The sequence below is a fragment of the Macaca thibetana genome, chromosome 12 (genome assembly GCF_024542745.1).
Source record: "Macaca thibetana thibetana isolate TM-01 chromosome 12, ASM2454274v1, whole genome shotgun sequence".
In the NCBI taxonomy this organism is placed as follows: domain Eukaryota; kingdom Metazoa; phylum Chordata; class Mammalia; order Primates; family Cercopithecidae; genus Macaca; species Macaca thibetana.
Genome location: NC_065589.1, coordinates 57,023,628 through 57,311,985, shown reverse-complemented (window position 1 = coordinate 57,311,985; position 288,358 = coordinate 57,023,628). Strand labels below are relative to the sequence as shown.

The 288,358-nt window shown below is 34.8% G+C and overlaps 1 protein-coding gene, 1 long non-coding RNA gene and 1 other non-coding gene across 3 annotated transcripts; 2 read left to right on the top strand and 1 right to left on the bottom strand.

Annotated features, from left to right (window-relative positions):
• Window positions 1-90,633: 90,633 nt before the first annotated feature.
• Window positions 90,634-168,005, bottom strand: LOC126932675 (uncharacterized). Its single transcript, XR_007718277.1, has 3 exons — window positions 167,928-168,005; window positions 91,275-91,421; window positions 90,634-91,095 (listed from the first exon to the last, which is right to left on the bottom strand). It is a non-coding gene; the product is annotated as an uncharacterized LOC126932675 (long non-coding RNA).
• Window positions 117,014-117,146, top strand: LOC126933263 (U8 small nucleolar RNA). Its single transcript, XR_007718502.1, has one exon. It is a non-coding gene; the product is annotated as a U8 small nucleolar RNA (small nucleolar RNA).
• Window positions 168,006-170,678: 2,673 nt separating the features above from the next.
• FSIP2 (fibrous sheath interacting protein 2) lies at window positions 170,679-265,851 on the top strand. The gene is made up of 23 exons (XM_050751766.1): window positions 170,679-170,852; window positions 171,198-171,323; window positions 174,987-175,148; window positions 176,193-176,282; window positions 177,288-177,427; window positions 178,534-178,675; window positions 179,164-179,274; window positions 188,409-188,535; window positions 190,856-190,936; window positions 195,610-195,719; window positions 196,581-196,626; window positions 197,789-197,895; window positions 199,167-199,230; window positions 215,172-215,229; window positions 218,729-218,765; window positions 221,072-230,018; window positions 232,493-241,932; window positions 246,180-246,677; window positions 248,007-248,107; window positions 257,162-257,208; window positions 260,875-260,918; window positions 264,371-264,440; window positions 265,651-265,851. Exons 1-23 carry the CDS (start codon window positions 170,754-170,756, stop codon window positions 265,785-265,787), a joined length of 20,784 nt encoding a protein of 6,927 aa, XP_050607723.1. The 5' UTR covers window positions 170,679-170,753; the 3' UTR covers window positions 265,788-265,851.
• The last annotated feature ends 22,507 nt before the right edge of the window (window positions 265,852-288,358 follow it).

Genomic DNA, 288,358 nt, shown 5'->3' with positions numbered 1-288,358 from the left:
TTTAGGCACACACATTAAAGGATGAGTACAGCAGGGTTTTATTTGGTGAAAAAGGAAAAAGAAACAGTCTCAGCAAAACGACATGATAGTCCCCCTATCAGGCCCCCGACCTCACAGATTGAATCCCAAGCCATCACAAAGGAACTGAAGAGATCAGGCTCCCCTGGAACTCCAAAGCGTGAATTCCCTGTGGCTCCACCCACTTTCCCCAGTGCACATGTCGGGCTCCAGTCTGCTGTGGGCATGCCCAGAGGAGCCCTGGGCAGGTTTCCTCACCTGCACAAAAGCACCTGATGTAAACCCTTGTGGGGCGGGTCAGAGATTCTCTGGGTAACCCCTTTTGATCTGCCTAGTCATTTGGTTGTCTCATTAGTACCACCACTTTTCTTAAAGACAGTGAAATACATTTTAATAGCAAATATAACGAAAGAAGCAGAAGACAAATAACATTAAAAATATGTTCCTGCATGTAGAAAATTTTTTTTACACATGTACTGTGAATAGATATTATCCATCATGTAATTTTTTTTTTAAAGGCTGCAAACATTTAGTTAACATCAAAAAATAATTTACTTCAATTATAAACATCCAAATGCAGGAAATTTCAAGGTTTATTTATCATTGTTTTAACATTGAATTAGTGACAAATGTTCAATGAAACACTTTTACTTGGATTGTATGTCCCTGAAATGATACTAAATATCCTCATGCAAATAAAAATAATAAAGAAAACCTAGTAAAAACCTGATTCTGTCCTCTATTTTTCTCTTTTTGCCATTATACATTAGGTAGTTTCAACCCAATGGGGAAAAAATACCTAGTGTTTATAATTACCAATAAATAATTCACAACAAAATGTATGTTTCCCATCAAATTGAACCATAAGCAGCGCTCTTGTGTAATGTTTCTAAATGTTGGGGGGCATAATTATTATATATTTTACGTGGATAGAAGCCAGGTGGATATTTTTGAACAGATCAAACTGTTAGGCTTCACTTGTTCCTGCACATTACAAGTAGCTGCATTAAGGAAGCACAGTTATCTTTTGAAGACCTGTACAATTTTTCATATCAGAGGCTAGAGAGTTCATAAAAATCAGAAGTCTAGGAAAATTTTGATAACTCCTGATATAATCATTGTGTCATTGTACTAAGGTTTCTTCATCTTTCCAGCAGCAGACTGTGAAAGGAAAATAAATCTTGGGGGCCCCAAATCACCAAGCTAAATGGAAAAGTCAAGCTGGGAGCTGCTTAGGGCCATCATGCCTCCCATTCTATTAAAAGTCACCCCTCTGCTCACTGAGATAAATGCATATCTGACTGCCTCCTTTGGAGAGGCTAATCAGAAACTCAAAAGAATGTAACCATTTATCTCTTATCTATCTATAACCTGGAAGCCACCTCCCCACTTTGAGTCTTCCTGCCTTTACTTCAAGTTGTCCTGCCTTTCCAGACTGAACCAGCATTCATCTTGCATATGGTGATTGATGTCTTCTGTCTCCCCAGAATGTATAAAACCAAACTGTGCTCTCACAACTTTGGGCACATGTCATCAGGACCTCCTGAGGCTTTGTTATGGGCGTGCATTCTCAACCTTAGCAAAATAAACTTTCTTAATTAGCTCAGACCTGTCGCAGATTTTCAGGGTTCACAAGAAAAACTCTTGCAAATAACTTTTGTAGCTAACTGCTTTGCAGGCAGTTGGCTTGGCCCATGGTATAAATATTCCACTTAGTTCCCATGTCTTTTTTCTTTAGCTCACAGAAGTAGAGATACTGCTGGTACTGGAGACTGCCACCACAGAACCAGCAGCTAAAAGTGTAGGTACAACCACTCAAAAGTGATTTGGCAACACAATCTAATGTTAATAACCAAACATGGTTTAGCAAAACCAATATGAAAATTAGAAGCAATCCAAATGTCTACTCATCAGGAGAGTTGATGAAGTGTGGTGTATTTACTGCAAGGTGATACCATACAGCAATGAAAGAGAAGCATACTGTTGGTATATGTATAGTGTATTGATGGATGAATCCTGTAAGCATCAAGTTGAGTGGATGAAGTCAAACACAAGAGAGTATATCCTTTATTATTGCATTTAATTAAAGGTCAGAAACAGGTAAAATTAATCTTTATTTCAATTTGTTTTTCACTTTTAAAAACGCTCATCATCGTCTAATGTATTAGCATTTTATCCAATGGTACTAAAATGTTAAGCAGCTATTTTGTGTGTGTTTGTAAAACGAAAGTGATCATCTGACCTAAAAAGGTGTTACAAGTTTAACTTATCCTGCAGTTCCCTCAATATCAGCACAGCTACAATGTTCTCTGTAGTTTTCATTTTTTTAAGTGTCATGTAAACAGATATAAAAATATTTATAATTTCATGAAATAAATAGACAATTTTTTTTTTTTTGAGACGGAGTCTCGCTCTGTCACCCAGGCTGGAGTGCAGTGGCCGGATCTCAGCTCACTGCAAATATTTTTAAAAACACTTTAAAACAGATATAAAATTTAAAAATAGAATCATTAAGGAGTGTACGTCTGTCTTAGTGGTCAAATGGCTTGTCTATTATAAGATATTTGTTATCCAAACACAAAGATCATTTAATTGTATTTCTACAATTTAAAAAGTGTATTATGAAGACTTTTGAAAAAGTTGTTTTCACTATTTAAATAACATTCACCCTTAATTTCAAATGGCAACAATTCTTAGCAGACAAGCAAAATAAAATAGTTCTGCTTATAAAATGATGACAAAAGAAAAAATATTAAGTTACAAGAAAATAAATTATTTAGACATTTTAAAACAGTCTCAAAGCTTTCTGGGTTGTGATCTTGTGGTCGTTTTCTCACTCCTTAGTTTAGCTAGGTCCGAATATTTGTCCCACAAGCAAGAAGAATAAGGCACATAGATACTGGAGAGTAAGTAAGGCAGAGTAGGTTATATTAAGTGACAGAAAAGCTCTCAACAACCAGAGGGGACCCGATAATGGGTTGCCAGAAATGAGGCTGAGCTCCAGGTCTTTTATGTGACAAAAACAAGGAGGTTTTCTGTGGGTTCTTCCTTAATGGGAGGTGTATAGTTCCCCCTTGGGGATGTTGCATCTGAGCAGGTCTGGGATTGGCCTTAGTGACTCCGTCTTGGTTATTAACCATGAGTGCCTAAGTGAAACCCACAGAGGTGGTGGGCAAAACTGTGTTGAACCAAACACTAATGATATTGCAATTAGCTCTGGATCAAGTTAAGGACATTTAGCTGATTACTGTGCATGTGCTGAAGTTGGAACCGTCCCTTCTAAGCAAACATCCTGGCATAAGAGGAAGTTCTTAACCACATTTCCTCCCACTAGCTACCTAACAGGAGTGGTGCAGGTATGGTTTCATGGGTGTTTTTTATCTTCCAAGGCCCTCCATTTCTATCTTCTTAGTTGGCCTCTAAATGCCTCCTCTCTCAAACTCAAAGATTCCATTTCTTTAGAACAATCTCACATAGCAGTGTGCTTTTACTTAAATGTTCTCAACTGAGTATTTTTTCTTTCATGTTTATTAAATTTATTCAGAATTTTTTCTCATTACTTTGAAAAGCTTTCAGTTACATTTAAAAAATTACCTAAGGAATTTTCACCATACAAGCATAATAAAAAAATTTATAAAAGCTTACATGTGTATTCCAAAAAAATACTTAATATTAAATAGTTTTGCAAACAATGGATTATCTATACTCATAAATAGCACCTTAAACACTGACTATAACTAATTGCTATTGATCTTTCTGCAATAGTTTCTTAAAGATGTCTCTCAAAATTGTTTAGAATTTCTTAAAATATGCTATTATTTCATTAGATAATTTTGCTTTTTCTATTCCTGAAAGGAGATGGGAGGTAGTGGATATTGAAATTTGTAGTCTCTTTTATACTAAATCTTCTAAGAAAGTTGTTCAAGTATGAAATAGTGATTATATACTTCTGAAACCTTTCACATTTACAATACTATGATAGATTAATAAAACATTCCACTTTAGAGAAACTATCAAATATCAAGCTTATACAGCATTAATTTTGCAAAATTATATGCTCTCAATAATGAATTATTGAAAGGTTATGATGTGCAAGGCAGTGTGTTAACACTAAAAGTAAAAAGCATAGTGAGACATATTTAATGATCCTTAGGAACTTTCAATCTCATGGAAGGTACAGATGTATTAAAAAGTTATTTTAATATAGTCTTATGAAATCAGTCCTGTAGAATGTTAAGAAAGGTAATGACATATAATATAATATGGAGTCAGAAAGTCTTCCTGGGAAATAGAGCACACAAGCAGAGATTTAAAAGGAAAGTAGGAGCTAGGTAGGCAAATCACATAGACAATTGTAATTAATTCTTAGCTGTGAGACAGGATAAGAAAAGATGCAGTGGCAATAAATTGATAGTATGCTGTGTAAAATGTATAATTTGGGTTATTTCTGAAGTTTGAACTTAAAACCAGGAAGTAGCAAGAGATTACACTGGGGAGTGACAGGTAGAAATCTAATCATGAAAGCTTTATGTTTCATATTTAATATTTTGACTTTAATTTTGCAGACAACTCAGAGGCATTCAGTGTTTTACTAAACAAAAGAAAATATACAGTCAGATTTGAATATTAAATGGATTGCTTTGATTGCTGAATAGATTGATTTGAGGAAAGTATTGCAGAATTAAGACACTTCTTAGGAAGCAGTTGAATTTTTTCAGATGGATGGAAATCTGATCCACAGAAGTAATTTGGCTGATAGAACACAGAGAATGCAATTAAAAAATAATTACAAAATGAGCTTACAGTGTTTTTTATTATTAGATTGTGGGAAGAAATTATCAAACTCTCTAACTTGATATCTGAATGGCTTTGCCATATTTTTAGTTAAGAAGATTATTATGAATTATGCTGTAAAGATAGAATGTAATCACTAAATCATTTGTCACGACTTAAAGTAATCAAAGTTCTAAAGACACTTTAGATTCATTCTGAAATATTTTTCCATTACATTTTTCTGAAATTTCCATTACATTATTCTGAAAATATTTTTCCATTACATTTTTCTGCTTGGGCGTTGTGATGATTATAATTCAACTATGTGAATGAAATAACTGACATAAGGCATATCAACAAATACATTTCTAATAAATGTGTCAAGGTGGTGTGCCAATATATGCATGTATTCGTAAACCAAATTATATTCATTTGCTCATTTATTAACAATTATTGATTAAACACTTAATGCAAGCAAGACCTGTAAGTATTCTGCAGAACTTTGTGTTCCCTGATATCTTAAAATCTGTATGAATCTATAAGAATATAAAATCAATACAAATATAAGAAGCAAATTTACCAATTAGGCTCATGAGATCAGCTTCATAGAGATGATTCTAAAACTATTTGCTTATATTTTTATCCCTTCTACAGTTTTTGGATTATGTCAGATAAACACAGTCAATTTTATGCAGTATTTGAGCCAGCCATATATTTAATTATTTGATTTTTTCACTTTAATCTATTTTATTAAGATTCATGAGATTATTTAAAGAATTTATTGTAAATAAAAACTTTTAAATGTATAATGCATATTTGAAGCTATATTTAAATTTATTAAGTATAAATTTAAAATTATTCAATATTTCAATTATACTAATACTTTTCTGATTATACAATATCTCTCTTTATCTCTAGTAATAATTTTAACTTATATTTAATTTTGTCACGTTATTGAGGTTACACAATGTTATTTCCTTTACATTGACATGAAACATGAGTATTAAAATTTTTTCACTTCCAACATTTCTTTGTCCTTATATTTTACATATCTCTCTTTTATGTAGCCTGCAGATAGGCACTTTCACCACAATTCAATGTGAGAATCATAGTCTTTTTATTGTAACATTTGGTTTACATCTCATCTAATAGCTGATGTTATTTAACATTTATAGTTCTACTTTTTACTTCAGATGACATCTGGAATAGAAGTAGGTTGTGTAAAAACAACCAATAATTAAAATGAGTAAATGATGATTCTTTGTTAGTTTTAGTTTACTCTTGTATCTTGCTTTGAGTTGCCCCAGAAGCAGAACCTGAGACATTGATGTAAGGGCAAGTAGTATGTTTTTTTAGAGTGGTGATTCCAGGAAATAAGAGTAGGGTGATGACATCATGAGAGTGGTAAAGAAAATCTATGGAATATAATTTTGACAAAACCTAAATAACCCTGCCAGTCTCTGAATTTCTTGCTTATTGGGAACATTATATAAGACAATTCCTTATTTTCCATAGTTTGAAGAATGTCTCTGATAAAAATTGATCCATGTAATTACCAGTTTTCACAGATTGGGCAGAAAAATGAATTTGAGCTACATTTGCCAGTCACCTTCTATTTGTTTATTATTATTTCAGTGTACATGCATACAAAATTGTGACATGGAAGCATATAGTCTACTATAATACTACACAAAAATGTCAGCTTGCTAGAGTAATATTCTAATAATGTGAAGTAGATATTAGATTCAATAACCAAGAGCAAATGAGTACGTTGCACAGATGATATACTACTTCCTTAGAGGAAGAAAGTCAAGAGGAGTTAACTATATTGACACATATGCCTGGCTAGACTCCAAAATTGGAATGAAAAAGAAATTGGTCAGGTATACAATAGCATACTAATCTCTTTGACCTGTTAAACTTCCATGTCATGTATCTGATGCAATCAGAGGAGCTACTATGTTTAATCCTTAGTAGTCTATTGTTAACCTTTAGGAACCTCTGTTTAATACACTGGCCATGTAGAACAACTTTTAAAATGAAGTCAATTAACCTGCTTTTATAATTCCCATAAGCAAAGCAGTGATTTTTTTGGTTACCTTTTAAGATTACTGTATGTATAGTTGACTCCCTGGGAGTGACTGGTTAAGTTCACATTTAGCATAGCCAATTAAAATTAAGCAAAAGCAAGATTTAATCAATTTGCCAGGAATAGGGCAAAAACAATCTTAAAAATGTTATGGAACACGCAAGTTCACTTTACCTAAATCATTGCAAAAAAAGACTAAGGTCCCCAATAAGAGGTGAAGGTTGGAGAATGACTGAAGTGAGATTTTGGACTCTCGGTCAATCTTTTTCAGATTTTAAGCTTCAATAGAGATGGAAATTCCAGTTCCCTGTTCAAGTACTTTTGTTGTTACTGTTCTAAATCTTGATCTTTGAAATTAAAACTAAAGGCCTCCAGATTAGAGCAGGAGATCAGTAAACGTTTACTTCCTGGCTATAAAAAGTGGTTATGTGGGCCAGGTGTAGTGACTCACGCCTGTAATCCCAGCACATTGGGAGGCCAAGGTGGACGGATTGCCTGAGGTCAGGAGTTCAAGGCCAGCCTGGCCAACATGATAAAAACCCGTCTCTACTAAAAATACAAAAATTAGTTGGGCGTGATGGCAGGCGCTATAGTCCCAGCTACTTGGGACGCTGAGGCAGGAGAATCACTTGAACCTGGGAGGCAGAGGTTTCAGTGTGCCAAGATTGCACCACTGCACTCCAGCCTAAGCTACAGGACCCTATGTCAAAAGAAAGAAAGAAAAGGAAGAAAGAAAGAAAGAAGAAAGAAGAAAGAAAGAAAAGAAAGAAAGAAAGAAAGAAAGAAAGAAAAGAAAGAAAGAAAGAAAGAAAGAAAGAAAGAAAGAAAGAAAGAAAGAAAGAAAGAAAGAAAGAAAGGAAGGAGGGAGGGAGGGAGGGAGGGAGGGAGGGAGGGAGGGAGGGAGGGAGGGAAGGAAGAAGGAAGGAAGGAAGGAAGGAAGGAAGGAAGGAAGGAGGAAGGAAGGAAGGAAGGAAGGAAGGAAGGAAGGAAGGAAGGAAGGAAGGAAGGAAGGAAGGAAGGAAGGGGTTATGTGCCAGAGTGTATTCTTCTTGGAGCAATAGTTCAGTATTCACTAACTCAGTGTTGGTGGTGACTTCATGGAAACTCTCTTTATTAACAAGAATTGACTGTACTTGGGGGGGAAAAAAAAAAGCCTTAGTCCAGTTAAATAATTGTTTAGCTTCTTACAATGCTTTGAAAATTTTAGTTTTGCTAAAAATGACCTGAGGAATTTATTGGCATCATAGTTTCTCAGGACCCATTCTCAGATAATCTGATTTAATATAACTAAGATGGAAATAAGAATCTATGTTTCGCTGACATAATGAGTAATTCAGGTGCAGGCAATCTACTCTTAGAGTAGTTTCTCACTCTTAGTGAGAAACACTACATAACAACAGAAATGCCGCTAGTCTCAATTTATTAAGGATATTTTTTATTTTTTATAAATCAAACCTGTTGAAACTACCAGTTAGATCAACATTATGAAGCAACAACATTTCTAAAATATCCCTGAGTAATTCAGTCTACTTGGTCACAGTAAGACACGGATTTTCTCTCCCTACATTCCATAGTATTTTTGAAAAAAATTTCAATAGTTTTTTGGGGAACAGGTGCTGTATAGTTACATGGATAAGTTCTTTAGTGGTGATTTATAAGATTTTGGTGAGCCCATCACCCGGGCAGTGTATACTATACACAATGTGTAGTCTTTTATCCCTCAGCCCCCTCCCACCATTTACCCCAAGTCCCCAAAGACCACTGTATCATTTTTAGGCCTTTGCATTCTCATAGCTTAGCTCCCTTATGCAAGAGAGAACATACAATGTTTGGTTTTCCATTCCTGAGTTACTTTACATAGAATAATGGTCTCTGACTTCATCAAGGTTGCTGTGAATGCCATTATTTCAGTCCTTCTTATGGCTGAGTAGTATTCCCTGGTATATAAATACCACATTTTCTTTATCCATTCATTGACTGACGGGCATTTGGGCTGATTTCATATTTTTACAACTGCAAATTTTGCTGCTATAAACATGCCCATGCAAGTGTCTTTTTCATACAATGACTTCTTTTCCTATAGGTAGGTACCCAGTAGTGAGACTGCTGGATCATATGGTACATCTACATTTAGTTCTTTAAGGAATCTCCAAGTTGCTTTCCATAGTGGTTGTACTAGTTTACATTCCCACAGCAATGTAAAAGTGTTCCCTTTTCAACATCACTAATTGTCAGGGAAATGCAAACCACCATGTGATACCATATTACTCCCACAAGAATGGTTAAAATTGTAAAATAAAAAAATAGTATTCTAAAAGACCGTAGTAACATACTGATCTCCTTTTCAAAAGCTATGGTTGAAAACAATTAATTGCTCCTAACATGTTTGAAATAGTTATGGAAAGGGGATATGTTGATCAAAGGATACAAAGTTTTAGTTAGACTGGAGGAGTAGGTTTTAGTGATCATGACTACAGTTGATAATGTAGTATGTATTTCCAAACTGCTGAATTAATAGATTTTCAAGGTTCTCACCACACACACAAAAAGAAACTACCACCAGAGTGAACAGGCAACCTACAGAATGGGAGAAAATTTTTGCAATCTACTCACCTGACAAAGGACTAATATCCAGAACCTACAAAGAACTCAAACAAATTTACAAGAAAAAAACAACCCCATCAAAAAGTGGGCAAAATATATGAACAGACACTTCTCAAAATAAGACATTTATGCAGCCAACAGACACATGAAAAAATGCTCATCATCACTAGCCATCGGAGAAATGCAAATCAAAACCACAATGAGATACCATCTCACATCAGCTAGAAGGCAGTCATTAAAAGGTCAGGAAACAACAGGTGCTGGAGAGAATGTGGAGAAATAGGAACACTTTTACACTGTTGGTGGGAGACTGTAAACTAGTTCAACCATTGTGGAAGACAGTGTCGTGATTCCTCAAGGATCTAGAACTAGAAATACCATTTGACCCAGCCATCCCATTACTGGGTATATACCCAAAGGATTATAAATCACGCTGTTATAAAGACACATGCGCACGTATGTTTATTGCAGCACTATTCACAATAGCAAAGACTTGTAACCAACCCAAATGTCCATCAGTGACAAACTGGATTAAGAAAACGTAGCACATATACACCATGGAATACTATGCAGCCATAAAAAAGGATGAGTTCGTGTCCTTTGTAGGGACATGGATGCAGCTGGAAACCATCATTCTCAGCAAATTATCAGAAACCAAACACCGCATGTTCTCACTCATAGGTGGGAACTGAACAATGAGATCACTTGGACACAGGAAGGGGAACATCACACACCAGGGCCTGCTGTGGAGTGGCGAATGGGGGAGGGATAGCATTAGGAGATATCCCTAATGTAAATGATGAGTTAATGGGTGCAGCACACCAACACGGCATATGTATACATATGTAACAAACCTGCACATTGTGCACATGTACCCTAGAACATGAAGTATAATTTAAAAAAAAATGTAAGGTGGTAGATATGTTAATTAGCTTCAATTTAATCTTTTTATAATGTATATAGATCAAAACATTACATTGTATCCCATAAATATATATAACTATTATTTGTCACATAAAAATAAATAAGCTCATTTTTAAAAATAAGTCTGATAATTATTCAGCCGTATCATTTTCTAAATTATTCCTTTTATGTAGGTAGCAACCTGACCAAGGATCGGTTTCAAGGCTGTGTATTAGTTTCTCTGAACCAAAAGTAGAGAGACTTATAAATTTAAATTGATATATGCATATATAAATAATATTACATTATATGTAAATTACTGGCTTTCTTTTTAGGTGATATTCATATGCAACTAAAGTTCCAACTATAGTTGAACAGTTTTATAGGATTAAAACAGTTTTATAAATTAACACAGCTTTATAGATGCTAATGTAAAGATGTTTAAAATGATACAGTTTTTTCTAAATGCTTTTATTGTTAGCTATATTTTTATGGATGTAATAAAATTAGTATATTAATGTCAGCATCAATTAAAATATTTGGTTTCTATATATCCTTTTATCTAATGTAAGCATTCAATTGGAGGTTAATGCTCAATTTTGTAACGTACACATGCTGTGATTTCAGTGATAGAATAAAATTGTGACTGCTTTGCTACATATATTCGTATATACTATATATATTGTAGCATAATATTTTGATTGATTATCTAGGTTAGGGAGTAATTTAGTAATTTCTTTATCATGCATTTTGAATACAACTTGCTCACATTTGCTGATTACATTTCCGCAAGGGCTTTCAACCATCTGTGCTCTGTAGTTGCTCAAAATGTTAAACCCAAAGGGAAATAAATGACAATAATCATTAACGTGAAGCAACAATAAAGGATCTAAATTTGCAAGCTCAGACTTTGCCTACAGTTTATGATTAATGAAGGCAAATACAAACTGAAAGCTGATTATGTGTTTCATTTTATGTGACTCCCAAGGGGCTATAGCTTAAGAGGAACAGTATTGGAATCCCTCAAATCTCAGTACCAGTTCAATTTGTTTTCCCACTTGCATTGATTTTTAGATAGTCCTCAGTATACTGAATCAGCAATAACTCTTGCACTACAGTGCATGTTAAGCAATTTGAATATATTTATTTTCTAGTCCCCAAAGTTAGCATTATTTTATCTAGTAAAACAATAATACCTTGATTTGTAGATTAGTAAATACTCTTGGGGACAAATAAAAATGTATTGCCCTGCAATTTTTGAGGCTTTTTACAAGCTTTAACATCTCTTGAACATTTCCTCTGGTTTTATTTATTAAAGTCATCACAAAATTTTTCTTACACAAACACCTCAAGGTTTCCCTCACTGTGGCTTGTCTTCTCAACTGCTGATCCATGAATTTTCTCATCAAGAGAAATATTGTATTTTTTGTGTTTTATAAATCTAACAGCATAATTGATTGAATTGGAAATTTTGTTTGTTCATTTTACTTCATCCTAAGACAAATCTAAACTTAATATTCCTATGTTAATTTTATATTGATTTGTCTGCTTGGTTGAAATATAGACATTGCTTTTGAATTCATATTTATATCTGATCTTATTTGTTTATGCTAATAAACTTGTAAAAGTCCATATTCTAATGAACAACTAAGTACTTCCTTTACTAGTTTGAAGGAACACAAATTTTAAATTTCTATTTAACTTAATTTCCTGATCTTGATTAGGCTCTAGTTACATAAGACAATGTCCATCACCTTAGAATCAACATTCTGAAATATTTAAGGGTGAAGATTCAACAAATCTGCAACCTACTTTCAAATGTTTCAGAAAAATATTATATATATTTATATTTGTCATATTTATATTATATATTATACTTCTTATCTGATATAGTTTGGATGTGTGTTCCCACCCAAATCTCATATTGACATGTAATCACCAATGTTGGAGGTGGGGCCTGGTGGGAGGTGATTAGATCATGAGGGTGCTTTCTCATACTTTAGCACCATCCCTCTTGGTACTGTCCTTCCCATAGAGAATTCTTATGAGATCTGCTTATTTAAAAATGTGTGGTACTCCTCCCTCCTCTCTTGCTTCCTCTTTCACCATATGATGTGTCTGCTCCCCCTTCACCTTCCACCATGCTTGTAAGTTTCCTGAGGCCTCCCCAGAAGTACAGGAGATGCCAGCATCATGCTTCCTGTACAACCTGCAAAACCAGGAGCTAATTAAACCTCTTTTACTTATAAATTACCCAGTTTCAGGTATTTCTTAGAAGCAATGTGAGAGCAGACTAACACATTATCTATCTATACACACATGAGAAAAGGAGAGACAGAGAGAAAAGGGGAGAAAATGATAGATATAATAAAAATATTGGTAAAATAAAGTTGGAAAATTTGGATTAAAAATGTATGAGAATTCCTTGCACTATTCTTGATTTTTTTCCTCTAAGTTAGTTCAAAACACAAAGTTGCAAGGAAAAGATTTTCAGAATTTGAGTATTTCAATCAATAAAAATGGAGAAGAAATCATTGGGATTAATGTGATCACAGGATTATAAAGTTAGGCACTAAATATGTTGATCATGTGGACTGAAGACATGCAAGATGATGAAAGCCATTTAATAGGGATGAAGACAGAAAGTCAGGATGAATGTTCTTAATAAATGACAGTAAATGAGCAGGGGTAAATGACATAGAATGTGTTTAAGATTAATAAAAAGAGCTACACACTGCTGAAAAAAATCAAGATTCATGTCTGGAAGTGACGAAAAATGTAACATTTTCTATTCTTCCCAACTAATACTTAATTTTCAATTGAGATAAATAATAGATTGAGTATTCAGCGAAATAAAATTGTATTGGGTTTTTTTGTTTCTTTGTTTGTTTTTTGACTAACTCCTGAAAAGCATCTTTCTACCTGGCTTCTACACAATCAATAACAGGGTCACCAAATCAATTTACTGGGTAGTAGACAGCATGTATTTAGAATAATAGAAAAGAATTGGTGTATTTAGGCATGTTTAGGCTAAGAATTGTTAGATTTTTTTCCCAATTATATTGCATTTATGTTGATAACAATTCAAAATGTAATTATTATTGTGGATTGAGGTTTTTAAAAAAGTGTTTGAAAGTTAATTGCTCCAAAATCTTTCTATTGTTCCCGAGGATTTAATCTTTCTATTGTTCCTGAGGATAGGGATAATACCTATCCCAAAGGGGATAGGTATTATTTAGGAGAATGGATTAGCACAAAAGAAAAGGAGAAAAATATGTGGATTATAGTTTAATAAGACAGGGCAAATATTTAAACAATCTTCTTTTAGGTGTACTTGACAAAAAAGATATGCAAACACTGGCTAACATTAAGGTTATATATGAAAGTTTTCTATAACGTTTATTTAGTGCCAATTTATGTGGATTATGCTGGGATCTGACATCCTCTTATGTAGATGTGTCCACTAATTTTGTCAGATTATTAAGAATGCATGGTAAATCAATGTGGAAGTAGGTACTGTGAAAATATTTCCGGGAAATTCAACTACAAGTATGGTGACAGGCTCAGTTATTCACAAGTATAAATTTACTGCATTATTCTATCCCCTGATATTGCTGTTTCCATGCTGTCATGCCTGGACCACTGGCTAAGGAGCATGATTAATATAGTGATTCAAAGAGACCATTTAAGGGTTTGAATGACCTTGTTATTACTTTACGTAAAAGTTGGTTAGATTCATAAGGAATTCTTCAATTATAAAGTCCCAACATGCATAATTTGTATTTCTACTTGGAGTCACTAAGAAACTATATTTCTATCAGAAAAGACTGAATACACATGACATGGCTAAATGTGAAGAAGAGAATTAAAATAAAAGCAAGCAATATACAGCACCAGTAATTTTTTATAATCCCAAATGACTTAAAAACCTAAATCGTATCTGGTGGCTATTTTGTCGGTGATATAAAAATATTCTTTAGAAACTTTGTACCAACTTCTTTCAAGATCCTACATAAATTTGACATCATTTAAAATTGTGATTTTTTCAAATAGTTTTATATATTTATGGGAATAGATCAATGTCCTATATTAAAATACTAAGTTAAAACACACTAAATATCTTAAATCGGAATTTATACTAAAATATACATGACATTTGAAAAAACTGATAATAAGTTTGAAGTCTGGTGTTTCAAAATTTATGAAAAGAAGCAGGAAAACTACATCATTTGCACACTAAAGAAATTATTTATGTTTACTTAAGTTAGAATATTTTTAAATACTACAACTTTTGTATATTTTTATTGAAATGATACATATAATAAAGTACACGAATCTTAAATTTACTCAGATTGATCAGTTTTTACATTTGATGCTTTTATGTAGCTATCATTTATCAAGATGTAAATTATTTCCAGTCTTACAGAAGGCTCTCTCATGCCAGTTTCCGGTGATCTTCCTCCCTTGTCCAACGCTATTTTGGTAACTGTCATAATAGTCTTTCCTGTCCTTGAGCTTTGTATAAATGCAATACACAATGTACTATTTTCTGTATAAATAGTTCATTCAAATGAAAAACTAATAAGTTATTACAGTTAATATTAAGTCTAAGATTATTAAAGTCTTGTAATTTTGACATTTTAAAGGGAACTTTTTCTTTAATTAAAAAATGTTTATTGAACGTCCACAATTTATCAACATTACCCTAAACATTAGTGATTGAGGTGTAAACAAGACCATCAAGATGTCTGCTTTTATATTGTTATAGTTTCTTATATTTTTATGGGTTGAGGGTGGGATCCAGGTAGACTATAAATAAAAGGTTTATTTCATATCTGATAGTGCTCTTTAGCAACAAAACATGACATTGATAGAGATTAAGATGAATGTGAAGCCAGGAGGCCGGTTTGATCTTGTGATCAGTGAAGAAATCCCTGAGAAAGTGCCATCTCTGAGAAAAACATGTGTGAATGACAAAAAACTATTAGATAGCCATGAAAATGGGTGGTGCATAAAGTTCCACGCAAACGTGAAGTGAATGCTCATGGGTAAAAATAATTGAGGTTTTGAATAAAGAAAGAGAAGTCTGAGTAGGAAATCTGAGCAAATCTCTAAGTAATAGTAAAAATGATCCTCTGATACCATCTAAAAGCCGGACATTGCTGGCTCAGCTTTAGAAGAAGATTAAAAATTACAGCAATATTATTAAATTATTATAAATACAGTATCTCCATATATAACAAAGAAAAGAATTAAATGTAATCATTTTGTCTGCGTTCAAGCAAATTGTAATCTAATTGGGGAAGGAAAAATATTAATTGAGAGAAATTTTAATTAATGTCTCACTTTGTTTCTTCAAAGCAAATATATGTATTCATTTTTATACATTTGTAACAGAAGAATCTAAAGTTCTACATTTAGATTTTAAAGTAGGTTCGTACAAAAAGGGTATGCCAAACTATGTATATAATGTGGAGAAAAAATAAGCCAGGAGTGGGCAACCCCCTTTGTGTCCCCTCCCATTGTGTGGGAGCTCTGTTTTCACTCTGTTAAATCTGCAACTGCACACTCTTCTGGTCTGTGTTTGTTCTGGCTCAAGCTGAGCTTTTGCTCACCGTCCACCACTGTTGAATGCTGCCCTCGCAGACTCGCCATTAACTTCCACCCCTCCAGATCCAGCAGGGTGTCTGCTGGGCTCCTGATGCAGCAAGGCGCCCATTGCCGCTTTGGATTGGGCTAGAAGCTCGCAATTGTTCCTGCGCGATTAAGTGCCTGGTTTGTCCTAATTGAGCTGAATACTAGTTGCTGGGTTCCACAGTTCTCTTCTGTGACCCAGGGCTCCCAATAGATCTATAACACTCTGCATGGCCCAAGTTTCCATTGCTTGGAATCTGTGAGGTCAAGAACCCCAGGTCAGAGAACAAAAGGCTTGCTACTATCTTGTGAGCGGCCACCACCATCTTGGGAGCAGCCACCACCATCTTGGGAGCTCTAAGAACAAAGACCCCCAGTAACATTATTACTCCCAATATCACAGGGGCTATACACTCCCCCTGAGATATTGTTCCTAAAATGCAGAGAAGGGAAGGATTTTGTTAGATTCAATATCGCAGAGGGTGGATACCCCCCGTGTGATATTGTTCCTCATATCCGGAGGGGTCAGGATAACATTACTACCAATATCAAAGGGACTGTACACCACACCCGTGATACTGTTCCTAATATCCAAGTGAGGAGAAGATGCTATTACTCCCACTATAGCAGGGGGTGTACACCTCCCCGTGATACTGTTTTTAATATTCAGGCGGAGAGAGGATGATATTACTCCAGATATCTTAAGGGTATACACACAATTTGTAATATTGTTTGTAATATCCAGAAGTGGAAAGGATGATATTACTCCCAATATCAAAGGGGGTGTACATCCACCCGGTAACATTGTTTTTAATATCCAGGGGTAAAAATATCCAGGGTCTACAAAATATCTCAAGCACTGGTCTTAGGTTGTATGATAGTGATGTTACATTCAGGAGCAATTTGGGGAGTTTCAGACTCTTGCAGACGGAGGTCACATGACTCCTAAATAATAACTTATAATCTTGGAGCTAACTTATTAGTCCTACAAAGACAGACTTGTCCCCAGGCAAGAAGCGGGTCTTTTCAGGAAAGGGCTGTTACCAATTTTGTTTCAGAGTCAAACCATAAATAAAATTCATTCCCAAGGTTAGTTCAGCCTACACCCAAGAATGAACAAGGACAGCTCCCAGATGGAGTTGATTAGGTCTGTTTCTTTCACTGTCATAATTTCCTCAGTTACAGTTTTTACAAAGGCAGTTTCAATGTTACTTCTGTTTACAACAAAATGTAGAAAATGAAGCCAACACCTGATATAAATAAGAAACTTACTTATACAAAATTATGAAATTGTTCCAAATAGATTTTATTATATTTCTGATGATAAAATACACCAACATTGATATTTTAATTTACAATTAGTTAACTTACATACTATAATTTTTATTACATTTATCATTAGGCAGAAAATATTTTCAATCAGTTGTGAATTAGCTCTAAATTAGCTAATTTCCCTGTTTTATATTTTCAATAAAGTTTCAGGAACAGGTTAAAAAATGTGGCATTAAAGTCTTGTAAAGTCTCACTCCTGTTCTGAAATATTCATATTACTTTATAATTTCTTTTAAAATTTCTTCACAAACCATTATATAATTAGTAAAATGGTATGAAGCTAAAATATGCAGCACTCAACTCTTATAACCTGACACTTTTAAAGATCTCAGGCTAGTTATTCTGTAGAATGTCTCCTGACTAGGTTTTTCAGATATTTTTTCATGGTAAATTCAGGTTATGCATGTTAAAATGTTTGAAAAAAATGAAATATTTGAATAATTATGGAAATAATTGTATATGGGCCTTGAACTTTATTAGGTGGCAAATAATTTTGACTTGTTCCCATGTTGTTGTGGTTTACTTTGATCACTTTGTGAGAAGGTATAAAGTTACTCTTTCCCCTATATAATTAATGAGTTCTCTTCCCCATTGTATTAGTTCATTTTTACGCTGCTAATAAAAACACAGTCGACACTGGGTAATTTATAAAGAACAAGAGGCTTAATGGACTCACAGTTCCACATGGCTGGGGAGGCCTCATGATCATGGCAGAAGGTTAAAGACACAGCTTACATGGTGGCAGACAAGAGAGAACTTGTGAAGGAGAACTCTTCTTTATAAAACCATTAGATCTTGTGGAATGTATTCACTATCATGAGAACAGCATGGGAAAAACCTGCCCTTCAATTACCTCCTACTGGGTCCTTCCCACAACACATGGAAATTATGGGAGCTACAATTCAGGATGAGATTTGGGTGGGGACACAGCCAAATCATATCATTCCACCTCTGATCCCTAGCAAATCTCATGTTTTCACATTTTAAAGCCAATCATGTCTTCCCAACAGTCTCCCAAAGTCTTAACTCATTAGCATTAACTCAAAAGTCCACAGTCCAAAGTCTTATTTGAGACAATACGAGTCCCTTTTATTTATGAGCCTGTAAAATCAAAAGCAAGTTAGTTACTTCCTAGATACAATGCGGGTACAAGTATTCGGTAATACAGCCATTCCAAATGAGAAAAATTGGCTTAAACAAAGGGTCTACAGGCCCCAGGCAAGTCTGAAATTCCAGCAGGTCAATCAAATGTTGAAGATCCAAAATGATCTTCCTTGACTCCATGTCTCACATCCAGGTCATGCTGATGTAGGAGGTGGGTTCCTATGGTCTTGGGCAGCTCTGCCCCTGTGGCTGTGCAGGGTATAGTTCCCCTCCTGGCTGCTTTCATGGGCTGCCATTGAGTTTCTGTGACTTTTCTAGGCAGAGTGCAAGCTGTTGGTGGATCTACTATTCTGATTTCTGGAGAACGGTGGCCCTCTTCTCACACCTCCACCAGGCTGCACCCCAGTAGGGTCTCTGTACGGGGGCTCCGACCCCACATTTTCCTTCTACACTGCCTTAGCAGAGGTTGCCTATGAAGGCCCTGTCCCTGCAGCAAACTTCTGCCTTGGCATCCAGGCATTTCCATACATCCTCTGAAATCTAGGTGGAGGTTCCCAAACCTCAATTCTTGACTTCCATGGACCTGTAGCTCAAAACCATGTGGAAGCTGCCAAAGCTTTGGCTTGCACCCTCTGATGCAACAGCACAAGTAGTACCTTGGCTCTTTTTAGCCATGGCTAAAGCAGCTGGGATGCACAGCACCATGTTCCTAGGCTGCACAGAGCAGAAGGGCCCTGGGCTCAGCCCATGAAACCACTTCTTCTTTGTAGGCCTCTCGGCCTATGATGGGAGAGGCTTTTGTGAATACCTGTGACATGCCCTGGAGACATTTGCCCCATTGTCTCGGGGATTCATATTTGGCTCCTTGTTACTTATGCAAATTTCTGCAACTTGCTTGAATTTCTCCTCAGAAAATGAGTTTTTCTTTTCTATTGCATTGTCAGGCTGCAAATTTCCTGAGCGTGTATGCTCTGTTACCCTTTTAAAACTAAATGTTTTTAATAGCAGCCAATTCACCTCTTGAATACTTTGTTGCTTAGTAATTTCTTCCACCAGATATCTAAATCATCTCCCTCAAGTTCAAAGTTCCACAAATCCCTAGGGCAGGGGAAAAATGCCACCAGTCTCTTTGCTAAAACATACCAAGAGTCACTATTAATCCAGTTCCCAACAAGTTCCTCATCTCCACCTGAGACCACCTCAGCCTGGATTTCATTGTCCATATCATTAACAGCATTTTGATCAAAGCCATTCAACAAGCCTCTAGGAAGTTTCAAACTTTCCCACATTTTCCTATCTTTTTCTGAGCTTTCCAAACTGTTCCAACCTCTGCCTGTCACCCAGTTTTTGAGTCACCTTCACATTTTCAGGTATCTTTACAGCAGTGCCCCACTCTACTGGTACTACTTTATTGTATTAGTCCATTTTCAACCTGCTGATAAAACATACACAAGACTGGGTAACTTATAAAGAAAAGGTTTTTAATAGACTCACAGTTCCACGTGGCTGAGGAGGCCTCACAATTGCAGCAGAAGGTGAAAGGCATATCTTACATGGTGGCAGGCAAGAGAGAATCAGTGCAGGGGAACTCCTCTTTATTAAACCATCAGATCTCATAACACTTACTGTCATGAGAACAGCAGAAAAAGACCTTCTCCCATGATTCAATTACATCCCACTGAGTCCTTCCCATGACACATGAGAATTGTGGGAGCTATAATTCAAGATGAGATTTCGGTGGGGACACAGCCAAACCATATCACCTATATATTATGTGTTCCTGTATATAATTAATTTACAATAGGATTGTAACAGTGAGGAAAATTTAACAAAGCTGACTCCATCTTGCTTCTAACCTTGCAAGCTAATTGGCCTTTGCTTATTTCTGCACATAGGCCAAGCCAATTATAGGAAGAATTTAGTTTATACTTTAACTTTAAAGGAAGGGTAATGATAGTCCCTTCCCAAATGAACCCTCAAGGAGATATGGAGGGTATGCAACACAAGTGACAATGTTACGCTGAAGATTTTCAGGAGCATTGTGACCTGACCAATGCTAAAGAATTTTTGCAACCTCCCTGGACTGCTGCTGATGCCCAGATATCTGTGGCCTCCAGTCACCTACTGAACTTAAAATCCCTTTTTGTTCCCTCTTCCCCTAGCATAAAAAGAAACTAAACTTATGTTAATTTAAGATTATCTTATCAGTTTTCTGGCTTTCGGAAATAAAGTTGCTTTCCTTGTCCCCGCACCCCCTCTCTTGACTGATTGGCTGTCATGCAGTGAGCAGTGCAAGTTTTAGACTTATAAACAAGGATCTTTGAAAGTATATAAATATTGTGTCCCTCATAGAAACTTTCAATTTATTTATTTATGTGAGTGATTTCAGTTTGGACTCATAATTTCTCATAATAAGTTTTAACCCATCATTATCACCGAGAACACATTAAAGGACTGCTATTATGCCTCTCTGCAGTTTTCTGTAGGTTGCTTCTATTCTGTAGGTTGCATGGATCAAGAGTTTACTTAGTGCATGAAGGTGAAAAAGTAGTGATTTGGGCTGACATTCTTGCATTACTCTTTTTACGATTTATTCCTGCTTGCTTTTCCTCCCAAAAGCATTTACCTTTTCTTTGTTTTTCCAGTCTCATGCTATTGTCAGAATTCAGTTGACTTTTCTACCTTTTAAGCAGCAGCTCTATGCTGAGGCTCTCTCCCTGGATTTACCAAAAATAGGCAAAAGCTTCCAGAGAAGAAGCCACTGCAGAAAATCTACCCACTTGCCTGCTGTTCCTTTCTCTCTGAGATCTTGGCCCATAAGTTGTTTGCCTTGGCAATTCTATGTTGCACTCAAATAAATGTTTGATATTGATCCAAATTTTCTAGGTGTTCTCAGCAAAAGCATTGTTGTGCTGCAATCCACATTCTAATAGATGAAGAGTATTTTTGTTTAAGAAAGATATAGATAAATCATGTTCTCTGGCAAGTTTAGATTTTAAAAAATCAATATTTTAAGTGAAAGATACACACATATTACTTACCTAAAACCTAATAAAAATGAATGTTAGTTTATGTATATGATGATTCCACACATAAATGGGACTATAAGAAATTAACCAATTGAGGTTACAGTTGAGTTTTCCTTAGGAAACGGTTTGTGTTAAATTTCCTGACACAGAAATGGACATTTGACATTCTAGAATTTTACTTTAAAATCTCTTTAATCTTTATCCTTTAAAGACAGATGCACCATATGTTGGAAAAACTAAAACAAAATTAGTAATAATAACCCAATTACATTTAATTTTTCTCCACCCTCTAATCATATTAATCCAATGATTAGTATAAATTGATATCAAAGGGTGACAACTATTTTCTGGAACATATTAATAAAAACATTTATTATGTGTAAGATAGTCAGAGATTATCAACAAAATAATCCCATAATATTAACATTAAAGAGAAAGTGATGATTAAAATAACCAACTTTGTCACCATCAGCTTCTGGTTATATATTTACTTGAGATGTGATTATCTATATGTCTTTATATAATTTTCAGTTGAGAAGGAACCTACGAAAATATAATCCTCCTGATCTTCAACTGTATCAGGTTAAGACTCTTAATATAACTAGTGCATTGATATATCAGACTTGGGATTATAATAATATTTGTGTTGCTTTGGGGATAACTCAGTCGATTGAAGTTCTGTATGAAATTCATTTCCAAATTGCCAGTTCCAGCTCACCTGCACCATGAACTTGCAGACCTTTGAGTGTTTAAAATAAATGTTATTTTATAAATTTTTATTTGGGAGACATTTCAGTTGAATAAGGAAATCAAGTTATATGAAAAACTATTAAGAACAGTAATCTATAAAACCAGATAAATATGCAATGCAATTCTCATTTATTTTTATACCAAGAGCAATAATATTATTCTAAATCAAAACGGATAATACCTAATTAGAAAAGTATAATCACAAAAGGCTTTAAAAATCTCTTACATAGAACTTAATTATGCATTTATACAACAAAAGGTATTAATCATGAGTTTACATTTATTAGACAATATTGTCATAATTTCTAAGTAATTAAAAATTGCATGTTGATGTTTTGACTTGATAGGAAAAATAATTGAACACAAATATTGAATTAATAAATCATCAATTAACTAAATAAAAATATAAATGTAAACATAAATTTAGTGTAATAGTACAGGAAGAATAATCTTTTACCTCTCTTCAATTGCAGCAGTTTCCCTATATATTAGAAGTAACCACTACACCAAATTAGGTCTAACTACACACACACACACACACACACACACACACACACACACACACAGAGAGAGAGAGAGAGAGAGAGAGAGAAAGAGAGAGGACAGATTTGTTTTTATCCTCCATAAGCTTCTAGGATATATAGAAACTAAACTAAATGTGAGGAAAAAGCACTTCTCAGATTTACTTGCCTCCATGGTTATGAATGAAAACTTCTATCAATAAAATTTATATTCACAAAATTTGGATTCAAGAAGCTGAGTGAAACCTAAACAGCATGAACCCAAAGAAATACATGACAAGGCTCATAATAAATAAGTTTCTGAAATAAAGACAAAGAAAAAATCTTGAGAGCAGCCAACAAAAATTGTACACTATAGGTGAAAAAATCATTTGAATAACATAAATCGTGTAGGTTAGAAGAAAGTGGTATCATTTTTTTTTCAAGTGCTAAAAGAACAGAACTGTTAACTGAATTCTACATCCAGCAAAGATTATGTCAGAAATGAAGGGGAAATCAAGACATTGTCATATTAAGTGAAATTAAAATAATTTTATTTTACCAGCATATTTAATTAGAAAAGAATGGCTAAATAAGGTCTTCTAAACATAAAGGAAAGGACAAAAGAAGATATCTTGAAACATCCGAAGAAAGAAGATGGTAGGCAAAAATAAGATGAAATATTATAGGCTTAGCTTTTCCTTCTGAGTTTTCTAAATTATATTAAATTGTTGAAGCAAAAAGTATAAAACTGTCTCACATGGTTCAAAATGGAGGTTTAGGAAATATTTAAGACAACAATATTATAAATAGGAAAATGTAAAAGGAGACAAAGAGAGGTAAGATTTATCTCACTCAAATTGGTAAAATAACGACAGCCATAAAAATTCATAGGACAGTAGAATGTATTATTTTTAAGTGCCTACAATACATGTACCACAATAGATAATATTCTAAGCCATAAAACAAACCTAAAAATCATCAAAGAAGCTAAAACAATTGAAATAATACTCACAATTGATTCAAACTAGAAGTCAATAACAGAAATATAACAAAAAATATTCACGTCTAAATAATGTACAGTTTAAAGAGAAAATTTCAAAGGAAAGCTAAAGCATACATTGAATCATATTAAAATGAAAATACAATATACCAAATTAAAAATTAGACAGGTAAGACTACATTAAACTAAGAAACTTTTGCACAGCAAAGGAAACAACAAAGTGAAGAGAAAACCTATCGAATAGGAGAAAATATTTGCAAGCTGCATCTGATAAGTAATTAATATTTAAAAAACAAAAACTCTTACTATTCATTAGGAAAACAATATCCTGATTTAAAATGGTCGAAAGATTGGAATAGACATTCTTCCAAAGAAGACATACAAACGGCCAGTAAGTATATGAAAAGATTATGATTAACATCACTAAACAATAGCAAAATGCCAATTAAAACCACAATGAGATATCATCTTACACCTATTAGGATGGTTACTATAAAACAAAAAATAAATAACAAGTGTTTGTGAGGATATGGAGAAATTTAAACCCTCATACACCACTGGTGAAAATGTAAAATTGTGCAGCTACTATGGAGAACAGTATTGAGACACCTAAAATAATTAAAAACAGAACTACCATGTGATCCAAGAATCCCAGTTCTGGGCATATACTCAAAATAACTGAAATCAGGATCTTAGGGAAATGTCTGCACTCCCATGTTCATTGCAGCATTACTCACAATAGCCAGGATGTGGAAACAACAAATATCAATTGATGGATGAATGGACTTGTTTTAATGTGGTATATACATATAATAAAGTATTTTTCAGTATCTAAAAAGGAAGACATTCCACCATTTGTAAACAACATAGGTAAACCTGAAGGACATTATGCTAAGTGAAATAAGACTGTCACAGAACAAATGCTGCATGAGTCCACTTACCTGAGGCATCTAAAATAGTCAAACTCATAGAAGCAGAGAATAGAACAGTGGTTATCAGGGACTGGGGAGAGGAGAAAATGGAGAGTTTCCATCAAATTTATACAAATTTTTAGTTAAATAAGATGACTAAATTCTAGAGATTTGCTGTATAACATAGTGCCTATAGTTAACAATACTGCATTATGCAATTAAAGTTTGTTAAAAGGGTGATAATGTTGTGCTCTTATCACAAAAAGAAAACGAAGGACACAATACAACTTTTGGAGTTAATAGAAATATCTATTACCTTGAATATGTGATGGTTTTACAGTGTATGCATATGTCCAAATTCATAAAATTGTATACATTAACTATGTACATTTATTTTTAAAGCAGTTGTGTATCTCAATAAAGCTGCTGGAAAAATTAGCAGTATACAGATGAATCAGTGTGGAGGGAAAATCTTATACCAATAAATGCACACATTAGAAAAAAGGATATGTTTCCATAAATAACCTAATGTTCCACTTCAATAACCGAGAGAAGAAGATCAAAATAAACTTCAAGAAGCTAATTGAAGAAAATAGAAAAAAATAAAGAATAAAATTGAAATTAGAAAAGATAGCACAGAAAAATCAACAAAACAAGGAGTTTGTTCTTTACAGATAACTATACAACTTACAAGCCTCTAACCAGGCAGACATCAAAGAAAAAGAATACTTGCACACATCAAAGAAAGGAATACTACAAATAACTTTTCACCCATCACTTTGAAAATAACATTAAATGGTTCATTCCACAAAAGTAAATGTGCTACAACCCCACTCATATTAAATAAACAATTTTAATATTCCTATAGCTATAAATAATACTGTTTCATAATTTAAAACTTTCACTATACCAATGTCCAGGCCTTGATGGTTTCACGTGTAAATTTTTACCAAATATTGAAAGAAGTAACACTGATTATACACAGTCTATTTCATAAAATACAAGTGGAAAGAACACTTCTTAATCTACTTTATGAAGCTGATATTACACTGATACCTATTCAGACAAAAACCAGTAGAAAACAGTAAATTAAATACCAATAATTTCCATAAATAGAGACCCAAGATATCTTAGTGGTATCAAATACAATTCAGCAATGTATAAAAAGAATTATATCCATAACTAAGTAGGGCTTTTGCCAGAGATTTAAAAAAAAACTCATTCAATAATCAAAACCAAATTAATCTTCCATATTTACAGGCTACACAAGAAAAATCGCATGATCATATCACTTGATGTGGAAAAACTACTTTACCACATTCAATAAGCCATTTATAATAATGACTCTCAGAAAACTAGGAATAAAGAACCAAACATTCCTAACTTGACAAAGAGCATTTATACAAAACCTACAGTTAACACGTTTATTTATGAAACACTGAATACTTTCCCCTAAGGTTCAGAACAAAGAAAGAATATTCACTCTCACTACTTTTATTCAAAACGGTGCTAGAAGTTTTAGCCAGTGCAATAAGGCAAGAAAAGGAAATACAGGCATAAGAATCATTTAAAAATAAATTAATAAGTAAAAGTATTCCTATTTGCAGATAACATGGTTATTTATTCCAAGTAATCTACAAAATCTCCTAGAACACAGAAACTCAAAATTGAAAATATAACACCATTTATAATCACTCAAAAAATAAAATACTGTGTCAATCCAGCAAATCATGTACAGGACTTTTCTGCTGAAAACAACACAATGCTGCTAAAACATATTTGGTAAGATATAAACAAATGGAGAGACATGTTGTGTTTAATGATTGGAAGGTTCAATATAGTAATGATGTAAATTCTCCTTAAATTGATGGACTAGTTTAACCCAATTTCTATCCAGTTTTTAACAGGATTTTTTGTAGGCATAAACAAGATTACTCTAACATTTAAAGAGAAAGACAGGCACTAGATTAAGAAAAACAATTGTGAGCAAAAATACTGAAGCAGGAAGAAAGTCTATTTGATTTTAAAACTTATTATTTACATACAATAATCAAGACTGTGTGGTATTGAAAGAGGTATAAGCACATAGATAAAGGGACAGAATAGAGGAATCAACACCAATTAACCAATCTGAGTATTATTTTTGTTTTTATATGTTTGTTTACACAAGTGAAACAATTCAACAGAGGAAAGACAACTTTTCAACAAATGATGCTAGAGTATTTTTATATTTTTTGGTAAAATAACTTACAACCTAGTTTCACATCTTATGCAAAAAAGAAACTCAAAATGTTTCACAGACTTTGGGGCAAAAAGAACAAATCTTTTAGATCTAGAAACAGGTAGTCTTCTTAAACTGAACACCAAAAGCAAATTCATAATAGGAAAACTAGACTTCATTAAAATTTAAAAGTTTATTTGAAAGAGTTTGCTAAGGTAATGAATGCATAAGCTACAGGATGGGAGAAAATATATGCCAACACAATATTTCACAAAAACTAGCTTTCAATATAAGGAAAGAATTCTAAAAATCAAGGGCAAAATCAAACCAAACAAATGCAAAACAACTCAATTTGAAAATTGCAAAAGATACAAACAGACATTTCACTGAAGAGGATACACAGAGCACATGAAAAGATGTTCATCATTAACTGTTTAGAAAACACAAATTAAAACCACAATGAGATGATACTATACACCTATTACAATAACCAAAATAGAAGTTACTGACAAAACCAAATGCATGCAAAGATGTGGAGAAATAGAACCATTTATATATTATTGTTGGGAATGTAAAATAGTGCAGTGATTCTCATAAACAATTGGAAAAGTTCTTAAGAAATGAAACATGTTACTACTATATGATTCACCAATTGCATTCCTGAATATATATCACAGAAAAATGAAAACTTATACTAACATATAAACTTGTATAAGAATATTTTAGCAGCTTTATTAACAATATGCAAAAAAACACAGAAACAAACCAAATATTCTTCAAAGATTGAATTCTTAAACTGTGGTAGAGCCATGCCATGGAACACTATCAATAAATCAATCAATAATCAATTAAAAGGAATTAACTTCTCATACATAAGGCATCCTAGAGGCATCTCTAGAGAATTAAGCTGAATTCAGTTTCTAAAGTCTCAAGAGTTCATAAAGACAAGACTCCACATATCTTCAGGCATTACCTACCCTTGCCCTCATCCATGAATTACCACTGAATAATATTCTCAGAGTTTTTAATTTACTTTTCTAATTAGATTGGAAGTTATGAAAGCTGTGTGCAGTAATTTTTAAGTTGCTTTATGACTTCTAAAACACTTAATTTTTTGATAAATCATAATTGCATACGTTAATAGTCTTTTTTAACAATGGAATGATATTTTTATTTACTGACGTATTGAACAAAGATGTAGATTGTTCCCAAATACATTTAATGAGAAGGGTCATTGGTACAGGCACTGTGTTCAATCATAAAAACACAAAAGGAAAATTCATGGTTATTAAAACATCTTCTCATGGAAGAGATTGCTATGTATAGGAAACTAAACTAGGCTAAGATAGAAGATCTAATGGAGCTGTGAAAAAACTTCTGTGAGAGGCCAGAGAAAGTAACAATTTTGTCTTTCAGGTTATTCAGAGGCATGCTACCAAGGAAATAATGTTTGAGATTTCCCATAAGAATCCTGAGGAAAGATATTGAGAAAACCTTGAAGAGACCTTTTCTAAGGAACACTGAACTGCTCAGTGAGACTACTGATAATACAAGTGTCTAGAAATAATAGATAATGCCATTAGAAAGGGCGAGAAATAATGGAGCAGTTTTTCAAGTTTTTAAAGTATTATTGAAATGATAATATGTATAGGTTAACTACATTAAACTAAAATGACTAAAATAAATAAAAACTATTTTCTTTTTATTTGCTGTTTACCATAATAGGACAGTTTAAATATCAAATATATGGACTTTTGAAAATACGTACTTGTTAGAATTTTTTACTATCATCTTGAAGTTACAACATTTTGCATGTAGCAGCATCAGTAAAGTGTTTCGAGTATTTACTAAGAAGTTCATTTTACTTATCTTTCAGGTTTTACAATTAGAAAAGTATAATCCACTTTTCTTTCAATTTATTTCCAAAATATATATCGAATCATTTCAATATGCTAGTCTTTATTTTTGTTGCTGTGTATAAAGCAGAGACTAAAATGAAAACAACAACAACAAAAAACACCTTTTCATATGGAACTTTCTTCTGGGTAAAAACAGAAATTAAACAAACAAGCGTATATCAGCTAATTAAAAGAGTTGTAAAGAAAAAATATTCAAGGTATGAATTGTGTTCAAGTAACAGAATTGTGTTTCATGAAGAGTGGTAAGGAAAGATATTTAAACAGTGTTCTATGGAAGGGGAAGGAATGAACCCTGCAGATAAAGTCATGAGAGAGCTCTCCAGCAACTGAAAATTCCCCAGGGAGGAGCAAGTCTGGCATTGAAGTTGGAGTAAGTAAACAGAGCAGAGTGGTGGGCAATGAGATTTGTGAATTCAGCAAGACTTGGGAGTTTTATATTAGTGAACTCGGAAGTCATTAAAGTTAATATGCCAGCAAATTATATACTCTAATATATTTATAAGGATGCTCTAGCTGCAATGTGGAGAATAAACTATAGGGAAGTAAAAAACCAGTAAGGATGGTGTTACAATAATTCATGAGAAAATAATGGTGGTTTGGGACATGTTAAAGTGGAAGTGGAGAGAAATGATGACACTCTGCATATATTTTGAAGACAAGGATAACAGGATCAGCTGAAATACAATTACACATTGGGAATAAAACATCAAGAAAAGTAAAAATTGTCTTTAAGACCTTTAAGACTTTTACCATCAGTCAGAAAAATCAATTTATCATTTTCTGAGGTGGGGAACTCTATAGGTAGGAAAACATAACATCAGAGCATGATTTTTGAAATATGTTGAAAATGCTTTTTTAATCATGCAGAAAGAGAATGGTAAGTATGTCATTAGACGTAGGAGTCTGAAGTCCAGGAACAAGGTTGTGGCTAAAGACATCATCTGTATAGGAAGCATGTAATTTTCACATTGTAATTCAAATACTATAAATAACTTTTTAAAATTTTTTTTATTTGAGTTCATATTTTAAAAAGTGGAAAATTGCTTTTTCCTAGGAAAAAAAAAAATAAAACTTTGACTATATTATCACTATAATAATTCTTATTGGAAATATGGACTTTGCTATCTTTATATTTTAAGTGGCTATAAAATATAAATCCATCAAAATACCAAATAGAAGTAGATATCAAAAAAATTTTAAACAGTGAACTTGGAAGTCATTAAAGATAGCATGAAGGGAAATAATACACTCTAACATATTTATAACAAAAATAAAAATTTTATGTTTTAAGTTAACTATCAAAGAGCAACCTTGATAAAATAAAATAGATTGTATACTATTTCCAAAAGCAAGGGCACATAATACCAAACTATGGATAACTTATAAAATTTATAATGAAATAACATTTTAAAAGTTGTTTCCTGTATTAAAGTTAATTCATATATTTTCTACAAATTTAATTTTGCTTAGGGTAAAACTATCAATATTAGAAAAATCCAAAAACATCTCAAGGACACAGTTATCATAACATGTGACAAAATGGTCACTTCCATTACCATGTAATTTTTTAAAGACCAGCCAAGTTGCTTTATATTTAGAAATGTCTTCAATGTTGCTCTTAAGGGTCTATAGTCAGAAAAAGATCTATTTATTCCTTCAATTATGAATTACAGTTGAGCAATTACCTTTGAAAGAAAAATTCCCTTTTCCCACTGCTCTTTGAAGTGGTATTATTGTCTAGTAATGATATAAACCACTAATCTGGAAGGGATAAAAAGGTACTTTATTTTGCAGACATATTTAAGCAATCTTAAAAGAATCCTTTGTGTAGGTGCTGATTCAAAATGATTTCATAAGATCAAGACTTCTGCTGTAGTTTTGATATGGCTTGTTTATTCTCACCAAAACTCCTGTTGAAATCTGATCCCCCATGTTAGAGGTGGGGTCTAATGGGAGGTGTTCGGGTCATGGGAGTAAATCTCTCATGAGTAGATTAATACCTTCCCTGGGGAGAGTGGTGAATGAGTTCTCACTCTATTCATAGAAAGCTGGTTGTTAAAAGGAGCCTGGCACCTCCCTCCCCTCTTTCCTCTTTTCTCCCCATGTGATGGCTGCTCCCCTTCCTCTTCCACCATGAGTGAGGGCTTTCTGATGCCTTCACCAGAAGCAGATGCTAGTGCCGTGCTTCTCATACAGCCAGTGGAACAAAGGGACAAATAAATCTCTTTTTTATATAAATTATGCAGCCTCAGGTATTCCTTTATGGCAACACTAAATGAACTATGACAGTTTCCCTTAGAATATAGAAATGCTGGGTGAAACTATTTTTAAAACACTATTTTCTTGTGAATGCAGCCATTAAACATTTTGTGTGTTTACTCTAAACCCACCATCATCACACTAGGCTCTTGTCTTACAAAGAAAAATAAGCGTACTTATTAAACAGCATACAAAAAATTGTGAGAGAATGTCTAGATTTTTATGCAGGTATTTTATAGAAGAAAGATTTCAGAAACAAAACCTGTAGAAGAATGAGTAACTTAGGGTTGGATAGAGGAATAAATTGCAGTTTATTGCAGTTGCAACAGAGGCCTCAGCTCCTACCAAGGGCTCTTAAAAGAAATTCTTAAGAGAAGGCTACTCTCATGGAGGAGGCAAGGCTTTGGGTGAGGCAGCACCTTTGGCAGCACAATTAGCTGTTCCCAGAGGGAAATCAGCACCCTATCAATCTGTGTCGCTGAGATGGGTTTTTATTCTCAAGTTAGTGACCTGGGCTTTTGGGGCTGCAAGTGCTACTCATCATTTCAACCTCCAATCCCATTTGAGATTCCTGTTATTATAGATGGGATAAACAGATCTTCACCAGGGGTGTGTGTATGTGGTCGTGATGGCCTTCCCAGGCTTTCGGGCTGCTGTGCTTGCACATCTCCTAACAAAATTGGTCAAGTAAGTAACACAACATGTCACAGTGTCTGTTTCACCAATATGTCACTTTCCCCAGTTGTGTAACAGCAGCTCTACTTATCCTGGATAATGAGTATCATTAAATAGTCACTCCTACTTTCACCCCTTGATTCTAAGTCTTATAGGTTCTACCAAGTTGGAAGATAGCGCTAAGTATCTATCTATGTAAGATAGATACTGAATTCTACAGGATAGAATTCACCCTCTCAGGATATTTTACCTGAGCTAATGTCTCTCCTTCACCTGAAAAAGGCCATTCTATCACTTTATAATTCTAGAAGACCCAGAGTGCTGTATTGTGTGATAGAAGCAGAATTCTTATATATGACTCTGTTAGTGAACTAAGTGCTCTGTAAGCTTTTGGATAATGATGCTGGCTAGGGCCTTGTAAGCAGTAAAGGCAGTCCCGTGCCTTAAATATATATCATTTCTAGTTAAGACAATAGAGGTAGACAATAGAGGAAGGAATCTAAAGTCTAATAGGATCAGGGTTTCTTTCAGGGAGGATGGGGTCCAATATAATCAACTTTCCAGTAAGTAGCTATTTGGTCTCCTCAAAGGACAGTGCCACCTGGAGGGCTTACTATCAGTCTAATGGTTAGGGCATGTGGAAATGAGAATAACTACATTAGCCTTGGTGAATGTTCTTTTGCTATTGGTCCATGCATAGCCTCCCTGCATGCTATAATATTATAACTATTCTGTTCATCCCTCCCTAGTGTCAGCATTGGAGCTACCAAGTCGGAGTCTGGCTGATATTAACTGTCCCAGAAACCTGTCTGCTTGGTTGCTTAGTTTCTCTTTCATATTGATGCTCTCTAACAGATAATAAGTAATAAACAGATTTTCACACTTTTGCCATGCCAATAAATCTATTATGTTGGTGCAAAAGTAATTGAGATTTTTGCCACTGAAAGTAATGGCATGCCTCTTTAATGTGTGCCTCTCCCCAAGACCACTTTCTTTCTAATATTCCATTTTTTTCTCTTTCCTGATCCCTGATCAACCAAGATCAGCCATTTGCTACTATTCATATATTTTTATCTGGTGAGCTGTCCAAATTTCTGTCTATTGAGAGGCTCTTCCTTCACTGCTATCTTTTAGGCCCCCACCCAGCCCCCAAGTGGGGTTGTCCTGCAACAGCTGTTTATATTGAGTCTGCATCCACATTATAAACTGATCAATTCATAAATTGAGCTAAGTCACATTCCGCCTCCAGCTTATTATAACACAGTTCCATGTGACCTTAGGTAAGAACTGAGCAAAGGACACTATTTTTAAGAGTACTAAGTAAAATATACTTGGCAACCTGCACAAATAGTTGACTTGTGCCCTCTGACCTAGTCCATCCCTGAATGTAGGTATGCCATTTCGAATCATCAATAGATTTTTTTTCTACTCTCCTTCCCCTCAATCATAATGACTGGTATGTCATTTTCTGTTTTTTTTATTTGTTTGTTTGTTTGTTTTTTGGAACAGAGTCTTCCTCTGTCTCCCAGGCTGGAGTACAATGGCCCAATGTTGGCTCACTACAACCTCCGCCTCCCGGGTTCAAGCGATTCTCCTGCCTCAGCCTCCCGAGTAGCTGGGACTACAGGCATCCACCACCACTCCCGGCTAATATTTAGTAGAGACAGGGTTTCACCATTTTGGTCAGGCTGGACTCGAACTCCTGACCTTGTGATCCGCCCACTTTGGCCTCCCAAAGTGCTGGGATTATAGGCATGAGCCACTGTGCTCAGCCTGGTATGTCATTTTCTAATGATAAACTCTTCCTATTTGATTACTGGATTCTCTGTGTATTCCCAGTAGTATGCTTGGGAACTGTTTTCTGAATTGTCTTTGTTATCTGCTGTAGATCTCATTACTTTATTCCAGAAACCTAGAAGTCCACATTATGATTCTCCTATTGCCATATGTCCTAAACTTTATGTAGCATATTTTCTGTCTATAAATACCTCTAATATTATATAAGTTTCTAGATTGTATGGCATAAATATCAGGGAAATTTACATTATAGCCTGAGAAAGCTGCAGAGCCATCTCTTGCCCTGGGCCTGACTAAAGCTAGCAGTTTTCTATAATATCTCATAAATGGAGTAGAGTAGTAGACACAAGTGTGAGAAATACTCACTGTAGACCTCAAAGAGGCCTGCAAGTTATTTTGCTTCCTTCTTACAAGGGAAAAGTATACAGTGCAATAACTTATACTTTAAATGGAATAGTATGTCCTGTCAGGTTTGAGACATTTGGGTGCTAATTTGTTTATTATTAGTGGGGTGAGATCCTGAACCTTCAAAGGATTTACCTCCCACATTCTCAAGCAAACATAACTTACCAAGGCCTTTTACAGACTAGTCACTTCTTGTTCATTAGATCTGATTAGCTATGTGTTACGAATATAGTAAACAAGTATGACGTTCCCGCTAGATGTGCAGCCACTCCACATGTCTTTATAATATGACAAAGAGCAAGATAGTTAATATTACCCTAAAACAAAATTTTTGTCGCATTCTATTTCCCATCTGTCCTAAATGGGAACTACGTCTGGTTCTCTTCGCTGTAAGTTATGGAAGATAATGCATCTACCAGCTCAATAGCTGCATATGTAAAGCTGACAATCAATCTGCTCTAGCAAAGATATCACAGCTGACAAACCAGCTACAATTATAGTTATAACTTGTTTGAGTTTGGGATAGTGCACTGTTCTTCCTCAAGATTTATACAATTTTTTGATAGGTCCTATACAGTTTAAATAAATAAAGACATAACTAATCACCCCTGCATCCTTTAGACTCTTCAGTGTACTACAGACTTTTGCATTCACCCTGAGATTTACTTTCATGACCTGGTAGAGTAACCATTTCAAAGGCTTCCACTTGTGACACACAGAGAGTGAAGACCATGGGAAAACACAAAAAGAGGATGGCCATCTACAATCCAGGAGGAGAGACCTCAGAAAGAACCAACCCTGTGGACACCTTGATCAGGAGCTTCTGGCCTCCAGAATTGTGAGAGAATTAATTTATATTGTTAAACCTCCCTCCCCCAAAAAGACTTCCACTTTGCAATCCTCTACTACCATAGCTCTAACCCCAACTAAGGTGGGGGTTCTGACAATTTCTCAGTTTTTTCATTCCAATTTTACATTTAAGGATGGGAAAGTGAACACTGGCTGTGTCTGTGGACATGGTTGACCCATTATGAACCAAAACTTAAACTCCTCTGTACACCTGTACTTTAATACAGGAACTATTATCTTAACTCAACCGTTGTGTCTAACAGTTCTCAAAAGCTCTGAATATCGGTATTTTCTTGCTGTATGCTTACCTGTAAAAATGTCATAGTGTCGTCTGGGCTACTGACGAACACAGTCAGTTCAGGAGTGTTCCAGCCTTAAGCACTATATATAATAACCCTGATCCTTTTAAACTTTAGATCCCTTCCTCTATCATCTACCATGGCAGCTCTGGCAATTCTACTTCACTTAGTTTGAGTTGTCACTTTCTCCAAATTCCAAGATTCTTCTAACCAGCATATTAGCACATTCTGGGATATTTGCCAAGATGCAAAATTCTGTTTTGTGCTAAAGAGCTTTTATGTCAAAAACTATTCATTAAATAAATTTATATTTCACACTCCCCTGAAACACACAAAACTTGTTCTGGCACCCTCAGGATCCTGATGCATAAAAATTATATATATGTGGGCAGGCGCGGTGGCTCAAGCTTGTAATCCCAGCACTTTGGGAGGCCGAGAAGGGAGGATCATGAGGTCAGGAGATCGAGACCATCCTGTCTAACATGGTGAAACCCTGTCTCTACTGAAAACTACAAAAAACTAGCCGGGAGAGGTGGCAGGCGCCTGTAGTCCCAGCTACTCGGGAGGCTGAGGCAGGAGAATGGCGTAAACCCGGGAGGCAGAGCTTGCAGTGAGCCGAGATCCGGCCACTGCATCACAGCCTGGGCGACAGAGCGAGACTCCGTTTCAAAAAAAAAAAAAAATTATATGTATGTGTGTGTATATATATATACACATATTTACATGTTGCTTTACAATGGAGATGTTTTCTGAGAAATGTGTCTATAGATGATTTCATCATTGTGCAAATGTCATAGAGTGTACTTACACAAAACACCTAGGCTATATGGTGTAATCTATTGCTCTTAGGATACAGACCTCTACAGCATGTTACTGTACTGAATACTGTAGGCGATTGTAAATGCAAATGTAATGCAAAACATAATGTATTTGTGTATCTTAACATATACAAACATAGAAAAGGTATAGTAAAAATACAGTATTGTAATCTTATGGGGCTACTCTAGTATATGTGGTCTATCACTGACTGAAACATCATTATATGGTGATACAGATATATATTGGCTGGGTTATTGATCTGTTGGCCAGTAGGGGTATAGAGCATAGATCCTAAACAGGCACATGTTCTCTTTCATGACGGAGAACTCTGTGTCAATTTTAAGCCAGAAAGAAAACACTGGCCTTTTAGGAGAGAAATGGGTCACTTAGGAGGATTCATAGGATTAAGGAAAATATGAGAATTCGGGGCTTTTTGAGTGCATGATTCCTGAATGCCCACACCCCAAATCTCAGGGATTTATTATTTCCAATCAGGGAAGGCATACTTTGCATAGACTGCTGAGGATGATAAATTCACAACCTTCATTGGAGCATTGCTATGATTATAATATGCCACAGGTCTTAGTGATTTCTAGCCTTTATCTAAATAAGATGAGAGTGCCTTTTTTACTGACTTTGAGATTACCTGGTTTTCACATTTTTATTTAATTTGGTAATTAGTCACCCTTAGATATGCATCACTTTTCTTTAGCACATCAGCAACGTCTAACAATAGTCCTTACATTCATTTTTGAATAATAATTACTGTTATTCTGAAGCTCTCAGAAGTCTGAGATACCACACTTACCAGTGCATTTCCTTCAACCAGTATGCCACACCAACCAGTTTATCACTGGTCAGAGTATTTACAGTTTCACCGTCCACTTGAACCATGGGCTATTTGTGCTTCATCTTTAACCAGTGAGTGGTTGAGTCCTCATTGCAATTGATGATGCCTATGGCAATGTACTATGGCGAGTACTAGACACAAAAGATATACTTGGAAATATAAATAAGGTACATAATCTAAAGCATAATATTCCTGGGGTTCAGGGCCCCAACAGGCCTGCCTGCCCAGGTCTATGGGTGGTAATGTATTCAGCTTTAGCCATACAAAGACTTCCTCTTTATGTGAATTCCAATTTATATTCCTACCAGCAGTATTCAAACTGCTCAAAATGCTTGCCAGTCTCTTTTTCATTTCAGCTATTATTTTAGATTTATAATAATATCAATTTTTAGTTTTGCTTTTTATTTATCTAATGGTTATTAAATAGTTTCACCTGTTTTTCAAAAAATTTAACAATTTACATGTTCTTTTTGGGGAAACACCCAATTTTCTATTGAATTATTATTATTATTTTTATTTTGAGACTAAGTCTTGCTCTTGTCCCCCAGGCTGGAGTGCAATGGTGTGATCTCGGCTCACTGCAACCTCCGCCTCCTGGATTCAAGCGATTCTCTTGCCTCAGCCTCCTGAGTAGCTGGGATTACAGGCGCCTGCCACCACACCCAGCTAATTTTTGTATTTTTAGTGGAAACAGAGTTTCACCATGTTGACCAGGCTGGTCTCGAACTCCTGATCTCAGGTGATCCACCTGCCTTGGTCTCCCAAAGTGCTGGAATTACAGGCATGAGCCACTGTACCTGACCTGTGTGCTTTATTATTATTATTTATTAATTTATTTATTTTGAGACCCCATCTCACTCTGTCGCCCAGGCTGGAGTGCAGTGGCAAGATTTCGGCTCACTGCAAGCTCCACCTCCCAGGTTCACGCCATTCTCTTGCCTCAGCCTCCTGAGTAGTTGGGACTACAGGTGCCCGCCACCACGCTCCGCTAATTTTTTGTATTTTTAGCAGACACGGAGTTTCACAACGTTAGCCAGGATGGTCTCGATCTCCTGACTTCGTGATCCTCTGGCATCAGCCTCCCAAAATGCTGGGATTACAGGTGTGAGCCATTGCACTCAGCCCCTTATTATTAATTTTTAGGAGTTTTATATTCCAGATGTAAATTTGAGTAAAATTATTTAACTTTAATGTATCCATTTTATCTTTTATTGAACTTTATCAATTGCATTTTTATATCTGATTGTAATATCATTGTCTATCCCAAAAAATTAAGCTATATTGCATAGATTTTCCCAAAAGCTTTACTGTTTTACATTTCACTTTTGGGTCAACTGTATATCATTTCATTGTCTTCTGGCTTTCACTGCTTGTTTTGAGAAAATAAAATTCTTGTTGTTCTTCATCTGATGTTAAACTGCGAAGCCATATTGCTCTGCACTTCGGGGTAATGTTAAGATACGCTTAGCATGGTAGTTCTTATAATTATCTCTTTTAGAATCTGTATAGCTTTAGAATTTTTGTGTTGTTTATAATGTTCTTTCTCAGTTTGGGAGTTTGGGTATATTTTTAATCCTATTCTTTTTTAATATTGTTTCTAAAATATCACAAGACTTTAAGAATAATTCTTTTTTTTTTTTTTTACTTCAGGAGGTAAATTTTATGAAAAAAAATTCTTCTCTCTCAAAGACTATATTTTGAACTATTCTTTTTTACAATTCTTTTTTCTCTTGAATGTCTTGTTACAATAATCCATCATAGGTCCAAGATTAATATATGAGTGAATCATAGCCATAGATATTAAGAAGCCATTGAATATTTTCAGTAATGGAATAATATTCTCAGATGTACATCTTAAGAAGAATACTTTTTCTGTAATATTAAGAAAATATAAGCATATATTAATTACTAAAATCAGGAAAGACATTTAAATGTTTCCCACTAGTCAGATAAGTGATGAGAGTGATCAGGAGAAGAGGAACCAGATGGGGAAAAATATTATGAACTTAAATGTTAATCCAAATTCAAAATAATTCTTTATTATTTGTGATGAGAATATAGTCAATCTATTTCATACTAAGATTAAGATGTGTCTAGGGTAAGTTCTTAAAACCAAAACTATTCCCAGTGAAATTATTACCATAACAATACAGAGGAGACAATTATTCTTACAAATATTTCTAGCAGCAGCACACTGATTTGCCTATGTTATGAGTTTCCACATTTAAACAGTACTGGTAATGTGAGAATATTATATACTCCACTTTATTTTAAACAGAGTAGTGCCAAATTGGTGTTCTTTCTGTCAAAATATGGCAGATTATAACCAAAAGAAATAAACAAAAGAAAATAAAATAAATAACACATTCCCCAGGCACTAAACAGTAAGCTGAAAGAGGAAAGTCTGTTTTCAGTGTATCATGACAGACCACAGCAGGGTTCTTCGTGGGAAATGCTACAAGGCATATTTCAAGTGAAGGAATGAGCTTTAATAGGAATTCAGTTTTACACATAAATGGATACTGTGTGATAATCTCAAGTCTATTTATTCAACAGCTGGGTCTCAGGATTAGAATGAAGATGACAGAAGCATAGAGAATTATGTTCTTACAGAGTCAGAAAAATCCCATTAACTTTTAATGACCTATTTTTCTTAGGCTTTTAGTTTAAAACTATGACATAACCTACTGGTTATTGTGTTTTATTTTATGGAGTTAGACTCAAAGTGTACAAAATAAGTTGCACATATTTTATTAATAACAGTCATTTTAATTTAGAGAGTCAGTCAAAGGCCAAGGTAGGTGTTTAGAGACTAATTTAGAAGTTGCACAGAGAAACCTAAGGGATAATGTATGCAAAACAGGAAAGTTTTGAATGCCATCAAAATTCATAGTAGTATACATCTAGAAATTAAATCTCAGTGCTATGGTAGCTCCTGTACCACTCAATACTTCCTTGGTTCATCTATCTGCACAGCTGTCATCTTACAACAACAACAAAGCCTTTTATGACCAGCTAATGGTTTATGTTATTAGTTTAATTATTGTCTGGCCACTTAGAGACTCAACTTATTGGAAAGAAAATGGTAATTACCACAATTGAAAACTCCCTCAGCTCACATTTTATTCAGGACACTACCTCATAGATTTATTACTTTGATGTTTTATAGGAAGGAAAGTTTAAACATTTTATTATTGAATGCTGTGTTATATACAATAAGGTTTAAATATTTCTTTTGCAAACTTTTAAATGGTGAGTCTCATAAATTTTTCTCCACTTGATTACTTATCTGCATTAGATAATGTTACAATAATAATAATAAAAAACAGTATTCACTGTGTTGCGGATATTGTGCTAAATATTTGATATGTGTATATTTATATAAGACTTGGCTCGTTCCTTAATAGGAGAGGGAGGCAGAGCAAGATGGCTGAATAGAACTTCTCTGCACTCATCCTCCCACAGAAACACCAAACTGAACAACTATATACACAAGAAAGGAACTTCAGTAATAACCAAAAGAAATCAGATAAGCCATCACAGTACCTGATTTTAACATAATATCAAAGAGAGAGGCATCAAAGAGGGCAGAAAACAATCTTACAATGCCTACACCATCCTTCTCTCATCCCGTATCAGCACCGTGGAGAAGAGTTTGTGCTCTTTGGGGAGGAAGAGTTGACTGTGTGTCAATGCAATGTAACTCAGTGCTGACCTGTCATGGCAAAACAAAACATAGGGTAGAGCTTTGTTGCAACTCACAGAGGGAGCACTTAGAGCAGCCCAGGGCCAGAAAGGAACTTTTCTCAGTCCCAGCTCATGAAACATAAGTCCTGGCTGGCTCCACCACTGGCGAACTAACATGGCCTGTGGCCAAGAATAAATTTGGATGGTAGTCAGATCACAAGGACTACAGTCCTTGGGCAGGCCGTTGTGCTGTGCTGGTCTCAGAAGCAATGACTTTGGGGTACACATTACAGTGCAACACTAGCTGTGGTGGCCATGGTAGTATCTACCTCACCCGTCTACCAACTCCAGGAAGTACAGGTCAAAGAGAGACTCTTTCTGTTTGGGGAAAGGAGAGGGAAGAGTACAGAGAACTTTGTCCTTCAACTTGAGTACCAGGTCAATGACAGTAAAATAAAGCACTAAGTAGTTTCCTAAAATTTCCAGTTCCAGGTCTTCTGCATAACCTATCTACACCCATCCTGGGCCAGAATGAAATGTGCTGCCAGGAAGAGAAGAACCCATTACAGCAAGAATCACCACCTGCTGACTAACAGCCCTCGGGTCTTGAATAAACATCAGTGGTAGCCAGGTAATAGTCACCACAGGTCTTGTGCAAAATCTCAGGTATGACCCAGTGCCGTGCCAGCTGTGGTGGCCACAAGACTGCTCATATCACCTCTCTCCCAACTCCAGGCAGCACAGAATGTCGAGATTCTTATGCTGACTGGTGGAAAGAGAGGGAAGAGAGCAAGATACTTTGTCTGATAACTAAGTAAATTCTCTCTTGTTTTACCCAGCCCTACTAAAGTGATGCATCTAGGAGTTGGCAAGAATTAGAGCATTCTCGGGCTTAGGGCACCCCTTAGTGCTGATATGGATGCAGTGACCACAAGTTTAGATCACAACACTCAATCTACTCTGAATACATTAAAAAAATCTGCTAAAGAAAGAAGCCCAGACAAACAAGCCCAGACTGCAAAGATTGGAATAAATACCTAACTCTTCAATGCCCAGACATCAACAAATGTTCACAATCATCACACATATCCAGGAAAACATAGTCTCACTAAACTAAATAAGGTATAAATGAAATTACTAAGAAATGTGATCTTTCAGAGAATTCAAAATAGCGACCTTGAGCAAACTAAGTGAACTTCAAGATACACAGAGAAGAAATTCTAAATTCTATAATAGAAATTTAACACTAAGATTGAAACAGTTTTTTTTTTTAATCAAGTTGAAATTCTGGAGGTGAAAAATTTAACTGACAAATTGAAAATATGCATGAGTCTCTCAACAACAGAACCAATCAAGCAGAAGAAAAAAAAATAGTGAGTTTGAAGACAGGCTATATGAAAATGCAAACAGAAGATAAAAAATAAAGAAAATTAGAAAAAATGAAACCTACCTACAAGATCTAGAAAATAGCCTCAAAAAGCAATTCTAAGAGTTATCAGCCATAAAGAAGACATAGAGAGAGCAATCGGAATAGAAAGTTAATGCAAAGGAATAATAACAGAACTTTCCAAGCCTAGAGGAAGATATGAATATCCAGATACAAAAAGGTCATAGAACTCCAAGAAGATTCAACTCTAATAAAACTGGCTCAAGGCATACATTAGTCAAACTGCAAAAGGTTAGAAATAAAGAAAGGGTCCTAAAAGCAGTAAGAGTAAAGAAGCAAATCACAAATAAAGGAGCTCCAATATGCCCAGCAATAGACTTCTCAGGAGAAACACTGTAGGACAGGAGAGAGTGGATAACATATTCAGTGTTGAAAGAAAAGTACTTTCAACCTAGAATAACATATCCAGCAATATTATCCTTCAAACATAAAAGAGAATTAAAGATTTTTCCAGACAAACAAAAGTTAAGGGATTTTTTTCAGCACAAGACCTGTCTTACAAGATATGCTGAAGGAAATTTTCCAGTTTGAAAGGAAAGAGCACTAATGAACAACCAGAAATCACCTGAAGGTACAAAACTCACAGCTAATGGTAAGTACATAAATACAGAATTGCTGAGGCCAGCTCCATCATAGAGACCCCTAACCCAGCGGCGCTAGCGGAATTAAAGACACACGTATGGAAATATAGAGTGTGGAGTGGGAAATCAGGGGACTCACAGCCTTCAGAGCTGAGAGCCCCAGAGTTTGACCCACATATTTATTGACAGTAAGCCAGTGATAAGCACTGTTTCTACAGATCATAGATTCACTAAAGTATTCCTTACGAGAAACAAAGGGATGGACCGAAAAAAAGGGATGTGTTCTGGCTGGTTATCTGTAGCAGGAACATGTCCTTAAGGCACAGAACACTCATGCTATTGTTTGTGGTTTAGCAACTTTAAGCGATTTTCTGCCCTGGGTGGGCCAGGTGTTCCTTGCCCTCATTCCATTAAATCCACAACCTTCAGTGTGGGTGTCATGGCCATCACGAACATGTCACAGTGCTACAGACATTTTGTTTATGGTCAGTTTTGGAGCCAGTTTATGGCCAGATCTGGGGGTCTGTTCCCAACACAGAATAGTGTGACACTGTAATTGCAATCTGTAAACCACTCATATCTTTAGTATAAGAAAGAAAGACCTATCAAAAATAATAGCTACAACAAATTTTAAGGCAGTATAAAAACATATGAATAAAGACAATAGAAAGTAGAAAAGTTAGAGGATTGAAGCTAAAGTGTAGAGGTTTTATTTATTTATTTTTATTATACTTTAAGTTTTAGGGTACATGCAGGTACCCTAGAACAAAACATGCAGGTTTGTTACATATGTATACATGTGACATGTTGGAGTGCTACACTCGTTAACTTGTCATTTACATTAGGTATTTCTCCTAATGCTGTCCCTCCCCCCTCCTCCCACCCCACTACAGGCCCTAGTAAGTGATGTTCCCCACCCTGTGTCCAAATTTCTCAGTGTTCAATTCCCACCTATGAGTGAGAAAATGCAGTGTTTGGTTTTCTGTCCTTGCCATAGTTTGCTCGGAATGATGGTTTCCAGCTTCATCCATGTCCCTACAAAGGACATGAGTTCATCCTTTTTTGTGGCTGCATAGTATTCCATGGTGTATGTGTGCCACATTTTCTTAATCCAGTCTATCATTGATGGACATTTGGGTTGATTCCAAGTCTTTGCTATTGTGAATAGTGCTGCAATAAATATACATATGCATGTGTCTTTATAGCAGCATGATTTATAATCCTTTGAGTGTATACTCAGTAATGGGATGGCTGGGTCAAATGGTATTTCTAGTTCTAGATCCTTGAGGAATCGCCACACTGTCTTCCGCAATGGTTGAACTAGTTTACAGTCCCATCAACAGTGTAAAAGTGTTCCTATTTCTCCACATCCTCTCCAGCATCTGTTGTTTCCTGACTTTTTAATGATCACCATTCTAACTGGTGTGAGATGGTATCTCATTGTGGTTTTGATTTGCATTTCTCTGATGGCCAGTGATGATGAGTATTTTTTCATATGTCTGTTGACTGGATAAATATCTTCTTTTGAGAAGTGTCTGTTCATATCCTTCACCCACTTTTTGATGAGGTGGTTTGTCTTTTTCTTGTGAATTTGTTTAAGTTCTTTGTAGATTCTGGATATTAGCCCTTTGTCAGATAGGTAGATTGTAAAAATTTTCTCCCATTCTGTAGGTTGCCTGTTCACTCTGATGGTAGTTTCTTTTGCTGTGCAGAAGCTCTTTAGTTTATTTAGATACCATTTGTCTGTTTTGGCTTTTGTTGCCATTACTTTAGGTGTTTTAGTCATGAAGTCCTCACCCATGCCTCTGTCCTGAATGGTATTGCCTAGGTTTTCTTCTAGGGTTTTTATGGTTTTAGGTCTAACATTTAAGTCTCTAATCCATCTTGATAAATTTTCGTATAAGGTGTAAGGAAGAGATCCAGTTTCAGCTTTCTACATATGGCTAGCCAGTTTTCCCAGCGCCATTTATTAAATTTGCAGTCCTTTTCCCATTTCTTGTTTTTGTCAGGTTTGTCAAAGATCAGATGGTTGTAGATGTGTAGTATTATTTCTGAGGGCTCTGTTCTGTTCCATTGGTCTATATTTCTGTTTTGGAACCACTACCATGCTCTTTTAGTTACTGTAGCCTTGTAGTATAGTTTGAAGTTAGGTAATGTGATGCCTCCAGCTTTGTTTTTTTGGCTTAGGATTGTCTTAGCAATGTGGGCTCTTTTTTCGTTCCATGTGAACTTTAAAGTAGTTCTTTCCAATTCTGTGAAGAAAGTCATTGGTAGCTTGATGGGGATGGCACTGAATCTATAAATTACCTTGGATAGTATGGCTGTTTTCAAAATATTGATTCTTCTTATCCATGAGCATGGAATGTTCTTCCATTTGTTTGTGTCTTCTTTTATTTCTGTGAGCAGTGGTTTGTAGTTGTCCTTGAAGAGGTCCATCACATCCCTTCTAAGTTGGATTGCTAGGTATTTTATTCTCTTTTTAGCAATTGTGAATGGGAGTTCACTCATGATTTGGCTATTTGTCTGTTATTGGTGTATAGGAATGCTTGTAATTTTTGCGCATTGATTTTGTATCCTGAGACTTTGCTGAAGTTGCTTATCAGCTTAAGGAGATTTGGACTGAGACGATGGCGTTTTCTAAATATGCAATCATGTCATTTGCAAACAGGGACAATTTGACTTCCTCTTATCTTAATTGAATACCCTTTATTTCTTTCTCCTGCCTGATTATCCTGGCCAGAACTTCCAACACTATGTTGAATAGGAGTGTTGAGAGAGAGAATCCCTGTCTTGTGCCAGTTTTCAAAGGCAATGCTTACAGTTTTGGCCCATTCAGTATGATATTGGCTGTGGGTTTGTCATAAAGAACTCTGATTATTTTTCGATACATCCCATCAATACCTAGTTTATTAAGAGGTTTTAGCATGAAAGACTGTTGAATTTTGTCAAATGCCTTTTCTGCATCAATGTGTAGAGTTTGTAAATTTTCTCCTTGTTTGTTTGCTTTTATCATCATTTATTTGTAATCATAATTCAGTTGTCATCAGTTTAAAAATAATTGGTTTTAAGATGTTATTTGCAAGCCTTTGGAACTGCAAAATAGTAACTAATAACAGATACACAGAAAACTAAAAGCAAGAAACTAAAACATTACAAAAATCATTTACACAAAAGAAGACAGTAAGAAAGGAAGGAAGAGAGAAATAATCAGAAGACAAATTACACAATTGTAGTAGTAAGTTCGTATTTATCAATATTAACATTGAATACAAATAAACTAAATTATAGGCCCAGCAAACCACCATGGCACATGTATACCCATGTAACAAACCTGTATGTTCAGCACATGTATCCCAGAACTGAAAGCAAAATTTAAAAAAAAGAAAAGAAAAAAACTGATAAGACCCAATGCTTCCTACAATACAAGAAACACACTTCATCTATAAAGACACACATAGACTGAAATAAAGGAATAGAAATAAGTATTCTATGAAAGTGGAAAGCAAAAAAGAGCAGGACTAGCTATATTTATATCTGATAAAATATATTTCAAGAAAAAATGGTAGAAAGGGATAAAATTCCCATTATATAATGATAGAAATAAATCCAGCAAGAAGACCTGATAATTATAAATATCTATTCACCCAACACTTCAACACCCTACTTTCAGCATTGGACATACCATTTAGGCAGAAAATTAACTAAGAAACTTTTAACTTAACCTGTCTTATGAACTAAATGGACCTAATAGACATTTACAGAACATTTTACCCAACAGCTACAGAATACACATTCCTCTCTTCAGAACATCAAACATTCTCAAAGATAGGCCACATGTTAGGCCACAAAACAAGTCTCAAAAATTTTAAAAGAAAAAAAGAAATGTTATGAAGTATTTGTTCTGACCACAATATTAAAATGAAAACTTAATAGCAAGAATGTTGGAAACTACACAAACCCGTGGAAATTACACAATATATTTCTGAATGACCGTATATCAATGAAGAAATTAATAGGGCAATTAAAAAATTTTCTTGAAACAAATGAACATGGAAACACAACATACTATAACCTATGGGATAGAACAAAACTAGCACAAAGAGGGAAATTTATATTGATAAATACCTATATCAAAATATCAGAAAAACTTCAAATGAAAACCCAATGATGCATCTTACAAAACTAGAGAAACCATACCAAACCAGATCCAAAACTAGTACCAAAAACAGTGAAAACGAGAGCAGAAATAAATGCAATTGAGACCGAAAAAGTACCAAAGATCCATAACAGGAAAAGTTGTTCTTTTAAAAGATAAGCAAAAAATGATAAACCTAGCCAGACTAAGAAAGAAAAAAAAGAGAGACAAATAAATGAAATCTGACTGAGATGAAAAATACAACATTGCAACAAACATCACAGACATTCAAAGGATTATTAGAGGCTTTTTTAATTTTTCTTTTCTTTTTTTTTTTTTTTTTTTTTTTTTTTTGAGATGGAATCTTGCTCTGTCGCCCAGGTTGGAGGGTAGTGGCGCGATCTGGGCTCACTGCAAGCTCCGCCTCCTGGGTTCATACCATTCTCCTGCCTCAGCCTCCTGAGTAGCTGGAACTACAGGTGCCCACCACCACGCCCAGCTAATTTTTTGTATTTTTAGTAGAGATGGGGTTTCACCATGTTAGCCAGGATGGTCTCTATCTCCTGACCTTGTGATCCACCAGCAATGGCCTCCCAAAGTGCTGGGATTACAGGCTGAGCCACTGCGCCCAGCCTCTTAGAGGCTATTATGAGCAACTGCACGCCGATAAATTAGAAATCCTAGAGGAATTGATAAATTTCTAGATAAAAACAATGCACCAAGATTGAACCATGAAGATATCCAAAACCTAAATAGACCAAGAAACAAGTAACACAGTGACCAAAACAGCATAATACTGGTATAAAAACAGACACATAGACCAAGAAAATCGAATAGTGAGCCCAGAAATAAAGCCACATGCTTACAGCCATCTGATCTTTGACAATGTCAACAACAACAACAAAAAAACAGTGGCTAGCCATCTGCAGACGACTGAAACAGGACACCCTACCTTTCACCATGTACAAAAATCAACTCAAGACAGATTAAGACCTTAAAGGTAAATCCTAAAACCGTAAAAATTCTTAAAGAAAACCTAGGAAATGCAATTTTAGACATATGCCCTGGCAAAGATTTCATAAAGAAGATCACAAAAGCAATTGCAACAACAACAAAAAAATTGACAAATGGGATTTACTTAAACTAAAGAGCTTCTGCACAGCAAAAGAAGCTAGCAACAGAGTGAAAAAACAACCTACAGAATGGGAAAAATATTTTCCAACTATGCATCTGACAAAAGTCTAATATTTAGACTATATTAGGCATCTATAAGGAACATAAAAAGTTTTCAAAAAAACCCCCAAACAGCCCCATTCAAAAATGGTCAAAGGACATGAACAGACACTTTTCAAAAGAAGACATACATAGGGCCAGCAGCATATGAATAAAAGCTCAGTATCACTGATGGATATGGTTTGGCTGTGTCCCTACCCAAATCTCATCATGAATTTTAGCTCCCATAATCCCCACATGTGGGAGGGGATTGAATCATGGGGGTGAGTTTTTCACATGCCATTCTCATAGTAGTGAATAAATCTCATGAGATCTGATAGTTTTAAAAAGGGCATTTCCCCTGCACATGCTCTCCTGCCTGCCACCATGTAAGATGTGCCTTTACTCCTCCTTTGCCTTCCACCAGGATTGTGAGGCCTCCCCAGTCATGTGGGACTGTGAGTTTTTTTAACTTCTGTTTCTTTATAAATTATCCAGTCTCAGGCATGTCTTTATTAACCACATGAGAATAGACTAATACATTCTCTGATTATTGGAGAAATACAAATAAAAACCACAATGAGATAATATTCACACCAGTCAGAATGGCTACTATGAAAAAGTCAAAATAATAGATGCTGGCAAGGTTGTGGGGAAAAAGGAATGCTCATACACTGTTGGTGGGTGTGTAAATTAGTTCAACCATTGTGGAAAGTAGTGTGATAATTTCTCTAACAGCTAAAATAGGAACTGCCATTTGACCCAGCAATCCCATTACTGGCTATATACCCAAAGTAATAGAAATCATTCTATCATAAAGACACATGCACATGTATGTTCACTGACACACTATTCACAATAGCAATGACATCGAATCAACCCAGGTGTCCATCAACAGTAGACCGACTAAAGCAAATGTGCCGTATATTCACCACAGCATACTATGCTACCATAAAAAAGAACAAGATATTGTCTCTGTAGCAATGTGGATGGAATTGGAGACTATCATCCTAAAAGAATTAACTCAGAAACAGAAAACCAAATACTGCAAGTTCTCACTTATAAATAGAAGCTAAACATTGCATATACATGGATACAAAGAAGGGAACAATAGACACTGGGATCTAGTTGAAGATGGAGAGTGAAAGGAGGTTGAGGATTGAAAAACTACCTATTGAGTATTATACTTATTACCTGGGTGCTGAAATAATCTGTATACCAAACCCCCACAACATGTAATTTGCCTGTATAACAATACATGTACCTCTGAAACAAAAACAAAAGATTTCATTAAAATAAAAGATTTTGTTTTTTGTTTCTCTTTTTAAAGAACCAAGTAACAAGATAGAAGTACTAATAAAGCCTCCTATCAAAGAAAAGCTCAGGATTTTGTGGTGTCACTGCTGAATTCTATCAAACGTTTAAAGAACTAATATCAATTCTACTCAAAGCATATCAAGAGACCTAAATGAAGAGAATACTTCCAAATTCATTCAATGAGACCAGTATTACCCTGGTACCAAAAGCAAAGACACAATTAAAGAAAAACAAAACCACAGGCCAAAATCTGTATTGAATGTAGATATAAAAAAAAATCCTCAGCAAAATACTAGCAAACCCAATTCAGCAACATATTAAAAAGATCACTCATTATGATCATGTATGATTCATCTCATGAATGCAAGGATGGTTCAACATATGCAAATAAATCAATGAGGTACATCACATTAATAGAATGAGGGTCAAAACCATATAATCATTTTAATAGTTGCCTTAAAAAGATTTGATAAAATTAAACATGGTTTTATGATTAAAAAAAAAAACTCTCAGAAAACTGAATATAGAAGTAGCATACCTCAACATAATAAAAGGCATATGTGACAAACCCACATCAGGTATCATATTGAATGGAAAAAACTGAAATCCTTCCCTCTCAGATCTGGAAGAAGACAAGGATACCTACTTTCACCACTTTTATTCAACATAGCACTGAAAGTCCTAGTCAGAGAAATTAGACAAGACAAAAAAGTTAATGACATCCAAATTGAAAAAGAGAAAGTCAAATTGTCCTTTTTGCAAATTGCATAATCTTATATATATATATATATACACACATACACACATATATACACATATATAAAGACTCCACTAGAAAACTATTAAAACTTATACATAAATTCAGTAAAATTTCAGGCAACAGAATAAACCTGCACATTTTAGTAGCATATTTGTATACCAACAGTTAACAATCTGAAAAAGAAATCAAGAAAATAATCTCATTTACAATAGCTACAAATAATAAAAATTATCTAGGAATATACTTAACCAAAGTAGTGAAAGATCTCTACAATGGAAACTATAAACACTGATGAAAAAACTTCAAAGAAAACCCAAAATATGGAAAGATATTTTATGTTCATGGATTGGAAGAATCAACATTGTCAAAAATGCATATACAACCCAAAACATTTTGCAAATTGAATGCAATCTCTATCAAAATACCAATGACATTCTTCATGTCAACAGATAAAATAATGCTAAAATCTATGTGGAACTACAGAAGACCCAGAATAGCCAAAGCCATTCTGAGCAAAAATTACAGAACTGGAGGAATCACATTACCTGTCTTCAAATTATACTACATAGCTGTAGTAATCAAAAGAGTATTATGCTGACATAAAAACAGACCCATAGACCAATGTAACAGAATAGAGGACCCAGAAATAAATCCACACTTACAGTAAACTAATTTTTGACAAAAATTCCAAAATGCTACATTGGGGAAAGAATAATCTTCCATAAATGGTGCTGGGGAAACTGAGTATCTACATGCAGAAGAATAAAACTACACTCCTATTTCTCACCATATGCAAAAATCAAAGCAAAATGAATAAAATACTTACAAAGACCTGAAACTATAAAACAGAAGAAAACTTTGAGGAAACACTTTAGGACATCGGTTTGGGCAAAGATTTCTTGAGTAAGACTACAAAAGCAAAAGCACAGGCAAATGAATAGAATAACTGAGTCACATCAAATTTAAAAGCTTCTGAACACCAAAGTAAACAACAAAGTGAAAGACAACCCTCATATTGGGAAAAATATTTGCAAACAATCCATCTGAAATGAATTAATAACGAGAATATATAAAGTGCTCAAACAACTCAATAGGAAAAAAATTTGATTTAAAAGTGTGCAAAACATTTGAATAGATATTTCTCAAAAGAAGACATACAAATGCCTAACAGATATATGAAAAAATAATAAACATCACTAATCATCAGAAAAATGCAAATCAGAACTACAATGAAACATTATCTTACCCCAGTTAAAATGGCTTTTCTTAAAAAGGCAGGCAATAATGAATGCTGGTGAGGATGTGGAGAAAGGGGAACGCTTGTTCAGTGTTGATGAGAATAAAAATTGACACAGCTACTATGAAGAACAATATGGAGGTTCCTCAGAAAACTAAAAATAGGACTACCATATGATCTAGCAATCCGATTGTTGTGTATATATCCAAAAGAAAGGAAATCAGCATATTAAAGAGATGTCTACACACCCATATATGGGTATTTGCACTATTTACTATTGCAAAGATGTGGAATCAACTTAATTGTCCATAAACAAACTAATAGATAAAGAAAATGTGGTTTGGATCTGGTCGCCGTGGCTCACGCCTGTAATCCCAGCACTTTGGGAGGCAGAGGCAGGTGGATCACTTGAGGTCAGGAGTTCAAGACCAGCCTGGCCAATACGGTGAAACCCCATCTCTACTAAAAATATAAAAATTAGCTGAGAATGGTGGCATATGCCTATAGTCCCAGCTGCTCGGGAGGCTGAGGCAGGAGAATTGCTTGAACCCAGGAGGCAGAGGTTGCAGTGAGCTGAGATCGTGCCACTGCACTCCAGCCTAGGTGGCAGAGTGAGACTCCTTCTCAAAAAAAAAAAAAAAAGAAAGAAAGAAAAGAAAAAGAAAATGTGGTATGGATACACAATGGAATATTATTAATCCATGAAAAACGAATAATGTCATTTGCAACAACGTGGATGGAATTGGAAGACTTTATGTTAAGTGAAATAAAGCAGGGACAGAAAGACAAATATGACATTTTCTTACTGATATGTGGGAGTTTTAAAAAAATGGAACTCACTCAGAAAATAGAATTATGGTTACTAGAGGTTGAGAATAGTATTGAGGAGGGTGGGATAAAGTGGGGATGGTTAATGGATACAAAAAACAATAAGATCTAGTATTTGGTAGCACAATAGAGTGACTACAGTTTACAATAATTTATTGCATATTTTCGAAACAATTAAATGAATGGAAGTAGAATGTCCCTAACACAAAGAAATGATAAATGTTTGAGATGTTGGATACCCCAGTTACCCTGATTTGATCATTATACATTGTATGCCTGTACACAAGGACTGTAAGAGATAACAATATTGGAAATCAAAAGGATCTGAGACAGGTCTCAATCAATTGAGAAAGTTTATTTTGCCAAGGATAAGGACATACTTGTGACATAGCCTCAGGAGGTTATAATGACATGTGTCCAAGGTGGTCGGGGCACTGCTTGGTTTTATACGTTTTAGTGAAACATGACAATCAGTATGTATGAGATGTACATTGGTTTGGTCCCAAAGACAGGACAACTTGAAGCTGGGGTTGAGGGCATTCGAGATTATGTGTAGATAAAAGACAAAGGGTTGCATTATTTTGAGTCTCTGCTTAGACTTGCACTGAATACACAATTTACATGTGAGAGGGAAATAGAGGAATAGTCACTTTTGTCTTAGTATGGCATAGTGAATCTGCAATTTTATGTAAACAATAGGAGCAGAGGAAGCAATCAGATATGCATTTGTCTCAGGTGAGCAGGGGGATGACTTTGAGTTCTGTCTCTCCTTTGTCTGGCACCTCTGAAAACAAGCTATCATTTTGCAAGGCCAGGGTAAAATTCAAGAGAACTGTTTTAGGGTAATGAGTTTGAGGCTCATAAGGAATTTCCCTCTGGACAAATTGCGAGGTAGATATGTAGCTTTTTAATCTTTGTACCTATTTTAGTTAGAAATAAAGTAAAGGGCAGGTTTGTCTGACACAGTTCCCAGCTTGACTTTTCCCTTTGATGTAGGGATTTTGGGGTGCTGAGATTTATTTTCCTTTCACAATATAAGTAGAGGGAGAAAAAAAAGTGTTCCCATATTTCAGAATAACTTCCTGAAAACTCGAATAGTAAAAAACAGTCACAGTAGTCCCTTCTTATCCATGGGTGAGACATTCCAAGATCTCCAGTGGGTGCCTGAAACCTCAAATCATACCAAACTCTATAATACTTTGTTCCTGTATGCATACACTGTGAATCCCAAATATCTAGGACAGGTCTCAGTTAATTTAGAAAGTTTATTTTGCCAAAGTTGAGGACATGCACCCATGACACAGCCCCACAAGGTCCTGATGACATGTGCCCAAGGTGGTCAGAGCACAGTCTGGTTTTATACATTTTAGGGTGACATGAGACATCAATCAACATATGTAAGATGAACATTGGTTCAGTACAGAAGGGGGGACAACTGGAAACAGGGTGGGGGCTTCCAGGTCATAAGGCAGAAAAGAGGCAAATGGTTGCATTTCTTTCAGTTTCTGATTAGCCTCTCCAAAGGAGGCAATCAGATATTCATTTATCTCAGTGAGCAGAGGGGTGACTGAATAGAATGGGAGGCAGGTTTGCCCTGAGGAGCTCCCAGCTTGATTTTTCCCATTAGCTTAGTGATTTGGGGACCCCAAGATTTACTTTCCTTTCACAATATCTATGATAATGTTTAATTTACAAATTAGGTACAGTTAGAGATTAATAGCAATAACTAATAATAAAATAGACCAATCATAACTACATACTGTAATAAAGGTTATGTAAGTGTGATCTCTTTTTCTCTCTTTTCCTCTCTCAAAATATCTCATTTTACTACACTATGGGTAACTGAATCCTTAGAACATTCGACCTTGAATAAGGGAAAACTGCTATATTTCTTAATTTGATTACATTAAACCTTCATTTTAATACTAAAATTGCCTTTGACTAATTGAAGGTGAAATTCAAATATAGAAGAAGAAAATTATAGTTTGAAAATTATCAATTTGTCACTGTCATAAATTGATATTAAGAACATATGAAGACTACTTAATTGAATACAACTGGAGTTGCTTATAAAACATTATTCCAGCAAGAATTTATCATATCTTACATTGGAACATCTGGCAGGCTACATGACATTTATTAAATTTGGCTTTTTCTAATATAAGGCATGCTAAAGCTTCAACTTGATGAACATTGATGGCTCATGCCAATCATTTGTTTCCTAACAGTCAAGATATACATATTTATTTGAATGATTTGGGCCTATATGGCATCCAAAATAAAAGCAATGTCATTGGAGTCAAAACTGAATCATATTACAAAGAAAAATAATATATGCACAATCTAATTTGCAGGGAAAGAAAGTCTATAGCCATTTGGAGCTGTTTTTCTGATATAACATTCCATATTTAATGGAAAATATCAGAAGAAAATAGGAAGCAAATAATTGATAGAAGCCTCTATATAATGAAAAACTGGAAACCTGGCCCTGGAACTGCTTGACAGTCTTCAGACATTTTTACACAAAGCAAGAATGGACAAAATGACAATTCATTTCATCTGTGCCTTTTTTCTCTACCCAAAACGCAGTCATCTATGGCAGAACTATGTCCTTTGCCCCAATTATCATGCAGTATAACACCTAAGGACACCACTTGGGTGTTAGCCTATGCTCCAAGACCCCCAGTGGATGCCTGAAACTACAAATAGTACCAAAGTCTATATACACTATGTTTTTTCTTATATACATATACCTGTGATAAAGTTTATATATTAGGCACAGTAAGAGATTAACCACAATAATTATAAAATTATAAGTATAAATATAATTATAAAATGGAATAATTATGACAATATACTGTAATAAAAGTTATGTTAATGGGGTCTCTCTCTCAAAATATCTTATTGGACTGTACTCATCCTTCTTTCTGTGATAATGAGAGATGATTAAATATCTACATGATAAGATAAGGTGAGGTGAATGGCATAGGCATTGTGACATAATGTTAGGCTGCTATCGACCTTCTGATGATACGTCAGAAGGACACACATCTGCTTTGGTTGATTTTGGATCATTGAACGATGATAATGTCTGTGGTTGGCTTTCAGGAGCAGGGAATGTTTGGAATTTTTCACTTAATATTTTAGGATCAGTTGACTGCAAGTAACTGAAACTGGAAAGTGAGTGAAGGGGGACTACTGTACATATCTTTTTCATCATAAGATCTTTGTGCCCTTTAATACTATTGGAATATTCTTGCTTGTATAAACAAATCTCCACTTCTCTTTTCATGTTTTTTTATATTTACTTTTTATGGATATATAACAGCTGTACATATTTACAGGGCACTTGTGATATCTGATGAAAGCATATAATTGTAATGATCAAATCAGAGTAATTGGGGTATTCACACCTCAAACATTTCTCATTCTTTGTGTTGGTCCACCTCTTTATATTTTCTCCATAACACTTCCTTCACTCAGAATGTATATGCTCTCTGAGGCCAATTTTGTTACAACCTCCAGGCAGGAAGATTGTACTGACCCGAGAACTCTTGATGTCTAAGGCATTCTTCCTTTGGAAATTCCACCTTACTTCATATCATACATGAAGAGTTATCTGGATCCCATATTAAATATAATGTTTTTGTACAGGTTAACAGAATTATAGTTTTGTTTCTGATATTATATTTTTATATTTAAGATTTGGTAGGGCCTCTTTTTGACAATTCTCTGGCATGTTCAGGAATTCCTCCAAAATTAAAAATCGAACTTTCAATTCTTTTTTGGTTTTTACAAATACAGTGTATTAGTCCATTCTCACGCTGCTATAAAGATATTACCCCAGACTGGGTAATTTATAAACAAGGAGGTTTAATTGATTCACAGTTCCACATGGCTGGGGAGACCTCAGGAAATTTACAATCATGGCTGTTGGGGAAGCAGGCACTTTCTTCACAAGGTGGCTGGAGAGAGTGTGAGCACAAGCAGAGGAAATGACAGATGCTTATAAAACCATCAGAACTAGTGAGAATTCACTCTCTGTCACGAGAACAGCATGGGTGAAACTGCCCCTATAATCCAATCACTTCCCACCAGGTCTCTCCCTAAAACCTGGGATTACAATTCAAGATGAGATTTGGATCTGTACACAAAACCTAACCACATCATATAGTATTTAGCCTCTCAGCTACTATCTTCTGCTATGCTTTTAAGGATCTCCCCTCTGCATGGGCAGTTTATGAATCAGCCAAAAAAAAAAAAAAAAAAATGGGGAGGTATATTTTGAAGATCTTGTAGCACAATTCTCTGAGGTCCTACAGCTTTTCAGCTCAAGCTCCAATCTCAGCCTCCTCAGTGCAAAAATATTGCTTTCTAATTCTTGAACTCTTTTTCAGTAAACTTGGAACTGTAAAAAATTGTTCTAAGCAAAAAAATCCAAGATGAGTGTGGCCTTTTTTATCTTTCTCTTTTCTTAAGTATTGTAATCCCTCAACTCCTGCCTAAATTGGTGCTCTGTTACTGCCTTTCAAGGGTATTTCAGCAGTGTTAATATTCTATTTATTTATAATTATTTCAGAAAGAGGATTAGTCCATTATAATCTGTTTTGTCCCAGGCAAAAGTAGAAGTCTTATTTAAGTATGGTGATGGTAGTGGTGGTGGTGGTGGTGTGTGTGTTTCTACTTAAAGAACTTTCATCTTTACTTTATATCAGGGGTCTGCACCTCCCTGGCTGGGGGCTGATACTGGTCCATGGCCTGTGAGGAACCAGGCTGCACAGCAAGAGATAAGCAATGAGTGAGTAAGCATTACCACTGGAGCTCTGTCTACTATCGGATCATCAGGCATTAGATTCTCATAGGAGCATGAACCATATTGTGAACTGCACATGTGAGGGAAGGATCATGTGTGCTCCTTATCGGAATCCATCTAATGCCTGATAATCTGAGATGAAACTTTCTCCCCTCACCCCACCCCCATCCGTGTAAATATTGTCTTCCATGAAACCAGTCTCTGGTGCCAAAAAGATTGGGGACTATTGCTTTATTTGATCGTCGACTCATCTGCAACATTATGTACAAATTCCTCAGTAACCTCTACAGGGCAGCTTTGCATACAGTCTTATTTTGTTTATTTCATATGTTTTGCCACCTTCATAGGATCCCTGATGCCAGATTATTTCTTATATATGTCTGTTCACTTGATTTTAGCCAACACATATTATTAATCTTTGTATCATTGGTAATTCATTGAGTTCCCAGCATATGGTACATGACCAAAAATAGTTTCAAATAATAAATAATAGGTCCTCAAATTTATATTTGTTACAGTCATCAACATCTTGGGTTATTTGAGAGAAATTTCTTTTGCTTTCAACAAAATAATTGAATAGTTTTTTATCTCCTGGTAACATGAATCACGGAAGATGTAAATAAGAGTTGTACTATTTGAAAACCTACTTGCAATTAAGTTACTATCTAAAAATACCTCATTTTAAGAGACTTATCCTATAAATGATGTTTATGTCACAGATTCAAAAGTATTTCTTAAATATAGTCTTTTAAAGTTACCGTAGGACATCACTTCACTAAATAGCTTGAGATCTAGTGTTTGATAGCACAACAGGGCAACTTCAGTCAAAAATGGTTTATTGTACATTTATAAATAACTAAGATAGGATGATCAGAATGTTTGTAACAAAAAGAAATGATAAATGCTTGAGGTGATGAATATCCCAATGTGATTATTGTGATGAATAATACAATATTTATTGTACTTTCTGAGGGCTCAGAAAGTAAAGAGGAAAGCTAGAAAGAAAAGGCTTCCATCTGCTTACAGAATATCTGAACAGAATATCCGATTCTATTTAACATCTATGGATGTTAAGGGCCATTATGCAAAACATGAGATGGAAATAAAGTTATCAGAAACTTGAAGGAAGGTGATACTTATTATAAAGTGACAAGTAACTTAGATAAATTGTGTTTGTATTCTAGATTTCATGTAAGGTAGAACTTGCAAGCATCACAATGATGAATACCCTGATGTGATTATTGTGCATTGTAATGCCCTTATCAAAATATCCCATAGACTCCATAAATATATACACCTACTATGTACTCATAAAATTTTTAAAAATTAAAAATAATATAATAATATATAAGATAAATTATTGAATATTTTATACTCTTAGAGAAAATATAATTTCTATGTTACTTTTAACACCAACAGCAGTATCTGAACATAACTATTTTTAACTTGATATATAAGTATGACATAAAGTTATTTAATTGTTTTTGTATTTAAATGAACAGCAGCATTCTGTTTTGGTATAGTAATGAACAATTCAAGTGCAGTTTTTAAGACTAAACCTATCCTAATGGAAAAACAAAAGTACATTTGAACATACAAAACTGACTGGGCCTAAAGCAAAAGTAGATGATGAAAGAAAATGCTTAATGAAAGCTTCATATACACACGCACAAAAAGACATATAAAGCAGTATGAATTTATAAAATTGTTCCAGAAAGAAAAGGAGTAAATGAAATTATAGAAAAATAAAAATGCATATAAGAATGCAGTCATACTATTTGTAAGCACAAATATTTAAAAAGGAAGAGAGAAATAAAGCTGAAAGTTAGCATGAATTATATCTGTTATTCTAAAAGCCACATTTGTCATTTAAAGAATTTTGATCTTTGAATTTTATACTGTTATGTAATGAAAGTTACTAAAGTATTTTTAACTAGGTGGCGGATATGATCAGATAGTCATTTAATATATACATTACTCTGACAATTGTGTGGAAGAATGATGGCACCAGGAGCAAAAGAAGAGAAACGAAGTCAGATGTTATTTCAAAAATTCAGTACTGTCAGTATGGATGAAAAAGAGTATGTGACAACAATAAATACCACTTGGTTTATTGCCCATATAAGGGTAGAAGAAGAGAGATAATTCAACAATTTCTCAGTTTTTCTGTCTTGGATAATTGGATGCACAATGGTACCAAGCATTAAAATAGAAAAATATTTGTAGCCATAGTTTTGAAATATAATAATTAGAGCTTGGTTATTAATTATTCATTAGAGACCAACCGAAACTTTTGATCATGGACTTGATTTTGGATGTCCCATCCTTCAGAACTGTGAGAAAGAAATTTCTGTTGCTTAAGCTACCCACTCTAGGGTATTTTGTTTTGATAGCTTGAACTGACTAAGATTTTGGTAGAAGTGGGGTGCTGCTATAACAAATGCCTGAAAATGTGGAAGCAGCTTGGGGATTGGCCAATGGGTAGAAACTGGAAGAGTTTTGAGGTACATCCTGGAAAAACAAATGTTAGGGTTAATGCTGGTGAGGGCTCAGAAAAGTAAAGAGGAAAGCTAGAAAGAAAAGGCTTCCATCTGCTTACAGAATATATGAACACAATATCTGATTCTATTTAACATCTATGGATGTTAAGGGCCATTATGCAAAACATGACATGGAAATAAAGAACATGTTATCAGAAACTTGAAGGAAGGTGATACTTATTATAAAGTGACAAGTAACTTAGATAAATTGTGTTTGTATTCTAGAGTTCATGTAAGGTAGAACTTGCAAGCAATGAATATAGATATTTAGCTGAGGATATTTCTAAATAAAGTGTTGAAGGAGTGACTTAGTTCCTCCTGATTGTTTATAAGAAAATGCAAGAAAAGAGAGGGATGAATTGAAGAAGAAATGACTAAGCAAAAGAAAAAACAGAACTTGCAGATATTAAAAATTCTCAGCCTGTCCAAATACATTTCTCATTTCCTTAATATTTTCTCATTTCTCTGAAGAGAATACTAAGAGTACAATTGGAAAAAAAAATTCATAAAGTGGTCATAGGCGTGTCTCATGAACTAAATCAATCATCTCAATAGAATCTAGAAATAGGAATGGGAATATGCCAGCAGAGACACTGCCAGTTTGAGCTAAGGAGACACAGAAGGAAGGACAGATGAAAGGAAGTCTAATGACCTTCTTAGATTTTACAGGACAAAACTATAGATCTACTTGACTGGAAAAGTACAATATCTTTCAAGAAAAGGGAAGAAATGTACCATTATTTACAATAATGGAAAAAGAATTATTTTTTATATATAGTACTCAGCCTTAGAAAAATGAGGACATTGCTATTTTTGACAACATGGATGAACCTTAAGAGAATTATGCTAAGTGAAGTAAGTTGATCTCACAACTTACTTCACTTACCTTACTTCAGATGATCTCACATATATGTGAAATCTAAAAATACTGAACTTGTAGAAACAGAGTAAAATGGGGACCTCAGGGGCAGAGTCAGTCATGGGGGACAGGACTGGGGAGATGCTGGCCAAAAGTTACAAAACTTTGGTTAGGAGGAATAACTTTAACAGACCTACTGAACGACATAATTACTATATTAATAACAATATGTGTATTCTTGAAAAATGCTAAGAGAATGTATGGTAAGTGTTCTCACCACAAAAATCTGTGAGTTAATACATGTGTTAATTAACTTGATTTAACCATTCCACAATGTATACATATTTAAAAACATCATGTGGTACACAATAAACATATACAATTTTATCTGTCAATTAAAAAATAAAATATACATTTTTAAATAAAATAATAAAACTCTTACTAAAGCATGGTTAAGCACTTACAGAAAACAATTTTATTTAGGATCAGTTAAAATGTAAAACTCAGATTTGAGTTTTAAACCTGATATTAAACATTTGAATTCACATTTCACATTGATACTATTTAACTATAGTAGCCATGTTAATTTGTGAAAAAGAATAACTATGAGCTGAAAATTTCTCATAGAATATTAAAAATCCATTTTGTCTTGGGTTAAGCATTATAATGTATTATGTAAACTGCAAAACTTTACTACTTGAAGTTATTTCTTCTAAAAGATAGCATTTGAAATTTACTTTCTATCTTTTTGTTAAATGCCCTTTGTGCATCATTATGTCAATAGAATAAATAAATAACAGAGTATATTCAAATGCTATAACATAGTCTTTGGCTAAACATATCTATAATGTTGTGTTTCTACATAACCAGGCACACAAACAAACAAAAAGCAAACATTTGTTAAATTCAAGGATATATACTGTACCCTTTTTAAATCATTAATATAATATTCCAAATAACAGAAGTAATTACATTTTTAGGTACTTGGTTGAACAAAACCAGTAATGATGCTATTTTAAAACCAGTTTGTTATCTATAATTAGTAAAGCAGGTATTATTAGATATATTTGAAAAATTAAATGAAATTCACAAGTTTCATCACAGTTATACCATTTTAATATGTTTTACTGCTCAATTATTGTACTAAGATGTGAATTTAATCAGATGTGTTTCCTGTGACATGTATTTGTAAAATATTTTTTCCTTATATGATTGTTAAAGAATTACATTCATGAAGTTACTATCTTAAGCCTTAATTTAAATTCTTAATCAAGCTATACTTTTTGTGATGTTTACTATTCTACTTGTTAATGCTTTATTTGGGATTTTCACATTTTTTAGATTATTTTATAATTTTAGTTTTCCATGAAGACTTTTCATATTTTAGCTAGTATGTCACAGTAGCTTTATGAATTGAATATAGATTTTATTTAAGAGTAGTTACTACTATAATCTGAATTTTTTTGTCTATTCCCTCAAATTCTTATGTCAAAATCTAATCACCGATGTGATGGTATTATGAAGTAGGGCTTTTGGGAGGTTATTAGGTTATAAGGACCAAGTCCTTGTGAATGGTGTTTATGCCCATATAAACGATGCCCCAGAGAGCTGCTTTGAAGACGGAGAAAGAAGGCCGTTCTACGAAACAAGAAGACCTCACCAGACACCAAATCTATTGGTACCTTGATCTTGAACTTGTCAGCTTCCAGAACTGTGAGAAATAAATTTCTGTTGTGTATAAGCTCTCTAGTATGGTATTTTGTTTAAGCAGCGCAAGCAGACTAAGAGAGTTTTAAATTATATATTATTAGGTAATTCGGGGTTACGAATTCAGTATTGTTATATATATTCTAATAAGGTTACCTTTTTTATTATGCAGTGAATAACATTACCATTTTTGCTCTAGTGACTGATGAAAAGTAAGGCCCCTACTTACAATGGTTCAGCTTAAATTTTTTTTACTTTATGACATTGCAAAAGTGACATGCTTTTAGTAGAAACTGTTTTTTCAAGTACCTATACAACCATTCTGTTTTTTACTTTGAGTACAGTATTCAATAAATTGTATGAGATATTCAATGCTTCATTTAAAAATAGGATTCATGTTACATTATTTTGCCCAACTGTAGGCTAACGTAAGTGTTCTGAGCATGTTTAAAGTACAATAGGTTAAGTTATGATGTTTGGTAGATTAGGTATATTAAATATATTTTTGATGTATGATACTTTCAACTTACAAAGAGTTTATCAGTACATACCTCCATTGTAAGTCAAGGAGCATCTGTATTCAAACTCAGTTAACAGAAACAAGAGCAAACAACCTATATTTTAGTTACGTTTTCCTGATGTATCTTTTCTCTTTGTTTATTTTCAATCTTGGCGTGTCATCTAGCAGTAAATATGCTTCATGTAAACAGCATATGTTGGGCTTTATTCTGTTTTATGTGTTGTATTCTATATATGACACTCTTTTGGGGGGCAATTTAAAATTTATTTTCTTATTTCTCTGGGATTATTCTGTTTTCTTTATTTCCTTTCCTGCAGTGAAGATTATTTTTTATGGATTTAGCAATCATATTTCAAATTTTACTTGTAGACTTAGATATCACTATCCATTTCAGCAGATTAAGTTCAATTGAACTTAAAAATTCCATTTTCTTCCTGCCCCGCTCTATCTTCTGCAACTTCTCTTATGGTGTTCTACAAATGAAGTCCAGTCTTTTTTCTCAAAACGATCCCTCATTAGTCATAATGATTACTAACATTGTTTATATTCAATATGCAATTAAATTTAATGATAGTCTTACTCATATTTGTAATGACCTCCTGGTTAGTGTTGACATTTTTTTGAAGTTTAATATTTCATATATCTTTTAGGTTAAATTTACATATATGTCCAAAATATATTTATCTTAAATTTTCAATTTGAATTTATCTAGTTCCGAAATGTTGACAAATTTCTTCTATTACATTTTATGACTGATATAAAGCATGCTGTAATTTTAAGTGTCATATCTTTGTAAGCAATATGTGTTTTTTCCTGACAACTGCTTGTATTTTCTATTTGCTTTTACATTTTGTAGATGCACTAAAATGTGAATAAGTACAGAAATAGTTCTATCTCCCAATTATACCTGATGTAAATGACGAGCTGATGGGTGCTGATGAGTTGATGGGTGCAGCACACCAACATGGCACAAGTATACATATGTAACAAACCTTCACGTCGTGCACATGTACCCTAGAACTTAATGTATAAAAAAAAAGAAAGAAAGAAAGAAATAGTTCTATCTATGCTGCTTGATGCTGTATAGCTTGCTTCTGAGAAGTCATATTCTCATTTTTGTTATTTTTAACAATATTAATTCCATGAATATTGAGCTGTGCCCTTGCCCCCTTCCCTAAATCTCTGATTTTCTTCTTATTAATTTTTTTGTTTGTATGGTTTTTGTTTTTTTTGATAGAGACAGGGTCTTGCTATGTTACTCAGGTTGGTCTCAAGCTCCTGGGCTCAAGCAATCCTCCTGCCTCAGCCTCTCAAATTGCTGGGATTACAGGTGTGAGCCACCACAATGCCTGGGCTTCTTTTTTTTCCCAAACAAATGCTGGGTCTTCCTGTTTTGCCATTCATGACTTTTAAACAATACTTATCTTCCCTTCCTTCCTTCCTTCCTTCCTTCTTTCTTTCCTTCCTTCCTTCCTTCCCTCCCTCCCTCCCTCGTTCCCTCCCTTACCTCCCTCTTTCCTTCCCTTCCCTTCTCCCTTCCCTTCCTTTCCTTCCCTCCTTCCTTCCTTCCTTCCTTTCCTTCCCTCCTTCCCTCCTTCCCTCCTTTCTTCCTTCCTTCCTTTCTTCCTTCCTTCCTTCCTTCCTTCCTTCCTTCCCTCCTTCCTTCCTTCTTGCCTTCCTTTCTTGCTTCCCTTATTTCTATCTCTTATTTCTTCATTATAGGCTAAATCCCCACACTTAAATTCCAATATATTAATTATTTCTTTGGCAGTATTACTGAACCACAAGTTGAACAATAACTTCTATATATATTTTATTCCCATAATTTATTTTCTAAATACAAGTGGCCTTTTTTTCATATTGTCTTGCTCTTTCTTTAGTATTTTGTTATTTTGGGGTATGAAAATTTACTTTAATTTTTCTTTCAGGGTATACTCACATTACATGTTTTTTGTTGGATAACTTATTTTCTCACATTATTTTTTTTTACTGTGAGTTCATCTTCAGTTGAGGGGAGTTTAATTTACCTTAGGAGGTCTATGTACCCTACATTTTGAGTATATTCCCACAAGCAATAGTGTATTTTCCTCTGCGTGGATTCAGTTAATTTTACTGGTCCTGAACCAGTGTTTATGCCTTTTCAACATAACATCCTGGCACAACACAATGACCGTGAACTTCTCACTTCTATGCACAATGAAAGAGTGGGGTTCCATTTTCTTGTACACAACCCCTTTCTAACACTGGTTCAAATAGTCCATATTTTGAGAGATTTTGGTACGATTTACTTTGAGTAACAGACTTACTTCCAATCATATAAATACATAGGATATCTATACTTGAGTTTCTTCTTCATATAGATCTTAAACACAAACCCCAAATGCTTACTCACACTTACCCTTACATCTGTTATATAATAATCTCAGGACCTCCTTTATCACTCACTCCTACTCATTACTCAAAGTGTTAGTCCTCTTTCCTTTTGTCCTGGTATTAACAAATTTGTTTCTTGGCAATGCACATAAAATAATTAATGTTTTGAAATAGGCATAATGTTTGGTATGTGTAGCATGGTAGGAAGAGGGAAAGAAGCAGTGAATAAGTAGTTTTCACATTGGTCTTGTATGCCATGTTGTTATAAGTTAACAGTTGTTTTTTATGCAGCACACTATTTTGATTCATTCAGAAAACATATAGACACAATTACTTTGTTTCAGATATCATTCCAGGTCCTAAAAATACAGCAGTGAATATAACAGGCACCGATCCTTGACCTCATAAAGTTCACATTTCATGTGGAATCGGAAAACAAACAAAACAAAAATAAGTGGGTGTGTGGAAGGAGAGATCAGTTCCACACCACTAAACAAGGGTTTGCTTTTGCTTTTGGTTTCCAGCAGCACAGCCTTCAATCAAATGATTTACAATGTTTTTGGAACACCCCAAACCTTATATCATGTAATGAGGACTGTTTCTTATATCATGTGTTACACCTTTGAGTACCCCTTGATTCAGCAACCACAGCCATAATACCTTTCAAGTAAGAATGTGTAGCTTGCTGATCCACTGTCATGAAAATAGACCTTCTTTCTCCTACCTAGAAGAGACTGAGAAACAACTAAAGCACTGTTTATTTGGTGACTTGATTCAATGTTTAGTCTTGATGTTCAGTCTCATCAAAAGGTAGGGAAGTGGGGGATATTATCCTACACACCATGTGAGTGAGAACGTTCACTGCCAAATCGTAGGGCGTCTTCTTCTATCTCCTCATCTGCACTGTGAGATAAGTTGCCTTTTCTCTTCCAGAAAGCCATTTGTCAACATCCCATCCTCTTCACCACAACTGACAAAGCAAAAAACATTTTAAAAGTTATGTTATCTAGTTACTGTTTTATGCATGCTTACAGAAAACTCGGCTCTTGGGTCAGAGACAAATGGCTTTATTTCTCTTGAAACAACAAGTAGCAGGAGCGTCAGTAGTTTTCTGTGAGTTCCTCTTGTCTACCAAGTCCATGAGGCAATATGAAGGGGCCCTAATCCATGCTGTGTTTCCAGAGGTTTCTGTCATAGCTTATGAACACTAAACTTGGAGAATACAAGGATAAACTCAACCTAGACAACGCTAAGACAATTTTAAGTAATAAGTAAATTAATCTGCCCTGAAAACCGAGCTTGCTTAGAACAAGGATAATCAAAGAAGAGAAAATTAGATAAAACATGGGTGTGGAAAAATAGGGGTAGCTCAGTCTCTAATCAGTGAAACACTGTTTCACATTACATTTATCCTTTATATACTATGCAGAGAAAGCAAAGCACTGGGGCATTTTTATTCTTAGGCCAGGGATTGACATAAATAAAAGGCAAGATAGTAAACATTTTAGGTTTTGTGGGTCACATAGTCTTGTGTCACAAGTACCCAACTCTGTCATAGCAGTGTGAAAGCAATTATAAACAAAAACAGGTGTTAGCCTGGCCAGATTTGGCCTCAGTCATAGCACATTGACCCTTGTTTTAGACTCAGTGTTTGAGGATTATCATCAAAATAACTTGAATGACGCTCTGTGAAATCTGACTAAAAATAATAACATTAATGATATAGTGGAAATAAATGTGTATATGAATGTCCCCAAATTTCACAGTATAAAAGTTGATTCCTTCAGCAGCTTATAAAGAAGACAAGTACTTTGATCAACCTTCCCCACACATTCATAGAACTACAAACTGTTTATTATCTCATTATATTTATATAAAAATAATCATTATATATTTGAGAGAATATACAAAATAAAAGATAAAAAATACAGTAAAAAACAGCCAGGCGTGAGCTCACACCTGTAACCCCAGCACTTTGGGAGGCCAAGGTGGGCGGATCACCTGAGGTCAGGAGTTAGAGACCAGTCTGACCAACATGGAGAAACACCATCTCTACTACAAATACAAAATTAGCCTGGTGTGGTGGCCCATGCCTGTAATCCCAGCTACTCAGGAGACTAAGGCAGGAGAATGACTTGAACCCGGGAGGCGGAGGTTGCAGTTAACCAAAATCGCGCCATTGCACTCCAACCTGGGCAACAAGAGCGAAATTCCATCTAAAAAAAAAAAATATATATATATATATACACACACACAAAATATAATATGTATATATAGTGAAAATATATAGTATATATAGTAAGAATATATAATATATATAGTAAAAATATATATAATATGTATATATAGTAAAAGATAAGAAAGCTTGACATCAATGAGAGAGATACTTTGAAAACAGAGTGAAATTTAAAAGAAATTTATTTGACATTTTATTTTATTTTTTTTTTGTAATCTGGCATTTTAAAGAAGATACTGAAAACATAAAAAGCCAGAATTCTATAATAATAAGCTAGAAATAGAACACAATACATTTGAGTATTACTAATTGTTGCTTAAGTTCAAAAAATAAATGTCCAGAGTGTAAAATTTTTAAAAATATCACAGAATTCACAAAAAGCACATATACTATGAAAGAAAATTTAAAAGACAGAAGATCTATTCAAAAAAAGAGAATAAAGAAAATGGAGTTAAATAAAATTTTAAATAGAAAATATGAGAAAATTAATCACAACTAGAGGAAACGTGCATTTATATGGAGAGGGTTCTCTGAATAACACTTAAATTTAAAAAATAAAATTATTTTAACCTTAGAATTCTGAGGTAAATTAGCATTCAAGTGTGATGGTGAAATAAAGTTTCTGGGATTGAAAAATTTATTACCTGCATAACCTTTATTAGGAAATTGTTTTAAAATACACGTTTGAAAAATAGGGAAGTAAACCAATGAGAAAATGGGATAGAACCTAAGAGAGGTGACATCCATGAGGGTCAACAAAACCGATGTGGAAGAAGAATTAGGGACTGCAATCTTTAAGAAGTATAGTGATTTAATAGAATAGTCAAAATCACTTAGACCACTAAAGCTTTTCATAAATGCAGTAAAAACAATTGATGGGATCTGAAAAGACAAAAAATGAATTTAAAGTGTTACATAAAACCTTTTTTAAACAGGCATTGTTCTAACAACACTGCACTCATAAATAATTAAATCCTATGTCAGCAAATTCTTTGTAAAGTAAGATTGTTGATAATAATCACACAAAAGCTACATTTTGATTTTCAATGTTTAGTGACATAACACAAATTATGGGAGACTTAAAGTATAATAATACAAAGTAGATTCCATAGAAGACATGATCCTATTTCATTGTAATATGGGAGAAATATTGTGGAAATTTAATGACAAATTTATATTACGGTTACTGTTTGCATTATATATGTGCAATATATGACTGTTGAGGCCTCCCTGACAGATTAACATAATGCCATTTGGCATATTCTGCTATGTGGTGAAATGCTTTTGACTCATAATTAAAGACTAGTGTCTACATATTTCCTTTGATAAAATCTACCTGACAAAACATTACAGCAATAATATTAGTTGAAGTTTAAAGTCCTTATAAATCTCTTCAAATATTGTTTATACTTGTCCTATCAATAAACATAACTTTTTAGTTAAAAATACACAGTCATATCCAAAGTATAGTCTTAAATCCTTCCCCAGTACATTCATCTAATTACCTTAGTTTTCTGGCCTACATTTTGTTATCTATAAACCAAAGATCCGTTTGTCATTAACAGGAGAGTAATTGCAACAGTGATTTTTTTTGGCATTTCTTCTTCCAAGCATATCAAGATCAGCATACATGTTTTTTCATTAGCTCACAGCACAAATGGTTGACAGTTTGGGGATTTGTACAGCACTTCTTGCTAAATTTCATTATTTGATCCGTCTTGACGAAGGAAAGGTTGTTATACTAGTGTGCTGACAAACTGACAAACCTTGCTTCTGCTCTTACAACTTTTTAAACATCATAGTTAATATTCATCTAGTGTTCCTCAACTGTGTGCCACAGGAGGGCATACCATTCACAAACAATTAGTTGAGAAATCACCATGATGATTCAGACAAATACTGAAAGTGATATGCTAATGGTAGCAGTCTATGATTTGACCCAGATTAAGAAAAATATATGTCATTTTTCCTCTTATGCAATGTATGTTTATGGAAAAAAGCATTTAGTTTTTTGTCACAGTATTTTTCACTGTCTACTACATTTCTGTTGTATTTAATTTTATTTTCCTATTTTATCATTTTTAATATGCTATCACAGTAATTTCATATTGAAATACAAAAATAATGAAGCTTATTTTTAAAAATCCTGGTAAAATATTTACATAACAGAAATGAAAATCAAATAACCCCATGATATTGGTTTAGATCCACCTATCCTACATATGCAAATAGACATAATGAGGTGGTAAAATTTCTGCATTTAGATCTCAGCAACATTTGAATCATTTTTAAGTAATCATTTCATAAGACTGACAGTTTTCCTAAAGTTAAACTGCATTGCCTTCATTGTGCTTTGAAAAAACAAGTATAAAAGTGAGGAAATAATAAATATTAAATGACAATGCAAGATGAGTTATTGCAAAAGTTTTGCAAACTTTTGACCCTGATATCATTAATTCAGATTTTGAATTTCAGTTTAAGTTTATTGTTGTTATTCTACCATTCCTTTTCTTTCTTTTTTTTTTTTTTTTTTTTGACTTGGAGTCTTGCTCTGTGCCCCAGGCTGGAGTGCAGTGGCGCGATCTCGGCTCACTGCAAGCTCCGCTCCCCCGGGTTCACGCCATTCTCCTGCCTCAGCCTCCCGAGTAGCTGGGACTACAGGCGCCCGCCACCTCGCCCGGCTAATTTTCTTGTATTTTTAGTAGAGACGGGGTTTCACCGTGTTAGCCAGGATGGTCTCGATCTCCTGACCTCATGATCCGCCCGTCTCGGCCTCCCAAAGTGCTGGGATTACAGGCTTGAGCCACTGCGCCCGGCCGCTACCATTCCTTTTCTACAAGGGATTTTAAATGATGAAATATAGCAACTCACTTTCTCATCTTTGTAGAAATCAAAAATTATCTACATATGTATCTACTCACTGAGGATGGTTCTTCAAAATTTTAAACAATTAACTATAAATTTTCTAATACTGATGTTTTTAATACATTGTTTTTATTTTTTTAATATTGGATTTCTCTTCATACATTGTTTTATGTCAAAAATCAAACTTTATTTGAACTAGAAAGTTATAGTAAAAAGTTCATTTTATTACTTTAGTCAGCTTTATTCTGAATTTTGCATTTTTTACCTTGAGCTGAGTCTTATAAGGTAGGTTAAAAATTGTGCAGGAAGAGTAAAAGTGAAAAACCTTTCAGTGGAAAAAAACAGATGAATGTCAAGTACAGATGTATATCAAGGACAAAACTGAATGAAACAAATTCAAAACTGAATGAAAGACAAAACTGAATTCAGAATTGGAATAAGATTTTTTCCATAATTTATCCATTTTCATATGTATATCTGTATTAGTTCTAATTCTACATTGTTATCAAGTTTGATGACTTACTTGCCTATTTCCCTTTTCTTTACAGCTATTTTTATTACTCATACATAGCATAGCTCCTACTACACTAATTATACTTTAATTCTGAATTATTGGGAAAGCACTCTCCTGGGCTCTAGAAAAATAGCACAACTGTAAATGTCAAAATACATTATTTTCATTTTCAAATTGCTTGTGATCTAACCAGTGTGGTAATTGGCTACTTTCTCTATTACTGATTCTTGGCACTTCCTGGGTTCTTCCAGTCCCACTTGTTCTTTAAAGTCAGTGATCTGTAGCCTCAATTTAAATCAGAGATGACCTTTAAAATAGATACTCAAAACAGTAATGATTGAATGGTACAACTATTTACAACAGGCATTTCCTCTCTTGTCAGAGTTAATGAAGACATTGTGAGCAGCAGTTTTGGGGCTATCTACCAAGGAAAATGTCATTCTTCCATAAATGTTTAAAATGTAACACAAAAAGTTAAAGCTAAGTAAGTGAAACTAACGTTTTTGTATGGATTACAATTATTTTAATATAGAATGAATACATTTTTGTTATATATAATTAATTAGTCACACATATCACTTTTATTTCAAGTCAAGGAAAAACAGGTAACTTCTTAGTAAGGATTGGCTGTTTCATAGTCAATCATTCCACATGTCACCTGTTGGGGAGGCAAAATATTCTCAACCCAATATTGGAATAGCCATACACATCATAAAAATATTTCACTCTAAATAATTTGGAGAAAATATTTATAGGTCATTTTCAATTTTCCATGAGCTTTTGTTTCTCATAGAGCTCCGTCACATCTTCGTACACACAGCCTCTGTTGACCCAAAATGAGTGGGCTGCTTGCGTCTCCTCAAGTCTCTTCTGTGCATATGCACAGTTTCTGATCAACCCAGGATATGGGCTTGGCTTATCCATTTCTCTACACCTATCTCACTCGTAGAACTGCCTCTTAAATTCCTCAGCTAGTCCTTTGGTCTATTGTTTGAGCCAATGGAACAACCCTAGCTGGCAGGGTCAGTAGCCCTCCTGTTTGCTTGCCACTAAGATCAACACTTCAAGTCATACTTCTCCAAATTAGGTAAGCCTCTCCTGACAGCAGCAGCAAAACAGCTGGTTTCACACCCTGCCCTACCTTATGTAACTAACAGGTTGCCAAAGCCAGGTGGGGATGGTAGCCACTGTTTACAGAAATTTCATAAGTAACCTAGATTTCACTAGAGACTTGATAGGCAACTAAATGGTACAGAAATCATGCAATATATAGCTTCCATTTGAAATCAGATGTAACTGTAAACGTATTTCCATTTTATTCAAAGGCAAATGAAAATTAACATTATATAAGAATAGGTAAATTTTTTTGTAAAACGTGTGGAAACTAATCGGCCACTCACTTGCTATATGTTCTTAGCACAGGTTGGAACCTGCAGTCTCTTTGTCTGTAAAATGGCATCGATGCAAACACATGGCTATAATAAAGTAGCTGACTGTGATAATCCATTTAAGACAGTATTTACTTAAAGTATTCCATAATATCAAACTGGAAACTATAAAATCTTCACAGAGAGTGTCTTCCTTTAACTTTTCATCAATCGTCTTCACTCTTAAGTTTCCCAGTTGTCCATCATGACAATAAAACTTCAATAAAAGTCTGGTCACTAGTATTTATAGGAGGATTTCCTTGTAAATCCTATAAAAGAAGTAGACTTAGCTTACTTCTCTACATTGCTTCTTTATTTTTTAAAGAATTATTATTATTATTATTATTATTATTATTATTCGAGGCGGAGTTTCACTTTTGTTGCCAAGGCTGGAATGCAATGGTGCGATCTCTGCTCACTGTAACCTCCACTTCCCGGGTTCAAACAATTCTCCTGCTTCAGCCTGAGTAGCTGGGATTATAGGCTCCTGCCACCATGCCTGGTTAGAGTGTGTGTGTGTGTGTGTGTGTGTGTGTGTGCACACGCACGTGTTTAGTAGAGACAGAGTTTCTCCATATTGGCCAGGCTGGTCTCAAACTCTTGACCTCAGGTGATCCGCCTGCTTAGCCTCCCAAAGTGTTGGGATTACAGATGTGAGCCACTGCCCCCGGCCTTAAAGAATTATTTTTTAAATGTATGAACTATATGCCAACAAATTTGAAAACCTAGAAGAAACGGATAAATTCTTTTATACTGTTTTTAAATAAATATATAATATCATAGGAAAAAACTCTCAAAGATAAATAGAACTTCCATTATGTTCCAAAGGCCATTTTCCACCTATATTTTACTTAAAACATTTTCTGATTATGTAAAGAACAGATTTTTATAATAGAAAATTTGGAAACTACAGAAAACAATTGAAAATAAGTATCTAAAACAAGATATCCAAAATAGCAATTATTAACATTAAGTATTTTCTTTTAAAAAAGTTTGCTTTTAAGCACAATGTTCAAGAAGTAAAACTTATTCTGATACTTTATTAGCTAGTAAAATTAAACTTTTTTTCATTTGCCTAAAATCTATTCATTATTGTTTTATTCTGAGTTTGTTTTAGGATTATCAAATAGCATACTTTTTGTTTTTTTAGAATAAACTTTGCCAAAAAATTTATTAACTAACTAATAAGGAAACAAGCAGGATGGTAAATTTGCTTCAAAGGAAAATAAATTGAGGGAAGCATACATAGTAGTTAAATGAAAGAATATCTGAGTAAGGTTTCCAATTTACAATTCAAAAGAAAACCATAGATTTGAGCTTGTAATCTACTATACTGGACAAAGCCCAGAAACTATTAATATCTCTACAAGAAAAAATTAGTTTGCTTTCTTCGAGTAAAATCCATTTGCATAAATACCAGTTCTCTACAAGATAACATCTATCCCTACAGCATCGTAAAATGCACTAATCGGTACTAAAGAGTAAATCAAAGATATCCACACTTATAAAGAATCAAATAATCATAGATAGGCCTGCTAGATATACCTACCAGACTCTGAAGGAACACACAGTAATTTTTTTCTCTATTATCAATTTTTGAGCATTTTTTCCTAACAGTGGTTCTTGTGATCATAAATAATCTCCAAAGATTATTCTTGGGCACAAAAAAGAGTGACAGTGATGAATGAATGGTACAACTGTTTACAACAGGCATTTCCTGTTATAGAATAAACAAATAGAATAAAACTATATTTTATTATTTTTTTAAGAGATGCAACAAGAGGTTTTTTTTTTTTTTCCTTTTTTTTATTATTATTATTATACTTTAAGTTCTAGGGTATATGTGCATAACGTGCAGGTTTGTTACATATGTATACTTGTGCCATGTTGCTGTGCTGCACCCATCAACTCGTCATTTACATCAGGTATAACTCCCAATGCAATCCCTCCCCCCTCCCCCCTCCCCATAATAGGCCCCGGTGTGTGATGTCCCCCTTCCCGAGTCCAAGTGATCTCATTGTTCAGTTCCCACCTGTGAGTGAGAACATGCGGTGTTTGGTTTTCTGTTCTTGTGATAGTTTGCTAAGAATGATGGTTTCCAGCTGCATCCATGTCCCTACAAAGGACACAAACTCATCCTTTTTGATGGCTGCATAGTATTCCATGGTGTATATGTGCCACATTTTCTTAATCCAGTCTGTCACTGATGGACATTTGGGTTGATTCCAAGTCTTTGCTATTGTGAATAGTGCCTCAATAAACATACATGTGCATGTGTCTTTATAGCAGCATGATTTATAATCCTTTGGGTATATACCCAGTAATGGGATGGCTGGGTCATATGGTACTTCTAGTTCTAGATCCTTGAGGAATCGCCATACTGTTTTCCATAAGGGTTGAACTAGTTTACAATCCCACCAATAGTGTAAAAATGTTCCTATTTCTCCACATCCTCTCCAGCACCTGTTGTTTCCTGACTTTTCGATGATTGCCATTCTAACTGGTGTGAGATGGTATCTCATTGTGGTTTTGATTTGCATTTCTCTGATGGCAGGTGATGATGAGCATTTTTTCATGTGTCTGTTGGCTGTATGAATGTCATCTTTGGAGAAATGTCTGTTCATATCCTTTGCCCACTTTTTGATGGGGTTGTTTGTTTTTTTCTTGTAAATTTGTTTGAGTTCTTTGTAGGTTCTGGATATTAGCCCTTTGTCAGATGAGTAGATTGCAAAAATTTTCTCCCATTCTGTAGGTTGCCTGTTCACTCTGATGGTAGTTTCTTTTGCTGTGCAGAAGCTTTTTAGTTTAATTAGATCCCATTTGTCAATTTTGGCTTTTGCTGCTGTTGCTTTTGGTGTTTTAGACATGAAGTCTTTGCCCATGCCTATGTCCTGAATGGTACTACCTAGGTTTTCCTCTAGGGTTTTTATGGTATTAGGTCTAACATTTAAGTCTCTAATCCATCTTGAATTAATTTTCATATAAGGAGTAAGGAAAGGATCCAGTTTCAGCTTTCTACTTATGGCTAGCCAATTTTCCCAGCACCATTTATTAAAAAGGGAATCCTTTCCCCATTTCTTGTTTCTCTCAGGTTTGTCAAAGATCAGATAGCTGTAGATGTGTGGTATTATTTCTGAGGACTCTGTTCTGTTCCATTGGTCTATATCTCTGTTTTGGTACCAGTACCATGCTGTTTTGGTTACTGTAGCCTTGTAGTATAGTTTGAAGTCAGGTAGCATGATGCCTCCAGCTTTGCTCTTTTGACTTAGGATTGTCTTGGAGATGCGGGCTCTTTTTTGGTTCCATATGAATTTTAAAGCAGTTTTTTTCCAATTCTGTGAAGAAACTCATTGGTAGCTTGATAGAGATGGCATTGAATCTATAAATAACCTTGGGCAGTATGGCCATTTTCACCATATTGATTCTTCCTATCCATGAGCATGGTATGTTCTTCCATTTGTTTGTGTCCTCTTTTATTTCACTGAGCAGTGGTTTGTAGTTCTCCTTGAAGAGGTCCTTTACATCCCTTGTCAGTTGGATTCCTAGGTATTTTATTCTCTTTGAAGCAATTGTGAATGGAAGTTCATTCATGATTTGGCTCTCTGTTTGTCTGTTACTGGTGTATAAGAATGCTTGTGATTTTTGCACATTAATTTTGTATCCTGAGACTTTGCTGAAGTTGCTTATCAGCTTAAGGAGATTTTGGGCTGAGATGATGGGGTTTTCTAAATATACAATCATGTCATCTGCAAAGAGGGACATTTTGACTTCTTCTTTTCCTAACTGAATACCCTTGATTTCTTTCTCTTGCCTGATTGCCCTAGCCAGAACTTCCAACACTATGTTGAATAAGAGTGGTGAGAGAGGGCATCCCTGTCTTGTGCCAGTTTTCAAAGGGAATTTTTTCAGTTTTTGCCCATTCAGTATGATATTGGCTGTGGGTTTGTCATAAATAGCTCTTATTATTTTGAGGTACGTTCCATCAATACCGAATTTATTGAGCGTTTTTAGCATGAAGGGCTGTTGAATTTGCAACAACAGGTTTTAACATATGCATGCCTTTCTGTCTTTATAGAGTTTAGCAACTACTAAGGCCAAAGAATTAACTTCTCTTAGGAATTTTAAAAGTGATATAGGGATGTATTTTAGATAACTTGTCTCACACCAGAGATCTTTTTTATATTATTACTATCATTCTTTGCTCTTTTTCTTTCCCTTTTGAGATTAAGAAGTCTAACCCAACAAGACTGTCTCCACTAGATTTCACTTATACTACTTATAAATAAGGCTGCATATCTCCCTCTCTCTGAGGTCCCACAAAACTGTTAAGTTTCTTGGCCTGGCAGAAAGTGACCTTCCTTACTACATAAAATACAGAGCATAGTAAACCATTAAACTGACACCACTCAATTTTTCTGAGTAGGCTTGGTGGAAATTGTTTCACTGAATAAATATAACTCAATTCCTTTAACTCAATTCCTTTTCATACTTATTGAATAACACATATTCTAAATTTTCTTGTAAAATTGACATAAAGAAAAAATATTTCAGTAGATTAAAATCTCAAACATATACTGTGTGATCAGAGTGTAAATAGATTAAAATAACATCAATAAAGCATCTCCAAAAGCAGTGAATATCCAGAAATGAAACAACTTAATTCTAAACAGCTAATGTGTTAAAGAAGTTACAAAGGATATTTAAAAATACTTAAATTTCAGTAATAATGAAAGCACAACTTACCAATTTTGGGGGGAAATATAAATCTATACTTAGAAGAAAATGTATAGCTTTAAAGATGTATATTAAGAAAGAAAGAAATATTTAAAATCAAGAATACAGGCTTCAATCATTAGAAGCTAAAAAAAGGTAAAAATATTATCAAAATATGTAGAAAGAAAGAATAGATAGGAGTGAAAATAAATTAAATGAAAAAAGAAGACAATATGAATAAAACACTTAAAAAGATGTTTTGTTAAAGTCAGTAGAATTGATAAACCTATATGTAGACTCAGAGAGAAAGAGGGAGAACACAAATTATCTATATCAGAAATGAGAAAGGGGTCACCACTACATATTGTATAGGTAAGAAGAGAAAAATACTACATAAATACTTATTCCACAGATAATAGAAATTTTAAAAAAGGAATGTGTATATACAAATACAGGTATATTTATTAGAATTTTACTCCCAAGGATTTGAAAAGTTAGATAAAGTGGAAAAATGCCTTGAAAGAGAAATGTTATCAAATATACCTCAAAAGGAAACAGAAAGTCTTAATAGACTTATATTTAGAAGAACTGAATTTGTAAACAAAAAATTTCTCACAAAGAAAACTTTAAGCCTTGAGGAATTCACATGCAAATTCTATGTAATATTAAATAAAAAACCAATACTAATCTATACAAATTCTTTTAGAAAATAGAAGAACAGATGTTGGCAAGGATGCGAAAAAATAGGAACGCTTCTACACTGTTGGTGGGAGTGTAAATTAGTTCAACCATTGTGGAAGACAGTGTGGCAATTTCTCAAGGATCTAGAACCAAAAATACCATTTGACCCAGCCATCACAAACTCCCTCATGGCCTGTAGGTTTCCACTGAGAACTTGTTTCCAGGTGAACTGGGATTCTTTTATATGTTAGTTGATTCTTTTATCTTGCTGCTTTCAATATCATCTCTTTGTCCTTGACTTTGAGTTTGATTATTGTACACTTGGGAAAAATCAATGATAAAAATAGATGTGTCGGTTACAAAGCTATAAATATATGTAATTATTTGGAGTTTTATAAATTTTGTCTTTTTGTTTCTTTCTTCCAAAAACTTTATTGTAAGGTGATGGTGCCTCAGATTGGAGGAAATCTAGGCTATCTTGGCTTCTAAATAATTCTGCTAGTATAAAATATCTCACCTAGAGATCTTTTGATAAGTAAATGACTATTTAATTTTAAAAATGTAAGCAAGTTACATGTATTGAAAGCTTCCAGTTTTAGATAGTATACGAGGCTTTATCTGACCAATAATAAACATAATATTTTCTCTGCTTTTGAGGGGCAAACAATATTAGAGGTAGACAAACTAGATATTGTACTAGATTTTGAAATTTATAAAAGGATGTAATAGAGTAAGAAAATGTCTCATATAATTGCATAGAAGAACTAAATTATTCTGCATAATATTTGACAGATGAAATTACATTTTTCATCTGTTTTTGTTTTTAATGATACATAGGAAAAAATAACCAAGCAGTGGGCAGAAGATAAGAATTTGGGCAGGTATATGGTAAAATGAAACTTCTCTAAAACTTAAATCTTCATTATGAATGGACGATGAATATTACTAACATATGAACATTGAAGAGCTTGTTAGAGCTATATTTTTTTAGGGTTATATACACTATCTTGCTGGGGAGAAACTACTAAAGTTTTAAATGGAAAAGGTGACATGATTATGTCAGAGAGTTAGAGTAATAATTTTGGGCACTTTGCAAAAGTCATTTTTTTTTGTTGCTAAAAGCTAAAAAAGCTTTCCGTTGTACGTTAAAGAAAGAGTGGATTGAGAGACTATTGTAATAATCCAGGTGATAAATGGCAAGTTCTTGAAATACAATAATATCCTTGAAGATGAAGGAGAAAGTATAGAATAGAAATCTATTTGGGTAAGTAATAGCTTCTGTACATTTCCGAACAATATTTCTAATGATATTGCTAAAAAACACCAAGACATTACAGTGAATGTTAACGCAAAGAAGAGCAAAATAGTAGGCAACAGGAAAAAATGAGTGAAAACAACAAACAAGAAAATAATATTATGTCAAAGATGGCCAACTAGAAGTCATGGCATTCAGAGGCTCCCAATGAGAAAACCATAATAAGCATGTAAATCTTCACCAGCAACCAAGGTATCCAGGTTCTCTCATCAAAATTGACCGGAAGGCTGCTATGACCCATGGAGAGAAGGAAGAGCAGTGTGATGTGGCAGCCCACCTGAGAGTCACAAGAGGAAGGGGTACCCCCCTACCCCCAGCCAAGGGAGGCAGTAAGTGAGGGTGCTACTAAGCTGGGGAAACTGCTTTTTCCACGGAACCATGCAACCCATGGATCAGAAGATCCCACTCGTGAACCCATGCCACCACCAGGGCGTAGCACCCCAACCCCAGGTGGGTTGCACGGTTCTGTGGAAAAAGTACGGTTTCCCGTGCTGGGTGGCATCCTCACTCACCACCTCCCTTTTCTGGGGCAGGGGCCTTCCCTGCCCTGTGTGCTCTCAGGTGGGCTACTGCACCACACTGTTCTTCCTTCTCTCAGCGGGTCACACCAGCCTCCTAGTCAGTTCTGATGAGAGAACCTGGATATCTTGGTCGCTGGTTAAGGATTCACATGCTTATTATGTTTTTGGTTTTGGTTTTGTTTTTGTTTTCGTTTTTTTGATGGGAGCCTGCGAACACTGATGCTTCTAGTTGACCATGTTGACCCCACCCTTGAATTATTTTAAGAGAGGGAAAACCCTGTTATTGCCCCAGCCAGTTCCTTGAGAATGGTCTGTGACAGTGAAGCATGAGAGAAAACTAGGGAAGAGCAATGCAGACTCTCTAAGTGGAGGAGGCAAAAATAAAAACTATGTGAGCAGAACTGTAAAAGAGAGTACTGGCAAAGACAGAACAACATGGAAAAAGGGCTCTGGAGATTTGGAAAGGGCTCCCTTAAGTATTTAGCTGAGTATAATTAGTTTATGAGTATTCAAAATCTAAAAGAAGTCAGGGAAAGCTATTGAAAAGTTTTAAAGTTAACCATGCCCATCTGCCCCACAGAGCTGGGATCAGTGTCTGTTAACTTCAGGCTAACAGGACAACAACATGATTCTCAGAGAATGTGATCAAGTGCAAAGAAGGGTACTGCTGCCAATGTGGAAGAGAATTAGCTTTACAAGGAATACCGTTCCAGGCACACCTAACAAAACCAAACTCTGGTCAAGTAAGTGATTCCATCCCCAAACAAAACTCAAGAATAGTTATAAACAAAAATATCCAGCAATCCTCAAGGTAAAATTCAGTGTTTGGCATCCAGTTAAAATCATCAAGGATGCAAAGAAGTAGAAAATACAACTCATAACTAATAGAAATATCATTCAGTTGAAATTGGCTTAGAATGGCACATATATTAGAATTAGCATATCAGTACATTAAAAGATTTATGGTAACTGAATTCCATATGTTAAAGGAGTAAAATACAGATATAAAATATACAATAAGAAACAAAACTTCTAGAGCTAATATGTTTGTGCTGTTTAAGTCATTAAGTTTGTTGTAATTTGCTGCAGCGACAATACGAAACAAATACACCCCACCTTCTCATTGCAATTTAGGGTAGATTTCTCCACTATTTGTTTAATTTCATCTCTTTGTACATGCTTCTATCAGAGATTAAAAACATTTTTGTGTCAGTTTTATCCAATTGAATAAACACACACAGGGTATTTTGCTGTATTTTGATCTCTTGAGTAGATTACAAGCTTCTTTAGTTCAAGACTTATGTCTTTCATCTCTATAAACATAGTTACTTTATCTACTTATGCAGTTGGAATTAAATTGCAGCTGAGTAACAGATATATGAATTTCTCAAGCCCTCCAACCTGGAAGTTACCTTTCATTCTTCCCTGTCCTTTATTCACTACAACTCATCATCAAATTTATTTCTCTACCATTGAAAAAAAAAACCCTAGAATATGAAAATTTTTAGTTTCTTCACCACTATCACTCTGTTCCAAATCACTATGATCCCTAATTGGACCTCATAACTTGCCAAAACTATTGCAATATCCTCATGATTAGTTTTCTTAACTATCTTCTTACCTCTTTATAGGTTTATTCTTAATCTACTACTCTCAACCCAGAGTACTTTTGTTTAAAAAATTCTGATTATTACATTCCTCTGTTCCAATGCCTCCAATGCTTAAAGTGTCACTTATAATAAAATCAAAAGTCCTTTTGATATATCAGTTGCTACATGATTTAGCCCAGTGATATTTTGATGAACGCATCATCTCCCTTATTCCACTGGATCACTTTGTCTTGCTATCCTGGTCTTGTAAAACCAGCATAATTGTCTCATAGAACTGATGTTTATGGCTTCTTTTGATGACACAAAACAATTGACCCTCCCAGTCTTAAAACTTGAGAAACTCAAATTTGTTTTATCTCAGTTTCTTTCTCAGGAAACCAACCATCAGTCATCCCAGATAGTATCAAGGAACTGAAACTTAGCAGATCACCACATTTGGACAATGAGATGCCATACTCTTCACCCATCATGATTGCCTATTCAACCTCCTGCTTCCTATTGACCACCTCCACTTCCTTACCGCTCCAAAATTCCTGTGTTTTCACATATAGTTACATTTCTTCCTTGCTATATAAACCCCTACATTTAGTAGGTTGAGGAGATGGAATTGAGACTGACTTCCCACTTTCTCAGCTGAGGGACCCAAATAAAGCCTTCTTCCTTGGAAATATTTGTTTTAGTGATTGGCTTTCTCTGTGGTAAGCAACAGGACCTAGACTTTACCCTGGTGTTTCAGTAACACTTGCTATGCAAACAGTTAAGGCACTCTGAGATCCTTAGCACTAAAACTGCCTATTCCTGGAATGCTTTTGCCCATTGTGTGCTTTATTCACCTCCTCTTACTTCACTTAAGTCTCTGCTCAACTGTGCCTAATATAATTGTTCCTCTGCAACCACACTATATGTACTCACACATTCCACTTAAATGTATCCATCTTCTACGGATTTATTTTTCTTCCCAACACTTATTGTGACACGATACTTTATATATTTATTTGTATCCTGTGTTTCTTCTCATTATAACATAAGGTCCATGAATGGAGACACATAGTCTACTGTTTTATATACAAGCGCACCCCCTATACCTAAGCTAGTTTTTTAGAAGTGCTTAATAAATGTTTGTTGAATAAAGAAGTAAATTACATTGTACAAAAGCATTTAGAATTACTAAATGCCATCTTATATTGTTGAGTGGAAAAAGCAGGCCTTTCAAAAATATTTTTGTGCTATATGTTTATAAATATTTACATCAACCAGAACATGCATCACATTTTTATATAGTTGTTTCCAGTTTCAGATGCAAAGATGTGTTATATTTGTGTATTGATATTTTATAATTACAAGGTATTAATATAATTGTGTAACTAAAAAGCCTATTAAAGTATGACAAATATAAAATTGTAGTGGTCTAATATTTCTGTACATATTCATAGAAAACCCCATCATCTCAGCCCAAAATCTCCTTAAGCTGATAAGCAACTTCAGCAAAGTCTCAGGATACAAAATTAATGTGCAAAAATCACAAGCATTCTTATACACCAGTAACAGACAAACAGAGAGCCAAATCAGGAATGAACTTCCATTCACAATTGCTTCAAAGAGAATAAAATACCTAGGAATCCAACTTACAAGGGATGTAAAGGACCTCTTCAAGGAGAACTACAAACCACTGCTCAGTGAAATAAAAGAGGACACAAACAAATGGAAGAACATACCATGCTCATGGATAGGAAGAATCAATATCGTGAAAATGGCCATACTGCCCAAGGTAATTTATAGATTCAATGCCATCCCCATCAAGCTACCAATGAGTTTCTTCACAGAATTGGAAAAAACTGCTTTAAAGTTCATATGGAACCAAAAAAGAGCCCGCATCTCCAAGACAATCCTAAGTCAAAAGAACAAAGCTGGAGGCATCACGCTACCTGACTTCAAACTATACTACAAGGCTACAGTAACCAAAACAGCATGGTACTGGTACCGAAACAGAGATATAGACCAATGGAACAGAACAGAGTCCTCAGAAATAATACCACACATCTACAGCCATCTGATCTTTGACAAACCTGAGAGAAACAAGAAATGGGGAAAGGATTCCCTATTTAATAAATGGTGCTGGGAAAATTGGCTAGCCATAAGTAGAAAGCTGAAACTGGATCCTTTCCTTACTCCTTATACGAAAATTAATTCAAGATGGATTAGAGACTTAAATGTTAGACCTAATACCATAAAAATCCTAGAGGAAAACCTAGGTAGTACCATTCAGGACATAGGCATGGGCAAAGATTTCATGTCTAAAACACCAAAAGCAACGGCAGCAAAAGCCAAAATTGACAAATGGGATCTCATTAAACTAAAGAGCTTCTGCACAGCAAAAGACACTACCATCAGAGTGAACAGGCAACCTACAGAATGGGAGAAAATTTTTGCAATCTACTCATCTGACAAAGGGCTAATATCCAGAACCTACAAAGAACTCAAACAAATTTACAAGAAAAAAACAAACAACCCCATCAAAAAGTGGGCAAAGGATATGAACAGACATTTCTCAAAAGAAGACATTCATACAGCCAACAGACACATGAAAAAATGCTCATCATCCCTGGCCATCAGAGAAATGCAAATCAAAACCACAATGAGATACCATCTCACACCAGTTAGAATGGCAATCATCGAAAAGTCAGGAAACAACAGGTGCTGGAGAGGATGTGGAGAAATAGGAACACTTTTACACTGTTGGTGGGATTGTAAACTAGTTCAACCATTATGGAAAACAGTATGGCGATTCCTCAAGGATCTAGAACTAGATGTACCATATGACCCAGCCATCCCATTACTGGGTATATACCCAAAGGATTATAAATTATGCTGCTATAAAGACACATGCACACGTATGTTTATTGCAGCACTATTCACAATAGCAAAGACTTGGAATCAACCCAAATGTCCATCAGTGACAGATTGGATTAAGAAAATGTGGCACATATACACCATGGAATACTATGCAGCCATAAAAAAGGATGAGTTTGAGTCCTTTGTAGGGACTTGGATGCAGCTGGAATCCATCATTCTTAGCAAACTATCACAAGAACAGAAAACCAAACACCGCATGTTCTCACTCATAGGTGGGAACTGAACAATGAGATCACTCGGACTCAGGAAGGGGAACATCACACACTGGGGCCTATCATGGGGAGGGGGGAGGGGGGAAGGGATTGCATTGGGAGTTATACCTGATGTAAATGACGAGTTGATGGGTGCAGCACAGCAACATGGCACAAGTATACATATGTAACAAACCTGCACGTTATGCACATGTACCCTACAACTTAAAGTATAATAAAAATAAATAAATTAAAAAAAAAAAAAAAAAAAAACATATTCATTATTACTTATAACAAAAATAACCACTTATATACAAAATGTTAACATTAGCATTGTCTTAAAAAACTTTGAAATTGTTTTAATATCTTTGATAGTCTCTGTGCATTAAAATAAAAATTAAAGAACAGGGATAAAGTATGACTTCATATGGTATGGACTTGCTTTTTACACTTTGTCATTATATATATAAGCATATTATTATGCAGTACTTGTTGCTAATAGTTGGAAAAATACTGCCATGGAGGTATTATCCTGAACTGTGCCTAATTTTATCATCTAAATAATCTAAAAACGTATAGCTGAAATTTCAAATTAGTCAATAATAACACATCTAGGGAGATATCAAAAATGCAAATATAATATTATTCTGAGTATACAGATAGGTAAATGAATCAAGTAAAATAAATCTTTTGTTACTTGTATCTAAATTATTTCAAAGAATCATACACTGTACTCATGAAGACAAAAAGAATCACTTCCCATGTAGTTTTAAACATACCATATGCTTAATATAAATATTGGTAAAAACTGAACATGAGACATGTCCTATAGGCATACTTAGTAAACTGCATATGCTGCCATCAAGGCAGGTGAAACCTCCCTTGCTGTCAAATTAATTTCAGGTATTAAATGTTGTTAATGACTCTAGCAATCTTGACTGATCTAAAATTGGACTGCTTTTAGATTTAAATTTGTGCCACTGTTTTCTTTGCAGTGTGATACCCTATTATTAACATGAAGTTTCCATAAACACAATTTTGTGTCATCTGATTACTGAAGACACCACTATCTACAAGGTCACACTCTAGTGGAAATGAAAGTAATTATGGAGCTGTGTAATATGATAATTTATCTTTTGGTCAAAGAGGACAAATGTAGAACAGCTGGATTTTCTGTTTTAAAATTCCCATCAGTCAATTATAGTACATTGATCTGAAAACAGATGGCACTGCAGTCAAGCAACATTATCCAGCATTGAGAATTAACATGCAGGAATTTTATTAATAAAAAGTGTTCACTTCATAAAATATATTCTGTATGACATTTACCATTGATATATTACATAATTAAATGGCTTTTTATCTCTTAATAAAATTAACCTGATTTTCTATTATTGAGTGATATGGCATTTTATTAACTAATTCTCTATACTTAGTGGCTACTTTCCCTGGAGAGAAACAATAGCCAAGTCCTCAGTGGCCTTTTTTTGACCAGATGGAAATGAAATGGTAAGGTTTTTAAAAATGAATACTGAAACATCTGTTCTCAGTATTGTTCTGCTCTCAATAATTCAGCTTGTTAGTAGGTGAGGTTCCCCTATCTATGAGATATCTCCCATAGTTAAGTACAGACTTCCAGGATTACATTTTGTAGAAATAAAAGAAATAATTGGTAGCTCTCTTACGGAAAATATATAGATTTATTTTACAAAATGTTCACACCACACTATAGATGTTCATTTAATTGCATCTCTTTATATTAAAATAAAATAAATCATTTGAATTCCAACCAAATGTGAATGCCAACATTTAGCATATTGCATTCATCGCAAGCAAATTAATTCTAAAATTGATATGCATCACAGCAGAACCTAAGAAAGCAGGTATACTGATTCTACTACTTAGCAACTACGTTCAATGTAAGAAAATACTCACATATTGAGATAAATATCATTAAGAAAGGAATACTAGCAAAACACGACTCTTATAAGAAATATAACTCTCAATATTTCAGTGACATAGGTACAAATAAATCAGAAAAACAAAACAAAAACATTTTAAGGAATACTGAAGGATTTCTAGTTCTAGCAAGACAAATTGTTCCTTCCATGTGTCTCCCATGCATAACTAAAACACCCTGGACATAATCAACAAACAAGTATAGGAAGACTATGATGGACTGTAGGAAGAAGAAAGTTAACCTGGGGGCTTCTGAACTTGATGAATGATACAATAGTGAGATCCTTATTGCTTCCCATATATCCCATTAGTATATTTCAGAGCACCTACAACATACTAATAATACTTCTAGATGGTTACAGAGAAGAATATTTTCCTAAGTAGGGTAGACAAAGACTGCTTTCCAAATAGACCACAAAGAAAGTTATTTTTAAAAAATAAATAAAATTTTAAGTAATCAAGAATTAGCATGGAGAATGAAGGGGCTACCTACAAACTTTGAAAAGACATTCATACATCATGCAAGGCATAAATAACATATTCTGAAAAAAATGTATATACAAATATGTTTTTTAAAAATATGTATCTACAGGCCGGACGCGGTGCCTCACGCCTGTAATCCCAGGACTTTGGGAGGCCGAGGTGGGCGGATCATGAGGTCAGGAGGAGATCGAGAGCATCCTGGCGGACACGGTGAAACCCCGTCTCTACTGAAAATGCAAAAAAATTAGCCGGGCGCGGTGGCGGGCACCTGTAGTCCCAGCTGCTAGGGAGGCTGAGGCAGGAGAATGGCATTAACCCAGGAGGCAGAGCTTGCAGTGAGCAGAGATCGCGCCACTGCACTCCAGCCTGGGTGACAGAGCGAGACTCCGTCTCAAAAAAAAAAAAAAAAAAATTTAAAAAAATTTTAAAAAACCAGTATATACACTTTTTAAAAAATGTATAAAAAACAGAGTGAAACTTTGAATAGGTATGTCACAAAAGAAAATATTCAAATAACTAATAAATATATGAAAGGTTGTTCAATCTCATGATACAGAAATGCAAATTAAAACAATGAAATACCACCACATACCCTCCAGAATGATGGATGCAGAGCTGTCACGTTGAAAGTAGTTTTATTGGACTGAACTACATAACTAAATAATAATAAATTGGTTTTTACATGTTATCACTTTTTATCATTATTTATGCCCAAAAATGGGGTTTTAATGAGTTGTGATACAACAGACTTTACTATAGCTAAAAAGAAAAACTTTATTTTGAATTAAACACTTGGTAGAAGTCTTTAAAAACACCAGTATTTTCTTTTCCTAAGGAAATTGCAACTGAATATCTGGAGCTTTCAATTAATAATATAATTTCAAATAATAGAAAATTGATATTACAGATGAATTGTACTGAACTAAAAGTACCAATTGCCTAGTAGGTCTCACTGAACTTTTTTTATGAAGGATGCCATATATAATTACATTTCACAGTCAAAGGAAAAACCCTTTTAAATGCTTGTATTAGCATGATAACTATACATTTTCAAATAGAATACAGTATCAAGCTTTCTAATAACATTTCTGTTTTTCCCACTCAGAATGGCATTGTCAAATTATAGTTAATGACCCATTTTGAATCCCTGAAATTATAGAGTGAATGATGTGAGTTAATGTGCTCCATTACCTTTTTAACATTTCTTAAGTAGTTTTTCTAAGTTTTTTAAAGAGAAAATACGTTTCAGTCACATTAAAACTTATGTTCAACTTTTCCACATATGAAGAGTTATTTTCTAACTTTATTTTTTATAATAGATTTAGAAGCACAAATAAAGCAATATCCATAAACATATCACTGGATTTCATTCAGGCAAGTGAATTACTTTTAAGAAAAAAATCAAAATAACACATTTCAGAACCAGAATGTTTTATGACAGGAAGTAACATTGGTTTCAAATAGAGATTTTCCCCTGCATTATCCACTCTATTTAACTAAGCAGTATGATTATAATATGACAACACTTTTTTTTTGTCATAGTGACTTCTATTTCCTATAAGTAGGTCTTTCTGTATCTTCTGAACATTATCTGCAACTTGACACAATGATGAAATCATGGGCACTAATTTATATTTAAAGGGAATGCCTTACAGGATAGAAGTTGGCCATATTGTACTTAACTAATAGGAAGTTCTTCATGGAAGTTTCTTCCTGGACGTGCAATGGCAGCTTGTGCGTATAAATTTTAAGAATTACAGCATGATGCCCATATGTATGGGAGGAAGAAGACATTGTTTAATAAATAATAAGTGGAACAGAATATTTTCATCAAGCATTTACAGTTGTAACAGCCACATAATCAGCATAATTATTTTAACCTCTAGGGTCATGGGGAATATACCTATGGTATTCTTTTTCTTTTGTTCAGTAAGTGCTTATTGTCTGCAGTTGCCAAGGACTGAGCTAGGCATTTATATTTATGTGAAGTGATTAAAAAATAAAATATTTTTCAAAGTCTGTAGGTAGAGTTTTAAAATCATGATTTATTACAACTATTGTTTCCTTTTCTTCTGTAGATTTAAACTGTGAATTGTCTCTTAATGTGAATTGAGTAGAAAACTTTTCTGAACTGCTTAAAGAGATTGAGTTATAGAATATTTTGTGGTTATTGTAAGATGGTGGATTAATCTAAATATTTACCTGCCATAAATATTTAGAAATCCTACATAATACCTAACAAATCTATTTTAAATTCAAATCTGCTTTGACCTTAAATAAAAGTAAGTTTCTAGTTCCAGAAATAATGTGAAAACTGAGACCTACTCAGAAAAGCTGATAAGTTTATCCTGTCATGCCCCAGGTGTCAGGGGATAAGAATACACATTAGAAGGGGATTACATACCCCCAAGACCCAGGAGATTAGTTCTTGTGCCCATCTAGGACATAAGGTAGAAAATAAGATCACTGAATATAAACCAGGAACCCCAAGTGTCTATAAACCTTGAAAAGTAGGTAGACAGTAAGTGCATGGAAACCGTAAGCTGCACTGTACCTGCATATAACAAAAAAAAAAAAAAAAAAAAAAAAAAAAACAAAAAAAAAAAAAAAAAAAAAAACAAAAAAAAAAAAAAAAAAAAACAAAAAAAAAAAAAAAAAAAAAAACAAAACAAAAAAAAAAAAAAAAAAAAAAAAACAAAAAAAAAAAAAAAAAAAAAAAAAAAAAAAAAAAAAAAAAAAAAAAAAAAGGCTCTAGGTGAGAACAAGAAAAAGCAGTCTTCTCAGAAAACTCAAAATTTCTGCTCAGCCTTTACTTCTTCAAGTTTGGCATCGACATGCTTTAAGCACATATAGGCCATGAAATTAACATAAAAATGGTCATTGGCTTTTGAACTCCTAAGATGTCTCATGAAATTAAACCACAATCTACTACGGAGATACACTCCAACTCTCAACCCACACCATCACAGGTTTCTCCCAGATAAAATTTAATAGAAGGACTTCATAAGACAATATTGCAAACATCTAAGATAACAAGGCCACATGAGCAAGAGACATCAGAAACAACTAAGAGTATAATTTTACTTTCAAGTATTGTTATTATATTAATCATTGAGCAATCTGCTAGGAATAACAATATGAATATTTTAAGTACATACATATTAAATAAAGATTTGCAATCAATGAAAAATAAGCAAAGGTATCTGTGAAAGTGAACAAGCATGTTCTGAAACACCTTTTTAAACTTTATACGCTCAAGCTGCCATTGCACTTCTAGGAAGAAACTGCCATGAAGAACTTCATATTAGTTAAGAACAATATGCCCAACTTCTATACTGTAAGGCATTTTTTAAAATATAAATTAGTGCCCATGATTTCATAATTTTGTCAAGTTTCAGACAATGTTGGGAAGACAAAGAAAGACCTACTCATAGGAAATAGAAGTCACTATGACAAAAAAGAAGTCTTGTCTTATTATAGTCGTAATACTCAGTTAAGTTGAGTGGATAACAGAGGGGAGAATCTCAAATGGGACATGAAAAATTTAAGTAAAAAGACAAAAATAGATTAAGGAAAAGATTCAAAAATAAATACTGAATTAAAATACATCTCAAATTACTTTCCAGAATAAAACCGTGAGATAAAGTGATGGAAGATATAAAAATACAGGTTAACAGAAATAGTGGTTAGAATGATAAAATTCTGCTATAGGTGGAATATAGTTTGTTTGTCTCCATCAAATCTCATGTAGAAATTTGGCTTCCTTAGTGTTGAAAGTGGGTTTTAATGGAAGGTGTTTAGATCCTGAGGGGACATCCCACATTAATAGAATAAAGCCCTCCCTGAAATAGGGGAAAGGGTCAGTGTGTTCTCACTCTATCAGTTCCCATGACAGCAGGTTGTTAAAAAGAAACTAGCATATCTTCTCTCTCTGTCTCGCTTCCTCTCTCACTATGTTATCTCTGTACACACTGAATACCCTTTTCCTTCTGCCACAAATGGAAGAAGCCTGAGGCTCTCACCAGATGCAAATGTACAAACTTGAACTTCCCATCCATTTGAAATTATTTGCCAAATAAACCTTTTTTTTAAATGAATTGCCCAGCCTCAGGTGTTCCTTTATAGCAACACAAAATGAAATAAGACAAATCCAAATATATATATTTGATATGTCTTAGTTCAAAAAATATATAGTTATGTATATTAAATTTATTTAACGAAGTATTTACAGTTATAGTAAAAAAAAGAACAAAATTTTCAGATATAATGACATAGCATTTACCAGAATTGAAGACTTTGCAATGTAAAAAAGCATAACAAGCTACAAGCAGAATGAATGAATAAAAGTCAACATCTGAACGTACTGTTGTGGGACTTTTCCTCAGTTCAGCTAAAGACGGGGTTATTATCAGAGGGACACGAAAGATTAGGCTTGCAGACAATGTGAAGGGTGAGTAAGGCAGGTTTTTATTGGGTAAAAAGGGAAAGAAAGGGGAACAGAGACCGTCCAAAAAGCCAGGTCCCTGCTGGTGTGCTTCCCACTTCACAGTCTGAATCCCAGGTAGCACCTAGAAAGAGGAGGGTCCAGGCTCCTCCCCGCTGCAAACGGTGCAAATTTCTGTGGCTCCACCCCAGTGCACATTCCTCCCAGTGCGCAGGCTAGTTGGAGTTTCTCTGGGGATCCCCTTTCACCTGGCTATCTCATTGCCCTTCTCTAAAGAAGTACATCTAAATGCCCTTAGAATAAGGGTAAGTACAATGACAAATCTTAACTGCTTCCTGCTGACAGGGGGCGCTGTTTTGGGGAAAATAACATTCAGAGCTTCCTCAGAGATCTTTCTAAGGGTACACAGTAGAAGGGGCTATCATCAGAGGCTTTGGTTGCATGACCATTTGGCATTTGATGGCCTGAAGGCAAGAAAAGACAAAGGAGGTTATTAGAAAACATGTTATCAAAATGAAACAAGGGAACATGTAAGGACAGCTCAAAAATCTGGAGGCCTTTTACCAGTTTGCAGAGAGAGAGGGAGGCCAAAAGCCTGACTGGTAAAAACAAAACAAAACAAAACAAAACAAAAAAACTTTACCCTTTTGGCAGCATGTTGGGCTTCTGGATTTCCTTCGCTGACCCTAATCTTAAGCCAACCAGTTTAACGTTTGGGAAATTAGCTCTTTCCAGTTTGGAGGAGGCATCCGAGGGGAGTGTCCTGTAGTACAGAGACACAATTACCTATCTGTGAAGAGAGAACAGAGGAAGAGAAAGGAAAAATGAGACTGGCCTCATACCTTTGTCTACACAGTCCCTATACAGGGCTCTGATCTGTGGTCAGTAAAGAATGTCACTTTTCAACAAGCTCCAAGTTTATCTTGGGACCTTAAGAGGAGAGAATCACCTAACTCATAGGTATTTGAGGTTACAAACCCATGGCTGGGCTCGCCTTGTAGAACAGAATTCCATGAAAGCCAATCCAAAAGGCCTATATAGAAATAGTTACTCTATTTCTTGCTGCACTTTATGCAAATAATCAAGCCAAGTATAAAATTAAAGTCTATTTTGCAAACAACTTGGTCCTATTATGATTTGTTATTTTAATAAACATAAGGACTGGAGAGAGAGAAATTATATTTCAAACCTTATCATACATTTGTCATTAAATTCTACATGGATTACTTGTTTTTAAGTTTTCTCCTACAATTTAGGCTAATCCTGCTGGTTCCTGTGAACCAACCAGCAGTCTCCGGCTGCAGCTCAGAAAGAACAAAAGGGATGGGTAATGTAAAAATCTGGATCAATATTCTAGTTTTGAGCAATTATTCTGCAAATCCTCCCAGGTGATGGGAATCAGCGAGCCATGGAGACCAACGTCGACCTTCCTGACCCTCAGGAGTGATGGGGTGAAGGCATGGTTTCCCCTACCCTCAGAAGTCCAAGGATGAAAAGACTTAGAAGCAAGAGGGAAAAATATTGCTTGGTTTGCAGCTCAGTCACTGCTTCTCGACCCTATGTTGCAACATTTTCTGAAATATTGCAGGACATTTTCTTAGTTCAGCTAAAGATGGGGTCCTTATCACAGGGCCACAAAAAATTAGACTCACAGACAATTTGAAAGGTAAGGCAGGTTTTTATTGGGTGAAAGGGAAAAAAAAGGGAAGTAGGGATCCTTCATAAAGCCAGAGTCACTGCTGGTGAGCTTCCTGCCTCAAAGTTTGAATCCCAGATACCACCGAGGAAGAGGAGGGACCAGGCTTCACCCCACTGCAAATGGAACAAACTTCCACGGCATCACCCCAGTTTGCACTCTTAGTGCACAGGCTGGTTGGAGTTTCCCTGGGGACCCCTTTCTACCTGGCTGTATCAATGTCTTAGTGAAATTTTAGAGTACTAAAAATAAAGATCTTACAAACAATCATAGGTATGAAATAAAAATTAGGTATATGACAAAGTTTCCACGAGCAACTAGAATCCAACTGGATATCTTTAAAGCTCTAGGGGAAAAAAAAGACAAAAATAATATTTTTTTCTATCAAAATATGTTTATCACTGGTAACTTTCCAATTAAAAAATGTACATGTACTTTAAAAAGTAGAGAATTAGATATAGAGGGAGGAGACTAAAGAAATTCCTAGAGTGTGGAGTGTATAAAGCAATAATAAATATAAAAACATAAAAATTAACACAATGAAAACATTGTATAGCAGCAACATGTAAAATGTTTATCAATGTTCTGATATTGTAAAATGTTTATCAGCTCTAATATTGTTTAGGATGAGGCTATATCTCCTGATTATCTTTATAATTTAAAATTAAGTATATATAAGGAAAATTTAAGAGCAAGCTTTAGTAGAAGAGAAAAAATGTGTAGCTTTAGATCACTAGAATTTAAAATGTCTATCCAATAGAAAACTAAAAATCAGTAACATAGAAGCCAACATATCAGTAACATATCAGTAACATATCAGTAACATAGAAGCCAAGAAAAATCATGTAGATGAGCAGTGATGTAGATGAGCAGTGAGCTCATCATGTAGATGAGCAGTGATGACTGAAATATAATTCTGATCCTGTATTCACCATATGTTATATTGCAATGTAACAGCTATAACAGCACATAGAATTTGTAGTAAATAAATGACATATAAGGTAAGTAAATTCAGTAGTTCTATATGATGGCCAAGTTCACTAATAAATAATCTAACCTAATAATAACTAGGTTAAGAAAGCAAATAAACAATGAAAAAAACCAACCTACCCTGAATACATATGCTATCACCTTCTATCTGCTGCATTTTATAGTAAACAGTCATAGAAAATATGTTTAGAAAAAGCCTGTTAAAAATAACATTTGAATGGTAAGAAAAACAAATAAATATAACATGTTTCAATTTACCTAAACTCAATCTCATTTTTTGATTTTTAAAAAATAGGCTGGACTATAGCATAGACATATGGAATGTCTAGGTCATATGGAAACTGAAGACAATATACAATGAGAAGAGCTTCATTTTGATTAAATTTAGCTTTTTAAACAGAAAGGAAATATACTTTTCCATAGTGATTTATTTAGTTTGCCTAGTCCAGGAATAATTGTATATCTACCAAACAGAAAGAAGAGGAAAAACAGTGCATTAATTTCACATATCTGTTTATTGTAGACTTTAACTGTGTTACAAGACCTTTCAAATCTCAAAGAGAAAGAGACAAATAAAACAAGGGTGCTGGGTTCACTAGCATTTAATGAATAACAAATTAGCTTGCCTGGACTAGTAATCTGAATTAGTTTTTCTCCTGAGTTTTCATTTATGTTGTCTTCTTTCATGCAAATTAAGGAACTACACAAACACAATTAGAGGTGGCAGCTATCTCTGTAGCAAGTAACGGGAAATACGCTTTACAAAATGAATTATAGATATATTTCTTCTCTTACCAACAACAATCAAACACTTTAGTTCAAGCACATTTTAGACTTCTTTTCATCATCTCCTATAAGTTAGAGGATAAGGTAATATAAAGTAAATGTTTTAAAGAAAATGAATTTAGTTGTTTTCCCCATTCTATTTTCTCTCATGAATAGTTGATTTCATGAAGTCTTGGGGGAGTAGTACTTTCGAGCATTTCTGCTGAATCCAAGGTTGTACTCACCTAGAATCTACAACTCCCACCAAGCACAGCCCAGTAAGCACAAATGTATGGTTCCCGCTTGCCCACATGATTTGGCTTTATGCCCTTGGCAACAAAAGTTGGGCTCTTCAAATGAAAGTAAAACTTGTTTTCCGTTCTTCAGCAATACACTTTTCAGACATAAATAAAAAGCGGCTGCATCATCACACAACTGGCTCCAGGTGAAACTGTAAAGTAAGCAAAGCTTGTCTACAGCTGTTATAATATTGTTTCACTTCTGTAAAAATGTTCCAGGCATTAAATTTACTTTACTTGAACAGTGACTCATTTTGCATATGTTAAATAATTTAATTCTCTCCATAACTTTATGAAATATGATTAGCTAAACTAGAAATTTTAATTCAGAAAAGTATGTGGTAACCTATTGCACAGTCAGTAAATGGTAGACCCAGTGCTTAAACATAAATCTGAATAACTCCAAAATATGTGTTCTTGCCTCTTTATCACACTGCCTGCCAGGAAACTGGGCTTTTCACAATGTTTTGAACGTGATTATTTGTAGTGTAGCTTACCTCCTGGGTCCAGTTCTTAACTAGGTTAATACTGTTGGCCCTACTTGTGCCTCTCCTCCTTTAAACCTAGAAGGCCTATGTCAGCCAACATTAAAACCTACTTTACTGTACTGTAGTTGCTGATTTTTAAGCTGCTTCTATAAGCAGGGTGTTATTTTAGCATCAAAGGGCATGGTTTCTGTGCTAAAGTAGTTTGGAGTCTAGAGGGGCAACATATAGATGAAGAACTTCTGGAGACTGTGATTACTATGAAAGTAAAGGTTTTCAGGGAAGGCTGTGGAAGAACAGTCTAATTCTTTCTGCAGATTTCTGCCAATGTCCAGGGAAAAAGTCTACTCCAAGATGGTCATCTCTGGCTCCAACGCCATGACTGTTTCTTTGTTCAGCACCTTGACAACATTATTTTTTTCAGTAACAAAAATACAAAACCCAGCTTTTTTCTTTATATAACTACACACAATAAAATAAAACTGCCATCCTAATCCTGAATGTGTAACATTATAACTAACTAAAGAGAAGAGTTAACTCAAAACAAAATGAGCAATGTTAATCAAGTATTACACACTTTTGGTCTTAAAGATTCTTCAACCACTGCTCACTGTGTCCTTACTATATCCCACTCTGTCTTTTTTCCCTCTCTTCTTTCCTTAATTTTTCCCGAGCATCCCTTTTTTCCTATTTGTCCTGCCAATTTGAAATCTCATGAGCAGGCCAAGGTGGAAGGATCACTTTAGCCCAGGAGTTAGAGAGCGGCCTGGGCAACATAGGGAGACCTCATCTTTACAAGATTAATTTAAAAATATTAGCCAGACAAAGTTGTGCATGCCTGTAGTCCCAGCTGCTCAAGAAGCTGAAGTGGGAGGATGGCTTGAGGCCAGGAACTCAAGGCTGGTGTGAGGAGCTGATATCCTGCCACTGCACTCTAGCCTGGGTGACAGAGCAGGACCCTATTCCTGAGAAGGAAGGAAGGAAGGAAGGAAGGAAGGAAGGAAGGAAGGAAGGAAGGAAGGAAGGAAGGAAGGAAGGAAGGAAGGAAGGAAGGAAGGAAGGAAGGACAGAAAAGACAGAAAAGAAAGAAAGAAAGGAAGAAAGGAAGAAAGGAAGAAAGGAAGAAAGGAAGAAAGAAAGGACGGAAGAAAGGAAGAAAGGAAGGAAGGAAGGAAGGAAGGAAGGAAGGAAGGAAAAGAGAAAGAGAGAAAGAAAGAGAAAAAAAGAAAGAAAGAAAGAAAGAAAGAAAGAAAGAAAGAAAGAAAGAAAGAGAAAAAGAAAAGAAATACAACAATCTAGTTTAGTGTGTTTGTGTGTGTCTCTTCAGGTAGGACATTATACCATCACAGTCTCCTAAGCACAAGCTCTTTCTCCCTAATAGAAACTTCGATGATAGCTCTTGAAGCTACATAAGCTATATATATATAGAGAGAGAGAGACAAACAGCAAATTTATAAGAGTGGTCCATGTATGACAGAAAAGGATAAAAATGAGCTTATTGGTGAGTTTCACAGAAGCAAAGAAAAAGAAAAACTTTCAGGGAAGAAGACTGAGTAAACAGTGTCAACTGCTAGAGAGATGAAGGGCAAGAGGGAAAACAGGATGTTGCCTCTGGCAATGTGGCAGGTATAGTTATTGCTGACTTCAGCATAAACAGTTTCAATATCATATGTAATGCTGACAAACTGTTATATAGATTCATCCTAGAGATAAGTACTGTTCACAATGGAAAGGGTTTTTGTTTGTTTGTATGTTTTAAACTCAGGTTAAAATAAAACAGAGCTTGGATAATATCTTAGGTTAAGCACATTATTATTATTAATAATTATTATTTGAGACTGAGTCTCAATTTATCACCCAGGCTGGAGTGCAGTGGCATCATCTTTGCTCACTGCAACCTCCACCTCTTGGGGTTAAAGGGATTCTCCAGCCTTACCCTCCCGAGTAGCTGGGACTACAGGCATATGCCACAATGCCCAGCTAATTTTTGTATTTTTAGTAGAGACAGGGTTTCACCATATTGGTCAGGCTGGTCTTGAACACCTGACCTCAGGTGGTCTGCTCACCTTGTCCTCCCACAGTGCTGGGATTACAGGCCTGAGCCACTGCGACCAGCCTAGTATAATTTTTTTAAAGAACTCCATGTAGATCTATAGCTTTCACAAGACAAGTGCACACAAACAATCCCCTTTATCTTGAATAAAAGGAATAATTTTATTCCTGCATACAATTTCAATTGTTATAGTTTTTAGGATTTAAAAATATCTTACCTATAATTGAAGCATGAAAAAGGTAATAAAGACTCTAATCATAACAATTAATGAAAAAAGAGGGCATTTATATATGTGAAAAATAAATTAGGAACATTATTGACAATATAAGCATAACATTCTTGATTCATTATTATACCTCTTTACTCTTGAGCATAATTGTGGATGATGAAGATGTGGAGATTACAGAAGCTCTGAGAAGCTGTATATATATATAGCCAAATAGACCAATAGAAACGTTTCTAACAGCTCTTGAAACTATATAAGTTGGTAAGGTCTCTCTAAGAACACACAAAAAAAGAAGACAAACAGCAAATTTATAAGAGCGGTCCATGTATGACAGAAAACGATAAAATATATATACATAGTCTCTACATAGACTATGTGTGTATATATACAGCCAAATTTGGTACCCATTTTTATTTGGCACATTGTCTATTCACATAGATTAACTTATATACCTTATTATAATCCCTTCTTAATTCTTCACACATTTTTTAAATTTTAGTTAATTGTTCGTTTTTCTCATCTTTATTTTCCTATGTTAATTAAAGGGGCTAATTAACTTTTTCTCTTTTGTTAAAACGAACTTCTGTTTCATGTATTTTAATTTTATTTCCAATGTCTTTCCCTCTCCTAGTGCTGATAAGCTAATACATTTCTCTTCCTTCATATTTTCTTCAATCCCTATGAGAGGTGACAACGTGCTGGCAGCCCTCACTCACTCTCGGTGCCTCCTCGGCCTCAGGGATCCACTCTGGCCACGCTTGAGGAGTCCTTCAGCCCGCGGCTGCACTGTGGGAGCCCCTCTCTGGGTTGGCCGAGGCCCGAGCCAGCTCCTTCTGCCTGCCGGGAGGTATGGAGGGAGAAGTGCGGACGGGAAGTGGTGCTGCACGCACGCTTATGGGCCAGTGCAAGTTCCAGGTGGGTGCAGATTTGGTCCACGGGCACTCAGAACAGCAGGCCGGCCAGCGAGGCTGGCCTCCCAGGCAGTGAGGGGTTTAGCACCTGGGCCAGGAGCTGCGGAGAGTGTGCCAGGTCCCCCAGCACTGCCAGCCCAGACGCCATGCTCGAATTCTCACCCAGCCTCAGCCGCCTCCCCATGGCGCAGGGCTGGGAACCTCTAGCCCGCAGTGCCCAAGCCGCCTCCCCCAGCCTGTGGGCTCCTACATGGCCAGAGCCTCCCCTACAGGCATGGTCCCCTGCTCCACTGTGCCCGGTCCCATCAACCACCCAATGACTGAGGAGTGTGGGCACTGGGGTGACTGGGCAGCTCTGGCTGGTACCCCAGCACGTGATCCACAAGGCAAAGCCAGCTGGGCTCCTGAGTTAGGTGGGGACTTGGAGAACTTTCATGTCTAGCTGGAGGATTGTATATGCACCAATCAGCACTCTGTGTCTAGCTCGTGGTTTGTGGATGCACCAATCAGAACTCTGTATCTAGCTAATCTGGTGGGGACTTGGAGAACTTTTCTGTCTAGCTAAAGGATTGTAAACACACCAATCAACACTCTGTGTCTAGCTAAAGGTTTGTAAATGCACCAATCAGCACCCTGTCAAAACGAACCAATCAGCTCTCTGTAAAATGGACCAATCAGCAGGATGTGGGTGGGGTCAGATAAGGGAAGACAGCAGTGGCAACCCGTTCAGGTTCCCTTCCAAGTTGTGGAAGCTTTGTTCTTTTGCTCTATATAATAAATCTTGTTGCTGCACTCTTTGGGTCTGTGCCACCTTTATGAGCTATAACATTCACTGTGAAGGTCTGCAGCTTCACTCCTGAAGTCAGTGATACCAGGAACACACCAGAAGGAAGAAACTCCGGACACATCTGAACATCTGAAGGAACAAACTCTGGGCACACCATCTTTAGGAACTGTAACACTCACTGCGAAGGTCTGAAGCTTCATTTTTGAAGTCAGCCAGACCAAGAACCCACCAATTCCGGACAGACCTATCTCCCTGTACTAGTTTGCTAGAGATATTAACACAAAATTACATAGACTGGGTGGCTTAAACAATATAAATTCATTTTCTCGCATTTCTGGAGGCTGGAAGTCCATGATCGAGGTGTCAACACGGTTGATTCCTTTTGAGGCCTTTCTCCTTGGCTTCAAGAGGGCTGCTTTTTCATGTCCTCCTGTAGCCTTTTCCCTGTATAAGTGCACTCCTGGTGTCTCTTTTTCTTTTTAGGACATCAGGCCTATTGGATTAGGACCCCCACCCTTATCACCTCATTTAATCCTAATTGCTACCTCAAAGTTTCTATCTCCAAATAAAGTCATATAATGACTTTAAGTTATGTGCTTTGGGGTATGCAACTTGATCCATAGCATCTTATATATTCCATCTGTGAGATCTTCACGATATTTTTACTTCTGCTATCTCTTACCCTGACTCTGGGGGTAAACTTTGAAATACTTTAATTATCCACTTACTCTTACTTCACTTTTGATGAAATGGCTTAATCCTTTAAAATATCTCTTTGTTTAAGAATCCCTTTTATTTCAAGAATACTTAGCCTTCAACTTCCGCAGAATCTGCTCAGTTACATATACACATTTGTATCTGCAAGGTTCACTGCTCAATACTTCTCCTTTCAATTCAATTGCTCATCTTAAAAGCCTTTGTCTTTTGTTGTTTGGTTAAACCTTTTCTTAGAGTAGCCTTTTTGGTTGTTGTAAATGGGCAATAGATTTACTGAAACCCTTTAAGCAAATGTCTTCCATTATAACCAGTGAATAATGATGTATATCGGTTAATAATCCTCACATTGATGTTTTATTCTCTGGGTAATCTCTACATGTCATTCTACTGTGTTCTGTTTTCTAGTGTGGCAGGATGACAAACTCAATGCCTTTTTTTTTTTTAATCTCTTTTAATGGCTAAAGTTATTTCTGTTTGAGGTTTTGTTCACAAAGTTTGTTTTTGTATAACAGTATGTAGTTGCATTGTCAATGAGCAATTTGGGGAATTTCATTCCATTTGCCTCCACAACATTTATTCATGTCTCAGTAATAACTCTTCTTTTTTTTAGATCATCTTCTAAAATTTTGAAAAGTTATAAAATTTTTGAAGTTTTCTAAAACAACGTGTTGATTTGGTGTTTTTGTTAGGCTAGTTGTGTATATTAATCTCCTTAAGGACTCTTGCTATTTTTCCAAAATAGCAGCTCCCAATATATCTGTTTAATTAGAGACCTTTTCTGATAGGTGTGTTCAATGTTCTCTAGGTCACTAGTGAGTGCCTTTTCTGTATCTGCTCATTGTTATGCCCAGACTGTTTGTTCCCCAAAGAAGACCACCAGAGTCCAGAGTCAAAGCCAAGCGGCAAGGATCTTTACTACAAGTTCGAACTTGGTCCCTCCTTTACACAGTATACAAGAGGGCCCCGAACAATGCGAGCGTTTGCTTTTTATAGCCCGAAAGTTGTAGGGGAACAAAGAAATTCTTTTGGCTCCTGCGCTTTCAGTAACCTTGAACGGCTGTCTCCTTATCGGAGACTTTCCAGGTGGTGTTTGTACTGGGCTTAGGAAGTTTGAGAGATATATGGTGGTGGGATGGGAGGATGGGATGTGTTTGTGCTAGGCTCAGGGAGTTTTGAGCCCGGGGCTGAGGAATGTGCCCAGCTCCTTTCACTCATTGGGGTTTAATTTTAGTGGCTACTGTTCTTAAGGTGCAGAAGTTCACAGAGTGATTTGAGGCTCAGTGGACTCTGCTCCTGGGATAGCATTATAGCTGTGGGGAATTCCTCAGTGCCTACTCAATCACCAAGAGACATTTTTACTCCATACTCTCCTCCCACCTTTCTAGCTGCAGGAAGTGAGATAACCCATCACATTTTTTGGCAAATACCCAAGCTTTTGGGAATCAGGGAGAATGAGTACATCTAAAGAAGCCACAGCTGACCTTTCTTAAAGTGTGCAAGACATCTCTGGTCCTAGGAGGATTTAGTACTTTCTTATCCTAGTCCTGTTAATCTTCTACCCTGTTCCCAGTCTCTCATCAGGATCAGAGGTGAAAGTATCCTGCAGCAGCTCTCTTGGTTACATTCCCCAGATTTGACCTGACTACTGGAGACAAGAGTGGAGGATGGCTGAAAGAGAATTTGGGGGAGGAAGGGCAGGTAGGACATACTTAGATTGCCAGTTTCCAGAATCCTTATACCTTTTGAAAGATCTAACTTTTACTACAACATCTACATGACTGCGTTTGTTATTAGCATATATTGAAATTAGGTTATTCATAATTGTTCATTTGTTTATGCTTAATTGTATGCATTATTATTTCACAAGGAAAACACTGCATGTTCAATGATATTCTAGATATTCAGTATTACAAAAAAGAATATTATTGTTATGCTTGTTTCTTTTATGTTTGGCCGAATGCTCACCAAATACCTGCTAACATAACTTGACAGAACCTTAATGAGGATTCTCTCCTTTTCCTAGACCCCTGAACTTTGTCCCATCCTTGAGCTTGAGCACTGAAAGTTAGAACAATGTCCTATTAACGGCCTCTGCTGAGAATCAGCTGACTAGAAAAAAAATTTTCTCTTCAGTTCCTTTGTCATGCCACCTGCTACCCCACTCCTCCATGTGTGGTTCTTTCCTGTCTTGTTATTACTTATCTCTATAAAAGAGGTAAGTCCTTTTCTCCTTTACTTGGAAACACTTTGGGATATTATGGTTACAGCATTCTCCCTTTGTAATAGTCTTTTATGTGGTGTCTTAGCTTATGTAAGTCTAGACTTCTTTTTATTTTGATATATTAAAATTGTTTATATGCTGAGTTGACCTTGAATAAAGTTAGGAGAAACACTTTTGAGGAAATAAGAGATGTTTGTGTTGAAGAGAGATTTCATTACTACACTGAAATCTTTAATTTAAAAAGATGAAGAATTTTAGAATGTAAACTAGCATTTTAATGTTGACAAAAAGCAGCTAAATAATTCAACTAACTATTATTGAGTATCTTCAGTGAGACAGAAAATGTATTTTATGCTTCCAAATACTTTATCAACTTCAGGTTTCCCATTAACTCTATGAAATCTTAGCCCATTTTCTCTAAGAAGAAAATGAAACTCAGAGATACAGTCATAATATGGTTTGACCAAGGTCATACAGCTAGCAGTAATGTGGACAGTTGCCATTTGAATGCAAGTCTCAGGATGACAAGCCAAATGCTGTTTACACACAACAGCTGCAGCACAAAATGTGTATACCAATTGCTTGTAAAAGGGGAGAGGTGAGCTGCTTTGTATAATATTGAAAGTTGAGCACTTTCAAAGTCATCTAGGGATCTACAGGCTCAGAGAATGTTGTCATTAAATGAACAAACAAAACACATTAAGAACACTGAGGAAAGTTTTTCTCCATATACAAAAGATGACCCTACTTGTGGATATTTTGCAGTGTTTCCATTTGCTGGTGGTATTTAAGAGAACCGAGAATCCTATTTTCAGCCTGTGAGGCATTTTGGAAGTTTGCTGCAGAATTATTCTTCCTTTACTTGTGACGATTTTTTGCTTTGTATCCTGCCGTTATTTGAAAAAAAATTATGAAATATTTAAAGTGTTTTGAAAACTGGTGCTGGTTACATCTGATTCTTACTCAAAACTAATTTGTGTAGAAATCAAGGGACTAAAGAAAACCTTTTGTGTGTATGTTAACACCACTTGGTGTTCTTAAGTCTTCCCTACTTTGTAAAAGAAGCAATAAATTATTTAGATCTAGTCAAAGAAAAGGGTAATCATTTATCTTGACAAGATTCTAAATAGGTTGTTTCACATTTCAAGGTCACGGGTGCTGTGGCACAATGAGGCAATTTCTCCAGTCTGTGTTAGACTGAGAGGTAACCCACACGGCTAGATTACAGACCTTGGACTTTGGATCTGTTGCAGTGATCAAGTACAGTTCAAAGAAAAAAAAATAGCTTCACAAAGACCACTTGTTGAGTAGTGTACTTAGAATAATAAAATCATCTCTCTATTTCTTTCCTCCTCTTTCATTCTTTTATTAATACTTTCCTTATCATTTCCGGTTTGTTTTTAGTAATGTGCACATTCTATTTAAAACAGTTTTACATACGCAAGCCTTAGTTTGAGGAAACATATGGAAATTTTCAAGTGCTAAGGCCGAAGCATTTTCATCGGCTGCACATTTCAATAAATTGATTTTGTGATATATTTAAGTAGAATACTATTTAGTTTTAGAGACTATATCTCTCCTAAGAGGATTCAATTGTTTTCATATTTCTACCCATTTACCATTTCATTGTGTCTTATTCATGTTTTTATTTTATTTCAGTTTTAATGTTTTCCTGAGTCATGTTAGGATGGCATCCTTTAAACTTTTCAGCAATTTCTTATGTCATGGAACAATCAAGGTCATTCATTCATTCACTCAATACATTTTTATTAAGCATTTACTATGTAACAAGAACTGTCATACCCACTAGAAATTAAATAGTGTGTGGGGGGCAGATAATGGACCTATTCTCTTGAAGCTTACACTCTCTTAAGGGGAAAAGACAAAAAATGAACAACAAATATATAATGTACTATCAGCTGTAATGAATACTTTGCTGAAAAATATACAGGAGACAGAGATATCATGCTCAGGTGGCAATGAAGAAACAAATCTTTTTAGTTAAGGTAGTTAGGAAAAGCATCTTCAATAGGAAAATATTTGAGCACACACCTAAAGTGACAGAGGTGGAAAAAACAAACGAACAAAAAACAGCAACAAAAAAATGCATTCTAGACAGAGGGAACAGAAAAAGTGGGAAGGTTCTGAGGTGGGAATGTCTTTGGTTTAATCAATGAGTATCAGCCAGACTCGAAAATGCTACAGCAAAGTGAGAAATGAAAAGACTAATGATTTCATAAATAGGTAAGTAGCCCACATTAGATCTTTGGTTAGAGTTATACTGATGTTAAGAATATGATCAATGAAAAACATGAACAGAGGACAGAAAGGTGATGAGATTTACTGAATCTAAGCCAGAGTGCTACTGAGGCAGATCTAAAATCAAGAATGTTCCATTAAAAAAATTAAGCATGGACCGGTGCGGTGGCTCACGCCTGTACTCTCAGCACTTTTGGAGGTCGAGGCGGGCAGATCACGAGGTTGAGAGTTCAAGACCAGCCTGGCCAACATGGTGAAACCCCATCTCTAGTAAGAATACAAAATAATTAGCTGGGCATGGTGGCAGGTGCCTATAATCTCAGCTACACGAGAGGTTGAGGCAGGAGAATCACTTGAACCTGGGAAGTGGAGGTTGTAGTGAGCCAAGACTGCGCCACTGCACTCCAGCCTGGGAGACAGAGCAAGATTCCGTCTCAGGAAAAAATAAAATAAAAATAAAAAAATAAAAAAATTAAGCATGGATTTGCCCTCGCTTTGATTAGGATTTTCGAGGCTTCAATATGATAAAATAAGTAAATATAAATACAAAAGCAGGCCATCTTTGACCATGTGCAAAAGGAGCATCTGAAAGTGTTGCCATAAAAACCCCTTTGTCATCAGAGAAGCAGAAATAAAATGAACAACACTGAGGAGGCAAAGTCTGATTCTTGACAATTTTGAGCAAGAAATGGCCTATGAAAATGTTCCATAAAGTGGAATTGGTTCCGAATACCTTTATTATTTCCATTCAAAACAATAAATGTGTTTAGTTGACCCTAAAAAAATGTATTTTATTATTATTATATATTTTATCCTATTTTTTATTCAAATTATTATGCATTTTACTATATTTAGAGTTATAAATGATTATTTTGATAAAATTTAGGAAAACATAGGAGGTCATATTTTGGCATTTAAATGACATTTCCATGAACCCTTAATTTTCTGCTCTTTCTTATGAAAATGTATCTTAATTAAATAATTGATAAGTGTTTTGGGAGAGCCCAAGGCATCAGGAAATGGGTAGAATGAATTCTCACAAGAATTACTGGGGAAATCACTATAAATACAGAAATATCATGTGTAAGATGAAAACCAGTTGAAACTTAAGATGTTGAACCAAAGTCACAAGCAATTAAGATGATTTTGCATACTAAATTCACATACTAAGTCCAAGGTTGAGGGGCTGCATCTGGTAAGGGCTAGTGAAATTCTCCACAGATTCCTGAGGTGGCACAAGGCATCACAAGACAAGGGGGCTGAGCAGACTGGCTCAGGTCTCTCTCCTCTTATAAAGCCACCAGTGCCCTACCCTATGACCTCATCTAATCCTAGTTACCTCCCAAAGATCCAAGCTCTCAAATACCATAGTTGGATTTCCTCCTCTTTTAATACTATTAACATAGGGATTAAGTTTTAACATGAGTTTCAGAGGGGACAAACATTCAAGCCATAGCAAAATCCAGTATTGGTAATTTAATTAATATTTTCTCCTCTAATAAACTCATGAGTAAATACACATGTGTCTTTTAACCTATCATTTTATTCACTACCCAGTGTTCACAGAGTAGTAGCCAAATAAATCTGTGCATTTGAATCTGGTCTCAGCAGAATCTAACTTCCCATGTCACTCTTTCAATAATTCATATAGTTTAAGCCTCTTCCATTTTTTTCTGTTTCATGACCCAGCAATAGGACCTTACATAGGTGTCTAAGTACTGGTTTAATCAGGCTTGTCTTGGACTTACATAAGAAAGAAATCTTATAATTTACCACAAAACCACGATTCTAAGCCTGTTCTATTACTACCAAGTAAGAATCTAAAATGACTGAAAATATAAAAATAAAAATCCCAAACTGCTTTGAGATGGAAAAGCTATAATAGAGAAACTTCGAGGTTGCAGAGATCAAGCAGAAATTCTGGCAGTGCTTTAAAGTCTTTATACCACCAAAGTAACATAGGAAAATAGTGAGTAGCTGACAAACCCAGGGTTAAAGACTGAAAATTACCTTCTAATATAAAATGTTTTCCTCTAATATTTAGCAATAGAACTCTCCAAGTTTTAGCCAAGCCCATGACTTAAAGATTGTATCTCCCAGCCCCCTTGCAAATCCATTTGGTTATATAATTAATTTATTACCAGTGGAGCACAAGCAATGTATATAATGACTAAGTGTTAACCATTAAGTAATTGAAAGGGTAATCCCTCTCTCTTTACACCTTCCCAAAGCTGCAATATTATAGAATACACTATTGACATAGATTCTAAACTGACTATGAAAATGATGTAACAGATACATAACCCAGCAGAAGGTAGAACTAACTTGGGTATTTAGGTGACCTTGTAGAGCAGAACTACCTGTAAGTATGTATACATGTACCTTCTCAATATCCCTGGCCAGTTAAGCAGAAAGGAAATAAGACACTAACTTGATAAAGACTTAAAGTTTGGAGTTTCAGTGCAGTTAAGATTATGAGGTACTTTAAGTATTACAGAGGTGTCTTTGTGTGATAAAGAACAAACACAGGGGCAGAATACCAGCTTCCAATATTTATTTATTTTAAGGTGGTTGGGCATGAAATGCCAAAATAAGCACAAAAAGTGTCAAGTCCAGAACATATTTTTCAAAATAAGGGGAAATAATCACATTTAATATTTGCTTCAACTGAGTCAAACAATTTGCAATACCTACAGACAAAAGTTGCAAAGTAACACCTCGATTAAGTGTTAGGGCCATTCTAATATGTCAGAAGACGTGGGTTGTGGAAGAGATAAAGGAACAACAACAATCTTTACACTTTTTTCAGACATTTACCTCAAATGAAGAGACCTTGGGAAGCAGTAGGAAAGTTAAGACCATGGCACTTGACACAATCATTTAGACTGAAAATTTATGGATTAACTGTAATATATTGTAGTCCTAAGCCCCCATTGTGACTGTATTGGGAGATGGGGCCTTTGGGGGCAGTGGGGTAATCAGGGTTAGGTAAAATCATGGGAATAGGGTTCTCTTGATAAGATTAGCAGCTTTATAAAAATAAACTCTCTCTCTTCACCATATGGCAAGACAGTGAAAATGTGGCTGTCTAACTCTTCATAGGAAGTAGGTCCTCATCAGGAGCTAAATTGACATGCATCTTGGTGTTGGACTTCCCAGACTCAAGAACTGTGAGAAATAAATGTCTTTTTTTTTAAGCCACTCAGTCAAGGGTATTTCGCTATAGCAGTCGGAGCAGACCAATACAATAGACCAATGGTCAGACAAAATGCAACAGTAATACATACATTTTTAAGTCAATTTAAAGAAATCAGAGAATTGCTAAGACATCTAAGGCTTGAAGGTCCAAATCTTGGAAGAAAGAAATTCCTTTGAGATGAATCTAATTTTTTTTTTTTTTGGTACAGTTTTTCTTCAGGAATTCGTTGCCAGCAGACTGCACTAAAAGAAATATTTTTAAATATTTGGATGGAAAGGTGGGCTGAGCAACCAAGTGAAGGTTGAAGTCAAGGTAACCATGACATAAAAGATCAAGATCTTCACATATCCCCCTACCCAGAAAAGATCCCAATCTGAAAAAGAATGGAGGTAATTAGAGGTAAGGCTGTATGCAGCAGTTTTCCCCTTGACGGTTTTGCTGAATTCTAATCAAGCAGGGCAAGACACAAATAAATCAAGAAGAAAAAACAAAACAAAAATACAGAACAATTTTTGCACTCTTATAATATTAAGAAAGAAAACTGTAGTTTAGAATTCACCAAGAAATAAAGGTGCCAATAAACACTCCAAGTTTGCAGCCAAAATGATTGGAGGCTTATGCCATAGGAATTATTGTTAACAAGAGATAATGTCATGTTTCCAAAGTGAAATCCCACTAGAGTCAGCTTAGACTGTAATTTGGGATAATCTCCCTTGTATAGCTCTTTGATGAAGGACGAAGTAAATGTTTTCTGACAATAAATCAAATAAGTCATAGTCTCTAAAGTTTGACATGGACAATGTTAAAATATTGTTAAAACTATCATTCATATTAACAAAAACAGCAAAAACAAAAAAAGGAAACTAGCTTATAGAAACAAACTCAGAGGTGACACATATTTTGAACTAACTGGTAATAAAATTTTTAAAACTGTGATTAAAACAACGAAGACAATAGTAAGCAATATATAGAATTTTACCAGGGAACTAAAGACTACAAGAATTGAATGGAGATTCTGACATTTTTGTAAAGAATGGAAAATTTAGAATGAATGTATTCAATAACAGATTGGACATAGCAGAAGACAGATTAACTAAATAGAACAGTAGAAAATGATTCACCCAAGAAACAAAGATTTTTAGAAAGGAAAATACAGAGGATATTAAACACATGGGACTTGATTTAAATCTAAATATATATATTATTAGGGTCCCAGAAGAGGAAGAGAATGGAATAGAGAAGCAACCTTCTAACGAAGGAAAGGATGAGAATCTTCTAAATATAAAGACAAACATCAAAATAAAATCTTACGAAAATCAAGGAAGATAAACATACAGAAAGACAAACTAGTCAAAATGTACAAAAAGCTTCTGAAAATCAAAAGGTATATAGTGAATTTTAAAAGTAACCAAATAAAAGAGATACAGTTGCTCTCTGGTATTCATGGGGGATTGGTTCCAGGACCTCCCAAATATACCAACATCTATGGATGCTCAAATTCCTAATATAAAATGAAGTAGTATTTGCATATCACCTTTGCACATCCTCCTGTATACTTTAAATCACCTCTACATTGCTTATAACACCTAATACAATGCCAATGCTATGTAAATAGTTGTTATACTAATTCATTTAAGGAATAATAAAAAATAAAGTCTGTAGGTGTTCAGTACAGATGCAGATTTTTTGTAGTTTTGCCATTTGCAGTTGATTGAATTCATGGATATAGAACCCACAGATACAGATACAGAAGACCAACTGTATGTCATTTTGAAAGATGAAATAATAAAATTGACAGTTTATTTCTCAAATAATTCCATAAAAGAGAAGAAAATAAATGATACCTTTAAAGTGATGAAGAAAATAACTAGCAAACCTAGAAATTATACTTCCATCAAAAATATCATTTAAAAGTAAAAGCATTTCCATACAAATACAAACAAACAAAAATTGTTTCCAGAAGATTTTACGAAAATAATTATTTTACAAAAGTTCTTCTGACAGAGAAAACACAATCTCAGACAAAAGTAACACTATGCAATAAGAAGTGAAGAATGACAAAAGGGGTGATTTTGTGAGTAAATGTTAATAAATATCTATTGTATAAACAATATCATTGATACATATAGGTTTTTAAAATGTAGAACCATAAATGCATGAAAACAAAACAAAAAATAGGAGAGAGAAATTGATTTAATGAGTTCTAATGTATTATTATCCTGGGAAGCAAAGTAATCAGTTATATTAACCCCTAATGATTCAACTGTGCTTGTAATTTCTAGCAGTAATGAAATGTGTATCTCTCTAGCTAGTAGAATGACAAAACAGAATACTGAAAAACACTAATTAATAAAAAGAAGACTAAAAGAGAAAAGAAAACAAGAACATACAACTGTTGTATCAAGTGGAAAACAAATAGAAAAATAGTAGGTACAAACCCCACTACAGCATTACATTTTTTACGTATAAATAAACAGTATACTGATTTAAAAATGAGTGTGAGAAAATAAAACTACTCTTGATTTCTCAGTGTTCCTGTATAAAGTCCTGGGCTCCCAAGACAAGGAATATTCATAATATAAATATTAGATGTTTGCTTTCATTTCTTCTAGACTACTTTTCACATACCTTCAGAGTTAGATTTATAGCATTTAGCTATTTGTGTACTTAATTATTGTCATTCAAGAAGACCAAACAGTTATAGCCCAGAATAGGTCCCTAGCTTAATCCCTAGACGATAATTTAATTAGATCACTGGCATCCTAGATATTTTCAATTCAAAATGTATGGAATCTACACCTTGGAGGTGGCTCTAGGTCAAAAAGCCAGAACCATTGGATCCACTTGCCCTTTGTAAAGACTCATTTAGATTCCTAACATTAGGCTAATAACTCATGATCCTTTCCATCCCATATCAAAACAAAAACAAAAACAAAAACAAAAATGAGTTCCTTTCTTGTCCTTTTCATTCGCTCTCTTTTTTGGGCAGGAAGGGAATAGTTATTTTTCTCCATCCTTTACCAGTAAAGCTACTCATGTAGGAGAGATTTTCACCATGTTGCCCAGGGATATGGCAATTTCTAGGGCAATTTGGTCTAGGGCAATTTTATGATGAATAAAAAGAAAACACATTTCTATTCTGCATACAAAGGACATCCATTCAATGCAAGGACACAGAGGGTTGAAGAAGAAAGAATAGGAAACATTCTCTATATAATACATAATTTTTTAAAAAGCCAAAGGAAGTCATACTAATATATGATCAATTGTATCTAAATTCAAGGAGTGTTACTAGAGATAAAGAGGAACAGATAAAGTCAAAAGGTCAACTCGTAAAGTAGATATAACAATATATTTAAAAACAATGAAAACATAGAATAGAGAATAGACAACTTTACAATTATTGTGGGAGTAACTCATCAAACAGCCAGACAAAAAATTCAGTAATGTGAACCTTGAAAATTTGAGACAGGTCTCAGTTAATTTAGAAAGTTTATTTTGCCAGGGTTGAGGATGCACCTGTGATACAGCCTCAGGAAGTCCTGAGGACATGTGCCCAAGGTGGTCGGGGCACAGGTTGGTTTTATACATTTTAGGGAGACATGAGACATCAATCAATATATGGAAGAAGTACATTGGTTCCATTCAGAAAGTCAGGGACAACTTGAAGCACAGAAGGGGCTTCCAGGACACAGGTAGGTGACAGACAAACAGTTGCATTCTTTTGAGTGTCTGGTAAACCATTCTAAATGAGGCAATCAGAATATGCAACTATGTCAGTGAGCAGAGGGATGACTTAATAGGATGGGAAACAGATTTTCCCTGAGCAGTTCCCATCCTGAATTTTCTCTTTAGCTCAGTGATTTTGGGGGCCCAAGATATTTTCCTTCCACAGTAACTATTTAGAATACCTGAAAAATACTAACAAACTTGACTTAAATTGCATATATAAACAGGGGACTAAGAAGTACATATTCATTTAAAACACATGGTAATTTTACTTCATCGATGGAATACTAGAACACAAAACAATTCTGCACAACTTTCAAAGTATTTAAATCAGGTATAGCACAATTACAAAAAATAATAATATAAATATAACTAGAAAAGCCCCACTGTTTGGAATTTAAGAAAATACACTTATAAATAACCCATATATAAATAAAAATTAGAAAATATATTTAAGTGAATGGGAAAAGCAATACAACATATACAAATGCTGTTTATAAGAAAATTTATAGAGTTAAACTACATATAAAATATATACATTGGAACAAAAAAGAATGAAATTCATGATTAAAGTGAAAATAAGATAGTTTTGTAATTTTATGAAAAACTGGTAATTAGGGAGATGAAAAGATCTCAAAATTGAGCCAATCTATTAAAGTGTTTAATCAAGTGCTAGTTTCTGCCCTCAGCATAGAATAATCTGTACAGTTTTTAATGCTATTTCCATTTATTTCAGTAATGACATTACTTAATAGGGACAGAAGAATGAACATAATAACAACTAAAAGCCTTTTATTTCCATTGTTCCTTCCTTTTCCTTAAGGATATCTTGTCTGGAATCTTCTAAAAGCTTATTCAAATCAACACTAGTTGTCAACAAGACTAGCAGCAAAGTTTTCATTCTGAGAGCAAACACTATTGCCATTGATTTTTTTTTTTCTATCTTCTCTATTGGATTTACTTGCTGCTTTCCTTTCTATTGGATTTCTCATTTCCTCTATCACCTGTATTTTCTTTTCTTAGGTAACCCCACTGTTTTATTAGAGTATATCATTCATTATTCACTGTTAGTTCAGTTAGGCTGCAAACATTTTCAGCAGAAAACACAACACAGGTTTACTTTTCACTCATATTAATTCTGGTATGGATTAGGTGACTCATCAGGGCAGCAGTGACTTAGTGAATTGGGCTAATTTATTTTTGTGACTGTGGCCTCCCTTGCCACTTTGGAGGTAAAGTGGAAAGTGCAGAAATTCCCCATCAACTCTTCCATTCTTAGTCCACAAAGTGGTCCATGTTATTTCCACTCACAGCTCAGAAAACTAGGTTCAGAATTTGTATGGCATCTATGCAACTGCAAGGAGGTAAAAAGTATAGTCCATCTAGGTTCCCAGTAAAAACAAGAGAATCTAATGTTGGTAGACAACTTACATGTTTACAGCAAGCAATTTTTTGAAATTTTTGTATATCTGAAAACAATTTTATTCTACCATCAGTTTTTATTGGTAGTTGATGTTGATATTAAATTCTATGAAATTAATTTAACCAAAATATTGAATACGTTTTTCATTGATTTATTTTTTCCAGTTGATGCTCTTGATAAATCCAATATCATCATGATTCTTGGACCCTTGAATTCTTTAATTGTGCAAAAACGTGTCTCATGATAGACATTAAAGTTGGCAGGCCGGGCGCGGTGGCTCAAGCCTGTAATCCCAGCACTTTGGGAGGCCGAGACGGGCGGATCACTAGGTCAGGAGATCGAGACCATCCTGGCGAACACGGTGAAACCCCGTCTCTACTAAAAAAAATACAAAAAACTAGCCGGGCGAGGTGGCGGGCGCCTGTAGTCCCAGCTACTCGGGAGGCTGAGGCAGGAGAATGGCGTAAACCCGGGGGGCGGAGCTTGCAGTGAGCTGAGATCCGGCCACTGCACTCCAGCCCGGGCGACAGAGCCAGACTCCGTCTCAAAAATAAAAATAAAAATAAAAATAAAAAATAAAGTTGGCATAAAATATCACCCTGTAGATCAATTTCCTTCGATTCCAGAGATTTTTATTTCTTTGGTTATTGTTCACAACTTTGTATTCTTTCTGTAAATCTTACTATTTATATTAGAGCAATAGATTGAGACCCTATACTAATTAATCAAAATATTTTAAACTTCTGAAAGCCTTAAATGTATCCCTCCCCTAAATGGGTTTCATGTCTGAACACTATTGAAAAAAGAAGTGAAAGATAAAATAAATGTCTTAAATATTATTTATCTTACAGTTGATGAAACATACATCTTATCTATTTTTCTCCTCTCTCTGAGGCATAAACATCGGTTCTGTCCAAATCTAATTACCTCACTTAACATTTTTGCTTGCATCTTCTAACTCTTTTATACGCTTGTTACTCTGTAAGATGACTTTTGAACTCTACCCCACCTTCCTTAGAAGTTGTATATTTGTTTTTTATTGAGGTACAATTCACATAACATAAAATTAATCATGTTAATATAAACAATTTGGTGGTGTTTAGTATATTTACAATATTGTACAATCACCATATCTGTCTAGTTCCAAAATGTTTTTATCACAAATCCCCCAAATTCATAATACAAATATTCGTTCCCCTCCTCCACTCCCCCACGGTCCCTTCAGCCCCTGGAAACAAACTGCATTCTCTCTGTATGCATTTATTTTAAATACTTTCTATAAATGGAATCACATAATGGTAATAATCATATAACCATAAAAATGACATTTTATGTTTGGTTTATTTTACAAAGCATGTTTTTGAGGTTTATCTATATTATAGCAAGCCTCAGACCTTCATTATTTTATGGCTGATTATTATTGTATCATATTATTATTGTATCACATTTTGTTTGCCCATTTGTCGGTTGATGAACCTGGGTTGTTTCCATCTTTCGGCTATTGTGAATAGTGCTGCTGTTAACATCCATGTACAAGTTTTTGCTTCAGTATCTGTTTTTACTTTTTTTGGTAAATACCTAGGAGTAGAATCCTGGGTTATATAATACTTCCAAATTCAATTTTTTGAGGTACTGACAAACTTTTTCCCACGTGGCTGAATAAATTTACATTCCTTTTAGCAAGGTTTAAGAGTGTCTCTTTCTCTATATCTTCACTAGCATTTGTTATTTTCTGTTTTTTGTTTATTTTTGCTTTGTGTGTAGTTATAGCCATTCTAATGGATATAAGATGGTATCTTATTGTGGTTTCGATTTGCATTAGTCACTACGGTGACTAACGATGTTGAGCAACTTTTCATGTACTTTGTGGGCATTTGTATATCTTTTGCTCATACTTAAATTGGATTATTTCACTTTTTGTTGCTGAGTGGTGAGAATTATTTATATATTCTGCATATAACACCTTTATCTTACATGTGATTTTCAAATATCCACTCCTATTTTATAGGTTGTATTTTAATTTTCTTGATAATGCCTTTGAAGCAGAAAAGTATTTCAGTTTAATGGGGTTTAATTTATCTGCTTGTTTTAGATTTTGATACTTGCATTTTTGGTGTCATATCTAAGAATCAATTGCCAAACTCAAGGTAATAAAGTTGTAATCATTTTCTTCTAAAAGCTTTATAGTATTAGCTCTTACATTTAGGTTATTTAATTTAGTTAATTTTTGTAAATAGTATAAGGAAGGAGTCCAACTTCAATCTTTTACTTGGGGATACCCAGTGATCTCAATAGCATTTGTTGAAGACAATTTCCTTTCCACGTTGTGTATTCTTTCCACTCTTGTCAGAAATCAGATCAAAATAGATGAATAGATAAAAATGTGACAAATAGATACAACAGATCTTTTTGCCTTAGAAAAAGAGAAGGATCCTGCTATTTGTAACATGGATGAAGTTGGAGGACATTATGCTAAGTAAAAGAAACTCGTCATAAACGGACAAATACTTCATAGTTCCACTTATATGAGATAGTCATAATGGTCAAACTCATAGAAGCAGAGAATATTGATTGCCATGGGCTGGGAAATAGGGGATATGGGAAATTGCCAGTTATGATAGATGAATAATAGATCTTCTGTACAATATAGTACCTATATTTAATATGGTATTGTGCACTTCAAAACTTGTTTAAAAAGGATATCTTGTGTTGTGTCCATATGCTCTCTACAAAAAAAATGGACACAAGGTAACTTTAGGAGATATTGGACATGTCTATTATCTTGTTTGTGGTGATGGTACCATGGATGTTCATGTATGTGCAGGTTCATGAAACTGGACACATTAAATTTGAGCAGTTCTTTGTATGTCAATAATACCTCAAAAAAACTGTTAAAATTGTGTGACATAAGAATAATGAAGATATTAATTTAAATGTCATAGAATACTATCAGTATGTCAGTGTATTAAATAACTTTAAATGCTCATAGCAACTAGAACAGCGCCTACCACATGATCGACACTATATAATTATCAATTTTCTTCTTTTTCTCTCCTTTCATGTTTTAGTTGGTCAATTTTAAAAACATGCATTAAAGAAGATTGACAGTTGTTGTCATAATTATATTTTCTTTCAATTTTGCTATGAAGTTAAATGTAGAGGACTTATATTTCCTTCCACATTAAGAAGCAGATAATCTATTATTAGATGTCACTGTCATATAAGTACATATTCTTTATTTTTCACAGAATACTGAATCTTATTCTAGTTAAGTATTTGTCTAAATGCTTTTAATTCATGTGACTATATGATTATACTTCATATGTTAACTCATGTGACAGAATGAAAAAAGTATTATTTCAACTTTTTTTAAAACATTTTTTCTTACAATAGTTTGCAATTATTGAGAAAAAATGAATATATTATTGTTATATATAAGGACACTGTCATAGAAACTGACCACAATGCACATTAAAACAAATTATTAAAGAAAATAATCATCAACTTCATCACTGTCACCTAACATTTATATTGTACTTATTACACATGATACACTGTTCAAGTCCTTAAGATGTATTGTTATTCAATTCTCTCAATATTCTTATATTAAGTATTTTTCTTTTATAGATGCAAAACCTGAGGCACAAAGAGCTTTTAAAATCTTGCCCAATATTACAGAGCTTGGAAGTGTTAGAACTTACAGCTCAACTCAGACAGTCTTACTTCATTGTTTCTGCTCCTAATCACTTGACTAATAGGTATTTTTCTATTTGTGTCATTATTTAAGTTAATATATTTTACTGATTTGTGAGTGGAATAAAATTTAAATGAGCACATTATTTTTCTAAACTTGGTACTAATTTTATATTAAAATATACTTTCATTTTTTATAAATTCATGCAATTCTAGATTCTGGGAATTACTAATTATTTTTGGACCAAATTAACAGAGAGAAAATTGTTCTTATATTTTCTAAGGAATAGTTTTGTCAGCAGTTTTTTTTTTTTCTGATTGCTTAAGTGTCATTTTGAGGAATAAACTAGATAATGACTTTAAGGGAAAAGTGAAACATTGAATTTGCTCTTAAATACTAACAAGTTTAATATGTTAATAAAATAGCATAAAATATTATATTCCAGTGGTAATTAAAAATGACAATACCATTAAAACTGCCATCTTCAAGTGAGATTTTTATATGTTTATTTTTGTTGCATTTTATGTTTTATCTTTCCAATAGTGAATGAATAGTAAAATACCCTAACTAGTGACAGTAGTGTTCTGTTTATGTTATGTGCATTTCAACATCAAATATCTAGAGAGTGACAAAAAGTGGTGATTTTTCAGAGTACACTACAAAAACCAAATTTGCTAAAGGTTAAATAGTGCTAACAAAGAAATATTAACTACAAGGAAAATGACATTTATAAACCTGTCCTAGAATGCACTTTGTATTAATATTTGTAAATTTATATATTGGTTCCTGAAAGGAGATCAGGGGCTATTTTATTTACATAAAATAAAACAAACTATTACTATTGATATTAATATTTCTAAGTCCTACTTTAATATAGAAAGTGATCATATAGAGTCTGGAAATTATATTTCTAAAATATCACCAGGTATTATCAGCTGGCATAATCCTTACCTGTTCCTTCTTTTGGAGGACAAATTAGGACATGATTGGGGTTCACATGATATGCGATTAACGTCTCTGAGTAATCAGGACTTACAGTACCCTGATTGCTCCTATCTGATTCTTCCTGAAAGAAAATTACCAGGAATGATAAAGAGGTGATCACTTATATGGTTAATTACTTTTAAATTTCCATTTATTTATTTAATCTAATGGAAAAGTCAATATTAAAACTTTTGAAATTGTCCAGTTGGCAATAAGTAATATAAGAGGCTTTTCTGTCTTAAACTACAGGTTCCAAAAACTTCTTTGATGTGAATTCCACTACCTCTATCTAAGCAGAGAAATTTGAGAAAAATACTTTGCAATATAAAAAATATTAACATTATTCACTAATATTTTCAACTTGTAAATTTGAATGACATCTATAATTATACTGAGTATTTTTTATAGTGAATAGAATTTCTATAAGATGTGTGAGCATTTTTGCTCTTATGAAAACACAATATACATTTAGTTTGGATTGTAAAGACATGGAATTTAGTCAAAAATATGTCTCCTTCTATTCCTAACTAGATTATCACCACTTGTGGCTTCAATAGGAACCTCAAACTTACTGAAGCCATTTTCCAGAGAAGCCAAACCAATAGGATAAATATAGTTATACAATAAGCCCTCACTTAACTTTGTTGATAGGTTCTTGGAAACTTCAACTTTAAGCAAAACAATGTACAGCAGGTCTTCAAATAAGGTTGTTTCCTGCTTCCTTCAATGTTGGTTGTTTCATTATAACATCAATGAGAAGAAAAACATTGGCTTTGTTACACATATTTTTGCTTAAGCTCATATTTTCCAAGAATTTATTAATTATATTAAATGAGAATTTAATGTAGATAAGAGAAGATTTATTATGAGAATTGAGTCATGCAATTATGGGGGCTGAGAAGTCCCATAACATGCTCTCTGCAAGCTGGAGACTCAGGAAACTTGATGGTATAATTCAGTCTGAGTCCAAAAGCCTGAGAACCAGGGAAGCCAATGATGCCACTCCCAGTTTAAGGCCAAAGGCCTGAGAGCCAGAAAGTGGGAGCAGGCACTGCTGTCCCAGAGACTGAAGGCTGAAGGACCAGGTGCTCTGATGTCTAAGAGCAGAAGATGGATGTCCCAGCTCAAGAAAAGAGAGAAAGCACTAGCACTTTCTCCTTTTGTTCTATACAAATTCTTAATGGGTTGGGTGATGCCCACCAACATTGGTGACAGCAGATCTTCTTTACTCAGTGTACTGATTCAAATACTAGTTTATTCCAAAACCACACTCAGACACACCCAGAAATGTTTTTCCAGCTGTCTGGCATCCCTTAGCCCAGTCACATTGATACAAAAAATTAGACATCACAATTATTATTTATATAATATTCATCAAATTGTTCTCTCTCAAATATGTTTTTACTTAGTATTCACAATATCATGGCAATATTCTTTTCCTAACTAGTGATGTCAAACATCTGCGAATCAAATTATATGAATCTATTTTCCTAATGTCCTCCTTCAAATCTTAATGCAATTTCTTTTTTCCTTTTTTTAAATTTTTTTATTCTATTTTTTATTTTTTTGAGACGGATTCTAGCTGTGTCATCCAGACTGGAGTACGGTGGCGCAATCTTGGCTCACTGCAACCTCCGCCTCCTCGGTTCAAGCTGTTCTCCTGCCTCAGCCTTTCGAGTAATTGGGATTAGAGGTGCACATCACCACACCCAGCTAATTTTTGTATTTTTAGTAGAGACAGGATTTCACCAAGCTGGCCAGGCTAGTCTTGAACTCCTGACCTCAAGTGATCCACCCACCTCAGTCTCCCAAAGTTCTGGGATTACAGGAGTGAGCCACTGCTACTGACATTGTTTTCTTTTTGACTTTATTTGCAATAATTTATCTTTAGTGATACACTTTTTAAACACAGATTATCTCCAGCTCTTGTTTTTCAACTTTTATCTCTTTTTCACTTTTCACATTAGGACAAGAGTGTTTTCTTTTTCTAAAATGCAAAACCGAAGTCATATTCCAAGAAAAAATTTATCTAAAATTTCCTGCTGCATATAGACAAAAGATCAAAATTTTCTAGTCTACGATGTAAGACCCACAGGCAAAACATTCTGGCCTGGTCTACTAGCCTCTTTCATTTTATGTTCAAAATGTAATGAATTGTATCAGTTTCTTAGTCATGTCAAGTACTTTCATACTTTATCCTAGGCTAAAGGAAAAGGCCATGTGGCTTTCTAGAAGAGACCTAGATAGATTTTGGAAACAACAACTTTGTGGCCTGTGTTAGGTCCTCGATACTGAAACCTTATTTCAGTGACTGACAATCATTTTGTTTCAGGTAATTTCCTAAATACCACTGGGTGATGGGTTTTTATAAGAATCTTAAATCCTACCTTACACCCATTATCACATGTTGATCCAACAATTTATCCTATGTCAAAAGGAACAGGAGGGAACAACTCTAATCTAATCACAGTTAACATTTTCCATTTTCTGATCAACAGAATTCGTCAATAACGCAAACCTGAAGCACCAGATTGATATACTCTGCCCTTCCATAAAATGGGGCTGATTGCAAAAGAGAAAATATTAATTAAAATAAATGTCCCCGGGAGCAGTTATTAACTAGGTTATAGTGTTCCCTACTGAAAAATGGTCAAGAAAATTAGACAAGGTCATTTTGTGACTGTGGTGGAACAAGATAAATGAAAGACCATTTTGTAATCATGCCCAAATATTATAGAAAAGAAGGATTCTATACCATCATAAAATGATCAAACCATTTCTTCTTCTGGCTGAAATGAATTACTTCTTTTTCATTATCAATGAGAAATCTAGCTGTAAGTACTTACACCCATCTCTTAGATATAAATTATTTGGAGATCCAGTCATCAAATTGCCCTCACTTTCTGTCAGCACTAAATCCTTGAACTCTCTTCCAATCACCTAATTAACACATTGTAATTTTTTTCTTACCAAGATGCTCCTTTGTATGTAATTCCTCTTAGTATAGATAATTAATATACTTAACTTTGCTTAAACACAGTCAATATATTTGTGGCATTCTTTGCACACTGGAATTAAACAAATCTTCATTCATTTTTCTTCTTTAGTCTTATACCCAATCAATCATAAGTTCTTTCAATTGTTTTTCTTAAATTTCAGATATTTCACTGTTTTCCATCTCCATCATAACCCATTGTAGCCACCTGGTTCATCCCATGTCCATTATTTTCTGATTTATTAATCCCTAAAAGATCTCCCTAAACTCGAGATTTGACCCCTCTGCAATGCAGTGAAAATGAGTGTGATAGCTATTTTTTTTTTTTTGTCAACTTTACCAGGTTAAGGGATACTGAAAGAACTGGTAAATCATTATTTCTGGGTGTGTCTGTGAGGATATTTCTGGAAAAGATTAATGTTTCAATCAGGAGACTGAGTACAGAATATCTTCCCTCACCAATATAGGTAGGCATCATCCAATCTGTTGAAGACTCAAACAGGAAACAAAATTTGGAGGAAGCGTGAATTTGAAGTAGGAGATGGGACTCAACTCCAAAGGTGGGGCTTGAACACGGGACCAAATTGAAGACTAGCTGAAACAGGTCAGGAGTGGAAGCAGCTTTCCTAAACACATGCCTACCAGTATGCCATGTCAGTTTACCATTGCCGTGGCAACACCCAGAAGTTACCACCCCTTTCCATGACAATGACAAAAATCTGGAAGTTACCACCCTTTTCCCAGAAATTTCTGTATAAACTGCCCCCTAATTTGCATATAATTAAAATTGGATATAAATATGACTGCAGAACTGCCTCTGAGCTGCTACTCTGGGCACACTGCCTACGGGGTATGCCTGCTCCACAGGGAGCAGTACTTGTGCTGCTGCTGCTGTACACTGCTGCTTCAGTACACTGCTGCTTCAATAAAAGTTGCTTTTTAATACCACTGGCTTGCCCTTGAATTCTTTCCTGGGTTAAAGCAAGAATCCTTCTGGGCTTAGCTGCAATTTGCGGACTTGCCTGTCCTGTAGCAAATTCATTGTCTCTTCTTAAGCTGGAACATTTATCTTCTCTTGCCCTCACCCATGGGCCGTTCTTGATTATCAGGAGTTCAGCCTTAGACTGTGAGTTATCCCACTGATTCCTGTGACTCTCAGACCTTCAGACTTAGACTGAATTATACCATTAGCTTTCCTGGGTCTCCAGCTTGCAGATGGCATATCATGGGGATTCTCAAGCTTCCACAATCACATGAGCCAATACAGTCATGAATTGCTTAACAGCAAGGATACATTGTTAGGGAATTTCATCATTGTGGAAACATTACCAAATGTGCTTACATAAACCTAGGTGGTATAGCATACTACACAGCAATAGATAGAGCCCACTGCTCCCAGGCTACAAATCTACACAGCATGTTACTGTACTGAATATTGTAAGCAATTGTAACACAAAGGTATTTGTGTATCTAAACAGATACAAACATAGAAAAGGTACAATAAAAATACAATATAAAAGTTAAAATGGTACACTTGTATAGGGCACTTACCATGCAGGGATCTTGCAGAGCTGCTTCTGAGTAAGGCAGTGAGTGGTGAAATGAATGTGAAGGCCTAGGACATACTGTACGTTATTGACACTACCATAGACTTTATAAACATTGTATACTTAGGGTACACTAAATTTATTTAAAAATATTTTCTTTCACCTATAATGAGTTAACTTTAGCTTACTGTCATGTTTTTACATTAAAAACTCTTTATTTAACTTTTTTGACTATTTGGTAATAACACGTAGCTTAAAACACAAATACATTGTGTAGTTGTAGAAAATATTTTATGTTGTTATTCTATATGCTTTTTTGATTTTTGTTATTTTATTCTTTGTAAAATTTTTTGTTGAAAACTAAGACACAAACATACACATTAGCCTGGACCTACACAGGATCAGGGTTATTAACATTACTGCCTTCCATCTCCACATCTTGTCCTACTGAAGGTTTGTAGCAGCAAAACCATGTATGGCACTGTTATCTCCTATGATAACAATGCCTTCTGTAAGGTTCTTCTTCCTGAAGAACCTGCCTAAGGCTCTTCTTAAGGAGGTGTCACACTTTTCAAAAACACGTCCATGGTAGTTTGCTTGGTTTGTTTCTTTGTTTCATCATATATTTGCTTCTTGGCACATAATGCACCATTTTTCTCTATTAATAACAACCTTTTGCTGTTGAAGTCCATGTTTTTAAACTTTTCAAGGAGCTTGCTGAGGTCTAAGAAAGCTTCTGCTAAACCATTCACTATGAATTTGGGGGGACTGCTCTTTTTATTTTTCTTCTCTTGCAGTTTTCTTTTCTTTTGTCTCTTCTTCAGCTATCCATTCCTGTTCCAGTTCCAACAACTCCTCATTAGTCGGTTTCTCAAGAACCGTCTCTAGGACATCCTCAATTCATCCTCATACACACCCGGGTTAAATTTGTTTGCCATCTCAACCACAGTCTTATTTCTTTTTGCAACCTCATCATCCTTGACAAATCCTTTAAAGTCATGAACAAACTTCTTGTGTGTCTTCTTCCACATGCCATTAATACAATCTTTGGTGACATCATCCTAAACCCAAGCAAGGTTCTCCATTATAGAAGTCCTTCCACAACTGCATTAGTGTCTTCTCAGTGTCTTCCTTAGTTACAGCAATAGTCTGGTTGAAAATCTTCCTCAGGTAGTGATCTTTAAAAGCTGCTATAGCTTATTAATTCTTTGGTTGGATCAAAGTGATTTCTCCCTCCAAACATCATTTTGATGGTTGGATGAAGATTACCAATACAAAGAGGATGTTCAGGAGCATTAAAAACAATAAGCAAAATATTGAAAGCTATGTTATTCTCCAAAGAATACTTTTCCATTTTGCTGGCATAGCAATTCAGGGGGGCATCTTAGAAGAGGAGTTGATTCACCTATGTCTTCATATTGCTCCTGTGGTAAACTGTCAGTGAGTGCCTACTGATAAGCTGGAAGGTCTGTTTTTGTTTTGTTTTGTTTTTTAACTGTGCCAAATCATAAAGGACTTCAATTTACAGCCAGCATCATTGCTCCCCAAATAAGACTGCTATTCTGTCCTTAAAAGCCCTGAAACATGGCATTGATTTGGCCTTCTTATAAATGGAAGTCTTTTTAGTCATCCACTTCCAGAACAGATAATTTTCATTCATATTGAAGATCTGGCAGGTAATTTTCCTCCACAATAAGTTTATCTAGTTTCCAAACATTCCTTACCTGCCTTCACATTTGAACTTACAGACTCAACATTCACTTTCAAATTATGTAATTAATAACAATTCTTGAATTGTTTAAACCACCCAGAGCTAAGAATAAATTCAATATCATAGGTGGGTTCAGCTTTTTCTTTCAACATCACAAAGAATCTTTTTGCTTTGGCTATGATTATAAACGTTCTGAGAGAGATACATATCCGGGTCTAGTCTTCAATCCCAGTGATTAGAAGTTTCTCCATATCTGATATAGGCCCTTCTCAAATTGTTGTCACTCCCCTTGTCCTTCAGTAAAACAGATTCTTTAACAACTTCTATCATTTTATTCTTGTTCTTCAAGATTATAGCCATGGTGGAAAGGGATGTGCCTGACTTGTAATAATCAGCACTGATTTTTTCACCTTTGTAGTTCTTAATCACTTTTTATTTTCAGGTCAACCACTCAATTGGGCCTCTTACTGGCAACATTAGCAGTGAGTTTTGTATGCTGGGAGGCCATGACAAACAAAACTACATGAGATCAAATCAAACACAAGAGGAAATGATGCAACCAAGAGACCCAGAAAACAAGATATGTATGAAGCCACTGCCAATGTAACATGGCATACTGTTTCTCAGTGAACTTGTTTTAATAAGTAAAAGGAGTATACTCTAAAATAGCAATAAAAAGTATAGTATAGTAAATATGTAAACCAGTAACATAGCCATTTATTATCCTTATCATTATCAAGCATTATGTATTTTACATAATTATATATGCTTATATTTTCATATAACTGGCAGTACAGTAGATTTATTTACACTAGCATCACCACAAACACCACCACAAACACATTAGTAATGCATTGAGCTATGACATTGAACTACCATGTCACCAGAAGATAGGAGTTTTTTAGCTTTATTATAATCTTATGGGACCACCACCATATATGCAGTATTTTGTTAAACAAAATGTCATTATGCAGTGCATGACTGTATATATTCTACTGATTCTAACTCCAGAGAATCCTGAGTAATACAGTGCATTTCTCTTCAAAATCCTCCTTAAAGTATATTCATGGTTTCTCCCTCCTTTCCAAATCTGATTTACACAAAATGTTAAGATCTGGGCTGTAATCACTTCTCCAACCTTTTTATTGGCCATCCTACCTTGCTCTGTATACTCTAATCTTAATGATTATTTAAATTCTCTGTTTTCCTCATGGTGTTGTTTACCTGTGGTCTATCTCTAAACTGTCCTCTCTCCATACCTTTCCTACCTATTTTTTAGATTTCAGTGTGTATATTACTATCTTCAGAAAGACATTCCAGAGTATATATGGATCCCTCAAAATAATTGCTGTATATCAATACGTTATGTTACGAACTTCTTCCCCAACTCCCCTTTTCCTCAACTCTTGGAATTCTATGAGGGCAAAAACCTTGCTTTTCTTGATCACCTTACTGTTTACATCTGAAAGGATTCTTCTTTTAATGCTTCTAAGTCCTTTGTAAAATGAATTCCACATTTTATTATATTTAATATTAGGTAAAGTGATTAACAATCCTTTGTGTGAAAATAATTGGGTAAATGTCTGAGTGTACTTACCTATGGTATAAATTTTCACAAGTCATATAAATGTCATAGGATTCTATTTACTTATCAAAAGAGACGAAAATAACTATCTTGGAGATATTGTTTGAAATATTTAATTTTTTTTTTTTTTTTTTTTTTTTTTTTTTGAGACGGAGTCTCGCTCTGTCGCCCAGGCTGGAGTGCAGTGGCCGGATCTCAGCTCACTGCAAGCTCCGCCTCCCGGGTTCACGCCATTCTCCTGCCTCAGCCTCCCGAGTAGCTGGGACTACAGGCGCCCGCCACCTTGCCCGGCTAGTTTTTTTGTAGTTTTAGTAGAGACGGGGTTTCACTGTGTTCACCAGGATGGTCTCGATCTCCTGACCTCGTGATCCACCCGTCTCGGCCTCCCAAAGTGCTGGGATTACAGGCTTGCGCCACCGCGCCCGGCCTGAAATATTTAATTTAATATGTTAATTTTTGTATGTGTATAAAAATTTACAGTATATGTAAATTTATGTATGCAGAAATATAAAAGTGAGCTAGCTTAATCCTTTGTTTTTTTCTTATTGATATTCACATGGATTTTTTCCTGTTAGACAATTTGTATATTTTAGATTAATAACTCCTAAATATCTCTTTTAAACCCTGAGATATTTTCAATGAAACTCCTCAATTCTCAAACTTTTTCTTTAAAAGATCCTTCTATTTTCATAAATATTATTGAGGACCGTAAAAGTATTTCAGGGTGTGAGGAGAGAAACAATTAATGGGTACTGGGCTTAATACCTAGGTGATGAAATAATCTGTACAAGAAACCCCCATGACACAAATTTACCTATGTAACAAACCTGCATTTGTACCCCTGCACTTAAAACAAAAGTCAAAAAAGTATTTAATCTGTGTGACCTATATTTACTAATATGTAATGCATTGGAAATACATATTAAACAGTTTAAAAGTATTTACTAATAGTTCATTCAAAAACTAGACTTACTCTTGAACCATATGTGTATAAAAATAACATTTTTATGAAAATAACTACCATGTGAAAAATAAAGAGGGGCTTTTTAATTTTTTTGAAAACTTTTTGAATATCTGGAGTTGTGAAAGAAAGCTGGAATTTCTATCTGCTGTGCATTCAATCTTTTGCAAATGCATCATTTCATTTAAAATATATCAAGAAAAACAGCCTTTAACAGATAAATAGTAGGTTAAAGAGGAGTATTTCAATAGACTTTTCAGATTATGTGGATACAATTCTTTGATACTACTTCAAAATTAACAAGCAGTGACTTCTTTGAGACACATTTTAAATGAGATATCCGCATCCATATTAATACTACATTAAAATCCATTGATTTGTCTTGCAATTTGAATGGCCCTTTTTCTCACGCATGGTTTTGAAACATTATGCATTGGTCACTTGGGAAATATTGGTTCACTGAATAATAAAAATTTTCCAATTATCAACATATTTTATTACATAAGATAAAACATTACATTCATTAATATCACTATTATTCCCTTCAGTAAAGTCTCTTTAAGTACTGGGAAACTGTGAAATGCCATAGTAATGAACATATTTTCCAAAATTTTAATTTTAGCTTAAAAGCTTACATTTTATCATTGGCAAAACAGCTTCATTTTAAAAATGGCAGTCTCACTTCTTCTGTGTTTGAGATCTAAATAACCATGGCTTTCCAAATAAAAATCGTGTCAATAAAAAAAAAAAAAAGTTGTTTAGCTCACAACTCAACAATCAAATACATTCTTCTCCTAGAGACAATTACCATAGTTCTGTATGAAGAAACTGGCTTCATTCATATCTTTCACTTTGTCTTTTAGACTATTAGAAATATCTGTAATCAAGGATCAGTATTTAATAAAATCAATTACTTTTATTGCTTTATCTAGAATGTTCTTAAGTAATATTGACATTTTAAAAATTGCTATGATGTGATAGCAAAAAATACAATCATTATTAACAACTGGGATGTGCAGAGCTTTTCACCTAACTGAATTTGTTGTAGGACTACTACTGAATTTACAGGCAAATTTGAGCCAGTCTACAGTACTGTACTTAGCAGCATAATAGTTGGCAAAGTGTGTTAAGTAGAAAGCCCATGGAAGACGATAGATTAAGAATCAAATTAAATATTTGAAAAAGTGTCAACACAAAGAAAGGCAATAAGACATTAAAAAAACCCAAATATTCAAAGCAATTGATCAATAATTATAGGTAGCATACTAATGTTGGAAGACCACTTAAAAGTAGAGCTGAAGAGATTCTTTATGTTACTATCTAGAAGCAAGCAGCCACTTATGAAGCAGAGAAGGAATCAATGTTAGTTGCATTGATTCCAGTTTGCCGACACAAAGCAAGTGTGTGGAAATACAAAAGGTTTAGAATGTTGAGCATGCTGGCAAGAACATGTTAACAGTGTTGCACCATGGAATCTAGACTACATAAACTGAAATAAAGCAATAAGAAGACTGGTGGGTGGAGGTAGAAGCACTGGTTTAATGAGAAAAAAAAATCATATGAACGTTTATTAACTTTTATAAATTCAGTAAATAACCACATTAATAGGAGTGGAGGAATGAAGCAACAAAAAGAGATAGTCTACAGGAGATTTGCAGGGTGAATAAACGTTGTGACTGAGTACTGGACAAGTAGGTCATTTACATAAATGTTATACTTTTCCAAAATAAAAACTTTACTTGGATTAGAAAGAAAAGCTATTAACTGGGTTCCAAAGCTATTCAATGCTAGTAAACATGGAGGGCAGAAAGCAAACAGGTAACATTAAAAAAAAAAAAGACAAAGATATAAACAAACATACGTATAAAATGAAGAGAAGTTTTTATATTTATATTAGAGGAATGTAAAGAGTTTGAAACTGATAGTGGGAAATAAGGAGTGTGCAGATACTGGTTCTGTAGCCTAGGAACTGGGGTGAGTGAACAAGATCTACATGAGCATATTTATGAGAAAATGCTGTTCTTCTGGGAGAACCAGGTTTGTTATGGGAAGAAAGAATATATATATCGACTATATATAGGAATATATATAAGAATGAAAGTTGCTTTGTGAAGAATTAATTTGTAGAGGTATTAACCTAGAGAAGGTACAAAAAATGAAATGTCATCTACAGATGAAGAAAAGGGGCATGTAGGAGAATATAGGAGCATATGTAAAATTATGTGATAATATTGACTGGAATTGACTGGAGGAGTTTACATTTTGGAAAGTGGATGATGTTTACACAGATAAGTACGATCATGAATTTACCTGGCCCCAAGATGCATGCAGAGCCCAGGTAGTCAGGTGAGAGTAATGAGTGTTCCAACTACAACACTGGTGAAAAATTTTTTGGAAGCTCTTGAAGAAAACAATTATAGCATGAAGTGACAAGGACAAACCTGTTCTTATATCATTTTTCTAGGTGTTTGTCAGATGAAATACACTAGCTCCAAGGAAACTCACTGTCCAGGGAATTAGTCACTTAAGTTCATAAGCAATAATAAACTAATGATAAAAAATTACTCAGATGTATTCTTGGTTCTGTTTTTCATCTACTGGTCTCATTTATCTGGCTGTTGAATATGATTCTGAATTTGGACTATCACTACAAAGATGGTGTTAAAATGAGATGAGGGTATTAGCACATACATGTTAAAATGTATTGACTAGTGATTATTAAGCACGAATTACTGATTAATTCACAAATGGGCACACGATTGGAAAACTGGAAGAAGGAATCCATCAAAAGTGAGACAAAATTATCATTTCAGGGCTTAAAAATAAGGTACTATTTTTAATCACCTTAATCAAATAAAAAAATTCCACTGAGTTAAATAATGAAGTTAAATCTTTGGCCAAGTTAATAAAGCGACCTATAATAGTAGTTATGTAATATGACTGTTACCCAATAAATTATTAACTAAATATTTACTTGTAAATTTCAGAAATGCAATATCAGTATCTAACAGTTTTGTTTTCGCAGAAGTGCTCTCAGTGCTAAGTATATATGTTCCCCTTGCTTATACAACTATTGATATATTATATAAATATTTCTAGATGAATCTGTCCTCCAGGAATTATAAAATAATATTAGCATAGCTTATGAAAGGTCTTAGAGGATTTTCCTCTATACTCCAAAAAATTTCTTGATTTCTTGTCTGTGCACTTTAAGCCATTGCCTATTGATAAATTAGAGTTTATAATAAAAATTAAAATATGTATCTGTAAAAAATTCCCATGGAGTTTACATTTTCATTAACTGTAACATAACATCATTTCTAAGGAACCTCAATAACATTAAATTTGACCACAAACTTTCACGAGGAGAAGAAATAATTCTTTGATGTAATGTTTCTTTTTATTCGAAATCCATTGAGTTATTGCTCAGAGTGAAAAACTAAGTCCTTATCATTAGGAAAATTGTTTCCATAATCAGAATATGAATCAACAACATGGATTACATATTTATAATATAGTCTGAGAGAATAATTTAGTACTTAATTTATGCCCAGATGTCAGAATACTGTAAAATGTAAGAATGTAAATAATTTTTTAAAGTCAGCCTTTATTGTTATACATTCCACTTATTTCATTGTTCTTATGCCAGTTCCAGAACATGACGTTTGACTCCTGGAGGGAGGACACATTATGAAATCAATGTGTTGTCTGAACAGTCACAATTTAACTTTCTCAGAATATATTATTTTTACTATCACTATAGGTGATCAAAATTAAATTTCCCCTGGGTATTTTTAACTGCCATATTAGAATATACAAGAGTAGTTTTCTGACAAGAGAGATAACAATAATGATGTCTGAATTTCATTTTGATTATGACAGATGTTTCTGAGACAAAAGAGGAATGCTAAATGAGTCTTTGGGTATTATCATTATAATTTCACCTATTGCAATATTTGAAGTGTCTGTAGTGCAGATACAGAAAGAGAGAATACATATTCACTGCAAATATCTACATAGCTTATTATTGTACTATCTTCCTAAAATGTACTTTACCCATTGCTGGCTTGATTAAGCTTCCTAGTTGGCAACAACAATAAAATAGCCTGGGTAAATATACATTAACATTTTGGTGTCAATTATTTATCAATCAATGTGAATTTATTTATTAATCAATATGAACTTATTAAATCCAATGTAAACAGTTATGTTGTTTTTAATCAAGGCATGGCTTTTAATCTATGATTTGGTACAAGTTTAGAAAGGCAACAACTTGGCTTTTACATTTCTCTGAAGTATTATACAGTAGTCCCCCTTATCTGAGGTTTTGCTTTCCACTGTTTCAGTTACCTGCATTCAACTGTTGTCTGAAAATGGGTAAGTGTAGTAATATAAGATATTTTGAGAGAAGACAAAGACCACATTTACATAACTTTTATTACAGTAAATTGTTATAATTGTTCTTTTTAATTAATATTGTTTTTAATCTCTTAATGTGTCTAATTTATAATTTAAACTTTATTATAGGTGTGTATGTACAAGAAAAAAGAAAACATATTATATATATCGCTCAGCACCATCAATGGTTCCAGGCATCCACTGAGAGTCTTAGAACATATCTCTTGTAGATAACAGGGACTGCTATACTACAAAACTTGGCACTTTCTAAACGAAGTAGGTCTCAAATTTGGTTTATTGTGAATTGTTTATCTTTCTTTCATCAAGAGTGCCTCTAATATAATAATGTTTCAAATTTTCAAAATTATACAGTCTATTAAAATACATTTTAACATGATTCTAATTACATGAATCACCTTTGAAAACAGGTTGCAAGGTGTTTTAGGCCACAAGAAAAAAATTGGAGATAAATCTAAAAAACAGCTGAAATTGTTATCCTTTTACCTCTATTACTGTTGTTGCTTTTATTTGATTTTTTTGGGAGGAATTGTTCAAATGTTGCAGCCACAAATAAGACAGATGGCACAAAAACTGGTTTAAACAAGAAATGCAATGATGACTTAGTTTAAATGTAATATGTGTTGGTTATTCATCAAATTCTATTTAAAAAGTACCTGGGTTACAAAAGCATTATCTTTCTAGAACATGTAATAATAGGTAAAGTATTACTAAGACATTCATATGCAATTATTATAGAGTACAATTTTTACATTTAAACTGCTCCAGCTATAATAGAATACTTTTTGTTACAGGCAAAATACTATTCATTTAAATAGTGTAATTCAACAATTCCCAAGGACCGTCTAGACAATATGGCCCTCTTCCTTAACAGCTTTCAATTTCCAGTGAAGACCTAAAATATACTGATAATTTCCATTTATGTAAACCATTAAGGACACACATGAAATAAAACAAAGTTAGATTTATTTGTTTGCTGAAGGAAGAGAGAATACCTAGCCGTGAAACTGCGTAGTGCCTCTGCAGGGAGCTAAGATGGTCTTGTTATGGGTTACGGGCTTGAGCTGAGTGATTCTCAGGAGAGATAAGAAGCTGGAGTCTGTTGTGAATTGGGTGCTATTAGGAAGGGGGACCGTCTTCACAGCTTTCCTGAGCAGAAGCATGCTTCTCTTAATGAACTCAAACCTCTAAACTATCACAATGTAAAAGTGCATAGACAGTATGCATTAATTTCACACACTGGTGGTGTGGTTAAGGATGATAGTGACGGTTCCAATCCTATTTCTATCATTGACTACAAAACCTATGCATTGTAACTACAGGGTGCATAGCCCTGTTTAAATCAATTATAGGTTTAGCACATATACTACATTTTGGAAGACAGCACCCACAGGTTGTCATTCATAAGTTGGCCACTTAGCCAAGGCCCTATTACTATACTATGAGACTAGCTGCATCTGAGTGATTCATGGTATGGAAATAACAGTGGATTGTTTGTTCATATGCCTATTGCACACCTTCTTTGCAATGAAACCGGACATCTCACTGAAGCATGTCATACTGGTTTATTAGGCCATCTGTTAGCCTTTAGACAGTGTGGTGCTGACAGAAGCACTCTAGGCAGAGGACAAAAACTATGTCTGAAATATGTATCAGTTTCGATAAGGACCAAATACAGCCCCATGGAAGGAGATCAAATGTAGTCAAACTGCCATACAATGGCTGGCTAGTTCAAAAAATTTCATTGTTCTAACCAATTCTTTAGTGTATAAGTGTTTTTTTTTTAAATATCAAATTCAACCTCTAGAAAGACCATTATAATTTCCCTTAAATTATAGAGAACTTGATCACATAAAAGTTTTTATTTGTTTGTTTGTTTTATAAATCCTCTTATTATGACTTACACAGACAATTCTTGATATGCCTGGACTCTCTGGTTTGTCCTGTCCTGAACGTCCCTCTTTATTAAATAACCAGTCATTTTATTCTAGGACAAAATTTACCATACAAGATTTTTCTCATACAAAATTAATTATTTTTAAGCTTTCTTACCAAAAAATACCTCTTTATTTGTATAACTTTCATTACATCTCTCTTATTTCCTGTTTCCTTTTACCTTGTTTTATGCATAACTTTTAAATAAGCTTTGAATTAGAAAAAAATTCACTCTTTTAAAAGGACACGTTTTTTAGAAGGAATATTTTCCTACAGTATATTTTTATTGAAAAATACCTAAATAATGAAATGTCAATTATTTAATTTAATATAACTTTAGATGCTAAATATGACAAGTTTATCCGCAAGTATTTCTCCCATTATACTTACTTATTTTATTTTAATTGTTTACCTAGATTATTCATGAAAACCATGATAATCATAATTTAAAGTTATGAAACTGCCATAACTGAGACAGTGAAAAGATCTGACCTAACCGACTCCATCTTCTTTCTAACTTCCAAGCTGCCCTTTTTCATTCCTGGGAGTTGGCGCAACTAACTTTGGGAGGAACTTAGTTTCTAGTTTACCTCTGAAACAAAGATGATAACAGTCCTTTCCCAAAACAAACTTCCTTCCTGCCTATGGACTAGACTGCCTAAAGCCACAAGATTAGAAATTATGGTGATTTTACTAACTAACTCAAGATGTAGCTATTGTCAGTAAACCAATATCATTGTCTTATATATTTAAAATTACACAAGCAAAAATCATTCTGTTTGGGGCTGAGTTTATAGTTTTATGACCCCTATGCCAAATTTTGACTCCTTATACTATTTGGCAGGGATAAGTATAAAATTTCTTGATAAATAAATGCAAAGTAAAATGTATGTTGGCAATTCTTAAGACACTTCTAATATTACTTTACTAATAATTTTAAAGCAACCTTATTTAATAAAGATTTTACTTAAGACACATAGACTTAAAAAGCATTTGACTAGTCTCCTTTTTTCTGATAAAGTATTTAAGTGCTTTTATTTTTCTTTAAGCAAATTAGAGCTCTTTTATATATTTTTAGTAGTTGTATATACAACACATAAATACATAGACGTATTAGGCATACCCATAGAAGTACATTTTATAGATTTCTAAGACCTCCTTTTCTTTTTTGTTTCCAATCTTAGACTTACAAACTCTTCATAACTGGTTTTATCACCCTGGCAGTTGTCAGCTAAATAGCTCTAAATCTGCATGTTGAAGGAAACAACTCTTAGATGAAAAATCAGGTAACAAAATATGTATCTCAAGGTATGGAGAGAAAACGTCAGGTGGTGCTAGAGGGAGACTAAAGATGGATGCCAAATCAAACATAAAATTACAGAAATCTATTATAAGATTGAATAAGGAGACCAATTCTATTTAGCTAGGTACTACCAATCTTTTAACTGGATCTCTGAGCTCTGGGCAGAGATCACCCTGAATCCTGAATCTTCAAAAAGGGAGAATTAAATTTTTATTTTTCAACAAAGACATTTGTAAGTGTCTAAACTACCCACTTCCTTAAAAATCCAAGAGTAGCCCCTTTTGCAATAGCTATTTTAGTCAAAAAATCAGGTAACACAATACAAAAGCGAGCAATTTAAGAGCTAAGACAAGGTTGTCTCTTTACACTATTGGGATTCCATAAGGAAAAATAGAGGTTTCTCCCCAAAAGGGAGCCTGGTGCCTTCTCCATTTTCTTTAAGGAACCTCAGGCTGTCATAAACTATTTTAGGTCCCTCATGCAGCAGAGGGTGCAAGAGAAAGGAGAGACAGCAGAAGTAAATGAAGAAAACAGGATTCATTTAATTGGAAGAAAAAAACTTTTGCTGAAAAAAAGACAAGGTCCTAGGAGACAAAAAGACAACAAACAACAACAAAAACATAAAGGCCTTTCAAACACAAACACACACAGGCGCACATACACACACACACATATCTTGGATGTTAGCTTTTAATTAAGCTGACTTTTAACCATTAAGCTCCTTTAAAAAAAAAAAAAAACTTTTCATGTCCTTTGCCCACTTTTTGATGGGGTTGTTTGTTTTTTTCTTGTAAATTTGTTTGAGTTCTTTGTAGGTTCTGGATATTAGCCCTTTGTCAGATGAGTAGATTGCAAAAATTTTCTCCCATTCTGTAGGTTGCCTGTTCACTCTGATGGTAGTGTCTTTTGCTGTGCAGAAGCTCTTTAGTTTAATGAGATCCCATTTGTCAATTTTGGCTTTTGCTGCCGTTGCTTTTGGTGTTTTAGACATGAAATCTTTGCCCATGCCTATGTCCTGAATGGTACTACCTAGGTTTTCCTCTAGGATTTTTATGGTATTAGGTCTAACATTTAAGTCTCTAATCCATCTTGAATTAATTTTCGTATAAGGAGTAAGGAAAGGATCCAGTTTCAGCTTTCTACTTATGGCTAGCCAATTTTCCCAGCACCATTTATTAAATAGGGAATCCTTTCCCCATTTCTTGTTTCTCTCAGGTTTGTCAAAGATCAAATGGCTGTAGATGAACAGACATTTCTCAAAAGAAGACATTCATACAGCCAACAGACACATGAAAAAATGCTCATCATCACTGGCCATCAGAGAAATGCAAATCAAAACCACAATGAGATACCATCTCACACCAGTTAGAATGGCAATCATTAAAAAGTCAGGAAACAACAGGTGCTGGAGAGGATGTGGAGAAATAGGAACACTTTTACACTGTTGGTGGGATTGTAAACTAGTTCAACCATTATGGAAAACAGTATGGCGATTCCTCAAGGATCTAGAACTAGATGTACCATATGACCCAGCCATCCCATTACTGGATATATACCCAAAGGATTATAAATTATGCTGCTATAAAGACACATGCACACGTATGTTTATTGCAGCACTATTCACAATAGCAAAGACTTGGAATCAACCCAAATGTCCATCAGTGACAGATTGGATTAAGAAAATGTGGCACATATACACCATGGAATACTATGCAGCCATAAAAAAGGATGAGTTTGAGTCCTTTGTAGGGACTTGGGTGCAGCTGGAATCCATCATTCTTAGCAAACTATCACAAGAACAGAAAACCAAACACCGCATGTTCTCACTCATAGGTGGGAACTGAACAATCAGATCACTCGGACTCAGGAAGGGGAACATCACACACCGGGGCCTATCATGGGGAGGGGGGAGGGGGGAGGGATTGCATTGGGAGTTATACCTGATGTAAATGACGAGTTGATGGGTGCAGCACAGCAACATGGCACAAGTATACATATGTAACAAACCTGCACGTTATGCACATGTACCCTACAACTTAAAGTATAATAATAATAAATAAATTAAAAAAAAAAAAAAACTTTAAAAATTTCATTACCATATTTAAGCAAGGAAAAATTGCTGCTATTTCAGAAGTATCAAGTATCAAACCACAAAGGGCTTGACTTAGGAACTAAACCCAGGCTGTCATGGTGGAAAAAATGAAGGCAGAACCTTAACTGTGGAACTGCAGCCTGGGGCGACTGCCATTGCTCTTTCAGTTTGGCCTGGCTAGCAGAAAGTTAGCCCTGTTCTGTAAATGAAATAAAGCCCTTAAGGAGTCAAAAAATATTTTATTTTATTTTATTTTTTTATTTTTTATTTTGTTGGCAATTTATCCACATCAGAGGTCTTGTTTCCATAATTTGGAACTTTCCTTCATAATTGTTCAAGTCTGATAAAGTTGGTCAAATGGGAAAAAGACAAAAAGAACAATAAAAACAGAAGCAAACAAACAGCAACAACAACAACAAAAAAAAACAGTTAAGCAAAACAAACAAATAATCACACAACTTATAGGATTATTGAGCTCTCTAATAGTAAGGAGAACTTAATACCAGCTGATTATTAATCTTCACTTTAGCCAAGACAAACTCCAATTCAGTAACTTACCTAGGGATGGGTCTCAGGCTGAAGGCTGCTCTCTACCATCCTAGAAGCAGGAAAAAACCTCAAACTCTTCCTTCCTGTTGGGAGTGAGTTCAAACCCTTAAAGAAGTTAACTGCCTTCTATCATCAGGAAAGCAGGAAAAACTTGCCTTCCTTGTATTGGAAGCAAGTAAAACTCCAAAAAAAACAGAGTTGTACAGCAAAATGAACTTTAGATTTGGAACAAATTTTGGGAGATCAGGGATTCTCTTGAAGGGTTGTGTCCAGACCTCAGCAAACTGTCCTATTGGTTTGAGCCATAAAGACAGCTGAAGCTGGTACCAGCACCTATAGAAGATCTGTCAAAAGTTAGCACTCCTCTCAGAATCCCTTCATGGTTACCAAAATGTAAACCTCAAATATCTGAGATAGATCTCAGTTAACTTAGAAAGATTATGTTGCCAAGGTTGAGGACTCATGCCTGTGACACAGCCTCAGGAGGTCCTGACGACATGTGCCAAAGGTGGTTGGGGCCCAGCTTTGTTTTATACATTTTAGGGAGACATGAGATATCAATCAATATATGTAAGATGTACATTGGTTCTGCCCAGAAAGGTGGGTCAATTTGAAGCAGGAAGGAGGCTTCTAGGTAGGCGAGAGATAAACAGTTGCATTCTTTTGAGTTTCTGGTTAGCCTTTCCAAAGGAGACAATCATATATGCATTTATCTCTGTGAACAGAGGGATAACTTTGAATAGAATGGGAGGCAGGTTTGCCCTAAGCAGTTCCCGGCTTGATTTTCCCATTATCTTAGTGATTTTGGGTCCCCAAGATGTATTTTCCTTTCACAGTATTTATCTTACGTCTATTTCTCCTTCCCTAACAGGGATGGTAAAGCAAACATATTTTTGTTTTGAGAGCATTCAATATCTATTCAACTTTTCCTTATTAGTAGTTTTGCAAGTCTACCAACATAATTTAATTATACATAATTTATTTTTTCTAGATGTGAACAGATAGAATGTATTTAATATAATGTCTTAATATGAGTTCATATTTAAGTGAATTTTTAAATTACCTGATTTAAAAAATTGTTCAATGGAAACTATGTCCTTTTATTGCATTCTTTCTAATAACTCAAAGTGATAGCAAGTGAAAATGTGCTTTCATTCTTATTTAGTTTATTCTCTTTAAAAAAATCACAGGGGTATTGTTCACAGATTTGCATTTTATTTTCAGATATAAATCTCAAATATGCACGTGGTATGTTTATGTAACTGTGTTTTTTTATGCGGGGCATTAAAATTTACTCTAAACTTAGCATTTACTTCTAGCTTTTTCTCTGGCATGTTGTTTTAAAAATTAATAAATTAGATAGAAAATTTGAGAATTGGTAAAATTTGGGGTTAAGAAATAGAAGGAAGTAGAACAAAGGGGAGTTTTAAAATCAGAGGGGATAATTTGAACAACACGTTAAAATGCATAGGAGTTAGCAAAATTTCAGTGCTTGAATAGAGGGGCAAAATGTTAATAATTCTAGGGAAATACTATATTAAGAAGTGGTTACCACTAACTCTCCAAAATGCATAAATAAAAAGCCCAAATATGAAAAACTCAGAAAAGCAAAGGATAAAGTGTAAACTTGCTGTAATTGTTTCAAACCATAATGAAGGAATAGCCGATACTGCCATGTTAGCAATACTGTTGCAGAAAAGATCATCAGACCTGTAGCTTTGAAATATCATCTATATGCTTCAGTCCAGACCCCTTGCCCGAATTTCAATTTCCTGTTTTCAACTTTCCACTCTGCATCCTCAGCTGTATGTCTATTAGACAAGTTAAACTCAGTATGTCTAAAAGTTAAATATACTCTAAATATTTACCATCTATGTGATGGCATAATTTCATTTTTTAGTAGCTCTGACCAGTAGCTAGATATTATTCTCAATTTCTTTATTTCTTTTACACCTTACATCAGATGAATCACAAAATGCATTGATTTTAACTAAACATATACCCAAGATCCTATTACTTCTTCCACCTTCAAAACTATCAGCTTGCTCAGCCACCATCACCTCTTACTTGGAATAAAAACATAACATCTTAACATTCTTCCGTATGCTGTATTTGCTCCTATTACATTGTATTTTAACAGAAAATAATTTCTAAATATGCCATTTCAATTGCCGCTTCACTTAAATAAAGCCCCAAATCATTGCCATCTTCTAGATGATATAACCCCCTCCTCAGTCCCTTAATATAGCACACCCTCACATTCTCTATACTGCCCGTGTTGCCTGTTTGAGTACACCAGATATACTACAGCGTTTGTGATTTAGCTTTAGTGGTTTTCCACTATCTGCAACATTCCAGCCTCATATATATGCACAGAAGTCCTTTACTTTTAATTACAGTTTCTCAATAGTCACCATCTCAAAAATTTCTATTCTTATCCCAATAGGTAATGCTATACCCTGCACTATCTCATTCCACACACTCACAAACCTTTTTCGCTGATCTCTTGTTTATTTTCTACCACAAGAGTTATCAATCACCTTATAACATGCTAGCTTATCTTTACTTTTATTACGCCTCTCCTTGTTAACCTTTAAGCTCCAGAAATGCAACAGTTTTTGTTTGAATTATTCATTAGTGTATCCTGAGTGACTAAAAGAGTGTCTGGCACATGCAGTATGCACTCAACTAATATTTGTTTTTTTCTCTAATAATCATTTTTATTTCTCTTTAAATTATTATTATACTTTAAGTTCTAGCATACATGTGCATAACATGCAGGTTTGTAACATAGGTATACATGTGCCATGTTGGTTTGCTGCATGCATCAACTTGTCATTTACATTACATATTTCTCCTAATGCTATCTCTTCCCCAGACCCCCTCCCCTCAACAGGCCCTGGTGTGTGATGTTCCCCTACCTGTGTCCACGTGTTCTTGTTGTTCAACTGCCACTTATGAGTGAGAACATGGTGGTGTTTGGTTTTCTGTCCTTGTGATAATTTGCTCAGAATGATGGTTTCCAGCTTCATCCATGTCCCCCACAAAGGACATGAACTCATCCTTTTTTATGACTGCATAGTATTCCATGGTGTATATGTACCACATTTTCTTTATCCAGTCTATTATTGATGGACATTTAGGTTGGTTCAAAGTCTTTGCTATTGTGAATAGTGCCACAATGAACATATGTGTGCATGTATCTTTATAGTAGCATGATTTATAGCCCTTTGGGTGTATACCCAGTAATGGGATCAGCAGGTCAAATGGTATTTCTAGTTCTAGATCCTTGAGGAATTGCCACACCATCTTCCACAATGGTTGAACTAGTTTACACTCCCACCAACAGTGTGAAAGTGTTCCTATTTCTCCACATCCTCTCCAGCATCTGTTGTTTCCTTTTTAATGATCGCCATTCTAACTGGTATCAGATGGTATTTCGCTGTGATTTTGATTTGTATTTCTCTGATGATCAGTGATGATGAGCATTTTTTCATATGTCTGTTGGCTGCATAAATGTCTTCTTTCGAGAAGCGTCTGTTCATATCCTTTGCCCACTTTTTGATGGCATTATTTGTTTTTTTCTTTTAAAAATGTTTTAAGTTCTTTGTAGTTTCTGGATATTAGCCTTTGTCAGATGGATAGATTGGTAAAATTTTCTCCCATTCTGTAGGTTGCCTGTTCATTCTGATGACAGTTTCTTTTTCTGTGCAGAAGTTCTTTCATTTAATTAGATCCCATTTGTCTATTTTGGCTTTTGTTGCCATTGCTTTTGGTGCTTTAGTCATGAAGTCTTTGCCCATGCCTATGTCCTGAATAGTATTGCCTAGGTTTTCCTCTAGGGTTTTTATGGTTTTAGGTCTTACATTTAAGTGTTGAATCCATCTTGAGTTAATTTTTGTATATGGTATATGGAAGGGATCCAGTTTTAGCTTTCTACATATGGCTAGCCAGTTTTCTCAGCACCATTTATTAAATAGGGAATCCTCTCTCCATTGCTTGTTTATGTCAGGTTTGTCAAATATTAGATAGTTGTAGATGTGTTCTTTCTGAGGCTTCTGTTCTGTTCTATTGGTCTATATCTGTTTTGGTACCAGTACCATGCTGTTTTGTTTACTATAGTCTTGTGATATAGTTTGAAGTCAGGTAGCGTGATGCCTCCAGCTTTGTTCTTTTTGCTTAGGATTGTTTTGACTATGCAAGCTCTTTTTTGGTTCCATTAGAATTGAAGATGGGTTTTTTTTTTTTTTTTTTTTTTTTTTTCAATTCTGTGAAGAGTCAGTGATAGATTGATGGGAATAGCATTGAATCTATAAATTACCTTGGGCACTATGGCCATTTTCATGATATTTGTTTTTCCTATCCATGAGCATGGAATGTTCTTCCATTTGTTTGTGTCCTCTTTTATTTCATTGAGCAGTGTTTGTAGTTCTCCTTGAGGAGGTCCTTCATATCCCTTGAAAGTTGGACTTCTAGGTATTTTATTCTCTTTGTGGTAATTGTGAATGAGAGTTCACTCATGATTTGGCTCTCTGTTTGTCTGTTATTGGTGTATAGAAATGCTTGTGATTTTTGCACATTGCTTTTGTATCAGGAGGCTGCTGAAGTTGCTTATCAGCTTAAGGAGATTTTGGGCTGAGACGATGGGGTTTTCTAAATATACAATCATGTCATCTGCAAACAGAGACAATTTGAGTTCTTCTCTTCCTAATTGAATACGCTTTATTTCTTTATCTTGCCTGATTGCCCTGGCCAGAACTTACAATACTATGTTGAATAGGAGTCGTGAGAGAGGGCATCCTTGTCTTGTGCCGGTTTTCAATGAGAATGCTTCCAGTTTTTGCCCATTCAGTATGATATTGGTTATGGGTTTGTAATAAATACTTCTTATTATTTTGAGATGTGTTCCATCAATACCTAGTTTATTGAGAGTTTTTAGCATGATAAGCTGTTGGATTTTGTCAAAGGTCTTTTCTGCTTCTATTGAGACAATCTGGTAGTTTTTGTCACTGGTTCTGTTTATGCGATGGATTACGTTTATTGATTTGTGCATGTTGAACTAGCCTTGTATCCCAGGGATGAAGACAACTCGATCATGGTGAATCAGCTTTTTGATGTGCTGCTGGATTCAGTTTGCCAGTATTTTATTGAGGATTTTCACACTGATGTTCATCAGAGATATTGGCCTAAAATTCTCTTTTTTGTTGTTGTTGTTGTATCTCTGCCAGGCTTTGGTATCAGGATGATGCTGGCCTCAAAAAATGAGTTAGGGATGATTCTCTCTTTTTTATTGATTGGAATAGTTTCAGAAGGAATGGTACCAACTCCTCTTTGTATCTCTGGTAGAATTCATCTACAAATCCATTTGGTCCTGGACTTTTTTTGGTTGATAGGCTATTAATTATTGCCTCAATTTCAGAACCTATTATTGGTCTATTCAGAGATTCAACTTCTTCCTGGTTTAGAGGGTGTATGTGTCCAGGAATGTATCCACTTCTTCCAGATTTTCTAGTTTATTTGTGTAGAGGTGTTTATAGTATTCTCTGATGGTAGTTTGTATTTCTGTGAGATCTGTGGTGATATCTCCTTTATTATTTTTTATTGTGTCTATTTGATTCTTCTCTCTTTTTTTATTTATTAGTCTTCCTAGTGGTCTAACTATTTTGTTGATCTTTTTTTAAAAAAAAACAGCTGGATTCACTGATTTTTTGAAGGGTCTTTTTTGTATCTCTATCTCCTTCAGTTCTGCTCTTATCTTAGTTATTTCTTGTCTTCTGCTAGCTTTTGAATTCGTTTGCTCTTGCTTCTCTAGTTTTTTTAATTGTGATGTTAGGATGTCAATTTTAGATCTTTCCTGCTTTCTCTTGTGGGCGTTTAGTGCTATAAATTTCCCTCTACACACTGCTCTAAATGTTTCCCAATTTTCTGGTACATTGTGTCTTTGTTCTCATTGCTTTCAAAGAACATCTTTATTTGTGCCTTCATTTCACCACTTACCCAGGTGTCATTCAGGAGCAGGTTGTTCAGTATCCATGTAGTTGTGCAGTTTTGAGTGAGTTTCTTAATCCTGAGTTCTAATTTGATTGCACTGTGGTCTGAGAGACAGTTTGTTGTGATTTCTGTTCTTTTACATTTGCTAAGGAGTGTTTTGCTTCCAATTATGTGGTCAATTTTATAGTAAGTGCAATGTGGTTTTGAGAAGAATGTATATTCTGTTGATTTGGGGTGGAGAGTTTTGTAGATGTCTATTAGGCCCGCTTGGTCTGAACTGAGTTCAAGTCCTAGGTATCCTTTTTAATTTTCTGTCTCATTGATCAGTCTAATATTAACAGTGGAGTGTTAAAGTCTCCCATTATTATTGTGTGGGAGTCTAAGTCTCTGTGTAGGTCTCTAAGAACTTGCTTTATGAATCTGGGTGCTCCTGTATTGGGTGCATATATATTTAGGATAGTTAGCTCTTCTTGTTGAAATGATTCATTTGCCATTAGGTACTGGCCTTCTTTTTCTCTTTTGATCTTTGTTGGTTTAAAGTCTATTTTATCTACCAACATGTATGGACATTTTATATGACACAGCTATTAAGTATTTATTTGCTTATCATGTTTGCTACACCTTCTATGTCCCAGAGAGAAGACACAATTGTGACCAAGATAGTTATGATCTTTAATGAGGTTCTCCTGCCTCAGCCTCCTGAGTGGCTGGGATTACAGGTGCCTGCCACCATGCCTGGCTAATTTTGTATTTTTAGTGGAGACGGTGTTTTGCTGTGTTGGTCAGGCTCCTGACCTCAGGTGATCCGCCCACCCTGGCCTCCCAGGGTGCTGGGATTGCAGGCGTAAGCCACTGCACCTGGCCACCATAAATAAGAAAACAAAAGTAAGATACATTTATTATAGGTAATTGGAAAATACAGAAAAATAAAAATAAAGATCATTTGAAATCTCAAAAATAAAATAAAATAAAATAAAGTCTACTTTATCAGAGACCAGGATTGCAACCCCTGTTTTGTTTTTTTGTTTGTTTGTTTGTTTTTTAGTTTTTTTTTTTTTTTTTTTTTTTTTTTTTTTTGCTTTCCATTTGCTTGGTAGCTCTTCCTCCATCTCTTTATTTTGAGCCTATGTGTGTCTTTGAACGTGAGATGGGTTTCCTGAATACAGCACACTGATGGGTCTTGACTCTATCCAACTTGCCAGTCTGTGTCTTTTAATGGGGGCATTTAGCCCATTTACATTTAAGATTAATATTGTTATGTGTGAATTTGATCCTGTCATTATGATGGTAGCTGGATACTTCGCCCATTAATTGATGCAGTTTCTTCATAGCGTTGATGGTCTTTACCATTTGGCATGTTTTTGCAGTGTCTGGTACTGGCTGTTCCTTTCCATGATTAGTGCTTCCTTCAGGAGCTCTTGTAAGGTGGGCCTGGTGATAACAATATCTCTCAGCATTTGCTTGTCTGTAAAGAATTTTATTTCTCCTCCACTTATGAGGCTTACTTTGGCTGGATATGAAATTGTCAGTTGAAAATTATTTTTCTTTAAGAATGTTGAATATTGGCCTCTACTTTCTTCTGGCTTGTATTATTTCTGCCAAGAGATCTGCTGTTAGTCTAATGGGCTTCCCTTTGTGGGTAACCAGATCTTTCTCTCTGGCTGCCCTTAACATTTTTTCCTTCATTTCAACCTTGGTGAATCTGACGATTACGTGTCGGGGGGTTTCTCTTCTCGAGGAGTATCTCTGTGGTGCTCTCTGTATTTCCTGAATTGGAATGTTGGCCTGCCTTGTTAGGTTGGGGAAGTTCTCCTGCATAATATCTTGAAGAATGTCTTCTAACTTGGTTCCATTCTCACTGTCACTTTCAGGTACACCAATCAAATGTAGATTTGGTCTTTTCACATACTCCCATATTTCTTGGAGGCTTTGTTCATTTCTTTTCACTCTTTTTTCTCTGATTTTTTCTTCTCACTTTATATCTTTAATTTAATCATCAATTACCGATATCCTTTCTTCTGCTTGATCGAATCAGCTATTGAAGCTTGTGTATGCTTCACGAAGTTCTCGTACTGTGGTTTTCAGCTCCATTAGGTCATTTAAAGTCTTCTCTACACTGTTTATTCTACTTAGCCATTCTTCTAACCTTTTTTCAAGGTTTTTAGCTTCCTTGCAATGGGTTAGAACACACTTGTTTAGCTTGGAGAAGTTATTACTGACCTTCTGAAGCTTACTTCTGTCAACTCGTCAAACTCATTCTCCATCCAGTTTTGTTCCCTTGCTAGCGAGGAGTTGTGTTCCTTTGGAGGAGAAGAGGCATTCTGACTTTTGGAATTTTCAGCATTTCTGCTCTGGTTTCTCCCCATCTTTGTGGTTTTGTCTACCTTTGGTCTTTGATGTTGGTGACCTACTGATGGGGTTTTGGTGTGGATGTCCTTTTTGTTGATGTTGATGCTATTCCTTTCTGTTTGTTAGTTTTCCTTCTAACAGGCCCCTCAGCTGCAGGTCTGTTGGAGTTTGCTGGAGGTCCACTCCAGACCCTGTTTGCCTGGGTATCACCAGTGGAGGCTGCAGAACAGCAAACATTGCTGCCTGATTCTTCTTCTAGAAGCTTTGTCCCAGAGGGGCACCCACCTGTATGAGGTGTCTGTCAGCCCTTACTGGGAGGTGTCTCCCAGTCAGACTACATGGGGATCAGGGAAACACTTGAGGAGGCAGTCTGACCATTATCAGAGTTCGAACACCATGCTGGGAGAACCACTGCTCTCTTAGAGCTATCAGGCAGGGATGTTTAAGTCTCCAGAAGCTGTCTGCTGCCTTTTGTTGAGATATGCCCTGCCCCCAGAGGTGGAATCTGGAGAGGCAGTAGACCTTGCTGAGCTGCAGTGGGCTCCACCCAGTTCGAGTTTCCTTACCGCTTTGTTTACACTGTGAGCATAGAACTGCTTTCTTAAGCCTCAGCAATGGCAGACACCTCTCCTCCCGCCAAGCTCCAGGATCCCAGGTCAATCTCAGACTGCTGTGCTAGCAGCAAGCAAGGCTCCAGGTGCATGGGACCCACCAAGCCAGCCATGGGAGGGAATGTCCTGGTCTGCTGGTTGTGAAGACCATGGGAAAAGTGCAGTATTTGGGCACAGTGTACCATTCCTCCAGGTATAGTCTTTCACAGCTTCCCTTGGTTAGGAAAGGGAAATCTCCTGACCACTTGCACTTTCTGGGTGAAGGAATGCCATGCCCTGCTTCAGCTCTCCCTCCATGGGCTGCGCCCACTGACCAACCAGTCGCAATGAGATGCACCTGGTGCCTCAGTTGGAAATGCAGAAATCACCTGTCTTTTGTGTCAATTTTGGTGGGAGCTGTAGACCAGAACTGTTCCTATTTGGACCCAAAATTTGTTTTAAAAATTTAGAAGTAAGTAGTTAGTAGCCGTAATCCATATTTAGATGACAAGGATGATTGCAGTATAACAACAGCTCTACGGATCTATACAATAAAAGACCAAATGTTGTAAATAAAGGCTTTGTTAGCAGTTTTATAAGTACACTAGACTATCAACACATGGATTAAGTATATAGATCAGAAGTGTTACAAAAATTATTCAACAAGAAAAACCATAAACTAAAATTGTGTAGTCATAAACTAAAATTGTGTAGTTATGTATTACTACAGAATTTTCTGATTTTCATGTATATTTCATGTAATTTTCCACTGGTAAGGTCAAAATTGTTTTTAGTTGATTAACTGCATCAGTATCATTTAAAATGCTTATTTACAATGCAAGTTTCTTTGGCCCAAATATAGACATAACAGTATCAGAATTTGAAGGAGTGAAGTGGCTATCACATGGGAATATAATTTTTTTCAACATTTCTTTAAATAATTTTTTGTAAGCCAGTGTTTAATACATTTTTATTTGAGTATAATGACACAACAACTAAATGCATCTGCCTTCCCTCCTTTTGTTTTAATTAATTCTTCTCATGATGCAACACCATTTATTTGAGATTCATGCATTCTAATTTCTCTTCTAATATGCCGAACCAATTATATCCTGTGTTTTTTCCTCTCATATTCTCTGACGTTTTCCCCATAGAATATAAGCAAGATCAAATCCCACCAGCTCTTTAAAGCAAAAAATCTAAATTATTTGCAATTCCATAAAACTTCCATGGTCTCTGAACTTATATAAAGCACTAAACTGTTAAATCAGACTTACCTGTATCAGACATCTTGTCCAGTGTTAAACTTTACTAAATTTCAAAGATACAGGAAATTAACAGCCACAGATGGAGCAGAGAGTAGCACGGGATTCTTCATACATCTCCCCAGGTCCTGCTTCCCTTTATCAGATGCAGTTTATAAGTGATGTGGGTGGTTTACATCACTTACACAGATGAAACTAACTTAGTTATGAAAAAATATACATTTTATATTCAGATAGTTATATTGCTTATTTGACATTTCACATGGAGATTACCTTTCATAAATCTATACATTTCATGTTTGTTTACCATAAACAATCAGTCCATAGGCAGTTAGACTAAAAACATTCCCTAAATAAGAATTCTTCCAATAACAAAAATAATCAATTTTCCAAGCAATTGTTTATCAACATGTATATAAGAATATTAGACTGGGTTATCTGTCGTTTTCCCTTCCCAGGAGCATACTCTCCCCTTAGCACAGGAGAGAAATAGTTTGCAAGCCAGCTGCTTCATTCCTTCCTTTTTAGTCTAATTCTTTAAATTTGCATATATTATTTTTTCACTATCATATATTGACCGCTTACCTTTTCTGTTCATTGAATTACTATTTTCAAGAAACAAATATAAATTACTATTCATTTTGATACATAAGATAATTTTCCATTTTATTTTACAATATTCTCTCGAAGTAAATAAACTTTTTTTCCTCAAAATTTATGCCAAGAAGTGACAAGATCCTAGGAAACAAATTTGTTTTTTACCTTATGAACACTATTATGCTTTTAAGTTTCTGTTTCCATGTTGCTATGCTTTACATATCTGATAAAGTATTCAGTGTAATAATCCCAACCTGGCTTTAAATTGCCTTCTAACTTTCACTAGATTGTTCCATATTCTCATATAACTTATTTTTATTAGTTTAAAAACTTCTCACTGTTTCTAGGTATCCAATAGCTAAGAACAGTTCTCAACTAATAGGTAACAAGAACCTAAGTCATATGGTCACAGGGAAATAAATCTTGCCAACAGGAGAACTTGGAGGGGGACCTTGAGCTTCAGATGCACTGTAGTCCTGGCTCACATGTTTGATTTCAGTCTGGTAAATTCCTAAGCAGAGGAATCAGCAAAATTATATCTGATGACCCTAAACGTGTGTTAAGTGCTAGGTTTATAGTAAGTTGTTACACAGAAATAAAAAACTAACGTAAATTTTGGTGCTAAAAGTGGGATGGTGTTCTAGCAAATACCTAAAAATATTGCAGTGGCTTTGAACTGGCAGTGGGTAGGAGCTGAAAGAATTTTGAGGAGTGTGATAGAAAATGCGTAAATCGTCTTTAAAACACTGTTAAAAATGCTGCTGGTAAGAACCAGAAGGAAGTGAAGAATATGCTACCAGAAACTGGAGAAAGGTGGATACTTGTCATATAGTGACAGTAAGCTTAGTAAAATTGTGTCCTGCAATTATGTGCAAAGCAGAACTTGTAAGTAACAAATTTGATACATTTCTGACTTTTGGCATCTATTACCAGCTAGCGAGGCTGCATATTACAAAATCACCTAGCCTTGGTGATTGAGTGTGATGATTATGTATGTGCCTTGGGGTGGTTGTCTTGCATAGTACCTCACCGGAGTTTTCCCCAGAAGCACACTTCTAAGGATATTTTATGTATCTTCATCCACAACTGTGATAAAATGGCCATAGTAGGTGCAGGAGAGACCGAGTAGGTGAGTACTATTTCTCTCTACCAATTGCTAGTAGTAAAGAAGAAGGGGGACATCAGAAATTAGGAATGTGATTAGAGAGTTTCCCAAAAGTCAAAAGATTCCTTCTATAATTTATTTCTCTGTTCCTCAGTACAATTGCAACAAATCTCTTTTTATCTATCAATAGCTTATGCTTTCCAAAGTTTACAAAGCAATCAGTTTCGTATATACTCTGTTCTCTTGGAAAAACTCTTTGAAAGTTTACCCAAATATATCTGTCTTCTACCTGAGGACATATGTGAAATCAGTAATCCTAAAACACTCTCCTTCTTCAAGAAATATAAAGTTAATGTGAAATCAGAATCCAGATAAACTTATTTCCCAGGTTCTTTTTTTCCTCTAGACATATCACATTCTGTCTACTCCAAAGCCCTTCCTCATAGATCTGAGTTGTACAATCCCCTATCTGTATCTGCAATTTTTAAAATCCGTTAGTCTGTTGCATTATAAGAATTTACAAAACCATAATTTGCTTTCTATATAGACTTTTCTAGTATCCTAAAGTTGTGCCAAATTTTAAAAGCCTCATGACATATTTTGGTAAATTATTCAAATTGTGTACTATTTGGTTATTTTATTGCTATTTATCATTCTCCATCAATCTGAAAACCTTACTCTTTTTTTCTGTTGGGAGTTGACATAGCAAGCTTCATTAAACTAAGCTTTTGAATTAAATGGTTATACATTTTCCTGTCCATAATTTTTCTTTCTTTGGCTACTTTACAATAGTTTCTTATTTTAGCCAGCTTTCCTATTAATTTATCATTTCCTGTAAATGCAAATATCAGTACATAAATATCTGAATACAGTGATATGGACAGAGTTTAGTATTTGTTCAAGTTTTTTGTTTTGTTAGTTAATATAATAGTGACATACAATAAAATGAACAAATCCTAGGTGTACACTGGCTGAGTTTTGATGAATGAATATTCCTAACTCGCATCTTATCAAGATAGAGACAACTATTGTCACCTCAGATATTGCCTTAATCTTACCTCCCACTCAATTCTTATTCACACCCTTTCAAGGGCAATCATTATTATAACTTTTTTTCTGATAAGCATTAGTTTCATCTGTTCTACAAATTCATATAAATGAAATAATTCAGCATACATTCTGGACAAGGCTGCTTTCAACATTTTTAAATATTTTTATATAAAAATATAATATTTTTAAAAATATTTATCCATGCTGTTTTGTATATCACTAATTTGTTCACTTTCATTGCTGAGTGGGAGTACATGGTATGAATTATCACATTTGTTTAACAATTTTCCTTTCGAAGGACACCTAGGCTGTTTACTTTTTTCAGCTATTACTAAAGTTGCTGTGAATATTCATCACACTTCTTTTTTGAAAATAAGTTTTCATTTCTTTTGAATAAAGCCAAGGAAGAGAAGGCTATGTCATGGATTGTTTATTTTTTACTTACAAAGGGGAAAACAACTCCCAGATTTTCTTCTAAAGTGGTTTTAGCATTTTATCTTCAACCATGTATGATAAGACATGTTATTCAATGTTTCTGTCGACATTTGAAGTTGACAGTCTTTTTTGCTGCAGCCATTCTGATGGATGTGTAGTAGTAATTTATTGTAGTTTTAATTTGTGTTTCCCTGATGACTAATGAGGTTGATCTGTGCTGCCTAGACTTGACCTCACGTGGTTGCAGAGTCAGCTAGAGATTTTATCGGAATTTATACATAGAATTCAGAGCTCCTCATCCCTGTATTTTTTAATCTAACATTTCCATTAAAATTTCTTTCATATTTTCTCTGTGCCAGTATCAAATGTATTGGGGCATTTCTCTTGTATCTGCTATAGGCAACTATTCCATCAGTACAACTAGTCTAGCAATCTCGTTCATTTCTGCAACTCTTTTACCTCTCAGTGAAGCAAGAAATTTTAAAGGAGGATAACTGACTCAGGTTGGGAAACTGTAGAAAACAGTATTATGTTTACAATGTACTAAATGTTTGTTGGAGAAATGAACTCCGAACATTGGTTTTGCCTAAGCTTACCACAGCTACTGAATCCTTCCACATGGGTAGGATTAGTGAAATCTTGTATTTTTAATGCTTAAATATAACTTAAACTAGTGTAAGTAAAAAATGAAAAAATATTTACTATATGTTTAGAACATTTTTAAATGTACATGATAATTTAATATTTTCGATCAAAGGAAGTGGAAACTTTAATTTCAATTTAATTTTAAAATTCAGAATTTAATTCTGGAAGGAGAATGGGGAACAAAATGGGTGCACATAAAATAAGTACAATATGCAAAATGATTTCCATCTGCAAAAAAGAAAAGATTTGAGGAGATACAATATATTTGTACGTATATGGCAACAAGAATAAATGTCTTAAATTTTTATTCAAATTAATATTTTATGAATGTTTAGCCTATGAATCTTTGTTTAGCCTATGATTAAAATCAATTTCAAAATCATATTTCTTGTTTCCATTTTCATATAAAATGGACTTTATATCTTATGTATTATATCTTATGTATTAATGTTGGCAGAGCTAATCCAAGTTTTAGAAATAATATACATTATTTAACTTAAATAATAAATAAATCTTAAACTGTGATTCTTTTACAGGTATATTGCTTTTATTATATATGTAATTATTTTACAAGTATATCATTTTGATTTTATATTTTACAAGATTAAATGAAAACAATACAATTATATTTTCAACTTACTCCATGAGTATTTTAATACAATGAAAATCATATTAAACTTAACACCACGGTGGAAAAAGGTCTTTCTGTTTAGCAAAACTGCATCTTCCTTATGGTTCTAATTTCATAAAGCTTTTCCCATATCCTCACTTCATCTGATGATTTCATGACATGTCATTCACTGAGAATTAATTACATGTTATCTTGTGATCTCTCTTTTATTTGTAGTATTATTTCTGTTTTTCATATAGATATGTCCTGTTCCCCTAAATGAACTTAATATTCTCAGAGAGCTTATGTAGTAATTCAAGCTATTCCCACGCAGGAACACATAAGAGACATACACATGTGGTCGGTTGACTGCATATGAAAATGAAACATATCTTTGTTTAAAAACATAAGATACCTCTTCTAATATCATTTTAAGTGCTTAAATAAATTTTCAGCACTTAATTTAAATTCATTAAAATTAAATAAAGTTGAATGTAAAAATGTCAGCTTTTACATTGACAACCAAAAGTTATGTTTTGTCAATGTAAAAGTTGAATTGATAGGAGGCTAAAACAAAGATTTGGTATGAAAGCCAGCCAATGTCAGATTAGGCATGTCACAGGGAAGACAGTCAATATGTTAGTTCTGGGAGAAAAGATTCAAGGAAGGCAAGAACTTCCATATTTTAAACCTGAGATAGATGCTAGTGCTGTTCCAAAGTATTACAGAAAGTTGAAGGCCCAGTAAATATAAATAAGAACAGAGTATAAGGTGATTTTAAGGCTATTGCCTTTTGAATTTCTTACAACCTCAATTATTATTGTTATTATTATTGTTTCAAATGGGGTCTTGCCGTGTTGCTGAGGCTGGACTAGAACTCCTGGGCTCAAGGGATCCTCCTATCTCAGCCTCCTGGATAGCTGGGACTACAGGCACATGCCACCATGCTCAGCCTAACTCAATTTTTATTTCCTGCTTTGGTGCTTATCACAAAAATTAATGATAATTCACAGCAAGAGGTACATAAAATTATATATAGTCATCCACCACATGATGACGGTTTGACCAATAATAAACTACATATATGATGGTAGCCCTTTAAGATTATAATGAAGCTAAAGAAATTCTTATCACCTAGTGATGTTGTAACAATCATAAGTCATATCGCAGCTAATTACTCACATGTTTTTGGTAATGTCAGTGTAAATGAACCTATTGCACTGCCAGTCAAATAAAAGTATAGTACGTACAATTCTGTACAGTACATAATACTTGTCAATGAAAATTAATAACTATGTTACTGGTTTCTGTATTTACTATACTATAATTTTATCATTATTTAAAAGTGTACACTTTGAACTTATAAAATAAATGCGTTAATTGCAAAACAATCTCAGACAGTTCTTTCATGAGGTGTTCTAGAAGAAGGCATTATTACACTAGGAGATGACAGTTTCATGTGAGTGATTGCCCTTAAAGACCTTTCAGTGGGACAATATATGGAGGTGGAAGACAGTGATATTGATGATCCTGATCCTGGGCAGTCCTAGGCTAACATGAATGTTTATGTCTTTGTTTTTAACACAAAAGTTTTACAAGAAAAAAATTAAAATGCTAAATATAGAAAACAGCTTATAGTGTAAACACATAAAGCAAATGTTTTTGTACAGCTGTACAATGTGTTTGGGTTTTAAAAGTGGGCAAAGGATATGAACAGACATTTCTCAAAAGAAGACATTTATGCAGCCAACAGACATATGAAAAAATGCTCATCATCACTGGCCATCAGAGAAATGCAAATCAAAACCACAATGAGATACCATCTCACACCAGTTAGAATGGCGATCATTAAAAAGTCAGGAAACAACAGGTGCTGGAGAGGATGTGGAGAAATAGGAACACTTTTACACTGTTGGTGGGATTGTAAACTAGTTCAACCATTATGGAAAACAGTATGGCGATTCCTCAAGGATCTAGAACTAGAAGTACCATATGACCCAGCCATCCCATTACTGGGTATATACCCAAAGGATTATAAATCATGCTGCTATAAAGACACATGCACACGTATGTTCATTGCGGCACCATTCATAATAGCAAAGACTTGGAATCAACCCAAATGTCCATCAGTGACAGACTGGATTAAGAAAATGTGGCACATATACACCATGGAATACTATGCAGCCATAAAAAAGGATGAGTTTGTGCCCTTTGTAGGGACATGGATGCAGCTGGAAACCATCATTCTCAGCAAACTATCACAAGAACAGAAAACCAAACACTGCATGTTCTCACTCATAGGTGGGAACTGAACAATGAGATCACTTGGACTTGGGAAGGGGAACATCACACACCAGGGCCTATCGTGGGGAGGGGGGAGTGGGGAGGGATTGCATTGGGAGTTATACCTGATGTAAATGACGAGTTGATGGGTGCTGACGAGTTGATGGGTGCAGCACACCAACATGGCACAAGTATACATAAGTAACAAACCTGCACGTTATGCACATGCACCCTAGAACTTAAAGTATAATAATAATAATAATAATAATAATGTCAAGAAGTTAAAAAAATTTTCAGTGATTTAAAATCTGTTTTATATGATACAAGAATAACGACTTCTGCTCTTCTTTGTTTCCCATTCAAACATAATTATATAATATATATAGAGAGAGCTATGCTTTTCCATCCACACAAAAACCTTGTTGATTCTCTAGAATATGTAAAAACAGCACATTAAATTCTGAATTACAAATTTATTTAGTGCTAAGTATATATGGCTTGCTTGTGTTTGAAAGTGCTGTGATGTTTAAATTTAGCTATTATAAAATACAGATGTGTTATAAAAACCCTCGCAGACTATAAGTTTTAATAAAAATATTAAATTATTTCCTCACTATTGCTCATGTCTTCTCATCCTCTCAAATTTGTGAGGGGAATCCCAGCATCCTTGAAGAGCTCTGTAGTCACTTTTTACTGTAGGTCAGAAATTACAATGGTAACTGCTGCAATAAAACAGGAATCTCTAAATGCAATGGGGATAATAGGATCCTAAGTGGCATGGTGCAAGTGGTGGCACTTAATTATTAAACACAAGGCAAGCATGATTACTGTAACAGAGAGCAGATGTAAAGCTGTGATCAATAGATTGACTCACAGAGATCTATGATGTTGGCTAGTTGACCATGGCTTCCCTAGAAAAAAATATAGATGGCAGTCTCTTAAATTCTTTTTTGATCTGTGTAAATGAGGAGTTCTGGATCTACCGAACAGAAACGCAACTTGTCACCAAAACGGACTCATGGCTCCTTGTTTCCATTCTTGAGCAGTTTACATATCAAGAATCTCTTGGTTGAAAAGAAGGCTGGGTTCCCTTAAGGCTGGGTCATATTGAGAAAGGACATAATTTTAACATATATATTTTTATTTCAAAAGCTTTTGAGGTACAAGGGGGTCTTGGTTACAGGGATAAATTGTATAGTGATGAAGTCTAAGATTTTAGTGCAGTTTTAATGTAGGTTTTTGCAAAACTCCCACCCTCCTTACTTCTAAGTCTCCAATAGCCATTGTACCACTCCACATGCCTTTGCATACCCAAAGCTTAGTTCTCACTTCTAAGTGAGAACATATAGTATTTGGTTTTCCATTCCCAAGTTACTCCACTTAGGATAATGGCACCCAGCTCTATACAAATTGTGCAATAGATATTATTTTATTCATTTTATGGTTGAGTAATATCCCATATTACATATATATGTAATATATATGCAACATATAATATTTTATATATATATATATGTTATATATATATCACATCTTCTTTATCCAGTTATCAGCTCTTGGGCACTTAGGTTGGTCCCATATGTTTGCAATTGTGAATTGGGTTGTAATAAATATATGCGTGCAGGCATCTTTCTGATATAATGATGACTTTTCCTTTGGGTAGATACCCAGTAGTAGGATTGCTGGATTGAATGGTAGATCTACTTTTATTTCTTTATAAATCTTCATACTGTTTTTCATAGAAGTTTTACTACTTTACATTCCCAGCATTGTATGAGCAGTCCCTTTTCGCCACATCCATGCCAACATCTATTGTTTTTTTTTTTTTACTTTTTAATCATGGCCATTTTGGCTGTGTTAAGGTGGTATCTCATTGTGGTTTTAAGTTGCATTGAAGAAGGACATAATTTAATGAAGAAGATGCTAGATCCCTTAAAGAAGGATGTAATTATTTTCACATAATTAAGTACCTGCAAAAATAATGGTTACAGTGATTATCAAGGTTATGCAAAATAAAACATGATAAATTAAAAATGAAAGCAAATCTAAAACATGTTCACAATATTTAGACCTATTAGAGGATAGTAAGATCATATTTGAAATGAGGCACCTATGTAAATGAGGACACATGGAATAATTTAATCCATGAATTACAAACATTATCTGAATTTTCTCACTTAAATAAAACAGTATATTTTTTGTATCTTCAAAATCACAGCAAGAAACAATAGTTCTAATGGTCTTTAAAATTTGGCCAGAATTTTGAAAAATTACTGTTTTCAGTATGGAATTCCTAAGCCAAAATGAAAATATTACGAGCACCTTCTATGAGTCAGTAGTTGAAAATAAGTTCACTGCTTTTTGTACAAAGAACTCAAATACATTTAGAAGAAATATTTATAAGTCAACTAAAACCCTTGACACTGTTAACCAGGAGAAGGAGACAGACACCCACTGAAACTTAGTAAATATGACATAAAATAATTACACTAAGTAACATACAACATATTTATGTTAAGTGAAAATGGGTTAATTTATTACATTTAAAAAAACAAAATTTCAAATCACCCACAAAACAAAACCCAACAGTTTTCTGTATGTAGGAAATACATGTAAAACAAAGTGATTAAGAAGGTTTTAAAATAGAGAAATAGGGAATAATGTGACAAACATATGCAAATATTAATATAATAGAAGTCAGTTACTGATATCAGACAAGGGAAAATTCAGAAAGAAAAGCCACAAATAAGGGAGGGAAGAATGCAGCGTTTTGTTTGTTTATAATTTTTTTTTTCTGTAGAATGTCTCCAAAGGTCTTTATTATTCCCACTTTCATTACTTTTGAAACCATACTAAAGATAAAGCATTTCTCAGGCTGTTCACTAATTAGGTGAAAAAATTCAACCAAACAACACCAACAAAAACCCATAACTTGATAAGCAGCTTCCTAAAATAACATTGTGATCCCCTGCAATGTTAATATGAACAACCAGCTGGCAGAAGATGATAAGGATGCAGTAATATTTTTAATTGGTGCTTGTTCTGGATACATATTAGAATAGTTATAATACCAACTACATGAACAATTATTCTAATGTTAACAAAAAACAAATTTCTCTTAATTCATTATAATAAGAATAAAAAGTAAAGAAATTATATAACCACAATTAGAGGCATCCTATTTAAATGAATATTTATTCTTTAAAATTGGAGAATAGTTACATTTTTTGTGGTTATTGCATTTAAAGTAACAAATGTGTTTGCTTAAAAAACAATCTTAACTCAATGCCAGTTTCAGTTTAATAAATAGAACTGATCCAAAGTTACATGCTTGAACAGTTAGCATTATATTTTCTTAGCTGTATGATTTGATGGAAAACTGATAGAAGACTTGAGTTTTAATACTAAATCTCCCACTAATCTAATTTATAATTTTAGAAGATAATTTCATTTTACTGAGTGCCCGTATTATTGTTTATAAAATTAAAATGTTCAATTCAATGATGTTCCATAGTAACTTCTGTTCTAACATTTTGAAGGGTTTCACATTTTAGAATATTTTATTGAAATATAAATACTCATAATCAATCATCTTGTGTCACGTTCAAACTTTCCCTCCTTAAACTCATAATACACACATCACATATTTATATAAGCAAAGTATGTAAATTGTACATCTATACTGAAAATAAATTTGCATAAGTTAATACTCTTACTAAATCTGAAAGACACTATTCTGTTCTTTTCTCATTTGCTTTACTTTAAAAAATATTACCCTTGGCATCAGCTTCTCTTCTGCTGAACCTGCCCATTGCTTCCTCACAACTTTCTCTGGTAAATCTCACAAACTTCTCTAGTCTTTCTTTGTCTAAAAAAAAAAAAAGAAATTACACTTGACTCACTCAGTTAATATCACAAGTTACTAATAGTTTGAGATTCTCCATTTAACAAACTAATTTTATCTTCATGCAGATTTGTAATCTCTATACTATGATTAATTTGTGGATACTGGCAGGTTTTATAAGCATCTGTGCATGAAGGCTGAACAATCACAAAATCTTCTTCTGTAAAGTTTGTAACAAATTTATGATTTACATACCATTAAGTAGATAAATGAATGAGAGAAATAGATCAATAGCAAGCCTTACCATATTTTTACTATTCTATAGCTCATGTTCTTAACATTGAACATGAAAACAGCAATTTAGCAGCTAAAAATGTGGGATGCTATCTAAAAGAGGGCAGTGTCAATTAGAAGAATCAATGCTCAGAAATGAATGCCCTCCTTCTCCCCCCCAAAAAAAAGGAAGAAAGGAAGAAAAGAAAACTGGAGATACCCTACTGTAAACACATTGGCAATGTCCATTTAAACAGTGACCCCAAAATAAATAAATAATGTGCTTACTCATTTGCTGAAGTGGCATTTATTTTATATCTACTAATGAGTCCTGTCTACTTAATAGTAATTAGTGGGCACTGTTCTAGTTATTGAAGAGTGCACTGAACAAGAAAGACGAAAATCTTCTTTAAAGATTTTTCATATTGTTGTGATGAGCCAGATAAAACAAGACAGAGAAGTACAATAATACACCAAATTTCACTTTCAGTTAAAAGGGGGACTGAATGCCTACCGACAATTCATATATGCAGAATTTCACCTAAATCGAGTATTTGTTAGCCAAATAATAAAAGTCTCTAAGTTTCAAAACTATTTATCAAAATATTATATTGGCTGAATCAGTGTTTCTGGAATCCCCAAGACCACCTACACCTCTGGTGATTCCTAGGACACATGGAACTCCATATAAAGTTATGTTCACTTCTAAGATTTATTACAGCATAAGAATACACAACAGGATCAGCAAAGGAAGGAGTCTGCAGAAATCCATACACAGTCTTAGGATGTTCTCCTCTTCCTTTTACATTACCACCTAGCATGCTCCTTTCATTGGCAGTGAAAAGTACAGTAAAGTGTATGCAATGTATCTGCCACAAAGCCCATTAGACACTCAGAGTGTGTATTAGTTTGCTAGGGTTGCCATAACAAACTGCTGCAGGGCGGATGGTTTACATATCAAACATTGATTTTCTCACAATTTTGGAAGCTATCAATTTGAAATTAAGGTGTTAGTAAGTTTTCCCTATATATACAAATCTCCCCTTGTTGTAACAACACCAGTCATATTGGATTAGAGCCCACCCTTATGACCTCATTTTAACTTAATTGCCATTTAGAAGTCCCTGGCTACAAACACTGTCACATTGTGAGGTACTTGACATTACAATTTCAACATATAAAGTTTGGGAGACATAATTCATCCCATAACAGAGTCCAGGGTTTTTATGGGGGCTGATCATGAAAGCACCTGCTTCTAGCACGTGTAAAAATTCCAAACTCCTAGAAACAAGGCAGGCATTCAGCATAAACTGCATTGTTTTTGCAAACCATGCAGGAACAATGAACTAGTGTTATCAGTTTGTGAATGGTTTGATTGCCAAATTCCCAGGTGCCAGCTAAGTGTGAACCTTGCAAACAGGTTTTTCTTTTATTATTATTATTATTATTATTATACATTAAGTTCTGGGATATATGTGCAGAACGTGCAGATTTGTTGCATAGGTATACATGTGCCATGGTGGTTTGCTGCATCAACCTATCATCTAGGTTTTAAGCCTTGCATGCATTAGGTATTTGTCCTAATGCCCTCCCTCCCTTTGCCCCCCACTTCTGACAAGCCCCAGTGTGTGATGTTCCCCTCCCTGTGTCCATGTGTTCTCATTGTTCCACTCCCACTTATGAGTGAGAACATGCAGTGTTTGGTTTTCTGTTACTGTGCTAGTTTGCTGAGACACACATACAGGTATGTTTGTTGCAGCACTATTTACAATAGCAAGGACTTGGAACCAACCCAAATTCCCATCAATGATAGACTAGATAAGGAAAATGTGGCACATATACACCATAGAATGCTATGCATCCATAGAAAAAATGATTTCATGTCCTTTGTAGGGACACGGATGAAGCAAGCAGGTTTTTCGGAAAAATAGTGGTGTCAGGTCTACTGGGTTAAATCTTTTGTGCATAGTTAAGCTGACAAGTAGAAACTTGTTTTCAATTTGTGGTACATTTTTATACCAAATATTATATATAACATATATAATGTGTGTTGTGATTTTTAAACTTTGTTTTGATTTGTAAAAGATACGAAAACTATAAAATTTTACAGTTGAGTCCATAATAAGTAACGTGGTCCATTTTACTCACCACTTTTGGTCTTTTTACACATCACCTAAACTTATATTTTTAAAAATAACAGGCCGGAGCACGGTGGCTCATGTCTGTAATCCCAGTACTTTGGGAGGCCAAGGCGGGCGGATCATGAGGTCAAGAGATTGAGACCATCCTGGCTAACACGGTGAAACCCAGTCTCTACTAAAAATACAAAAATTAGCTGGGTGCAGTGGCAGGGGCCTGTAATCCCAGCTACTCGGGAGACTGAGGCAGGAGAATTGCTTGACCCCAGAAGGCAGAGGTTGCAGTGAGCCGAGATCACACCATTGCACTGTAGCCTGGGCAACAGAGCGAGATTCTGTCTCAAAACAAACAAACAAACAAACAAACAAACAAACAAAACACCTGAAAACTATCTATGGACTTTGTTGACAAACTACAAGTTTCTTTAACAAAAAATGGAGAGTAAAATTTGGGGGAAAGGAGAGAGGACTCTCTGTTATCTCTGAAACAAAAGAAAATTATATAGAGAAAAAAATCGTTTTAGCTATTAGGTGAAACCACAATCTAAGAAGATGGTCTATCCACTACAGAAAGAGAACACTAATTGCAGGCACATAGCTTCTCAGATGTTCATTTCCGGGAAGATAAATTATTGTAACCGCTTTGAGGAAAGCATGGCAATACCTCTAAGGAAAAAAACCCATAGAAATGGGGGTATCTTTTAATTCAGCAATCTATCTAAAAGGATGCTTACTGTAGAATATTTGTAATGTAAAAAAATGAACATTCATAAATAGAAGACTAGCTGAATAAATTATGGTAATTACAGCATTAAATAGCACATCCATATGGTTAAAAACTAAATTAAATCCTAGTGTGCTTATATGGAATGATCTTCAAAATATATTGCTCAGTTAAAAATGTACCAAGTGGAACTCTGAAGACTTAATATTTTATAAGATATTTTTGCATGTGTATAATAATATACAAACTACTGCTGTTTGTTTCTGGGTTGAGAGTGTCAGAATCTAGATTTAAAGAGTGAGTTATTTTCCTTTTTACTGTGTAGATTTTTTCTCACATGTGTATTATTTTACCAATATAGAATGTGCCTTTTGTGCCCCTAGGGGCTACCAAAATGATTAAACCAACTGCTAGAAGGATGAAGTTTAAGAAAAGCTATCATATAAATCAACACGTCTTGGAATTTAAAATAACAGAAAGGATCGGATTGATAATTCAGACTCAAGGACTCAGAGATCTTATCCAGTATCAAGTTTTTCTAACAATTTCAAGGTCACGTGGAATCATGAGGCACAGGTAAGGAAAGGTGAGGTCAGGATGTCTGTGTTTATTTCAGTTGACTGAGTCCTATCACACAATATCAAAGACATTTCTGGCCCAAGTGAACAGATGAGTTTTCTATGAGGTATGCAGGCACCTCACTTTCATGAAAGGAGACAGATTATAAAACATTTATATTTTCTACAGAAAGAGTTACATATATTATAAAACATTTTCCAAGGAGTCATTATGCATAAGTCCATATATTTCTGTTTGCTTACTATAAATAATTCTAGACAATTAAGAACATTCTACTAAAAGCTTCACATAGGAAAAGACTCTTTTGTTAACAGAAGACCTTTATTGTTATTGTTGTTGTTTTACTGGGAGATTTATCATTAGTATTTTATAAGAGGATTAGTTCAAGTCACTTGCTTTCTTTATATTCCAGGAGCACCTCAGGGAAGGGAGAGGAAGTACTGCAGAAATGCAACTTAACTTTTTCCTTTCCAGATGGCATGGATGAGTTTCACAGACAAGCTGATCAAATATAATTACAAGATATAATCAAATATATTTACACTAGAATTTATACTAGAATAAGAAATTAGTAATTAGTATTTCATGCACAATGTTGTTAATTTATATTATTCTTTGTTCATTATAGAAGATTGCTAAAATAGATGAAAATAATGATAAATTTTGATAATAAATTGGCAAATGGAATCAGTGGATTATTGAAGTGCATAAAATAGTTTAATGATTGTATTTTTAACATGTGATATAGAATCAAGAAAAGAAATTGTTATCTCAATCCTTTCATAACTTGCCCCTTATGCCTCTGCCAGGCTTTATCAGGGTCATGGTGCAGAGTGTGGATGATGAAGCTCTGCCCATGTGGTGGTTTTAATGTTGGTTTTCCATTCTTTTTTTCTAATTATATACTGATGAAATCCAACATGAGAAGCAAATATCTACATAGTTTTCAAGATTTAAGGTGTAAGAAATAATTTTACTTTAAAAAATGATGAGGAGAAAGGAGAACTATTTGTTGGTTAAGAATGATCCCTTGTAATACAGCTCATTTCAAAGTTTTATGATGACAGGCACATTATTTAGTTTCTTCCAATCCAAAGTTCCTCTTTGAAAAATAGAGATTGTAATAACTGTCTCACAGTGTTAATGAAAGGATCACATACTTTGTCAGCTGACTACAACAATGAATAATGAATTGTAAAGATAGTTATCCACTTCTATAAAATGAATTGTTCTAAAACCTAACCACTCAAAACAGCAAACATTTAGTATCCCACAGTTTTTGCATCTCAGGAGCCTGGGCATAGCCTAGCTGTGTGCATCTGGCTCAAAATGTCTTACAAGGCTGTGAACAAACTGTTGGCCAGGGCTGAGGTCTCATCTGGAGGCTGAACTACGAGAGGATTGGATTCCTAGTCCCATCACCTGAATGTAGGCAGAATTCACTTCCTCAAAGACTGCTGGACAAAGGGCTCATGGTCATCCCTGGTTGTAGGCTAGAGGCCTTTCCCAGTTCCTTGCCATATGGTCTCCTCCTTAGATAGTTTACAACCTGGCAGCTGGCTTCATTCATAGTAAGTGAATGAGAGAGTAGAATAAGGTGGGCAAGATGAAAGCAACATTTCAAAAGTCATCACCTTCTCGAACATTTCAAAATCATCACCATATTATATTTGTTAGAAGCTAGTCACTAGGTACAGTTCACTTTTAAGTGTTCGAGGTTACATAAGCGTATAAATATCAAAAGGCAGGGATAATTTGGAACCATTTTAAAGGCTTCCTAACTACAGTAGACTTATTGAGGAATAAATGGGACATGTTATTATTTGTATTAATATAGTTTTACTGGAAATTAATTATATAACAGTAAATTGCTTACTCTTCACTTATATATAAAGTTAATAAGCAGAAAGACTTTTGTTTTATAATATTTTTGGAAATACGACAAATTGTAAAAACAAACTGCAGCCATTTGATTAATAAAACAAAAATACTCATTTTGCTGGATGATATTTTCTAGCTATTTTTCAAACTTTTTTCCCCCAAACACCTAACATATATAACAGTGACTGAGATTGTAAGAGCAATTTATTCCAATAATTATAGAGAAAAAAAGCTATAGAAAACAGAAAGTCCAGCTCCTCAGCGTCTTTCTGTGATTTTAAGCTAGATAACATAACATGGTACAATGATCAGGACTGCACAGAGACGGGGCAGACTGATCACTATAAATCATTGTCCCTATTGATGCTACCCAATCAATGATGTCATAAGATTTGATATTTTAGAGATGAGGAAACAAGTCAAGAGTTGAAATAAATAGGGTTTAAACACAGGCAATCTTACACCTGAGTCTGTGCTATTAAAATTGCACTATATTTTCTTAATGTCTCTTACTACCAAGAAATTTTCTCCATTTATGATGTGGTATATGTCTCACTACCTTACATTTTAAGCTTGAACTGAAAATGTATTTAGCATTACCTTTTATTTTATATTTCGTGTATGTGTGTGTGTGTGTGTGTGTGTGTGTGTGTGTGTGTGTGTGCGCGCGCGCGCGCGTACACATAGAGAGACAGAAGAGACAGAGAGAAAATAGATGAATAAGTTTTCCAACCAATATTTAATTTGGGCCCTTTATTTAAGGTGTGAACTACTTAACAGGTCAGAAATCTGTGTTCAGTATCAGTTTTTCTACACCACTAAGATAAATATATTACAAAGCAATGCAAAGTACAATGCAATGTACTTTAAAGAGTGAGATGCTGGCAAAGATATATACCTCATATTATCAAAGGGTACTGTGTGGTTCCTAACTATATCTTTAATATAAGTTTTCATTTTGTCTTTCTTAACAATGATAATTATTTGAAAACTACATAAAACATCATCAAAGGAGTTATTTTCCAAAAATACAAAAAAATAGGTACTCGTAATGAATCAATTAAACGAGTCTTGGTGGTTTCGTTCCATCTGCTCTTCTGCAGATTCTGGAATCCTTTAGAAATTCACATACATCATGAAGATTCTGATATCTATATTTTTGTTATTACTAGACAGACTCTTGAGTCCTCTGTCAAATCGATATCCTTAACAAAGTCTTTAATGACATGCCAATATACCGATCTTACCTCATCAGCAAGATGTTCTCTCACCCTTTGTCCTTAAATGGATCCTCATAAAATTCATGTACACTCAGAACCTCAAAATGTAAAGTTATTTGGAAATAGAATATTTAGATATGTAATCTGGCCAAAATAAGGCCATACAGGATTAATATGGGCTCTAATCCTATGATTGGTGTCCCTGTAAGAGAAGATAAATGTGGGCACATGGATACACACAGACAGAAGCAGCCATGTGCAGACAGAAGCAGAGATTAGAGTGACATAAGAAATGCCAAGGATTGCCAGCAATCACCAAAAGCAGGGAAGAAATAAGAAAAGATTCTTCAAGAGAGCCTTCAGAGAGACCATGGCCTTGTCAACACCTGGATTTTTGGACTTCTAATCTCCAGAACTGTGAGGAAATAAATTTCAGTTATTTTCAGATACCCAGCTTGTGGTACTTTGTTACAGGAGCTCTAAGAAACTAATACACTCTTCTAATGTGGTGTTTACATTTCTGTGATGGAATTTATATTACTATGCCCTTTACTGTATCTGCATATACCAACTTTATAGCATTGAACCTTAATCTAGTTAATGTTCAGCCTTAATTACTATAGATTTATATATCTATTCTTCTTTTCCTATTTATTTCTCAGGCTTTTTTTTTTTTTTAGATTTTACATTGTAATCATTACTGTACATTTCTGGAAAAAATCCTTTAAAACCTTTGAAACTTTCTGTCATTTTAGAATGTTAATGTCAATTCCTCAAGTTTCTTAGTTTCAGTCTATTCTGCTATAAGTAATTCTATTACATTACAATATACTAGCTACTATTACTAGCAATTTTAGATATGCTTTATGTGCAGACTGCCTTTTTAACTGTTAAATGAATTATGATCACTACAAGGTAATATCAAAAACATTTTATTATGTCTACTTTCTGATGAATGTATTAATATTAATTATTTTAAGCTGTCAGGTTAAATTATTGAACCTGGACAATATAAGATAAAGTAGAGAAGTAATTTTAAACAAAAGTTTACTTTTTATTTTTAATTTAAAAATACCTTGCTTAGAAAAAAGAGATAAGGTTATTGTGAGATATCAGCCAACCAAATATTAATTAAAAGGTGGCATTATTAAGAATATATGTCAAATATTAGATGAAAGCAAAAATAATCAAATGGACCCTTAAGCATTCAAGAAATTAAGAAAGTATATATAACTACATATGGTATACATAACTACGTATAGTATATATAACTACATATAGTATATATAACTACATACAAATTAAAATAAATGGAAAAGTTTATGGCTAGATTGAATCGACATAATAGTTCATTAATTAAATATTGTGTTTTAAAGAGTATAACTTAAATTGGAATGCTTTTTCTAAATTAAAACGATTATTTCTATTTTTTGGATTCAGAAATTAGCTCCGGTTAATGAAATAGACAAAAAATGGAGATCTGTGAGGTTTAATTCTACATATCATTGTGGCTGAGATCCAGCACCCAGATATTTGGTCTAACATTTGTAATATTTCTATGAGGGTGTTTTCTGGATGAGACTAACATTTAAAACAGTGGACACTGAGTCAAGTAGATTGCCCTTCACAATATGAGTGGTTCTCATCCAATCAGTTGCAGGACTTAACATAACAAGTACTAATTTCCCCCAACCAAGGAGAAATTCTGCCAACAGACTGCCTTTGGGTTCAAACAGCAATTCTTTCTCAGCTTGCTGGGCTACTGGCATATGTAGACAGCTCTCAGTATATAGAGAGAGGAATATACACACACACAGACACATAAACACATATCCCCTGTTGGTTCTGTTTTTCTTGAAAATCCTGACCAACAGAGGATCCGAAAGATCTTGTATTTTATTTCTCAGTTAGACATAAGGAGGTGGTAAAACCCAAACATTTAAATATTCTGCTTATATAGTTACATTAAGAAATGATAAATAAAAATGAGGAAAACCTGGGAGTACAGTGATTATTATATAAGCTAGGACTTTGGGTTGAAAGTAATAGAAAACCAGCCTGGCTAACCTAGAGAGAAAATATTTGAGAAAGCTCAGAGAATATTTAAGAAGGTCTCAAATAATCCAAGTTGAGGAAAATGGAAACACAACATAAAGCCACAGATGTAGTTGGATTAAAATGTTTTTGCTTGTGCTGTAACCAGACATTAACCCTGACTTCATGGTCCTTAGCTGTACAAGAGTCTTTGAATTAATTCCTTTTCAGACAAAGTCACATGCCCTTGACCCTCCTCCAAGGCATGCCAAATGAAAATATGTGCCCCATCTTAATTTCAGTAAAAAGTGGATTGAACATCTACTAACATTCATATATGCAGGATTTTCTCCAAATAAAATAATTATTAGCTAAAGAATTAAAAACTCTACACTGATTATCACAAGCAAAATTGAGTTGTATTTCCTCTCAAGACAGAGTACCATGGAGAAGATATGCCCTGAAACATCTAAAAACAAACAAAATATATGAAGCAATAATTTTCAAGACACTAGATCAGAGAATGGTCAATGATCTCTGAAAAACAATAAACAAAAGAGGTGAGGCATATTGATAAAACTTGAGAGAACTTTCAAACCACAGCATAAGGAGGGAGAATCCAGATGGAGCTCATCTGACTCCCTGAGTTCAGGAGACAGAACCCAGAGCCCAGGAAGGCAGATATAATTAGAGTATGCAAAAGCAAAGTAGAGAGAGGACAGCTGCATGGAACAAGAACTTTCAAGATGTGTGGAGAATTGTCGTTGAGTATTTCCTGCCTATTTGTCAGAACACTGTGAGAAAACTACCATATGCCATGGAAAATAATCACTCAAAAGAGATAGTACTGGGCTTTCACCAACAGCTGTAAACATTACCTGTTCCCACCAGCTAGGCTGGAAAAGCTTCGATGGGATGAGTCATTGGGTGGAGTGTGGAGAATAAAGCAATAATTAATCCTAAACTGAGGTCTCTTCTGGTCTTCTCTAACAGTTCTCAAAAGTAAGACCCAAAAGGAGAAAATTTTCTCCTATAACTTTGAAGGAGCTGATTCCAGCTATTAGTCTTCAAGTCTGTCAGCTGAAGTTCCAAACATCATAGAACAGAGAGCAACTGTCTCCTCTGTGCCTCATCTGAATCTCCAAACCCAAAGAGAAACCACTAGACACAATAAGTAATTAATGTTGCTTTAAGCCTAAGGTTTTGGAGAAATTGGTTTTTCATATATAGATTATTAACCCAGCTTGTTTTTTAGTTCATAGATCTTTGAATTCATACAGGCAGTATTCAAATAGCTGTCCATGGACATAATTGTAGATTACAAAACACTAAATTTTTAAGCCTAATCACATTACTGAATGAGACTCTTGGTAGTCTTAGGAGAGGTAAGTGTGTTTTGAATATAGAAGGAATGTGAATCATTTGATCAGAGAGTGATCTTTGGTAGAGTTCTGAGGCAATGAGCCCTATGAATGGGAGCCTTAGTGTATCCATGTCTTTATGTAGCTAGTTTCCTTCTATGTCGGACAATAACAAACGTGATGTGAGTAAATACTTCAGAAGCACATAAGCACATTAATGTTTATTCAGTCTTGATGCTGGAAGTCTTGAAACTAAAATGTAAAACCATATTGCCTAACTTCCTGGAGAATGAAAAGAATACATGTACACAGTGATCCAGCCATCTCAATCATTCCAGCCTGTTTGTTTTTGTCTGAGAGCGCAGACATGTGAGTGAAGCCATCCTAGATGATCCAGCCCTAGCTAAGCAAATGCAAACCCAAACAGCACCAGCAAACCCAAACAACACCAGCAAACCCAGAGAACTGTGAGAAGTAATAAATCATTGTTTAAAGTTACTAAATTTTGGAAACGGTTTGTTATGTAGAAAAGGACAATAAAGTCTCCGAAAATACCCCAATGTTCATAAAACCTCAGTTTTATGAACTGAGTTCATAATGAACAATGTTCATAATACTCCTCTAACTTTTCCAAGAATACAACAAATTCTCCTTTACATATAAATGTCATAGATATTTTATCTACACTGTAGACTTCTTCTTTTCCATTTGCTTTCCTTATAAATAGAACTCACCTATTTGATGTGGATTTTTCTTTCATTTTTTTGAGAATTCATTTTTTCTGGCTTACCTATTTCCTCTGGAAATTCAAGCTTGTCATCCACCACCGTCAGCTTCTCACAGCAATGATTCCCACCAACTCTGTTCCTTTAAAAGTAGGTGAGATGAGGAAGAGCTCAAAGTTTTGAAAGTTTTCTTCTTAAAATTTTCTCAAATCCATTCTCTGCATGTCTACAAATCATGAAGTCTCCCAGATCTTTATTCTCATCCCCATAAATCCACCTTCAAAATTGTTGCCAGGGTGTTCTTCTAGAACAATAATTAGCTTAAAAGTTTTCAGTGGGTTCTCATTCATGTCTGACTAGGTCAGGAAACAGAATTTTACTTAGTGCTCACTAAGTGCTTGCTCAGCACTATGCTAGGTGCTGTGCATACAAGTCGAATAAGCCAACCCCTGCCCTAAAGGAATTTATATTCTAGTAAAGGGAGACTGACAGGTAAACAGATATTCTTGCTGTAATGTGGAAATGTTAAGATGGAAGAAAGCACAGAGAGAGAGAATTTGTCAAAAGCTTAGGAAGTCAGAAAAACTTCCTGGAGGTGTAACACTTGAGTTGTTTTAAAGGCTGATTGAAATTAGCCAAGCAGTGAATTGAAAGGGGCTGTCAGACAGAGGGGACGGCATAAACAAAGATGCAGAATCATGCATGAATAAGCAGGCCCCATGTAGAGAACTAACCACAAACAGTTTGGTGTCTTTTGAGGTTCAATTCTGAGAGGTAGTATAGGGGAGTTATGTCTCAGAAACGGACAAAAACAGGGCTGTGCAAGGTAGTATAATAGTACCCCAAAGATGTCTATGTCTTCATTTCCAAGACTGAGTATGTGACTATTTCATAGCAAGGAGGAATTAAGATTGCTAATGGAATTAAGGTTGCTGATCAGCTGATATTAAGATAGATAAATTAGCATGGATAACCTAGATGGACCCTATGTAATCACAAAGATTCTTTAATTGTATAGAAGAGAAGGAGGCAGAGGTCTGAGTCAGAGAGAGATTTGAAGATGCTACATTGCCAGATTTAACCTGTGAGGAAGAGGCAGCTTCTAGAAGCTGGAAAGGTCAAGAACATAGGCTGTGATCTAGAGCTTCCAGAAAAAACACAGCACTTCCAATACACTGGTTTCAGCCCAGTGAGATTCACTTTGGACTACTAACCTCCATCACTGTAAGATAATATATTTGTGGTAATTTAAGCCACTAAGTTTGTGGTGATTTGCTAGCAATAAGAAACTGATACAGACACCAAGTAACAGAGGCTATTACACACTTTGTGCTGAGGGCAGTTGGGAGTTTAAAGTGAGGAAGATAAATGGTCAGTTTGCCATCAAAAATCAAATTGATATAAGATGGATTGCTGGGATAGAGGGTGGCAGGGAGATGTTATAAGGCTGTGGCAATGGTGCAAATAAGCAAAGAATGATTAGCAGCTTAACCAAGAGAGTAAAGTAGGAGTAGATAGAATGAGGCAAATTAATTTTAGTGATAAAATTAGTGGGACTTAGGGACCAACTAAACATGGTAGAAAAGGGGAAAAAGGAGTATGTGGAAGCATTCCTTAGTTTGGCTTGGGTAGACTTTGGTATTGTCACTGAGATGGGAAATGCAGGAAGAAGCCTTTGCTTTTTTCCTGGTTTGGTGAAGGGTGTGTGTGTGTTGAGATCTGAGTAGACTGAATTTAAGATGACTGTGGGATATCCATATGGAAGCTGGCAATAGACTATATCCCAAGCTTAGATTTCAAATTTAAGAGTCCTAAGCACATGTGTGAAATTACAACAAAGAGAGAAGAGTGCACTGATTAAGAAAACAGTCTCAGGAGCCACCATTTAAAAGCAATTGTCAGTCTTCCTCAATCTTTGAAAAATAAAGGGTAATTATTGATAAGGCTATTACAATAAATAAATGTTTAAAAGGGTGTTTAGCACAGTATATGTAAGCTAGTAGATTCTCAAGAAATGGTAACTGTTATTACTAGTCGGGCCAGAAATAAAAGAGAACAGCAGTGGCCCAAAGAAAGTATGAAGCTAAGTCTAAACAACAGGTGGGTTAGACACATACTGTCTCTGCCCTCAGAATACTCCCAGTCTAGTTAGCTTCTTACAGGCAGGGGCCATATTTTACTCACGGCTGTGTCCTACCCAGTGCCTAGCTCAATGACTGGCCCAGAAGGGTCAAGCACTTTATAAATTTCGGCTGGATGGTTGAGGAGAAAGAGTTAAATAGGATCAAGCGGCAGGAGCAGAGAGGAGGGAGTGGGAGAGTGGTAAAGAGCGCTAGAAAGGAGAAGGAAACCTAGGGGACAGAGGAGGCAGGAGGAAGGCAATGAACTCCTGAAGCCAACGCGTCTGCCTTGTGGACCTGGTGTGGGAAGAAGTTGTGGGAGCCTGGGGTTAGGGTGTGGCCCCTATGGGGGAAGATGTAGAAAGGGCGAAAACAATCACTCGGGAATTTTTATTGAACGGAACAGGGCTCCTCGGAGGCCAGAGGAAATGAACCAGTTACCCACCAACAAAGCTTATACTTTTTCGTTAGGATTGGCTAAGGGATGATGGTTTCAGAGAAAGATGAAGTTTCAACTGTGCTCCTCTCAGATCCGGCCTCTAGGACGGACTTTCCCAGCTCAGAGGGCGCTCTAGGCACTGGCGCGAGCCGCCCCTCAGGAGGCCACCGCCCTTCTGGGGCCGCTACCATTGGAAGCCTGGAACGCGGGGGGCGGGGCTGCGGTCGTTGGGTTCTGGCCATTCTTGGTCAGGTCGGGACAGAGGGACAACGGGGTGCGAGAGAAGGAGAGCGGGACGGGTGAGGAAGAGGCTGAGGGGGCCCGTGCCGGCCATGGAACTGTACCTCGGCGCCTGCTCCAAGCCTGCCAATATCGCCGTCACCAAGACGGTCGCCAGCGTACTGGCTGCGGACACCCAGCAGTGCGGAGACGTGAGTGGCCGCAAGCTGGGCGGCGTCGCCCTCTGGCGGCCGCAGGCCTGCTGGGGAGCGGGGCAGGGGTCGCCACACGCGGGGCTCCCAACTGTCCCCCTTCAGGAGACTGCCCTCTTGCGGCGCCCGGGGACGGTGGTGGTGGCTCGGACTGTACTGGCCGCAACTGGCAGGCGCGGGACGCCAGGAGAGCTGGTGACCAGGGAAAATGGGAGGACTTCAGAATGCCCCGAACCCTGATTGTGTAATTCTTCGGAGTCTTTGGTTGCAGTGGAAGTAGATTGGTCTAAACTAAACGAATACTGTCTAAAAGGAAAGACAAAACTCTCCAATTGTGTCTGACAGGGCGTGCACAAAACCCACTTTGCAGGGGTTGGACCGGCTCAGCTACTGGACCTACCTCTCGGGGTCAAGCTGCCTGTGATCCCAGGAAGCCATGCTGTATTCTATACTACGAATTTCGGTGAAAAGGTGAACACGTTTTTATCATCTTTCTTTCCTTTACCCTTTACTACTTGCTATTCAATTCAGAGGCTGCATCATACAAAATCCATTAAAGGAATTTGCATCAACATTTACAGGAAAAAACAAATCCCACATCTGACCAAAGGTATTGTTTAGAATGCATATGAAGCACTTTCATCTAATATGGTTTGGACATAATAATATTCCAGAAAGTTTAGATTCTTAGTCCTTAATTTACAATTCACGGTATGATATTAATATTCCTTATAATAAAACTTCATATATACCTATATAGTAAGTTTTGATGTACTTAGAAACATGTTTAGAAGGTGAAAGGTTATTAGTGCTAGCTGCCATTTAATTATGTGTTACGATTTTAACTGACAGTATCTTGGACCAAACTCCCTTTACGGGAAACATTATTTTGTTTTGAGTTGAATTCTATTTTACACATAGAGAAAAATAAAAAAGAACCGAAACAGTGGGACTTAAAATGAGTTAATGTGTTTAGTACTTTAACCTTACTTTAATGAAAGAAAGCCCTGCCTCAATAAGGAAGAGACTCCATAATTTGCCCCAGCCTTTCCATACAGTATTGTTTCCAACTAGAGAGGCTCAGCTTCTTCAAGTTGAGTCTTTCACACCTACCCATAAATACCGTGCTAATACTTATGTATTTTGTCAACTTTGCCCCCAAACCTGGCATACCTTGTCTTCTTCTCCCCAGTCTATGAATCTGAGCTATCAAGACTCTCTGAACTGTGATAGCCCGCCATTAACTTATTTTTGTTTAGAGTTCACATTGCCTTTGATTTGTATGATCTCACTTATACAAACCATACTTAATCATACTGGATTATAGTGTATACTTCCCTTAAGCCTTTTCATGTTTTTAGTCCTCAACACCACACCTACCCCCAAACCTCCCCAGCCTTTGACTAAGTAGTCAATGCTGAAGGTGGTTTAGTACATTCTTGTTGACTGGTTGCTTTTATCAGTTTTGCAAAAAGTTCTACAGGAAAGAATTCTAAGTGGCCCACTTACCCTTATAATGTCTATGATGTCATCAGAAAAAAGTAGAACCCCTTGGTATTTGATACTTGCATAATGTCTTATTCAGTTCAGGCTGTTATAACAATGTACCATAGACTGGGTGGCTTAGAAATAACTTATTTATCATTGTTCTGGAGCTGGAAGTCCAAGATCAGAACAACAGCATGGTCAGATTCTGGTGAGGGCTCTTTGTAGTCCTTTCATTATTACCTCCCTGCATGGTAGAAAGAAGGATAGAGAGTTTCCTGTGGTCTCTTTTATAGGAACATTATCTCTCTTGATGAGGACTCCACCCTTATGACTTAATTATCCCCAAGGCCCCAGTTCCTAAGGCCATCACATTGAAGGTTAGGATTATATATGAATTTTGGGGGCATACTGTCAATCTAACACACTAAATAAACATGATTTCTTAAAACAAGTTTTGTTTCTGAAAAAAGTATAATTGCCCTTAAAAAAAAACCTAATCTATTCTACTAGATTAGAGCAAGTGAACTACAAATATACCAACTTCACACAATTTGAGTCACAAACACAAACTAACTTTGCAAAAACGTGCTTGAAATTTATTCCATTACAGGTGATATAATTCCTCTTTAGTGTATAAACTTAGAACTGCGACTTTTGTCTCCTCCCTCAAATATATTCTTTTTACTCTATTGCCATTTTCTCTGTCGACCATTAATTCACTTGTCTACTGCTTTTCAAAAAGATGTTCTCTCTATTGTTTATTACATTAATTCTCCCTAAATTTATTCATTTAATGATAATTGGGCACCATACTAGTTTCTCTGGAGAATTTTCTCTTTCAGTGTACTCTCCTTCATGAGGTAATGGTTAATACTGACATTTTAAGAGCAACCAGTTATTTTAATTGTCAATAGAAAGGTTACTCTGGCTGAAATGAGTGGATTTGTTTAAAGGCGTTCTTAGTTTACAGGTCAGTAGCTCAGGTTTGGTCTTGAGAAACATATGCTAAAAGTCACAGCTAAAAGGTAACATTTTTAAAAAGTTTACAGCTAAATGTCAACATCTGAAAGAAATATTCAATCCACTCCTTGACTTATTATTATTGATTATTTCCCTTCCAGGAAAGATCTGGGCTTTGTATGTGGAGTCACTTAATTTAAGACTTTCCCCTTTATGAGTTCTTTCTTTGCCTTCTCAGTAGAGCATTGGTAATCAGGTAATCTAGTTTTCTGATTAGGCTCCTTGGAAGGAATTAAAGTTTAATGTTAAACAAGAGGTCAGAAACTTAAAGAAACTTTTAAATGCAAAGGAAGAGCTAGTATCTTATTTTGTTCCTCTCATCTACCTTTTACCCATATGCAAAGCATTCTCCTACCTACCTTTCGAGAGTTCTTATTAGGGTCCAACCCAGTCAGACGCCATAGTGTTCAGGAGTTGGACTGCATCTGTGGTTACAGCTAGACTGGAAACAGAGGTCACAAATTGGTGCCTCCAGACATGTCGGAATTGGTGCTTAGTGTTGTAGTGGTAGTATAAATTGAATTTCATACCGGAAAACAGGGCAGATGCTCTCTGGTTTCCCATATTACTCACATACTCCAATTATCTGTCTCCTGAGCCAATTCCTGATTTAACATTATTTTGAACTATTATAAAACTTATGTTTTTCTGGCCCAGCAAACTTAAAACAGAAAGGGATGTAAAAACATTAACACAATTTCCTACTCTAATTCTCTACTTTTTCTATTTCAGAGGTCCCCCAATAAGCCATTATCACCATCCTGCTATTGAAAAACTAACAGAACTCAAACCAAAAACTCACTTTGCTAATTCATGGTGAGATTGAATAACTCAGCTGTTTTCTCTAATGCAGCAGATGTAAAAACATGACTAGTAACTGATTATCTTTTCCTCCTTTTATATGTTAATGACTATTGCCTAAAGGCGTATTTGGTCTTCACACAAATAGAAAAACTTCAATTTCTATCAATATTCTTTAAAATTGGTTATTTAATACGGTGAACTGCATAATATAGACCTTAGGTATTCTTCTTACTCTAGCACTCAGAGATTGTTGGTTTCTTGCATTAAAAGCCCCAAGAGGCAATGACTCTTTAACTCCAAATCGTTAACATCTAAGTTTTGCTTCTACTATTTGTTAAAGTTATTTTCATAAATTTTGATGAAACATTTTCTGTTTTTTTGTTCATTTTAAGGTGATTGAAATATAATCATACTTACTATTAATCCTTTTATGTTTTGAATAGAATATTTTGATTTGAGAGAGGGAGGAGGAGAAGAGAATCCTAGTGTTGGCTTTGTACCTTAAAACAAACTGTATGAAAAGAAATATATTCCCTTTCTTTTCCTCTGCTCTTTTCTTATTTGGCTGAGAGTCAGGGGCTGAAGAGGATTAGAGGAGGAACTGATTAGGTGAAGGTGAGTCTTTGGGATAATTTATGCAGGTAAGGAGAGAGGAAGGGAAAGGCAGGAAAACATGCCCAACTCCAATTTTTCTGTGGCTCTTTTTCCCCACTTCAGATTCTTCTGACACATTTTATTTTCAATGAATGTTCTAATCATTTTGATAGATTATTTAAAGTGAAAATACATTAATTTTACGTATTTTTGAATCTGTGTTTGCAGCTTTTTCGACCTTCTTATGGTTTTAACCTGACTGATCCCTATTGTCGACTTTTGGAAACCCAATATAAAAGCCTCCATGATCCACATTTAAAAGCATACTATAAGCGCAAAGATATTTTGAAGAGATTAAAGAAAGGTGGCTACATCACCAGCAATAATAAAGTGGGTTGAAAATCACTTCTTTTTTTAATCAATTAAACACTTTAAAACATGATATAAACTTGTTTCTATACCTCACTTGGGGGGCCTGTGTCACTTTTAACTTGGTCATGAGACAATATTTAATAGGCAGTTCTATCAATTTCTCCATATTTGAATCAAGAGAAATCAGATAACAGTTGTTGCTAAATGAACGTACTTCTTCCTTCACGTTTTTTCTTTGTAATACCAGAAGATTATTGACAAATAACTCGAGAACACAAAGATATATTAATTTTCCCACATGTATTATAGCCTTCTTTCTCTGTCTTTAACGGCACTGTATACTTGTCAAGAATTATGTTCCATATATTTTTAAAATCTTGAGATGAAATAGAAACTTAGCAAAATTCAGTCTGTTAGAACCTTCATAGAGTATATCCTTATTGGAGTTGAACAATGTTATTACACTTAAAATTATAATCCAGTTACAGCTAATTGAAATTATTACTGTGATAACTCTAATTGTATGGACTAAACTCCTTTTACAATATAAGTAATGTTAATAAAGCAATATGTACATATTTTTTAGAGACAGGTTCTCACTTTGTTGCCTACACAGGAGTGCAATGGTGCAATCATGGCTCACTGGTGCCTGGACCTCCTGGGCTAAAGCTGTGTTCCTGCATCAGCATCCTGAGTAGCTGGGACTACAGACACAGGCCGCCCGAGCTGGTTAATTTTTTTTTTTTTTTAGAGATGGGGTCTTGCTATGTTGCCCAGGCTCATCTCAAACTCCTGACCTTAAGAGATACTCCTGCCTCAGCCTAAGTAATGTTTTTGGATAGAAATTTCTTGCTGATTAACAAATGCTGAGAGATACTACTTACAAGATTGTTAGCAGTTTATTACTCTTTATGCCAAAATGTCATTGAATTTTATGTCACTGCTATTAAAGTGATTTTTAAATCAATTTAATGATTTAAAGAATATATTTAAAATATTTATATATTATTAACATACTTAACATTTTTTTAAATATCCATGTGTTTTCATTTTTGTTTGTAGGTTGTATGTACCTTGAGAGAATTGAATAAGTACAGGCAATATCTTACCAGTTTAAAATTAGACTTTGAGAGAAACTATCTAAGAGAACAAGTAAGTTCAATACTTCAATTTGGTTTATTTACACAGAGTTTGGAAGAAATTCTTGTTTATATGTAGAGTGTTCTTTTAATCATATTTTGACCCTTTATTATTGACAAAATAATTGACTATTTTTTCCAAGTGAAAATTTAGAGTAGGAATAAACAATATTTGAATTTTGCTATATTTGGCCAAGAATGGGAAAGGGACTGGGTCATCTATCAACACACCAGTGGTAGCTGGCATAATTCAATAATTAAATTGCTAGTCAGATGTATTGTTTCCCCCAGAGCTAAGGTCAATAATAAACATCTCTTGTGGCAGAAAGATTCTTAAGTTGAAAGCTAAAATAGTTTGAGCTATAGGAAAAGAACAATAAATACCTGTAGTGTTCTACAGTGATTCAAGAATATGTACACTCTGTGTTTGTATTCATACATGAGCACCTGTATTCATTCAGTAAAAATGTTGTTCTTGAATGTGAAATAGAATGACTGGGTGTAGAGTGAATGGTTATGGATAGTGACTTCCTTTAGATTTTTGACTCAAAGATGTGTGTATGTGTGTGTGTGTGTGCGCGCGCGCTTGTGTGAATTCAGATTTTAGGGTCAAGAGGTCTGGATCAAAATGAGAAAAGTGTATTTATATGAGTGTTTGCAAATGTATGTCCTAAAGATAAAAGGGTTAAATACAAACGAGAAAGACTTCACTATATTTCTAAGTATTCTGTATTTTCCCCACTTCATTCTGTACCCAGTGTTTCTTCTCTGCTTCCTGCATATTTTTATTTACCTTATTTAGAATAGGTGGACAAATAAACTGAAATGTTTACCTTTTATTTTCAGAGAGATAAATCTTAATTTTGGTTAACTTGTCTGTGTCTTTAATGGATTCAAAATAGATGTAAATACAATTAAACAGAAATAAGCATTTATAAAATATAGGAATTTAAATGGTTTTATTTCGGGGAAACATAAAAAAAATTATATATATGTAATACACACATTTCTTAAATAGAGAATACTTGCAAAACAACTACATAACGTACCGGAAAACAATCAAATCCCTCAACATTGTGATGTTGCACAAGTCCAAAACTGGTTGTTAAAGGAGGGCAGCGAATCTATTAAGGACCAGGAGCGGCTAATGAGGCATAGGTAAGATTAAAGTTGATGCACATTTTATGTGTATGTTGTGGAACCAAATAAGCTGGAAAATGCTAGAAAGAATTGAAGACAATTTTTTAAGTACTAGACACCACTCTCCTGGATCCCTCAGAGTGGAGAGGAAGTAAGTGAAACCAAGAGGTGGAAGAATTTTCTACCAGAGGAGTTAGGATTGCTGGAAGCCCAAGGGATAAGCCAAACTGGTTATTGAAAGAAAAATTAGATTCAAAATCTTTCTATATTAGAAGAGGAAGAGAAAGGATCTTTAACACATGCCTCAAACAATAACAGTTTTTTAAGATTCATCTTTAAGAACTGATAGCATTTTTTGAGGAAGTTAGTGCAAAGTCAAAAAAAGTAAGTTTGGAATAACTGATGCCAATATATAAATATGTGTTGTCTATAAAAAGGATTGTAAGCTCATTTAGATATGACTCAGTCATATTCAATCATGGCCATTCCATGGACAAGCCCATTTCTTAGGAAGTAAAGGATGTTATAGTTCTTTTTCCTGCACTAAGGATGGGGTAAGGAATTGGGCTGACTTTTATTACCTGACTTTTATATTCATTCCACAGTTTCATTATGTGGTATTGTTGCCATATTACATATTGATGTACCAGAGATCCAGACTACAGATGAGAGATTTGTTCAAGGACTTGTAAATTACAAGGAACCCAGTGCCCGCTTTTTCTTAGAGAAATCAAATGTACTTTTTTTTTTTTTTTCCACATTTGAAGTTACTGTTTCAGTTATTTCAGCCTTTTTTGCAAGGTCATACTCTTAAATCTACTGAGTTATGAATGCTCACTTTGCAGAATGTCTTGAGTAACTTTGCTCTGCTTTTTACCATTATCTTTGCAATTATATCAGATAATTGTGTAGTGGAGAGACCTTATAATAAGTAAAACATGGTGAGATGGTGGGTTTGCCTGTTTTAAAAGTTTATAAACAGTACTGATAGAAAAACAGTAAAATTCCTGTAATTCAAGAAATGAAAGGCAAGCAAGGAAGTGGTTTGGGAATGGCATAGCAGATGATGCCATCGTGAAAGAAACAGCCAATTCACCTTTAGTAATATTTACGCTCTTACTCAGATATTTGGATATGATAAGTAGAAAACTAGAACAACTTGAACGCACAGCAGAAGAACAACGCCTGTTCCTGATGGATAGAGAAGAAAGACGACAGCGAGAGCATACAAGAAGAAAACTTACTCTTCGTAGAAAAATAGAAGAGGTGAGACATAACTTTAAAACATTAAGAGAAAAGTTGTGTACAGTTGTTGCATTTGTAAATAATTTTAACTGTACATTGTACTGCTTGAAGTCATTTCAGTTCAAAATAATTTGTTACCATTAAATTTCCTTCGTAGCTATAATATACAAGTTGTTACATAAAATAATGAGGTGGATACCACAAAGCCAATTTCTGCTCTTAAAGAACAGTGAGAAAGTTAACTAGACACTATTTAACTCTCTTAATGCCCTTATTGTGGAGACAAAATTTTTTTTTAATTTAGCTTTAGTAAAAAATTATCATATTTGTATTCCTAATAAGAGTGCAGTAAGAAAAGTATATTCTAAACCCAATGTATGCCTTTCATTATGCTTAACCTGATTTCTATTAGGCTCTGACTTGTTTAATATACTTTTTGGTGGGACAAAATACAAAGATATCGTTGTGAAAGGAACACACACCAAGTGCAGTAACAATGTGATTTCTAGGAATGGAAGACAAAAGAGATGTTACTTCTGACAAGGATGGCAGAAGATGTTAAAAGAGAAGAGAAGATAGAAGAACAACGGCATAGAAACAGAGAAGAGAGTGACAGGAAGGTAGTGTGAGCTTTAACCTCTAACTTGAGCTGTTCGAAGAGAAGATTTTGTTTTGGTTTTTTGAAGTACAAATCACTTTGTGAGATGACTGTTGCCCAGTTACTCCAAATGATATGCATGATATAAAACTGAAAGCTATGGAAATTTTTAGTATATTTGACTATAGTATAAAAACTACTGCTCTGTTATGTGATATAACTATTTTTGGCTTTATTTTTACACTATAAACTGTACTTGTAATTACTATGAAAAAATTAAATGACTGACTAACTTTTTTTAGAACCAGCAATTCTTTGTAGGATTTCTCAATTTTTCCTCACTGGTTAATTTTATTTAGCTTAACTTTTCATCTTTAATAATATATAAGATTTTGTGATTTAGAGTGTAAATTAATATAAAGAGAAAAATCCTACCACCACCACCCTATCAACATTTTAGTTTCACACATATACACATACACCCCCCCACAATGTTTCCAATAATATTTATTTATTCCAATTAATAATTAAAAACATGTTATTATACCTCGCAAGCTCTTCTGTAGACTGTTTTTTTTCATTTAACAAAATGTCATTGTCAACTTAGCATGTTGATAAATGTTGATCTAAAATTCTAAATAGCAGTTTTAGGTAGGCTATTGTTAACAAACCTAGGTGTGAGTGTAAGATTTGCACAATTTGATTTGTATTGATATATACTGTTACACAGCAATTTTGTAAAAATATTGAACGTTTAGGCCGGGCGCGGTGGCTCAAGCCTGTAATCCCAGCACTTTGGGAGGCCGAGACGGGCGGATCACGAGGTCAGGAGATCGAGACCATCCTGGCTGACACCGTGAAACCCCGTTTCTACTTTAAAAATACAAAAAACTAGCCGGGCGAGGTGGCGGGCGCCTGTAGTCCCAGCTACTCGGGAGGCTGAGGCAGGAGAATGGCGTGAACCCGGGAGGCGGAGCTTGCAGTGAGCCGAGATCGCGCCACTGCACTCCAGCCTGGGCGGCAGAGCGAGACTCCGTCTCAAAAAAAAAAAAAAAAAAAAATATATATATATATATATAGAACGTTTAAATATGTATGCTTAACTTTCATTCTGTTTGTTACCTGTATCTTTCAGTACCATCAGAGACTCACTGCTCATTTTGCAGGTTCAACTTATTCCAATTTACCATGATTATTTTTCTTCTTTCTTTTTTGTTTTTCTTTCTTTTTTATATTTATTTATTTATTTATTTATTTATTTATTTATTTATTGTAGAGATGGGTTTTTGCTATGTTGCCCAGGCTGCTCTCGAACTCCTGAGCTCAAACGATTCTCCCACCTTGGCCTCCTGAAGGGCTAGGATTACAGGTGTCATCCACCACACCCAGTCATAATTATTAATAATATAATCTAATACTCAGTTTTTCACTGTTTTTCAATGAGAAGTCTCACCAAGTTGTCTTCTTCATTTTGCTCTAAAACTGCACATCTCTGAAAGTATCTTTGTTTTCCAGAAGCAATTGAATGCACTAGATTCTTCTCCTTTTGCCTAATGTCAATTACTACCCAAAGAATGTTGGTCAGTTTTAGTGAAGACTAACACAACTGATCAAAATCGGCCTGGGAGGAGTGACCATTAGATGTGGTCACTGACTGTAAGCATGATAACACCACAGGCTGCCTAAACTGTGCTAATGGTAGAGCCATTTGAACATTGATATTTCCAATGGAGTTATTTTACAATTGTCTTTTGTGAATCTTGTTTTACTATAAGAAATTTTGAATTCCTTTGTGTTTCATAATATTTTTATGTCATGATTTTCAGATTTTACATAATTTTTCACTGCAAATTATCTTGTTATATTATAGTTTAGATTTTGCTCTTAATATCTTTGTCAAAAATTATTTGTGTGGTCTATTTTTGGACTCTCTTCTATTCTTTGACCTATTTGTTTGATTATTGTACCTTTAATAATTCTTTGAATCTGTCGTGCCAGGCTTACATGTTTATTTTTCTATTTCAGTTGTTTTAGTTAATCCCAAGCCCTTTGTATTTCCATATAAATTATAGCATCAGCTTATTAATTTCTACCAAAACGTCTTGCTGAGTTTTTAAATTCGATTTGCGTTAACTCTATAGGTCACTTTGGGCACAATTTACCTCTTGATAATATTGAGTCTTTCAACTCGTGAACGACATATGTCACTCCATTTATTTAAGTCTTCTTAATTTCTCCTAACAGTGCTATGTAGCTTGCAGTGTACTGTTCTTATGCATCTTTTCATAGATTCATCCCTAGGTATTTCATATATTTTATGCTATTGTAATTTATATTTCTTAAATTTCAAACTTTGAATACCTAATGCTAGCATTTAGAAAAACATCTGATTTATTTATATTCATCTTGTATCTTGCATTGTTAAAAATCAATAATCAGTTCTAGTAGTTCCTTTTTCTAGATGCCAATTAATAGTCTACATAGATGATCATTTCTGTGAATAAAAGGAGTGTTATTTCTTCTGATGAGTTCCTTTAATTTTTTTTTTTCTTGCTTGATCACACTGCCTGAAACCTTCAGTATAATGTTGAATAGAAGCAGACATACTAGCTATTTTTGACTGGTGATTCGCTTGTTAGTGACTCTCTTTGCTAGTGATCTCAAAGGGAAAGGATTAAGTCTGTCACCATTAATTATAGGGTTAGCTGTGGGTTTTTTTTACAGGTGTCATTCATCAGGTTGAGGAAATTTTCTTATATTTCTAGTTTGCTGAACATTTCTATCAGAAAGGGATGTAAGATTCTGTCAAACATTTTCTTCTGTGGTTTTATTGAATTCATATGTAGGTTTTCTTTTGTGATTCATTGCATAGTAGATAACATAAATTGATTTTTGAATGTTGAATGAATCCTGAACAAAAGATACTTAAAGCAACATACTTGATCTGATTTACATATTGTTGTATTAAGTTTGCCACCATTTTGTTTAGAATTTTGCCCTAGAGATGTTAGTGCAAAATGTAGTTTTCTTGCACTGCTCTTCTCTGATTTTGGTATCAGGGTAATGCTGGCCTCATACCATAAATCTCTATGTATTCCATCTTCAGATTTTTGAAAACATTATTTTAGAATTGGTATTGTTTATTTTTTATATATTTTATGGAATTTATCAGTGAAGACATTTGGGTATGAGGCTTATTTGTGGGAAGATACGTAACTACATACCTATTCAAAACATTATTTTTAAAAGTTTTGATAGTGTATTCTAGTAATTTTTTCATTTCATTTGAATTGTGGGATTTATTTACAAAGTTGTTTATAACATCCCTTTGTTATCCTTTGCGTATTTCTAGACCCTGGTGATGTCACCCACTCTCCTTGCTTATATGGTAATTTGTAACTTCTTTTTTTCCTTATCAGTCCTGGCTAGAGTTGCTTTTTCTTTTTCTTCTTATTTCTCTTTTTCTGATTTTCTCAACTGCTAGTTTTTAGTTTTAATGAATTTCTCTGTTTTTTTTCCTATTTTGTTTATTTCTGTTCTGATATTTTTGTTAAATACCTTTCTCTCTTTAGGTGGAAGTTATTAATTCAAGACCTTTCCTCTTTTCTAATACAGAAATTTAGTACTCTAAGTTCTTCCCTAACACTGGTCTATCAAGAGTCTCCTTTTTTTTTTTTATATACAGTGTTTTTATATTTATTCAATTCAAAATAGTTGAATTTCCCTTTTATTTTTATGTTTGATTCATTAGTTATTTAAAAGTGTGTCATTTAGCTTCTAAATATTTGGAGTGTGTCCAAGATCTTTCTGTTATTGATTTCAAATTTACTTTTATTGTGGTCAGAGAAAACTTTTATTTCCCAAATCTTTTTAAATACATTGAGACTTATTTTATCTTCCCAAACTCTGGTCATTTTGGGTAAAATACAAATGTATACCTGAAAAAAAACTTCTTTCTACTGTTGTTGGGTGAGGTATTTTATAAGTGTTGTCTAGATATCAAGTTCATTGATAGAATTGTTCAAATCTAAATCCTAGCTCAATTTCTGTCTACTTGTTCTCTCAATTATTGAAGGAGTTATTAAATCTCTGACTATATTTTTGGATTTGTCTAGTGTCTCAGTTTTTGTTTTATTTGAAGCTCAGTATTAGGTTAAAAAATGGCTAGAATTGTTATGTCTGTTGGTGATTTGATTTTTTTTATTGTTATGAAAACATTTTATTTTCCTCTGTTATTATTCTTTGTTCTAATATTACAGGTAATATTAACATTGCCACTGCAGCTTTATTCTGATTACTGTTAGCATGGCATATTATTTTCTTGTGTTTCACTTTTAAGACCAGATTTGGGTCTTTATTTTTCTCTGTGTGTGTGTGTATGTGTGTGTGTGTGGCTACTATTCATATAGATGGGCTTTGGTTTCATATCAAATCTGATGACTGCCTATAATTAAGGTGTTTGTAGCATATACATTTAGTGTGATTATTAAAGTGATTAGTTTTATGTCTGTCATCTCATTATTTGTTTTTAATTTGTCTCATCTATGTTCTTTTCTTCATTTTCTGCCTTTTTCTTTGGATTTTTAATGATCCCTTTGTATCTATTTTGTATATTGTTTCTTTGTTTTAAATTTACCAGTTGCTTTAAGGATTATAGTATATGTCTTTAACTTATTAGGGTAGATCTTAAAGTGCTATTATACTATATTATACTATTTCAAATAAAGTATAAGAGCCTTACAATATTATGCTTTATTTTTCTCCCTGTGGCCTTTATACTATTTTGGTCATTCATTTTATTTATATACATATATGTAATAAATCTGACAATACAACATTGCTGAGTTTGTCTAAGCAATCATTTATCTTTTATCATGATGTAAATAAGTCATATATTTGGCCATATACTTAAAATTTTTTATGTTCTTCATTCTTCTATTTTTGTATACCCATATTTTCATCTGCTATCATTTTTTTTTCTGTCTGAAGGACTTTCTTTAACATTGATCCAAGTACAACTTAATTTTGTATGTCTTCAAAATACTTATACCTTTATTTCTGAAAACTTTTTTTTTTGAGTGTGTATTGGTTAACATCAACTGGGTGTAGAATTCACCATTGACTATTTTTTATTTTATTTTAGTACTTTAAAGATGCTCTTTCACTTTCTTCTCTACATTGATTTCAAGAGGAAATCTGCTGTTTTTAAACTTTATTTTTCTCTATGTAACATAATTTGTTTTTCTGGTAACTTAAAAAAATTTTTTTTATCCCTAGTCTTGAGAAATTTGATTATTATGACTTGGTGAGATTTTTCTTGTTTTCTATGCATTGGTATTTTGGGCTTCTTGGACCTGTGGATTTATGGTTTTCATCAAATTTAAAACATTTTAAGATATTATTATCTAATATTTATTTTATCTTTTCTCTCCTCTCTTCAGGCATATTAGGCTGCTTGAAGTTGTCCCATATCTTACTGAAATACTTTCATTTATTCACCTGTCTGTGTTTTCTTTTGGATGGTTTCTCTTGCTGAATTCCCATTATCTAATCTTCTGCAATGTCTATGCTGCCATTAATACATCCATGGTATTACTCATCTTACATATTTGGAAATTGCTTTCAGACCTTGTTATATCTTCCATATCTCTTCTTCACTTTGTTTATATACAAATTGCAATTATGTTACTGTATTGTTTCTGTCTTTAATTCCAACATTTGTGTCATTTTTGAGTCAATTTCAATTGATCAATCTACTTCTTTTATAAGTTATATTCCCCTGCTTCTTTACGTGCCTAGTATTCTTTGATTGGATGCCAGACATGAATTTTGGTTTGTATACTGAATATTTTTATGTTCTTATAAATATTCTTTAGCTTTTTTGATGTAGATAATTTATTTGGAAACAATTTGATTGTACAGGTCTTGCCTTTTATGATTTGGTGGTAGGGTGAGAGCCATGTTTTATCTGGCTTTTCCTACTACTTTCCTAGTAGTTATTTCCTACTACTGAGTTAAGATCCATCTTAGTACTCTACTCAATGCCCTATGACTCATGAGGTTTTTTCAGTATAGCTTTCCAGTGAAATATTTCTAGGGGGAATAGGCATGTTTTCTATCCCTAGATAGCTTCCAGTGACTGTTTTCTCCAATCCTTTAGGAAGATCTTTACTGTCGTCTTGGGTGGTTTTTTTTTTTTACATAAGCTAATCCATTTTCTTGCTAAATACTGCAAGAACCCTCTAAGAATCTCTGGGGTTCTTTCTGTATGGATTTATCTTCTTTCTAGTACATTCATTACAGGCCCAGAAATTCACAAAGGCAAGTCACATTTTATGTACTATATTATGTTTATCTCTGGTAGACCTGAGTGATATTTGGTTAAACCCTCAGTAATCTTCCAATTGAAGATGATTGAGAAATTACTTAAACTCACCAGGACAGCTATGGATAAGATACGCTGTCTGATCAGAAACTGGATTAGTTCTCTGATGGTATGTAGAGAGGTAAATTGCATACATGTTAAATACATTCTTTGTGTTTGATCACAAATGGAAATTTGCCCCTTACTACTCTCTTATTTTTGTAACATTACAAATCAAGACATGACTGATTATCCATTTTCAATATATTGTCACATTTTAAATAATTTGTTTTACATTTCTTTTTTTTGTTGTTGTTTTGAGGACAAGCTATTCTTTTTAATAAAAGGTTCTGGGACAATTAGATATGACATTTTTTAAAAAAGAAGGCTTGATTAGTACCTCATACTGTGCATATAAATCAATTACACATGGATTGTAGAACTAACTGCAAAAAATAAAACCAGACAACATGTTGAATATAATATAGGAAAATATCTTCATGAGTTTGGGATAGGAAAAGACTTCTTCCCTCGGACCATCTCCACCCCCTACAAAAAAAAAAAAAAAAAAAAAAAAAAAAAAAAAACTTTAAAAGATTTGATAAGATTGTCTTTAATAAAATGAATAATTTCTGTTTGTCAAAAAGTCCATTAAGAAAGTGAGCATGAGAGCCATAGATGGAAAGAATTTGCTTACAATACAAAGAACTTGTATCCGGGGTAAATAAATCTGTAAGACTAAGAAAGACAACCCAAGACAAAACTGGGCAAGAGACTTGTTCCCATCACATCTAAACACAGGTGCCACAAAGCCACAGTCTTTGTCACCTCTCACTGCTTCTGTAGGTCACAAAGTCGGCAGTGGCCCTGCCAGGCAGCTCCGACGTGGGGTCTGTCCCAAGGCCACCTTCAGATGGTGGCTGGCATTGGGCCCTCTCAGAGGGGTCTTCCCCACTATTCTAGTGCTTGCTATGAAACAGCTGGGCCACCCTGGCATCTCTCTTTATCTCCAAAAGGCACGCACCTGGTCCCGACACACAGAGTGCTGCGCGGAAGCCACACCACATTTCCTATCTACTCACCGAGGCTGCCACAAAGTCTAACCCAGATTCAGGGGACAGCTGCACCCCACCCCTGTGAGAGAATAAGTAAAACCATTGCAGATGACCTTCTGCCACAGGTGATTTACACTCTTCTCCATACAAAGCACACTTGCTTCCAACGCAGCACGGGCCACCGTTCTCCTGGCATTGAGCTCAGGGATGAGATCCCGGAACCCACCGTGTGCGTGCCTGATGACCTCCTGGGGTGTGGTTCCTGGAGGGTGGCACCTCGAGGAGAGTGTCTGTCTGAAGACCTGAGAACTGAAGAGACAAGGTGTCATCACACACCCCCATGCAGTCCTGGGCAGACACAGGTCAGTGTGGTGGGTGCCATCTTTCCAAATGGAGAATTGGAGACATCGCGGCCACCAGGCCACAGAAACTCAGGAATCCACGTGGGCACCTGCAGTCAAGGCGTTGACAAAGTTTCATTCCTCCTGCCCAAGAAAGCCACTCATGGCTGCAGGCTCTGCCCCCTGGACTCCGGGCTCTGTCCTCTGAGACTTCATTTTCCACAAGAAACAGCCAGCGCATGCCTCCATCTCTTCAGTGGCTACACCTATATCTTCAGGGGGCTTCTCTCACCCAGGGGTTTCGAGGTACAAAGGCCTCTTTTGATTTTTTTTTTTTTTTTTTTTTTTTTTTTTTTTTACTGTTTTTCGTCCTTTTAGTCCACATTGATATAATTTTTTTTTTTTTTTATGGTAAACAGTGTGGCGATTCCTCAAGGATCTAGAACTAGATGTACCATATGACCCAGCCATCCCATTACTGGGTATATACCCAAAGGATTATAAATCATGCTGCTATAAAGACACATGCACACGTATGTTCACTGCGGCACTATTCACAATAGCAAAGACTTGGAATCAACCCAAATGTCCATCAGTGGCAGACTGGATTAAGAAAATGTGGCACATATACACCATGGAATACTATGCAGCCATAAAAAAGGATGAGTTTGTGTCCTTTGTAGGGACATGGATGCGGCTGGAAACCATCATTCTTAGCAAACTATCACAAGAACAGAAAACCAAACACCGCATGTTCTCACTCATAGGTGGGAACTGAACAATGAGATCACTTGGACTCAGGAAGGGGAACATCACACACCGGGGCCTATCATGGGGAGGGGGGAGGGGGGAGGGATTGCATTGGGAGTTATACCTGATGTAAATGACGAGTTGATGGGTGCTGACGAGTTGATGGGTGCAGCACAGCAACATGGCACAAGTATACATATGTAACAAACCTGCACGTTATGCACATGTACCCTAGAACTTAATAATAATAAAAAAAATATATATATATATAGAACAGAATTATGTTGGCCAGGTGCAGTAGCTCAGGCCTGTAATCCCAGCACTTTGGGAGGCCGAGGCAGGTGGATCACGAGGTCGAAATCAAGACTATCCTATCCAACATGGTGAAAGCCCGCCTCTAATAAAAATACAAAAATTAGCTGCATGTGGTGGCACGAACCTGTAGGCCCAGCTACTTGGGAGGCTGAGGGAGCGGAATCACTTGAACCTGGGAGGTGGAGGTTGCAGTGAGCTGAAATCATGCCACTGTACTCCAGCCAGGCAGTAGAGCAAGACTCCATCTCAAAAAAAAAAAAAAAAAAAAAATTGTTTTACATTTCTAAATGGCAAGTTAATATTAACCAGTATATTTTCTTTAATATTGTAGAAACAAGATCTTCTAGAGAAAAAAATGGCTTATCATTTACAAAAAATGCAAGATACTGGCTTTAAAGGAGAAGATATGGGAAAAAATACATCTAAATACAGAGGTCAAGATGGAACACGTGGTGAATGTGAGAACATTAAAAGATGATGTAGCTAAGTAGGAAATGCGTATCTATGTAAAAATCCTTGTGTAATACTCTGTGTACTTACACTTGCTACTCCTTTTGTGCCAGACACTGTTCTAGGTATTTCTATGTTACAGTTCAAGTTAAAAAGTAGGCATATATGTAACAATGATAACAAATTGTAACAATCTCATCAATTGGCTGAGGAGACACACTTGCCTATACTGCATTTGTAACTAACCTCCCTATATTTAAAATAACTACTAAAATGATACAAACTTATATCTAAGATACTGCTATTATATACCAACATGGTGTTCTATTATGTTGCCAACCAGTAAGAATGGGAAGCGATACAGAATTAGGAAAAAAAGAAGGAAGAAATAAATGAAGAAAGAAAAAATGAAGAAAGTTTAAAAGGAGGAATGGCTTTGCTTTGCCCAGCCTCTACCAGCTTCCTTTATTTATAACATTATAAAATTACAATGGGTTTTTGTTTTCTGATACTAGATAAAATTTCATGGCCAGAATGCAAAATGTAGACTTGTTTTAACTATCTTTGACTGTGTAGTATCAGGAAAGAAACTGATTATTTTCCATGCAGCTATCATCATAGTATCTCATCAATCCCATTTCTAGGTCAGAGCTTTCCTGTGTCACTCCAGTAGATTACCAACTAGCCTCTGTTAAGTCTTCTTTTTACCTGCCTCAAATCCATTTTGTACCCTTGCTTGTTACATTTAAAACTCTTTTCTGATGGTTTCTTCCTCTACCCTTAAAACTATTATCGATTAAATGAAGCTCAGGCTGCTTCAGCACGCATTTATCAGCATCTGGAATTCAGTCTTTACCTGACTTTTTAACTTTATTTTACACTACATCCTTGAAGATGGCAGCTATGATCTAGTGGTGATATGCACAGGCTCTGAAACTGGATTGTAGAAGTCCAATCCTGTTTTATCATTTTCTAGCAATGTTATGGCTTGTAAATTACTTAACTTCCCTAAGCCAGTTTTGTTATCTGAAAACAAAGATAATACTCCTAGATAATTCCTATAAAGAGTGTAAAAATTCTAGTATATAGTAAGAACTTAATTTATTTTGTTGTTTAGTCAAATTAGACTACTGATCATTCCTAAAACACATGTTACTTTTCCGACTTCTCTGCCTCTCTGTATCCAATATTTCTCAATTTAGAGTGATCTGATTACTATCTCCATTTATCAAAATCCTACAGTTACTTAAGCCGCACTGTAAATTACATGCCAAAAAGTCATTGTTGATAACCCTAACTGGAAGGTTATCGCTCAAGTAGTTTGCACCACTTTTAATTCACTTATTACATACTTACCGCTGTCTTAATCGTTTATAATAGTAAACTCCCACCTTTGTATTCAATAGAACATCATTCAAAGCATATACACTAAGTACATGTTTGCTAAATTGATTAATTCGATCTACTTAGTTCATTGAGGCAATGACAGCAATATCATGCCTCATATATGAAATCACTTCAGTAACTATAAAAATTCCTACCTCTTCATTAACTTTCTCATATGGTAGGAAAAATTTAAGTAGCTTAAACATTTGTTATTTAAATACACTGTTGAAGAAGTAGTATGTAAATGAGTTTAGTTTATATTATCAAAGTGATGGAATAGAAAGAATATCTATGGCACAAATTAAATTGAATTATACCACTATTGTAATGTTGTTATCTTCCAACAAGTAGACAACTTTTAGTGGGACAAAGTAAAAGAAAGGTAATATCAGAAGAATTTGCTCAGTGATCAGTGAATGGGGAAACAGATCACTCTCATAGTTTACATCTCTAACAACAGCCCCTTGAGCACACATGCGGTGAGTAACTTTTGCCACCCTAATAGTTAGGAAAGCAAAACTATAATTACATTTATCACAAAGAAGGGAATATATATGTGCATTTGCTTATGCCAGGCAGCAAGGCATATCCAAGAATTACAACAGTCACTGTGGACTACTGAGTCTTCAGCCCAGCCACTATGTTGTTATGCACCCAGATGGATATTGACATGTTTCAATTGAGCCAGGTGCAGATTTCCTTTTCTGCTAGAAAAACATTCTATCCTTCCAAGTGTATCTTTTAATATTAAGGGATAATATGTCAAGAATTGTCTTTTCTCCCATTTCATATCTCTCTATCTTCTCCAATTTCTCTCACAATCCCACATACAGACTAGCATATAGTTCAGCTCCTCTTGGGCATAAAAGGATCAGTAGTCTATCTTGGGTAATTCTGTCATCATCATAAGTAAAAATAAATATTTTATTATGTTTCTTTAAGCTTCTCCAAAGAATAAAAAGAAGACTTCTGAAGATATAATGTTAGTTTATCCTGCTGGAGACCAGAATAGAGAAACACGTGGTAAGTGAATATTGTGACAAGAAACACTAGATACTAAACAATAATTTGGGGTAAGACAGTTTTTTTTTTAACAACTTCTTTCATTTAAATGCAGACAAATCCTCTGTTTTCTTTTTGTCAAATGACTGATTTTGAGTGATGCTTATCAAGAGCTATGTGGCCTTTATTAGTTTTAGAATTTGATAACTAGATAATTGATTTACTGTTTTGAACCTGACATTATATTATTATTTTAGAAAATTAAATGAAGGTTCTGTTACTATTAAATATATAATACAGCATGCCTACCAACTTATAGAAAATATATTTGCTCAAAATAATCTCAGAAAACACTGAAATATGTCAGAAATTAAGTACATTTACTCTAGATTCACTGTGGCTTTTACTGTAACATCACTTTCTTATCTTTTAACTTATGTCTCTTCATGTTGTTCATTAGAGCTCACTGAAAGACTATAAGCCCAAATTACAATATAAAAATCCTCCAAAAATATATTACCAGAGTATGACTGTTCAAAAGTTGAACAGTATAACTCATCTCCCATTATTAAATTTCAAAGAAAAATTAACATATAAATGTTAAATTTCTTGGCCTTATTGGTTAAAAAATAAAAGAAATACTGTTTAAAATCTTTTCTTCCCGAGTATGCAATTTGCTTAGTTTTCATCAAGAATCAGAAATGTTGGATGTCTTAGCCTAGGATGTCTTTCTGCCTCAGAATCACTGAGGTTCAGTTAATTTAATTCCAAAGTTCATGGGTACCATTTTTAAAGTTCAGCTTTTACAACATACCAAAGGATTATTTACAACTGGCAAATTTATGGCAATACTAGCTCTACATCTTATACTGCATATAGACAACAAACTGAATAATTAATTTCTAAAGCAGTTATCTCAAGCAAAGTGATCCTGTAAAAATCTAGTGTTGAATGCATCCCAGACTGATCTTACTGTTGTCAAAGAATCTCAGTGACATTTCAGGAAAGGATGGTCAATGGAAAATACTGTTTTTAGCCTCACTGCGATACCAGTTTATTGTGACAATTGTCTGGAGAACAGACCTGTAAATTTAATTAAGCATGGTTGGGAGAAATATCCTATTAAAAGATGAAATGTAAAGTAATGTGATTCATATCAGAATTGGGTGGAGCAGGTTATGTATATCTACTCTCCAGCCTCAGTGAAGGGTATGTGAGTCATTGTAGTCTTTTTGTGAATTTTAAAAATACACAGTAGTGCCATCACAGGTCATCATATGTTTTTAGAGGTGCTCCTCTTTCCCATTCACCATAATCAGGTCTTCCTGGTTTCCATTTCATCATTGAGTCATGAGTGTAAACTCTGTGCAGTGTCACATGCTCTATACTCTTATGAGAAATTTGCCCCACGCGGTTTTGGAGCTGGTGATTCTCCAAGCAGAGTTCAAAGTGAATTTCCTGCTCCAGCTTCTTAGCTTGTCTGTGTATTTTTTTCATTCCTAGAAAAGATCTCAAGGCATTTATTTTGGTTTTTAAATTACCCTAAAGCAAAATGGAACATTTTTACAATTACATGTATAAACACATGTGCAGATTTGTGTAACCACTGTCACAATCACATGTAGAACAGTCCAGCATTCCAAAAATCTCCCTCATGTTGTTTATTTGTTTATTTGCAGTCACACCCTCCTTCCTCCAACTAATACTCCCAAATTACCTCTGGTATTATTAGTTATGTTACCTCTGGGATTATTATCAAATAGTAATATGTTCTCCTGACTATAGTTCATTTTCTGTTGGAGAATGTCATATAAATGGAATCATACATTATGTAACTTTATAAAAATATCTTCTTTTACTCAGCATAATACCTCTGAAATTCATTCAAGTTATAGCATGTGTCAATGGTTTGTTCCTTTCCATTGTATGGATGCACCAGAGTTCGTTTTTTTCATTCTTCAATTGAAAGAAATTTGAAATTTTGGATTGTTTCCATGTTTGGGTGATTATGTATAGAATGACTAGAAGTACAGTTAATGTTTGAACATCAAGGGGTGAGAGTTGAAGCACGGACCCACTGCACAGTAAAAAAAATTACATTTAACTTTTGACTCCCCAGAAACTTACTAACAGCCCACCGTTGACCTTACTGAAAACATAAACTGTCGAATAACACATATTATGTATGTTATCTGTATTATATACTGTAATCTTACAATAAACTATAGTGTTATTAAATTGAAAAAGTCATAGGAAGAGAAAATGTAATGTATTTACTATTTATTAAGTGAAAATGGATCATGGTTTAGGTCTTCATCTTCATTGTCTTCATGTTGTAACACCTCTGGCCAGTGGAAGCGCCTTTGTTATAACTCTAGAGGTATTTTTGGCATAACCCTAGTGGTTGTTGATAGCTTCCTTGCTACCTGAGAAGACAGGAAGATCCTAGCTTATCTTGTACAAATCTAGTTGCTTTGGCAACTTTGGAAATATAAAGTGATCATCAATAGCTGGGCCTATTTCTAAACATTCTCTTCCATTCTACTGATGTATTTATCTGTCTTTATGCAAATACCTCAATTTTCTTCATTATTGTGGCTTTATAATAAGTTTTGAAATTCAGTAGTTTGAGTTATCCAATGTTAGTTGTTATACTAGGTTGACTTGGTTATTCTAGAGCCTTTGCATTTCTATACAGATTTTAAAAACAGCTTGCCAACTTTTACAAAATACCTTGCTGCGATTTTGTTGGGATTCACTTTTCCTTTATTTCTCTCTGTCCAGTACAATGTTGAACAGCAATAGTGATTGTGTATATCTTAATATTGTTCTAAAACATAAGGGAAACTGATACATATGAATTAGGATATTAGCTCTAGACATTTAAACATAGCCTTTGTTAGAAAAAGACATCACCTTTTTTCTTAGTTCACTAAGTTTTATCATGAATGGGTGTTGAATTGTATCATATTTTTTCTGTGTCTTTGACATAATCACATGAATCTGCTCCTTTTTTCTCTTTATATTATATATTACTTTGATTTTTGAATGAATCAAATTACTTTTGATTTTCTTCATTCCTTGGATAAACCCTACTTATTCATAATGCATTATCTTTATTACATATTATAATATGTAATATTATTAACATAATATTTTAACATACTTATATTTATTAAAATTATATTATGCCTAAATATATATTCATATATATTTATATTACTTTATAGTATATGATATATAAGATATTTATAATTATAGTTATAAAAATTATAATTTACTATATTGTATAATTATGATTACTATAATATTAACCTAATGGTCAGTATATTATTAATAATATTGTTATATATTATATATTATTCACGATATTTATTATTTGTTTTGTTTGTAATTTTTGCATGTTTGCTCATGGGGGAGTTGAACAAATTTTTAATTTATTATAATGCCTTGTAATGATATTTTGTATCAAAGTGATTCTGATGTCAAAGTATAAGATAGAAAATGTTCACTCTTCTTCAATTTCCTGGGGGAGTTTGTGTAGAATTAGCATAATTTCTTGCTTAAATATTTAGCACAATTCACAGGTGAAGTCTCTTGAGTCTGGAGCTTTTTTGTGGAAAGGTTTAAATCTCGTATTCAATTTCTTTGCTACAGGACTCTTCATATTATCTATTTATTTGTGATGAGACATGATCATTTGGATTTTTCAGATAATTTGTTCCTTGTATATATTTTCAAATTTATTGGCATACATTTTTCATGTAGTTCTTTATTATTTCATTTAGTAATTATTTGTAGATTCTATTTTGCTGATTTGTGGCCTTATTTGTTTTCAGCTTATTATTTACTAAATATCTTAATGAGCCAGTTTTTTATTTCATTCTTTCTCTCTTTTTTTATGTTTTTTAAAAATTTTACTTTGATCTTCATTTTTCTGCTTACTAAGTTTTGGCAAGGATGTGAAAGAACTGAAACTCTGATGCACTGCTGATTGATATGTAAAATGGTACAACCACTTTGAAAAACTGGTTTGGCTTTTTATTTAAGTTAAACCTGTTTTTACCATGTGACCAGTCATTCAGCTACTAGGTATTTACCCAGTAAAAATGAAAAAAATGTGTTCACACACGACCTGTACGTGAAAGTTCATAGAAATTTATTATTTATAAATTTTATTTATAATAAAATAAAATTTATATTTATTTATAATAAAATAATACAAACAAGTAAAATAAATAAATATTTTATTTATTTATAAAAACTGGAAACAATCCAAATGTCCATCAACAGGTAAGTGGATAAAAAATTATAGCATAGCCATACAATAGAATTCTTCTCAGAAATAAAAAAGAAAAACAATACCACTGATATATGCAACAATGTTGTGATAAGTGAAAGCAGCCAGGGAAATATGAAATTCTAGAAAGTGCAAACTAATCTAGAGTTAGTGGTATATATCAGTGTTATTGGAGTATGAGAACAGAGAGATGGATAGATTACAAAGTTTCATGAGAAAACTTCCACGGATAATAGAAATGTTATCTTGAATGCAGTGATGGTTTCACGGTTGGATACGTATTTCAAAGTCAACTAGATAATTAAATAGGTACAATTTATTGTACTTTGATTGTACTTCCCTAAAGTTGCTAAAAAAACAACTATAGAGTTTCTCTCTCTTTTTTTACTTTTAGGACATACAGCAAATGCTGCTCATCAAAATAGTTCAAATAATTTTATGAAAAAAAACTCAACTTCTGTTGTTTATCAGGCAGATGTACAGGATAATGGTATAAATCAAAAGGTATACAATTATGCTTTACAGTTTGGTGTTGTATTTATTAATTTATCTACTTAACTTTTATTTCTATGAACTCTCTCCTTCAGCAGCATAGTACTGATTGTTCAGGGATATTGAGTTTTATTCATGAAACCTGATCCATTTTCCTGGCTTTAAAGTGTTGAGTTAGCTTCGTGCTAAATGCACTATGGATTTTAGCAGAAAATAACCCAGACAAATATTTGGCAGTAATATTAATAATGACAGCTTGCATTTATTGATCATATACTATTGACCAGGTGTTGTATTAAGCTAGAATGAAGGAAAACAATAATTGGGTAACGTAAGATAAATATAAGAAGTTGGGTAATACAAGATAAAAAGAAGAATAAGACATAATTGCTCCTCTAAAAGACTCATTGTCTAGTGAGGCAACAGACACAGAAAAATACTATTCCAATAAAATTATCCTGGAATGATGAATTTTAGTTTGATTCTAAACAGTGTTTTTAATAAGCATTACACTGGTTTGGACTGGGTGTGAATGGATTAGATTGGATTTTTCTGAGACAAACTGAATGAGTCTAAAGTTTTTAGAACCAACCATACATGTATTACCATGCCTTTAGGCAAAATAGGGAAGATTGGGGAAGTAGGTTTATACATTGCTACATATTGAACTCAATTTTGGACTAGTTAAATTTGAGATTATATGAAAGATATCCTAGGAGGCTGACGATATGTATTGTACCTAAACAGTTTTTATGAGTTACAAGATAAAAGAGGGAAAACATCTGTATTCGTTGGTTAATTGATAGAAGGCAGAGTCTTTTTGGAAGTACAGTTACTAATGTAATTTTTTCTCTTTAATGTGGTACCATGTAGAGAGATGGGACGGTATCTAAAAACTCAATTATTTTCGATGATAAAGGTAAGAAAATACACAATAGTTATAATTTTTCTGTTATTAAGTATGCAGTTACAGTTTTATTATATATTTTAAGTTGTTTTATCTGACTATAAAATATGCTTATTCTAAAAAATTAAGGCTGATATAAATTTTTTATGAATAATAGATATTGTAATTAGCCCATATATTTGAGTGATTGCTGGATGAGTGTGCCTTTTGGAATTTGCAAAGTGTGGAAAAGATAGGGTCCCTGCTGTGGCCATTTGTACTTACAGATAAAGATGCTGGCATACTGGCTTCAGGAGACTAGAATACAGAGAACTGTCCCCAAGATTGTTTCCATATTTCACTGCCATTAATTTCTAACAAATGATACATTTTGTTTCCCATTTCTCTTTAAATGAAATATTCATTACCCAATATCTGTGTGCCTTGTTATGTTTATGCAAGTCACTAAATATACTCACATGCATATCTGACATATGCATATGGAAAACATGAGACATCTTCCTCCAGTGGCTAAGGATCACCTCAAATTTAATACAAAGCTCAATAATCATCCTTTTCCTGACCCTTTTATTTCACCCAGTCACAAAATCTAAGTTGCCTTGGACTCTTCCTCTTATATTTTGCACCTGAAAGTTCACACTTTCTGTCTACTCTACTTCCTTAATTTATTTTGATCTTCACTTTTTTCCATTTCCGTTGCTCCTACCCTTGTTTTCTCCATTCTTCACTATTGCAGTAACCTTCCTCCAATTTTATCTTCCTCTTGTTAACCCACTATACATTTTTCTATGAAACAATCTTCCTAAATCACAGCTTTGTTTATTTCACTATCCAAATGATTTTTCATTGCCTAATTACTGAAATGCAAACAGTTAATTCTAGCAGTGGGCTGTGGTTATAGCAGAAGATTAAGCTGGCATAAAGCATTACATAAGGATTTCAGGCTTGTCTTTGAAGGCAATGGGAACCACTGGAAATTTGTAGGCAGTAAACATTAAAAAAGTCATGTTATTTTTGGAGAATTTCCTTGACTCAAATAAATCCCTGATTGTGTCAATTCTAGTCACTGTGGCAGCTGAGCAGGGAGAATGTTGGAGTAATGCCGTAATTAATATTAACCCTTGTCCCAGCAGTATCAGCTTCTCATATTTAAAGTTATCTCTTCTTTCTCTAGGAGGTATAAATATTTCAGGCCAAGGTTCAATTATTTCAGCTCAGATATCACCCACAAGAAATTTTTCCAGAGTTTCACAGGCATTTTTGGATCCTTCAAAAGAAGAGGTATGTAACAGTTCTTTTACCTCAAATACAAACACAATAAAAGGGATATGATCTTATGGTCATAACTGGTATAAAATGTCATGATTTATGTAACCATACAAAACAACTTTATTCCCTGAAATTAGTCGTACAGTAATAACATTTTAATAGCCCTTGAACGGTCTGCTTAAATGTAAGCTACAAGATGTTAGTTCATGGTACATATCTGCAGCTTTTAGAGGAGGTATAAAGTTGGACTTCGTTGACTGGGCTTGTACAGTAATGATTTAGTACTTTTTGACCAGAGATCAGTTACCTGCTGTTTGAGAGATACCAGCAAAGATTCTGGGTATAGGTTTTGTACATGAAATAGATTTTCTCTGTGGGTTGCCAACTTGTTATAGGAATCAAATATGTATCCTTTGTTTAATTATTAGTATAGTACTAACTAGCTCAACTGCCCTAGGGAGTTAATGTGGTTTGAAATAGATTTCAATAAACTAGAAATTTACTAAATTATTTTTAAAAGAATTCTTCATAACTAGGGTAGAAAGTGACATCATTTTCCATCTCCTAGAATGCATAATAATTGGGACACTAAATTATGTATAACTCCTAAAATGTAGTATGTTTACCACAATGGGCTTTTCTGTAGTGCAGTTTTATAATAAACATTTGACAAATGTACATCAGGCTTAGTTCACTGTTCTACTATATCAATAGCCACATTAAATATGCTAAGAGTCACAAAACTTTTAACAGCTTTGACATTGGGCATCATATTGGCCAAAATATTATAAAGACTATGCCCTTAACTTAAAAAAAACTCCTTTAAAACCAGTATCTAAATTTTATTACTGGCCTTTTTAGGGTAACATGTGCAGTAATGACATTGCCATCCATATTAAATCTTAGATTACCATCAGTATTAAATCTTAGATGTGTTAGATGAAAGTACAACTATATGCTAAATCCCAAAGTCTCAGCAAATTACCAAATGTGTAGGTGGTTTTAAGTACAACTTTTGATACAACTATGAGCTTTGAATTCTATAAATAATACCTGTAATATAATACATGTTAATAACATATTAATACATATTATACATATAGTACATATTAATACCTATTAATAACATAATAAAAACATGTGCATTTCTTATAAATTGACATTAAAGAGAAATTCTCAAAATCTTAAATTTCTGTACTATAAATATAGAAATAATAGTTGATGTTTGAGTCCTAAAAATTTTTTTTATGGATCTATTTGTTTTGCTGTTGTGAATTATGTAGAAGGAGACAAATGCTGATTGGGATGGAAGACCAACCAAGAGATCAAGCTATCTCTGCGAATCAGGTAAATATCAGCAGTAATTATTGAGTAAATCTTGCATTCTATTTGTTCTTTCAACTAACATTTATTGAGTTTTTGCTTCATGTTAGATATGGTGCTAGGTTTTAACCATTCAAGGAAAAATGGCACAATTTTTGCTCAGGGCTCTTACAGTATACTTAGAAAGATGGTCATGGCCCAGTGTGATAAGAGCAACAAAGGAAGTGGGTATGTGTATAAGCTGGGAAAGTTATGGGAAAGAGAATGCATAGGCCTATCTAGGGTAATCACAGAAGCCTTTATAATTTAGAAAGACTGTGTTGAGACATGAAGGATCAGAAGGAATTTCCTATTTTCTTTTTGTTATTTTTATTGTTAGTACTAATGTTAACAACCAAAATTTGAAAAAAAAATTGAAGTCATTGTACTCATATCCTTATACTTACTGTTTTCTGCTTTTACAGCAGCTTCTCTCCCACACCACGACTTTATTAAGGTATAGTGGATAATTTAAAATTGTATATATTGACGGTACAGATGGTCCCTAACTTGTAATGGTTCAATTTAGGGTTTTTCAACTTTACTGTCTGTTTATTGGGGTATTAAATGCATTCTCAGCTTACAATATTTTTGACTCACAATTGGCTAATCAAGATGTAACACCATCCTAAGACAAAGAGAATCATATACAACTTGACATGTGTATATACAGTGAAATATTCACCACAAGCAAGCTAATTAACATATCCTCACTTCATATAGTTACTATTTGTGTGTGGTGGTGGAAGAACACTTACGAGCTACTATCTTAGTTTTTAGTGACACAATATTGTTAACTATAGTCACATTGTTGTACATTAGATCTTCCACACTTATTTATCTTATGTATCCTCCTCCCCATAACTCCTGGTAACCACCATTCTATTCCCTGTTCCTATGACCCTGACATTTTTATATTACACATATAAATCATGCCGTTTTTGTCTTTCTGCATTTGGCTTATTCCACTTAGCATGATGTTCTCCAAGTTCTTTGATGTTGTCACAAATGGCAGGATTTCCTTTGTCTGAAAGGCTAAATAGTGTTGTATCTTTCTATCTGTCTGTCTGTGTATCTGTGTTTATTTATATATCTACTTAGACAGACAGATAGGTCTGTCTCTTGGTATATATCAGATCTTCTTTATCCCCTCATCTGTTGATATACATTTGTTTCTATATATTAGCTATTGTGAATAATGCTGCAGTAAACACAGGAGTGCAGATATCTCTTCAACATACTGATTTCATTTCCTTTGGATATGTACCCAGAAGTCGAATTGCTAGATCATAAGGTAATTGTTGAGGAACCTTCATACTGTTTTCCACAATGTCTGTACAAATTTATGTTTCTACCAACAATATGCAAGGATTTGTTTTTCTTCATAATCTTGCCAACGCTTGTTGTCTTTTACATTTTTGATAATAGACATTCTAAGAGATGTGAAGTGGTATATCATTGTGGTTTTGATTGTATTTCCCTGAGATTAGTCATGTTGAGCATCCTTTCATATACTTTTTGTTTATTTCCATGCCTTTGTTTGATAAATGTATTTAAGTCTGTTCATGTATTTTGCTCATTATTTTTAATATATATTATTTTACTATTGAGTTGTTTCAGTTTTTTATATACTTGGGATAACAACGCCTTATCAGATATGTGGTTTACAGATATTTTATACAATTCTGTAGGTTGCTTTCTCACTCTGTTGATTGTTTTACAGCAATGCAAAAACTTTTACATTTGATGCAATCTCGTTTTTCTATTTTTGCTTTTATTGCCTATGCTTTTAGTGCCATATCCAAACATTTATTGCCTAGATCAACATCGAGAAGATTTGTATGTTTTCTCTTATAGTTTTATGCCTTAAGGCCTTACATTTATCTTTAATTCATTTTTTGTTGTTTTTTGTATATGATGTGAGGTAAGGGTCCAATTTAATTCTTCTGCCTGTGAACATACCGTTTTCTCAACAATATTTATTGAAAAAAATTATCTTTCCCTATTGTTTCGTTTTTATGTTATTTTTAATTGGCATACAGTTGTTTTCTATGTTTATGTTGTTTTATTTTATTTTTAATGGGCAAATAGTTATTTTCTTTATTAAGAAAATCTTTTATTTTAGGCTGAGTGGTACATGTGCAGGTTTGTTTTACAGATAAACTTATGTCATGAGGGTTTGTTGTACAGATCATTTCATCACCCTGGTACTAAGCCTAGTACTAGTACTCAATCATTATTTTTTCTGATCCTCTCCCTCCTCCCACCCTCTACCACAGTGTGGCCTCAGTGTCCTTGTTCCCCTCTTTGTGTCCATGTGTTCTCATCATTTAGTTTCCACTTATAAGTGATAACATGTGGATTTTGTTTTCTGTTCCTGTGTTAGTTTGCTAAGGAAAATGGCCTCCAGCTCCATCCATGTTCCTGCAAAAGACATGATTTAATTCTTTTCTGTGGCTGCATAGTATTCCATGGTGTATATGTGCCATATTTTTAAAAATCTAGTCTACCATTAATGAACATTTAGGCTGATTCCATGCCTTTGCTATTGTGAGTAATGTGCTGCAATGAACATACACATGCATGTGTCTTTATGATAGAATGGTGTATGTTCCTTTGGATATATAGCCAGTAATGGGATTGCAGGGTCAAATAGTAGTTTTGTTTTTAGCTCTTTGATGAATCATCACACTACTTTCCACAGTGATTGAATTAATTTACAATCCCACCAACAATGTATAAATGTTCCCTTTTCTCTGCAACCTTGCCAGCATCTGTTATTTTTTCTTTTTAATACTAACCATCCTGACTGGTGCAAGATGGTATCTCATTGTGATTTTGATTTGCATTTATCTAATGATCAGTGATATTGAGCTTTTAAAATATGCTGCTGACTGCATGTTTATCTTCTTTTGAAAAGTGTCTGTTCATATCCTTTGCCCTCTTTTTAATGGGATCGGTTTTTTTTCTTGTAAATTTGTTTAAGTTACTTACAAATGCTGAATATTAGACTCTTGCCACATGCATAGTTTGCAAATATTTTTTCCCATTTTGTAGGTTGTTTACTGTGCTACTAGTTTCTTTTGCTGTGCAGAAGCTCTTTAGTTTCAGTAGACCCCATTTGTCCATTTTTGCCTTTGTTGCAATTGGTTTTGGCATCTTCCTCATGAAACCTTCGCCAGTTCCTGTGTCCAGAATGGTATTGCCTCCATTGTCTTCCATGGTTTTAATAAATCGGGTTTTACATTTCAGTCTTTAATCTATCTTGTGCTGATTTCTGTATAGGAGGGGCCCAGTTTCGATCTGCATATGGCTAGCCAGTTATTCCAGAACCATTTATTGAATAGGGAATCCTTTCCCCATTGCTTGTTTTTGTCAGCTTTGTTGAAGATCAGATGGTTGCAGGCCTATGTATCTATTTTTGTACCAATACCATGCTGATTTGGTTACTGTAGACCTGTAGTATAGTTTGAAGTCAGGTAGCTTGATGCCTCCTGCTTTGTTCTTTTTGTTTAAGATTGCCTTGGCTATTCAGGCTCTCTCTCTCTTTTTTTTTTTTTTTTGGTTCCATATAAATTTTAAAATAATGTTTTGTTGTTCTGTGAAGAATGCCATTGGTAGTTTGATAGGAATGGCATTGAATCTGTAAATTGCTTTGGGCAGCGTGGTCATTTTGACAATATTAATTCTTCCTATCTATGAGCATAGTGTCTTTTTCTATTTGTTTGTATCATCTCTGGTTTCTTTGAGCAGTGTTTTGTAATTCTCAGTGAAGAGATCTTGCACCTCCCTGGTTAGTGGTATTTCTTCAGTATCCTCATTCATTTTGTGGCTGTTGTGAATGACATTGCATTCCTGATTTGACTTCTGACAGGCTATATATGCATGGTACCAGCATTGCTTCTGCTGAGGGCCTCAGGAAGCTTCCACTCATGGCTGAAGGTGAAGGGGAAGCAGGCTTACCACATGGTGAGAAAGCAGCAGTGGGTGGGTGCCACACTTTTAATCTGAACTCAGAGTGAGAACTCACTGTTTATTATGAAGTGGGCACAAAGTCATTTATGGGGAATCCATTCCCATGACCAAAACACCTCCCATCAGGCCCCACCTCCAATATCAGGGATTATACTTCAACATGAAATATTGAGGGGACAAAACATCCAAACCATATCATTCTGCCACTGGCCACCAAATCTCATGTCTGTTTTATATATCAAAATACAATCATCGCTTCCCAATAGTCCCCCCAAATCTTAACTTATTCCAGCATTAATTCAATAAAAAGTCCAAGGTCCAAAATTTAATTTGAGACTTAAGGTATGTTGCCTTCACTTATGAGCTTGTGAGTTCAAAAACATGTTATTACTCCCAAGATACTACGGTGGTACAGGCATTGGGTAGACATTTCCATTCCAAGAGGGAGAAAACAGCCAAAATAAAGGGGCGACGTGCCCCATGCAAATCTAAAACCTAGCAGTGTCAACATTAAATCTCAAAGCTCCAAAATAATCTCCCTTGATTCCATCTCTCTCATCCTGGGCACACTAATAAAAGGGGGTGGGGTCCCAAGGCATTAGTCATCCCCACTACTGTGGCTTTTCAGGGTGGAGCCCCCATGGCTTCTGTCACTGATTTGAGTCTAATGCCTGCTGCTTTTCCATGCTGAGGTGTCAAGCTGTTGGTAGCTGTACCATGCTGGGATCTGGAGCGCAGTGGTCCTAGTCCCACAGTTCCACTAGGTAGTGCCCAGTGAGGACTCAGTGTGAGTGCTTCAATCCCACATTTCCCATTGGCACTGCCCTACTAGAGTCTCTCTGCAGGGGCTTCAGTCCTGCAGCAGGTTTCTGCCTGGGCATCCTGTCTTTCTCATACATACTCTGAAATCTATGTGGAGCGGCCAAGCCTCCTTCACTCTTGTATTCTGTAAGCCTGCAGACTAAACAGCACATAGAACCTGGCAAGGCTTATGCCTTGCAATGTCCACAGTGACATCCCAAACTGTACCTGGGGCCTTTGAGCTGAGGCTGGAGCTGGAGTGGCCAGGATGTGAGCAGCAGCGTCTTGAGGCTGAGCAGAGGAGCAGGTTCCTGGGTCTGGCCTCTAAAACCATTCTTTCCTCCCAGATCTCTGGGCCTGTGATGGGAGGGTCTTTCCCAAAGATTTCTGAAATGGCTTCAAGGGCTTTTTTCCATTGTCTTGGTTGTTAACACTTGGCCCCCTTTTAGTCATGCTAATCTCTCTAGTAAGTGATTGGTCCACAACCTGCTTGTATTTCTGTCTTGAAAACACCCTTTCCTTTTCTATCACAGTTTGTGAATTTTACAAATTTTTACACTTTGCTTCTTTTTTAAATATAAGTTCCACCTTTAACTCATTTCTTTGCCCCAATATCTGATTATAGGTTGTTAGAAGTAGCCACATCATTTCTTGAATGCTTTGTTGCTTAGAAATTTGTTCTGCCAAATACTCTAAGACATCACTCTTTAAGTTCAACCTTCCATAAATGCCCAGGGCATGGACACAATGCAGTCAAGCTCTTTGCTAAGGCATTGCTTCTAATGAGAGCTTCAGAAAGCTTCCACTCATGGCAGAAGGTGAAGTGGGGGAGCAGGCATATCATTTGGTAAGAAAACAGAACTCTTTTAAACAGCCAGTTCTCATGTGAACTCAGCACAAGAACTCATTCATTACTGCTGTAAGGAGGGCACCAAGTCATTCATGAGGGATCTGCACCCATGATCCAAACACTTCTTACCAGGCCTCACCTTCAACACTGGGGGATTACATTTCAAACTGATATTTGAAGGGATAAAACATCCAAACCATATCAGTGAGTTTGTACTTTTGTGTGTTTTCATAATGGTGACTATCACTTGAGTTTTGAATTTTTTTGAGCTTATCTTTTATTCCCTCCCTTCCCCTCCACTTCCCTCCTCTCCTCTCCTCTTCTCTTTTTCTTTTCCTTTCTTTTCTTTTCTTTTTGTTTTTTTCCTTTTCTTTTTCAGATCCAGCTCTGTCACCCAGGCTAGAGTGCAGTGGCATGACCTCAGCTCACTGTAATCTCCACATCCTTAACTCAAGCCATCTTCCCACCTCAGCTTCCCAAAAAGCTGAGACTACAGACACATGCCACCACACCAGCGAGTTTTTGTATTTTTTTGGTATACAGATTGGGTTTTGTCATGTTGCCCAGGCTGTTCTCAAACTCCTGGGCTCAAAGCAATCCATCTTCCTCAACCTCCCAAAGTGCTGGGATTACAAGCATGATCCAACATGCCAGGCCCAAAGCATTTCTTATAGGACCAGTTTAGTGGTGATGAATTCCCTCGGTATTTGCTTGTTTGGGAAAAACTTTATTTCTCCTTAATTTGTGAAGCTTAATCTTGTTAAATATAGAATTTTTGGCCTGTAGAATTTCTATATTTCTATATTATATATATGTACACACTATATATATATGTATGTATGTATGTATGTATATATTTTCTTTCAAAACTTTGAATATTTTATATCATTCTTTTCTGGCCTGTAAGGTTTCTGCTGAGAAATCTGCTGTTATTCTAATGAAATTTTCTTTGTAAGTGACTAGATGCTTTTCTCTAGCTGATTTTATAATTTATTCTTTCACTTTGACTGTAGTCTAGGACCCCAATTTTAACATATATTAGATCACCTGATACTTTCCTGCAGGTTACTGAGGCTCTCTTAACTACTTATAAATCTTTTAAAAATACACATGCTTCAGTTTGTATAATTTCTAATGCTATGTCTTTGAGATTATTTTATTTGTCTGTAGTGTCAAATCACACCAGTAAGTTTTTAATCTCAGAAAATGAGTTATTTTACAAGTTCTGTTGGCCCTTTTTATATCTTAACATCTCTCCCCCTCATTAAATGTTTCTAAGGTCTATCCTGTTAATTCTGTCATCTCTACTATTTCTCACTCTATTTCTGTTGACTAATATTTTTCCTAGTTATGTCTCTTCTTTTCTTGTTTCTGTCCATGGCTGACATATTTTATTGCATACCAGACAGTTTTATTGCCATGCTATTGTCGAGTTTTGTCTGCTTTCAAAAATTGGAGAATTTTGTTTTAACAGGTTTATGTATGATTGTGATTTTTCAAGGCTTATATTTAAATGTTGTTATGGGACGTATAATGTCAATTTTACTTTATGGATCCTTCAGTTCTCCTAAATGGAGATTAATTTTCTGGAGTCTCTATAAGATGTGCTAGACATTCTACCAAGTCCCTCCTCTCTTACTAGTCAGTTAGGAAATATTTTCCAGTCTTGTGTGAAATTGAGACTTATTCTTTTCACACCTCCACAGTAATATTTTTTTCTACAAGAAGTTGTCGTTTGCCTGGGTATCATACTAGATTGTGCAACTTAATGTAGAGCTAAAATCTCAACAGGGTGCCATTTTAGAAGCATGGACTTCTTCCTGTATATAATGCCATATTTTCCTGGTACTATTCTCCATAGTTTGTAGCTGTCTTAGCTTTTTTAAATCTCTGTATAATTTCTAACTCCTCAAATTAGTTAAGTCACCATAGTATGTTATTGCTTGGAAAGTGTCTTTAGTTAATAATATGTGGTAATTTCAAACTTCACTTTATCTTTATCCCTTTGTGCAGAGAGTACATTATTGTGATTCCTGTTCTCCATCTGTAAAAAGATTATTCATATAGTCTAATTTTCTGATTGATTATGGTAAGAAGGCTGGTCAAGTGTCAGTTATTCTATTATGACTGCAAACCATCAAGCAGGATTTTTAACTACTGAAGGAGCTATTATATATGTATTTTTTAACTACATGGTTCAAATTTTTCTGCAATTGTCTCATTTAAGATGTTTTTATTTATAAGTAGGCTTGATCTCTTCTTTATCATTCTTTTTCCTGTTTGAAAATAAAGTTGTACTAATTTTTTAAAGAGAATGAGAAAATTTCCACCATTTTATTCCCCAGAATGTTCAATGTAACATTTAATAATCTGTTTTTTAAAGTTTATGTAAAATGTAGCAGTTAATATTTGCATCCTATTAACTGTTTCTCCTTTGCATTTTTATGGTGATTACCCTTTCAAGTTTGCCATCTTTCCTTAGTCAATTTTGTTAGATTGTATTTTGCTAGGAAATTATGAATTAGACTCATTGGCCTAGAGATGCATGTAGTTATTATTTCAATAATTCTAATTTCTCCTAATTTTGTATTTACATTATCTAACACTAACTAGTCTTTTCTTTCTTATTTCCCTTATTAGCAGTTTCAGAAGCAGCTTTCTTCTTCCTTAGCATTTTCAGTTCAGATTTTTAATTCACTATTTGCTTGGGTTTCTTTTATTTAAATTTTAATGTCTATTTTAGTCCTTTTAAATTATGTTCTCGTTCTTTTAACATTTCTTTGAATGAATACACTCTTAAAAAGATTGCACAAATTTGGGTATTTGAAAGGACTCACAAGACTATATTGAGCATACCAACATAAACTATATAGCAAAAGATATTGTGTGACTAGAGAAAGAGAGGACAAGCAAGCATTAAGGGCCCAAGAATCATACAGGCACAACCTCCTCAGAACCTTTATTCACACATGGACACATTTCATTTGTGGATCTATATGAAAAAAAAAAATTGTTTTCTGGAAAGCTCTCAATGTAGTAATTCTTAGTAGGGTGTCTTTATGCCCCTCTGGTTACATAGCCAAGCCATGTTGTGTATTTGATTAATCTGAGTGAAAACCATTAGTAAACAAAGCTTACTCTGAGGTTCTTCAGGGACGTTTGGGATCTTAAATTTCAAATCATAAATTGCATGGTCCTAGCTTGTGCAAAAATGAAAAATCAGTTATCTAAACTTCCACAGAGTTAAGGATAGAACACTCCCAGACCATCTGTTAACTCTATCTTCCAAAATTGTATTTTTTTTGTTTTGTTTTGTTTTTTTTCGTGGAGCCTCATTCTCTCACCCAGGCTGGAGTACAGTGGTGCAATCTCGGCTGGCTGCAACCTCTGCCTCCTGGGTTCAAGAGATTCTCCTGCCTCAGCCTCCCGAGTAGCTGGGATTACAGGTGTGTGCCACCATACTCCACTAATTTTTGTATTTTTAGTAGAGATGGAGTTTCTCCATGTTGGCCAGGCTAGTGTCGAATTCCTGACCTCAGGTGATCCACCCACCTCTGCCTCCTAAAGTGTTGGGATTGCAGGCATGAGCCACCTCACCTGGCCGGGTTTTTGTTTTATTTAAAAATTACATTGTGCCGGGTGCAGTGGTTCATGCCTGTAAACCCAGCACTCTGGGAGGCTGAGACGGGTTCACTGCTTGAGCTCAGCAGTTTGAAACCAGCCTGGGCAAAATGGTGGTACCCTGTCTCTACCAAAAATACAAAAACTTAGCCAGGCATATTGGCACACATCTGTGATCCCAGCTACTTGGAAAGCTGAGGTGGGATAATGACTTGACCTGGGAGGCAGAGGTTGCAGTGAGCCACGATCACGCCAGGGCACTCCAGCCTGGGTGACAGAGTGAGACACAATCTCAAAAATTAAATAAAATAAGAAAAAATAGAAATTATATAATAATAATAGCTTTCATACTCTATATTTTACTATGAATGTACAACTCAACACTGTACATTTTGATGTCAGTTGTCCTGCTTTTCATTGGTTTATATGTAATTTTTAACTTTCCCTCTTAGAATCCCTTTCAGTGTAACAGTTACCTGGGTGAATATTGCTTTCATTTCTAATTTTGATAACATTCTTATTATTTATTTTTAATTCATTTGAATTGATATCAAAAAATTAAATCTCTGTTGACATTGCTAATTTTGATAACATTTCTATTATTTCTTTTTAATTTATTTGAATTCGTATCAAAAAACATAGGCTTTAAATCTCTTTTCATTGATGTTAAATTTTCTTTATAGCTAAATATGTGATATGATATATGACATTTTTAAGTGTTTTATGAATATACAAAATACGTCTATTTTTTATCTGAGGGATGCAAGATTTTTATTACTATTGTTGTTGTTATTATTATTATTATTATTATTATTTTGAGACTCAACAGAGTCTCACTCTGTTGCCCAGGCTGGAGTGCAGTGGTGCAATCTCGGCTCACCGCAACCTCCGCCTCCCGGGTTCAAGTGACTCCCCTGCCTCAGCCACCCGAGTAGTTGGGATTACATGTACCCACCACCATACCCAACTAATTTTTGTATTTTTAGTACAGACCAGGTTTCGCTATGTTGGTCAGGCTGATCTTGGACTCCTCACCTCAGGTGATCTGCTCACCTCAGCCTCCCAAAGTGCTGTGATTACAGGCGTGAGCCACCGCGCCTGGCCGGGATGCAAGATTCTAATCCACATGTTGGCCAGGCATATGGTCTCTGTTGCAGCTACTCACTCTATCCTAAGGAAATCAGCCAGAGATAATACATAATGAATAGGCGTGGCTATAAATTTTCCATCAGTTTTGCTTCCGAGGATGACCATAACCTCCTCCCTGAAAATAACAGAGTGCTGTAAAGTACAGCTGGAGGAGGTTAGGGGTAGAGAGACCCTCTTTTATTTCTCAGCAGAGGGCTTAATATTTACTAATATATTAATCCTGTCCCCATAACACAGAAATAACTGTGTTTTTTAAAAAAATCAAATGATACCTTCTGCAAATAATAAAATTTAGTTACTTCGTTTGCAATTCTTATAATTGTAGTTTTCTTTGCACTCTTCCCTTTCCTAAGACCTGAAGTGCAATGATTAATAAAGTGGTAAAAGTGGGCTCCTTGTCTTCTTTCTTAGTAAAAAAAATGTTTAAATAATTTCTCATTAAGTATGATATGTACTGTGATCTTTTGGTAGATAATGATGTTAGGCTAAGAAAGTATCTTTCTACTTCTAATATGCAAAACTTTAGTGGTGAATTTTGACTTTTTAAAATATATTTTATGTGTCTGTTAAGGCTATCATATTTTATTGTTAAAACAGCCACACACCCTTGATTAAATCAGTTTTATCTATCATGTGTTTTTCTTCTTATACATGTGTAGATTAAATTTACTAGTAATTTGTTTAGGATTTTAGCATCTAGGTTCTTGAGAGAGGTTGGGTTGTAATTTTCCTTTCTCATAGTATCCTGATACGGTTTTCATGTCAAGATTATACTAGCTCCATGAGTTAATTATGTTGGCTGCTTTTACTGTTTTATAAACATTTAAAAAGTTGAAATTATATATTCTTTGAATGTTTAGTAGAAGTCACTGTTAAAATAAATAACCTAGTCTTTGTTCTTTTAGTGAGAAAAAGCTAAATTATGAATTCAATTACTTAGTGATTCAAAATTATTTTTCTTCTTTTTGAGTGTTTTCAGCAAGTAACTTTTTTTCTAAATTTAATTCATATACATTTTCAGATATACTTGCATAAAGTTATAATATATCGTATTTATTTAGATGAGATTATTGAAAGGCAGTATGACATAGTCACTAAGAGAATGTACTCAGATAGATAGGTTTAATCCACACTCCAGTACTTAAAATGCATGTTAGTTTGGCCAAGTTATTTAATGTCTCTGTTCTTTAGATTTTCCAACTATAAAATAAATATAATAGTAGTAATACATATGATTGTTATGGGAATTCAATGAGTTTATATTTTAAACTTTTTAGAACAGTATGTGAAACTTAGTTGGTGATATGTAACTATGAAAATATAAAATGTATCAAAAAACTTGCCTTATAATACTTCATTTTTTTCTAAATCATGTTTAATATTCAATTTTGTTTATTAGTTTGTACTCATGAGTTAGTTATTAAATTTCGTACTCCTGGGTTAGTTACTCTAAATTTACTTTATTTTTGTTGGTGGTCATTTATAATTTAATTGCATTGTAGACTGAGAGTATGATCTTCATGATACCAACCATAAAGAGGAATCTAGAGCATACTTTCTGGCTTAGCAAACATGATTAATATTTAATAGGTTCTGTGTGGTTGAAAACAATGAATATTGTTCAATTTGGGATGTAATGTTCTAAATATGTCCATTCAATCAAGATAGTGAATTGTGTATTTCAAATATGTAGCTTATTATATATTCAAATACACATATATACTTATTTTTTACTCCTTGTTCTAAAAATTATTGAAAATAAATTGAGTGGGTTTGAAAACTCGTTAATGTAGCTCTGACCATTTTAAAAATATTTTTGATCTAGTGATTAGACATATCCAAATTTTAGAATCATCATATCTTCCAGGTGAATTGAATATTCCTATCATCATGCAGTGACCTTTACCATAAGTTATGTTTTTTGGCTTAAATTAAATGTGTCTATTATTAATATAGAGACATCAGCTTCTAATCTTAGTGTCTTTATTTGTTTAGATGCCTCTTGTAGACAGTCTACAGCTGGATTTTGCTTTATTTTTAATGTCTTAGCATTTCTGAATTTTAACTGAACCCAATCAATTTGTATTTATGTAAATTACAAATCTTTGGAAGTGTTTTACTGCCTTATTTGTGGTTTCTCTTTGTTCTACTTTTTAATATATTATTATTTATTCTTTATTGCATTCTCTTAGAGTGCTAAATTTAGTTTTTAATCTAGGTTTTTTTTTTCTGTTTTACAAATTGCATAACATATGTATGTTTCTTTTGGCAATTACCCTAACATTTTGTTTAAATTTTTATGGATACATAAAAGTCAGACATATTTCTGGGGTACATAAGTATTTTGATATAAGCATACAATATATAGTGATAAGTCTGGTTAATTGGGAGATCTGTCACTCAAACATTTGTTATTTCTTTGTGTTGAACACTGTACATTTACTCTTCTAGTTCTGTTGAAGTATATTTAAAATAAAAGTTAAAGTTGGATAATTTACTTCTAATCATCACTTTGTATCATACTTATTATTGTCCAATAGTTTAAATTTTGACATTTTAAAGGTTTTATCAGTCAAATTACTTTCTTATTACTGTTTTATACAGATTTTATTTATATTTGCCCACCTGTTTACCAGCTTATTTTGTTCTCCACTCATTCCTTCTTGCATTTAATACTTCTTGGGATTATTGCCATTTGTCCTAAAGTACTGCATTCTTTAGAAAGGTCTTTAGTGAACGTATTTTGGGAGTAAATTCTCAGATTTTATTTGATAAAATTGTCTTTATCCTTGTATTAGAATATCATTATGTCCAATGATATGAGTAAGTTTCAGGGGATGGTTATTTTTTTTTTCTTAGCACTTTAAATATAACAGATTTTTAGGCTGAGGCACAAGAATAACTTGAACCTGGGAGGCAGAGGTTGCAGTGAGCCAAGAACGTGCCACTGCACTCCAGCCTGGGTGACAGAGCGACACTCTGTCTCAAAAAAAAAAAAAAAAAAAAAATTGTTTTGTGTAATTCTTTTACTTTTTATTCTGTGTAATTATTCCTTTGTAAGTGATTCTTCTGTCCCCCACCTCGGGCTGTTTTTAAGATGTTTTCTTTGTTTTTTCTTTAGTATTATTATTAGGAGCAGTTCTGTACAAGTTTCAGCCATTTTCTCTATCTATATTGCCTCTCTTCATTTTCATTACTATCTTCTTCTGAGTATTAGACTACCTTCTTGTCTCATGTACTTTAACAACTGTATTTTCCATTTGTCTCACTGCATTTCTGTTAATTTCTTCAAATAGGTTCTCCAGTTCACTAATTCTCTCTTTATTTAGTTTTTCTATATAATTTATTATTTCATAAATTAATTGCTTTGTAAAATTGATTGAACTATGGTATATTATATATAATACAATTTCTAAATAGTTATTTTTAAATTTGGCTGGACTTCTTATAGGCTGTTTTTCTATTCTTACCCTTTCAAATCCCTTCTTTATATATTTAAACATATAAAGTCCTCTTATTTTATATTTTATATCTGCTAATTCAAATATTTGAAATCTTTGGGGTCTAATTTTAATATATTGTTTTTGTTTCTGTTAAAAGCCATGATTTCTTGTTTTTCTTTTTTTATATTTCTGTGGGGAGTGGGAGGTTGTTATTGACAGAAATTTATTATTGGGGATTCAATAATATTTGGATAGACTATAATTCTCTAAAAGAAATTTACGTATGCTGCTGCCAGTTATCTGTAAGAGCTGTGAACACTGATTCATCTTAAATTAAATTCTCACATGGAGTTTTAGGGACAATACAGTTTCTGTGGATTTGAAACTCAAGGTCATAGAAAACATAATCTGTGATTATGACTTCTTAGCAAATGCTTTTATCTTCTCCTCCTCCTTCTCCACCCACAGCCAAAAGCCAAGACGTAATTTGTCTGCTTCCTCTGTGGCATGAATTTTTTTTTTTTTTTTTTTTTTTTTTTTTTTTTGTAGATGACTAATTGAAGATGTAGCTCATTGGGATCCTAAACAGATGACCTCCCCACTTACAGTGGTTGGACTTAAGATTTTTCAACTTTAGGATTGTGTAAAAGCGATAAACATTCAATAGACACTGTATTTTAAGTACCTATACAACCATTCTGTTTTTTACTTTCAGTATAGCATTCAATAAATTATATAAGATATTCAACACTTTATTATAAAGTAGGCTTTGTGTTAGCTGATTTTGCCCAACTGTAAGCTAATGTAAGTGTTCGGACCAAATTTAAAGTAGGCTAAGTAAAGCTATTATGTTCAGCAGGTTAGGTCTACTAAATGCATTTCCAACTTATTTTCAACTTATGATGGGTTTATTGTGATATCAACCCCATTGTTAAGTCAAGGAGCATCTGTATATTTTAGGAGCTCTTAGTTTTAATTCCCCATCTTTTGGGGGGCCCAATGTCATGTTTTAAATGCTCTGACCAGACACTAAATTTCCAGATGTGGCCACTGTCCCTAGGGCAGGTATCAGCTTCAGCATTTGTTTACCTCTATAGATTTGTGTTCTCCCATTTGTTTTACCTTCAGAAAGTTCTCCTATCTCTCTGAAAGTTTAGCTCTTTTCAACAGTATGGCTTTAATGCTCTATACTGAATTCTAGGCAAAATTAAAGATACTTATTTAGCATATTGTGGGAAACCACAGAAGAGATTTTTTGTATTAAAAACAGTGTTGTCTTCACATTTAATTTTCGGATATGGGCTCCGCCTCTCAGGTTCACACCATTCTCCTGCCTCAGCCTTCCCAGCAGCCGGGACTACAGGCGCACGCTGCCATGCTCTGCTAATTTTTTTGTATTTTTAGTAGAGACGGGGTTTCACCATATTGGCCAGGATGGTCTTGATCTCCTGACCTCATGATCCGCCCTCCTGGGCCTCCCAAAGTGCTGGGATTGTCAGTTCCTTTCTTTCTAAAATTGATCACACACCAAAACATGTTAAGTACTGAGGATATATGTGGGAAGTCATAATCAGGTGTACACAAGAGTAAACATAATTACTGTGTAGGCATGATGAGTTTTATAATATAAACATGTTTAGAGTGTTTTGAGAGCACTGGGAAGGGTATTTGTTCAGGAAGGTATCAAGGAAGGCTGTCAGGAGTTAACATAAGCTGAATGAGCCCTAAAAGATGAGAAGTTAAAATACAGCACAGGGTGTTTTAGACAAAAGAAACTGCAAAACCACAGTCCACAGAGGCATGAGAAACATGATATATTTAGGGAACTGCAAAATATTCTGTCTCTGGACCATAGCTTAAGTATGAAAGACTAGTCAGAGAAGACACTGAAGAGGTAGATAAGGACATCAGATCTTACAATACAGGTCCTTGCTAAGGACTTTGGACTTCACTGTGGAGAGTCCCTGAAAGCCTGTAAACAAGGCAGTGATAACAGAGAATAAATGGTCCTCCTACTGGAGGATTACCATTTAGCAAATTGCTGAGGATGGACACAAACTATGTAATTTTATTTTTCTGATAAATAGGACCTCAGGCTCATGCTACAGACCCGGGTATATTTTCTTCTCCTGTTTGCACAAATAGGTAAGTACCTAAGGAATTATATGTAATCATAAATAATTTTAATAATTATATAAGAGTGCTGCTCATAAGCAAATTATTCCATGGAATCCTCCATTTTTATAGTTCTACTTGGATTTAGTGAAACTTAGTCTTTTGCAGACTTTCAATACTAAGCTTAAGTTGTAGACAAAGTGAATCATTGTCCTTTCCTTTCTCCTTCTCCTTACCTATAATCCACCTATAGTCAGGACCTCCATGCCATTTTCAAGTGTATCCACATCATAGCCTTCTTTTGGTAGCTTCTCATGATCTGGCTTTATTTGTTTCCTTTTCTCTTCTTTGAAACAGCTACCATCTCTTATGCTTTTTGAGATTACTGGCTGTCTAAGACTGGTAAAATAGTTCATAGTACAAATGACTTAATCAGTTATTCCCGCACCCCAAAGGCTATTTTGCAGTTTAATTAAAAAAAAAAAAAAATCTCTAGTAGTGGAAATTATGGCACTTACAAGAGATAATTGTTAAGCCCAGGGACATTTCATTCTTCAAACCTTAGTGACCACCTATTTTGTTGATGTTTATATCTGTTTTCCTCAACTCAAGAAAAGAGAGAGAGGAAAACATGAATCTAAGTAATGGCAGTGAGCTTTGTATTATTTTACACCCAATGCCATCATCTTTTTAAAAAATCAACAAACCAAATGAAGTCTAGGATAAACTTTACAAACCCCAAATTCCTATGAAGATGATTGAGTAAAATAAGTGGTGCGTGACAGCAAATGGTATTGACATGTTCAGACAAGGTTTCCTGAAATAATAATTTTTATTTTAAGACTGATAAATATCAGTTTGTTTGACTTATTGAGTATTCATATGATACATAATACTGTAAAAGATGCAGAAGGAAGGAAACTGACTTGTCTAGTTCAAAGCAATAAAACTTGATGACCATGTGTAGACCATATGTAAAATAACATTGTTTATTTTATTTATTGGATACAAACATTTTTATTTATTGGAAATATAAATACCTACCTCTTTAAAGAAAAGGTTAGAAGAGGCTCATAATATAGTTGTAATAACTGCAATTTTTATCTTCTCCTATCCAAGAATGTAGAACTACAAAAATCACTTGAATCTTTCATAGCAAGCATTTTGTATGTTCTTTCATTAAAAATCCTACCTTAGTGAAAAATAAAGAACTCTATACCTTACCTGGAGCTTCTTCACCACTGCCCCAAGAGCATACACACAGATCCAAATAAAGAGCAAAGACACATATGTCACATTCCTCTTGTTCAGGTTTAACTCCAGGTTTTATAGGAGTTTGCTGTGGAAGCCTCACATCTATTCTATTTCTTTTCTCACTTATTGCTTAGTTTTCTTGTCCCTGATCATTTGTTTAACGTTAAAAAAGATTTATTAAATAGAGATGAAAATTCAGTACCAAGGGAATGAAAATAAATATGACTGCAGTGGGAGTAAAGTTGCAATAATTAAGCATTGCACTTAGGTGATAAGTAACTTTGTATTACAGGGAAGGTATAAGAAGTAACAGAATGAAGAAGGCATAAATCTATTACCCTGAAGATTGTGGTTAAAACTTGTAGTTTATTTATTGTGTAATAGTCTGATGGTTTTTAGTGGGGGTGTAATGGTCAAATTAGCATACACAATGAATAACTTTGACACCAATATATAGGAAAAATTGAAAGAAAGAAACTCAGAACCAGTTCCCAAAAGTTATCTGTGGCCTGCAAAGACTTCATTTGGGATGAGAGAGAAGTAGGCACCGATCCAAAAGACTTTAAATAGGAATTTATTTATCAAACATTTATTGAGAACCTACTATGTTCAAACTATAATGCTAGATTTTGGGCAGATACCAAAATAAAACTATGTTGCTGTGATTTCAGGGTATTATTTTTCAAGGATATTACGAAGCTGGAGAGAGGGGATGAAAATAAGACAAGTTAAAACACCAAAACTCAATGCTATTACCTAGATTCATTGTTTTTCCTAAATAAGTGCTCTCTGGAATGCTGCAAGCCTTTGATAATTTTCTAGAGCCCCAGAAACTATAATTCTCATCATTGTTCTTTTGCCAGTTTACTTGTTACTTTTTTGGAGGAATGAATTTCTGAAGATACCCTGCCATTTCTGCTGATGCCATGCTTTATCTGGTTAATAAAATTGTTTTCTAATAGTCACCAATGAAGCTTTTTCAGTTTCCTGACTAATTTTACCTGTAGGCCTTTGCACTTTGTTTGGTTCTGTGTGTATGCTTTTGGAGCAGAAAGTCTGTTGGGAACTGCTGTCAATGAATACATACAACTCCTTGAGTTATGTTTCGTGCCAATGATATAACATGAAGAAAACAGAAAAGTGAATCTGAATGCATTAGGTTGCAGAATATCTAAGAGAAAAACCTGTGGAAACTTGGGTTGACCTAAGAAACCAGATCCTACAAAAACAAATTAGGACAAATGATAACAGTGTCACTGACATCAGCTTTCATGATCCTAATTGCATACTGCCAAAAGGTACTAGTCTAAGGATAGACTGTTGTCATGAAGCCCATTTTATGAACTGAACCCAGTGAAGTTTGTTTGTTTTTTTTCTGCCAAAATATAGGATATAGTTTTCAGTCTGGCTGTTTCTCAAAATTGAATTATATCCCTTGGGGGAAATGTAAATTTGATCATGTGGAGTACAGGTCTGGAAAGGAGTGCCAATTTTCTTAAGAAAGTAGAAAGAAGAAAAGAAACAGTTCAAATCAGCAAAAAAAAAAAAAAAAAAATAAGAAAATAAATCAGACTTCAGATGTAGATCTTGTTTTAATAAATATTTTCTATTATTTTTATGATTGAGCTTTTTTTTTTGTAATTCAGAAAACTATGTTTTTATTTCATTAGTGTGTGATGGTAAATCTAATAACACATGATAGAATATTGTCATACACAGAAAAGGAATGCATCTAAATCGGTATTAAATATAGCTAGAAACTTATTATTTTAACCCATAGTTACTGAATAATCATTCACATATTTTCTTCCTACTGTGGAATATGGGGAGGGGACAGTGGAACTGTGGCATTTGAACGAACAAATAAAGGATTTTCAGAAAGTTCTGGTCAGATGCCTTGCTACTCCATCAGGCCTTTTAGCAGTCACAAGGGACTCATCTGCCCCCTTCCTGCAAATCCTATATCCATTTTCAGAGAAACACAATGTAGGCATGGCTAAGGTGTGTTAGAAGTATAAGGATCAGAGAGGGACACTGTTTATGCAGCAGCCATACTCCTGTTCCCCTGGGTAATAAAGCACATTTCTAAAACTAGAGGCCGGTCTAAGGAGGAAGTGAAATAGGGGGGTTGGAAAAAGTACTGTGTTCTTCATTTTGAATTTCTATAGAAAAACTCTTAGAAACAACAAAATGATTCTATAATTAGAAATTTTGGGAAAAGTTTTATAAATTTTTGACTCTGTGTAATAACTAAATGATCAACCTTTCTTTACAGGCAACAAAACATCCTGAAAAATTGCTTGCAAGAAAAAGTATGTATCATAAAATCCATTGATAAAGCAACATATTAGTCATAGTTTCTGAGGCGTCATAATAGAAAATATTTTGTTAACTAATAAGAATCATCCATTGATATTTGTTAGGCTTCCTTTTTGCCCTTTCTTTCTTCTTTGAAGTTTACTTTCAGTTCATTCTTATACTTTTCTGTGGTCCAAAATTGTTATCAAAAGATAATACTGACCCTTCAAGACAAGGTCTCATGGGTATAGAATGGTGAGATATTAACGGACCTAACCATCATAGGAAGAGAATCAAATACCACAAGCCTATTATATCATGGTAAGCCATTAATAAGGCCTTTCAGATCTTGCTGGAGAACTCAGTAGTAGGTGAGTTGAGATGCTTGGATCTGTCTTCAGCAGTTTTGCGAAAAGGGACCTGGTCACCTGTGAGCTGAGACTTGGAACAGGCAAAGATAAGATAGTGTGTTTTTATGAGGCCTAACTCTGGATCTAGACTGAACGGTCAGGAAAGAGAAAGGATTTGAGGAACAACACATACTCTGACACACTATTTAACATGGAAACTTGCTCAGTTCACAGAATATGCAGCAAATACAAAAGCTTTGACCCAAGGGAATTTTTTTCAGTTTAATGTTGTAATAGAAAGCAATTAAAAACTAGGATTCTATCTATCATATTTCACTACAAAGAAAAAGTTAGAAATATATCCCTCTTTTGTATATTGAGGTTGGAATCTCTTTGCCACAACTAACTTAAGAGTAATAATGTAGGTTATTATTCATCATCTCTAGTAATAAGAAAAATGATGTATATTGAATTCTTAGTTTATAATTGGTATGTGTTGTAGTTGATTTAGAATAATTATCTTCTCTATAAACATTTAGGTATTGTTCTTAAATATTTGATTTAGAGTAAATTTATTTAAGACACGTATTTTACAACATAGACTGTCATCTCAAAATATGTGTTTAATACCACTAACCCATTGTTCATACAATAAGTTAAAAATATGTTTGTGTATTTGGGGATTACAGCTGAATAAAATGGCCTTTCCTGGGGTGCTCCTCAAATGCTTTCAAGTGAGTCAGAAGAGAGTGTGCTGCATATATGTTAACTTTTCTTTGAATGTTTCTCAGAAATATGGATAATTTCAGACTAATTTAGGCAATATTTTGGGTGTGAGAAGCCTAGTTACAGGAATCATATTTACGCTGAGACCTACATATCAGTCTTCTAAGCTTTTCTGCCAATTACTTGTGTTTACAAGCTGTATGTTTTAAGAGTTTTAACAATTTAAAAAGAGTACTACTTTATTATATGTAAGATGAGTTTTGTAAGCACAAAATATATTTGCAGTTACTTAGTAGAGGTTTATAGAATTCTACAGATGCATTTATTTCTACCCATGGTACAGTTCAAATCTATGACAGCAACACTGGTCACTAAGGAAATGGTTATTCAAATCTGGTTCTTGGTTCCAGCTCAAACAAATTAATAGTGTAACTTTCTTAACCTTGTTCAGCCCTCCCTACTCTTTGATTCATGAATCTAGTTTGGCTTTTATTTTCTCTCTAAATTAATTTGTTACCTTACTTTAGTATCTGTTCTTAGCTTTCCTATCTAGGAAAATTTGTATTTATACTTTTTTGTTGGATACAAAGCCCATCAATCTATATAAAGCATTAGCTTTTATTTTTGCCTATCAAATAATTCTTAACAATTAACTTTAGTCATTCCTATATTTATAGACCACAGGCTCACCCTTTCAGCAGGGACTGGGAGAGAAAATGGTTTATGTTCCTTCCCCAAATCTCAGCTAGACAGATGTTTCTGAAAGCATCCAAATATTTTTGTTTTGAGAAATAATCCAAATGATCTGTTTTGAGAAATATTTTGTTACAAATATTTAATGTATCTTTAAAAATTAGCTGGATCATAAACATCACATATTTTCTTTCCAAAATATTTGCATGTTGTGTGCCTAGACAGCAATTTAGTGATATTTTTCACAAAAAAAATCATTTATCCTTATAATAAATGCCAGGGGAAAAAGAAACTTCAGAGAGACGGTGAATAAAATAAATCTTACTCAAAAAAGTACTTCACGGTAGTGCAGAATAAACCAACTAGAAATTCATCTTAAATTCTAAATTTCTAAACTGATATTTCTTTACTATTTTCTTTCATAAACCATAATGGTATTCCACCAATACATTGATATAAAAATTAAATGTTACCTTCTATCTCCAAAACGTGTTGTTAAAACGTAAGTTGTTACATGACTTTATTTTCATCTCTGCTTACCTCCTTTCCAGGTAACTTCTGAAGAACTGAATATTATAATTCAGAATATAATGACCTGGGTTGTGGCTACAGTGACCAGTATATTGTACCCAGCCATCACAAAGTATGAAGAAAGATTGCAAAATAATACATACCCAGTATCTGATGATTCCATCCTCTCTTCAGATAGTTCAAGTTTCTGTAGTACATGCAGTGAAGACTTTACATATAGAAGCTACACATCTGCAACAACGAAAACATTTCAGGCAGAACCCTGTGCATTTGTAGTTGACATGTCAGTAAGGAGACCAACCACGCCTATAAAACCTCCTCATGCACATGTGGAAAAAACAGTTGTGGGGAAAACATATCACGTAAAAGGACAATCTATAACCTCTAAACTTAAATATAATAAAACCAACTTGCTATATTCATACCCTAAGCTCAGAAGTTGTAAATCAGATAGTCACCTTTTAGCATCATTTGAAACAGGCACAAAAAAATCTAAGGATGCTACCACTGAAACAGATAGCTTAGGGAGTTCATCGCGTTGTGATAAAACAGCAAAAGCCATGGATGAAATGAAGAATTTAAAAAATGTTTTTGTTAACTTTAAATGTTACTTGAAAAGGGAAACTGAAGTGATTTTAGAAAGCATTTTGCGAGAAATAATGTCTGATTTAACCCAGGCCATTCCCTCTCTCTCTTCTGTTACTGCTGAAGTTTTTGTTGAACAATGTGAATGTGTAAAAGAAGTCTTGCTTTCCAATGTTGGTATTTCCTCAGTTGCTTCTGAGATTGTGGAAAATATGCTTGAGAAGTTAGAGTCTGCAGTTGAGAAAAAATGTGTTGAGATGTTTTCACAAGATTTGTCAGTCGACATTAAACCAAGTTTAGCAGCCAGTGATGAACTTCTCACATCATCTAATGGAAAACCTTTGAAAAACTCAAAGCTTCATACTTTGGACCCAATGTGTGATATTGCAGAGGACATGGTGCATGCCATTTTAGAAAAACTAACGACTCTTGTATCTTCTAAGCAAAATGAATTTCTTCATCTTAAAGACACAACTAAGCTTTCCTGCCAGCAACATAAGACAGACTCAATATGTATGTTCCTTCAAAGAGCTGCCAAAAATAAATCTAGTCTTGAATCTGATGAAGCTAGTTTAATTGTCAATGAAGAAGTACAAAATTTAATATCAAATATTTTTTCCCAGTCCTCTTTGGTTGGTTATATAGAGGAAGCAATCAGTGCTATACTAGGTTATATACAAACTGAACTAAATAATGAGAGAATTATTGCATCTGAAGAAACAGTAGTATTCCTTCAGCTACTTGATGACATCCTTGTTCAGCTCCATCAGGAACCAGTAAATGAAAGTTTTCAAAAAAGTAAGCAACGGCAACCCAGAATAAGTAGTCCTTCTGACACCAAAGAAAAGTACAGACTCACTGGCACTAGACTGTCAAATAGTCCTAGGTCTGGAAGACGATTTCCACCTATAAATGTTCCAGGCATGGTTCTTTATTCTGATGATGAAAATGAGGAAATAGAAAACATTGTAAAAAATGTGCTTGATTCAACTTTCAAAGACGAAAAAGTAAAATCACAAGAAGAGATACCTAATCGTTGGTTTACAAAGGGAAACACTTGTTTTGAATACAAAAGAAATATCAAACCACCTACAAAGCCTGTTTCTAGAAACAAAGCTGCATTTCATGATTGGGAGTTAAAGACTGAGCCACCATCTACTAATCATGAAGATATTTTAAAGAAAAACCTTTGTTTGAATAAAGACATTTCAACTTTCAGCCAAGATCAAAAGCATCAAATACAACAGGCTTCAGAAAACATAGTCACAAGTATTTTAAAAGAAATGCTCGAGGACATATCTTCTGTTCCTTTTGGTCACTTAGATAGCAAAACTAGCAATGAAGCTTCAGTTCTTGTTTCAGAAAAGCCTCAAGGACTGTCACATCAAGAATGGATAGACCAGATGTTTTCTGTTTCAGAAATCAGTACAGTGGCTCAAGAAATAACAGATTCTGTGTTAAACATACTTCATAAGGCATCAAACTACATTTCCAATACCACTAAAAGTTTCATTTCATCATCAGTTCATCAGACTTCCTTACATAATTCTGACACTGAACACGTAGTCAAAGAAGCACCAAATAAATGCCCATTAAAGACATGGTTTGACAGTGAAAAGAAAATGAAATATTTATCTTTATTTGATATTGATCCTGAAAAGCCTTCCTGGTTAAAATCTGGAAAAAGTGAACCTAAACCTGTAGATGACATTAATGATAAGATCATTCGTACAATTTTTAAAAGATTGAAGTCATTTATTTACCCAAAATTGCATATGGGCTTCAAATCTTCATTACAATCTCAACTTAGTAAGTATACAGCTAAAATAGTAAACATTGTTTTATGTGCTATCCAGAATGAACTGGAACTTCACAAGGAAAACCTAAATCTTAGGGAGATTGACCATACAAACTCCCTTACAGATAAAGGATTTTTTGCTAGTACTGATAAAAAATTAGAATCTCTTGTCACGAGTATTGATGATAACATTTTGGCAAGTCCATTATTAACCTGTATTTATGATATATTATCAAGTGAAAATGCACATCAAAGAAGCATTTCATTCTCTTCTCGTAAGCCAAAGTCTGCAACTGACAGTGTTGATGTACAAAGCATTTTGCCACATAGGCAGGATAAAAAATCTTTTCACAAATATTTGGCTACTCCTTGTACTCTCCACAGTGTCATTGATGGAAAACATACTAAAGAGAATGCAAAATTGCAAGTGTTAGAAAGAATTGGGGAAACATTACATGAAATGTTAAGGAAGCTCCTGGGGACCCATCTTCATTCTCAGCCATCTTGTAGTCAACAAAGCAGAGATATGACAAATACGAATCAGAAAATGGTTGCTGCATTGCAGTCTAATATTCAGTTAATTTCTAAAGCCATTTTGGATTATATCCTTGCAAAATTATGTGGTGTTGACATGGATACCAGTTTTGCAAATTGTGGATTAAAAGCTGTCTCAGAGTCTCTTGACATTGACAACCCATCATTTGCTTCAATTATTGAGAAAATGGCCAAATCCACCAAAATAATCTCCAGCATAGTTTCCAGAAGGGTTCAGGAGGACGATAAAGAAGGGACTAAAAACGAGGCAAAGCCTGTTGCCCCTGTGTCTTCCAAAACACCGAGCACAAAAGAAATGCATCCAAATAAACTGAAAGCTGTAGCTTCAGATATTCTTAATATGGTTTTTGCTAAACTGGAAGGGTTTGCCAATGGACATTTAGAAATTTTGGGTGCTATTAATGATGGAGATAAGAAAAGCAATATGATGGACTGGGAATGTGAAAGCACCAATATTTCCAGAGACACACATGAAGCATCATTTCTGTCTGCTTTATATATGCATGCAAAGAAGGTATCAAGTGCTATTTTGAAGGCTATTCAAACAGAATTAAATGTGACCTCATCAGATTTGAAGACTAATGAAAAAAACCCACCACCTGAGACTCAAATTCTTAAGGATGTAGTCAAGTTAATTTTAGATGCAGTATCTTCTGATATGTTTAATGAAACAGAATCTGAAGGGGGAGGCATTGAAACTTATCGATACAGGCCAACATATGGAAAACTTCCTGGAGGAGCTGAATCAAATTCATTTCTAGATGATGATACACATACAGATAAAAAAATTATTGATGAGAGATCACCACAAAGAGAAGAAATGAGAACACATTCTCTTAAACAATGGGCTCTAGAAAAAACCTTAAACAAAATTGAAGTAAAACTCAAAGAACCACATATATCTCCAATTGCTCCCATTATAAGAAATATTTTGAATGAAATTTTTCAAAGTACTTTAATCAATCAATTAAATGTCCTTTCTCTCTCCCACTCTAATTTTAATGGCATGCCTCACAATGTTGATGAGACAACTCTCCAAACATCTGTTCAATTTATGGATAAAATGATGGATCCTTTACTGTCTGAAGCAGATATAACCATAGTAACAGATAATATTGTTAGGACGGTATTTCACAAACTTTATTCAGCTGCCATTACAGAAAGAAATATAAGGGAAAATAGGTATAAAACTATCACTTTTTCAGCAAATGTTTCTCTTCATGAACACACCTATGAAGGAAAGTCCTCTGTCACTGTGTTGGATGAAAATCCATGTACTTTTCAGTCTAGATTCAGTGTTGCTGACAAAGAAGCAAAGGTAAATCTAGCTGAAGATATTGTACAGGCAATATTAACAAATTTAGAAACTTTTGCTACTTCCAAAGTAAAATCTCTCTTTCGTTCCAAAGTCAACTTTACAATTCCAGTGGCTTTACCTATTCAGCAAGATCACAGTACATTGAGCAAAGCATTATCAGCCAAAGATTCATATTCTGACGAGCAATTTTCCTGTTTCTCAGTAGATCATACTAAGTCAGGAAAGACCAACTTGTGCCAACTGTCTTTTTCTAAATTAAATACTTATGCACTACAAGTGGCTAGAAAAAATTTGCAAGGAATCAAACATGAATTAGATAAAGAAAGGGAAAATCCTTTTTTAACTCATGACATTGGGATTTCTGAAAGTATTGCAAGTCAAATTGTTAACGCATTGTTAGACATTATATCACGTAAAGGCAAATGTGACAAAAACAGTGCTGACAAAGAGATCGATTTAGATAAGCAAAAAGGTGTAATTGAAAACCTGCTCAGTAAGACTGAATATCAAAAAGTACTTCAACTTCAAATACAAGATACCATTGAAGGTATCCTATGTGATATTTATGAAAAAACCCTGTATCAGAATAATCTCTCATTTGCCGCACCCACTGTGAAATGTAGCATAGCTGATAAACATTCAGAAGAAAATTCTGAAATGTTCATGGAGGGTGCAAATAAGATTATCCCTAAGCTTTCAGTTCCTAAATCAGATGTCATTTTGATATCTAATGATATAGTGAATATTGTTCTTCATAATCTCAGTTCTGCTGTCACACTTGTCATAAATGCAAAGAATCCTACTTCTGCAAGATTGCCCCTGACATTCTGTGATATGTTTCCAAAAACAGACTGTCAACAGCCTCTTAAGGGGTCAAAAACTGAAAGGAAAACAGAGTGTTTTTCATATTCAAAAAATCAGAAATCAGCTTATGCTGATAATAATCAGATAACTGTAGTAGAGAAAGAAGACACCCAGGAATCTGCCACTGACTCATGTGAGGAAAATGCTAACTTCATTACTAAAACTATTCTTAATCGTTTAGAATCTTTTGCCACAGAAAGAATAGATTCATTAATTACCCTTGCTTTCCAACATAAAGAAAAGTCATTTGTTATCCCAGAATTGGAAAATTGTAAACAAAATGACCGCATCCTTTATGATTCAAGCCAAATGGAATCAGATGTAAATGTCCTGAAAATATCAGCAACTGAAACCATTCTCAGCCAAGAGCTTACAGATTTCACTTTTGTCAGTCACAGAAAAAAACTTGGATCCACAATTCACCTATCACAAGCTAGCCTTAAGACATATGCTGACATCATTGCCAGTGCCATTTTGAAGCTTATTAAAAATGACTTAGATGTAGAAATCCAAAAGACATATCCATATCAAAACAATATTTTGTTCCAAGAAAACATCATTGTGAGTGAATTTGTTGAGAGTATGTTAAAGATGTTAGATGATAAAAGATCTGTAAAGGAAATTGGTTTTAATTCAAAAGAGAATTCTAACTTTTCACAATTAACTTTATCAAATGAAATATTGTTGGGGTACAAAGAGAAGGAAAGAAGTACCAATCAATCTCTATTTACAAAGTATCCATTAGAACAAAACAAAATGATATTGGAAAACAAAAGGCAGATAATTGTTTTGGAAGAAATATTTATGAGAAATGGAGAACCAAAAAACAAAGAAAAAGGTGAACTGCTCAGTGCAGTGGAAGAACTTTTGAATAAGTTGTATCAAAGAGTAATGGAAGTCATAGGCCATTTGCCTCCCCTTAATGAAACTTCCAACTTTATATCTAATTTTAAAATTAAAACATCAGACACAACACAGAAAAACAGTTTTCTATCACATATTAACAGTGTAGCAAATGACATAGTTGAAAGTGTTTTGGGGAAAATGTACTTGGTAGTTGTGACATCATTATATGAAAATAATAAAAGTAGGAGAGAAGTTGAAACGTCTGACCACAATGATTCCTTACCAATGAAACCATTAAGGTTTAGAGAAACTAAACAAGCAGGAAAAATAAGTAATTCCCCTAGATATGTGATACCACAGGCTTATTCTTATGTAGACAGTCAAAATATCTCTGTGATGGAAAACACCTTTTTGCCATATTTACCATTGCAAGTGAAGAAAGACTTAATTCAAATGGTTCTCAATAAGATCACAAATTTTGTCTCACTTCATCTAGAAGAGAGTTTGTCCCCTGAGTATTGTGCTGATAAGTTGCAACTTTTAAGGCCACACACTTTAAAGGTCAGCCCTAAGGACAGCCCTAAGCCATGCTTTAAAGCAAATTTAAAAGAAAGGTCAAAAATGACTACTTTGCCTAAATTTACAAAAAAACCACACTTAGGACTGAGTGCTGCTAAGGCCAAAAGCAAAACCAAGTTAGGTCCTGGAGAGAAGACCCCAAAAGACAGCCGATCCAAGACTGCCATTGGGTTGTCACACATCATGTCAGCTGGAGATGCCAAAAATTTACTGGACACAAAATTGCCCACTTCAGAACTAAAAATATATGCCAATGATATAATAATTAATATACTGGAAACAATTGTGAAGGAATTTGGAAAGGTAAAGCAAACCAAAGCTTTACCATCTGATAAAATCACAGCTGCAAGTAAAATAGTTGATAGAGTTTTGCAAGAATTGTATGTTACAAATAACTGCAATTTGTCTTACCCGATCAAATCCTCACATCTCAAACTTTCACAGGGGAATATAGGCACAGGATCCCTTCCTAAACAACAAGCATGTTTTTACTTGGAGAATGTTTCTTCACAGCTAGAGCACATTTTTCCTAGAGAAGGTATATTTAAAAAAATGTTTGACAAGTGGCAAACAGAATCAAATGACAAGGAAAATGAAAAATGTAAGCTATTGATGATAACTGAAAATGTTTTGACTGAAATTTCAATAAAAGCAAAAGAATTAGAATCTTCTCTTTCACTTTTACATTTGCCACCTCTTGAGAACTGTGAAAGCAGGTTTTATAATCATTTTAAAGGAGCTTCTACTAGAGCTGAGGATACTAAAGCACAAATTAATAAGTTTGGAAGGGAAATTGTTGAAATGCTATTTGAAAAATTACAGCTATGCTTTCTGTCCCAAATTCCCACTCCAGATAGGGAAGAAACTCTATCAAACAGTAAAGAACACATTACTGCTAAAAGTAAATATGGTTTTCCAAACAAGCACAGCCTCAGCAGTTTACCAATCTATAACACAAAAACGAAAGACCAAATTTCTATGAGCTCTAGCAACCAAATTGTTCAAGAGATTGTAGAAACAGTTTTAAACATGTTAGAGTCATTTGTGGACTTGCAGTTTAAACATATCTCCAAATATGAGTTTTCTGAAATTGTGAAAATGCCTATAGAAAACCTTTCTTCTGTCCAACAGAAACTGTTAAACAAAAAAATGTTGCCAAAATTACAACCACTGAAAATGTTTTCTGATGAATCCGAGTCAAATACTATTAATTTCAAGGAAAACACAAAGAACATCCTTCTACGGGTTCATTCATTCCATTCACAATTACTTACATATGCTGTTAATATCATTAGTGACATGCTTGCTGTAATTAAGAACAAGCTAGACAAGGAAATAAGCCAAATGGAACCATCTTCAATTAGCATATTGAAAGAGAACATTGTAGCAAGTGAGATCATTGGCACACTAATGGACCAGTGTACTTATTTCAATGAGTCTTTGATACAAAAGCTTTCAAGGGAAAGTTTGCTACAAGGAGCTGAAAATGCCTACACTGTTAATCAGGTTGAATTAGCAACTAATATGAAAACGTTTACATCAAAGTTAAAGGAAGGTAGTTTGGGGATTAATCCTTCACAAGTGAGTAAAACTGGGTTTGCGTTTTGTTCAGATGAAGATATGAAAGAAAAGTACAGAATTTCATCAGATTTACCCACCTCTGTTAGATCCTTTGTAGAAGACACAGTTAAAAACTCAGAGCCAATGAAAAGGCCTGATTCAGAAACTATGCCATCGTATTCTAGAAACAAAGTACAAGACCACAGACCAAGGGAATTTAACTTTGGTAGTTTTGATGAGACCAAGAAAGGAAATAGCTACCTCCCTGAAGGCAGTATCTTACAAAAGCTGCTTAGGAAAGCAAATGACTCCACAGAAGCAGCATTAAAGCAAGTCTTATCATTCATAGAAATGGGAAAACGTGAAAATCTAAGAGTATTTCATTATGAGAACCTAAAACCAGTTGTTGAACCAAACCAAATTCAGACAACCATTTCTCCACTCAAAATATGTTTAGCTGCAGAAAATATTGTCAATACTGTGCTATCCAGCTGTGGCTTTCCGAGTCAACCACATGCTAATGAGAACAGGGAAATAATGAAGCCATTTTTCATATCAACACAAAGTTATTTATCTGAAGTATCTGGAGGACAAAAGGATAAGGAAAAAAGTTTGCTTAGAATGCAGGATAAAAAAACCAACTATATACCTGAGAAAGAAAACAAAAACCTTAAAGCCAGCAGGGAAGATTCTTCTTCATTGCAAAAATTGAAAAATAAGGAGTACCCAAAGATAGAGACTCTGAAGGAAGTTGAGTCCTTTACTTTTGCTGATCATGAAATGGGTTCCAGTGAAGTTCATTTGATAGCAAGACATGTCACCACATCTGTGGTCACATATTTGAAGAACTTTGAAACTACAGGTAAGCAAGAAAGAACATACACTAAAAATTTGCATGATTTAGGAAGAAAAGCAGTAAAAGACATGTTTAAAAGATCTCCTGTCTAAAAAGCTGTATTCACTATTTTTCTGAAAATAGCCTGGGAAGTAGATGACTACTGAGTTACATTTTAATTTTATTTTAAATTTATTATTTTATTTTATTTAGAAATAGTGTCTCTGTCACTGAGGCTAGAGTACAGTGGCATGATCATTGCTTCCTGCAGCCTTGAACTCCTGGACTGAAGAGATCCTCCCATCTCAGCCTTCCCCCAAAATAGCTGGGACCACAGGCATGCCACTGCACTCTAAATTTTAAAAATCTTTTTGTAGAGACAGGATTTTGCTATGTTGCACAGGCTGCTCTCAAACTCCTGGCCTCATGTGATCCTTCTTTCTTGGCCCCTCAAAGTGTTGGGATTACTGCCATGAGCCACCATGCTCAACCTCAGTTGCTTTCTAATTCATCATAATACAAAAATAAATAAATAACTGTTTGCAGGATTTGAATTTGAAGAGTGTGTTGCTCAGTTTTCTCTATCTATAAATGAGAGAAAATGAGACCATTTTAAAGCAGGAGATTTTCATTGAGCATGAGGCGAAAATGTGAAAGTGTTTTAAAAATTCTTATGCATAACTTCTTTATAATCATATGGGATGTGCAGTTAACTGATTAAAAGTCATTTAATTTTTGTATTCTTGAAGGCTTTGTTACTATTATACAAAGTTTAAAAGAACAGTAGAATTAAATATCTTGTTTTATTTGCATTCCAGTATTCTGACTTAAATTCCTTTTAGGTATAATACTCCAACTGTATCATTACAGGGATTAAATTTTCATTACCTTTCTAAGTATGTTCATGTTTATATATTCGGTTAAGCAACATGTAATAGTCATTTTGTATATCAAAAACTGTTGATTATTGACAATTAATAAAATTCAGTTTAATATTACTATAATACCCCAGAACTAGGACAGTAGTTTCAGTTACCAATAATTACTTGCTACATCACCAGCCCAGATACATCACTCACACATCATTCTAATTGGAGATATTAGCAGTCCTACCCACCTGCACAAGGAGGTTATTTTCCACCCTTAAAACCAGTATTCTCCCAAGGTGGACGGTAATGTAGCTACAACTACACATTCTTTTTTTTTTTTTTTTTTTTTCCTGAGTCGGAGTCTCGCTCTGTCGCCCAGGCTGGAGTGCAGTGGCCGGATCTCAGCTCACTGCAAGCTCCGCCTCCCGAGTTCACGCCATTCTCCTGCCTCAGCCTCCTGAGTAGCTGGAACTACAGACGCCCGCCACCTCGCCTGGATTTTTTAGTAGAGACGGGGTTTCACCTTGTTAGCCAGAATGGTCTCGATCTCCTGACCTCGTGATCTGCCTGTCTTGGCCTCCCGAAGTGCTGGGATGACAGGCTTGAGCCACCGCGCCCAGCCTACAGCTACACATTCTTAAATAGACTTACTCCAGGCATGACTTAATTGATTTTAGAAAAATAAACAAAAGCAAAACAAGCAAGAGAAGATCCATGATTTCATCACATTGATACTTGGCTCTATCAATTCTATTCCTATTCTCAGACATCTCCAAGGTCTTCCAGTGACTTCGCTCATCTTCCTTCTTCCGCTAGGAATATCTTTTCCTCATTCCCTTTATCTTGACATGGCCAAAACCTGTGTAGTAGTCAAAGCTCAGCCTAAAGTCTTCTATCTGCATAGAGTCTTGCCTGATAACACATGAAGATATGTAATATGTAATTAGGTTCTGAGGAAAATAACTGTGTTGTTCTTAGCTGCCACACCCAGAAGTGGCCATTGCAAGTAGGTAATGATTTGTAACAAATACAATTTTGGACATAACAAATATAGAGTTCTTCACCTGGCTGGACCAACCTTCCTTCTTAGTGACAAACTATAATCTAGGGGTTAAAGTACTACTGCTATTGCAATCTATTACTAGCTTTTCTGGAGTTGCCACATTTTTATTTTAGTCAACTTGATACTGCAACACAACTCCTTAATGTCCTAAAAGTAAAACATAGCATAACATTAAATGTTTTGTCTAAAGATATTTTAAAATAATTATATGGCACCTCTAGATATCACTGGAGACATGGTAGGATGCATCGCTAAACCTGGAAATTATTTCTCTGCCCCAAGCTTTCCAACTTCTTAGAGTTCATAACCATCCAACCAAGGCAGACATCAGCATTTGACCTAAAGGATTGAATTTTGGGGTGCTATTTTCTTAACTTACTGGCTAAAATTAAGATTCTACAGGTGATAAATAAATGTTTAAGGAAAATCTAATTTCTTTTTTTTTCTAGATTTTTCTTTAGTGAGTTGCTCAAAGGGTGAAATATATATGTAAATAATAATTACAAATACATCAAATTTTCTATCTTTTCTTTAATCCATGCTAAAATTACAATGTTTTCTTTTTTAAGTTTTTAGTGAAGAAGAGATGTCTGCTGTTTCTACATGGTCAAGGAAAAAATATGAATCAAAACAGCTCCTAAGAAACATATACAATGATTCTTCAATTTATCAATGTTGTGAACATCTCACTGAGTCAGTACTTTACCATTTAACTTCAAGCATTTCTGATGGCACCAAAAAGGGTAGAGAAAAAGAGAAAGCATGGGAAATTCAAGAAGCAACATTTAGCAAGATTATTTCAATTCATTCTCAAGTATTTGAGAGCAGGTCAATTTCCATTGGAGAACTTGCTTTATGTATTTCTGAAATCATTATTAAAATTCTTTTTAATAATAAAATTATACAGGCTGACATTGCACAGAAAATGGTTTCCATACCAACAAAATACATTTACTGTCCAGGAATAGTTTCTGGTGGCTTTGATGACCTCTTTCAGGATCTCTTAGTAGGAGTGATTCATGTACTGTCCAAAGAAATAGAAATAGATTATCACTTTGAAAGCAATGAAAGAAACAAATCATTTTCTATGCATAGCAATAATAGTGTATCCGTTTGCAACAAAATCAATAGACAGGAAGGCCCCAGAGACTGGCAATTCTCTACTCAACAAATTGATCAACCTTTTCAAAAAAATAAATTAAGTTATCTTACATATAAGTTAAACAGCCTGGTTGGTAACCTAAAAACAAGTGAATCCAAAGAAGTAGTCAATAAAGTTTTTAATATTGTTTCAGATTTATTTTCACCAGATGAATGCCTAGATAGGGGTATGGATTCTGGTAAAATACAAAGAACATTTTTCTACTCCTCAAATAATGAACAACCTACTAGCATACTTAGCAATAACCTACAGCTCTCCTCAAAATCAGTTTTTCTTCTCAATGTTGTATGTGAGAAACTTATCAGAATGCTTTTGGAAGAATGCACAAGCACTGCTTTTCTTGATAAAGGGTCTGTTTCAGAGGAAACATCAGAAGAAGAATGTCAACTTTTAAAAATGCTTCAAAGTGTAGAAGATGGAAAATCTGATTATCATAAGGGAGGAATGGACCATGAATGCCTTCAAGTAGATTACATGTCAGAACTTTTGGAGAATGTGGCAGAAATTGATCAAGACTTATTGTCATCAGACTCTATGCTTACTATTATTTCCCACAGCTTGGTTAAATCATTGATGGACAAGTTATCTCACAGTATACAACAAGCTCCAGAAAGTCTACCTTTTGCAAATGAGTATCTGAACTATAGAACAAGAGAAATACAGTCCAGTTTCACAAAAGCAAGAAAGCCAGAATTAATAGAATTAGGACAAAATGAAAGTTCTTTAGGACTCAGTAGCTATGACAATAATTCTTTGACAGTATCCATGAATAATCCCAGTGTGGTTAGCTCCAAAATACAAGCACCATTTGACAAGCATTGTGCAGTAAAATCCTCTTCTGTGTCACCTCTTGAAAAACAGAGAACAAAGGAAATGGATAAGGTAGCCATTCATAATAAGCTACATCAGGAAGGTATATATGCTGGTGTTTATTCAGCCACATTTTTGGAAGGAATAATTTCAGAATTGTTTTTTAATCTCTCTATGTCATTGTGGGGCAAAAATAAAAACATCACTGTGTCCTGGCTCAATGAGATGAATATATTACTTGTCAACAGTGTAGTGAATGAATTTAATAATGCTCAAGTCACCGTTCTACGGAATGCTGAAGAAAGGCTGTGTTTTCCAACAGTTCATACAGAAACAGTTAGCAAAATTGTTGACTCAGTTTATTATGATGTTTTACAGCAGTATGAATTAAAAATGATCTGTGGTAATAATCTGGTGTACGACAATGCCTCAGTAGCAGAACAAATAACAAATGGCATATTGTTAGAGATTTTAGACTACAAACTGCCATCTTGCTTCAGGGAATATCTCATACCCCATTCATATTACCCTCTCAAACCTGAAATTATATTGCAAAAGCTTCAAAGTAACCTAACAGAATTTACTTCTCTACCCAGGTCTTCATCAGACTATAGTACCATGTTATCACATTCATTTTTAGAAGATGTCATAAGAAGGCTTTTATCTCAGCTAATTCCTCCACCCATTACATGTTCCTCTTTAGGAAAAAAATATTTAATGAGTTCTGATTTTAATGAAATGTCCACTTGTATAATAGATAAGGTTATGTCAGCCATTTCAAAACATAAAATCTGTTTCACTATATATGATAAACAATATCTATATACTGGAAAAAACCTCCAAAAGATGGTGGATTCTGTTTATTGTAATATTTTACAAATGTCTGACTCTCTTGTTTCAATACAAAAAAGTATGGTAAGCCGAAGCCCAATTATGGTTGACCAAATAGCCAGCTGTATCATCCAAGAGATTATCGAAAATCATCTTCAACCATTTTTGAGTGGAGAGGTTTTATGTCATCCAGGGACTCCACTGGATCCAGTGTCTACTATTGTTAAACAGGTTCTGAGTGAAGTGATAGAGTCACACAGACCTCAGAAGCAATCACCCTTAGATATTCACCCTGATTCATTTGTAAGGGAGATTGTTGCCAGACTTTTGTCAAAGATTTTCAGCCCAAAACATAACACTGAAATTGAGTTGAAAAACATGACCCAAAGAATAGTAAACTCCATAAATAAGCATTTCAATAGAGCTAAAATTCACATTCTTTATGATGACAAAGAACAGTCTTTCTCTTCTTTCAATACAGATATTGTGGATGAACTTGTCACCACAGTTTATAGAAATGCTTTAAAGCAGCATGGGCTAGACTTTGCTGTTGATAAAGAGTCTGAAGATAGTGGCACTTTTGTGGAAAATATTACCAATTTAATTGTAGCAGCTATTTCAGATTACCTTCTTCATCCACTGTTTTCTGGGGATTTGTCAGCTTCTACCTATTCCAATTCAGTGGCTGAGAATATTGCTCAGGACATCCTTAGTAATATCAGTAAATCTACTGAGCCAAGCCAGAGTGTACCTCTATATAACACCTTGCTGCCCTACACATTTTTAGAAGATATGATCAGAGTACTATTATCTAAATTATTTTCTTCTGCATCTAGCCTGGTTCTAAACAGAGAAACCCAAAAAGATATATCAAGAGTGAATTTCAATGACATTGCTTCAAACCTAATTAGTGATATTAGGATGAAAATTTCCCAACATGAAATTCGATTTTCAAAAGAGGAAGAAGAAACCAAGTTTATTTATTCAGAAGATGATATTCAGCACCTTGTTGATTCAGTATTTGAAAATGTTGTGCAAACCTCTGGTTCTCAAGAATCAGCTGTGCAAAATATCGTAAGCAGTAATGATGTTCTTATCGATAGAATAGCAGGTTTCATCATTAAACATATCTGTCAAAAACATCTTCAGCCATTTGTGAATGGAAAATCATTATCTTCATCAGACACATATTTTGATGATGAGAGAAGGAAGTTATTTTATACCAGTGTTTACTCTTCAACATTCTTGGAAGATGTAATCTCTGGGGTTTTAAGAAAAATATTCCACAGGTTAGTAGGCATTGTACAAACAAAATCCACAAGAGATTCAGAAGATGAACTGTTTGAGAAAGCTGAAGAACTCATACATTTGATTATAGGGGAATTCTCAAAAGCCCAAGTTAGCATTATAGATAATACTGAGGAAAGATTGTGTTTACCTCCAGTGGAGAGGGATGTAGTCAAAACAATTGTTGACATGGTGTATAGCAAAGTTTTGCAAGAATATGAAATGGAAGTAGTGCCCAATAAAGATTTTCTAAATGACACAAAGACATTGGCTGCAAGAATAACTAATGTCATCCTGGCTGAAATTTTTGATTTCCAAATTCACCCAGATCTTATAGCAAATCTACCTTTTAAGTCATATTCCAAACTCAGTGCAAATGTTTTAATAAAAAGAGTTCAGTATGATATAAGTAAATCAAGATTCAAAAGACAAGCTTCAACAATGTATACCACTATGTTATCACATAGTCATTTGGAAAAAATAGTTACTCAGCTTACATCTCAGATCAGTCCATTGAACACCAGTGCAGAGCAGTCAGATACTACTAAATCAGACTTAAGCAATACAGTGATAAAACTGATAAATGAAATTATGTCAATAATTTCAAAACATGAAATATGTATTATTAAATATGGGAATAAAAAACAGAGTATGATTTCAGCAAAAGATATCCAGTCTATGGTGGATTCCATTTATGCTGATCTTTCTCATTCAAATATATACCAGTCCATTACAAAAGACAAGAAGAGCATAAGTGACATACCTGTTCCAAAAATAGCAAGTTTTATAATAAAAGAAATCTTTAACCATCATATTCAATCATTTTTATCTGAAGATGAAACTCTCCTTTTGGCTGCAGTTGATCAAACTTATAAATCGAAAGCAATAGATCCTAAACAAAGAGAATTATCTTTTATTGTCAACTCATCTGTCTTTTTGGAGGAAGTAATTTCTGAGCTCTTATGCAAAATTCTTTATGCATTTTCACGTAATATGTTGGTTACTGAAAACCCAGATAGAGCAAAACCAAAACTTGCCAGGATTGTTACAACATTGGTAAATTCAATTGTTCAGGAGTTCACCACATCAGAGATTTTAGTTGCAGATAACTTTGATGAAAATTTGTGTTTCTCAGAAAGATATAGAGAAATGGTTCAAAAAATAGTCAACTCTGTATATGGAAAAGTATTAGATCAATATAAGTCTCTGATTCAAATACATAGGGTTATACAAAGTGACACAATATGTTTTGGTAGGAAAATATATTATTTGCTATTGGAAGAAATATATGATTATCAAGTGCAGTCATTAGTTGCAGGAGAATTAGAGTCTTCTTCTTATTCATACCCCCAAGCTGATAATATCATCAGAAATGTGCTTAACATAATCACAAAGGATAGCCATGCCTTGCCATCATATATTACTGTGTTGCCTCGTTCTCTTTTAGAAGATATGATTTACAGGCTTCTAGCGCATGTCAACCCTTCAACTCACACTGAAAATGAACTAAAAGAGAAAGAGCTTCCACCAGATGATGAATTTGTGAACATAGCTTCAAAATTGACTGATGAAATTATAAAAGAAATTTCTGAACATGAGATTCGACTTTCCATGGCAGAAGATAATGCAGAAAGTATGAAGTTAGAACCTACTGAAAATTTCGTTGACTCCATATGTAATAATATTTTGAAAACATCTGAATTCCAAGCTGAAGTACAAAAAGATGCAGACAAAAAAGGACGCTCATTCCTCAGTAAATTAGCTGGTTTTATTATGAAAGAAATCATGTATCATCATTTACATCCATTTTTACATGGTGAAGAATCATCTTTCAGTGACTTATCTGATTATGACCATGTCTCCAAACTTGCTAAATCTGGTAAAGAAAAGACACAGCCTTCTCTATATTCAGCTACATTTTTGGAAGACATAATCGTTGACCTTGTTCACAAATTTTGTTCTCTCCCCATTATTACTGAAGATTCTAAGAAAAATGAAATAACAGAGCTAGATATTACGGGCTTGGCTCTAAAACTTGCAAATTCTCTGATAAGGGAATTTATGAAAAATGAAATTAAAGTTTTACCAAATGCTGAAAAAATATTTTCTTTTCCAGCAATTGATAAAGAGACAGTTGATAAAATATCCAATTTTGTATATGATCAGTTCATAGAAAAATGCACATCTAATGATATTCAAAAAGGTGATGAAAGTAACATTGCTATAGGGATGATTGCTGCTCTAACCCAGAAGGCAATGTCTGCATTCAAGATTCAACCACTTTTTTCAGGAGACTGGTCTTCCACCTTCTTTTCATTTCTAAATCCAGATAATATCACCCAAAGGGTTCAACACCTACTACAAAACACCTTTACACAAATAAGCAGATGTGCAAAAGAGAACCAACTTTCTTTACCAGATCAATCATATAAAGATACTTCTTCCACCTCAGACTGCAGAAACACAATGAACACTTTGGAAATAAATAGAGGCACAGTGAGTAGAAATAAAAGTTTTAAAACCAAGGACACATCAATGAAAAAAGGTGACATCCAAAATCCAGTACTTAGCTCTATAAATGCAATTATGAAAAGCAGCATAATTAACCTGACATCAGGGTTGGCTACAAGTGTGACAAATGAAAAGAAAGTGGATGAAAATAAAGTGGGAATTTGTACTCAGAAACACAGTGAGAATGTATCAAAAGTTACTTCTTCAACTACCACTGTGAAAAGTAAAGATACTCAGGAGCTAAATTTGAGTGAAACATTTAATAAAGAAATTGAGAAGGAAATAAATTTAATTCCAAGAGATAAAAAAGGGAAAGATCATGAGGTACACACACATTTTTCATTAATAATTGATGATACAGAATATGAGAAGGAAGTACTTGAATCAGATTCTGAAATAGGCTATAAAAAGAAGATTGACAATGCAAGAGAAAGATCATTCAAAAAAGATGACAAGCTCTTTCAGTTACCCTCCTCGAAGTCCAAGAAAAATCTAGGGACTAAAACAGAGATTTTGGAAATAAGAACTCAAACATCAATCAGTGAGGGGAGAAGAGACTCTCCAACACAAACAGGTAGGGATGAGGAACACCACTCAGATTATGAATATGTTCAAAATGTCACTGATAATATTTATGAAGATGTTTTAGAACTATCTTCTTCTCCAGAACCAGCATATTATTCAAAACTCAGTTACGACCGAAGGCCCCCAGGTGATAATGTATTAAATGTAATTCAAGAGATTGGCAGGGATTCAGCACAGTCTGTTACAACAAAAGAATTATCCTCCTCAACTAACGAAAATGTCCCTGCCAAAGAAAAAGAAGAGGAAGAGAGAGAAAAAGAGAAAGTAAGAGAGGAGATTAAAAGTGAACCCAGTAAACCAGACAATTCTCAAAACCAACCAGAGAGTAAACCTGGAATTTTTCCCGCTAAGTTTTTAGAAGATGTTATTACTGAGATGGTGAAAAAATTGATCTTTTCTTCTATACCAGAAACACAAATACAAGATAGATGTCAAAAAGTTAGTGATAAGCAAAATCAAGCTAAACTCTATGACACTGCTATGAAACTCATCAATTCACTGTTAAAGGAGTTTTCAGATGCTCAAATTAAGGTTTTCAGGCCAGATAAGGGAAATCAGTTCCCTGTGGGTAAAGTGTCTTCAGTTCCTCAAGTACCTCCCAGGTATAAAGAGACAACTACAGATGAAGCACCATCCAGCATTAAGATAAAATCTGCAGATAAAATGCCACCTATGCATAAAATGACAAGAAAACCTTCTTCAGATAAGATACCATCAACTGACAAAACATTGGTCAATAAAGTTGTTCACTCTTCTGTTTGTAATATTTTAAATGAATATGGATCTCAAGACTCTATTTGTAAGAATATAAACAGTAATGGAGAAAATTTAGCAAGACGACTAACTGGTGCAGTGATAAATGAAATTTTCCAGCATCAGGTTAACTTGATATTTTGTGATGAGGTTTCAGTTTCAGCATGTTTGCCTCTGGAATCTAAGGATGTTGTTAAAGAGGTCCAAAAGTTGGCCCAAACAGCCAGCAAAGAATGTCAAACTTCATCACCATATACAATAATGTTACCTCATAAATTTTTAGAGAATGTGATTTCTGCTCTTTTATCCAAAATTTTCTCAACAATATCCAGCACTAAAACAAAAGAACCTGAGGACAATTTGTTCACAGAACTAAATTTCCTTCAAGTGAAGTTAGTAAGTGCAGTTGCAACAGAGATCTCCCAAGATAAATATATGACTATACAATATGTAGAAACCTTACAATCTGATGATGATGAAATTATTCAATTAGTTGTTCAGTCTGTTTATAATAATCTCTTGCCACAGTTTGGATCACAAGAGATTATACAAAATTGTGTAATCAGTGGATGCAAAATCCTTTCAGAAAACATAGTTGACTTGGTTCTACAAGAAGTGGCTAGCAATCAGTTGCAGAGCTATTTTTGTGGAGAGCTAACTCCACATCAGTGTGTGGAAGTCGAAAACATTGTTGAAAAGATCCTTAAAGATGTTTTCCAAACTACTGATGTGCCCCTACCTAAACCATCACATGCTCATAAGCTGTCTTACAACATAATAGAAGAAATTGCTGTGAAATTTTTATCAAAGCTTTTATCTATATTTCCAAAAGTGCATAAAGAAAGAACCAAATCTCTAGAAACTGATATGCAAAAAATAACTTCAAAAGTACTAAATTCAGTCCAAGAATTTATCTCCAAAAGTAAGATTAAACTTGTACCACCCACCAAGAAATCACCTACTGTGCCTGTAGCTGATAATGCAACTATTGAAAACATAGTTAATTATATTTATACCAGTGTTTTAAAGCACTCTGGCTCTTATACTTCTATATTTAAAGATTTAATGGGTAAAAGCAATGTCCTCTCTGATACAATAGGCTTTTTAATGGTGAATGCAATTTCCAATTCTGAATTTCAACCTCAAGTAGAGGAAGAAGTATCAAATTCAGAATTAGTTCTGGAAGCTGTCAAAATTATGGAAAAAGTGATCAAAATTATTGATGAACTTAAGTCTAAGGAAAAGTCTTCACCTAGAAAAGGTTTGACATTAGATGCCAAACTTTTAGAAGAGGTGTTGGCCTTGTTCTTGGCTAAACTAGTAAGGTTGCCAGGTTCCTCAAGCAAAGATGAAAAGAACTTATCAAAGCCTGAGTTAAATAAAATTGCATCTCAACTATCAAAATCGGTAACAACTGAAATTTCCAGAAATAGCATTAGTCTAATAACTTCTGATCCTGAAGAGCACTGTTTAAAGCCAGAAAGTAGAGAAATGATTTATCAGGTTGTTGATTCTGTTTATAGCAACATACTGCAACAATCAGGAACCAACAAACAGCTTTATTATGATATAAAAGATACAAACACAGCCTTTCCTAAAAAAGTGGCTAGTTTAATTATTGATGGAGTTTCAAGTTTTCCGTTAGATACAATTAGCTCAACAATTTCAAATGCTGATCTCTCTGGAGAGCTAGACATTAATAGAATTGTTCGAAAGGCCCAAGAACATGCTGTTAATGTGATTCCTGAATTAGAGCAAGAAAAGTTAGATCAAAATTTATCTGAAGAGGAATCTTCAATTAAAATAGTTCCACATGTTGGAAAAAAACCAGTCAAAATAGATCCAAAAATTATTTCAGAACACTTAGCAGTTATTTCTATAAAAACTCAACCTCTTGAGAAGCTTAAGCAGGAGTGTTTGCAAGTAACTGGACGTAGCATAGCAGAACTGAGAAGAGCATCAATAAGTGGGAGAAATTACTCCTCAGAAGCACCTAATTTAGAAAAGAAAAAGAGAGAAAGACGTCCCTCATTGGATAAGACTGGAAGACTGGATGTAAAACCATTAGAGGTAAGTGCAAAAGCAATGGCATGAAAATGAGTGAATAGTGAGACATGGTTCTTCTGTGATTTCTTTCCTCAAATAAGTATATGAAAATGCATTCATTGTTGTTGCTGTTGCTCAGCCCAATAGGAGAATTGGTTGCATCAGTTCATCCATACAGTCATATTATTCACTAGGATTTGTCATGTTAGTTCTGTGGCTCACTCTAAAAGTCTCAAACTAGTTTTCCTAAGACAATCCTTTTGAATTTTTCTTTTTAAGAATGAGATTATAAGCACATACCCTTCACAGTAAAACCAGACTGAAAGAAGTTATAATTGTCATTTAAATATTTAAAAGCAGCAAACTTGTGTAGTTCCTTAGTTCGTTATGGATATCTAAAGGTGTTCAAGCAGGTCAGTTAAAAGAAGATCAGGATATATGGAACAATCTAAAATAGTTTTAATTTTCAAATTTAAAGCACCAGAGTAGTACTCATTTTCTTTTAGTAACATTCATCGGCAGACATTAGACTGCAGACTCTTAGATTACATTTGTTCTATTTTACTTCAATTATGTTAGCCTTTCCCATTTGCCCTGGCCTCTCAAGATGTATCCATTTTCTTTCCACTTACACACTTGTATTTTCTAAACCCAGCTGTAGTATTGCTGCTATTTTTATGAGCCTCTCTCCTATTGCTCTAGACCTAACTCTGTCCTGTCACCCCATACGCAGTCCCCAAATATTTTAACTGGGAATTTAAAATGCCAAAAATAATGTCCTTATTACAAGGAAACTACTACTGAGGACAAAAGATTTGTCTCGCCAACAGAAAGGTTGCACTGATCTATCAGACATTTTGATTTTTATTAAAATCCCTTTAACTGATAGTATGCATTTGTGAGAGTGCTGAGTATGCTTAGGCATGTAGTCCATAGCCTGGAAAATTACCAAAATTTTATAGAACCATGCTTCCTGGAGCATAAGCTTAGAGTAAATTTTTTCAGCACTCTTCTGCAACCCACTAAACTGAATCTCAAGGCTAGTAAATATGTTAATTAATGCTTTAAGTTTTCACACCCTGATATAGTTTGATATTTATCCCTGCCCAAATCTCGTGTTGGATTGTAATCTCCAATGCTGGAGGTGGATCCTGGTGGAAGGTGTCTGGGTCATGGGGACAGACCCTTCATGGCTTAGTGCTGTCTTTGCAGCAGTGAGTTCTTGCAAGATCTGGTCATTTAAAAGTGTGTGGCACCCCCCTGCACCCTGCCCAACACATACACATTATTTTCCTCCTGCCTTCATCATGTGATGTGTCTGCTCTTATTTTGCTTTCAATCATGATCGGAAGCTTCCTCAGGCCTTCCCAAAAACAGATGCCACTATGCTTCCTGTAAAGCATACAGAACCATGAGCCAGTTAAACCTCTTTTTTAAATAAATTACCTACTCTTAGGAATTTCTTTATAGCAGTGGAAGAATGGCCTTACACAGAAAATTGGTTCTAAGGAGTGGGGCATTACTGTAAAAAATACCTGCAGATATGGAAGCAACTTTGGAACTGGTTAACAGACAATGGACAATGAAGTCCAGGCTGATGAGGTCTCAGATGGAAATGAGGAATTTACTGGAAACTAGAGCAAAGGTCACTTTTGTTATGCCTTAGCAAAAAACTTGGGTGCATTGTGTCCATGCCCTAGAGTTCTGTGGAGTTTGAACATGTGAGTGATGACCTAGGATAGCTGGCAGAAGAAATTTCTCATAAATGAAACATTCAAGATGTGATCTGGCTGCTTCTAACAGCGTATTCTCAGATGCAGGAGGAAATAAATGACTTAAATTCGGAATTTATATTTAAAAGGGAAGCAGAGCATAAAAGTTTGGAAAATTGGCTGAGTGTGGTGGCTCACACGTGTTATCCCAGCACTTTGGGAGGCCGAGGTGGGTGGGGCACTTGAGGTCAGGAGTTTGAGACGAGTCTGGCCAACATGATCTCCAACTCCATCTCCACTAAAAATACAAAAATTACCTGTGCATGATGGCACACACTTGTAGTCCCAGCTACTTCAGAGGCTGAGGCATGAGAATCACTTGAACCTGGGAGGCAGAGGTTGCAGTGAGCCGAGATCATGCCACTGCACTCTTGCTGGACTCCAGCAAGACTCCACCTCAAAAAATAAAAATAAAAATAAAAAAAATCAGCCTGGCCATGTGGCAGAGAAAAAAAAAAAGATTTTTTGTTTGTTTGTTTGTTTGTTTTTTGAGAGAGAAATTCAAGATGGCTGTAAAACTACCAGTTGTTAGAGAAATTTCCAAAACTGAAAGAGAGCTAAGTGCTAATATTCAAGACAATGGAGAAAAGACTTCAAAGGCATTTCAGAGATCCTCACTGCAATCTGTTTGATTTCAGTTCCAGAGGCCTAGGCGGGAAGAATGGTTTCATGGGCTCTGCAACCTCAGAACAACATTCCTCACATCCCCACAGCTACTTTTCCAGCTGTGGCTCAAAGGGGCCCAGTTACAGCTTGGGCTGCAAGCCATAGCCTTGGTGGTTTCTATGTGGTGTTAAGCCTATAGGCACACAGAATCCAAGAGTAAATGAGGCTTCTCAGCCTCTGCCTAGATTTCAGAGGGTGTGCAGAAAAACCTGCATGCCCCGGCAGAAGCCTGCTGCAGGAGTGGAGCCCTTACAGAGAACTTCTACCAGGGCGTGCAGAGGGGGCATGTTAAGGTTGGAGATCCCACACAGAGTCTCCACTGGGGCACTGCTTCGTTCAGTTGTTGGAAGTGAGTCTGCATTCTGCAGACCTCAGAGTGGTAGATCCACTGGCATCTTGCACCCTCAGCGTGGAAAAGCCTCAGGCACTCAGCAACCTCTAAGAGTATCCACCAGTGCTGCAAAAACCACAGGGGCAGGACTGCCCAAGGCCTTGAGAGTCCTACCTCTTCCATCACGGTGCCCTAGATGTGGGACATACAGTCTAAGGAAATTATTTTGGAGCTTTAAAATATAATGATTGCACTACTAGGTTTTGGATTTGCATGAGGCCTGTAGCCCCTTCTATCAGGCGAATTTCTCCCTTTTCAAACATGAATGTTTGCCCAATGCCTATACCCCCATTGTATCCTAAAAATAAGCCATCCTAAAAATAAAACAATAAAGAACAAGACATGGGGAACTCAGTTAAGGCATGTAATTGGCACCAATCTGGCTACCAATGTTATCTATCTTCAACAAAAGGACACAGCAGTGAAGAGAAAGAAAGATAGGTTAGAAACCCTAGACTCTTGTTGGTTCTGCCTCAAGACTTAATTCTCTGTTTTAAGGTACCATAGATTCTTCACACACCAGACATATGCATACTAAAACCATTTGTAGTAATATATCCCAAAGCCATATAAAATGATTTTGGATTTTCTAAACCACTGTTTTCCTCCAATAGCACAGATAATCAAAATTGATTTTTAAAAATGTTTTAAAGAGGTTCTTCTGGTATTTTGTTTCTATGGATATTCCTTTGAGGCACCATTATCTGAAAAACTGGTTTATGCTATTACAAAGGGAGGTTGAGAGCTAATATTATTAACTTAATTTTGAGATTCTGTGGAGTGGTCAAAAGCTAGAGAAATGGGAAAATTCTGTCATTTAATTATAATTGTCTTTTCTTTGATCTGTCTTTAACATTGACAGTGGAAACTGAGATTTAACTGAGGAAGTGAGAAGAAATGAAGATTTATATTTTGAAGAATCTTTTGGAAAATATGCCCAAAAGATAAAAAGTGGAGGAATAGGGAGTAAAAATTTTAAAACCATTATTTGGGTTATTCATTACTTTTGAAAATCAAGATCAGTGAATATGTTGCCCTTTTTTTTCTTGAAAATATGTATATTTAGATTTCTCTATAATTCCTTACTTAGGATTTTGGAAAATAGGTTATCCTGTCTACTTCTGTCACAAAACTTTCAAGATAAATGATAAAGAGGAAGTAATTAAATTAATTATGCTAGACCTTGCTCTGACTTTTGGAAAGTTATATTAGATTAAGGTATGTAATAAATACCTTAATAAGAAAAATGGCATGCCAACAAATATGTTTTGTTATGTGTCTTTATTTATTTTAAAAATATTGCTAATATATAATTAAGCGATATTTGAAGATATTACTTAAATCGAAACTAGAAATTATAAGAAAATAGCTACATCATAATCGAACTACAGGAAAGTGATTTAGGCATTTATTTTTAATATTTGCTATACTTTTAATTTCAGGCCGTTGCCAGAAATTCATTTCAGAATATAAGAAAGCCTGATATTACAAAGGTGGAGCTCTTAAGAGATGTTCAAAGTAAAAATGATCTTATTGTTCGATTAGTAGCTCATGATATTGATCAAATGTATTTGGAAAATCACGTAAAAGAGGAACCAGATTCTGATGAAAAGGAAGTTGTTTTAGGAGAGACTTTTGCAAAAGAAGAAGGCATTGAAGTATTTGAAGATCAAGTGAAAGAAGTCAAGAAGCCAGTACAAAGCAAAGTTTCTCCTAGGTCAACACTAAGCACGGGCAGCCTGAAAAAATTTTTGTCACTAAGTAAATGTTGTCAGACCATAGCCAGTGCAAATATTGAAAGTACTGAAGTAATCTCAAATCAGGTAATAGAATCCAAGGAGATGCATGTTAAAAGAGCTGGTGCTGAGCTTGACATGGCCACACCAAAGACAATGCCTGAAACAGCCTCTTCATCTTGGAAGGAAAAACCCCAGTGTAAGGTAAGTGAGAAGCATGACTGTTAGTGACTAGAAAGGAGAGACAGCTTCATAAATCTGGTCCAAGAATGTACCTTGATTAGTCAGAAAAGAATGCTAAAATGAATTCAATCTCAAGCCCGGTGATATTTACAAAATAAGGGAAATTATTACCAGATGCAGCTATGAAACTCAACTGTGGGAAAGCAGATAATAGGGGAAAAACCAGATTAATTAGAACCCCAAAGAAAAGAGAAAATGGAAACCAGTTAAGAAAAATGTAAGTTAATTATTAAAAACAGTTGGTTTCCACCCTTTTGTATTTTGGTTGGTAAATAATCATTGAACATTTTGTGTGGAGAGCCCAATGCTACTAAAATAGCACCAGAAGACTGGCTGAGGTAGGAGGAAGAAAATAAGATGCATGGAAATTCAGATTGTTTGGGTTTGAATCCCAACTCTTAGTAGCTAGGTGACCTTTTGGTAAGTTATATAACCAACTTATCCAACCTTAACAAGTTAATTCATGTATTTTAAATATCACCCTTATATTTAGCCCATAAACTCTGCTATCAGCATGGTGAACATCTCTTGTTGCTGGCTCCAAACTCTCAAATGATGGTCTGAGTCTCAGTGACCTTTTAAGTTTGGTCCTGCAGTATAATCTACATTTTAATGGAAAAATGTTTCAGAGATTAGTTGAAAGATGGATGAGCCCTGTAATTCTAATTAATTTTAGAATTAAGTTTAATTAATTTCATCTCCTGGGTACATGAAATTCTATACCATAACATGTTTTTGGAGAATGTACAACTTTTGATTTTCTGATGAGGCCATTCTCTTGATTATCCATTTGGTGTGATTCTAAGGTTAACACAAAAGCTTAGATGAACCACAGAAAATAACATAAATATAACTGCTCCATTCAGAAGCCGCATGACTTTGCGACAAATGGATCAAAGTATGTGCTAAGATGATTGACCTGGCAAGGTACCTGATTGACCAGAGTTGTATCTGTGTTCTTCCTCTTTTTGAACTCAGTAATATATGACTTAAAATATTTTTAAAGTTTAGAAGAAAATTTGACTCTTTAAACATTGTTTAAACATAGGTTTATGTTTAAAATTTGTTCAAAATCTAATGTCATAATATAGGTAATCTTCACTGAACTATTTCAAGTTAATTATATTGGAAGACACTTTTTAATTAGAATTATAGGCCTCACCCATCTTTTAACTAATCTCTGGAACTTTTTTCCATTAAAATGTAGATTATACTGCAAAAAAATACCATAAGGTAAGAAAGTATATTTCAAACTCCATTTAGTGTAATAGTTGATTTGTCCTTTTCCAGAAAGAAGAAAAGAATCTTGTTACTGAACCAACACATTACTTCATACACAGAATTATGAGTTCATCTTCATACAACCAAGAAGATCTCATTTCATCTACTGGGTATATGAAATTAAAGCAGTAGAAATATAGAAATCTGATAAAGTAGAGCTTATGAGTAGAATGGGGCCCCTGGCAAAACTGTAATTGAGCAAGTATTTAGCTTCAGACCTTCCCCCACTGCTTCCCTTCCCTGGCACCCTACTGTGAATAATTCCAAAGCCACTTCTTGCTATCTGCTCCTCCATTTTTAGATACCTGGCCTCTATGTCCTAGTTTTGAAACCAGTTTCTAGTGTATCAGTGTCTTATATAAACTATTTGCTAATGTATTAGGGTATTTTCTAACCTGAGAGAGAGATAATGGCCCAGAAATGAAATATGCAGTATGACTACAAAAGTGTTCATGCTTAGCTCTCTTAAGAAAGCTATTGTCATTGCCTATAAGAAAAATCCAAAGGAATGAGAAAGAAATATAAGTTTTAGCATTCAGAGATAAATCGTAGAAAGCACTGGAGTTTGACATGGCTCTTTAAGAATGGATAGCATTTAAACAAGTGAAAGACAATCCAAGTTTGGATGACACTAAAGGCAAAGTATGGACTGTAAAAGTGATAGGGGACAGAGAGGAACAAAGTGCACTATAGACTTGAAATCTCACAACTCCATCAAGAATAGTGAAAATATCTAAATCTGTGCTTGCATTTATAAAATTATACACAACTTGGAAGAGAGAACTTTGTTTTTAATCTGGGGAGAAGTACTCATGTTATACACAGAAAAATCTAGTGACTTTTTTTTCACTCAGCATGCTGGAATTGTATTTTTTTTTTTGACATGGCCTTATTTTGGGACATCTGTTTTTGGCCCACCATTGTCTCTTTTCTCCTGCATAATAGGTTATTTTTAACATACATAGCTAGAAATGTTGGAACCTCTCTATTGGTTATTTTAGTGAAGTAAAAAACAGGCATAAATAATACTAAATAAAAATGATTTTAGAGCAAGATAATACCAGGAAGCTCAAGGTTCTGATTTCCCCATGGAAAGAAAACATAAGCAACTACAATCTGACTAACACAACTTTATAACAGCTCTGGACAACAGTCTGCAGCAACCAAATGAATACTCAATCAAGAAAAAGCTGGCTGCTCATGGTGGCTTATGCCTGTAATCCCACCACTTTGGGAGGCCGAGGCATGAAGATTGCTTGAGGCCAGGAGTTTGAAGTCAGGTTGGGCAGCATAGCAAGACCCTAACTCTACTAAAATAAAATAAAATAATAAAAAATTAGCTGGCATGGTCATATGCACCTAGTCCTAGCTACTCAGGAGGCTGAGGTGATAGAATTGCTTGAGCTCATGAGTTCAAAGTTACAGTGAGCTATGATTTTGCCACTGCACTTTAGCCTAGGCAACAGAGCAAGACTCTGACACACAGAGAGAGAAGACAAAAGAAAGAGAAAGAAAAGAGAGATAAAGGAAAAAGAGTATAAGAGAAAGAGAGAGGAGAAAGAAACAAAAGGAAGAAGGAAAGCAAAAAATGAAAGAAAGGGAAGGAAGGGAGGGAGAGAGGGGTGAAGAAAGGGAAGGAGGAACGGAGAGCGAAAGGGAAAAAACACATTCAAAATAGTTTAAAAAAATCTGTGAAGTTTAACTTGCTCTTGCATCCAACTTCCTCCCAGCATGGTGTAACACAGTCAAGAGAAAGAAGCCCAATTTCCAGTTTCCTCCTTTTGGTGGAAAGAACAGAATAGATCTTGTTCTGACCTATCTATGGGCTTTCTTAAGAAATTATTTTTGTTTCACTTGAGTAGGAACTTAGATAGGCAATGGTGTCATAGTTTGGTTCTAAGCCCGGAAACCACAGAAAGTAGTGGATAGGTGCCATAATGCATGAAAACTACAGAGGGACTGCAGAACCATAAACACCTTGGGCAAGAAATTATGGGAAGAGAGAGATACAACAGAACATCTAAGTTCCTAAGAAGGAGCAGGAAGTGACTCTTTGGGAAATTAAATCATTTACAAGCGGCCCAGAAAAACTGAGTTTGGGGATGCACAAACATAGACTTGAAAACTACAATCTCAGAAAAGATCTGAAAAAAACCTAAATCTTTACTTTGGACTGTTTCCAAGGCTCAAAGTCTCATTAATTAGTAAATATTTTCCACATCCAATCAGCAAAAGCTAGAAGAGGTGGCTTCTTTATTATTTCAAGTACTCATATTTGAACAAAATATTACTAAGCATACAAAAAATGGGGAAATTCAAATGGAAAGAATAAAATCCCAGAAAATGTTCCTGAAGAAGCATATCAGTTGGACCTACATGGCAAAGACTTCAAGACAACTATCCTAAATATGTTCAAGAATTGTAGGTAGACAAAGAACTAAGGAAATTAGTAAAAATATGTATGAACAAAATTAAAATATTAATAGGAAAATTATAAAAAAGAACCAGACAGTAATTCTGGTTTTGGTAGTGCATTAGGGTAACTACAGTTAACAACAATTTATTGTATATTCTAAAATAACTAAAAGAGAGGAATTGGACTATTCCTAATACATAACACAAAAAACAATAAATGTTTGAGGTGATAGATACCCCATTTACCCTGACTTAATCATTGCACATTGTATACCTCTATCAAAACATCACATGTAGCCCATAAACATGTGCAAGTATTATGTACTCATAAAAATTAAAAATTAATTCTGGAGCTGAAAAATATAATAACTGAATTGAAAAATTCATTGGAGAAGTTCAACAGCAAACTTGGACAGACAGAAGAAACAATCAGTGAACTTGAATGCAAGTCATTTGAAGTTGCCAAGTCTAAAGACCAAAAGGAAAAATGATTGAAAAAAAAATAAGCAATGCCTAAAGATTTTTGAAACACCATCAAGCAGAATAATATACACATTATGTAAATTCCAGAAGAAGACATTGAGAAAGAAACAGAGAGATAATTTGAGGAAACAAGGGCTGAAACTTCCTAAATTTGAAGAAAGACATACATACACAAATAAAAGAAGCTTAACAAACTACAAGCAGAATAAACACAAAAATATCATATTAAGACACATAATGATCAAACTGTCAGAAGACAACCTTTAAAGTAGACAAAGGAAAGTGATTCATTGTGTACAAATAACCCTCATAATACTATTAGTGATTTTCTCATTAGTAACCTTACAAGCAAGCCAAGAGGCAGTGAGATGATATACTTAAAGGAATGAAAGAAAAAAACATACTGTCAAACAAGAATTCTACATCCAGCAAAAAATGTTCTTCAAAAATGAGGAGAAATTAAGACATTCCAAGACAAGGAAAAGCGGAGGGAGTTCATTAACACTAGACCTACCAGACAGGAAATGCTAAAGAAAGTTCTTCAAGTTAAAAAGATAAATGAAATGATGTTAGACAGTAACTCAGAGCCATATGAAACTATGTAATTTTTAACAAGTGTAAATACATGAACAAATATAAAAATAGTATTATCATAATTTAGCTCATATATCCACTTTTTATTTTCTAAAGAATTTAAAAGACAAATGAATAAAACAGATTATAAGTTTATGCTAATAGGTACAGAATATAAAAAGGTAATTTTTGGGACCTCAATAACATAAAGTGGGTAGGGGGCAGATGTGTTAAAAAGTAGAGTTTTTGTATGCAATTAAATTTACTTGGTATCAATTAAAAATTAGAATAATAATTTTAGGATGTTACACATAATCCTTGTAATAACAACAAAGAAAATATTCCTAAAATATACATAAAAGAAAATGAGAACTGAATTAAAATGTGTCACTAAAAAGTTCATCTAAATACAAAGGAAGACAGTAATGGAAGAAATGAAGGACAAAACAACTGTAAGATGCAGAAAACAACAAAATAGCAAAAGAATGTTATTCTCTATTACTGATTACTTAAAGTATAAATGTGTTAAACACTTTAATCAAAAGAGATAGAATGACAAAATGGATTTTAAAAACAGAATCCAACTGTATGTTATTCATAAGATATTCACTTTAGGTCTAAGAATACATGTAGGTTGAAAGTGAAAGAATTGAAAAATATACCCCATGCAAATAGAAACCAAAAGAGAGGGGAAAAAAGGACATTGTATGATGATAACAGCATCAATTTACCAGGAAGAGATAATAATTAAAAACATATACAAATGGTCTCCAGCTTAGTGAAAATTTGACTTACAATTTTTTAACTTTATGACAGTGTGAAAGGAATACATATTCAGTACCATATTCAATATATTATATGATAGTTTTAATACTTTGTGTTAGATGATCTTGCCAAACTCTAGGCTAATGTATGTGTTCTCAGCACATTTAAGGTAGATTAGGCTAAGTTATGATGTTTGGTAGCTTAGATGTGTTAAATACATATTCAATGTATGATATTTTCCATTTAAAATGGGTTCATTGAGACGTAACCCCATTGTAAGTTGAGAAGCATCTGTATGCACCAAACATCAGAGCTCTAAAATATACTAAACAAATACTAACAGAATTGAAGAGGAAATAAACAGCTCTACAATAATAGTAAAGGACTTCAATATGCCATTTTCAATCATGGAGAGACAACTAAACAAAATAAGGAAATAGAGGATGTTGATATGTTTGGGCTGTGCCTCCACCAAAATCTCATCTTGAATTGTTGTTCCCATAATCCCCACATGTTGTGAGAAGGACCAGGTGGAAGGTAATTGAATCATTGAGGTGATTACTCCTATGCTGCTTTTCTCATGATAGTGAGTGAGTTCTCATAAGATCTGATGGTTCTATAAGGGGCTTTTCCCCCTTTTGCTTGGCACTTCTCCTTCCTGCCACCAGGGGAAGAAGGATATGTTTGCTTTCCCTCCACCATGATTGTAAGTTTCCTGAGGCCTCCCTAGGTACACAGAGCTGTGAGTCAATTAAATCTCTTTCCTTTATAAATTACCCAGTCTCAGGCAGACCTTTATAGCAACATGAGAACAGACTAATACAGATGTGAATAAAACTATAGATTTATTCAACCTGTCATATATATATAGTTAAATATATATGTGTATGTGTGTGTGTGTTTGTATATATGTATAAAACAATAGCAAAATACACAGTTTTCTCAAATGCACATAGCACACTCTCCAGGATAAATTATACCTTAGGCCACAAAATGAGTCTTAATAAATTTTAAAAGTTTGAATACATACAAAATATATTTTCAAATTGCAGTGGGATAAAGCTAGAAATCAATAGCAGAAGGAAAAACCAAAACACCCTTAAAAATGTGAAAATTAAACAATATAGTATCAGCTTATGTGTCAAAGAAGAAATAATAAGGGAACTTACCAAACTCACCAAAATTTAAGGAATACAACAAAAACAATGTTAAGAGGAAAATTTATAGTCATAAATAAATCAAATAAGAAAGATCTTATACCAACAACTTTATACCTTAAGCAACTAGAGAAAGAACAAACTGAAAGGTATTAAGTGGAAGAAAATAATAAAGATTAGACCAGGAATAAAATAGACAATAAAAAAAGTAGAGAAAATCAAGAAAACTAAGAGTTGGTTCATTAAAAAAAAAAAAAAAAAAAAATCAATGAAATTGACAAGTCTTCAGCTAGATTACCTAAGGAAAGAAAGAGAAGACTCAGTTAAAATCATAAATGAAACAGGTAAAATAGCAACTGAGTTTATAGAAATAAAAGGATTAAAAGAGGGTACTATGAATAATTGTATGCCAACAAATTGGATAATCTAGATGAAATGGATAAATTCCTAGAAATATACAGCTTGTAAAGACTGAATTATGCTAAATTAGAGTGAACAAATTTAGAAATAGTAAAGAAATTGAATCAGTAACTGAAAAACCTCCTAAGAAAGAAAAGCTCATGACCAGATAGATACTTTCATTGGTGGATGCCACAAATTTCAAAGAATTAACTCTAACCCCCCTCAGACTTTTCAAAAAAATTGAAAAGAGGAAACACTTCCAAAGTCATGATGCCAGCATTACATTATTGCCAAGACCAAAGACAGCAATAAAACACTACAGAACAATATTACTGATGAATATTGATGCAAAAATCTTCAACACGGTATTAGCTAACCAAATTCATCAGTATATTAAAAGGTTTATAGATCATGACCAAGTCGGTTTTATCCCAGGAATGCAAACAAGTTTCAACACAAAAAACCAATCAATAGGCCAGGCACAGTGACTCACGCCTGTAATCCCAGCACTTTGAGAGGTTAAGATGGGCAGATTTCTCAAGCCCGACAATTTGAGACCAACCTGGGCAACATGGCGAAACCCCATCTCTCCAAAAAAAATACAAAAAATAGCCAGACATGGTGGTGTGCACCTGTGGTCCCAGCTACGAAGGAGGCTGAAGCAGGTGGATTTATTGAGAACAGGAAGTTGAGGTAGGCTGCAGTGAGCTGTGATCACACCACTTCGCTCCAGCCTGGGTGACAGAATGAGACCCTGTCTCAAAAACAACAAAAACAACAACAACAACAAAAATCAATGTAATACATCACATTAACAGAATGAAAGGGAAACACACACGTACGCACACACACACCTGTCCATCTCAAATGATGCAGGAAAACCGTTTGACAAAAGTTAAATCTTTTACATGGATAAAAGGACTCAGCACAGCAGGAAGAGAAGGAAATTACTTCAGCATTGTTAAGGTCATATATGAAACATCTACAGCTAATATTGTAGATATTAGCTGTATCTAATATCTATCTCAGTGGTGAAGAAATGAAGTATTTTCTCTGAGATCAGGGACAAACAAAAAACAATGACTACTTTTGCCACTTCTATTTAACACAGTACTGAAAATGCTAGTCAGAAAAATTAGGCAAGAAGAAAGGGAAAGAGGCATTCTAATTGGATGAGCAGAAAAATTATTGTTTATAGATGACATGGTCATAATGTAGAAACCCCTGAAGAACACATAAAAAATGTTGTAATAATGAATTAATTCAGCAAAGTTACCAGACATAAAATCAACACAGAAAAGATAGCTGCATTCTGTATAATTACAATGAGCAATCTAAAAATAATTAAGGGGAAAACAATTTAAATTGAGGGGAAAACAAATTTAAAAACAATTTAAGGGGAAAATCCATTTATATTAATAACAAACAGAATAAAATACTTAGGAATACATTTAACCAAGGAATTGAAAGACTTGTACTTTCAATATTGCTATAAGAAATTAAAGAGAACGCAAATAAGTAGAAGGACACCTCATGTTTATAGATTAGAAGACAATATTGTTAAAATGTTAATTCTACTCAAAGTAATCCATAGAATCAATGGAATCCTTATCAAAATACCAATAATTTTTTTTTGCAGAAATACAAAATTTATCCTAAAGTTCATTGGTTTCTCAAGAGACCCTTAATAGGCAAAAAATCTTAATATAGAACAAAGATGCAGATGTCTTATTTACTGATTTCAAATCTTACTACAAAGCTACCGTAATCAAACAGTGTGATACTGACATAAAGACAGACTTATAAAGCAAAGAAATGGAATAAAGAACCCAGAAATAAACCCTTCCATATATGGTCAAATGATTTTTACCAAGGGTACGAAGACAATTTAATGAGGGAAGGGATGGCCTTTTCCACAGGTGGTGATGGGAATAGATACTCACATGCAAAAAACAAACAAAAATGAAGGTGAACCCTTACCTTACGCCACATACAAAAATTAACTCAAAATGAGTCAGAGATCTAAACATAAGAGCTAGAAAAACTTTTGTCAGAAGACATGGGAGAAAGGCCTCATGACATTGGATTTAACAGTGTTTGTTGTTGTTGTTGTTGTTGTTATGAAATCAAAGCACAGGAAAGAAAAGAAAAATAGGTATATTGTGCTTCATTATGATTAAAACTTTTGTGCTTCAAAGGACACCATCAATGAAGTGAAAAGTCAACCCATGGAATGGGAGAAAATATTTGCAAATTATATATATAGTAAATAATTAAGATTCAGAATATATAAATAATTCCTGTGACTCAACAATGATAAAACAACCCAATTAAAAATGTACAAAGGACTTAGACAGTTCTCTAAGAAAATATACAAATGGCTAAGAGGCACATAAAATGATTTTCAATCATTTCCCTAATCATTAGGGAAATGCAAATCACAATCACAAGATTCCACTTTCAACACATTAAGATAACTAAAGAAGGGAGGGAGGGACGGAAGGAGGGAGGGAAAAAAGAAGTAAAGGCAAAGAAAACAAGTACTGGTAAGGATGTCAAGAATTGAAACCCTTATGCATCAATGGTGGAAATTTCAATAGTGTAGACACTGTGGAAAACAGTATTGGGCGGGTTCTCAAAAATTAAATATAGACTTACCCTACGATCAAGCAATTCTCCTTCTGTGTACAAACTCAAAATACTTAAAAGCAGGGACCAAAACAGATATTTCTACACCGTTATTCACCATAGACAAATGGTGGAAGCAATCCCAATGTCTATCGATAGATGAATAAACAAGCAAAATGTGTTATAAATATTCAATGGAATGTTATTCAGCCTTAAAAAAGAAAGATATTATGGCACATACTACTGGATGTATGAACTTTCAAATATATTTTGCTAATTGGGATAGGTCAGCACAAAAGGACATTTCATGATTCTCATATGAAGTCCCTAGCATAGTCAAAATCATAGAGACAGAAAGTAGAATAGTGGTTCCCAGGGGATGGGGAGAGACGGAAATTAGGTTTTAATGTTTAATTGGTATAGAGTTTCAGTTGAGAAAGATGAAAAAAGTTCTGGAGCTGTATGGTTGTGATGGTTGCACAACACTGCAAATGTACTTAATGCTATAGAACTGTACACTTAAAATGGTTAAAATTGTAAATTTAATGTATGTATAACCACAATTTTAAAAGTAGGGGAAAAAGTCAATCAGAAATCATTTTTATTTGATTTGGAATCTCAGTGAATAGTATATTATTTAAGCTTTCTTTCCATATGAAGACTAACTGTTCTTTTGCTTAATCAGTAACTTCTTCATTTATCAAATTCACCCTAAATGATGTTCTTTTTCTTTTATGTTAGTGAGGATGAAGATTGTTGCCCAGACCCAAGTGCTAAAATATTAGAAGGTTGGACTCTTTTTTCTTAAATTAGGAAGTGTTCAAAGATAAATGTCTACTATTTTGATGTGTGTGTGGTTTTTTTTTTTTAGTTATCAAACTTGAAGTTAATACAGGCTTTATTTATTCTATGAGTTTATCTACTTTAGAAAATGATCCAGTATTACCTCATTCAGGTGTTAAAATGAGTTAAATACTTTGCCTTGCCTAAATTACCGTTAAGATTTTATCACTGATTGTGGTATCAAGTATACGGAGTGACATGAATTCACATTTACCATACTCCTGTGAAATATCTACAAAATAGAGAGTATTGTAACAGCAGTTTCTATCTGAGCCAGAATCCATGCTACTAGAATTTAATTATTTCTTTGAAGGATTATGCCTCTTTTTAAAGCTAAATTTATTCCCTCATATTAAAATCTGGCTAGGATGTACCTCACTTTTTTTTTCATTTTTCTATTTTTTTTTTTATTCAATCCTTAATAGTACTGGCTCCTTAGAAAATTTGTAATGACTTTTAGGTTCTCTAATTGTCAAGACTTTAGAGGGAGGATCAATATGGTTCTAACAATAATAGCATATATAAGAGGTAGAGTGTCATGTTTGCTATAAAGTCACATTGAAAGTCAAACCACAAGTTTATCATTACTATTTCAAACATGCAACCAATTCAACATATTCTCCCAATTTGAAAGTGAAAATCATTTTTATTAAGATAATCCATAAAATAACATTAAGTATGCCAGAATTCAGTGACCATATCATAGATTTCACAAAAACCACTCCTATAATGTCTGAATTGTGGAATTATACTTTGCTAGATGCCAACAGAAACTGTTTCATACAACCATACTCATTTCATAGATGAGGAAACTCAAGCTGAGGGTGAGGCAGTGACCCATCCAACATTCCTCTGAGTCAAAAACAGAGTCCAAAACAGACCAATGTAACAGATGTGGCACACCAGAAGGGAGGAGGGGGGTGACTGCTGAAAAATTACCTATTGGGTATAATATTCACTATTCAGGTGATAGGTCACTAAAAGCCCAACCTCACCATTATGCAATATATCCAAGTAATAATCCTGCACATGTATCCGGTGAATCTATATATAAACAAAAGTTCCATCTGCATCCCACGTCTCCTGCCTCTAAATTCAGTGTTTTAATATGCTTTTTCCAACTTCATTTTGGTGATCTTGCTTAGTACTTATATCCTTTAGTAATATCACAGATGTTCAATTAAATCATTTACTTACTCATTCATCCAAAGATTTGCTGAGTGTTTTCTTTGTATCCTGAGATTCCATGTCTGAACAAGACTGACAAAGGTTTTGCTCTCATGGAATTTACACTTTAACTCGGAGTAGGAAGTCCCATCCCAAGAGTAAAGACTTAAACAAGATAATTCCAGACATTAATAAGTAAAGTCATGTGTCACATAATGATGTTTTGGCCAATGATGGACCAGTATAAAATAGTGGTCCCATATGATTATAATACTGTATTTCTACTGTACTTTGTCTATGTTTAGATACACAAATACTTACCATTGTGTTACAGTTGCCTCCAGTATACAGTGTCATAACATTCTGTACAGGTTTAGCCTAGAAGACATACCACACCATATAGCTTAGGTGTATAGTAGGCTATAGCATCTAGGTTTGTGTAAGTACATCCTATGATGTTCACACAATGATGCAATCACCTAATGAGGCATTTCTCAGAATGTAACCATGTTAAGCAATGCATGACTGTACTTCCCATCTCATTTAGAACCAAATCTCAAGTCATCACAATGGCTTACAAACCCCTACATCATCTGGGCATCACCCTAACATCCTATTCCCCCTCTAAGGTACTCCTCTTTTTCTTTCTGGCTCAATTCATTCCAATCACACTAACCTCCTTGCTGTTCCTCAAACACTTTATATATTAATGGCCCTTGGATTTGCTGATCCTCCTGTACTCTTTCCCCTATATCTGCATTGCTCATTCCTTACTTTCAGATCTTGGCCCAAATGTCACTTTCTCAGGTCTTCTCTGGCCACACTCTGAAACTGCAACTTAATTCTGATCAGTGCACTACCTATCCCAGTTCTTTGTTTTACTGGATAGCACTTTCTGTTATAGTGTGTATTTTAATTGTTTTTTTGACTGTCTCTCTAGAATGTAAGCTTCATAAAGGTGGAGATTTCTGTCTGTTAACAGCTGTATCACCAAGAGCCTAAAACACTACTTTGTTTATAGTAGATACAGGGATTTAATGAGATAGGAGAGACTATTGGATCAACCAAAGGTGAAGGAGGAGTACAAGAATTCTTTCTTTTGGTTACGTTAAGATTGAGGTATCCTTTAGACATTCAAGTTGAGATGTCACATAAGCAATTGGATATTTAAGTCTGAAATTAAGTGGAAAGATCAAGGCCAGATATATTCATTCCTAATTCATATATACAATAAAATCTCAAATAACTTAAATCCAAAAATTGGGGCCCCATAAATATCAGGAAATTTTTTATGCCTCTTCATCAAAACAACTTCCTAGTTTTTCTGGGGAGTTGGAAGCCCATATGCCTTAGAAACTTAAAAACTTGTGTTTGGAATCATTGCCCTTGTAGTAAACCCAAATGTTCTCATTCATTTAAAATAAAATCTGTTCAATTATGTGCAATATATATTTAGGTGCTTTTTAGGAAGATTATCAACCAACAATGAAATCTAACCAATTTTGTCAGATATTTTAATCACTTCTCATATTTGAGCTGATTGAGATTTTACTGTTACTTTTTTTTAGAACCCATATTGGCCCAAAGGGTACTTTAGATAGTTATTGCTTGTGTTGGCTCGTGATGAGTGTAGCTATATAAAATGCATAGTTTTTTCTTATATGATATCTATAGCCAAGGAAGACAGTCTCATTCACGTACTATGTATGAGAAAACAGAGTCAGAGAAGTTAGATGTTCAGTGTTCACACAGCTTTAAGCAATGAAGCTAAGATTTAAATACAGGGTTTCTGCCTTCTTAGCAGGTTAGCTGCTTCCCTTGCAGTGGGTTCTTGAGAAGCTTCTCTCACAGTGTCATTTCTACCTCCTTGCCTGAATTTATTTCACTAATATATTGACCTCCCCTGGAACTCAGACAACTTTTGGTTCTATAGACTCCACCAAATTTCCTCTGAGCATTACCTCGAAGCTCTCCTGATTCTCCCAGAAGTTACTATTTAATAATACCCGTACTCTCCTCTTTATTCTAATAAGCTGCTTTTAAGTAGGTATGTAAAGAAAGTGGTAGACCTGGAAGGGCTTTTAAGAATCATCTATAGAGTAATCCCTCATTTCACAGGTAAACAAACAGGCTTATAGAGATTGAATAGTTGCGCATAGATGTACAGCTACTAAGTTACAGAGCTTGCCTCTCCCACTATGTTACATTTCATCTTTCATAATTTCTAAATTTCTAACTGAAGGGCTAAGACATGCCCCAACATTCTAGGGCTCTCACTTACTTCAGTGTTGTTCCCAATTGCTTATACATTTAAAATAACAACTTCTTCGACCTGCTTAAATTATATGATTCTTTGGTGAAAAATAAGTAATATGATCAGATTTGTGTCAACAAATATATATGCCTCAGAAAGAGACTATTTTACTTTTTTTTAATCTCTACAGAAAGTTCTCAGGAACAAAAGCCAGAGCATGCAAGCAGTGTTAAGGTAAGTATTTTTAATTAGCCTTAATTGGTATATATTAGGATCTAGTTAAGAACAACTCAGTTTTCATAGTTCAGTCAGGGACTGTGTGGTATGATTTGAAGGATATCAGAAAGCATTCTCCTATTCACAATTTCTTACACCCTCTCCCTCTTCCTAGTTGAGGCCTGTCCCTGGTATACTAAAATATGTTGACAAAATCCTTTGGGTTAAGTCATCATTTCTTGTTTAGGTGCACAAAGTAATATACTGGTTCTCCCTAGCATCTAAGTACAATTCTGTTTATTAGCTCTGTTAGTACAGTCTCTAGCAAAACACTAGAGGGAGTGAATTACTTGGCCCTACCTAGGATGAGTAGACTCAAGTGAGAAACTTGGGGAGGTGGGGAGAAAACAGAAGCTTCAAACATGGGAGGGGCATGGCTTGCAGGAAGTGAGTGCTAATTCTATTTTTCTGTATTCCTAAACATTACTTCTTTACCGGCAACTTTCCACAAAGCCCACCTACTCCCCAGTGTGAGCCAAGAAAATTTCCTCTTTATAAATCTTTCTTATAAAGTTTCCAATGAGAAATGAAGCTACACATCTTCGTCTGTGTTTTTTAATCAGATTGTTTCTTTCTCGGTTCAGTTTAATCACCCTTCAAGTGGGTCCTTCCACCCCCACATACAACATAAGCTATCAATTATGGAGTTACTTCTCATATCGCAATATAGTACAATTTTCAGAACCAACTTTTAAAATCTTATAACTTACACTTAAGATATATATTTTTTAAATGTTCAAAGATACTGGATTTATCACCCACTGAAGCTAATCCTCATTTGTGAATATAAGTATTTATTTAACTACCTCAGGCTCCATTTTGGCCACACTGTACATATAACTTGCATATATGTAAATTTACAGTATAATTTACAGTAAAATTATATGGCAACAGAAGGGAAATGCTGAAGCTCTAATCTAAGAACCTGTTGACACTCAGTGTGTCAAGTGGAATTTCTGGCTAATCTGGACTCCTTCTGCTTTTGTTCCTTCCCTCTTTGCTACCTTTTCCATGGTAAAATTATGGGTAAAGTTGTTATCTAATCCAGTTCTGGGTAAGGTGGAGTAGGCAGGCTCCATCTTACCTCTCTCAGTGATTACAACTAAACACTGTGGGTAACTACCGAGGATTCTGAAAAATAAATAACAAGAGTTAGGCAGGGGAATCAAAACTCAAAGAATGGCCAATGCCATTGTGAGTTTCCTGGGTTTTGTTATTTTATTTGCACATCCTCTAAGACTCAGGGAAACTCAAATCCTGGAATTGCATAGATCAACTGGATAGAATATAGCTCCTAGAGAAACCATTGTTTTCTTACCGCTTAGGAGATTCCCGTGACATGGAGAATCTGGGGAGAATCCCCACTTTTTCTCCCTCCTTGGTCCTGCCTCAAGGCAAGGTCCCCTCGTGAAGCTGCATGGCAGTAGCAGCAGAGGCCGCTGAGGTACCACTTAAAACTCTGAAAGAAAATTCTTCTCTGACCAATAGGGAAAGGGTCCTCAGTAGACTAAGGAGTATTGATTGAGCCTGTTGTGCTTTTCTCTGCTTTCTCTTGTCACTTTACTCTTAGTGGTAGATGCAGATATAAACTAGAAATAGCACATACACAGAGGCTAAAGCCACAGCATTTTAGCCATAGAACTAGAAAAGGGGGCTAATGAGAGTCAGGCATTGAGGAAAATCACAAAAAGGGGAACCTCAAAAATCTGTTTATAATGCCCCCTCTGAATTGTACATATTTGGAAATTACCTGAAGTTACAAAGACAAAAGTCTTCGAGAACTTGAACTGCATTCTTAACAGTAGTGCATACATAAGGATACTCAAAGCTACAAAAATTTTGAAAACAGAAATTAAATTGAAACCACAGCCATGAGAGGCAGGGTAGGATGTGTGATCTGAACATAATGAGTCAATTACCTACCAAAATAAAAAAACACGCACACACACACACATCCTCTACAGGATTTTGAAAGGACCAACAATCTGACTACTTACATATAATGTGCAGGATACATTCCAAAATGATTCAACATACAAAAAACAAAGACAATATCTACAGCTTTCAAGGAAAAGGTCAAAAGATGCCAACTCCGACATAGCCAAGGTTTTGAAATTTTTAGATTAAAAACTTTAAAGTCATGATTTTAACAATGCTCCATTAAGTAAGGGTAAGCACTCTTGTATCTAACAAACAGATACACGTTTTCAGCATAACTTAAGTACTGTCATCCCCTCATAGCTGTAGGGGATTGATTCCAGGAATCCCAAAAGATATCAAAATTCAGGGGTACTCAAGGTCCTTATATAAAATGGTATATTTGCATATAACCTACACACATCCTCCCATATATTCTAAATTATTTCTAGATTACTTATCATACCTGACACAATGTAAATATTATGTAAATAGTTCTTATGCTGTATTATTTAGGGAATAATGACAAGAACAATAAGTCTATACATATTCAGTATACATACAGCTGTCCATTATTTTTCATTTATTTTTTTATCTTTAGTTGGTTAAACTTATGGATACACAACTGAGAATCAGCACTTTACATTGTCTCTGCCCCATTTTATTCCTCAGTTATCTTGTTTCCAATAGCTTAATATGTGAGCACCCTTAAGTCTTCTTGGAGGAACTATGGTAAAACTCTTGTAATAGTATCTGTTGCTTTTTACCTGATATAGACACTGCGCATTCCTCTTATGTTACATGTATTTAAGCCTTGTTTTATTGATTTTTAACAGATGACATTTTAGAATAGCTACAGAATTCTGGTACCCTTCAAATCTACCATTTTAGAATAGTTTCAGAATAGCTGAAACCCCACCACCTGTCCCAGGCTACTTTATGCCTCTCTGGGACAATTGCTGCTCTTGCATTCAAAATTGATAAAGGTCTACAGAGTAAAGCTAGTACTGGAGACACAATCCCAGCACAACCAGGTCCACAGAGTCACTTTATTGCTCCAGACTCTGCAGTGGCTAAGATTTCAATAAAAGAAAATTTGGGGTTACAAAGTGAACATCTTTTTTTCTCCCCTTACTATTACATCTTTTTTCAGAAAAGAATTTTTAACTTTTTTCAATTCAGTCAAAGGATAGAGGAGGCAGATAGAGCTGAGATTTTTCATGAGTTAATATGGCTGAACCATTGACCCTCATTTAGTGCTAGCCAAAGCCTGCATTCATAACAAGTGTCAATCTTAGGCATCTTACTTTCCAAAAATTATGAGCCTCAGCCTTATTGAACAATTCTTTGAGATTGCAGAGCACAGATATATTTTATGTAAGATACTGTAATGGTATGTATAGGTATATCTAGTGGATTTGAGGATTTATGGGTATATTTAGTGTTTAGTGTCCAGTGAAAGACTCAGTTTGTATTTCAATTTACCTTGGCAGTTTATCACCATCTTTGAAAGATCCAAGGATGTTCTTGGCAGTGCAAATCCCTCAAAGGAAGTCACTTCAGGTACAAAATGTACTATTTTAACAACTGGTGTAATTAAACTCTCAACTGCATCATTTTGAGTTTAGAATTTTTTATTACTGTCTGGAAATGAGTGACTCTCCCCTTGCATATTATCAAAATGGGATTGAAATAATATTCTTACTGTTTGTATAAATACCAATTTTCAGTTAATTATGTAGTTCTCTATCTTTACACCAAAGGGACAATAGATAATATAACTAAAATATATCAGGCCCTAGCTATTCCCATTTTATTTAAAGAAAAAAAGTGAGAATCATTAAAGAGAAAAATGACAATACGTTATCCCAGGTTATCCCACAGCTAACAAGCAGCAGAGCTACGTTTCAAATCCCAATCTCATGCAACATCATCACTGTCTACACACTCAAATGGTTATAAGAGCAAGGTAGGTACCATAAACAACAGCAGCAGGTTGAGAAGGGGTGTGTGACTCATGGGAGATGGCATGCTGTCTTTGAAGGAGGCAGCTGCTACTCAGCTACATTCATTGGCATGCTAGATTGTTCCTAGTTCTTCCATTTTTTCAAAAGAAGCTGGGAATTAAAGTTTTATATTAAAATTTATAACTTTTGAGTGTCATGTACTACAATCAAGAAAATACAGGATTTTAGTAGCCCTATCACAACTTATGAAGTATCAGAAAAGCACATAAATGATTATTTCTTTACATATACAATTATTTCTTTATGTATAAAATAATAATTTTGTTAAACTGAGATGATTATATTCTTTAAAACCTCATGCTGAATAAATGGTGCAAAAAAATCCAAATAGGAACTCTCTCATTACCTACACAATCCTATTTTCCATGACATAAATAATCACTTGGGGTCAGTCAATGGAAAATTTACTTAAAGTAGGTGAGAATTTATAGTATTTTTAATGTGCTTCTACTTTCTCTTGAGCATTCTGAAATAGGTGTCCACACTGTGTATACTTGAAAGTTACTTTCGCATTTAACTCATTAGACATTTTCAGAGAGTGTTCTGCTGAGAAAAGAGAAATGGACTTTTGCATACTTGACTAAAGAAGTCTTATAGTACAGTAGGCATAATGATGTCATGAGAGTCAGAAAATCTGGACCCTATTACCAGCTGGGCCACCTTTTACTCATATGACCTTAGGCAAGGTATTTGACCTCAGCATCCAAAAATAAAGATATCATTCTTCTTGTTTACTTTGTCCACAGAAACTCCCAAGTCTGATGTCTCCAAACAAGGATCTAAAATGCTGACAAAAATGTCTTCAGCTTTGTCAAAGGTGTTTTCTCTATGTAACACCAGTAATCCCACATCTTCCTCACCAGCTCACAAGGATGAACACTGAAGCTTTTGTACCTGATATAAGTATGCTTACTTCTCTTAGAAAATAAAATGGTTTTTAAAGCATAGTATAGTGTCTTATAAGATGATTCGTATACTACTGAAAATAAAAGCAAAAGGAAGCATAAAAGGGACCAGGTAAAAGAAGGGTTTAACAAATGCTTTGGATAAGCATTTTGATGTAAGAAATGCTAATAATTAGTATTACCTGTGTGCCATGAGAGTTAAATGACTAAACATATAATTATTAAACTAGACAACTCACAGTACCCACCAGGAAATGCACATTGATTTCTCCTGTTAAATTTTATAGGATGTTGTTACTGGGATAGTTATTAAATTGAGATGAAAACCAAGCTGAACATGAAACTATGTAAGGGACAAGTTTATTGTTAAAGGCATATTTAGATACTCAAATAAAAGGATTTATACCAGATAAATTTTTCCCACCTGTAAGTAAAGTTAGTTTAGTTTATGTCTCCCAGGCAAAATGATCCAACTGTAGATAAAGCATCATTTGAAAGTAAGTGATAACTGTATAAATTCCATATATGCATAAAATGGCCGCTGTGATTAAAAAAATCCTTACAAGTAAGGTACTTCTTATGGATAAAATATCAATCAAGAAATCATTGGTCAATAAAGTTATTAAATAATTTTCAGGAATATTATACTCAAATATAGAGATCAAGATCCATTTGTAAAAACAAAAAGTAATGGGAAAAATTTAATAAGGTGGCTAGCTAGTGCAGTGATAAATTTTTCAAAATTAGCTGAACTTGCAACTTTGTGATATAGTTTCAACGTCAGCATATTTGCCTCTGGAATCCAAGGAGGTTTTATAAAGAGATTCAACAGATGGACCAAGCAGCCAGGAAAGAATGTCAAATATTGTCACCCAAAAATGGTGACTAATGAATTTTTAGAGAATGTGTATTCTATTTTATCTAAAATTTTCTTGACAATTGCCAGTAATAAAGCAGAAATTTCTGAAAAAGTTTTGTTTTAAAACACCAAACTTCCTTTAATGAAGTTGACTGGTGCAGTAATGACAGGAGAGAAAAAAGTGATTATCTAGTTAAATGTTTACATATAAATAATAAAATTATTTAACTGGAGGTTTAGTCTACTTATAATAATCTCTTAAAAATAGATTAATCCCAAAGATCATACAAAATTGCCTAACTTGTAGATGCAGACCTTCTAAAAAATTATGGTTGGTGAGAAATAGCTGGAAATTCATTTCTGAATTATTTTCAGAAGAGCTCACTCTACATCAGTTTGCATTAGTTGACAGTGTTGTTGAAAGCATTCTTACAGATGTCATCCAAACCAATGATGTTTCCCAAACTTAGATATTATGTGTTTATAAGTTGTCTTTCAACATAACATAAGATTTCACTGTAAAAATTTAAAGTACTCTAATTCACATACTTATCAATTGAATAATATATAAATGTAAGATACTCTGATTTAAGAGAGTTTTTAATGGTGAAGGAAATTTCCCGTTTTCTCTGACTCAATTAGAGGAAAGAACGTCAAGTTCAGAATTAGTCCTTGAAGTTGACAAACTTTAGTAAGGAATGGTTAATATTATTGAGAAATTTAAGTCCTAGGAAAAACCATCCAGAAATACTTTTGTGTTAGACATGTATAAGAAACATTGTCTTTATTTTCAACTGAACTAGTAGGGTAAATGTGCTAAAAGTATCAAACACTGAATTGAAAAAAATATATATTATTACCTGATAAAACCTGTAGTAGCTGAAATTTCTAAAAGTAACATTAGTCTTCTAGCTAATGACTAATGCTAAAGCAGAAGAAAGCTTTCAAGATTCATAAAATTGAAATTATTTCTTAGGTTGTTGATTATGTGTTTTACTAAAACGAACTGGAAAACATTTTGTGTGAAAGACTAGAAAATAGACATTTTAGGTTTGTAGATTCTCTGTCAAATCTACTCCATTATGCTATTGTAGCATAAAACCAACCATATACAACACATAAGCAAATAGATGTGGATGTGATTCAATAAAACTTTCTTTATAAACACTGAAATTTGAATCTCATTTAATGTTACATGTCATAACATAGTATTTTTATTTTGATTTTTTCAATAATTTAAAAATATAAAAATTATTCTTAGGTTGATTAAAGACAAGTGACAGGACAGATTTAGTCTGTGCTGATTTCTGTACTATAATAATTTGGAACCCATGAATAAGCTTAATATTATATGAAGGGTACAGATTATTGCCTTAAAATAATACTAGTGAAGGTTCAAATTCTGTTGTGGGAATTCAGGGACCCTGAATGGAGGGACTGGCTGGAGCCATGGCAGATGAACATAAATTGTGAAGATTTCATTTTAATATGGACATTTATCAGTTCCCAAATAATACTTTTATAATTCCTTACACCTGTGTTTACTTTAATCTCTTAATCCTGTTATCTTCGTAAGCTGAGGATGTACATCACCTCAGGACCACTGTGATAATTGTGTTAACTGTACAAATTGATTGTAAAATATGTGTTTGAACAATATGAAATCAGTGCACCTTGAAAAAGAACAGAATGACAGTGATTTTTAGGGAACAAGAGAAGACAACCATAAGGTCTGATTGCCTGTGGGGTTGGGCAAAAAGAACCACATTTTTCTGCTTACAGAGAGCTATAAACAGACGTGCAAGTAGGAGAGATATCTTTAAATTCTTTTTCTAGCAAGGAATATGAATATTAATACCCTGGGAAAGGAATACATTCTTGGGGGGAGGTCTATAAACGGTTGCTCTGGGAGTGTCTGTCTGATGTGGTTGAGATAAGGATTGAGATATGCCCTGGTCTCCTGCAGTACCTTCAGGCTTACTAGGATGGGGAAAAACTCCGCCCTGGTAAATTTATGGTCGACTGCTTCTCTGCTCTCAAATCCTGTTTTCTGTAGTTTAAGATGTTTATCAAGACAATACATGCACCGCTGAACATAGACCCTTATCAGTAGTTCTCCTTTTTGCCCTTGAAGCATGTGATCTACTCCCTGTTCTTACACCCCCTAAACCCTTAATAAAAAAACTTTCTGGTTTCAGGCTCAGGTGGGCATCATGGGCCTACCAATATGTGATGTCACCCCCGGTGGCCCAGCTGTAACATTCCTTTCTTTGTAGTCTTTATCTTTATTTCTCAGCTGGCCAACATTTATGGAAAATAGAAAGAACCTACGTTGAAATATTGGGAGCGGGTTCCCCCGATAAAATTCCATTACAAAAATTAGTTTGTGTAGTTCAAATGTTGATTTCTTTAGTGATTTACTTATTGAATATATTGTTGAAAAGCCACATGAGCATTCTGCTAAAATATACTTAGAGTTAGAAAAAGAAGAGTTAGGGCTGGGCACGGTGACTCATGCCTGTAATCCCAGCACTTTGGGAAGCCAAGGAGGACAGATCACTTGAGGTCAGTAGATCAAGACCAGCCTGGCCAACATGGTGAAACTCCATCTCTACTAACAATACAAAAAAAATCAGCTGCACATGTTGGTGGGTGCCTGTAATCCCAGCTGCTCAGGAGGATGAGGCAGGAGAATCAGTTGAACCCAGGAGGCAAATGTTGCAGAGGGCAGAGATCACACCACTGCACTCCAACCTGGGGACTCCATCTCAAAAAAAAATAAAGAAAAAGAAAAAGAAAAGATAAAGAAGAGTTAGATCAAGATTTAATTTGTAGGTAAATTTCTAGTTCAAAATTCTTTCTTACTTTGAGAGTAGCCAATCAAAATGGATGTAGACATAAAATCAGAAGACTTGGTAGTCATTTTTGTAAAAGAAATAAACTAAAACCTCAGTTTATAGTGCTGCATAATGGTGGAGCAGGCAGCTCCAAGCTCTTATCATCCCACAGAGATACTGACAAATAAGAAAAAAAATGTCAGAAGCAACTTTTTCAGAACTCTGGAAAACGGTCAAAAGTTTACAGCAATTAATCAAATACTGAATCAAGAAACATAGGAAAGATTTGTGATATATTTACTTGCCCTTGCCCAAACCCTTTTCTCAACCCAGTAGCAGTCTTGAACAAAGGAGTCTACATTCCAGTGCTGGGCCTTTTTGAGAGAGCACAGCAGATCTTATTCTACAATTACTGTGTACGTCTGTTCTCAACTTTCTGTGTGCCACATGAACAGCTGAAGCAAGGTACTTGTTTCTGTTTTGTCTAACTGGGAACTCAGACTGGAAAAGCAGTGAACATTGCTCAAAAACACTGCAAACCAAGTAACAACCTGGAGATGCCTGAGGCATAAAATAACCAAAGAACCGGGAAACAAAAATAAAAACAAAACAAAACAAAAAAACAACCTGGGGAGAAAATCTTCTAAGAAATCAAGATGCCCACATCTTCTATGTGGGGGAACTTAGAAAGCCATACACATGTATAGGGGAAGACCTACCTTCAGAAAAGAACAAAAATAACCTAAGATTTTTACCTCAGGTTTTTCCTTTGGCTCTGTGCAAACCTAGCTAAGAACTGAAGGAGTTTCCTAGCACAGATCCAATAAGCACAGACTGGGAGATATATTTTCAGTTGTTTCGTTGTTTGCTTGTTTGTTTTGTTTCTGTTCTTTAAATACTGGAGTTCAAGGACATCTCTGTGAAAACTCTAACTGAATACCAGGAATGGATACTTCAGTGATCACACAAGGAAGAGTCTTTACAAAAATACATTGTCAAATACGCTGTCAAGACACTAAACAAATAGACCACTAAAGTCTTCAGCAGTCAAAAAACAACTCCAGGAAAAGGGGACTATCTGATTTCCATAGTTACCACATAATATTATTATGCCCAGTTTTCAACAACAACTACAAAAATCACAAGAAATACAAAGAAGCAGGAAAGGACAGCTCATTTAAAGAACAAAATAAATAACTAGAAGCCATGCCTAAGGAAGTTTATACTTTGGATTAATTATACGAAGACTATAAAACAACTATTTTAAAAATACTAAAATAGCTTAAAAAAATACATAGACAAAGAATAAAATAAATCAAGAAAATAATACAAATATTAATGAGATAAAATGATAAAAAAAGTATCATTGAATGAAATGAAAGTATCATTGAATGAAATGAAATAAAAGTAAACATTCACTGTGGAAAAGTTTGGAGGTTTCTCAAAAAAATTAAACATGGAATGACTACATAATCTATTATTTTATCTTCTCAGTATACACCCAAAATAATCAAATGCAGGGATTTAAACGTATAATAGTACACCAATGTTTATAGCAACATTTTTCACAAAGCTAAATGTGAAAGAAACCCAAATTTTTTATCAGTAGAGGAATAGATAAAATATTTGTGTGTATGTGTGTGTGGGGGGGGGGGGGGGGAGAGAGAGAGAGAGAGAGAGAGAGAGACCCAACAGAGTCTTAAATTCAGTCTTAAAAAGCAATGAAATTCTGATACATTTTACAAAAAGGAAGAAGCTGGAAAACATTATGCTAAGTGAAAAGGAGACACAAAAGAGAAAATGTTGTTCCACTTCCATGGAGTACATAGAGTAGACAAATTTATAGAAAAAGAAAGGAGAAATAAAAAGTAGAAAAGAAAAAAGTAGGAAAAACTAGAAAGTACAGTTGGAGAGAGGGAGGAATGGGAAGTTATTGTGTAATGAGCACAGTGTTTCTCTTTGGAATAAGTTCTGGTAATCAATAGAAATGATAATCACAAAACAGGTGAATGTACTTAATATTAGGGAACTATACACTTAAAATCATTAAAATGATAAAAATGGAAAATTTTATGTAATGTATATGTTACCACAGTAGTAGAAAGGAAATCACATAGAAATTCTGAGGCTGAAATATACCATAACTAAAAGAAAGAATTACTAGAGGGATCCAATAGCAGAGTCTGAACACACAGAAGAAATAATCAGTGAACTTGAAGACAAAACAATTGGAATTATTTATTCTGAGAAATAGAAAGAAAAAATAATGAAGAAAAGTACACAGAGCCTAAAGGACCTAAGAAAAACCATCAAGAGACCAAAGTGTGTAAGGAGGAAAAATAATATAGGAAGAAATAATTTTAAAAATTTATAAATTTGGGCCGGGCGCGGTGGCTCAAGCCTGTAATCCCAGCACTTTGGGAGGCCGAGACGGGCGGATCACGAGGTCAGGAGATCGAGACCATCCTGGCTGACACGGTGAAACCCCGTCTCTATTAAGAAATACAAAAAAACTAGCCGGGCGAGGTGGCGGGCGCCTGTAGTCCCAGCTACTCGGGAGGCTGAGGCCGAAGAATGGCGTGAACCCGGGAGGCGGAGCTTGCAGTGAGCTGAGATCCGGCCACTGCACTCCAGCCTGGGCAACAGAGCGAGACTCCGTCTCAAAAAAAAAAAAAACTTATAAATTTGCCAAAAGACATAAATCTGTAAATCCAAAAAGCTCCCAGAACTCAACTAGAATAAACTCAAAGATACTCACACCAAGACACACTATAATCAGAATGTCAAAAGCCAAAGACAAGATTCTGGAAAATAGGTAGAGTAGAAAGCAGAAGAAGTCTCTCACCTCACCTAAACAACAATTTTACTGGTAGAATATGGCTGATGTAACTATTTTGGAACTCTGGCATTGACTGAAAGCTGATATATTTTAGAATAAGGCATGGATGCTAAATTGCAGTTAATTTCAATTTCTTAGCACAGTAGAAGCTACCTATTTGAATTCCCATCCTGGTGGCAGGAAGCTGTGCTCATGTTCTTGGAGGAGTCTGCACACAACTTGTGGGAGCACAGGTTCACAAGGAGGACCATTTCCTCCAAGTTTTATGAGTGTCATCTCTAATCACTGATTACTGAATCTCATTAAAGAGGTACAGACAGGGGTGGGTGGTAATTGTTGCTGCTTCTTGCACTGTGAAAACGACTTCACTTCCAGTTGAAGTGATTTCCAAGATTTGAAGGACTGATGTCTCTTTCATCTCCTTAAATTTTTCTCCCTTTTTGGGAGCTAGACACTAAACACTAGACATTAGAAAGCAATGCATATACAAAGAAAAAAATAAAGTGATCACACACGCTCAGGAAAGGGTGCAGTCTCAGAAAAGACCTGAGAAGACCTTAAGTTTACATCTCAGGCAGATCCTTGGGATACAAAAAGCCACAATTTAAAAAAATAACTAAAAACAGCAAACCAGGAAGGGGATAATGTGATTTCCAGAACTACCACATTTCTTAGATTCAAATGTCCAGTTCCAATGGAAATTCACAAGATATACAAAGAAACTTGAAAGTGTGGCTCATTCAAAGGAAAAAAAAAATAAACAAAAATTGTTATATAAAAAGGCCTGACAGCAAATATACTAGAAAAACACTTAAAAACAACATTATTAAAGATGCTCAAAGATATAAAGTTAAAACTGATGTATGAAAAAAATCAAAATATGAATAAAAGACATAGAAAGCTTAACAGAAAACAAAAATTCTAGAGGCAAAAATTACAATAACCTAAATAAGACATTTACTAGAGAGATTCAAAAATGGGTTTGAGCAGGCAGAAGAAAAAAAACCTCAAACTTGAAGATGGAACAGTGAAAATTAATTAGTCTGAGGAATAGATTTAAAAAATTAAAGTGAAGTGAACCTAAGGAACCTGTAGGTCACCACCAAGTGGATCAATTCATTTTGTGAGTCCCAAATAGAAAAGACAGGGAAAGGGGGAGAAGGAATATTTGAAGAATGTCTGAAAACTTCCCACATATGATGATGGATGTGAATATAAACATCCAAGGTCAATAAACTCTAAGTAAGATGATCTCAAAGAGAACCACACTGAGGTATGTTATATTTTCAAAAGATAATGAGAATTTTGAAAGCAGTAAGAGAGTAGTGACATGTCACAGGAATTCTCAATAAGACTGTCAGCAGATTTCTCTTTTTTTAAAAAAATTATACTTTAAGTTCTGAGGTACATGTGCATAAAGTGCACATTTGTTACACAGATATGCATGTGCCATGGTGGTTTTCTGCACCCATCAACACAACATCTACATTAGGTATTTCTCCTAATGCTATCCCTCCCCTAGTCCCCCACCCCCCGACAGGCCTAGTGTGTGATGTTCCCTTCCCTGTGTCCAAGTGTTCTCATTGTTCAACTCCCACTTAAGAGGGAGAACATGTGGTGTTTGTCTAACTGGGAACTCAGACTGGAAAAGCAGTGGACATTGCTCAAAAATGTCCTTGTGTTCTTGTGTTAGTTGGCTGAGAATGATGGTTTCCAGTTTCATCCATGTCCCTGCAAAGGACATGAACTCATCCTTCTTTATGGCTGCTTAGTATTCCGTAGTATATATGTGCCACATTTTCTTTATCCAGTCTATCATTAATAGGCATTTGGGTTGGTTCCAAGTCTTTGCTATTGTCAACAGTATTACAGTAAACATACAGGTGTATGTGTCTTTATATTAGAGTGACTTATAATCCTTTGGGTATATACTCAGTGAGGAGATTGCTGGGTCAAATGATATTTCTAGTTCTAGATCCTTGAGGAATCTCCACACTGTCTTCCACAATGGTTGAACTAATTTTAACTCCCACCAACAGTGTAAAAGTGTTCCCACTTCTCCACATCCTCTCCAGCATCTGTTATTTCCTGACTTTTTAATGATCACCATTATGACAAGTGTGAGATGGTATCTCGATGTGGTTTTGATTTGCATTTCTCTAATGGCCAGTGATGATGAGCCTTTTTTCATATGTCTGTTGGCTGCATTAATGTCTTCTTTTGAGAAGTGTCTGTTCATATCCTTCACCCACTTTTTGATGAAGGTGTTTGTTTTTTTCTTGTAAATTTGTTTAAGTTCTTTGTAGATTCTAGATATTAGCCCTTTGTTCAATGAATGGATTGCAAAAAATTTCTCCCATTCTGTAGGCTACCTCTTCACTCCAATGATAGTTTCTTTTGTTGTGCAGAAGCTCTTTAGTTTAATTAGATCCCATTTATCTATTTTGGCATTTGTTGCCATTGCTTTCAGTGTTTTAGTCATGAAGTCTTTGCCCATGCCCATGTCCTGAATGGTATTGCCTTTCTTCTAGGGTTTTTATGGTTTTAGGTCTTACATTTAAGTCTTTGATCCATCTTGAGTTAATTTTTGTATAAGGTGTAAGGAAGGAATCCAGTTTCACCTTTCTGCATATGGCTAACCAGTTTTCCCAACACCACTTATTATATAGGGAATCTTTTCCCTGTTGCTTGTGTTTGTCAGGTTTGTTAACGATCAGATGGTTGTAGATGTGTGGTGTTATTTCTGAGGTCTCTGTTCTGTTCCATTGGTCTATATCTCTGTTTTGGTACCAGTACCATGCTGTTTTGGTTACTGTAGCCTTGTAGTATAGTTAGAAGTCAGGTAGCGTGATGTCTCCAGCTTTGTTCTTTTTGCTTAGGATTGTCTTGACTATGTGGGCTCTTCTTTGGCTCCATATGAAATTTAAAGTGTTTTTTTCCAATTCTGTGAAGAAAGTCAATGGTAGCTTGATGGGGATAACATTTAGTCTATAAATTACTTAGGGCAGTATGGCCAAAATAATTTATAGACATTCATGATGTTGCTTCTTCCTATCCATGAGCATGGAATGCTTTTCCATTTGTTTGTGTCCTCTCATATTTCCTTGAGCAGTGGTTTGTAATTCTCCTTGAAGAAGTCCTTCATATCCCTTGTAAGTTCTATCTCTAGGTAATTTTTTGTCTTTGTAGCAACCATCAGAGCAAAACTGAGGGAGATAGAGACACAAAAAGCCCTTCAAAAAATCAATGAATCCAGGAGATTTTTTTTTTTTAAAGATCAACAAATAGATAGACCACTAGCCAGACTAATAGAGAAAAAAAGAGAGAATAATCAATAGATACAGTAAAAAATGATAAAGGGGATATCATCACTGATCCCACAGAAATACATACTGCCATCAGAGAATACTATAAACAACTCTATGCAAATAAACTGGAAAATCTAGAAGAAATGGATAAATTCCTGGACACATACACCCTCCCAAGACTAAACCAGGAAGAAGTTGAATCCCTGAATAGACCAATAACAAGTTCTGAAATTGAGGCAATGATTAATAGCCTACCCATCCCTCATGGCATTTCCCAAAATTGGGTTCCCATCTTTATCAAACTTAGAGTAACACCGATTACCCCAATGTTTTCCTTTTTTACATTTTGGACATATTTCAGGATCAGCAGCTTTCTTTTTTTGCCTCTCTGGCAGCCTGACTGTCAGATTTTTTTCTACATTCTTTTTTAGTATGACCATGTTTCCCACAGTCAAAACAATCTCCAGGAAATGGAGTATTTCCTTTATCCACTCTCAGTCCTGCCATTGCCTGTGCCAACAAAGTAGCTTTATGCAGATTACCTCCAATATCATCACAGGCCTTGACATAATCAACTAAATGTGCTTTCCTTCTGATAGGTCACAGAGCTGCCTGGCAATTGGGATTAGCATTGTCAAAAGCTAATAACTGCAACACTATATCCTGAGCAGCCCAATCTGCAATCATCTTTTTAAGAGACTCCTGTAACCGAGCTATAAAATCAATGTATGCTTCTTTAGATCCCTGCTTTATAGCACTAAAGGAAGGGTATTGTTCTCCACCTGAAGTGATTTTTACCTAAGCTCTAATGCACACTCCTCTAAGCTGTTCTATGGCATCATCCTGCATGACCAGTTGTGCATCTAAACCAGCCCAGCTGCCAACCCCCAAAACTTGGTCTGCAGTTATATTAATTTGAGGTTGGGCCTGGGAATTGTGAGCAACTTGAATCGAAGCTTCATCTGCCCACCAAGTTTTAAATTGTAAGAACTGAGCAGGAGTTAGACAAGCTTGAGTAAGAGCATCCCAGTCAGTAGGAATCATCTGACTGGAAACAGCAACATTCTTTAACAGTCCCCTTATAAAAGGAGAACCTGGTCCATACTGATTAATAGCTTGTTTAAATTATTTGAGTAATTTAAAAGGAAAAGGCTCAAATGTAGCTATAATATTTCGCTGTTGGGGTGTATTCTAACAGGCAACTGCCAGGCCTCTAAATCACCCTCTTGTCTAGCTTGCTGAATTCCTGCCGGAATAGAACTAAGAGCAGTTACTCAAGGCACTGCTCTAACAGTCACTGGGGCAACAACCTTTTGCCCAGTGTCCTCCAGAAAAGAAAGATCTAGAGAGTCAGGCCACTCTTTTTCTTCAAAATAATAATGAGAGGGTGCAGAAGGGTAGGGATGAACCTCTCCTTCCTTTGCCACTTTAGCTTTAGCTGGCAAATAAACCTGCTCTGTAGCCTCTTCTGTTACTTTGTTATACTCTCCTTCCTCCTCATCATCAGTGTGAAAAAGTTCCAAGGTGGAACGAACCAGAGCCCACACTTGTCCCATTGTTACCCTGATGCTTCTGAGCTCCCCTTCTTACTCACCACTGGGATTGCTTTAAGAGTACTCGGGTGTCCTCCAGCTAGTTCCACTTTCTCCAACCATTGCTCCGGCGACCCTTTGACCTGGATTTGCCGAGATCAGCTCAATCAGGGAGACCCTAACCCAGCAGCACCAGAGGAATTAAAGACACACACACAGAAATATAGAGGTGTGAAGTGGGAAATCAGGGGTCTCACAGCCTTCAGAGCTGAGAGCCCTGAACAGAGATTTACCCACGTATTTATTAACGGCAAGCCAATCATTAGCATTGTTTCTATAGATATTTGACTAACTAAAAGTATCATGAAGGGATGGGCCAAATTAAAGGAATAGGTTGGGCTAGTTAACTGCAGCAGGAGCATGTCCTTAAGGCACAGATCGCTCATGGTATTGTCTGTGGCTTAAGAATGCCTTTAAGCAGTTTTCTGCCCTGGGCAGGCCAGGTATTCCTTGCCCTCATTCCAGTAAACCCACAACCTTCCAGTGTGGGCATTATGACCATCATGAACATGTCACAGTGCTGCAGAGATTTTGTTTATTGCCAGTTTTGGCACCAGTTTGTGGCCAGATTTTGGGGGGCTTGTTCCCAACAGAGGCAGCAATTAATAGCCTAGCATCCAAAAAAAAAAAAAAAAAAAAAAAAAGTCCAGGACCAGACACATTCACAGCCAAATTCTACCAGAGGTACAAAGTGGAGCTGGTACCATTCCTTCTGAAACTATTCCAAAAAATAGAAAAAGAGGGAATCCTCCATAACTCATTTTATGAGGCCAGCATCATCCAGATACCAAAACCTGGCAGAGACATAACAAAAAGAGAAAATTTCAGGTCAATATCCCTGATGAATATCAATGCAAAAATCCTCAATAAAATACTGGCAAACCAAATCCAGCAGCACATCAAAAAGCTTATCCACCATGGTCAAGTTAGCTTCATCCCTGGGATGCAAGGCTTGTTCAACATGCCCAAATCAATAAATGTAATCCGTCACATAAACAGAACCAATGACAAACACCACATGATTGTCTCAATAGATGCAGAAAAGGCCTTCGATAAAATTCAACAGCCCTTCATGTTAAAAACTCTCAATAAACTAGATATTGATGGAATGTATCTCAAAATAATAAAGAACTATTTAATGACAAACCCACAGACAATATCATACTGAATGGGCAAAAACTGGAAGCATTCCCTTTGAAAACTGGCACAAGACAAGGATGCCCTCTCTCACCACTCCTATTCAGCATAGTATTGGAAGTTCCAGCCAGGGCAATCAGACAAGAGAAAGAAATAAAGGGCATTTAATTAGGAAAAGAGGACATCAAATCGTCTCTGTTTGCGGATGACATGATTGTATATTTAGAAAACCCCATTGTCTCAGCCCCAAATCTCCTTAAGATTGTCAGTAGATTTTTCATAAAAACTTTGGAGGTCAGAATGCAATGGATCAATATACTGAAACAGCTAAAGGAGAAAAAAAAAATCAAGCAAAAATCTATACCCAGGAAAATTGTCCTTTAAATGTGATAAAGAAAATTAAGACATATTCAGACGAACAAAGCTAAAGAATTTTCTTACCACTAGACCTACTCTGCAAGAAATGCTCAAGGAAGTCCTACAGGATGAAATGAAAAGACAATAGACAGTAATTCAAAGCCATATGAAGAAATAAAATGTGAATAAATGTAAATCCATTGGAAATTATAAAAAACTAGTATTAATGTAACAATTATTTATAATACCATCTCAGTTTTCTATACGATTTAAGGTGCTAATGTATTTTTAAAATAATTGTCTAAAAGCTAGTACTATTGTAACTTTGGTTTATAATTTCACATTTATACTTTAAGAGAAGAATGCATTTAAAATACCACTTTATACTTTTAGACCCACAATGCATAAAGATGTAATTTTGTGACAATAACTGAAAGTGATAGGGATAAAGCAATAAAGGAGCAGAAATTTTGTAAATCATTGAAGTTAAAATAGTATAATTCAAATTAAGTTATTGTAACTTTAGAATGTTAAATGTAATCTTTATGGTGACTAGAAAGAAAATACCTTAAAATACAAAAGCAAATGAAAAAGAAAGTTAAATATTTCATAACAAAAAATTGAACACAAAAAAACAGTGATGCAGGAAATGAGGGACAAAGAACTGATAAATCATATAGAAAACAAATAGCAAAATGACAGAAGTATGTCTTTCCTTACGAGTCACTACTTTAAGTGTAAATGTATCAAACTGTTTCAAATTAAAAGACAAAGATTGACAGACTAGATTTAAGCAAACATGATTCAATTTTATACTGTCTACAAGAGACTCCCTTTAGCATCAAAGGCACAAATAGATTGAAAGTTGCAACACAGGCAACAACATGGATGAAGCTTGAGCGCATTATGCAAAGTGAAGTAAGCCAGTCACATAAACACAAAAACTGTATGAATTCACATAAATGAGACACTTAGAGTCTTAGTTAAAATTATAGAGACAGAAAGTAGAATGGTGGTTGCCAAGGGCTGGAGGGCTTAGAATGAAAAGATATTGTTTAATGGGTTAAGTTGTAGTTTTACAAGATGAAAAGTGTTAAGGAGATGGATGGTGGTTGTCTTAGTCCATTTAGTGTTGCTATAACAGAAAACCTGAAGCTGGGAAATTTATAAAGAAAAGGTTATTTCACTCATGGTTCTTCATGTTGGGAAGTTTAAGGGAATAGTCCTGGCTTTTGGCAAGAGTCTTTCTGCTGCATTATAACATGAGAAAGAAGATCACCTGGGAAGTGGACACATGCAAAGAAATAAAATGCAAGGGGCATCCTGGCTTTATTACAATCCATTCTCACAGGAACCAATCCATTATTGGAAAAACTAGTCCAGCCTCACTGGAATGTGAACATACTACCGTAGGAATAGCACCAAGCCATTTATGAGGGATCTTCCCCCATGACAAAAATACCTCCCAAGCATCCCTACCTCCCAACACTATCACATTGGATATCAAATTTTAACAAAAATTGTGATGACAACAAACCACATTTGAACCATAGCATTTTACTCCTGGCTGCCCACCACTCATATTCTTCTCACATACAAAATACCCTCATGTTGCAGGTCTGCAGACAGCACCATGTGGAAATCTCCAAGGCTTACCATTTGGGCCTTCAGAGCAGTGATTTGAGCTGTACTTGGGGCCATTTGAGCCACAGCTGCTTCAGTTAGTACGACCAGGATGCAAGGAGCAGTGTTTTAGGCAACATAGGGTAGTGGAACCATGGGCCTGTCGCCCAAAGTCATTTTATCTTCCCATACCACTGTAATGGGGAGGGTAATCTCAAAGGCTTTTGAAATGCCTTAACTGCCTCTTATCCATTGCTTTGACTATTAACATCTTGCTCCCTTTTATTCATGCTAATCTCTTAAGAAAGTGATTACTCAGTTGTATCCTTTGATTTCTCCCCTGCAAATGCTCTTATTCTTTACCACATGGTCAGACTGAATTTCCCAAATCTTTATTTTCTACTTCCCTTTTAATTATAAATTCTGCCTTTAGGTCATTCCTTTACTGCTGTAACTGATCATAAGCTGTTAAAAGTCGTAACCATATTGCTTATTGAATACTTTGATATTTAGAAATTTCTTCCACCAGGTATTCTAGTTTGGTTTTTTATGAATCCCTAGGTCATGAACACAATGCAACCATGTTTTTTACAATGGTATAACAAGGATAACCTTTGCTCAGTTTATGAAAAACTACTTCTCATCTGGTCAAAATTTGCCTTCTTCTGAGCCCTCTCCAGCATCACCCTTAATGCTTTATTCATAACAATAGTCTTTTTTTATCTGGCCTGATCCTCCAAACTTTTCTAACCTCTACCCATTACCCAGTTCCTAAGACATTTCCACATTTTCATGTTATTTGTATAGCAATACCCACTCCTTGGCACCAATTTTATGCTTTAGCCAATTCTGTGTTGCTATAATAGAATGCCTTAAAACTGGATAATTTACAAAGAAAACAGAACTATCTATCTCACAGTTCTGCAGGATGGGAAGTTCAAAGACATGGCCCTGGCTTCCGGTAAGAGCTTTTGTGCCATCTCATAACATGGCAGACAAGATCAAAAGGGAAGTGGACACATGCAAAGAAGCAAAACACAAAAAGTGTCCTGGCTTTATAACAACCTGCTCTCAAGGAAATTACTCCATTTTTACAAGAATGAATCTAGTCTTGCCAGAGTAAGAATGCACTACCAGCCAGGTGCAGTGGTTTGTGCCTGTAATCCCAGCACTATAATCCCAGGTCGAGGCAGATAGATCACTTGAGACCAGCCTGGCCGACATGGCGAAATCTCTACTAAAAATACAAAATAAAACAAAATCAGCAGGGCATGGTGGCATGCACCTATAATCCCAACTACTCAGGAGGCTGAAGCAAGAGAATTACTTGAACCTGGGAGGCAGAGGTTGCAGTGAGCCGAGATTGCACCACTCCACTCCAGCCTGGGTGACAGAGCGAGACTCCATCTCAAAACAAAAAAAAGAATGCACATGAAAACAGTAACAAGTCATTTATGAAAGATCCACTCCCATGACCTTTTACTTGGCCTCACTTCCTAACACTACCACACTAGGGATAAAATTTTAACATGAATCTGAGGGGACAAATTTATTCAAAAACTATAGTGGTGACAGCTGCACAATATTATGAATGTATTTAATACCACTGACATATAAAATTTTAATATGATTCCAATTGTACATTTTATGTGTATTTTACTACAATTTTATAAATTTGGAAAAAAGAGAATCATAAAAGCAGTGTCAGAAGAGACTCCTCAATGTTCATGTACAAAGATTCTCAATAATATTTAAAGTTATTAAAAATTGTCAACTAAGAATTATATGCCTCCATAATTTCTTATAAGATATTCTTGGCTGGGCGTGGTGGCTCATGCCTGTAATCCCAGCACTTTGGGAGGCCGAGGTGGGTGGATTACGAGGTCAGGAGATCGAGACCATCCTGGCTAACACAGTGAAACCTCGTCTCAACTAAAAATACAAAAAATTAGCCAAACGTGGTGGCGGGAGCCTGTAGTCCCAGCTACTCAGGAGGCTCAGGAGGCGGAGCTTGCAGTGAGCCCAGATAGTGCCACTACACTCCAGCCTGGGCGACAGAGCGAGACTCCGTCTCGTTAAAAAAAAAAAAAAAAAAAAAAAAAACAAACAAACAAAAAAAAAAACTCCTTAAAAGTTGAGGCAACTTGTTAGCACTAGACTTCTGTAAGAAATGATAAAGGGAGTCCTGCAAGTTAAAATGAAAGTCACTAAACAGTAAGTCAAAACCACATGAATAAATAAAATTCTGGCAAAGGCAAATACATAAGTAAATATAAAAGACAATAGTATTATATATTTGATTTGTAATTACGTTTTTCATTTTCTTCAGAACTTAAAAGGCAAACTTGTGAAAACAATTATAAATATATGGTGTTGTCCACACAATATATCCAAAAGCCACTTGTGACAATATACAGGAAAACGGGGAAGATGAAGCTGTATAGGAGCAGAGATTGCTCATCTACTAAAGTTAAATTGAAAGCAATTAAATTGTATGTTATAAATTACAATATTAAATGTAATCTCCATAGTATACATTAAGACAATATTCAAAATAAACATATGAAAGAAAATGAGAAAGGAATCAAACTACAAAAAAATCAACTAAACACAGAAGAAGATAGTGTTCTTAGTTCATTTGGGCTGCTATAACAAAAATATTTTAGATGGGGTAATCTATAAACAAAAGATTTTTCCATAGTTCTGGAAAGTGGAAAGTCTGTGATCAAGGCACCAGCAGATTAGGTGTCTGGTGAGGGCTTGCTCTCTGCCTCAAAGTGATATTTTCTTCTTGCATCTTCACATGGCAGAAGGGCCATATGCTGTGCCCTCAGATGGCAAAACGAGCAAGGCAATCCATGAAATGTCTTTTATAACAGCACAATCTTCATTCATAAACTTTGCTCTCTCCGGCATCCTTTAAAATTTAGGTGGAGGTAGCCATACCCCTAAAACTCTTCGACTCTGTGTATCTCCAGAATAAGCATTACACTGACGCCAGCAAGGATTACCACAATGTACCTTCCAAAGGGAAAGCCGCTGTGGCCTGCACTGCACCTTGGTCTACCTGAGCCACATCTGGGACAACTAAGGAGCACTCTACCAGAATGTGGGGAGCAGAGACTTAGGTAAAGAACCAGGAGTACCCAAGACTCCCCTTTTGTCATTGTTTTGCCCCTAGGCCTTGGCACTCTGAGCCTGTGATGGGAGGGGCAGCATCAATTATCTGCAAAATGCCTCCAGGATCATTTTTTTACTGTCTTGATAAATAACTACCGGCTTCCTTCTGTTTATACTAATGTTATCAAATGTTTGTTCAGTCACACCCTGTAGAAGTCAATAAAAGTCATGCTATACCCTCAACACTATGTTTAGATGGATCTTTCACCAAATATCCTATTTCATCACTCACAAGTTCTGCTTTCCATAAAACACCAGGGCATAAACACATTTAGTCAAGTTTTTGCCACGTTAAAACAAGGATGTCCTTTTAGTTTCCAATGACATGTTTCCCATTGCCATACAAGACCTCATTTCCTTCATTGTCCATATTCCTATCAAATTTTCTTCATGACCTTTCAGGTAGTCTCTAAGAAGAGTCTGACATTCTCCACAACTCTCTTCTCCTGGACCCTCACCAGAATCAACCTTAATACTTTGATTTTTGCAAATGTACCACATAACTCTTCCAGAATTATTTATTATCCAGCTCTATGGCTGCTGGAATATGTTTAGGTATTTATTACAGCAGTACCCTGCTTCTTGGTACCCACTTTTGTCTCAGGTGTTAGCTACTGTAAAAAAATACCTTAGACTAGAAAATTTATGAAAAACAGAATTTATTGCTCATAGTTCTGCAGTCTTGGAAGTCCAAGATAAAGGTGCCAGAAGATTTAGTGCCTGGTGAGGGCTTCATAGATGGTGCCTTGTTAGTGTCCTCACATGGTTAAAAGGTCAGAAGGCTCTCTCAAGCCCCTTTTATAAGGGCGCTAGACTCATTTATGAGAGCAAAGCATTTATGACTTAATTTTCTCCCAAAGGCCCCAGTTCTTTATGCTACCAAAATGGGGATTAAGTTTCACCCTGAATTTTGGGAGGACACAGATATTCAGACAATATCACCAGTGTGTTAGGCCATTTTTGAGTTGCTATAAAAAGATGCCTGAGATTCAGGGTTTAATTTGTCATACATTCCTGCAGGCTATACAAGTATAGCACCAACATCTGCTCAGCTCCTTGTGAGGGCTCAGGAAGCTGACAATCATGGCTAAAGGCAAAGGGGAGCCAGCATATCACATAGCAAGAGCAGGAGCGAGCGAGAGAGACAGAGAGAGAAAAGGAATATACTACACTCTTTTGAATAACTAGATCTCGTGTAACTGCCAGAATGATAATTCATTGATCACCAAAGGGATAAGACTAAGCCATTCATGACAGATCCACCCCCATGACCCAAACACTTCCCATGAGGCCCCAATTGCAACACTGGGAATTACATTTCAACGAGATTTGGAGATGACAACATCCACATTATATCAAGCAGTGATGGGAAAAATTAGGGGGGAAGCTATCAGACATACAGAAAACAAATAGTAAAATGGTAAAAGTTCTTCCTTATTAGCAATTACTTCAGATGTAAATATATGAAAGTCTTCAATCAAAAGACAGAAATTAGCAGAATAACAAAAGACACATACAAAAAAAAACATGATCCAACTATATGCTGCCTTACTTTGGATCCAAATAAGCAAATTTTTCACAAAAGAATGGAATAACACATTCTGTGAAAATATTAACCCCAAAAAAATCTTTGGGTGGCTATATTAATATCACACAAAATAGATTTTTGGTCACCTACTGTTCCAAGATGAAAGAATGACATTATATATTGATGAAAGGGTCAGAATTCAGTGGATAAATAGTTCTTAAATAAGTTCAGTATACTACTTTTAATAATGAATAAAACATCTAGACTGACCAATAAGTAATTACAGGATCTTGAACAAAACTATAAACCAATTAGACCTAGTAGATATACAGAACATTTCACTCAACAACAGCAGAATATGCAAGTATACCTAGAACATTCTTCAGAATAGACCATACGTTAGGTCATAAACACACCTCAATAAATTTTAAAAAGTAGAATTTTACAAAGTAGCATTTCTAAACAAAATGGAATGATGTTAGTTATCAATAATTATAGGTAAACTGAAAAATTTAACAAATATTTGGAAGTTAAACAACACACTATTAATCAACAGAGTCAAAGAAGAAATCACAATGGGAGTCAGAAAATTCATATAATTTTTTAGCAAAATTATAATAAATAGTAACAAAACATAACAAAGATTGTGGAATGCAGCAAAGGCAGTGCTCACTAGGAAATTTATAGCAGTAAACGTCTACATTAATTAATAATATATATAAAATGAATAACCTTAACTTTACATGTTGAGGTAGAAAAAGAAGAGCAAAATAAATTCAAAGCTATTCAAAAGAATGAAATAATAGGATTAAAGTATAGATAAACAAAGTAGAGAATAGACAAATAATAAAATCAATGAAGTAGAAAATTGTGTTTTTGAAAGGATCAACACAATTGACAAACCTTTAACTAGACTGATGAAATGTTGAGAAAACTTTATCACTATAGAATATGATGCTGGAATTTTTTGGAATTTTTATAAATCTCCTTTATTATAGTGATGAAGTTTCTTTATTTTTCTAGTCTCCTAATGGTCCCTGTCATGAAAGAGTAGTAGTTCTTGTCAAATGCCTTTTCTGCCTCAATTGAGATGACCATGTTGTTTTTCTTCTTAATTGTATTAATGTGGTGTGTATTAGTTTCCTAGGGCTATTATAACAAAGTACCACAAATTAAATGGGTGAAATAATATAAATCTCTTATATCCCAGTTCTAGAGACAAGAATGCTGAGATCAAAGCGCTGGTATGATCGTGCTCACTCTGGAGGCACTAGGAAAGTATATGTTCCAGGCTTCTCTCCAAGCTTATGGTAGCTGCTTGTCTTGGCACAACTATTCACATGGTGTTTTCCTTGGGTGTGTGTTATTCTCTTCACATGACATTCCTTTTTAATAAGAACACCAGTTATATTGTTTTAGGGACCCACCAATTCCAGTGTGACTTCATCTTAACTAGAAATTACATCAACAAGGACTCTATTTCCAAATAAAGCCACATTCTAAGTTACTGGGGACTGAAACTTTAACTATTTTGAGGGAATGCTATTAAATCACTACCATGGTGTGTTAAACTGATTGGTTTTCTTAATGTGAACAACCCTTGCATTTCTGGGATAAACCCCACTAAGTCATAGTTTAAAATATTTTTATTATGCTGTTAAATTTAGTTTGATAGCATTTTTGTTAGTTTTCTTCCTATCTGTATTCACAGGAAATATCACTGTTTAATTTTGGTTTATTGTAATGTTTTTATTTGGCTTTAATACCTAGGTAATGCTGGCTTCCTAAAATGAGTTAAGAAGTGTTCTTTCCTCTTTTATTTTCTTAAGATTTTGAAATGAATTGGTGTTAATTTTTTCTTAAATGTTTGATATAGTTCACCAGTGAAGCCATGTCTTCCTGGACTTTTCTTTGTTGGAAAGTTTTAATGTTTCACCGCAGCTATTCAACAACATATTGCAAATATCAACCAGAACAATTAGACATATACAAAAATGAACTGAATCAAAATTGGAGAGGAAGAAGTCAAACTCTGTCTATTTACAGATGAGAAGAAAAATTCTGTGTATACAGCAAATCCAAAAGAATCCACAAAAAGGCTAAAAGAGCTAACAAATGAATTCAACAAATGTCTATTATGCAAGATACACACACACACACACACACACACACACGCAAATTATGTTTCTATGGACCTGAAATAAATATGTTTTAATGTAAGAAAGTATATTAGTCCATTTTGCATTGTTATAAAAGATACTGGGTAATTTATAAAGAAGAGAGGTTTATTTGACTCAAGGTTCTGCAGGCTGTACAGGCATGGCACCAGCATCTACTCAGCTTCTGGTGAGTTCTCAGGAAGTTTTTACTCATAGTAGAAGGCAAAGGGAGAGCAGGCATGCCCACAGCATAAAAGGGAATGAGACATGCCAGCCTCGTATAAACAACAAAATCTCACATAAACTCATTACTGTGGGGAAGGCATCAAGCCTTCATGAGGAATTCACCTCCGTAACCCAAACACCTCCCACCAGGCCCTACTATATCCAACATGGGAAATCAAATGTCAATATGAGGTTTGGAGGAGACAAATATCCAAACTATACTAGAAAGTAATTCCATTTAAAATAGCATCTAACAAAATAAAATACATGGGAATAAATTTAAAGAGATGAAAGGCACTACAAAGAATACAGCATTGCTGAAAGAAATTAAAGAAGAGCTAAATAAATGGAAAGACCTCCTTAGTTCATGGGTAGGAAGATTCAATATTGCTAAGATGTCAATATTACTCAAAGTGATCTACAGGTTCAACATAATTCCTAGCAAAATTCCAACAGTTTTTTTATGCAGAAATAAAAAACCTAATGCTAACATTCATAGGCAACTATACAGGGTCACAAACACCCAGACCTTGAAAAAGAAGGGCATTGTCAGAGGAATCACACTTCCCACTCTCAAACCTTTTTACAAAGCTACAGTAATCAAAACTGTATAGTAATGGTATATCAAAGAACAATATCAAAAGATTGAAAAGACAATTTACAGAATGGGTGAAAATATTTTCAAATGATACATCTGATAAAAGTATAAAATCTAAAATATATTGTAAAAACTCCTACAACTCAACAACAAAAAGGAAAAAAACAACTGGGCAAAGGAGATGAACAGACATTTTTCCAGAGGAAACATACAAATGAGAAAAAGCACATGCTATGATATTCAACACTATTGGGAAATTCAAATCAAAATCACAATGAGTTACCACTTCATACAGACTAGAATGACT

Coding starts and splice junctions, on each gene's coding strand:
- FSIP2 (XM_050751766.1), top strand. CDS start 170,754: ATGGAACTGTACCTCGGCGCCTGCTCCAAGCCTGCCAATATCGCCGTC. Junction 176,283..177,287: donor GAAACTATCTAAGAGAACAA/GTAAGTTCAATA, acceptor TTTCTTAAATAG/AGAATACTTGCAAAACAACT. Junction 196,627..197,788: donor AATTATTTTCGATGATAAAG/GTAAGAAAATAC, acceptor TTCTTTCTCTAG/GAGGTATAAATATTTCAGGC.